Below are 288,358 nucleotides of genomic sequence, written 5' to 3' on the forward strand. Positions count from 1 at the left end.
TAGATCCTATCTTCAGACCTCGTCTATAGAGATTCCCAGCAGCTCGTCTATGGAGACTCCCTCCAGCTCGTCTATAGAGACTCCCTCCAGCTCGTCTATAGAGACTCCCTCCAGCTCGTCTATAGAGACTCCCTCCAGCTCGTCTATAAAGACCCCAGCCACCTTGTCTATAGAGACTCCTGGCCGTCTATAAAGACTCCCCCAAGCTCGTCGTTCTCTCTCTCTGTCTCTCTTCTATCTCTTTTCTCTTATCACATTGTCATCAAAAAATATCATTTGTTCCATTATTTGTCATTCAATCACTCCATTGCTTAAGGGACACAAAATTGACTTCCGTTTTTCTCACTCAGCCCCTACCTCTTTCTCTTCTTACTCCGCCTGTATGGTAATGTTCAATTTATGTAAATTTCATTTATGTCGAAATTTACTTTTATTAAGTTGAAGTTTTTAAAAATGCAATCATAATTCCCTTAATAACACTTTACTCGGGCGTGTTGGAATTAAGTCTGTTATCCAGTCGTTCGTAGCCGTGGTGGCGATGGTTGTCGTTGTGGTGTTGATGTTGCTGTTATTTTGTCCTTGTGTGTGTGTGCGTTTTCGAGTGGATATTTGCCTTGTCGTTGTCATAGTCAATGTTGTTGGCATTTTTGCAAGCTCTACTGAATGTGTTGTTGTAATTGTTGTTGTTGTCTTTGCCTCTGTTAACATTGCGAAAACGACAAACATCTTTAAATACCGACCAACTCTCATAGTTGTGTACCTTTATGGCTTAATGGCAGTTATGGTAGTTGTAGTTGTTTTTGTTGTTGCCATTGATGTTGCAGTTTGGTGGAATTTTTCATGGTGGCTGTAGCCAGCTGTGGTGGCATTGGTGGAATTATTATTCTTATTGTTCTTCATCTTCTTGTAATTGTTCATGTTGTTGTTTGCCCTCAGCATCCGTTAACCGCTTAAGCTAGCTCTCACACTGTGCGTGTGTGTGTCTTCGTGAGAATGTGTTAAGGCCACAGGCAAAAGCTACCTAGGACAGGTGGTGGCTGCTGTGGCAACTCAAAGTTATTTAAAAATGTTGGCAATTTTTAGCCATCTTCATGCTCTGGCTTGGGCTGAGATTACGATTTTCTGAGCCTGTAATATTCACGCCTCTGTTTAATAACACAAATGCTCGCACACACACACAGACGAACACGCAAAGCAATCACATTCAAAGTCACACACAACTCAAGGGGTTAACTATGGAATTTCCTTAAGGTTGGAAAACAACAGCAACAACAAGAACAACAACGATTAAGTTTTATAAAACTTTAAAAACGGCAATGAAGAATCTCAGGGGTTTTTGTGGGCTTTCCTCTACCAAAGTCCAAAATGTGATTTTCCTTATGGTTTATGGCAATGACAGTTGAGATTATTTGCTTGTCATTTTAATACACACAACGACGCACAATGACGACGTTCCATTATATTTTAAATTATTTTTAATTGAGGAAAAGAATGAGGAAAAATATTTTAACTAGCAAATGTTTCCCCTTCTTTATGGGAAGGATTCTGTTTTTGTTTCGTAAGGGCAAAAATAAACATTTTCCTAATCATACATTATGCAAATATTGTGTTATGTGTTATTTGGACAGATGTAAATATTCCAGAATAGTAAAAAAAGGGAGGATTCAGAACACTGAGAGGAACAAAATAAACAAACCATAGTGGCAGAGGCAAGCTGAAGGGTGTATGTATAGGCGAACGGAAGAGGGTCTTTATAGATGAGCTGGAGGAAGTTTTTATAGACGAGACGTCTTTATAGACGAGCTGGGGGTAGTCGTTTTAAAAGAGCTCGAGGGAGTCCTTGCATTGCAGGGAGTATTTACATATAGATGAGCTAAAGGTTGTCGTTATTGGCGAGCTGAAAGTCGTCGTTATAGGTGAGTTGGAGGGAGTCTTTATAGACGAAATGAAGGGAGTCTTTATAGACGAGCTGGAGAAACATTATATAAAGGAGCTGGATGAATTCTTTATAGACGAGCTGGAGGGAGTCTTTATTGGCACGCTAGAGGGAGTCTTTATAGATGAGCTAGAGAGAGTGTTTTTATACAAATTAAAGTGAGCCTTTATAGACTATCTGAAGGGAGTCTTTAGAGACGAACTTGAGGCAGTCTTTATAGACGAACTAAAGGGAGTCTTTATAGATGAGGTGATGACACTCTTTATTGACGAATTGGAGAAGGTCTTCTGTCCTCAGAAAGCATATAAAAGTTCTACTATGGATTGAAGACCTTTCTGTCTTCTATCCTCAGAAGACCTATAAAAGTTCCTCAGTCTATAGAAGACCTTTAGACGGTCTTCACTCCATAGAAGGATTTTTATACTCAGAAGGCCTTTAAAAGATGTTCTCTCCATAGAAGCTGATGCACGTATTTATAGACGAGCTGAAGCACGTCTTCATAGACGAGCTGAAGCACGTCTTCATAGACGAGCTGAAGCACGTCTTCATAGATGAGCTGAAGCACGTCTTCATAGACGAGCTGAAGCACGTCTTCATAGACGAGCTGAAGTACGTCTTCATAGACGAGCTGAAGCACGTCTTCATAGGCGAGCTGAAGCACGTCTTCATAGACGAGCTGAAGCACGTCTTCATAGACGAGCTGAAGTAAGTCTTCATAGACGAGCTGAAGCACGTCTTTATTGCCTAGATGAAGCACATCTTTATAGACGAGCTGAAGCATGTCTTTATAGACAAGCTGAAGCACGTCTTTATAGACGAGCTGAAGCACGTCTTTATAGACGAGCTGAAGCACGTCTTTATAGCTGAAGCTCGTCTATAAAGACGTCTTTATAGACGAGCTGAAGAACGTCTTTATAGACGAGCTGAAGCGCGTCTTTATAGACGAGCTGAAGCACGTCTTTATAGACGAGCTGAAGCGCGTCTTTATAGACGAGCTGAAGCACGTCTTTATAGACGAGCTGAAGTGCGTCTTTATAGACGAGCTATAAAGGTTATCTTTATAGACGAGCTCTAAAGATCGTCTTTATAGACGAGCTATAAAGGTTATCTTTATAGACGAGCTCTGAAGGCCGTCTTTATAGACGAGCTGAAGGTCGTCTTTATAGACGAGCAGAAGATCGTCTTTATAGACGAGCAGAAGATCGTCTTTATAGACGAGCCGAAGGTCGTCTTTATAGACGAGCTGAAGCACGTCTTTATAGACGAGCTGAAGTACGTCTTTATAAACGAGCTGAAGAACATCTTAATAGACGAGCTGAAGCACGTCTTAATAGACGAGCTGAAGCACGTCTTTACAGACGAGCTGAAGCACGTCTTTATAGACGTGGTCTAAAGGTCGTCTTTATCCTCAGAAGGCCTATAAAAGATCTTCTGTTCATAGAAGATCTATAGACGGTCTTCTTTCTACAGATGACCTATAAAATATATTTTGTTCATAGAAGACCTATAGAAGGTCTCCTATCTTCAGAAGGCCTATTAAAGATATTCTTTCCATCGAAAATCTTTTATCTTCAGAGGGCCTATAAAAGATCTTCCGCCTATAGAAGGTTTTCTATCCTCAGAAGGCCTATAAAAGATCTCCGGTCCATAGAAGGCCTATAAAAGACCTATAGAAGGTCTTCTATCCTCAAAAGGCATATACAAGATCTTCAGTCCATAGAAGAACTATAGAAGGTCTTCTATCCTCAAAAGACCTATAAAAGATCTTTTAGATCTTTAGAAGAAGACCTATGAAATGTCGTCTATCTTCGGAAGGCATATGAAAGATCTTCTGCCCATAGAAGTCCTATAGAAGGTATTCTTCCCCAAAAAGCATATGAAAGATCTTCTGTCCACAGAAAACCTCAAAAGGTATATAAAAGATCTTCTGTCCATAGAAGACGTATAGAAGGCTGTCTGTCCTTACAAGACAGAGGGCCTGTAGAAGTTATACTATCCACAGACGACCTATGAAAGATCTTCCACCCAAAGAATAGAAGAAATTCTATACTAAGAAGGCCTTTAAAAGATCTATTGTCCATAGAAGACCTATCCACAGAGGGCCTATAAAAGTTCTGCTAGCCATTGAAGCCTATCCTATCCACAGACGACCTACAAAATATCTTATGTTCAGTGAGGAGCTACAGAAGTTCTTTCATCCATAGAAGGTCGTCTGTTCATAGAAGACATATCGAGAGGCTATAGAAGGCCTTTAACAAATGTTCTGTCCATAGAAGTTCTTCCATTCATAGAAGGACGTATGCGCATAGGAGACCCATCGTAGGCCTATAAAAGGTCTTCACATCAAAGAAGCTCTTCCATCTATGGAAGGTCGAGTATTCATAGAAGACATATTTTAGGCCTATTTAGGGTCATATATCCACAGAAGGCCTTAAAATAGGTTCTGTCTATTGTAGACCTATAGAAGATCTTACGTCTATCCAAAGAAAGTATTTAGAAGTTCTATATAAGATATTCTGACCATAGAAGAGCTCTTAATGACTTCTCTATAGAGCAGAAGAATGTCCGACCAGTTTTTATGGAGGGAATTTTTCATTTGGTATTCCAATGTTTTTAGTTGAAATTCCATTCGTTTAAAGTTGAAGTCTTATTGCTCCAACTTCTCCCAGTGTATTGCCAACTAACCAAAAACCCATACCATCTCTTTGATTCACTCTTTTGTTTTGTCGGAATGAAACCAGGAAGTAGTGGACATTTACATTAACAATAAAGAAAATTTCAACACATTTCACAACACAAATGAAATACAAATGTAAATGTCCACATAAAATATCCAAAAAAAACATACAAAACTAGACATTCACACAATTTACATAGGAAATTACAATAAGCCAAGGGGTATTAGAGGGGAGAGAGAAATCCAAAAAACTTCTAAAAATTATTTGAAAGTTATAACACAAATTTTGGATAAAAAAACTTCATAATGTAATGTAAAGAAATTTTTAAAATACTTTTCTATACCCCACCCTAATGTCCATAATGCAAAACACCACAAATTGTGTACCCGAGGAGTTGGGGGCAATATTTGCAAAAACACTAAAAACCGAAGCAGAACAAAAGAAAAGTTTTGTGATTAACTCAACACATCTACTCAAAATTAAGTTGTTTATGCATATGAGTGTGGGTATTGCTTTAAATACATTCACACACACAGACGCACACACACTTATGCATACTTTTTGGTACACATTAAATGAAGTGTTTATATGTAAGTGCTTCGGTTTTGTTAGTTAGTCCTTTTCCATAGAAGAAGAAGAAACATCACATTGTGCAATCATTATTAATGTATTTGTACATACCTACACACACACGTATACACACATTTAGATTTCCACAAATATGCACACAAAGCCTCACACACACATGCACATATGGCATAACATCTTTGTGAAAAGGGACTACACATTATGTGAATTTGTATAAATTAAGCAATCTTATGTGGTAATATTATGGAGAATTTTGTTAAGTAGAGTAGGTTAAGGGAAGGGAGGCGGGGGACTTTGTATGTCGTGTAGTGTCTAAAAGTCGTCTTTTGTTTTAGGAATAACTATTGGCATTATTTCTTGCCTTAATGAATTGTAATACATAACGACAGTTTTCATAAAAGAAATGACTTGATTGGAAGGACATTTTCCATTTCCCACTACTGTAACCCATGGTGCAAGAAAGAAGGTGATACAATAATACCAACTGATGTCTTCATTTGCTGTCAAAACATATTTTAAATCAAAAATAAATTGCAAATATTTCTCTTCTATAAAGAATATCTGTGTAGAATATCTTTATTAAAGCTTCGCGAAGAATATTTTACCGTTTTCTTCTACCATTTGTGGATATTTCGCGCAAAATTTTGCCTGCAAATGAAGACTACGGTCTGAATTCGCATTTTGGATCACCTTGTTAAATTCGCCTTGCTGTAACCTATCTCGTTTGCACCAAGAGAAACAAATTACCATGTGATATTTCCAATTTTGTGTGTAACTTGTGTGCTGCATACTTTTAGGGGCCTTAATTTTTTCCATTACATCCAATCACAAAATGTTCAACAACCAACTTTAAAGAGTAACACCGCTAACACCGCCCGGACTTCGACTGCAAAAAAGAGTCGACGTCCGAGTAGTCATTGATAATCCCATAATAATGAAGGTGTTGAATAAAATTGATTATTTACAATACAAAGGATTTATGCTGTTGTTGTTTTTTTATTTTTGTTTCGAAATCATATATTTGAATTTTTCACTTTACCTGGAAATTGAGAACCAGTGCCACCAGACGTGCCATTATTGTTATTATTTATCCAATTGAAATGTACACTTTTAATTTTATTTATTTTTTCTATTTTAATATGGATTTTTAAAACACTTTACATAGAGTGATTCAAAGTGAATGCGGAAGGAAGTACGGCAGGAAGAGGAGGTATGATTAGTTTAGATGAGGCATGTGTAACATAATTTGTGTGGATGGAAGACAGAAGACCCTCTATTGATCTTCTATGAATGGTAGGGGGAGAAGAGCAAATGCAAAGACAACTCATTGGGATCGCTGAGCATACTGTCTTTAAAAAGAAGACCATCCCTGCAATAGAACAATCATCTACTTAGGAGGAATATCAAATGATTAACGAAACGGAAACAAAGCATTCTTTGGGGAAACCCTATGCTCCCAAAAGGACTAACAGCAATAAAATGGACAGAAGACTCTCTAAAAGTCTTCTAACGATCCTATAGGTCCTCTACAAATGGATAACATTCTAAAGGCATTCTTTGGGTACAATACCATGAATACCCCTTCAATGTACTAATAACTTTTTACAGATCTTATGTTGATGGCAGACCTTCTACCGATCCTCCATGGACCAATAACTTTTACCATGAAGAGAAGACATTCAATATGACTTCAATGAATAAAAGATCTTCTGTAAGCCTAAGACCTCTGCAGTCATGGCTTCACTCTGCCTTTATACTTGTAATTTAGTTATAAGTATAGACATGAAATAAATAAAAGATCTTCTGTATGTATTCAATGGGTAGAAGACCTTCTATGGGTCTTCCTTGTATAGAAGAACTTGTATAGCTCTTCTATGGTCAGAAGGCCTTGAAAGCTCCACTTCTATTGATCTTTGAAAGATGGCAGGCATTAAAATATGTCTTCTATCAACACTAGATATTTTATAGGCCTTCTGAGGATTGAAGACTTTCTATGGGTTTTCTATAGACAGAAGATCTTTCATAGGCCATCTGAGGATAGAAGACCTTCGATGGATGGAATAACTTCTACAGGTCTTCTATGGTCTTAAATAGAATAAATTCTATAGGTCTTTTATGAACAGCATATCTTTTTCAGACTCCTATGAGGATAGAATACCTTCTATAGGTTAGAATACCTCCAATAGTTCTTCTATGAGCAGATGATCCGATATAGGCCTTCTGAAGTTAGAAAACCTTCTACAGTCTTTTTTGGACAGAAGATCTTTTATGGGCCTTCTAAGGTCAGAAGACCTTCTACAGGACTTTTATGAATAGAAAATCTTAAGCAGGCCTTCTACGGGTAGAAGAACTTATGGACAGAATATCTTTTTATAATCATTGTGGGGATAGAATACCTTCTACAGTTCTCCTGTGGACAGAAGATCTTATAAAGGTCTTTTGAGGATAGAAAATCTGTTATAGCCCTCTACAAATAGAAGAACTTCTATAGGTCTTCCTTTGACAGAACATCTTTTAGAATCGAATACCCTCTATAGGTCTTCTGTGTACAGAAGATCTTTAATAGGCCTTCTGAGGATATAAGACCTTCTATGGTTGAAAGACCCTTTACAGGACAGAAGATCTTTTATAGGCCTTCTGAGGACATAATACCTTTTCTAGGTCTTCTGAGGACATAATAACTTATACAGGTCCTCTGATGATAAAATACTATCTACAGGTCTTCTTTGGACAGAATATTTTTATAGGCCTCCTTAGGATAGAGGATACAAGATTTTATGAGGATAAAAGATTTTCCACAGGTCTTCTAAGGATAAAATACCATCTATATCTTATAAAGGCCTTCTGAGGATAGAAGACTTTATATGGATGGAAGATCTATAGTCGTTTTTGGACAGAAGATCTACTATGGACCTTCTGACAGGGGACCTTCTACAGGCCTTTTAGATATAGAAGAACTTCTATAGGTCTTCTACGGACAGACGATCTATTTGGATGATAAAATACCTTCTATAGGTCTTCTATGGACAGGAGATCTTATATAGGCCTGCTGAGGATGGAAGACCTGATATGAATGGAACACCTTCTATGGATGAAGACCTTCTATAGGTATTCTATGAACAGAGGAATTTTATAGATTATTTGAGGATAGAATACATTCTACAAATCTTCTATGAAGAGATGATCTCTTTTAGGCCTTTTGAGGATAAAAAACCTTCTATTGGTCTTCTATGGAGAGAACATCTTTTACACGCCTTCTGAGGATAGAAGGCCCTATCCAGATAGAGAACCTTCAAGAGGCATTCTATGGACAGAACACCAGGTAGTTCTGTAGATCTTCTAGCTCGCCTATAAAGACAACCTCTAGCTCGTCTATGAAGACGATATTTAGCTCGACCTTTAGCTCGTCTATGAAGACGATATTTAGCTCGACCTCTAACTAGTCTATGAAGACGACCTTTAGCTCGTCTATGAAGACGACCTTTAGGTCGTCTATGAAGACGACCTTTAAGTCGTCTATGAAGACGACCTTTAGCTCGTCTATGAAGACGACCTTTTGGTCGTCTATGAAGACGACCTTTAAGTCGTCTATGAAGACGACCTTTAAGTCGTCTATGAAGACGACCTTTAGCTCGTCTACGAAGACGACCTTTAGCTCGTCTATGAAGACGACCTTTAGCTCGTCTACGAAGACGACCTTTAGCTCGTCTATGAAGACGACCTTTAGGTCGTCTATGAAGACGACCTTTAGGTCGTCTATGAAGACGACCTTTAGGTCGTCTATGAAGACGACCTTTAGGTCGTCTATGAAGACGACCTTTAGGTCGTCTATGAAGACGACCTTTAGGTCGTCTATGAAGACGACCTTTAGGTCGTCTATGAAGACGACCTTTAGGTCGTCTATGAAGACGACCTTTAGGTCGTCTATGAAGACGACCTTTAAGTCGTCTATGAAGACGACCTTTAGCTCGTCTATGAAGACGACCTTTAGCTCGACCTTTAACTAGTCTATGAAGACGATCTTCAGCTCGACCTCTAACTAGTCTATAAAGACGACCTTTAGCTCGTCTATGAAGACGACCTTTAGCTCGTCTATGAAGACGACCTTTAGCTCGACCTTTAGCTCGTCTATGAAGACGATATATATATATGAAGACGTTTATATTGATGATGTTGTTTCTGCATTAAGCAAAATTAAATCTAAATCCATAGGTGTTGATGGAATACCTGTGGATTTTTTAAAACTAATTTTTCCATATATTTCTGATATGATTCTAGATTTGATCAACTCTATTTTGACATCATCGGTTTATCCGAACCTATGGAAAAAATCTCGTGTTGTTCCAATTCCTAAATGTCATAATGTAAACAGTCCTGATGATCTTAGACCCATTTCAATTCTCCCGGTGCTGTCTAAACTTTGTGAGCATATAATGAAGGATCAAATTTTGGCTCATGTAAGTGAACGCATATATAGTGGTCAGTTCGCTTTTCGAAAAAATCATAGTACTACTAGTTTACTGCTGTATTTGACGGATATGATTAGAAACGAAGCAAATAGTAACAATAACAGTGTAGTTATATCATTAGATTTAGCCAAAGCGTTCAATACTATTGAACATCAGCTGTTAATCATGAAGCTTAAGAATGAGTTCAATTTTTCGGCTACTGCCTGTAAACTTGTTGCATCTTATTTGCGTGACAGAACACAATTCGTTTGTATAAATGGTAAATCTTCTGGGACTCTTGCTGTTAGATGCGGTGTACCACAGGGCTCTGTGTTAGGTCCTTTATTCTTCATTTTGTACATGAATAGTTTGAATGATTGTTTCCTCGGTGGGTGTTGTGTCCCGCTCTTATTTGCTGATGATGTTTATCTCGTTTTTAATGATAATAGACTCTCTTCAAGTGAGTTTGAGCGTGATATAAATCATAGTCTTGCTCTATTTCAGCAGTGGTCCTTAGATAACTGTCTCGCTGTAAATCATATGAAGACGAAAGCTATAAGATTTGGAAGTCAGGCATATGATTATGATATCTTTATTAACCAGAATCGAATTGAATTTGTCAATTGTCATAAAATTTTGGGTGTTTTTGCGGATGACAAATTGTCTTTTGATACCCATATTGATTTTATACACCGGAAAGTATGTGGTATTTTGCGTCGGTTATATTCCGCTAATGTATTTCTTCCTGTATGGGTTAAAAGGAGATTGGCATATGCTCTTCTTATGCCTCAGATTAACTATGGTTTAGAGGTCGTATCTGGCACTATAGACCGGGTGTTCTCGAAACTACAGCGGGTAGTTAACTGTATTGCTCGTTTCGTGTTTGGTATTAGAAGACATGAACATATCTCTAGTTATGTCAAGCTTTTTCTAGGGGTTGACTTTGAAATATTTGTATCCGTGAGGATTTTATGCTCGTTTTATAAAGTAATTAAAACTGGAGTACCTCATCTATTATCGAGTATGTTCAGATTTTCTATATTTACAAGATCTACTCAGATATCTATACCCAGAATATATAATACTATGTTTGAGAACTCTTTTTTAATACGTGTTGCACGAATGTGGAACTATTTGCCTCTAGAGCTCAGAATATTCTCTCATACCAATAATGCCTTTCGGGTAAAGGTTTTAAATCATTTTTGTAGTTTGGAAACTAATATTGGTTAAGATTGTACATAATTACCTTGGGCTTGATTCCAATTCCAATCTGTTACGTTTTTTTGGTAATGCCTTTGCGTATTTGTTGGTTTTCTTGAGTTTATTATTTTACGAATGTATAAGGTGGCAATTATTTACATGCGACTTAGTTGTTTATCATGGCTTTGACTTCATATTTCTTGTTTTTCGTAGTTACGGCTGGGGAGCCAATTATATAAATTATATTAGCTAGTAGAGTTTAAGTATTTTTAGTTTTAGTTCTACTTAGACATTTTTTTGTTTTTGTTAATACTATTTATTGGCCTTGGAGGCTTCAGTATTAAGAAATGGAATTATAAATAAAATAAAAAATAAAATATTTAGCTCGACCTCTAACTAGTCTATGAAGACGACCTTTAGCTCGTCTATGAAGACGACCTTTAAGTCGTCTATGAAGACGACCTTTAGCTCGTCTATGAAGACGACCTTTAACTCGTCTATGAAGACGACCTTTAGGTCGTCTATGAAGACGACCTTTAAGTCGTCTATGAAGACGACCTTTAGCTCGTCTATGAAGACGAACTTTAGCTCGACCTTTAACTAGTCTATGAAGACGATCTTCAGCTCGTCTATAAAGACGACCTTCAGCTCGTCTATAAAGACGACCATCAGCTCGTCTATAAAGACGACCTTCAGCTCGTCTATAAAGACGACCTTCAGCTCGTCTATAAAGACGACCTTCAGCTCGTCTATAAAGACGACCTTCAGGTCGTCTATAAAGACGACCTTCAGCTTGTCTATAAAGACGACCTTCAGCTCGTCTATAAAGACGACCTTCAGCTCGTCTATAAAGACGATCTTCAGCTCGTCTATAAAGACGACCTTCGGCTCGTCTATAAAGACGACCTTCAGCTCGTCTATAAAGACGACCTTCGGCTCGTCTATAAAGACGACCTTTGGCTCGTCTATAAAGACGACCTTCGGCTCGTCTATAAAGACGACCTTCGGCTCGTCTATAAAGACGACCTTCGGCTCGTCTATAAAGACGACCTTTGGCTCGTCTATAAAGACGACCTTCGGCTCGTCTATAAAGACGACCTTCGGCTCGTCTATAAAGACGACCTTCGGCTCGTCTATAAAGACGACCTTCGGCTCGTCTATAAAGACGACCTTCGGCTCGTCTATAAAGACGACCTTCGGCTCGTCTATAAAGACGACCTTCGGCTCGTCTATAAAGACGACCTTCGGCTCGTCTATAAAGACGACCTTCGGCTCGTCTATATAGACGACCTTCAGCTCGTCTATAAAGTCGATCTTCGGCTCGTCTATAAAGACGATCTTCGGCTCGTCTATAAAGACGACCTTCGGCTCGTCTATAAAGAGGACCTTCGGCTCGTCTATAAAGAGGACCATCGGCTCGTCTATAAGGACGACCTTCGGCTCGTCTATAAAGACGACCTTCGGCTCGTCTATAAGGACGACCTTCGGCTCGTATATAAAGACAACCTTCGGTTCGTCTATAATGACGACCTTCGGCTTGCCTATAAAGACGACCTTCGGCTCGTCTATAAAGACGATCTTCGGCTCGTCTATAAAGACGATCTTCGGCTCGTCTATAAAGACGATCTTCGGCTCGTCTATAAAGACGACCTTCGGCTAGTCTATAAAGACGACCTTCAGCTCGTCTATAAAGACGACTTTCAGCTCGTCTATAAAGACGACCTTCAGCTCGTCTATAAAGACGACCTTCAGCTCGTCTATAAAGACGACCTTCAGCTCGTCTATAAAGACGACCTTCAGCTCGTCTATAAAGACGACCTTCGGCTCGTCTATAAAGACGACCTTCGGCTCGTCTATAAAGACGACCTTCGGCTCGTCTATAAAGACGACCTTCGGCTCGTCTATAAAGACGACCTTCGGCTCGTCTATAAAGACGACCTTCAGCTCGTCTATAAAGACGACCATCAGCTCGTCTATAAAGACGACCTTCAGCTCGTCTATAAAGACGACCTTCAGCTTGTCTATAAAGACGACCTTCAGCTCGTCTATAAAGACGACCTTCAGCTCGTCTATAAAGACGACCTTCAGCTCGTCTATAAAGACGACCTTCAGCTCGTCTATAAAGACGACCTTCAGCTCGTCTATAAAGACGACCTTCGGCTCGTCTATAAAGACGACCTTTGGCTCGTCTATAAAGACGACCTTCGGCTCGTCTATAAAGACGACCTTTGGCTCGTCTATAAAGACGACCTTCGGCTCGTCTATAAAGACGACCTTCGGCTCGTCTATAAAGACGACCTTCGGCTCGTCTATAAAGACGACCTTTGGCTCGTCTATAAAGACGACCTTCGGCTCGTCTATAAAGACGACCTTCGGCTCGTCTATAAAGACGACCTTCGGCTCGTCTATAAAGACGACCTTCGGCTCGTCTATAAAGACGACCTTCGGCTCGTCTATAAAGACGACCTTCGGCTCGTCTATAAAGACGACCTTCGGCTCGTCTATATAGACGACCTTCAGCTCGTCTATAAAGTCGATCTTCGGCTCGTCTATAAAGACGATCTTCGGCTCGTCTATAAAGACGACCTTCGGCTCGTCTATAAAGAGGACCTTCGGCTCGTCTATAAAGAGGACCATCGGCTCGTCTATAAGGACGACCTTCGGCTCGTCTATGAAGACGACCTTCGGCTCGTCTATAAGGACGACCTTCGGCTCGTATATAAAGACAACCTTCGGTTCGTCTATAATGACGACCTTCGGCTTGCCTATAAAGACGACCTTCGGCTCGTCTATAAAGACGATCTTCGGCTCGTCTATAAAGACGATCTTCGGCTCGTCTATAAAGACGATCTTCGGCTCGTCTATAAAGACGACCTTCGGCTAGTCTATAAAGACGACCTTCAGCTCGTCTATAAAGACGACTTTCAGCTCGTCTATAAAGACGACCTTCAGCTCGTCTATAAAGACGACCTTCAGCTCGTCTATAAAGACGACCTTCGGCTCGTCTATAAAGACGACCTTCGGCTCGTCTATAAAGACGACCTTCGGCTCGTCTATAAAGACGATCTTCGGCTCGTCTATAAAGACGATCTTCGGCTCGTCTATAAAGACGATCTTCGGCTCGTCTATAAAGACGATCTTCGGCTCGTCTATAAAGACGATCTTCGGCTCGTCTATAAAGACGACCTTCGGCTCGTCTATAAAGAGGACCTTTGGCTCGTCTATAAAGAGGACCATCGGCTCGTCTATAAGGACGACCTTCGGCTCGTCTATAAAGACGACCTTCGGCTCGTCTATAAGGACGACCTTCGGCTCGTCTATAAGGACGACCTTCGGCTCGTATATAAAGACAACCTTCGGTTCGTCTATAAAGACGACCTTCGGCTTGCCTATAAAGACGACCTTCGGCTCGTCTATAAAGACGATCTTCGGCTCGTCTATAAAGACGATCTTCGGCTCGTCTATAAAGACGATCTTCGGCTCGTCTATAAAGACGATCTTCGGCTCGTCTATAAAGACGACCTTCGGCTCGTCTATAAAGAGGACCTTCGGCTCGTCTATAAAGAGGACCATCGGCTCGTCTATAAGGACGACCTTCGGCTCGTCTATAAAGACGACCTTCGGCTCGTCTATAAAGACGACCTTCGGCTCGTATATAAAGACAACCTTCGGTTCGTCTATAATGACGACCTTCGGCTTGCCTATAAAGACGACCTTCGGCTCGTCTATAAAGACGACCTTCGGCTCGTCTATAAAGACGATGTTCGGCTCGTCTATAAAGACGATCTTCGGCTCGTCTATAAAGACGACCTTCGGCTCGTCTATAAAGACGACCTTCAGCTAGTCTATAAAGACGACCTTCAGCTCGTCTATAAAGACGACCTTCAGCTCGTCTATAAAGACGACCTTCACCTCGTCTATAAAGACGACCTTCAGCTCGTCTATAAAGACGACCTTCAGCTCGTCTATAAAGACGACCTTCGGCTCGTCTATAAAGACGACCTTCGGCTCGTCTATAAAGACGATCTTCGGCTCGTCTATAAAGACGATCTTCGGCTCGTCTATAAAAACGATCTTCGGATCGTCTATAAAGACGATCTTCGGCTCGTCTATAAGGACGACCTTCAGCTCGTCTATAAAGACGACCTTCAGCTCGTCTATAAAGACGACCTTCGGCTCGTCTATAAAGACGACCTTCGGCTCGTCTATAAAGACGACCTTCGGCTCGTCTATAAAGACGATCTTCGGCTCGTCTATAAAGACGACCTTCGGCTCGTCTATAAAGAGGACCTTCGGCTCGTCTATAAAGAGGACCATCGGCTCGTCTATAAGGACGACCTTCGGCTCGTCTATAAAGACGACCTTCGGCTCGTCTATAAGGACGACCTTCGGCTCGTCTAAAGGGACGACCTTCGGCTCGTATATAAAGACAACCTTCGGTTCGTCTATAAAGACGACCTTCGGCTTGCCTATAAAGACGACCTTCGGCTCGTCTATAAAGACGATCTTCGGCTCGTCTATAAAGACGATCTTCGGCTCGTCTATAAAGACGACCTTCGGCTCGTCTATAAAGAGGACCTTCGGCTCGTCTATAAAGAGGACCATCGGCTCGTCTATAAGGACGACCTTCGGCTCGTCTATAAGGACGACCTTCGGCTCGTATATAAAGACAACCTTCGGTTCGTCTATAAAGACGACCTTCGGCTTGCCTATAAAGACGACCTTCGGCTCATCTATAAAGACGATCTTCGGCTCGTCTATAAAGACGACCTTCGACTAGTCTATAAAGACGACATTCGGCTCGTCTATAAAGACGACCTTCGGCTCGTCTATAAATAGGACTTTCGGCTCGTCTATATAGAGGACTTTCGGCTCGTCTATAAAGAGGAATTTCGGCTCGTCTATAGAGAGGAATTTCGGCTCGTCTATAAAGACGACCTTCGGCTCGTCTATAAAGGCGACCTTCGGCTCGTCTATAAAGATGACCTTCGGCTCGTCCATCAGACAGTCTGCTGTTCGTTTATAAAGACTACCTTCTATTAAGTCTATAGAAGTACCCTTTCCTTCAGAAAGGTTCTATTGAAGCACCCTTTCATTTGGAAAGGGTCCATAGAAGAACCCTTTCTTTAGACAACCTTCGGCTCGTCTATAAAGAGGACCTTCGGCTCGTCTATAAAGAGGACCATCGGCTCATCTATAAGGACGACCTTCGGCTCGTCTATAAAGACGACCTTCGGCTCGTCTATAAGGACGACCTTCGGCTCGTATATAAAGACAACCTTCGGTTCGTCTATAAAGACGACCTTCGGCTTGCCTATAAAGACGACCTTCGGCTCTTCTATAAAGACGATCTTCGGCTCGTCTATAAAGACGATCTTCGGCTCGTCTATAAAGACGATCTTCGGCTCGTCTATAAAGACGATCTTCGGCTCGTCTATAAGGACGACCTTCGGCTCGTCTATAAAGACGACCTTCGGCTCGTCTATAAGGACGACCTTCGGCTCGTATATAAAGACAACCTTCGGTTCGTCTATAAAGACGACCTTCGGCTTGCCTATAAAGACGACCTTCGGCTCGTCTATAAAGACGACCTTCAGCTCGTCTATAAAGACGATCTTCGGCTCGTCTATAAAGACGATCTTCGGCTCGTCTATAAAGACGACCTTCGGCTAGTCTATAAAGACGACTTTCGGCTCGTCTATAAAGACGACCTTCGGCTCGTCTATAAATAGGACTTTCGGCTCGTCTATATAGAGGACTTTCGGCTCGTCTATAAAGAGGAATTTCGGCTCGTCTATAGAGAGGAATTTCGGCTCGTCTATAAAGACGACCTTCGGCTCGTCTATAAAGGCGACCTTCGGCTCGTCTATAAAGATGACCTTCGGCTCGTCCATCAGACAGTCTGCTGTTCGTTTATAAAGACTACCTTCTATTAAGTCTATAGAAGCACCTTTCCTCTCAAAAAGGTTCTATAGAAGCACGCTTTCCTTCAGAAATGCCTATACAAGTTTGTTTCCATAGTCCAGCTGTAGGACTTCTATAGACAGAGAAGACCTTCCAAAAATAAAGCCCTTTATGCTATTTTAGATCCGCTATAGATATTGTTTTGTAGGGTACTACCCAATTCACCTTAACTTCACCTTTTTGGCATAGTTGCAACTGCATCAACTTAATGCACCAACAAAATGCCCCAGAACATCAATAAAAAAGACCAACAACTCCTGGGCCTAACTCAACAATATGAAATTTCCGATTTCCGTTTTATTTACACACGAACACACATACAATTGCATTTTGCAAATAATAACAACAATATTGTTGGACAACCATAATATTATAATAATAAAGCAAAAACAACAATAACAATGATGACGACTATTGGGGTAATATTGTCAAGGCATAGCGTAATATTGCAAAACCAGTGAATGAAGCAATGAGGAAGTAAACAGGGGAGACTTGATGGAAAACAATACCCATTAAGCCGGAATGCGTGCCTTTGACTAAACGAATGGCATTAACAGAAATACCAGAAACAACAACAGCACAAACAACAATAATGGTAAATTTTTATTTGAGTATTTTTGCGCTCACTTAAATGGATGAAGGTAGGCAAGGCATATTTTTGCTTGCGGACAGACGGCCAGCAGTCGTAGCTTTCTATGCGTTTTTCATGACACAAAAATAGCAATTGAATTTGAACACTTTACCGTAGCCTGCGAATGAAAGTGATTATAAATAAATGAATTGGTTGGTCAATGGCGTTGACCTGACTACAGCAACACCACACCTACACCACTATGTGGGGAGGGTATTATAAGTTGGTTTTGCCCAAAAAGTTTGTAACGCATCGAAATAATTATTACTACTTACTTATATATACCAAAATGAATGTCTCGACGAGCTGAGTCGATCTGGCTATGTGTGTCCGTCCGTCAGTCCGTCCGTCCGTCCGTCCGTCCGTCTGTCCATCTAAACCTTGTAATCACGCTACAGGTCGCAATTTTGATCGGATCGTCACGAAATTTTGGGTGTTGATGAGGGTCCCGGAGGGGAAGAAGCCTATTGATTTTGGTGATGGTCGGATGGATAAAAAGACAACGTTTTTTTTCCAAAGCGAATATCTTAGCTTCTGTATGGGGTATACCAAAAGCAAGACCTGGCAATGAAAGTGGAAAATATCATCTTTCTAATGATGCAAAGTAAGTTCTCGTAGGTGATCAAACAACGAAGATATTACAATAGTCGCAAATAAAACCCAATTTTTCATTCTTGCGATTTTAATTATAATGACGAATATCACAGCTTTGGATGGGGACTTTTCAAAAGCAAAACCTGACTATGAAAGTAGAAAATCCCATCTTTACAATAATGCAAACTAGGTCGGCGTAGGTGACCAAATAACGGAGATATTGCAATAGTCGGTAATACATCCCATTTTTCTATTTTTTTGGAAATCACGCTACAGGTCGCAATTTTGATCGGATCGTCACGAAATTTTTAAGGTTAATGGGGGCCTCATAGATGAAGAAGCCTATTGAGTTTGGTGATGGTCGGATAATATTTAGGGGTCGTAATGTTCAAAAATCTTATTTGGATAAAAAGACAACGTTTTTTCCAAAGCGAATATCTCAGCTTCTATATGTGGTATACCAAAAACAAGACCTGACAATAAAAGTAGAAAATATCACCTATCTAGTGATGTAAAAGAGGATCTCGTAGGTTATCGAACAACGAAGATATCACAATAGTAGCAAATAAAACCCAAAATTTCATTTTTGCGATTTTAATAATAATGACGAATATCACAGCTTCGGTTGGGGACTTTCCAAAAGCAAAGCCTGACTATGAAAGTAAAAAATCCCATCTTTACTATGATGCAAACTAGGTATGCGTAGGTGACCTACTAACGGAGATATCGCAATAGTCGGTAATACATGCCATTTTTCCATTTTTTTGGAAATCACGCTACAGGTTGCAATTTTGATCCGATCGTCACGAAATTTCGAGGGTTAGTGGGGGTTTCACAGGAGATGAAGCCTATTGATTTTGGTCATGGTCGGATACTATTTAGGGGTCGGAATGAGCAAAAAAATTATTTGGAGAAAAAGTCAACTTTTTATTCCAAAGCAAATATCTCAGAGTCTAGGGTATTCAAAAAGCAAAACCTGGCGATGAAAGTAGAAAATATCACCTTTACATCGATGTAACGTAGGTTGTCGTATGTGGTCAAACAACGAAGATATCACATTAGTCGCTAATAGAACCCAACTTTACATTTTTGCGAGTTTAATAATAATGACGGATATCACACCTTTGGTTGGGGACCTTCTAAAAGCAAAGCCTGACTAAGAAAGTAGAAAATCGCATATTTAAAATTATGCAAAGTAAGTTGGCGTAGGTGGTCAAATAATAGATATATCGCAATAGTCGGCAATGCATCCCTTTTTCTGCAATCACACTACAGGTCAGAATTTTGATTGAATCATCACGAAATTTTTTCACAGAGATAGAAGCCTATTGATGTTGGTGATGCCGAAGTAGTCAAATATAAAATTCAATATTAATTATTTTGGTTCAGTTCGCCTTAAGTCATTTGGTATAAAAGCCAGGTAGGTGAAAACTTTCGTATCTCCCTAAAAGAAAAATTTTCGAGTGAAAAGATTATGCACAGAGGTAGTGGTGTAGGGTATCACATAGTCGGCCCCGTACCGACTATAACCTTTGCTCACTTGTTTTTATTTTGGCTTTCGCGTTAAGGTGAGTGAACTTTTAAAAACTTTTTATATCCGCAGCCATCTCTGCAACAAGTTCTTCTTGCGGGTCCTGTTATGACGGCACAATTTTCTTCGGAAGAAAGTACATTGCGTCTTTTCTTACAGACTCGGATTATGTACGAATATTGTCTACATCGGACCACACTTTCGGGTATCTCCCACACAAAGTTTGAAGAGAATGACGTTTAAGGACTCGTCTGGGATCGTTTTTAATTTTTTGGCCACATGTTGTGTCTGCGGCCCTAGTTACGAGAAATTGACCCAAACACACAAAAAATCCTTTTCTTTAGGTCCGAGGCTGAGCTGTCGGCACAACTGACTGATACTTTCTTACTTGTTTTGCATAATAGGAGGAAAGTTTTCCGAAGAATCGAAAGCCGAAGATGTGTTTTATTAAAGAGGATCTATAGAAGGTATTCAATGGGTAGAATACCCTCTGTGGCCCTTTATAGGACATTCATAGAATACCTCCTATATAACTTTTGGTATATATATTTGTATTTTAAGAAAAAACCTTCTAGAGGTTTTCTATAGATAGACGACCTTCCTTCTTCTAAGGATGGAAGGTCTCCTATAGGTCTTCTGTGGATAAAAAACAGTATAAAAGTCTTTTATGGATAGAGGACCATACATAGACCTTTCCTGGATAGAAGACCTTCTATAGTTATGTAGGTCTTTTATGAAAAACTTTCTTTAGCTCCTCTATGAATAAAAAACCTGTCTTCTCCTATGGATGAAAGGTCTGCTATAGCTATTCTATGGAAAGAACATTTTTTACATGTCTTTTATCTAAATATAAAAAGTCTTTATGACACTTTTAAGGATAGAAGGCGGTCTTCTAAGTATAGGATACTTTTCAAAGGTCTACAAGGAATGGAAGACCTTCTACAGGTCCTTTAAGGGTAGATGTCCTTCTATAAGTATTCTAAGGAGAGAAAATATTTGATAGAATACCTTCTAAAACCGTTCTATGAATAGGATACCTTCTATATGACTTCTACGGATAGGTTATATTCTGTGGATCTCCGAACTTGCATAGGTCTTTCAAGGAATGAAGACAGTCTATAGATCATTTAAGGAATGAATACCATATTTAGATCTTCTACGGATATTAGACATTCATAGGGTCTTAGGGATTTTCTATGTATTCCGAGGATAGTAGGACTTCTATAGGATTTTTAAGGATAGAATACCTTCTACAGGTCTTCTCTGGAAAACCTTCTATAGGCCATCTATGGAAAGAATACCTCCTAAGGATCTTCCATGGAAAGAAAGCCTTCTGCGTTTATAAGACCCACAGAGGCGTGGACTTTGAGAAACTAATGCTTCATAGGACCCCCAGAGGCGTGGTTTCTTTTAAATGTCTTTTCAAGCGACCCAGAGTGCCGTGGGTTTTTACAAATATTTTTTCAGAAGACCCACAGAGGCGTGGGTTTTATAAAATATTTTTTCAAAGGGCCCACAGAGGCCTGCATTTTTTTAAAAATATTTTTTCAAAGGACCCACAGTGGCGTGGGTTTTTTAAAAATATTTTTTCAAAGGACCCACAAAGGCGTGGGTTTTTTAAAAATATTTTTTCAAAGGACCCACAAAGGCGTGGGTTTTTTAAAAATATTTTTTTAATGAACCACAGAGGCGTGGGTTTTTAAAAATATTTTTTTAATGAACCACAGAGGTGTGGGTTTTTTAAAAATATTTATTCAAAGAAACCACAGAGGCGTGGGTTTTTTAAAAATATTTATTCAAAGAAACCACAGAGGCGTGGGGTTAAAAAAATTCAAAGGACCCACAGAGACGTGCGTTTTTTACAAATATTTTTTCAAAGGACCCACAGAGACGTGCGTTTATTACAAATATTTTTTTTTAGGGACCCACAGAGTTATGGTCTTTTTAAAAATATTTTTCAAAGGAACCAGAGACGTGGGTTTTTTTAAATATTTTTTCAAACGACCCACAGAGGCGTGGGTTTTTTAAAAATATTTTTCAAATGACCCACAGAGGCGTGGGGTTTTTAAAAATATTTTTCAAATGACCTACAGAGGCGTGGGGTTTTTAAAAATATTTTTTCCAAGGACCCACAGAGGCATGGGTTTTTTAAAAATATTTTTTTCCAAGGATCCACAGTGGCGTGGGTTTTTTAAAAATATTATTCAAAGGACCCACAGAGGCGTGGGTTTTTAAAAATATTTTTCAAATAAACCACAGAGGCGTGGTTTTTAAAATATTTTTTCAAACGACCCACAGAAGCATGGGTTTTTTAAATATTTTTTCAAAGGACCCACAGAGGCGTGGATTTTTTAAAATATTTTTTTTCAAAGGACCCACATAGGCGTGGATTCTTTAAAATAATTTTTTCAAAGGACCCACAGGGGCGTGGGTTTTTTAATAATATTTTTTCGAAGGGCCCACAGAGGCGCGGGTTTTTTAAATTTTTTTTCAAAGGACCCACATAGGCGTGGATTCTTTAAAATAATTTTTTCAAAGGACCCACAGGGGCGTGGGTTTTTTAATAATATTTTTTCGAAGGGCCCACAGAGGCGCGGGTTTTTAAAATTTTTTTCAAACGACCCACAGAGGCGTGGTTTTTTAAGTATTTTTCAAAGGGCCCACAAAGGCGAGAGTTTTTTTAAAAATATTTTTCAAAGGACCCACAGATGCGTGGGTTTTCTAAAAATAATTTTTCAAAGGACACAGGGAAGCGTTGGTTTTTTAAAAATATTTTTTCTAAGAACCCACAATGGCGTCGGTTTTCTTAAAAATATTTTTTCTAAGGACCCACAGGGGCGTGGGTTTTTTGAAATATTTTTTCACAGAGGCGTGGGTATTTTGAAATATTTTTTCACAGAGGCGTGGTATTTTTTAAAATATTTTTCAAAAGACAAAGGACCTAAAAATATTTTTTCAAAGGACCCACAGAGGCGTGGTATTTTTTAAAATAATTTTCAAAGGACAAAGCACCTAAAAATATTTTTTCAAAAGACCCACAAAAGCGTCAAAGGAACCACAGAGGCGTGCGTTTTTTTAAAGATATTTTTTTTTTTCAAAGAACCCACAAAGGCGTCGGTTTTCCAAAAACATTTTTTCAAAGGACCCACAGAGGCATGGGTTTTCTAAAAATATTTTTTTCAAAGGATATACGGAAGTGTTGGTTTAAAAAAAAAAAAAATAAAGAACCCACAAAGGCGTCGGTTTTTTAAAAATATTTTTCAAAGGACCCACAGAGGCATAGATTTTTTAAAATATTTTTTTTAAAGGACCCACAGGGGCGTGTGTTTTTTAATAATATTTTTTCAAAGGACTCACAGGGGCGTGGGTTTTTTAATAATATTTTTTCAAAGGGCCCACAGAGGCACGGGTTTTTTAAAAATATTTTTTCACAAAGGCGTGGGTATTTTGAAATATTTTTCACAGAGGCGTGGGCTTTTTTAAAAATATTTTTTTTTAAATATTTTTTTCACAGAGGCGTGGGTTTTTTTTCGAAAATATTTTTTCAAAGACCCACAGAGGCGTGAATTTTTTTAAAGTTTTTTTTTTCAAAGGACCCACAGGGGCTTGGATTTTTTAATAATATGTTTTCAAAGGGCCCACAGATGCGCGGGTTTTTTTCACAGAGGCGTGGGCTTTTTTAAAAATATTTTTTCACCGAGGCGTGGGTATTTTTAAATATTTTTTGACAGAGGCGTGGGTATTTTTAAATATTTTTTCATAGAGGCGTGGGTATTTTTAAATATTTTTTGACAGAGGCGTGGGTATTTTTAAATATTTTTTTTATAGAGGCGTGGGAATTTTTTAATATTTTTTTCACAGAGGCGTGGGATATTTTAAAAATATTTTTTTTTTAAATATTTTTTCACAGAGGCGTCGGTTTTTTTAAAAATATTTTTCACAGAGGCGTGACTCATAGAGACGTGGGTTTTTTAAAAATATTTTTCAAAGAACCCACAGAGCCGTGGTTTTTTTTAATATTTTTCATAGAGACGTGGCTTTTTTTAAAAATATTTTTCAAAGAACCCACACAGGCGTGTTTTTTTAATATTTGTTCACAGAGGCGTGGGTTTTTTTCTTTACAATACAGTTTTCCTGGACCATTGATTTTTTTACAGAGAAGGTTATATTTCATGCCAAAAAGATTTTTTCTATACATAGATTGTTTCCTATAAAAAAATTGTTCCTCAGGACATGAAGATATATTTTCTTTTGAGAAACAGTAGTTCAGAAGGCGTGAGGGGATTTTTCTATTATGTTGAGAACCAGAAGACTTGTTTCCGGAGCGGAAGACTATTCCTCAGGTCTGTGGACTTTTCCTCAATAGAAAATAATTCCTGAAATCCTAAGGATTTTTTTCATGGAGAAAATAGTTTTGCACTGGACAAAATAAGGAAAAAGTCTTTCTTAAGACCAGTGGACTTTCGTTCGTGTATACTTGAGGATTTTTAAAGGAATGTTTTATTCGACCTGAGAATTTCTTGTATACAGAAAAAGTCATTCGATAATCATTAGGAATGCTTTTCTGAAATATTTTCCTCCACAAAACAGGAATTATTTTTCTACTGGAATCCCAGGTTCTTAGGATTTTGTTCAATAGTTACGTTTTCTACCAATCTGAGTATTTTCTTTTTTAAGTAAATCTTCTTCAGATCCTGAAGATTTTTTTCCTTTACGAGACAGTCTTCCTGACGACGAGCTACACAGATTGTAGATTGTATTATATAGAGACTAATCTTTCTCAGACCCTTTGCAATTTTTCTCTACAGAAACAATTTTTTCTCAGGATCCATCAGGACAAGACAAAGGGAACAGTCTAACTCAATACCTGAGGATATTTTACAGTGAAAAGTCATTCTCATGACTTTAGGACCTATTGAAGTTTTTGCATATGGAAACTTCGTAGCCGTAGCAGTTCATTTCTGAAAGATCTTCAGGAAATTCTTTCCCAGTACCTGGGAATTCTTTTCTTATTACCTAGCTTAACTTATTCCCTAATATTAAAGGAGATACTCATACCACCCTTTATTTAAAAATGATTAAAATTTTTTAGACACTAAAACACAATCGACCATATAGAGATGTGTGTGGTAGACTTCGCCTTTTGTTCGAAAATTTTGCAACAAGCCCATTGAGTGTTATTTAATTAGATGCGGGGTGTTGATTTTGATTAAAAACTTTTGTTGAAATTTGAAATTCTTTTACGTTTTTCGTCGAATATTCGAAAGGGAATAATTGTTGTTGTTCTTGTTGTAGTTTTAATAGTAGCTATAAGTTGCGGATGTTGTTAGACATGGTGTTGGTATTAAAGTTTTTGTCTGCTGTTGTCGTCATAGTAGTTATTGTTGTTGTTGCCCTTGTTGTAATTGCTGTTTTCATTGTTGATTTTATTACTGTGGCTTTAAAGGTTGTAAAAAGTCATTGTAAAGTTGCTTCCGTTTTACTACAAAAACAACAACAAAAATAAAAGTTTACACCGAGGCACTCACAGACGGACTCCTTCTCTATTTTGCCTTATTCCTATAGCTGTGTTAGTGTTGTTGCTATTTCTGTTAGTTAAAACCCCCTTCAGTTTTATTGCCTACCGACATCCGTCAGTTTAGTGTTGTTGCTGTTGCGTGGCATTTAACCCAATCTTCTTGCAGTTGTTTCGTTATACTTTAGTTAAGATATGCATTTTGCAGTTTTATGTTTGGTTTTTGTTGTTTTGTTATTGCATATAACTTCATTGTGCTTAATGTTTATTACTGTTTTTTCTGGGCTTGCTTAAAATTAGGCTGCATCCGTTGAGATGGTTTGGGGAGGAATTTTTGTTCTCTGGCAGCAGGGAGCTGCTTATAATTATTCGAAAAATTAACACTAAACTGTAAGAGTATACTTTTAGGGGAACTAAATAACTAAGAGGGGGGAAATATATATTTATATAATACATATATTCCAGCTTAATAACAATTTAAAGAAGAATCATAAGGATACCAACTTATTTTTATATCATATATGCTACTACAACAATGATTTATGTATGCCATAGATCCTCATCTTAATATCCTTTCTATCCCCTATGCATTACGCCATATGAAGTTTCTTTTGTCCCACTTTTCAATTAACTTTCAACACCTTTAAGTATACTTTATTCCATTGGATAATATTATATGGAGATAACCTTAATGTATCTGTAACACCTAAAAGTATGCTTGCAATCGCTGTTTTCTTTTATACCCCGTGTTTCTTTGCATTATTTTTTGAAAGCTTTTAAGCTTCTTATCCACATCTCATTTATTATATACTGATTTGTAAAGCGATTTGATATTCATACAATTTTCTTGAACTTCATTCTTTAGTTGAGAAAAAACCCCAAAAATCCTAGCAATTTATTCTTGGGATTTTCTTTATTAACTCTTCTTTTTTTGTTCTACCATAAACATATTTTAAAAAGGAAGTACATAAGTGCCCAAAACCAGTAGCGAATAATGGACGTGGACAGTGGGAATGGAAAATGTAAATTAACTGAGAAAATATTAAAATCAAAGAGCGTTTTCTATAGAAAATATTTCTACACAAAAAAAGTGTTTTCTTAGACCCGTAGTAGTTATTATAAATAAAATAATTGTTCATGGGACTTGAGGGAATAGAATAGAAAAAATATAAAAGAACTGAACATATTTTTTAAAACAATCTTGATTGATCTTATTTTACTTTACTTTATTTTCTTTTTTTATTTTTACTTTTTTATTTTATTCGATTTTATTTTATTTATTTTATTTTATTTTATTTTATTTTATTTTATTTTATTTTATTTTATTTTATTTTATTTTATTTTATTTTATTTTATTTTATTTTATTTTATTTTATTTTATTTTATTTTATTTTATTTTATTTTATTTTATTTTATTTTATTTTATTTTATTTTATTTTATTTTATTTTATTTTATTTTATTTTATTTTATTTTATTTTATTTTATTTTATTTTATTTTATTTTATTTTATTTTATTTTATTTTATTTTATTTTATTTTATTTTATTTTATTTTATTTTATTTTATTTTATTTTATTTTATTTTATTTTATTTTATTTTATTTTATTTTATTTTATTTTATTTTATTTTATTTTATTTTATTTTATTTTATTTTATTTTATTTTATTTTATTTTATTTTATTTTATTTTATTTTATTTTATTTTATTTTATTTTATTTTATTTTATTTTATTTTATTTTATTTTATTTTATTTTATTTTATTTTATTTTATTTTATTTTATTTTATTTTATTTTATTTTATTTTATTTTATTTTATTTTATTTTATTTTATTTTATTTTATTTTATTTTATTTTATTTTATTTTATTTTATTTTATTTTATTTTATTTTATTTTATTTTATTTTATTTTATTTTATTTTATTTTATTTTATTTTATTTTATTTTATTTTATTTTATTTTATTTTATTTTATTTTATTTTATTTTATTTTATTTTATTTTATTTTATTTTATTTTATTTTATTTTATTTTATTTTATTTTATTTTATTTTATTTTATTTTATTTTATTTTATTTTATTTTATTTTATTTTATTTTATTATTTTATTTTATTTTATTTTATTTTATTTTCTATTGAAAATTTGTGAGCCCTCCCTGGGCTCACATGTTTTAGAAATTGTTGAGCCCTCCCTGGGCTCACATGTTTTCTATAGAAAATTGTTGAGCCCTCCATGGGCCCACATGTTTTCTATAGAAAATTGTTGAGCCCTCCCTGGGCCCATATGTTTTCTATAGAAAATTGTTGAGCCCTCCCTGGGCTCACATGTTTTCTATAGAAAATTGTTGTGCCCTCCCTGGGCTCACATGTTTTCTACAGAAAATTTTTGAGCCCTCCCTGGGCTCACATGTTTTCTATAGAAAATTTTTGAGCCCTCCCTGGGCTCACATGTTTTCTATAGAAAATTTTTGAGCCCTCCCTGGGCTCACATGTTTTCTATAGAAAATTGTTGAGCCCTCCCTGGGCTCACATGTTTTCTATAGAAAATTGTTGAGCCCTCCCTGGGCTCACATGTTTTCTATAGAAAATTGTTGAGCCCTCCCTGGGCTCACATGTTTTCTATAGAAAATTGTTGAGCCCTCCCTGGGCTCACATGTTTTCTATAGAAAATTTTTGAGCCCTCCCTGGGCTCACATGTTTTCTATAGAAAATTTTTGAGCCCTCCCTGGGCTCACATGTTTTCTATAGAAAATTTTTGAGCCCTCCCTGGGCTCACATGTTTTCTATAGAAAATTTTTGAGCCCTCCCTGGGCTCACATGTTTTCTATAGAAAATTTTTGAGCCCTCCCTGGGCTCACATGTTTTCTATAGAAAATTTTTGAGCCCTACCTGGGCTCACATGTTTTCTATAGAAAATTTTTGAGCCCTACCTGGGCTCACATGTTTTCTATAGAAAATTTTTGAGCCCTCCCTGGGTTCACATGTTTTCTATAGAAAATTTTTGAGCCCTCCCTGGGCTCACATGTTTTCTATAGAAAATTTTTGAGCCCTCCCTGGGCTCACATGTTTTCTATAGAAAATTTTTGAGCCCTCCCTGGGCTCACATGTTTTCTATAGAAAATTTTTGAGCCCTCCCTGGGCTCACATGTTTTCTATAGAAAATTTTTGAGCCCTCCCTGGGCTCACATGTTTTCTATAGAAAATTTTTGAGCCCTCCCTGGGCTCACATGTTTTCTATAGAAAATTTTTGAGCCCTCCCTGGGCTCACATGTTTTCTATAGAAAATTTTTGAGCCCTCCCTGGGCTCACATGTTTTCTATAGAAAATTTTTGAGCCCTCCCTGGGCTCACATGTTTTCTATAGAAAATTTTTGAGCCCTCCCTGGGCTCACATGTTTTCTATAGAAAATTTTTGAGCCCTCCCTGGGCTCACATGTTTTCTATAGAAAATTTTTGAGCCCTCCCTGGGCTCACATGTTTTCTATAGAAAATTTTTGAGCCCTCCCTGGGCTCACATGTTTTCTATAGAAAATTTTTGAGCCCTCCCTAGGCTCACATGTTTTCTATAGAAAATTTTTGAGCCCTCCCTGGGCTCACATGTTTTCTATAGAAAATTTTTGAGCCCTCCCTGGGCTCACATGTTTTCTACAGAAAATTTTTGAGCCCTCCCTGGGCTCACATGTTTTCTATAGAAAATTTTTGAGCCCTCCCTGGGCTCACATGTTTTCTATAGAAAATTTTTGAGCCCTCCCTGGGCTCACATGTTTTCTATAGAAAATTTTTGAGCCCTCCCTGGGCTCACATGTTTTCTATAGAAAATTTTTGAGCCCTCCCTGGGCTCACATGTTTTCTATAGAAAATTTTTGAGCCCTCCCTGGGCTCACATGTTTTCTATAGAAAATTTTTGAGCCCTCCCTGGGCTCACATGTTTTCTATAGAAAATGTTTGAGCCCTCCCTGGGCTCACATGTTTTCTATAGAAAATGTTTGAGCCCTCCCTGGGCTCACATGTTTTCTATAGAAAATGTTTGAGCCCTCCCTGGGCTCACATGTTTTCTATAGAAAATGTTTGAGCCCTCCCTGGGCTCACATGTTTTCTATAGAAAATGTTTGAGCCCTCCCTGGGCTCACATGTTTTCTATAGAAAATGTTTGAGCCCTCCCTGGGCTCACATGTTTTCTATAGAAAATGTTTGAGCCCTCCCTGGGCTCACATGTTTTCTATAGAAAATGTTTGAGCCCTCCCTGGGCTCACATGTTTTCTATAGAAAATGTTTGAGCCCTCCCTGGGCTCACATGTTTTCTATAGAAAATGTTTGAGCCCTCCCTGGGCTCACATGTTTTCTATAGAAAATGTTTGAGCCCTCCCTGGGCGCACATGTTTTCTATAGAAAATGTTTGAGCCCTCCCTAGGCTCACATGTTTTCTATAGAAAATGTTTGAGCCCTCCCTGGGCTCACATGTTTTCTATAGAAAATTTTTTAGCCCTCCCTGGGCTCACATGTTTTCTATAGAAAAATTTTTAGCCCTCCCTGGGCTCACATGTTTTCTATAGAAAATGTTTGAGCCCTCCCTGGGCTCACATGTTTTCTATGGAAAATGTTTGAGCCCTCCCTGGGCTCACATGTTTTCTATGGAAAATGTTTGAGCCCTCCCTGGGCTCACATGTTTTCTATAGAAAATGTTTGAGCCCTCCCTGGGCTCACATGTTTTCTATAGAAAATCTTTGAGCCCTCCCTGGGCTCACTTCTTTTCTATAGAAAATGTTTGAGCCCTCCCTGGGCTCACATGTTTTCTATAGAAAATGTTTGAGCCCTCCCTGGGCTCACATGTTTTCTATAGAAAATGTTTGAGCCCTCCCTGGGCTCACATGTTTTCTATAGAAAATGTTTGAGCCCTCCCTGGGCTCACATGTTTTCTATAGAAAATGTTTGAGCCCTCCCTGGGCTCACATGTTTTCTATAGAAAATGTTTGAGCCCTCCCTGGGCTCACATGTTTTCTATAGAAAATTTTTGAGCCCTCCCTGGGCTCAAATGTTTTCTATAGAAAATTTTTGAGCCCTCCCTAGGCTCAAATGTTTTCTATAGAAAATTTTTGAGCCCTCCCTGGGTTCACATGTTTTCTATAGAAAATTTTTGAGCCCTCCCTGGGCTCACATGTTTTCTATAGAAAATTTTTGAGCCCTCCCTGGGCTCACATGTTTTCCATAGAAAATTTTTGAGCCCTCCCTGGGCTCACATGTTTTCTATAGAAAATTTTTGAGCCCTCCCTGGGCTCACATGTTTTCTATAGAAAATTTTTGAGCCCTCCCTGGGCTCACATGTTTTCTATAGAAAATTTTTGAGCCCTCCCTGGGCTCACATGTTTTCTATAGAAAATTTTTGAGCCCTCCCTGGGCTCACATGTTTTCTATAGAGAATTTTTGAGCCCTCCCTGGGCTCACATGTTTTCTATAGAAAATTTTTGAGCCCTCCCTGGGCTCACATGTTTTCTATAGAAAATTTTTGAGCCCTCCCTGGGCTCACATGTTTCCTATAGAAAATTTTTGAGCCCTCCCTGGGCTCACATGTTTTCTATAGAAAATTTTTGAGCCCTCCCTGGGCTCACATGTTTTCTATAGAAAATTTTTGAGCCCTCCCTGGGCTCACATGTTTTCTATAGAAAATTTTTGAGCCCTCCCTGGGCTCACATGTTTTCTATAGAAAATTTTTGAGCCCGCCCTGGGCTCACATGTTTTCTATAGAAAATGTTTGAGCCCTCCCTGGGCTCACATGTTTTCTATAGAAAATGTTTGAGCCCTCCCTGGGCTCACATGTTTTCTATAGAAAATGTTTGAGCCCTCCCTGGGCTCACAAGTTTTCTATAGAAAATGTTTGAGCCCTCCCTGGGCTCACATGTTTTCTATAGAAAATGTTTGAGCCCTCCCTGGGCTCACATGTTTTCTATAGAAAATGTTTGAGCCCTCCCTGGGCTCACATGTTTTCTATAGAAAATGTTTGAGCCCTCCCTGGGCTCACATGTTTTCTATAGAAAACTGTTGTGCCTTCCCTGGGCTCACATGTTTTCTATAGAAAATTTTTTAACCCTCCCTGGGCTCACATGTTTTCTATAGAACATTTTTGAGCCCTCCCTGGGCTCACATGTTTTCTATAGAACATTTTTGAGCCCTCCCTGGGCTCACATGTTTTCTATAGAACATTTTTGAGCCCTTCCTGGGCTCACATGTTTCCTATAGAACATTTTTGAGCCCTCCCTGGGCTCACATGTTTTCCATAGAAACTTTTTGAGCCCTCCCTGGGCTCACATGTTTTCTATAGAAAATTTTTGAGCCCTCCCTGGGCTCACATGTTTTCTATAGAAAATGCTTGAGCCCTCCCTTGGCTCACATGTCTTCTATAGAAAATGTTTGAGCCCTCCCTGGGCTCACATGTTTTCTATAGAAAATGTTTGAGCCCTCCCTGGGCTCACATGTTTTCTATAGAAAATGTTTGAGCCCTCCCTGGGCTCACATGTTTTCTATAGAAAATGTTTGAGCCCTCCCTGGGCTCACATGTTTTCTATAGAAAATGTTTGAGCCCTCCCTGGGCTCACAAGTTTTCTATAGGAAATGTTTGAGCCCTCCCTGGGCTCACATGTTTTCTATAGAAAATGTTTGAGCCATCCCTGGGCTCACATGTTTTCTATAGAAAATGTTTGAGCCCTCCCTGGGCTCACATGTTTTCTATAGAAAATGTTTGAGCCCTCCCTGGGCTCACATGTTTTCTATAGAAAATGTTTGAGCCCTCCCTGGGCTCACATGTTTTCTATAGAAAATGTTTGAGCCCTCCCTGGGCTCACATGTTTTCTATAGAAAATGTTTGAGCCCTCCCTGGGCTCACATGTTTTCTATAGAAAATGTTTGAGCCCTCCCTGGGCTCACATGTTTTCTATAGAAAATGTTTGAGCCCTCCCTGGGCTCACATGTTTTCTATAGAAAATGTTTGAGCCCTCCCTGGGCTCACATGTTTTCTATAGAAAATGTTTGAGCCCTCCCTGGGCTCACATGTTTTCTATAGAAAATGTTTGAGCCCTCCCTGGGCTCACATGTTTTCTATAGAAAATGTTTGAGACCTCCCTGGGCTCACATGTTTTCTATAGAAAATGTTTGAGCCCTCCCTGGGCTCACATGTTTTCTATAGAAAATGTTTGAGCCCTCCCTGGGCTCACATGTTTTCTATAGAAAATGTTTGAGCCCTCCCTGGGCTCACATGTTTTCTATAGAAAATGTTTGAGCCCTCCCTGGGCTCACATGTTTTCTATAGAAAATGTTTGAGCCCTCCCTGGGCTCACATGTTTTCTATAGAAAATGTTTGAGCCCTCCCTGGGCTCACATGTTTTCTATAGAAAATGTTTGAGCCCTCCCTGGGCTCACATGTTTTCTATAGAAAATGTTTGAGCCCTCCCTGGGCTCACATGTTTTCTATAGAAAATGTTTGAGCCCTCCCTGGGCTCACATGTTTTCTATAGAAAATGTTTGAGCCCTCCCTGGGCTCACATGTTTTCTATAGAAAATGTTTGAGCCCTCCCTGGGCTCACATGTTTTCTATAGAAAATGTTTGAGCCCTCCCTGGGCTCACATGTTTTCTATAGAAAATGTTTGAGCCCTCCCTGGGCTCACATGTTTTCTATAGAAAATTTTTGAACCCTCCCTGGGCTCACATGTCTTCTATAGAAAATTTTTGAGCCCACCCTGGGCTCACATGTTTTCTATAGAAAATTTTTGAGCCCTCCCTGGGCTCACATGTTTTCTATAGAAAATTTTTGAGCCCTCCCTGGGCTCACATGTTTTCTATAGAACATTTTTGAGCCTTCCCTGGGCTCACATGTTTTCTATAGAACATTTTTGAGCCCTCCCTGGGCTCACATGTTTTCTATAGAAAAATGTTGAGCCCTCCCTGGGCTCACATGTTTTCTATAGAAAAATTTTGAGCCCTCCCTGGGCTCACATGTTTTCTATAGAAAATGTTTGAGCCCTCCCTGGGCTCACATGTTTTCTATAGAAAATGTTTGAGCCCTCCCTGTGCTCACATGTTTTCTATAGAAAATGTTTGAGCCCTCCCTGGGCTCACATGTTTTCTATAGAAAATGTTTGAGCCCTCCCTGGGCTCACATGTTTTCTATAGAAAATGTTTGAGCCCTCCCTGGGCTCACATGTTTTCTACAGAAAATGTTTGAGCCCTCCCTGGGCTCACATGTTTTCTATAGAAAATGTTTGAGCCCTCCCTGGGCTCACGTGTTTTCTATAGAAAATGTTTGAGCCCTCCCTGGGCTCACATGTTTTCTATAGAAATATGTTGTGCCTTCCCTGGGCTCACATGTTTTCTATAGAACATTGTTGTGCCTTCCCTGGGCTCACATGTTTTCGATAGAACATTTTTGAGCCCTCCCTGGGCTCACATGTTTTCTATAGAACATTTTTGAGCCCTCCCTGGGCTCACATGTTTTCTATAGAACATTTTTGAGCCCTCCCAGGGCTCACATGTTTTCTATAGAACATTTTTGAGCCCTCCCTGGGCTCACATGTTTTCTATAGAACATTTTTGAGCCCTCCCATGGCTCCCAAGTTTTTTTTTTAGTAAATTTCCTTTTTGACCCACTGTCATTCCTATTTCAAAGTGTTGTAAAAATATCATCATCATCATCATGTACATATGACAAACTTATTAAGAACAATCTCTTTTTAGATATTTCATATTTAAATCCTGAAACGTTTTTCTTCTTTACTTCGAAGAGCGTTGCAACAAAATGTGCCAAAGAAACATAAATTCATTTCTTACTTTATAATGCATTCTTTCATAGAGTGGGGGTGGTACAAACTGTCTTAAGAAATGTTGATAAGTGTCACGGAACCAGGCGCATATCCTTTTCTGTGTATGGTAAGTTGGTGTCTTTTAGAAAACACGTTCCTTTGTGTATGTGGGTATGTGTTGTGTGCACACATAAAAATTTTATGCAAAATGCATATCTCTTTCATTTATTCTGTGTTTTGGAATCGTGTATGAATTTTTGGTAGTACTGAGTGGTGACACATTGTTGTGAGGTTATCGTATGACATGCCTCACCATGTTATGCCGCCACAAATAATAAGTCACAGCATCAAACATTTAGATTTTTGTTTATTTTTTGTCATGTTTTTTGATACACAAGGAGTGACAGTCTGTATATTGTGCCCACCGCGTATATGTGTGTGTGAATAATATCCTTCTTTCTTATGGTGTTTTATATGGTATTAAACTAACAATGTTTTATTAAGATTTGAACAGTTTCTTCTGTTTTATTTTTTTCGTGACTGTTTTGCATACCGTCACTTCATGGCGTTGGTTTCCTGTTTTGTTGCTTTTTTTATTTTTTATTTAATAGGAAATAAAGAAAATAACTGATAATGAAGAATGAAGATTTTCAAGAAAATTAGCATATGTGTGGTAATAAAGATTAGATTGTATTGAATTTTATTGCGCTTTGACCCACTATTTCAATTCAGTTCTCAGATTTCAAAAAAAACCTTTTAAGGACTTTTTATACAAATTCTCCACTCAATTGTTACACATTAATTAACCTAAGAGACAATGTATTTCACATCAACGATTCCGATATATTTTTTAAACACAATTTCTCTAAAAAGCCATAAAACTAAACAACAGCAACAGCAACAACTTAAAAACACTTCAAAACAAAAACCAAACAATGACCCACAATCAAATCCCCATAAACAAATATTTATTTATACAAAATGAAGACCCAACTAACACCGAAAAACATTGTAAATTTTGTTGAAGCGTGGAGCTTTATCCAAAGGGATTTGAATTCTATGCATTTTTTCATTTTTTGCTTTTTTAATTGCAGACAAAAAAAATGGTAATTAAAACTTTTTGTGTGTTGACAAATTCTGTTACACTTTTTTGTTGGTGTTGCAATTGTTGTTAAATCTCCATACATACATATATTCATTGTATAATCTAAGTGCAACTTGCATAAGTGTGTGTGGAAGCTCCTATAGTGGAGTATCCCCATATAGCATACATTTTCATTTGTTGTTATTGGTTGCATTGTTACCGAGGAATTCTATTAAACGACAAAGTGTTATTCCCTCTTTGTTTGTTATAAAGTTGTTTCTCTGTTGTTGTTGTAATTTGTTATATCCCAATGCGAGAGAAAGGAAGAACAAAAAACATTTTGTTACAATATTGTTTATTACATTTTATTGTTATAGTACCAACAAAAAATAAATAACCATACAATTTGAATATGATAATAAACAATAGTAAAAACAATAAACTGATTTAAGTGTAAAATAAAATGTATGCAAAAAACTTTTATTTGTGTGTGCGTGTGAATTAAAACTGCATACAGTGGGTAGGAGGTGAATGGAATGGAGTATCCACAAGGACTTATGACCTATTTCAGTATTAATATTATTTTCTTTTTGAAAAAGTGATAAAAATATTAATTGTAAAAAATTGTAGACCATATATTTTTACAGTGTTTTATTTAACTTGCTTTGGTGTCCGTTTAGTTCAAATCTAGTAACTCATTTCCACTCAGTTGCAGTTGACCAATCGAACTAAAACATTCCACACTTTTCAGATATGGATGACAATACATGAATATGAATCCAAAACCAATATGGGTTAATTTTTTCTTAAAACCACCATACAGAGGTACCACCCGATTTAAAGTATTTTAAGGATTCTATCTTCATTTTTAAGCCGAACTGGCTGTAATTTGGCATTTGGGGTTCCCAATGGAACAGAAATGTCCCCACCAAAAATGTTGGACATAGGTCAAGGTTTTGGTATAACCTCCATATAGCGGTACCACCTTATTTCAGGTATTTTAAGGATTTTATCTTCATTTTCAACCCAAATTCGCATTTGGAGTTCCCAATGGTACTGAAACTTCCCTGGTATTGCCCTTATATAACGATTTCAGGCATTTTAAAGTTTTTATCTACATTTTCGGCCTAAATTGGCTATAATTTTGTTATGAGTTTCTCAGTGGTCAAAACATTTAATTACACTATGCGACACGAAAATTATTAACCATATTTTGACACCGCAGCGTGATAGAAGACAAAAAATAAGAAGACACGTGTACCGGCGTTTTTTCCTATCACTTCAACTTTCGCGGTTATGGGCCCACAAAGACCTGAGGCTTTGATGTCAAAAGGGATCATTTTTGTCAGGCAAATATCTTCTAACCCGCTTGGAATTTAGGATTACTCGGGGAGGCAAGGTTGTAGCTCTCGTCCTAAAGAATAATAATTGTGAACACATAAAATCCATTCGAATTCATCTTTAAGGTCAAAATCTTCAAGGTCAAGGTTCCATTATATTTTTTCTCGGATTTTAGTCTGCAGATATCAAACCGATCAAAAGTGAAGCAAACAACCTACTAGTCAAGAACATACGAACTCAGTAGAAACGGTTCTTAATGGCCAAAGTAGCTAAACAAATGCGATTTTTATACTCTTTTCTCGGTTTCCGCTCCATAGATACTAAACCGTTCAAAATTCAAGAAAACAATTAACAACAATAATGTTGCAACGATATCAAATGCGAAAATAGCCGAAATAGAACCGTTTCTACAGGGTTCGTATGTTCTAGAAGTTGCTTATAGAAATCTAACGAACATTTTTCTAGTTGGTAGTTTGCTTCAATTTTGATCGGTTTGATATCTGTAGACTAAAATCCGAGAAAAAAAACATAATGGAAATTGGACCTTGACGATTTTGCCCTTAAAGATGAGGTCGAATGGATTTTATGTGTTCACAATTATTATTCTTTAGGACGAGAGCTACAACTTTGCCTCCACGAGTAATTCCAAATTCCAAGCGGTTAAGAATATATGTGCCTGACAAAATGATCCCTTTTGACATCAAAGCCACAGGTTTTTGTGGGCCCATAATCGCGAAAGTTGAAGTGATGGGGAAAAACGCCGGGACACGTGTCTTCTTATTTTTGGTCTTCTACCACGCTGTGGTGTCAGAATGTGGTTAATAAACCATGAATCAAAACCGAAACTAACAAACCTTTCAAATTTCCTTAAGGTTTGAACAGTTTGTAATTTCCAGACCTGAGCAGGGGGAAGAAGCGTTAAAAATAATTCAATTGCTTCTGAATCTCAGCTTAAACAATCATTCCTAGAAACTTCATGTGTTGTAAAAAGTTGTTCATTGTAGTCTTAGGTACATTTTTGTAGTTGACGGTATCCTTAAATATTGGACGGTTTGGTATCTATGGACCAGAATCTGAGAAAGTACAAAAATCGAAGCACACAAATCGAACATTTTCAAACGTTTTTCGCTATTTTCTCCATTAAGGAGCGTTCATAGACAGTTCGTAAGTTCCAGAAAGTTGTTTACTGATATTTTTGCTAAATTAATGTGGTTAATTCTTTTCTTGAATTTTTAACGGTTTGGTATCTATGGAGCAGAAACTGAAAAAGAGAATAAAATTCGCTATTGTATTGCTATTTTGGACATTAAGAACCGGTTCTACAGAGTTCGTATCTTCTGGAAAGTTGTTTATTGAGACCTAAGGTACATTTTTGCAGATCTTTGTTTGCTTCAATTCTGATCGCTTTGAGCCTAAAATCCGAGAAAAATTATAGGGGAAATTTGACCTTGTCGATTTTGACTTTGAAGATGAGGTTGAATGAATTTTATGTGTTCACAATTATTATTCCTTAAGTCCAGAGCTACAACTTTGCTTCAACGAGTAAACCCAAATTCTCAGCGGTGTAGAAGATATGAGCTTGACAAAATGATCCCATTTTGACATCAAGGCCTCAGGTCTTTGGGGGCCCATAACTGCGAAAGTTGAAGTGATAGGAAAAATCGCCGGAACACGTGCCTTCTTATTTTTGGTCTCCTATCACGCTGCGGTGTCAGAATATGGTTAATAATTTTCGTGTTGCATAGTAGTATTCCTCTCCAACAATTTGTTTAAAAAATTAATAAACTTTGCTTTGTTTGAGGCAATTTTAGTTGGATCCCACGTTGGGCGCCACAAATAAGACCTTCGAACAAGACCTGAAATTTATCCAGAGAATGGAAGATATACAGATGGACTTATTTTAGCATTAATCATGATGTTTTCAATAAAAAATAATTTTTGGTAAACATTTTAAACACTATAATTTTGAGATCCCACGTTTGGAGCCACATCAGGAACAAAATCTTTAACATAATTTTGAGATCCCACGTTGGCCGCCACATTAGGAACAAAATCTTTTAACATCTCATTTAATATTTCGTAAAGAAATACTGATGAAGTTGAAAACTTCTACAATGACATCAGCGAACTGATAAAAATGACGAAAACACATGAAATAACGATTATTCAAGGTGACTTTAATGCCAAAATTGGAAGCGAGAAGGTATATGGTATAACAGGAAAATATGGCTTGGGAGAAAAAAATGATAGAGGAGATAGGCTAATAGAGTTCTGTCAAAATAATCTGACTATTACCAACACACTTTTTCGATTACATCCCCGAAGGCTTTACATATGGAAATCGCCACAAGATAATAGAGGAAACATAGTACGGAACCAAATCGATTTTTTAATCATCGATAGATGGTTTAGATCATCTGTGACGAAATGCTCAACCTATCCAGGAGCGGACATACCCTCAGATCACAACCTTCTGATGATGAATATGCGAATAAAATTGGCAGCAATCCGAACAAAAGAAAACATGCCGTAAATTGAACACAGAGAAACTCAACAATCCAACAACAAAAAATGAAATCAAGCACCTCCTAAACCATAAACATGAAGATATTGATGTGAACGATATGGATAATGTATGGCATAACGTCAAAGAGACAATTTGCAATGTAGCAAACAACTCCCTAGGAAACAGTACAACAAAAAATCAAGAGGAATGGATGACAGATGAAATCATAAAACTTCGAGAAGAACGAAGCAAGTATAAAAACGTAGATTACGAAAAATATTGGGAAATTAATAAGGAAATCCGCGCTGCGACACGGGCTGCAAAAAATGTATTACTTAATCAAAAATGCCGAGAAATTGAACACCTCCAATACATGCATGACGACTTCAACCTACATAAAAAGTTGAAAAAAACGGCAGGAATTTACAGAAAAATGAAAATTCTCGTAGATGAAAATAACCAGCCGATCTTCGAAGCAACTGAAAAAAAGAATTTATGGAAAAGATATATTAAACAAATGTTCACAGATGGAAATCGATCAAAAAAAAATATAACCGACTTGAATGCTGACGTCACTGGAACCCCTATTACGAGATCTTAGGTGGAACAAGCTCTAACGTCTCTAAAAGACAAGAAAGCAACAGGGCCCGACGAAATCCCCTCAGAAATACTGAAATCAATATATGGAAATAATATACTATTGACAGTGGAATTATTTAATCACATATATAATACAGGCCAATATCCATATGATTGGCTAATCTCAACCTTTATTGCAATACCGAAAAAATCAAATGCTTGATGTGCCACATTCTAAAATTTCTTCTTAAAATTATCCATAAACGGATATGTGCCAAATGTGAAGCTGCTATGGGAAACTCTTAATTTGGGTTCAAAGAGTCTATGAACACCCGAGAAGCCCTTCTCTGCATTCAAGTACTTGTTCAGAAATGTAGAGATGTGCAGAAGGACGTTTTTATATGTTTCATTGACTATAAAAAGGCTTTTGACAACGTCCAGCACGATAAATTAATGACTATTCTGAGAGACATTGGTATTGAAGGAAAAGAAAAAAGATGCATACAAAACCTGTACTGGAATCAGAAAGCCCGGATAGAAGTAAATGGCGAACTAACTGATGAAATATCAATATCTAAGGGGGTCAGACAAGGATGCATCTTATCACCTCTGCTGTTCAACATATACTCACAAAAGATGTTTCATGAATCGATTGAAACTGAGCATGGAACATTAATAAATAATATACGTTATGCTGATGACACCACACTAATAGCTGGAAGCCTATCACGATTGCAAAAACTATTAGATAGACTTACATCCGTAAGCGAGCTGTATGGCCTTAAAATAAATATAAAGAAGACAAAATATATGGTAATCAGCCGAAAGGATGAAAATTACAATACAACACTCAAAATAAAAGATGGTACAATCGAACGCGTTAAAAACTTTACATACTTGGGAACACTGTTGAACGAACAATGGAACATGTCAAAAGAAATAAAACGTCGTGTGGAGTTAGCCAGATGTGCTTTCTACAACTATAAGAAAGCTCTTACTAACCATGACTTGAGTATCTCGACAGAGACCAGATTCGTAAAATGTTATATTTGGTCCACATTATTATATGCAGTAGAGGCTAGGACAATAAAAAAGTTGATGAGAAAAAACTTGAAGCCTTCGAAATATGGGTATACCGTCACATTTTGAAAATACCTTGGACTGCGCGAGTTAAATTGGAATTAGAAAAACACGGTTTAAATTTTTAATGTACTTTATTTCCAATGTTGGTCTTAAGACTAATTTTAAAAATCATATTTTTAATAGTTTGTCATTTATTGTAGCAAAGGCTTTTTACTTACGCTGCATTAAATGACTGTCTGTGAATTTGGGAACGAAAACAAAAGTTTCAAATTTCATTTGAGACTTTTGTTTTTCGCTACATTAGGCAGACATAAATGAATTTAATTTAATTTTAGTCAAGGGGGAATGGTTGGGACGTAACTCGCGGGTCACAAATGAAGAAGTCTTAAGAAAAATGAATGTGGATCGACAATTGCTGCAATCTGTCAAAAGCCGTAAAATTTCATACCTAGGACATCTCATGAGGAACGATAAGTACAAATTTCTCCAGACCATTATTAAAGGCAATGTTGAAGGATATCGAGTTCGAGGCAAGAAATCTAATACACGCTGCAAGAAATAGAGAAGTAATACCACTAACATAACATAAAATGAAGTATCCCAGCAAAATGTTCGATGCCAAAGATGACATTCAATCATGGGTGCAAGTGATCTAGCATGTCATCTTTTTAGCATCTTCATCGATGAATTTTATATGAGCGTGGACCCCAAAAGATGACGTTCTTTTCTGGATCCTAAGCATGTCATTTTAACCAATGCGTTGACATGTCATTTCCACCAATGCTTTGACATCTCATTTTAACCAATGCTTTGGCATGTCATTTTCACCAACCCCTTGGCATGAAATTTTCATGTCTTGTTTGGAAAATGGAAATGCTGTATTGAAATATGGTTTTCATGAAAAACAAAACTCTTTATTAATTCAAACGAATTCATGAAATAGCTACAATTAATTTATCAGTTTAGTTTTTCAAAAGTTTACATCCAAAATTGCAATGTAATCACCACCGCTGCAACGCAAAAGATTACTTCCTATAATACGATACGATAACTTTCCCAGCAATAATTACTCAGTCAGTTCCAGCAACCTCTCTCAGTGAATTTTACTCTCTCAAGCAAGAAAAATTGCAGAAAGTTATCGAACAGCATTTTGCAAAAACTTGCAAGAAAGTCAGCTGTTTCCGAAAATGTATGAAATTTTTTTTTGTTTCTTTTGATATTTTAAACCAAACGGAACAAAAACATAAATTTTAATATTGCACTTTACTTATTTAATGCTTTAATCCTATCCACAACGCTTTAGAATCTAAAAAAATGTGCAATCGTGAAATTTTCTTGGTCGAAAATGTTAACATTTCGATTTGTTTACATTGAACATGTGATTAAAAGTCAGCTGATCAGACTTGCAAATTTTTGCGGGACAAATTTTCCCAGCAAAAATTTGCAAGTTCTCAGTCACAAAACTCTCCAAAAATCTCTCCAAACTCGATCTCTTTTGCTGGATAATTTTGTTATCGAACAGCATTCAGCAAAAATTTGTACGAATTTGTACAAATTATTGGGTTATCGTACACACCTATTCTTTCATCTTACAAAAGGGTTTTTTCAATTATCTTCCCATCACCAAATGTCCAAATGCCCTCCTTTAAGTATTTTTATTTCGTAAATTACTTTTATTTTATAATTTTGTTATTTTATAACAACATTTTGGTAATTTATACTCTTTTGTTTAGTGACGGAAATATGTAGGGATCTACAACCCGGCTTGCTTTAGGGATCTCTAAGAACAAAATGTAACGAACGGGGAGGAGAGACTTTTTATGGAAAATACCATTTATGCTTAATTAATTTATTTTTAATTGTTTCTTTCCGAAAGTAGTTTCTTCTTTTTTTCAGATTCTTGTTCCTTTTCGTTTCGGACTTTTTTTTCAAATTCCAAGAAGCGAGATTTGATTGATTTCATTCTATGTCAGATTTAGAACAGACAAGGGGACTTTTAAAATAGCAATGTGTGCAGTCCGATTCTATTTTTAGCTCGATGGTTAGGACTTCATATAATACCAATTGTTTAGAAGTTTTAGTTGTTTGATATGCAGGAAATGTAAGACAACATCACGACGACAGTTCTAACAACTTTGGTCTGTTCCAGAAACTGCAAGAATCTACTTATTTTTACTACGATAACAATTTTTCCTTTATGTTATCGGAAAAAAATAGTAAAAATTAGTAGATTTTTGCAGTACTGGAACATACCAAAATGAAAATAAACAGGTGTGTAAATAAAAACACAAACATCGTCTCTATTGGATCGATGGAATGGGTACAAATGCTGATGAAAAGATCGGATCTTTCACGACTTCCTTTGCATTGGTTCAAATCCTAATGAAAAGATCGGATCTTTCACGACTTCCTTTGAACCAATGCAAAAGATGACATGAAATCACGTCATCGCAAAGAACCCCTTCCGTCAAATTTTGCTGGGATATAAATGAAGTACAAAGAATATATCTATTATATTGTATGATCGCTTTATATCCGAATACCGTATGTGCAAATGAAGAAAAGGAAAGATTTTCAGATCTCAAACCCCACGTTAGGTAACATCCACACGAATAAATATAAAAATGAAAATTTTCGTAAAAATGTTCAAACACTGTATATGTGACACCCCATGTTGGGCGCCATCATATAAATAAATCTTTAAATGAACTGTAATTTTTTCTGGTACATCCCTTTGAACTGTTGTTAAAAAAATACGAAGCTCTACTTTGTAAGAGGTAGTTTTACTTTAATCTCACGTTGGGCGCCACAAATAAGTTTTTTAAATTACACCTCAAAATTACCCAGGGAATGGAAAATACATTGATAGATCTATGTCAGATTCCTTTTTATTTTATTTGTCAACAAATTAAATTTCCCGTAATAAATATAAACCATATATTTAAAAGACCCCACCTTGGGCGCCACCACATTAATTGAATTAATTGAAGCGTACATTTTTTCTGGTATTTTTGTTTTTAAAAATGAAGAAACTAACCGGGTTACATAAAATTTTAGTTTGATACCATGTTGGGCGCCACAAATAAGATCTTCAAATAACAGCTCAAAACTATAAAACTAGGGAATGGAAAGATGGACCTATTTCGGTATTAATTTTGTTTTATTTGTCAAAAAATGCTCCGAATTAAATTTTTCGTGCAATTGTTGAAATTTGTTTGTATAGTTTTGAGACCCCACTTTGAGTGCCCGAATATAAATCTTCAAACGAAGCGTACATTGTTAAAGACAATTTTAGTTTGAACCCTCGTTGGCGGCCCCAAATAAGATCTTCGAATAAGATCTATTGAGCAGACTGATAACCCGAGCAATTTTGTGGTGGTTAGTAGTCGGAAATATTTTGCTTTGTACCTAATGTAATGTGGAATTTAAACTCAAGCCTTGGTCGTAGAATAAGTGCAAAATATATAAATATTCCTTTAAAAAGTGACTCTTCAGTATTATCCCAATATTAACAGAAGAGAATGGTACTTTTGAGACCCCTTATTGTTTCTTGGACAATTTCTTTAAAAAGTGTGTCAAGGAATTTCTTTTTAGAGGCAATTTTTATTTGACCCAACATTGGGAGCCATGAAATAAATTTGCTTGTACTTCTTTTTAAAAGTCTCTCCAGGAATTTCCTCATGTAACTTTCATACGATAAATTATGGAAGTTTTTTTTGATTGGAAGCTGTAGGTTTCATTGGGAAACTCCTCAACGACCTGTTTGAAGAAGAGTACTATGATCACCTGCCTCTGGAAATCTTCCAACTACCCGCGGACAAACATGTAAAAAGGACAAAGAAATCAAGTTACGGTGCATGACCTACATATCTGCCTGCGAGACACACCTCTTCGTCATCCTTCCATGAAAACACTCCGTATACGAAGCAGAGTAACCATCGAAGGTAAAATGAGCTTCTCACCTTTAAGTATAGCGAGTAAACCTCATCAATACCCAAGCAGAGGAGACTGTCCCGGGAATCCTCTAGCAGCGGATGACACACTGAACTTGGACATGTAGAAAGTGAGCTTGACCACTGAAAGATATGTAAATATGGAGATTCCAAAAAGATCTTACGCCAAGGCAGTCAAAAGGCGGTATGGGAATGAATGTGTTATACTTGTCACAGATACTTGTGGCATGCGCAGACAAGGTAAAAATGCTTCCGAATGTTACGCCTAAATTCTCGGAGTTGTAAGTGATCGGGATTCCATTACCATCGACCAGGACAATCAAATATGTGCTCATATCCGCAGTGGTGAACAAAGATTCCATGGCCTCGCGCCGTAAAGGGTGTTAAGATTTATCAAATAGGATAGCCTTTTACCAAACACATCAGGAAAGGTACCCTTGTAGGGACACGATTTTATATTTTGTAGAAACGTGTTTATTTAATAATAAGTTTTTATCGAATGACATACAATTAAAATGAACAAATATGGAAAATTCAATATAATTATTCAAAGCTAACTTGATGAAAATACATTAACAATTTCAAAGTACATATTTATAAAAAGTACAAAAATATGTGTTATGTCCCTACACCCTACGCCAACATCTTAAAATTATCCGCACATATAACGATATCAATGCCGTTAGGAGGGGGTGGAATATAGGAAAGGTAGAAGTTTAACAGCTCCGGAAATGTCACCACACCTTGAGCATGTTTCACTCTAGGGAGCTTCGACTGCTTGTTCCTCAATTCCACGTACGGCTGCCGTCCACACATCTGATTGATTATGCAACATTTCAAAATTGGTCGCTGGTTGGTCTGTCCTCAAATAGCTTGGAGTGATTGACAGTATAAAAGGCTTTTGATAAGTCGAGTGTCACAGTCACTGTTCTATCGCACGGCTTCTCTGGTTGAGTCATCGACTAAAATGTGTGGAGGTGGCGTGCAGCACTGTTGTAGCGCTGTGCTGTATACGAAACCCATGCTGATACAAAACTTCGGATACAATGTGGTTGGTTTTGGGTGTTTTAGCGTTCCTGTGGCGGTTCCTCTTCATAAGGAAGAGATCTTCTCTACTCCCTACCACACAAAGGAAGCTCGACAAATTATCGATTAAAATAACTTGCGCACCTCTTCGGATTAGACTGCATAACGTCGCCAAACGTGAGTTCGTACGATCCTCTTTTCAGCGTTCAAGATTGACCATAATTCAGTTATTCCAGCTCCAATAATGTACCTCTTCAAAGGATTTAGCCACTTGTTTCGCTTGTGCTCTGCGACCAAGCTGTTAACTTCCAGCGTCAGCGCCCTGATACTAGGGTCGGCTCAACGAAGCTCATCACACTCATTTCCTAGTCCCGCTGTCTATGCTGGGAAATTTGGTCTCACTTCGAGCATTCGACAAGTTGGTATACATGGAGTGGCTGCCCTGGAACCTTCTTTCAGAAAATCGAACATCAGAATGGTTGGACAGTTCCTCTAAGCGGTGATTAATGAGCTCTCTGAAACTCGGACAATTAGATTCCCATAATTGATAAATGTGTGGCATTCAGAGGTGATGAATTCCGGCGGTCTGGCGATGGCGGCAATTATAGAGATATGGTCTGACCCAAGAGAAACGACAGCTTGCGTAATTTGTTAGCCCAGGTGTTACGATCGTTATGATGGGCGAACTATGACACTCTCCGCTAATTTTGGTAGGGGCGTCTTCAGTGACAGTGCAAAACGTAGAGCTATCAACCTGCTCAGCCACCACTATACCCATTTGGTCGTTTCCGAGGACCGAATGCCAAAAATCATGATGAGCTTTAAAGCAAGCAAGTCAGGCCCAAGCTATATAGGTCTGCAACAGTAAAACTGGTCCCCCAGCTCCACTTCGACAGCGACCCTTCGTCAGTACGTGTTAACCACAACGGTGTATTCTTGCAGCATACAGCAACATAGTCCCTGCCGTAGTCCCTTACATGGACGAGTCCAGAGAGGCACCTGAGATGCAACTATCTATATTGTATCTATAACCTATCTCTATTGTATCTTAACAAAGTCTGAGTGTTGTGGATGCGGATGCGAGAAACCGAGCACATCCAAATTGGTCGTGGGTTTTCCTGCGTGAGGACACGGACCAAAACAAAAACAATCCGAAGCAGACATTCCGCGATATGGTGCTCCCAACACAGAAAAGCTATATAAATACAAACATATCAACCCCTAGTCGGCAGGTTCTTCGACACCTAACTAACATGAAAACACACTGCATCAGTGTTCCTGCTACCAAATACCCGAAGACGTAACCCACAAATCCAAAACTTTACAGGAGAAACAAAACAACCTTATAAAAAGAAAACTTGTTTTATAGAATATCAATCTTATAAGGGCGAATATTTGGAGTATTATCAATCTTGTACGAATGGAAATAAGCAGTGAAAGCAAAACTACTGAAACGCTTGGTTTTGGGATCCTCCATTACAACAAAATCTGCAATGTATCCCATTTTCCGAAATGCCATTTCTTGAATACGATCGTCATTTTTGAACGTAGAAGCTTGAAATTTTGCCAGAGTATGTATTTTAGCTTTATGTTTCGGATTCCATCAAAAAATGAATTTCGATTTTCATGTGGGTTACGTCTTCGGGCATTTATGATGACGATATGTATGTTTGTTTTTGTATAAGACATCCGTAGGGTGTTTCTATGCCATTGAAGATATCTTTTATAGAATAGGAAGTCTTTCTATAAAATAGAAGGCCTCCGTATCGGCCTTCTATAGAATAAAATTCCTCCGTAGGTGTCTTCTGGAGAATAGGTCTTCTAAAAAACAAAAGGCCTCCGTAGGGGTCTTCTAAAGAATAAAATGCCTCTGTAGAGATTTTGTAAAGAATTAAATTCCTCTGTAGGGATCTCCTATAAAAAAAAGAAGACCTCCGAAGGGGTCTTCTATAGAATGTATTGCCTCCGTAGGAGTATTCTATATAATAAAGACCTCCTAAAGAGGTATTAACATGATAAAATACCTCCTAGAGAATACAAGACCTTCATAGAAGTCTTATAATGAATAAAAGGCCTCCGTAGGGGTCTTCTATAGCATAGAAGGCCTCCTAAAGATATAGTTTAAATAGAAGACCTATTAAAGAGGCGTTATTAGGATAGAATACATCCTAAAGGATTCTTCTACAAATAAAAGACCACCAAACTGGACTTCTTTAGATAGAAGTTCTCCTCAAGGAGTTACTTTTGATAGACGATCTTCTATAGGATTATTCTATTGATAAAGACCTCCTAAAGTGTTCTTCTGATGATAAGGACTTCCTAAAGTGGTATTCGATTGATAGAAGACCTCATAGAAGGGTCTTCTTTAAATAGACGAACTTTGAAGCTGTCTTCTTCAGGTAAAAGAACTCTTAAAGATGCCTTTAGATAAAATACCTCTTTAAGGGTATCCATTAAATTGACAAACTTTTAAGAGGCCTTCTTAAGGTAGAGGACCTCCTAAAGGAGTCTTCCAAAAATAGAAGACCTCTTAAAGAGACCTTCTTTGGATAAATGACCTTCTTAAAGGGCCTTTTATTAATAAAAGATATCCCAAAGTGACGAAAATATATATGGGAGCTATATCCAAATCTGAACCGATTTCTATATAATTTGGCACACTTATTTATAGACCGAGTTCAGTCACACAATCCCAATTTCATCAAAATCGGACGTATATAGCGTGTTTGGTGCAGCAATTACGTCAAATCGGCCGAAAATATATATGGGAGCTATATCCAAATCTGAACCGATTTCGATTTAATTTGGCACATTTATTTTTAGACCGAATTCAGTCAGACATTTCACATTTCATCGAAATCAAACATATATACGGTGTTTAGTGCAGCAAAAAATCGAGGGGAAATATATATGGGAGCTATATCCAAATCTGAACCGATTTCTATATAATTTGGCACACTTATTTCTAGACCGAGTTCAGTCACACAATCCTAATTTCATCAAAATCGGACGTATATAGCGTGTTTGGTGCAGCAATTACGTCAAATCGGCGGAAAATATATATGGGAGCTATATCCAAATCCGGACCGATTTCGATGTAATTTGACACATTTATTTTAAGACCGAATTCAGTCACACATTCCATATTTCATCGAAATCAAACATATATAGTGTGTTTGGTGCAGCAAATACCTGAAATCGGGCGAAAATATATATGGGAGCTATATCCAAATCTGAACCGATTTCGATGTAATTTGGCACATTTATTTGCAGATCGAATTCATTCACATATTCCAAATTTCATAAAAATCGGACGTACATAGGGTGTTTGGTGCAGCAAATAGGTCAAATCGGCCGAAAATATATAGGAGAGCTATATCCAAATCTGAACCGATTTTCACCAAAAGCAATAGCGTTCTTCCTACGGCTAAAAAACTTATATTCCCCAATTTTCAGCTGAATCGGACAAAAAATGCGACCTGTACGTTACTAACAAAAATACATGGACAGAGGGACAGACGGACAGACGGACGGACATGCATAAATCGATTCAGAAAGTGATTATATGTATATCCCCAAAAGGAACTATGGGTCTATTTCGTTTTCGTTTGTATGTTACATACAAATGCACAAAGAAATAATACCCCTAACCACAGTGTGGTCTGGGTATAAAAATGTCAAGAAAATCAATGTGTAAAATCATTGACAAAAGTTGATTTTGAATATTAAATCGCGAAATTTTTACCCAAGCCCACAGTGCAATTTTTTTATATTTAGATGGTTGATAAAAAGATACAATATTTTTTTTCTATTTGGACCAATACAAAGGAAATTATATGTATTTCTTTGCACATAGTTTTTACAGAATTCTTTTTCAAGGCGCGATATCTCTGGAACCATTCCTCAAAAAATCTGAAAATATACTGAAATGTTTTGCTGATGAGCAGCATAACAACAAAAAATAAAGGAAATTTTGAAACCACTTTTTGAAAAAGTGTTCGATTTCACTCAGAAATCCCCATATATATTTCAGGTGACCCCTGAAACCATTAGCTCCTGATGCCAATATTTCAGATAGATTTTTAGAAAATTGCCTTACATTCTCCCATTAAACACTATAAAGTACAATTTTTCTGTCCTCACTGTATAGAATATGACATTTTTATTATGATGCTGTTGGTGTTGTTGTTGGCAACAACATAATATTGAGGTTTAAGTGGTTATCCCATAAAAACGAGTTATTGTAAATATAATCAAAGGGAAAAATTTAAATTTATTTTAATACAAATATTTTTATTACGTTTGGTGTTTTTTCTCAGAACACTCGGTTTTGTTGTTGCTGTTTGATGTTCCAATTCAATGCCTTTTCGTGTGTTTTTTCCGTTTTTCAATTCAAATATAATGAAATATACACTGACAATGTTTTGTAGTGTTGCGTGGTGGCGAATTTTAATTTAACGCCAAGGTAAATTTTATTATAATTCTTTCGTTTGTGTTCATTCGGCCAGGTATATAGCCTGGCTTGTTGAGCAAGGATTTTGTTGTTGTGGTCCCAGGAGTATTTTTACTCGTTTCTTTTTTTTGGGTTTGTTAAATTAGCCACGTCCTGTTGTGGTGGCTGCTGGTACTATTGGTCGTGGTAGTGGACGAAACATACCATCCAGCCATTCATTCATCGTGTCTATTGTAAAAGACAAAATGTTATAAAATAAACTTCAATAGCTATTGTGGTTTGAACATTTGTTCTTTGTGGCTGTTGCTGGTTGGCTGATTGTTGTTGTTGTTAATTTTTGTTTCACTCTTTCATGGGGAATTGCATTTTCATGGAGAGTTGTTGTAGCTGCAGTACGAGTAGCTATAAAACTATCTTTTCCATTTTACCATAACATCATCCTTTCATGGCTGTTGATATTATTCCGTGTTGTTTTTTATGTTTCTCCCACAAATTTTTGCTTCGTTAAACAGCAGAAATAAACGTTTCTTTTTTCCTTTAACAGTTTTTAATTTGCAGCATTGTGTGGGAATGAGAGAATCAGTTTTTTTGAAGTTGTTTTTATCATTGTGTGCAATTTTTGAATGTTGTTCAATGTGATTTGTTTCTTCTTGAGAGGATTGCCAATTTTTTCTGATATTTTGTTAACAAATGAAAAGGAGCCCGATTCACAACAAACCAACAAATCAAAGGTAAGTCCTTTCCGTTACAATTTCCCTTATTTCATAGCTTAAACAGGCCCCACATCCTTGATGCTGTTCCCCCATTTTGTAGCAGAAATTAATGGTGATATAATTAACTTTTAGATGTCTAGGAATTTTACTCAGGCTTCAACCAATCCCTACCCTCCTTACAAAATTCTTTACCACACTCAACCCTGCCAACTGGCCCCCAAACTCCATTTCAAATTGTAACCGTAAAAAAAGACTTTGTGGTTTCATTGAATGGTGTGAATTTTAACGGCTTGCAACCCCTTAATTTTCCAGCCCTGGCCACGCACCCTCTTCTACCGCTGTCGTGGCGGCAGGCATTTCAAAAGGTAAGCTAAATGAAATGAGAATGCAACCGGATAGAAAAGATTACAAAGATAATAATGGCTAAAACAAAGTAAACACAAAATTTAATAAATTGCCGGCCTAGGTTTTTTCTTTTGCCTTCTTTTTGGCATTGGCCACTTTTTGGAGCTCCTCACCTAGCTTCCTTAGCTTGGCAAGAGATAAACGGAAATTTATTAAATGGCATGGAAAAATTAAAACGAGGCAATGCAAATCTTTCGTAAAAACCAAAAAGAGAATAAAAGATTCAAATGTTGTTGGACAGAAACAACAAAAGATTTAGAAATTATTATAGAAAAATAGGCACATTTTTTAGGGATTTATTCAATTGGAAAGACTGGAATTTAGATTCTCTTTCAAATATTTTTTTATAGCTTCAGCCTTTTGGCTAGCGAGGGTATACACACTGTCATCGTCATTGTCCCCGTCCATACTATAGTGGTTTCATTGAAAAAATCATGAAATTAGGCGTTCTTAGATCGAGTTCTTCACTAAAACAATCGAGATTCATCATTAAATTGCTGAACTCGATTTAAGAACGCAAATTTTCATGAAATTTTTTCAATAAAATCGTTGTAATGTTTACCTGGACATTGAAATAATAGTTTGATAAAGCCCGGTCCACACTAGAGTGATTTCAATGAAATAATTTCATGAAATTAGCGTTCTTAGATGGAGTTCCCCACTAAAAAATTACTCTAGTATGAAACTCCTTCTAGTAAAGCATAATTTTATGATTTTTTTTTTCAATGAAATCACTCTTAGTGTGTACCGGGACTAATAGTTTGAGTTTCACACAACATACCTCTCGAAGAGAGTAGCCTATTTGTTCTACATTTTTCACATTATAATTTTTCTTCAAAACATACATTAGGGATATGTAATCGAAGTCAAAAGTCGACTTTTCGATCTCTATATTTTTAGATTTTTTAAAAAGTCGATTTTCGATTATGACCCGTATCTACTAAAATCGATTTTTGTACGTACACAGTGTGCAATTTCAAAAGTTGTCATATCAAAAATCCTGTGTAGGAACATAAGGTATGTACGATAACCCAAAAATTTTTACAAATTCGTACAAATTTTTACTGAATGCTGTTCGATAACAAAATTATCCAGCAAAATAGAGCGAGTTGAGAGCGATTTTTTGACAGTTCTGTGACTGAGAACTTGCAAATTTTTGCTGGGAAAATTTGTCCCGCAAAAATTTGCAAGTCTGGTCAGCTGACTTTTTTCTAGCTTGAGAGAGTTTGAGAGCGTAAAATTCATTGAGAGAGGTTGCTGGAACCTGTTGAGTAATTATTGCTGGAAAAGTTATCGTACACACCTATAATAAGTCGGCCGTGGAAAGTGGAATTTTCAGTTTTCTCTATAATTAAAACTTGACTTCGATTTTTAGACTTTTTAAACCAAAAAGCCCACTAATCGAATAATCGAAAGTCGACTTGGGTATCACTAAAATATATCAGCAGTGGAATTCTGTAATTCATTTTTCGAGTTACCGACAAATAGCGGTAGAATAAAATGCTTATAATTTCGATAATTAACGTAAATTTTCGATAAGTTAACAACCAAAATAAAGCTGTTGCTAAATCCTACCGATAGTAACAGTGCCGTAAACTTTTATTGATACTTTTCATTCATAATTTTGCGTTTTAATTTTACCGATTTTTGTCGGTAACTCAAAAAATGAGTTACAAAGTGGAATTCTGGTTCGAAAACGTGTTATATCCGTACACTCTTTCGCCAACCTTCCACATAAAATCGATCTTATTTAGATAGAAGACCTTTTTAACTAGCCTTCTACATATAGAAGACCTCGTAAGGTGGTATTCTATACATAGAAGATCTTTCAATGTGACCTTTTATGTACAGACGACCTCCTAAAGTTGTCTTCTGCGCTAGAAGACTTGCTAATGGGATATTCTCCTTCTAAATGTGTCTTCTCTGGACAGCAGATATCTTAAAGCAGCCTCCTAAAGAGGTCTTCTCTTGACAGGAGGTTTACTATTAAAAGAAGACCTCCTGAAGGGGTCATATTTTTATAGAAGACTTCAGGAGATTGTCTATTTACAAAAGACCTCTATAGGAAGACTTTTATTTATAGAAAACTTATATTTGAGGCCTTTCGGCAGTAAAAAATCCCATCTATAAATAGGCGACCTCCTAAAGTGGTCTTCCAATGATATAAGACCTCCTAAAGAGAACTTCTATTGCTAAAAGACCTCCGAAAGGGGTCTTCTACAAATAGAAGACTTCATAAAGAGACCAGTTTCATATTGAAGACCTTTTGTAGATGGAAGACTCCTAAAGATATCTTTTACTGATAGAAGATCCTTTGGTTCTTCTATAAATAGAAGACATCATAAAGAGTGTTTGCCATTGGTAGAAGGCCTCGTGAAGGGTTCTTCTATAAATATAAGAGCCCCATAAGTGGTATTTTATTGGTAGAAACCTTCCTAAGGGGTCTTATATTGAAAAAGGACATCTTAAAGTGGTATTTGATTGATAGAAGGCCTTCTAAAGGGGAGTGGGGCTGTCTAAAGGGGATTTTTGTAAATGGAAGGCACCCTAAAGGAATCTTCTATTAATAGAAGACATCTAAAAGGGGTATAATTGATAGAAGAGCTCCTAAAAGAGTCTTCCATTGATAGAAGACCTTCTAAAGAAGTCTTCCATTGATAGAAGCCTCCTAAATGAGTCTTCTATAAAATAACCCTCTAAAGGAGACTTTATAATTAGAAGATCTCTATAAATAGAAAATCTTTTAAAAAATCTCCTCTTTAGATGGAAGACCTCCAAAAGCTGTCTTTTATCGATAAGGGAATCTTCCAATGATAGAAGACCTCCTAAAGTGTTCCATTTATAGAAGAATCCTAAAGGGGGCTTTTATTGATAGAATATGGTCTTCTTTAGATAGCAGACCTCCAAAGAGGTCTTTTCTTGATATAAGACCATCTAAAGTAGTCATTGCTTAATAGTAGACCTCCCGAAGGAAGGTCATATTTTGGTAGAAGACCTCCTAAAGTTGTCTTCTATTGATATGAGTCCTCCTAAGGTGGCCTTCGATTGATATAAGACCTCATAAAAGGGTCACCTATAAATAGAACAGGGGTTCTTAAGATAAAAGACCTCCTAAGGAGTTCTCTTGATAGAGGACCTACATAAAGGGTATAATGCGAATAGAAGATCTTTTAAGAGGAGTTCTATAGATAGGAGGTCTTCTCCTAATGTGAATAGAAGACATTTTAAGAGGAGTTCATTTGATAGAGGACTTCTTAACGAGACCTTCTTCAGATATAAGACATTTTAAAGTTGTTTTCGGTTGACAGAAGACCTCCTAAAGGGATGTTCTTTAAATATGAGACATTTCTAAGATGCGTTCGTTAGATAGAAGACCTTTCAAAGTGGTCTTCGGTTGATAGCAAACCTTCTAAAGTGGTCTTAGGTTGATAGAAGATCTCCGAATAGGGATATTCTTTCTATAGGCAACCTCAGATAAAAGACCTCCTAAAGAGGTATTCTCTTGATAGAGGACCTACCTAAAGGGTCTAATGTGAATAGAAGACCTTTTAAAAGGAGTTAATTTGATAGAGGACCTCTTAACGAGAGCTTCTTCAGATATAAGACATTCTAAAGTGGTCTTCGTTTGACAGAAGACCTCCTAAAGCGATCTTCTTTTCATATATGGGTCTCCATTAAATATAAGATCATTTAAGAGGGGTTCTTTAAATAGAACACCTCATAAAGAAGTCTTCTTTAGATAGAAGACCTTTCAAAGTGGTCTTCGGTTGAGAGCAAACCTTCTAAAGTGGTCTTCGGTTGATAGAAGATCTCCGAATAGTGATATTCGTTCTATAGGAAACCTCAGATAAAATACCTCCTAAAGACGTATTCTCTTGATAGAGGACCTACCTAAAGGGTCTAATGTGAATAGAAGATCTTTTAATATGCGTTCTAATCTGAATAGAAGACCTTTTAAGAGGATTTCATTTGATAGAGGACCTCTTAACGAGATCTTCTTCAGATATTAGACATTCTAAAGTGGTCTTCGGTTGACAGAAGACCTCCTGAAGGGATGTTCTTTAAATATGAGACATTTCTAAAATGCGTTCGTTAGATAGAAGACCTCCTAAAGCGATCTTCTTTTCATAGAAGGGTCTCCTTTAAATATAAGACCATTTAAGAGGGCTTCTTTAGATAGAACACCTCCTAAAGAAGTCTTCTTTAGATAGAAGACCTTTCAAAGTGGTCTTCGCTTGATAGCAGACCTTCTAAAGTGCTCTTCGGTTGATAGAAGATCTCCGAATAGGGATATTCTTTCTGTAGGAAACCTCACATAAAAGACCTCCTAAAGAGATATTCTCTTGATAGAAGACCTACCTAAAGGGTCTAATGTGAATAGAAGAACTTTTAAGATGCGTTCTAATGTGAACAGAAGACCTTTTAAGAGGAGTTCATTTGATAGAAGACCTCATAACGAGATCTTCTTCAGATATAAGACATTCTAAAGTGGTCTTCGGTTGACAGAAGACCTCCTGAAGGGATGTTCTTTAAATATGACACATTTATAAGATGCGTTCGTTAGATAGAAGACCTCCTAAAGCGATCTGCTTTTCATAGAAGGGTCTTCATTAAATATAAGACCATTTATGAAGGGTTCTTTAGATAGAACACCTATTAAAGTAGTCTTCTTTAGATAGAAGATAGAAGTTGATAGAAGATATCCGAATAGGGATATTCTTTCTATAGGAAACCTCTTAAAGATGCCTTTTTTAGATAAAAGACCTCCTAAAGTGGTATTCTATTGATAGAAATCCTCATAAAGGGCCTTCATTTAATATAAGACTTTTGAAGAGGCTTCTTTAGCTAGAAGAGCTCTTAAAGGGGCCTTTAGATAGAAGGTCTTCTAAAGTAGCCTTCTATTGATTGAAGTACGCCTAAAGTGATCTTCGATTGATATAAGACCTGCTAAAAAGGGTCTAATGTGAATAGAAGAGAACCTTCTAAGGTGGTCTTCGGTTGATAGAAGACCTCCTAAAGGTGTGTTCTCTAAAAAGGAAACCTCTTACAGTGGCTTTCTTTAGGTAGAAGCCCTCCTTAAGTGGTCTTCGCTTGATATAAGACTTCCTAAAAGGGTTTCCTTCAAACTTAAGACCTTTAAAGATGCGTACTTTAGATAGAAGACCTCTTAAAGAGGTCTTCTTTAGATGGAAGACCTTCTAAAGTGGCCTTCTGTTGATAGAAGACCTCCTAAAGTGGTATTCTATCGATTTAAGTCCACCTAAGGTGTTCTTCGAGTGATATAAGAGCTCCTAAAGGGGTCTAGTGTGAAAAGAATACCTTTTAAGAGGAATTATTTTGATACAAGGCTTCCTAACGACACCTTCTTCAGATATAAGACCTTCTAACTCCTGAAGGGATGTTCTTTAGATAAAAGTCCCCTAAAGTAATCTTCGAATTAAAGAAGACATTCTAAAAGGGTCTCATGGGAATAGATGGAAGATGTCCTAAAGGAGTCTTCCATTCTTTAGATAGAAGGCCTCCTAAAGGCCTCTTCTCTTGATAAAAGGCTTCTAAAGTGGCCATCGGTTAATAAAAGAACTTCTAAAGGTGTACTCTTGAAATAGGAGACTTCTTAAAAGGGCCTTCAGTAGATGAAAGACCTCCTAAATGAGGTCTCCTATTAATAGAAGACCCCCTTAGCCGCCTTCTATTGATAGGAGACCTCCTAAAGAAGTCTTCTATAAATAGGAGATATAGAAAAGGGGTCTACTTTTGATAGAAGACCTCCTAAAAGAGTCTTCTATAAATAGGAGACCTCATAAAGAGGAATTCCTTAGGTAGAAGACCTCATTATGGTATTTTTATTGATAGAATCCCTTATAAAGTTGCATTTCGTTAATAGAAGAGGGATGTTCTTTAGAAAAAAGTCCCCTAAAGTGATCTTTGAATTAAATAAGACATTCTAAAAGGGTCTCATGTGAATAGATAGAAGACGCCCTAAAGGAGTCTTCCATTCTTTAGATAGATAGGCCTCCTAAAGGCCTCTTCTCTTGATAGAAGGTGTGTTCTTGAAATAGAAGTCATCTTAAAAAAGTCTTCAGTAGATGAAAGACCTCCTAAATAAGGTATTCTATTGATAGAAGACCTCGTAAAGAAGTCTTCTATAAATTGGAGATATAGTAAAGGGGTCTTCTTTTGATAGAATACCTCCAAAAGAATCTTCTATAAATAGGAAACCCCATTCGGTAGAAGACCTCATTATGGGATTTTTCATTGATAGAATCCCTTCTAATGAAGACATTTTACAGGGGTCTTCAATAAATAGAAGATATCTATTTTAAATATAAGTCTTCTTAAATGGGGTTTCTTTTGATAGAATTCCTCCTAAAGCAGCCTTTTATTGAAAAAGAAAATCCTAAATGGTTCTTACATTGATAGTAGCCCTCGTAAGGAGGTCTTACGAGGTTTTCTATTGATAGAAGACCTTTCAAGACGTATTTTATTGGTAGAAGACCTCCTGAAGGGGTATTCCAGTGATCCACCTCCATTAACCTCCTAAAGCGATCTTCTCTGAAAGAAGACCTCCTAAAGGAATCTACAATTTTTGCTAGGACTTCGGGAACAATGAGGGTGGCTAGAGACAAGTTGAGAACTTTAATGAGATACCCGGCACATCCAGCTACTTCAGCATTATCATGGAATTCCAGCAGGGCCCAAGGTTTTGCATGATTTAGCGTTCCTGATGGCATTCGCAACATTATCCATTGTAAACTGCGGTTCATCCTCGGCAGGAAGAGATTTGATGCGACGTAATGCTCCTCTTTTCGCCCTGTCACTCTCAGGGTGCTCGACAAACTGTCGATTGAAATAACTTGCGCACCCCTTCGGGTCAGTCAACGTAACGTCGCCGAACGTGACTGAGGTCCTGTCTTCCCTCTTTTCAGGGTTCGAAAGTGTCTTAACCGTTGCCGACAATTCACTTACACCAACTCACTTATGCATCTCTTCAGATAATTTAACCACTTGTTCCACTTATGCTCGCCGGCCAGCCTATTAACTTCCAGCGTCAGCTTCCTGACTCTGAGATCATTGGGATTGGCTCGACGAAGCCCATCACGCTCATTTGCTAATCCCGTCGCCTTTGCCGGGAAGTTTGGTCTTACTTCGGGTATTCGACCAGCAGGGTGCGGCGAGCGGCTGCAGCACTGACGATGTCTCGGAACGACCTTTCTGCTAACCGAACATCAGAAGGATTGGGCAGGTCTCTGATGCGGTGATTGGCGAACTCTCTGAAACTCGGCCAATCAGCTTTCCCATTCCGAGGTGATGAAATCGGGCGGTCTGCTAATGGAGACAATTATGGGGAGATGGTCTGATTTGTCAGACCAGATGACACGATGGTTATATCTGCCGAACTGTGACACTCTCCTCTAATTCTGGTAGGGGCGTCCTCATTGACCGAGCAATCTACTCAGCCAGCTCTTTACCCCTCTGGTCGTTTCCGAGGGCCGGACGATTATGACCTTCCAAAATCGTCCTCATTGACCGAGCAAAACGTAGATCTATCAATCTGCTCAGCCAGCTCTGTAACCCTCTGGTCGTTTCCGAGGGCCGAATGACACATCTCATGATGCGCATTAAAGTCGCCCAGGACCAAACGTAATAAGGCCGACCAACCAACGATGCTTGTTATCATTCTGTGGACATTCCATGTCATTCATTTCGCACACGTTTCATTCATGGACTGCCAAGCAACTTACCTTGAATTGCCGCATTAGGTATTGATGGCTAAACAGAGAAATGGGGGAGGGTGGGAATTACACACAACACACGTTTTTCGGAAAAAAAGGAATTTAATGATGTAGCCCTGTTCAGGTGAGGGAGCAGCAAATGGACACTATACGACTGGAATCCTCAAGAAAATTATGAGGTGTTATACTCTGAATAATGTCCATTATGATGTCTTCTGCTCAAGAAAAGTCAATTTGAGAGTATTCGATTCTTCGTTTCGAGTCTTCTATTCTAAACAGAGCCATTTGAGATATCTTCTTTTCTAGAGAAGACCATTTGGGAGGTTTTCTATTTTAGAGAAGGAGAGATGTTCTATTCTAAAGAAAACCATGGCAGAGGTCTTATATTCTAGAGAAGACCATTGGAGAGGTCTTCTGTTGCAGAGAAGACCATTGAAGTAGTCTTCTATTCTAGAGAACACCATTGGATAGGTCTTCTGTTACAGAAAAAATAATTTGAGAGGTCTTCCTTTCTATAGAAGACCACTTGAGAGGCCTTCTTTTCTGGAGAAGGTCACTTGAGAGGTCTTCTAATCTAGAGAAGACGATTTGGGGGTCATATATTTTAGAGAAGACCATTTAAGGTGTCTTCTGTTACAGAGAATACCATTTGAGAGGCTATTGAAGAGGTCTTCCGTTACAGAGAACACCATTTGAGAGGTCTTCTGTTACAGGGGTGGAGGGGTGTTCTGTTACACAGAAGACTATTTCAGAGGTCTTCTATTCTAGAGAAGACCATTTGAGAGGTATCCTATTCTCGAGAAAACCTTTTGAGAGGTCTTCTATTCAAGAGAAGATAGCTTGAGAGGCCTTCTAATCTAGATCTTCCAAAAGCGGGCTAATGTCAGGCTCGTAATCTGAGATACAGCTATTTTTCGGCGGGATGTATACTTTCACACTTTCCACACCTGACTGTTACCCCCATACATTCTATGTACAGGTCATTAGAGATGGGCTCAAGGGAGATAGGTCTGTATTGAACAGGCTGGTGCAGTAGGAAATCTAATCCCCAACTCCAATTCTGTTGCGATCCTTCCTTAGCACGTTGTAGCTATCACAACGCTGTAAGCTGCAGTTGTTGGCAGGCATTCTGGGATATGCTGCTCCCAACACAGAAATACGAAACAAATACAAACATATGTACACTGAGGTGGTAGCCGTTGGCCGGAACACTGATGTTGTGTGGTTCCGGGTCAATCCGGTACGAGAGAACCTGCTGCTGTGGGATAGTTTTGTTTTCGTTGGCAAGTCCAGCTCTAAAATACCCAAATGAACCCAATTATAATGACTTGTGAGCCACCGAAAGGAGTGACAGGCATTTGTCCAACCTTTACAAATTGTAATATTTCTTTCCAGCTGAAATCAAATAGGAAATGGACTATACCGAAAAACTCAGGCCGGTATCGCCCTCAAAAAAGCTCAAAATATGGCTCAGGTGCGGTATAGAGCTAGCTATTCAATTATTTTTTTGAAATTTTCAACGAATCTAGCAGGGCGATTTTGATTGCAATGACACTTTTAGGATCGTGTTAAAATTTTAATAGTGATTAGGGGTTGTGATCACAATCACAGTATTATAAATTTTATTGGGCCCTGACATGTCCCAATATATAGGGCCACATATTCATACACCTCTCACAATAAAATTTAAAGCAGTCTTTGTGTTCATTGTTTTATCGCTAAAATGTTGGTTTCTATAAAACCTGCCAAAGTGGAAATATAAGTCGTGTGTACTGCGTTGATCTGTCAGTGGACCCCTCCAATTCCATTTTTATACCCTCCGCCATAATATGGAGGGTATAATTAAATTTTTCATTCCGTTTGTAACACATCGAAAAATTCATTGGAGACCCTATAAAATACATATATTCTTGATCAGGGTAAAATTCTAAGTCGATATGACAATGTCCGTCCGTCTGTTGAAATCAAGATACAACTCGCAATTTTTAAGATAGTCCCAATTTACATTAGGCGAGTTTACTTGCGGCAATTGTCATTTTGTAGTAGAGGGAGGTGAGGCATATGGTAACCCTTTGCCTCTCAGCACCCTATCTCACCCACAAAATGACAATTGCCGCAAGGAAAATTGCCTAATGTAAATATGGACTTAGAGCTTTGCAATTTGGTATAGAAGTTTCTATTACTCTTAGGATGTTTGGTATTGCAAATGGGCTATATCGGTCCACGTTTTGATATAGCCCCCATATAACGGTACCACCCGATTTTCGGTATTTTTAAGAATTTAGCTTCATTATCACACCGAAATGTCTAAAATTTAGTATTTAGTCTTCGCTGGGGGTATAAAACTTTCCCCCAGAATTTTGTCGGTATAGGTCCACGCCTTCATATAGCCCCCATAGAACGGTACCTCCCGATTTTCGGTATTTTGAAGGTTGTGGCCTCAATATTCCTCCGAAATGGCTAAAGTTTGGTATTTAGTCTTCGCTGGGGGTATAAAATGTTCCCCCAAAATTGTATCGGTATAGGCCCACGACTTCATATAGCCCCCATAGAACGGTACCTCCCGATTTTCGGTATTTTGAAGGTTGTGGCCTCAATATTCCTCCGAAATGGCTAAAGTTTGGTATTTAGTCTTCGCTGAGGGTATAAAACTTTCCCCCGGAATTTTTTTCGGTATAGGTCCACGCCTTCATGTAGCCCCCATAGAAGGGTACCTACCGATTTTCGGTATTTTGAAAGTTGTGGCCTCAATATTTATCCGAAATTTCTAAAATTTGGTATTTAGTCTTCGCTGGGGTATAAAACTTTCCCCCAGAATTTTGTCGGAATAGGCCCACGCCTTCATATAGCCCCCATAGAACGATACCTCCCGATTTTCGGTATTTTGAAAGTTGTGGCCTCAATATTCCTCCAAAATTTTTCGGTATAGGTCCACGCCTTCATATAGCCCCATAGAACGGTACCTCCCGATTTTCGGTATTTTGGAAGTTGTGGCCTCAATATTACACCGAAATGGCTGAAATTTGGTATTTAGTCTTCGCTGGGGGTATAAAATTTTTACAATGGGGGTATAAAACTTTCCCCCAGAATTTTGTCGGTATAGGTCCACGCCTTCATATAGCCCCCATAGAACGGTACCTCCCGATTTTCGGTATTTTGAAGGTTGTGGCCTCAATATTCCTCCGAAATGGCTAAAGTTTGGTATTTAGTCTTCGCTGGGGGTATAAAATGTTCCCCCAAAATTGTATCGGTATAGGCCCACGACTTCATATAGCCCCCATAGAACGGTACCTCCCGATTTTCGGTATTTTGAAGGTTGTGGCCTCAATATTCCTCCGAAATGGCTAAAGTTTGGTATTTAGTCTTCGCTGAGGGTATAAAACTTTCACCCGGAATTTTTTCGGTATAGGTCCACGCCTTCATATAGCCCCCATAGAAGGGTACCTACCGATTTTCGGTATTTTGAAAGTTGTGGCCTCAATATTTATCCGAAATTTCTAAAATTTGGTATTTAGTCTTCGCTGGGGTATAAAACTTTCCCCCAGAATTTTGTCGGAATAGGCCCACGCCTTCATATAGCCCCCATAGAACGATACCTCCCGATTTTCGGTATTTTGAATGTTGTGGCCTCAATATTCCTCCGAAATGGCTAAAGTTTGGTATTTAGTCTTCGCTGGGGGTATAAAATTTTTACAATGGGGATATAAAACTTTCCCCCAGAATTTTGTCGGTATAGGTCCACGCCTTCATATAGCCCCCATAGAACGGTACCTCCCGATTTTCGGTATTTTGAAGGTTGTGGCCTCAATATTCCTCCGAAATGGCTAAAGTTTGGTATTTAGTCTTCGCTGGGGGTATAAAATGTTCCCCCAAAATTGTATCGGTATAGGCCCACGACTTCATATAGCCCCCATAGAACGGTACCTCCCGATTTTTGGTATTTTGAAGGTTGTGGCCTCAATATTCCTCCGAAATGGCTAAAGTTTGGTATTTAGTCTTCGCTGGGGGTATAAAATGTTCCCCCAAAATTGTATCGGTATAGGCCCACGACTTCATATAGCCCCCATAGAACGGTACCTCCCGATTTTCGGTATTTTGAAGGTTGTGGCCTCAATATTCCTCCGAAATGGCTAAAGTTTGGTATTTAGTCTTCGCTGAGGGTATAAAACTTTCCCCCGGAATTTTTTCGGTATAGGTCCACGCCTTCATATAGCCCCCATAGAACGATACCTCCCGATTTTCGGTATTATGAAAGTTGTGGCCTCAATGTTCCTCCAAAATGGCTAAAGTTTGGAAAAAATTCCTCCGGAATTTTATCGGTATAGGTCCACGCCTTTATATAGCCCCCATAGAACGGTACCTCCCGATTTTCGGTATTTTGCAGGTTGTGACCTCAATATTCCTCCGAAATGGCAAAATTTTGGTATTTAGTCTTCGCGGGGGGTATAAAACTTTCCCCCGGAATTTTTTCGGTATAAATCGACGAAATTTGCTGAAATTTCGTAATTAGTCTTCTTCATAAAGGAAAGGAATCTAATTGTTCCATTTTACATCAATATAACTCGTGGTGGAGGGTATAACAAATTCGGCCAGGCCGAACTTAACGCCGTTTTTATTTGCTATTATTTTTTTGTAAGTCATAGGCCGGGAGTATTTATCTGTCGACTGATCCTTTTCTCCTTTTTTTTGTGGAACCCCTTTGCAAACTTTAACGAGTCTTTATACCTCCGAATGAAATACATATATTTGGATTTTTCCTCAGCTCACATCAAATCGTTTTGTTGAAATAAAAATTCCAGTCATGGGTGCGTATAATTTATATTAATTTTTAATAACTTTTAAAAATCTGTTATTTTGAAGTACATAGCAATTGATTTAGAAAATCTGATGGATAGATCGCAATTTAGGGTAATCAAGCTTTCACAATAACCACCAGTCACTCTCGCATGCAAAGCTTTTTGGATACATTTTGAACAAGTAGTGATGAACACATGAAACTGAAAGAATCAATTTAAATTTCTGTCATTCTAAACACTCCTTGCTTAGCCGCAGCTAATTATACAAAATGTTTTTTGTGGACATTAACCCTCCACGAATCATTAAGCTAATCTATTTTAAATCCAATATATGTATGCCATCTATTCTTCATATACATAATGAGAGGCAAGAGTCCTTTTATGTTTCTGAAAAAATTCCGTTTTGATTACATTTTAAGTTAAATTTAATCCAACTCATAAAGAAGCAAACAAAGAACCAAACTAATTATCGTTAATTTTCAAACTAAAACTTTGCATGTAAAGGACATACCGGCAGACAGACAATGCCGCCATGGGGTAAACACATTGTGGTCACCGTAACCAAACATTGCCAAATACTCAATTCCCATACAACTCTAATTTTCCAAAACAAAAATCGTAATGTTCAGACATTAACCCAAATTCCTTTGTAATCTCGTCGAAAAACTTTAAATGTAACTTTTGTTGAAATAATAAAAGAAATGCTAATCCCCCGCATGCTCCCACCCCCTCCCACTCACCATGTGGTGGTGGTGGTGATGGTGTCTGTGTTAAAAAGACATTAATCATGACACCCCAAAAACAATTAAATGAAAATGGTTAGAGATAATAAACGATAATTAGGAATAATGAGAAATTGAAAATAAAGAACGAAAAGAAACAAATCTGAGATTTTAAATGGAAGTTATTTAAAAAGGCAATAATCGTGAGGCCACAACTTCATGTCATCTGTAAGGGAATTGAATTAGCAGGGGAAGAGAAATGGAAATATAAAATATGGGATCAAGGCAAGATAAAAGAAAGCTTACAAAAGGTAATTAAGATTTAAGGAAATTTAATTCATTAAAAATTTGAAAATAATTAAAAAATTGGAAAAAGTGGAATATCCGATAAGAAAAAAACTTATCACTTCTGGTCTTTCTAAATATCTTAACAAAATTGTTTAATGACTTCTGATGCTTTTAAATATCTATAAAAGTCTAGGTTTGTTGTGATAAGTCTCCAACATGAAATTTGTACCCAATATTTTTCCAAAACCTTTCGACGCCTAACCAAACACAACTATTTAAACAATAATTATTGAAGAGACTTGAATTCCTCATGAACTCCAATAAATTGACTTCAATATCTTCAAAATATCTTAAGTTTGAAGTACCGCCAGCCACTTGACTTCTCCACTTAATTTGCTTTATTTGGCACATAATTGAAGAATCAGAAGAAAAGCTTCTGCAACAATTACCCTCTTCTCTGGTAGTTTTTCCTTTTTCTAGAACCCATCTTCAGAGAGTTGAGAGTATTTTTTTGCTTCCAAGTTTGTTTCACTTCATTAAACGCTGACAATCATTATCAGCTTTCTTTGGTGGCATTTGAAATGAGCAACAAAATAAGCATTTCCTGTCACTAATTAGTGATGACACCCAACACCATCAAGATGCCGGCATTTTTTTTAACAATTTTAACGGCACCATTGCCGCCACATTTGTCAAGTTAGGAAAAATAATACTTTAACAATATTTCGATGTTGTTCAAAATAACTCCTATTGGTTGTGTGTTGGTAGGTATGTGTTGGGGCGTTAGTTTGGTTACAAACTAAATTTCATAAATTATACTTGACTGTCGTCTCAAAGTTTTTCATTAAATAAAAAAAAAGCGCGAGTAACCAACTCAACACCCACACGTACTAAATAAGGCAAATGGTACTTTATCATCACAAGTTTACGCCAAGGGTATTCCAAAAATAACAATTTTCTTGGCAGGAGGGTAGAGTAATGAGTTGCGGTAGATTTTTTAGCAGCTTAGGATTTTTCCCATGAAATTCACCTTTGAGTCCATAAAAAATATTTAAAATATCCTTCCAAAAATATTAAAAAAATCCATATTTTGGAAAAAAAACATAATAAAAAAATCTCCAAAAGATATTTAAAAAATCGACGTTTTGGTCCATAAAAATATGTAAAAAATCCCTCCATATTATTTAAAAAAAATCCATGTTTTGATACATAAAAAATATTAAATTTTTGGTCAATAAAAAATATTTTTAAAAAAATCATTTTTGGTCTTTCAAAAAAAAAAAAGAAAAAAATTAAAAAACCTCCAAAATATTAAAAAACAATCCGTCTTGGTCCATAAAAATTATTTAAAAATGTCCTTCAAAAATATTTAAAAAAATCCTCGTTTTGAACTTTAAATTATATTAAAAAATTCATAAAAATATTTTAATAAATTCAGAATTCGAAGAATTCTTAGTTGATACGTGCTGACATGTTGCAAAATATTTTGATTTTGGTGTTTCTTTGGAAAAGCCGAAAAGTGAGTGTGATTCTCATTCATATGAGAATACTAGACACTTAAAGAGTTCGGTTTTCGCTAAAAAGGCATCATTTCAAAAACTGAGAAGCCAATTGATAATTCCCTTCGCCGGGATGAAATCATGATATTGGTAGCGATCAGTAAAATTTTGCAATACTGTCAGTTCGTTTTGAAAAACATTACTCTCTGTAATTGAGGGTAATAAATGAAGTTGAGCCAATGGGGGAATACTCCACTCAAGCAATCGAAAATGAGATTGAATTTTCAACAATAAACAAAACAAATAAATTCACGTTTTTTTTAAAAAGCCTTCTAAAACAAGTAAAAAAGTATCAGTCGGCTTTGCCGACAGAGATATACCCTCAGCCTGTGCAATTTGAAACACTTTTTTTCACAAAAAACTTATGTATTTATGGGGTTTCAAAATTTTGGTCTCGTATGAACCGACAAAAATGTTGATTAGGTTTAAAGTTCAAAAATTTTGCTGAAAAAGGTACTTAAAGGAAAGGACCGACATAGACCATGGGGGTGCCACAGGGGGTTTTTACACCCTTCGGGCTGTTTTCTCAAGAAGTATGGACTTGCCCCTGATACAACTTTTACCATCGTAATTGAGGCAGCGAATGTAAGTTGCTTCAACAAAAATCAAAGTGATTCAATAGCAGGTCTTAAAGTGAACTTATCCAAAATTTTGTGTGGGAGGTACGGGATGGAGTGGACAAATATAGTCCATATTCGAACCTTATCTATATCTGGTAGATATTATGAGAATGTGTAAAGTATGGACCAAATCGGTCACTCCCATCAAGAGTTATCGTGCCCACAATTTTTCCGAATATTTTTGAACTTTTGTGGGGTAGGTACCTGAAGGAGTGGACCGATATAGCTTATCTACGAACTTAAACTAAGTTTAGAAACAATATTACGAAGGGCAAATTTTGGCCGGAACCGGCATTTCCGTAAAAGAATTATCTTGCGCTTCCACCCATAAACATGGTGTCATAGGGTTTGTTTTCAACTTGCAGGCTATTTTTTCAGGAAGTATGGACTTGCCCCTGAGGAAACTTGTACCTTCGTATAGGGGACAGTGAATACAAGATGGTACAACAAAAACCAAGGCGATTCGAGAGCAGGTCCTAAACTGAACATTTCCGAAATTTTGTGTGGGAGGTACTCGAAGGAGTTTGCCGATTGAGTCCATATTGGAACTTCATCTAAGTCTGGTAGAAATTTCATAATGTGCAAAGTATGGACCAAATCAAGAGTTATCGTACGCACAAATTTTCTGAACATTTTCGAACTTCTGTGGGGGAGGTACCGGAAGGAGTGGACCGACATAATGCATCTTTGAACTTGAACTAAGTTTGGACAAAATATTACGAAAGCCAAATTTTGGACCGAATCGGCAGATCCGTTTGAGAGTTATCTTGCGCTCCAACCACTACACACGGTGTCATAGGGTTTTTGTAACTTTCAGGCTATTTTCTCAGGAGGTATGGACTTGCCCCTAATGAAACTTACAGCGTCGTATAGAGGACAGCGAATACAACTTGCGTAAACAAAAATCAAAGCGATTCGAGACCAGGTCCTAAACTGAACTTTTCCGAAATTTTGTGTGGGAGGTACCCGAAGGAGTAGACCGATTGAGTCCATATTGGAACCTAATCTAAGTTTGATAGAAATTACACGATGTGCAAAGTATGGACCAAATCGGTTATTCCCTACAAGAGTTATCGTGCGCACAAGTTTTGCGACAATTTTTGAACATTTGTGGGGAGGTACCTGAAGGAGTGGACCTATATGGCCCATCTTCGAACTTAAATCGAATCTGGACAAAATATTTCGATACCCAAAATTTGAACCGAATCGATTGATCCGTTCGAGAGTTATCGTGCGCACCAGCCAGACAGACCGACAGACAGACAGACGGACGGACATTGCTAGATCTACTTAAAATTGTCTGAAACGGATATCGTACAAACATACTTGGGGTCTAAAACCATTATTTCGATGAGGCACATTTTTGGTCGTATCAAAGTGTAAATACCCTCTTTAGCCTAAAGGCTGAGGGTATAAAAACTAGTTTTGGTCCATAAAAAATTAAAAAACAAGTAAAAAAGTATCAGTCGGCTTTGCCGACAGATATATACCCTCAGCCAATGTGAAGTGAAACTTTCACCTACGGACAGATCGAATGTATTTAAGGTCTCTTCAGAATTTTGTGGCTCTTTTTGGACATTTGAACATGCCGACAAAAATTTGGATTGGGAATTAACTGCACTAAGACATAAATGTTGAACCCTTGTGGGGAAGGTACCCTTAGGGAGGAACGATATGGGCCATTTTAGAAGTTAAACTAAATTTTGACAAAATATTTGGAGATCCAAAGTTTGGACCAAATTGGTTGCCCCATTCATGTGATATCGACCTAGCATTTTAGTGACATTTTTTAAATATTGGGGAGAAGTACCGGAAGTTGTGGACCGGTATTGCCCCATGAAATTAAGTTTGGATATAATATGACGAAGACCAAATGTTGGACAAAATCTGTTGAACAGTTCGAGAGTTTTCGTGCTCTCCGACAGCCACATATGGTGACACAGAGATTTTTTTACACCTTTTGGGCTGTTATCCTAAGAAATATGGACTTGCCCCTGAAAAAACGTTTACCGTCGTAATGGAGGTAGCGAATGCAAATCGCTTCAACAAAAATCAAACTGATACGAGAGCAGGTCTTAAAGTGAACTTACCCGAAATTTTGTGTGAGAGGTACCAGAAGGAGTAGACAAATATAGTCCATATTCGAACCTGATCTATATCTGGTAGATATTTTGGGATGTGCAAAGTATGGATTACATCGGTCACTCCCTTCAAGAATTATCCTGTGCACAATTTTTCCGAACATTTTTGAACTTTTGTGGGGGAGGCACCTGAAGGAGTGGACCGATATGGCTTATCTTCGAATTTAAATTATGTTTGGACAAAATATTACGAAGGAAAAATGTTGGACCCAATCGGCAGATCCGTTCGAGAGTTATCTTGCGCTCTATCCACTACACACGGTGTCATAGGGGCATTTTGCATCTTTCAGGCTATTTTCTCAGGAAGTATGGACTTGCCCCTGATGAAACTTGTACCGTCGTATGGGGGGCAATGAATACAAGTTGTTGCAACAAAAATCAAAGCGATTCGAGAGCAGGTGCTAAACTGAACTTATCCGAAATTTTGTGTGGGAGGTACCCGAAGCAGTGGGCCGATTAAGTCCATATTGGAACCTCATCTAAGTCTGGTAGAAATTTCACGATGTGCAAAGTATGGACCAAATCGGTTACTTCCTTCAAGAGTTATCGTGCCCACAAATTTTCCGAACATTTTGGAACTTTTGTGGGGGAGGTACCTGAAGGAGTGGACCTATATGGCCCATCTTCGAACTTAAATCAAATCTGGACAAAATATTTCGATACCCAAAATTTGAACCGAATCGATTGATCCGTTCGAGAGTTATCGTGCGCACCAGCCAGCCAGACAGACAGACAGACAGACGGACAGACAGACAGACGGAAGGACATTGCTAGATTTACTCAAAATTGTCTGAAACGGATATCGTACAAACATACTTGGGGTCTAAAACCATTATTTCGATGAGGCACATTTTTGGTCGTATCAAAGTGTAAATACCCTCTTTATTTAGCCTAAAGGCTGAGGGTATAAAAATCCACCAAAAATTTCTTAAAAATACATGTTTTGGTTCATAAAATATTAAAAAATCATCCAAAAATATTTTAAAAATCCATTTTTTTAAATTTACGAAAAATTTTATAAAAACTCCTCCAAAACTTTTTAAAATAATCCACGTGGTCCATAAAAATTAAAAACTTTTAAAAATTCTTTTAAAAAATCCTTAAAAAATATTTAAAAAATCCAAATTTCTGTAGATTAAAATATAAAAAGGAAATCATAGATAAATAATTAAAAAATCCACGTTTTGGTTCATTAAAAATATTAAAAAAGTCCTCGAAAAAATAATAAAAACATACCATAAAAATATTAAAAAAAAATTAAAAATTCCACTATGGTCAATAAAAATATTTAAAAGATCCTCCGAAAATATTAGAAAAAATCCAATCCATGAGAAAGTTAAAAAAAAGTTCTAAAAAATTTTAAAAAAACTAAAGGTTTTGGCCCTTACACATTTTTAAAAAAATCTACCAAAAAATTTAAAAAAAAAAACATGTTTAAATCCTAAAAATATTTAAAAAAAAATCCTCCAAAAATACTTTAAAATGTTCAAGTTTTGCTCCATTACCACTGCTGAAAATATTCTACCAAAAATATTTTAGAAAATTTTTGTCCATAAAAATATTAAAAAAAAAATCCTCTAAAAATTTCTATAAAATCCACATTGTGGTCCATTAAAAATTTTAACAAATCCTCCACTAAATATTAGAAAAATTAAATGTTGGTCCATAAAACTATTAAAAAATTCCTTAAAAATATTTAACACAATCCACGTTTTTATTCATAAAAAATATTACAAAAATTACTCCAAAAATATTTTACAAAATCCATGTTCTGGTCCATTAAAATATAAAAAGGAAATAAATCATTGTAAAATATTTAGAAAATACACAATTTGGTTCATTAAAAATATTAAAAAATCCTCCACAAAATAATAAAAAAATAAATATAAAATATAATAAATAATAATCCATAAAATATGACAAAAAAATAAGTTTTGATCCATAAGATGTATTTAAAAATATCTCTAAAAAAATTAAAATTCCACAGTTTGGTCCATTAAAAATATTTAAAAAATCTTCAGAAAATATTAGAAATCCAGTCCAATCCAAGAGAAAGTTAAAAAAATGTTCTAAAATGGTCTTTACACATTTTTAAAAAATTTCCCAAAAAATTAAAAAAATCCAAGTTTTGGTCCTAAAAATATTAAAAAAAAATTCCTTCAAAAATATTTTAAAATTTCCACGTTTTGCTCCATAACAAATGCTAAAAATATTCTACCATAAATATTTTAAAAAAATTTTGGTCCAGAAAAATATTTAAAAAATCTTCTAAAAATGTTTATAAAATCCACGTTCTGGTCCATAAAAAATTTAAAAAATCCTCCACTAAATATTAAAATAAAACTATTAAATTATCTATAAAAAATTGTGTTTAAGACAATCCACGTTTTAGACCATGCAAAATTAAAAAAAAAATCTCAAAATAATATTAAATAAATAATATTAAAAAAAATAGTAAACAACTTCCTGCTAAAAGTATTTAAAAAAATCCACGTTATGGTCCATAAAAAATATGTTAAGAAAATCTTCCAAAAAATATTTAAAAAACCCACGTTTGGATCCGTAAAAATGTTTAAAAACTTCATCCAATATTTAAAAAAGTCCTGCAAAAATATTTTAGAAATTACACGTTTTGGTCATAAAAATATTTTAAAAATTCCTCCAAAAATATTCAAAAAAATCCAAGTTTTGGTCCAAAAAAAATTTAAAAAATTTCACCAAAAATATTTAAAAAAACCTTGATTTGGCCTAAAAAATATTTTAAAAAAATCCACGTTTTGATCCATAAAAATATTTGAAAAAATTCCTCCAAAAATATAAAAAATCCAAGTTTTGCTCCAAAAAAAAATGTTTTAAAAAATTCCACCAAAAATATTAAAAAAACCCCAATTTGGTCCAAAAAATATTTAAAAAAAAATCAACCAAAAATATTTTAAAAAATCCCCTTTTTGATCCACAAAATATTTTAAAAAAATTTTCCAAAAATATTTAAAAAATCCAAGTTTTGGTAAAAAAAATATTTTAAAAAATTCCTCCAACATTTTTTTTTTAAATTCACGTTTATAACTATAAACATATTTTAAGAATTCCTCCAAAAATATTAAAAAAAAAAAACCTTCAATAATCCAGGTTTTGGTACGCCAAAATATTCCATAGTTATCGTGCGCCATACAGACGATCACAAATGCGTCATTTTTCCAAAATCGGAGATTTCGTGGACTTTATGAGTCGGAAAAATATGGCTCAACAACAACTGCCACTTACAGCGTTATAATGTTTAACACGCACTGAGGAAGGATCGCACAGAAGTTGAGGTGGAGAACCAGTTTTACTGTTGCTGACCTGTCTCGCTTGAGCCTGGGTCTAATGACCCGTACATGGATTGTACGGGGGTAGCAGTCATATGTGGAACTGCGTAGGCACAGTTGCTGAACATATATGTCCCGTCGATTAAAAGTTGTACTCCTGCTTGTAGGCCCAACACTAACCCGATTTAGGAAGGTCATAACAGACAGGTCTTAGGGGACTTTAATACTTATCAAGAGTTGTGGCATTTGGTCCTAGATAATAAACCATAGGTTCTACGTTTTGCACGATCAACGAGGACGGCCCTACCAAATTAGAGGAGAGTGCCACAGTTCGTCACATATTAAGCGCCAACTGGCAATTCTTATAAGTCAGGCCATCTCCCAATAATTTCGCCGATCAGCAGATCGCCCGACTTTATCTCCTCTGAAAGCCTCACTTCCAGCAGTAATGGGAAAGCTAATTGACCTAATTTCAGAGAGTACACCAATCTCCGCTTCAGAAAACTGCCAAATCCTTCTGATGTTCGGTTAGCAGAAAAGATGTGCCGGGTTAGCTGTAGTCGCTCGCTATATACAGAATACCCAAAGTTAGATCATGGATACGGGATTAGTAAATGAGCGTAATGAGCATTGTCGAGACTACCCCAGTAATCTCAGAGTTAGGGAGCTGACACTAGAAGTTAACAGGTTAGTCGCTTAGCACAAGCGGAACAAAGGGCTAGATCATCTGAAGATCTGCAACATTGATTTGACGTTTGACAACGTTACGGTGACTTATACGAGGAGCTGCGGAAGTTATATTAATTGACAATTTGTCGTGGACCCCGTGAGTGCCATGGCGAAGAGAAGATTACTACGTCGCATTATATATTTTTCGGCCGAGGAAAAACTACCACAATTTACAATGGAGGATGTTGCAAATGGCATTAGGAACGCTAAATCAACCAAATCATTTAGCCATGATGGTAGCTCCATCGTAATACTGAGGCAACTGTATGAGATGGGGGTTGAGTACCTCCCCAAAGTTCTCAACCTGTCGCTGGTCACCCACCTTGTGCCCGAACTCTGGAAAATGGGCAGGATGATCCCTCTAGTGAAGCAAGATATAGATGACAACAAAGGTGAACTGCTTCTTTGACGGACCTCCAACCATAATCAGTCTAAAAACTCCTTATGCTCAGTGTACATGTGTTTCTATTTCTTTCGTTTTTCTGTGTTGGGAGCAGAATATCCCGGAATGCCTGCTCAGTGCCGGGACGGAGGAAACCCCAAGACCAATTTTTTTGTTCGGGTAGCGGAAAGAACGTTCCGAAACATCATCACTGCTGCAGCCGCTCGCCATATCCCTGCTGGTCGAATACCTGAAGTAAGACCAAACTTCCCTGCAGAGGCGACAGGATTAGCAAATGAGCGTAATGAGCTTCGTCGAGCCAACACCAATGACCCCAGAGTCAGGGAGCTGACACTGGAAGTTAACAGGCTGGTCGGCGAACATAAGCGGAACAAGTGGTTAAACCATCTGAAGAGTTGCAGCATTGGAGCCGGTATAAGTGAATTGTGGGCAGCGGTTAAGTCACTCTCGAACCCTGGAAGGATGGAAGATAGGACCTCAGTCACGTTTGGCGACGTTACGTTGACTGACCCGAAGAGGTGCGTAAGTTATTTCAATCGACAGTTTGTCGAGCACATCGAGTGTGTAAGGGCAAAGAGAAGAGTATTACGTCGCATCAGATCCTTTCCTGCCGAGGATGAACCACCACAGTTTACAATGCATGATGTTGCGAATACCATCAGGAACGCTAAATTATCCAAAGCGTTGGACCCTGATGGAATTCCATGGTAATGCTGAAACAGCTGGATGAGCCGGGAGTGGAGTATCTCACTAAAGTTCTCAACTTGTCGCTAGCCACCCTCATTGTTCCCGAAGTCTGGAAAATGTGCAGGGTGGTCCCGCTACGGAAGCCATGCAAGGATGCCACCAAAAGTGAATAGTACAGGCTGATTTCGCTTTTGTCGATGTAGCAAAGACCCTTGAGGCATTAGTCCTCCCCAGTATCAGGAATAGTTATCAAGTTGCTGGTCATCAGCATGGATTCCGTAGACAGCACAGCACGACAACAGCGCTGCAAGCCATCTCCATATATATTTGTCAAGGACTCAACCATAGACTGAATCAGGGATTTCCCCAAGGTGGGGAGATATATCCGGATCTGTTTAAGCGGTGCAAGGTATGCGGATGATTGCAGGATTCTGGCGTCAGGTACCTTCCCTGATGACATCTGTGAGAGACTGAACTCCTATTTAACCGATCTTACCACCTTTTTCCACGCGAGGAATATGAGATTTCCGCCACAAAATCTACAGCCACTCTACTTACCACATGGACAGCGCAGTTTGGAAGAGAATTGACTGTCGTGGTTGACGGTAGCAGAATTCCGACCACAACCTGCCCCAAAATTTTAGGGGTCACATTCGACACTACTTTCAAGTCGTGCGCTCACGCCACAGCTATCTGCGGCAAACTGAAAAGTAGGAACAAGGTTCTCAAGTCCCTAGCCGGCAGCACTTGAGGTGCAGATAAAGAAACCTTGTTGACCACATATAACGCGAGAGGTCGGTCTGTGGTAAGCTATGCGGCCCCAGTTTGGTCCCCGGGATTATGTGATACGAATTGGAAAAAGATTCAAACCTGTCAGAATGCCGCCCTGCGAATAGCAACAGGGTGTCTCCTCAAGTCTTCAGTGGACCATCTACACGAGGAGGCAAAGATTCTTCCAGTAAAGCATTCACACGGACGCAGTTGCCAAGGCCTTAAGCAATTATAGTGTGAATAAAGTCCTCGGAGTACATCCCCCATCTATCACAGCTGAGGAGCGTCAGCTGCCACGACAAACCAGAGTAGTTTTGGCTCAACTACGCTCGGGATATTGCAGTCGCCTAATTCTTATTGGGCGGAAATCGACCCCGCCGCGAAAGACATCTGTCCAGTATGCGGCATAGGCCCGCACGATACTAAGCACCTATTCAACTGCCCCGCCAAACCTACTCATCTAACTCCAGTGGATCTGTGGTTACATCCCATCGAAGCAGCCACTTTTCAGGAACTGGAGATAGACCCAAGCCAGATTGAACAGAAGAACGAACATACAAACATAATAATAAACACTGTTACAACAACAACAGCATAGGACAATGTTGGTGGCACATAACTCATTTCTTATGTCGCAAGCGGCATGTGGACACTTTACTCCTAACATTTAATCAAACATGGAGCTCCTTACCATCAATAATATCATCAAAAGGTTGAAGTGGCTGGGAAGGCCAACCTGGAAACGTAAAATGCTTCTCCGATGGATTTCCAACCATCATCAGTCTAAAAACTCCTTATAAACGTCAATATTCTGCATCTATATATAGCATATTTTCTTTACTTCTTTTTATTTTTACACTCTCTTATCTTATCTCCTTTCTTATATTTTTGGATAACCATAGTCGAGTAGAAAGTCTCACATTTTGGTACTTATTGAATTTTCAAAAAAAAAATAATAATAATATTTTAAAAATCCATGGTTATTGTGAACTCTTGCTCCACAATGGGGTTTCTCCTCGCCTTTTTATACCACTCCCCCTATTCAATTGCTCTCTCCAAAATGTTTACCTCCCAATGCTGTTGTTGCAAATGCAATCATAAGTCATTTGTCTATTATTATTATAATTTGTTAACATTTTGATATAAAGTGTGTTTTTTTGTAATAGCAACAATAACAACTCGAAAAATGCTTAGTTTATTATGTGTTTGTGTGCGTGCACTAAAAGTTTTAAATATTCCAAGTACTTCACTACCAAAAACTAACTACTCTCTCGAACCATTTTTTGTCGCTTTTGATGCAAACTTCAATATTTTTTCGTGGAGCCGAGTTGACGAAGCAACAGCAGGGTTTGAGCACTCTGACTGATTTTTCAACTCAAGTCATTTGCAAAGAACTTGAAACTTTACTTTGACGGTTGACGATTTTTTTCTTGGTCACAATTTCTTCTAAAAGGCATGCAGAGCAACAACTACAAACGAATTATGGCAACAAATTTTATTTATTATCACCAAAAAAACCGAAACGGAGGAGGAAAAGTGTAAAAGAAATTGCAGGGTTGTTGAAAAATGTGAGTAATGAGTTTCAATTGCCATGGCAGTCGTCTCCTTAACATGGCTAGTGTGCAATTTTTTTGGTTATAATTTTTCTATGTTTTCATCATCATTTCATATTGAAGTCAGCTTCATTGACGCCATCATCATTAGAGTTCTTGGTATTTTGGTGGTACTTTACTGCTACTACAACTGCTTCGGCTAATGGTAATGCTGATGATGATATCGGGCATTAGATGCCACATTCTCCCCTTAGTTTGCATTTCATTGTCGGGTTCTTCTAGAGACATCGCAACGAATGTTTAAATTTCATAATGAAAATAAACTCTATGTGGAGTCAAGAGCTCTGAAAATATTGTCCAATAGAAAACAAATGACACTCCGTACACAGAATGTTGTTGGATAATCTAAGCCAAACCAAGGTGGTGGCTGTTGCCATGAATTTCTCTTTAGGGCTTTTTGCTACTATTGGTTGTTAACAATCTTTTTATGGCTTCCTTGTGACGTTACTTTGCCACAGAATTTACCACAGAATCGAATGTGAGGGAGATTTCGAAAATCAATTTATTTATTTGCTTCATTAGCTCTAATAGATTTTCACAGGCTTTATTAAATGTCTAGAATTGTATCTGGTAAGAGATCAGCTTACCTTGATTTATTGTTATTTTGACAATTAGCTGAGAATGTTATTTTTAATGGTTTCCTTCAAGGTATATCAGGTTTGTATACTACAGCCTTTAGGCGAACCCCATCCCCCATCAGAACAGAATAACTCTACTGCGGTCTCCGCAGCAGTCATCTATAGAATAAAAGACATCACCCGCTGGGTTTTCTATAGAATAGGGGGGAGGGGTCCTCTCTAGAATAGAAGACCTCCGCAGGTGTCTTATAAAGAATAGAAGACCTCCGTAGATGTTTTCTGTAGAATATAAGACCTCCGTAGGGGTCTTCTGTAGAATATAAGACCTTCGTAGGAGCCTTCTATAGAATATAAGACCTCCGTAGGAGTCTTCTATAGAATAGAAGATCTCCGCAGGGGTTCTACATCATAGAAGACTTCCGTAGGGCTATTTTATGGAATAGAAAACCTCCATACTGGTCTTCTGTAGAATAGAAGACCTCCGTAGGGTTCTGCTATAGAATAGAAGATCTCCGCAGGGGTCTTCTATAGAATAGAAGACCTCCGTAGGGTGCTTCTATAGAATAGAAGAGCTCCGTAGGAGTCTTCTATACAATAGAAGACTTCCGTAGGGTTATTTTATAGAATAGAAGACCTCCGTAGGGTTATTTTTTTTATTTATTCTATTGAATAGAAGACCTCCGTAGGGGTCTTCTATAGAATAGAAGACCTCCGTAGGGCTCTTCTATAGAATAGAAGACCTCCGTAGGCGCCTTCTATAGAATAGAAGACCTCCGTAGGGTTTTTTTTATAGCATAGAAGACTTCCGTCGGGTTCTTTTATAGAATAGAAGACCTCCGTAGGGGTCTTCTGTAGAATAGAAGAGTTCCGTATGGGTCTTCTGTAGAATATAAGACCTCCGTAGGGGCCTTCTATAGAATATAAGTATCTTCTACAGAATAGAAGACCTCCGTAGGGTTCTTCCATAAAATAGAAGACCTCCGTAGGGGTCTTCGATTGAATAGAAGACCTTCGTAGGGGTTCTCTATGGAATGGAAGATCTTCGTAGGGGTCTTCTAGACCTTCGTAAAGGTCTTCTATGGAACAAAAGGATCTTCTATGGAATAGAAGACCTCAGTAGGGTGCTTCTATAGAATAGAAGACCTCCGTAGGAGTCTTCAATACAATAGAAGACTTCCGTAGGGTTCTTTTATAGAATAGAAGACCTCCGTAAAAGTCTTCTATACAATATAAGACCTCCGTAGGGTGCTTCTATAGAATAGAAGACCTCCGTAGGGGTCTTCTGTAGAATAGAAGAGCTCCGTAGGGGTCTTCTGTAGAATATAAGACCTCCGTAGGGGCCTTCTATAGGATAGAAGACCTCCGTAGGGGTCATTTATAGAATAGAAGACCGCCGCAGGTGTCTTCTATAGAATGGAAGACCTCAGTAGGGTGCTTCTATAGAATAGAAGACCTCCGTTGGAGTCTTCAATACAATAGAAGACTTCCGTAGGATTCTTTTATAGAATAGAAGACCTCCGTAAAAGTCTTCTATACAATATAAGACCTCCGTAGGGTGCTTCTATAGAATAGAAGACCTCCGTAGGGTTTTCTGTATAATAGAAGACCTCCGTAGGGTTTTCTGTATAATAGAAGACCTCCGTAGGAGTCTTCAATACAATAGAAGACTTCCGTAGGGTTCTTTTATAGAATAGAAGAGCTCCGTATGGGTCTTCTGTAGAATATAAGACCTCCGTAGGGGCCTCCTATAGAATATAAGTATCTTTTACAAAATAGAAGACCTCCGTAGGGTTCTTCCATAAAATAGAAGACCTCCGTAGGGGTCCTCTATGGAATGGAAGATCTTCATAGGGGTCTTCTAGACCTTCGTAAAGGTCTTCTATGGAACAAAAGGATCTTCTATGGAATAGAAGACTTTCGTAGGGTACGTCTATGGAATAGAAGACCTCCGTAGGGGTCTTTTATAGAATAGAAGACCTCCGTAAGGGTCTTTTATAGAATAGAAGACCTACGTAGGGGTCATTTATAGTATAGAAGACCGCCGCAGGTGTCTTCAATACAATAGAAGACTTCCGTAGGAGTCTTCAATACAATAGAAGACTTCCGTAGGGTTATTTTATAGAATAGAAGACCTCCGTAGGAGTCTTCTATAGAATATAAGACCTCCGTAGGGTGCTTCTATAGAATGGAAGAACTCCGTAGGGTTTTCTGTATAATAGAAGACCTCCGTAGGAGTCTTCTATACAATAGAAGACTTCCGTAGGGTTCCATTATAGAATAGAAGACCTCCGTAGGGTTCTTCCATAGAATAGAAGACCTCCGTAGGGTTCTTCTATAGGATAGAAGACTTCCGTAGGGTTCCTTTATAGAATAGAAGACCTCCGTGGCAGTCTTCTATAGAATAGGAGACCTCCGTAGGGGTATTCTATAAAATATAAGACTTCCGTGGCATCTTCTATGGAATGTAAGACCTCCGCATGTGTCTTTTATAGGGGTCGTCTATGGAATAGAAGACATCCGTAGGGTTCTTCTATAGAGTAGAAGACCTCCGTAGGGTTCTTCTATAGAGTAGAAGACCTCCGTAGGGTTCCTTTATAGAATAGAAGACCTCCATTGGGGGTCTTCTACAGAATATATGAACTTCGTAGGGCCCTTCTATAGGATAGAAGACTTCAGTAGGGTCCTTCTATAGGATAGAAGACCTCCGTAGGGTTCTTCCATAGAATAGAAGACCACCGTAGGGTTCTTCTATAGGATAGAAGACTTCCGTAGGGTTCCTTTATAGAATAGAAGACCTCCGTGGCGGTCTTCTATAGAATAGAAGACCTCCGTAGGGGTATTCTATAAAATATAAGACCTCCGTAGGCGTCTTCTATGGAATATAATATAAGACCTCCGCATGGGTCTTTTATAGGGGTCGTCTATGGAATAGAAGACATCCGTAGGGTTCTTCTATAGAATATAACACCTACGTAGGGGTCTTCTGTAGAATAGAAGACCTCCGTAGGGTTTTCCGTAGAATAGAAGACCTCCGTAGGGTTCTTCTATAGAATAGAAGACCTCCGTAGGGTTCTTCTATCGAATAGAAGACCTCCGTAGGGTTCTTCTATAGAGTAGAAGACCTCCGTAGGGTTCTTCTATCGAATAGAAGACCTCCGTAGGGGGTCTTCTATAGAATAGATGACCTCCGTAGGGCCCTTCAATAGTATAGAAGACTTCAGTAGGTCCTTCTATAGGATAGAAGACTTCCGTAGGGTTCTTTAACAGAATAGAAGACCTCTATGCAAAAGAAGGTCGACCCTACGAACGTCGTTTGTTCCATAGAAGACTTCACCAAGATCTTCCATTCCATAGAAGATCCCTACGAAGATCTTCTATTCCATAGACGACTCCTACGAAGGTCTTCCCCCCTACGGAGGTTTTATATTCTGCAGAAGACCCCTACGGAGGTCCTTTATTCTACAGAAGACACCTACGGAGGTCTTCTATTCTACAAAAGACCCCTACGGAGGTTTTCTATTCTATAGAAGACCCTTACGAAGGTTTTCTATTCCATAGAAGAACCTTACGAAGGTCGTCTATTGCATGGAAGACCCTTACGAAGGTCTTCTATTGCATAGAAGACCCTTACGAAGGTCTTCCATTTCATAGAAAACCTCTGAGAAGGTCTTCCATTCCATAGAATACCCCTACGAAATTCGTTTATTGCATAGAAGACACCTACGAATTTCTTCTATTCCATAGAAGATGCTTCTATTCCATAGAGGATCCCTACGAAGGTTGTTTATTCCATAGAAGACCCCTACGGGAATCTTCTATTTCATAGAGGACCCCTACGAAGATCATCTATTCCATAGACGACCCCTACGAAGGTCTTCTATTTCATAGAAAATCCTTTTATTCAATAGAAGACCCTTAAGATATTCGTAGAGGCCTTCGTAAGGGCCTTCCAAAGAATAAAAGACCTCTGTAAGGGTATTCTATAGGGTTCAATACCTCCGAAGGGTCTCCACAGTTCATGTGATTTTTGTAGTAACAGCATATGATATGATTGCATGTCCGTTTCCCTGCTTAATCCGGCTCTGTCTCTATCACTAAGTCGAGGAATGTGGCTGTTTCGATGGTTGTAACCACAAAGCTAGTGGAGTGAGTTAAGTTGGTTTGGCAGGGCAGTTTAATAGGTGCATTATGTCGTGCCGGCCCGTACCGAATGCCGGGCAAATGTTTTGCACGGTGTCATCGCTCCTTGATATATAGGAATTCAGACGGCTGCACAATCCCGGGCGTAACTGAGTCAAAACTACTCTGGTTTGTCGTGGCAGCTGATGTTGTCCACCTGCGATAGATGGGGGTTGTCCTCTAAGGACCGCATTCACACGATAGTTGTTTTTGGCATTGACAGCTGCATCTTATTTAGGAGTTTCCTTTTATATGGTTCGACCCCTGTCTTTAGATCACGAAGATCCCTTCTTACATGTCCTATCCACCATACGATGATAGAGATGACACGTTAACACCCGAGCATGGCACAATTACCAAGGTAGTGGTATCAAACCAGCTGTTCGAATATGAAGCGTCATATCCCTTTATAAAAAATTTATTTTTGTTGTAATTTCCCCAACAACATAAAGACAATTTTGAAAGAACATATTACAAAAATGTCGATGCCACTACCTGGTCGATATGCCTTGCACCCGAGCAAGTACTGCAACGAAAGCATGCCATTGTGTTGCCGTTCTGGAAGAATCTTTGACACTCCTCATGAAGATGGTGGTGCACTGAAGACTCTGTATTGGGCTCTATAGAATAGAAGACCTCTGTCGTACTCCTGTAGGGCTTTTTTATAGAATAAAAGACTTTCTTAGGTAATAGAAATCCTTCGTAGCTGTCTTCTATAGAATAGAAGTCCTTCGTAAGGACCTTCTATGGAATGGAAGTCCTCCATAGGTGTACTCTATAGAATAAAAATCCTTCGTAGGGGTCTTCTATAGAATAGAAGACATACTTATTTTGTTTGTCCTTTAAAAAATATGTTTTAAATTTACTGAAGACTTTTGGTCCATCAAAAACCCTCTTTTCGTTCATTCAAAACTTCTCCAAATGTAAACACTTCGTAACGGCAAGCGTTGTTTACATTTTTGTTGTAGATTTTCAAGTCTATCCGTTTTATACTGCATCCTTTCGCTGTATCTTTTGTTTATTCGGCCATAACTTTTACCCTGCATTATAAAGCCATGTAATGCAACAATGTATTACAATGTTAACATGTTCCTATCATCAGCAGAAGCAGTCGAAGCAACTGCAACAGTATGGACCATAGTAGTAGCAACAAACAAACGCAAAAAGCTGCATCATATGATGCCTCTATCGTCATCAAAAAGGGGTTGGCAAAGAATATCAGCAACTTACCAACAATGTTTTCCATATTTTGTTTTTGTTTTCAGGAGGGTCTTCACACCCGAAGTAGGAGATTCTTTGGGCATTTTGGGGCTGCATTTGTAAACGTCGCCGTTGTTTTTGTAGTTGTAGCATAATTTGCGGCTTGTCTTATACAGAGATTTTTAAAACGTGGGAGTAACTAAGTGAGAAAACATCAGCTGCCGCCATACATTCCGAAGTACTTCTTGACAACAACAAGAGCAACAACAACAATAACATTCATTTCATCATGAGAATTCTCATTGTCGGGCCATCAGCAACAGTATAGGAATAGTTGTTCCGATACACTGTCTAAAATAGAGCAAGTTAACTGTGGTTGGTAGACAGAGATACAGACAGACAAACACACATACTTAAAAATATCTTGTCACCCATTATCACATAAGCATTGAAAAAGCCAGAATTGTGTCCTTGTTGTTGTTTAGGAGTAAACATCCTTACATGTGTAGGTTTCTATGTGTGTGTCTTTGTCAACCTTTTAATATGCATGTCAACCGCCATGTTCTTTGGCTGAGATTTAGGTTAATTTGTGAGACATGTGAATGGAACACACACACATAAACAACAAAAAAGAAACCAGGCAGACAAAGGATTCTCGCTGCTCAAAAAAACTTTGACTTAACAAAAAGTCCAACAAATCTTTGTTGCAAAAGTTCTAAAGGAGACAGGAAACAATATTGAAACAGGACATCTAGGAAGCCAATAGAAGAAGAAGGGTCATGAAACGACGGATGCAACTGGAACAAGAAACATAAACAGGAATAAACAAAATTGCATTCAAATGGATGGTGATTGATGTCCTTTCATACATACAGTTTGCCAAGGAAATGTTTTCAAACTGAGAAAACGAACACTTTTCATGCATTAAGTAGTAAAAATTACAAATAGTTGTGATAAAAATGTCGGGTTTTTTGCACAAAATAGTTGGTTGACTTATTTAAGACCAAATTGAATGGATAAATAAAAAATTAACCCACTAAGTTCAACAATAGTAACCAAAAGAATAATTAACATGTAATGCAAGGTGCCAAGAAAATGTTTTCAAAATGTAATTAAGGTTCCAAAAATTCCCCATGTTTTCGGTAAATGTTAAAAAATCATGACATTATATGAATTTTATTCTTAACAAGGATTAGTTGTTAACAAGTATCAGCAATATTAGGCGTGGAATATCCCCACTAGGATGGTTACCATATGGATCAAGGGGGTACCAGATCATATTGCATGTAAACAATGTCCTATATGTCTCAAGCCAAAAATATTTAAAAACCAATACGTTTTATGAGTATTTTGGTTTACCAAGATGGATTGCCATCAATTACAATGAATATTACCTACAGCAGAACTCGATGAGGAGGGTTGCCAGATCGACTAAAATGTACCAGGTCTTATTAACAGTAAACGGGGCCACCTAGGTCCACAACCAGGACCGACAGGTGGTTTATTTAACTCTGAATTAATTAAGAGATAAGAATATTTCATGAAACAGTCGAAAGTAGCACATTTTGAGACTAATATTCCTTAAAAAAATTGTGGGGTACAGATTTTTAAAATTTTCGCAAATGCTTACTATGACCTACTGGAGACATTTCATGTACTCTTAAGTAATACTGTGGCATAATTTTCTAGGTGAAGGGGAAATAATGCTACAGTGTTACCATGGTATACCATCAAAGCCAAAAAACTTACTAGAATTCCCCAATCGGGCTGTTAATAGATAAAATCGGATGTCTATAGCAAGCTCAGTATAATCTAGCAATATCTTCCATATGTATTTCCATACGATTTTTGTACTTCTTGGTTATATTTTGGTTTGTTTTAGTTAATGTTCTTATCCCTCAAATCATTTTCAGTTAAATATACCACTTTTAAGATCTAATTGTGGGCCTAGGAGGTCCAGTTTACTGTTATTAAGACCTGGTACTTTTTTAGTCGATCTGGCAACCCTCCTGATCGAGTTCTGCTGTAGGTAATATTCATGGCAGTCCATTTTGGTAAAACAAAATACTCATAAAACGTCTTAGTTTTTAGATATTCTCGGCTTGAGACATATAGGACGTTGCTTACATGCAATATGATCTGGTACCCCCTTGGTCCATATAGTAACCCTCCTAGTGGGGATATTCCATGCCTAATATTGTTGATACTTACTAGCAACTAATCCTTGTTAAGAATAAAATGTCATAATTTTTTAAAATTTACCGAAAACATGGGGTATTTTGGAACCTTAATTATATTTTGAAAACATTTTCTTGGCACCTTGCATTACGTGTTAATTATTCTTTTGGTTATTATTGTTGAAATAAGTGGGTTAATTTTTTTTATCCATTCAATTCGGTCTTAAATAAGTCGACCAACTAATTTTTGCAAAAAACCCGACATTTTTATCACAACTATTTGTCATTTTTTACTAATTAATGCATGGAAAGTGTTCGTTTTCTCAGTTTGAAAACATTTCCTTGGCAAACTGTACATATGTACATGCATATCCATATATCTTAAAATATGTGTTCGTGACACTTTTAGAAGTAAAACTTTAGTGGGAAACAACGTTGATCCCATTGGATTTAAAAATTATTTTTCTGTGAAGGGCAGACCAATCCACAACAAGCCACAAACCACAAACAAAAAATCTGGGCCCCAAGCATCAGCGATACCCAGTGGAGCAATCTTCAAACCATACAAAAGTATTTGGATGATCTTGGCGTCGGATACGTTCCCTAGTGTCATTTGTTAAAGGCAGAACTTCTATTTGATCAATCTTACCACATTTTTCCGCGGGAGAAATATGCCACTAAGTCTACGGACACCCTCTTCACCATATGGACTGCAGATATAATCACAGAGTATAATGTTCTGGTTGATGGTAACAGAATTCCGACCCCTAACTACTCCAAAATTCTAAGGGTCACATTCGACAGTAAGTTCACGTCGTCCGGCAATACCACAGTTATCAAGGTCAAGTTGGTATGTATGAACACGGTCTTCAAATCCCTAGCATTTAGACTGCAGACAATGAAACCTTGTTGGCCACACATAAGATCATAGACCGCAACGCGGCTCCAGTTTTATCAGCAAACAATATTCAAACCTCTCAGAGTACCTCCCAGTGAACTGCATCAGGACGCCTTATAATGTCATCAGTGGACCATCTGCAGGAGGAGACGACGATTCTTCCTGTACGGCAACAACAGGACGTTACCATTAGAGTGATCCTAATCGTCCTATGGTACCATACCTCTCAGGGGCGATCTTTATGATCTAGAGAGAGAGAGAGGTCCATCGATATAAAAGACCCCTAGATGCGCAAGCTCATCAAGCGGGTTTTAATCGCATTCACACAGATTCAGTAGCAGATACCATAAACAACTACCGTATGAAAGCGGTCTTACAACCATATCATATGTTTTTCTATAGAAGACCCCTACGGAGGTCTTCTATTCTATAGAAGACCCCTACGGAGGTCTTCTATTCTATAGAAGACCCCTACGGAGGTCTTCTATTCTATAGAAGACTCCTACGGGGGTCTTCTATTCTATAGAAGACTCATACGGAGGTCTTCTTTTCTATGGAAGACTCTTCTATTCAATAGAAGACTCTTCTATTCTATAGAAGACCCCTACGGATGTCTTATATTCTATAGAAGGCCTCTACGGATGTCTTCTATTCTATAGAAGACACCTACGGATGTCTTCTATTCTATAGAAGACCCCTACGGAGGTGTACTATTCTATAGAAGACCCCTACGGAGGTGTACTATTCTATAGAAGATCCCATAGGTCTTCTAGAAGTAGACCCCTACGGAGGTCTTCTATTCTATAGAAGACCCGTACGGAGGTCTTCTATTCTATAGAAGACCCCTACGGAGGTCTTGTATTCTATAGAAGACCCCTACGGAGGTCTTTCATTCTATAGAAGACCCATACGGAGGTCTTGTATTCTATAGAGGACCCCAACGGAGGTCTTGTATTCTACAGAAGACCCCTACGGAGGTCTTGTATTCTATAGAAGACCCCTACGGAGGTCTTGTATTCTATAGAGGACCCCAACGGAGGTCTTGTATTCTATAGAGGACCCCAACGGAGGCCTTGTATTCTATAGAAGACCCCTACGGAGGTCTTCTATTCAGTAGAAGACCCCTACGGAGGTCATCTATTCAATAGAAGACCCCTACGGAGGTCTTCTATTCAGTAGAAGACCCCTACGGAGGTCTTCTATTCAATAGAAGACCCCTACGGAGGTCTTTTATTCTATTGAAGACACCTACGGAGGTCTTTTATTCTATAGAAGACCCCTACTGAGGGACCTGAGACCCCTGCGGAGATCTTCTATTCTATAGAAGACGCCTACGGAGGTCTTCTATTCTATAGAAGACCCCTACGGAGGTCTTCTATTCTATAGAAGACCCTACGGAGGTCTTCTATTCTATAGAAGACCCCTACGGAGGTCTTCTATTCTATACAAGACCCATACGGAGGTCTTCTATTCTATAGAAGACCCCTACGGAGGTCTTCTATTCCAAATAAGTCCCTTACGAAGGTTTTCTATTTTACAGAACAACCCTACGGAGGTCTTCTATTCCATATAAGTCCCTTACGAAGGTTTTCTATTTTACAGAACAACCCTACGGAGGTCTTTTCTTCTATAGAAGACACCTACGGAGATCTTCTATTCTATAGAAGACCCATACGGAGGTCTTCTATTCAATAGAAGACCCCTACGGAGGGGAAAAAGACCCTACGGAAGTGTTCTCTTCCATAGAAGACCCCTGCGGAGATCTTCTATTTTATAGAAGACCCCTACGGAGGGGAAAAAGACCCTACGGAAGTGTTCTCTTCCATAGAAGACCCCTGCGGAGATCTTCTATTCTATAGAAGACCCCTACGGGGGTCTTCTATTTTATAGAAGACCCCTACGGAGGTCTTCTATTCTATAGAAGACCCCTACGGAGGTCTTCTATTCTATAGAAGACCCCTACGGAGGTCTTCTATTCTATAGGAGACCCCTACGGAGGTCTTCTATTCTATAGAAGACCCCTACGGAGGTCTTCTATTCTATAGGAGACCCCTACGGAGGTCTTCTATTCTATAGAAGACCCCTACGGAGGTCTTCTATTCTATAGGAGACCCCTACGGAGGTCTTCTATTCTATAGGAGACCCCTACGGAGTTCTTCTATTCTATAGAAGACCCCTACGGAGGTCTTCTATTCTATAGGAGACCCCTACGGAGGTCTTCTATTCTATAGGAGACCCCTACGGAGGTCTTCTATTCTATAGGAGACCCCTACGGAGGTCTTCTATTCTATAGAAGACCCCTACGGAGGTCTTCTTTTCTATAGAAGACCCCTACGGAGGTCTTCTATTCTATAGAAGACCCCTACGGAGGTCTTCTATTCTATAGAAGACCCCTACGGAGGTCTTCTATTCTATAGAAGACCCCTACGGAGGTCTTCTATTCTATAGAAGACCCCTACGGAGGTCTTCTATTCTATAGAAGACCCCTACGGAGGTCTTCTATTCTATAGAAGACCCCTACGGAGGTCTTCTATTCTATAGAAGACCCCTACGGAGGTCTTCTATTCTATAGAAGACCCCTACGGAGGTCTTCTATTCTATAGAAGACCCCTACGGAGGTCTTCTATTCTATAGAAGACCCCTACGGAGGTCTTCTATTCTATAGAAGACCCCTACGGAGGTCTTCTATTCTATAGAAGACCCCTACGGAGGTCTTCTATTCTATAGGAGACCCCTACGGAGGTCTTCTATTCTATAGAAGACCCCTACGGAGGTCTTCTATTCTATAGGAGACCCCTACGGAGGTCTTCTATTCTATAGAAGACCCCTACGGAGGTCTTCTATTCTATAGGAGACCCCTACGGAGGTCTTCTATTCTATAGGAGACCCCTACGGAGATCTTCTATTCTATAGAAGACCCCTACGGAGGTCTTCTATTCTATAGGAGACCCCTACGGAGGTCTTCTATTCTATAGAAGACCCCTACGGAGGTCTTCTATTCTATAGGAGACCCCTACGGAGGTCTTCTATTCTATAGGAGACCCCTACGGAGGTCTTCTATTCTATATAAGACCCCTACGGAGGTCTTCTATTCTATAGAAGACCCCTACGGAGGTCTTCTATTCTATAGAAGACCCCTACGGAGGTCTTCTATTCTATAGAAGACCCCTACGGAGGTCTTCTATTCTATAGAAGACGCCTGCGGAGGTCTTCTATTCTATAGAAGACGCCTGCGGAGGTCTTCTATTCTATAGAAGACGCCTGCGGAGGTCTTCTATTCTATAGAAGACGCCTACGGAGCTCTTCTATTCTATAGAAGACCCCTACGGAGCTCTTCTATTCTATAGAAGACCCCTACGGAGCTCTTCTATTCTATAGAAGACCCCTACGGAGCTCTTCTATTCTATAGAAGACCCCTACGGAGGTCTTTTATTCTATAGATGACATCTACGGAGGTCTTCCATTCTATAGAAGACGCCTACGGAAGTCTTCTATTCTATTCTATAAAAGACCACTACAGAGGTCTTCTATTCTATCGAGGTCTCTATTCTACAGAAGACCCCTACGGAGCTCTTCTATTCTATAGAAGACCCCTACGGAGGTATTCTATTCTATAGAAGACCCCTACGGAGCTCTTCTATTCTATAGAAGACCCCTACGGACGTCTTCTATTCTATAGAAGACCCCTACGGAGCTCTACTATTCTATAGAAGACCCCTACGGAGCTCTTCTATTCTATAGAAGACCCCTGCGGAGCTCTTCTATTCTATAGAAGACCCCTACGGAGCTTCTATTCTATAGAAGACCCCTACGGAGCTCTTCTATTCTATAGAAGACCCCTACGGAGCTCTTCTATTCTATAGAAGACCCCTACGGAGGTCTTCTATTCTATAGATGACATCTGCGGAGGTCTTCCATTCTATAGAAGGCCCCTACGGAAGTATTCTATTCTATAAAAGACCACTACAGAGGTGTTCTATTCTATCGAGGTCTCTATTCTATGGAAGGCCCCTACAGAGGTCTTCTATTCTATAGAAGACACCTACGGAGGACTTATATTCTATAGAAGACCCCTACTGAGCTCTTCTATTCTATAGAAGACCCCTACGGAGCTCTTCTATTCTATAGATGACATCTATGGAGGTCTTCTATTCTACAGAAGACCCCTACGGAGCTCTTCTATTCTATAGAAGACCCCTACGGAGCTCTTCTATTCTATAGAAGACCCCTACGGAGCTCTTCTATTCTATAGAAGACCCCTACGGAGGTCTTCTATTCTATAGAATACCCATACGGAGGTCTTCTATTCTATAGAAGACCCCTACGGAGCTCTTCTATTCTATAGAAGACCCCTACGGAGCTCTTCTATTCTATAGAAGACCCCTACGGAGCTCTTCTATTCTATAGAAGACCCCTACGGAGCTCTTCTATTCTATAGAAGACCCCTACGGAGCTCTTCTATTCTATAGAAGACCCCTACGGAGGTCTTCTATTCTATAGATGACATCTATGGAGGTGTTCTATTCTACAGAAGACCCCAACGGAGGTCTTCTATTCTACAGAAGACCCCTACGGAGCTCTTCTATTCTATAGAAGACCTCCTTTTCATAAGAAAACTACTACGACAAATAAAATATAACTGAATTATGTATACATATAACTGAAATTAACATCTTCTATTCTGTAGAATACCCCTACGGAGGTCTTCTTCTCTATAGAAGACACCTACGGAGGTCTTCTTCTCTATAGAAGACACCTACGGAGGTCTTTTATTCTATAAGGTATTCTAGAGGAGGCATTTTATTCTATAGAAGACCCCCACGGAGGTTTCCTATTCTATAGAGCACCCCTACTGGCGCGCAGTCCAACCTTGACATTGCTTGTTTTTAAAAATTCACTTCCTTTGCGACCTTTGGATGCTTCTAAGGATATTTTTATGTTAGCTTTGCACTGTTATCAACCCTAGCGACAAAAAGGTAAACTAAATTATTTGTGGGGCATGTTACGGCAAATTAAAGACACGAACCTTTGAAACGCAATCACAGATGTCGCTTATGAGAAGTTTCTTTCTAACGGCGAAAATCCACGCACTACTTCCGCTGATTTCTGATAGCTCACATTTTTCCTTCCTAATGTTTATTGGAAATAATTTTGAGAAAGCGATGTGGAGTGGAGGCTAGCAAATAATTTATAAACATGATACTTTAAATCATTTACCTTCTAAAGTTTTTATTTTCTTCCCCTCTTTATTATTAACTTGCTTTACTTAAAATCTAATCATCTTCTTCATCATCATCATTTTTCGTTTTTGTCTTAAGACCACCAAACACCTTGGCTGGTATGGATTTTTGTTCAATGCGTAATTTTTTCATAACATTATCGTTGTCATCTTTGCGGGTTGCTTTTGAGTTGTCCTCAGCACCATTAGTATTTGCTGCATCTTCTTCTTCCTCCTCATCATCATCGTCTTCATCACTGTCTCCAATATCAATTTCATCGGGATTAACAACTTTATCTCTGGCCGCACCACCTTGGGTCTCGCCACGTACAAACATAATATTGCTGGCACCACCTGAGGGTTTGGGAGGTGGTGGTGGTTTCATTGCTTGGCTATTTGCTGCCTCTGTTGCCTTGGCATCCAATTGACGCATTGCATCTGTACCAGCAGCATCGGCTGGGGTATTATTGGTCATAAATTGGGCAGCCATCATATTAACCTGGGTATTATAGGTGGCCTGGACGGAACGTTTGATGCGCAACATTTCGCGCATGGTATCCTCATTACCATGGCGTACCTCAAACTCTTTCCAGGTTTGCCAAAATTCGGCAGTGATTCTGGGATCGCAGACCTGGAAAAAATACAACAAAATATTAAAAAGAAATCACAAAGAAATTAATTTTCTCCCCCTTACCTGAGAACAGTGGGCATATATGGCTCTAGCTCTATCAATTTCACCCAATTTCGTTTCCATTTCAGCAAAACGTACACACATTTGACGCATATTCTCCTCGGGCAGTGTTTCAATGGCCTTTTCATAAATTTCCCTTGTGCGTGGTAGACCATAAATCTCCGCTGCCTTCTTAACAAAGATATTATACATGTCATACATTTCCTCTGGTTTAACGGCGCTTGTGGCTCTATCATATACCGCCATGGCATGCCGAGCCAAACCATGATCTTCTTCCAATTTAGCATACAACAAATAGAAATATTTCGCATGTTCGGGAGGACAATTCTCCAAACATTGTTCGAATAAATCTCGTGCTCGTTCCAGCTTTGAACCACCATAACGTTTTAAGAACTTGGTCAAATATGCATTCCAAATATCATAAACATTTGGCCATTTGAAGAGAGCTATGCCCTTTTCATATGCCCGGAAGGCTTCTTCAAAGTAGTTATGTTCCTCCAGGAACAGGCCATAATTGATAATGATTTGTGGGGTACATATTTTCAGGTCTATAATGCGATCATAGACAGCTTTACAGGTTTTAAAGGTGCCAAAAGATTCCTCCAAATCGGCATACATGGACCAAACCTTAAGGGATTTATAGAGACGCATTTGCACGGTTTCCGTATCGTCGTGATAGGCCACCTTGCGTTTGGGCATTACCGTGGCCCTTTGCATTAGTTTCAGCGCCTCCTCAAAGTTTTCTTGGCGTATTTCCATTTCGGCCCATTCACACCAAACACTGGCCAAATCATCTACCTTGACATATTCCACTTCAGTGGCTCTTTCAAACACAACCCTGGCATCATCTACTTGACCATTGGATTCATAGAACTTGGCAAATTCTACCCATAAGGTGTGTAATTTACCCACTGCTAACTTGGGTTGCACGGTTTGCACTGCCTCCGTATAGGTGTTTATGATTTCATGCGGCTTATCCTCATAGAGCTTGACACGTTTATGCCATTCATGGACATTGTGGGGATTTTGTCGAAGTAAAACTGAATTCAGCAGCAACAAACGTCTATCCATCAGATGTTCGAAACGGGCCAAGCGCAATTCAACATCTATATCATCTTCCTCGGTGGCATCGGGATCATTGGCCACCATTTCCATGCGCTTATTCAGTGAAAGTTCCTCAAATTGCGCATATTCATCAAAGACCTGGGTAAAATCACGCACAGTGCGTACCGTTTGTATGGCTTCTTCGTAAATATCACGGGCTCGATCAAACAAACCCGAGCGTACATAATAATCTGCCAAGCAGTTCCACAAATGACCCAGTTGATCAGTATATCTGAAAGAGAAAACAAACAAATGAATTAATGCCAGGTTCAAAGCATCAAATTTTCAAACTCACCTCCTCAGCCCCCCTCTAATAATGGCATCTACATTCAGCGAATGCACCTTATCCGGATTTTTGGAAATCAGCTCACACAACTCTGTCCACAGTTGATGACTTGATTTACCATGTTTCGAGGCAAAATGTTCATTATCAACAATAGAAGCCAATTGTTGGGCAGCATCATCCAAACGATTAACACTCAACAAATATTCAATATATTCCTCTGCATCGTCGGGTGCCAATTTCAAATAACGACGAAAAACCCTCACTCCCGTCTCCGGTATATCAAATTTCTTAACAAATTTCAAATATAATGGCCATATACGATGATGCTGTGTCACGGGTAATGCTCGCAAAGCTCTATCGAAAACATGACGCGTACGTGTAATCTTACATTGCTGTGTCATAAATGTACCATAATCCATCCAAATACGAGGCATTTTATGCATAAAAACCAATGCTCGCTCAAAAGTGTTATTCACCTCCTCATACATAGGGTCGGTGATGCATTTACCACGCACCTGCTTCCTACGTGTACGCAAGTAATTGTACCATATCTTATAACTTCCCGGCAACTCCTTTAATGCCCGCTCATAGACAATATTAACAGCATTATTTGGCGCTCGAGCCTTGTGGTCGATGTAACGCAGCCAGTGTTTCACGGAATAGGCATTGCGCAGAATTTCCTCCTCATAGGGGACATCTTCTTCAGGCTAATGGTGGAATGAACAAAATGAACCAGATTAGCACATGAGTATACCGTCACCATAAATGCTGAAGACGTAACCCACAAAATCAAAACTTTACAGGAAAAGCAAAAAACGTTATAAAATGAAAAACGGTTTTATAGAATATCAATCATATGATGGCGGATATTTGGAGTATTATAATCATGTACGAAGGGAATACATACTGAAACTAAAAACGCGAAAACGCTTGGTTTTGGGATCCGTCATTACACTGCAATTTTAACCCATTTTCTGAAAAGCCATTTCTTAAATAAGATCCTTATCCAGAGCATGTATTTCAGCTTTATGTATCAGATCAAAAACGAATTTCGATTTTCATGTGGGTTACGTCTTCGGGCATTTATGTGACGATACACAAGTTGAAATGTGGTTTAAAATGCTAAGAATTTTACTCTCAAATACTTACAAAATCAATTTCCATTGAGAGCGCCGATACTCCCGTGATAGTCATATTCGAAATGCTCAATTTTTTACTTATTTTATTGTTAAATTCAATAATAATAATATAAAATGTTTAATAAATTTAACATAAACTAGCCCTACAAGACGCCATGCAAATACAACAATGGAAAAACGTTTGTCAAAATAAACAGCTGATTCAACAGTACAATCGATAACACGATAACACACTGTGCAAAGTGGGTTCATTGGACGAGATTAGGTTTGTCGATTGTCATGACAAACTATGGCTACGTTTACATTAGCACTCATTGTCATGATTATTGTCTTTGCTCGACTTATTTGATAATTTGTTCTTAATATTCTTTTTAACACAAATAATAAACGCATTTTATTTATTCTGGATTATTTTTCAATAGGTTTGTACGATAACTCAAACGTTTGTACAAATTTGTACTAACTTTTACAAAATGCTGTTCGAAAACAAACTTGTTCAGTAAAAGAGAAATGAGAAGTACTTCCAAGAACTTGCATATACTTTTTACTTGCAAAGTTATCTAACAGGCCTAATGGCTTGCATTTGTATTGCATCATGATGAAACATGATGAAATTATAAGGTGGCGTAAAAAGTCCGGCTGATTGGTTTCAATCTATCAATTTTTTTGTTATTCTCAATAATTGTATGAAAACGTAAACAAACTTTTTGACATATTGAAGAATTTTTCGCCAAAAATGAGTTGTTGTTGTGCTACTTACGTGATAGGTCTTGGTTCCAACGTTGTCTATCTTTTGCGATGCTTCGTACTTCTGGCCATGTGCCAAAGTTCTTGCTTTCTGTCTGAATTGTTCTTATCCAAATCAGTTTGGGACGTCATCTGCGCCTTGTACCCTGAGGATTCCATTCGAATGTCATTTTATTTAGGTCTGTGTGGTACAGCAACAAAATGAGATGCTTTCGTTGCAGTACTTGATTGGGTGTTACCGTGAGAGCCATCCTAATCACCATCTGGTGAGTAGGTCCGACACACTCAGACACATCAAGAAGAATCTTCACGTTGTAGAGAGCGAGGTCCAACGATACAGGAGAGAACACCTAGATCAGCAAGCATATCGATGAGGTTTGAATAGCATTCAGACGGACACAGTTGCAAAGGGCATAAACAACTATAGTGTGGTTGAAGTCATCCGTCTCCCGGGCATGCGGCATGGACCAGCTCAAGGTGCAGTGTGTACATTTTCAACAGCAAACTTACTCATCTAACACCAGTGGATCTGTGGTTACATCGCATCGAAGCCGCCACATTCCTGAAACTGGATATAGAGCCAGATTGAGTAGTAGAACGAACAAACAAACATACAATAGGTTTGTTCAATAACCTTAAAGTTTGTACAAATTTGTACAAACGTTTACAACATGCTGTTCGATTACAAACTGTGTTTAGAAGCTGTGTTCCTTTACTTACCTGAGGTTACCATTTTTACCATTTGTTACCATTTTTAACCTGCAAAGCGTTTCTTAACCCTGAAAAGTGGCAAAACTGGAAGCAATTTTTAAGAGGTGAGAAAGGAGAGAGAGCGAAAATGGCTTTCTCTTCTACCAGAGGCTACCAGCAAAATGGCAGAACTGATTTTTTTTGACTTTTGTTTGACGATTATTTCACAATGAAGAAGAAAATGGACGAAAAACGGAAGAAAAAGTCGAACGCTGACAAAACTAAATTAAAAACTGTGAAATAAAAGACGAAAATTTATTTTTTTATGTTTCTTTTTGACATTGCTGCCAGATCTACCATTTTTCCGTTCCTTTACTTTTCTTGTGAAAATGTTCATGAGAGAGCAATTTTGAGTAATTTTGACACTTTTCTCTTTTACCACTCTTACCATTAAAAAGTAAAGGAACAAAGCTGATGAAGCACTAAGGTGGCGTAAAACGACCATCTGATTGGACTCAATCTGTCTATTTTTTTGTTATTCTGAATAAATTGTATGAACATCGTAAACAAACTTTTTGACATATTGAAGAATTTTTCGCCAAAAATGAGTTGTTGTTGTGCTACTTACGTGATAGATCTTGGTTCCAACGTTGTCTATCTTTTGCGATGCTTCGTACTTCTGGCCAAATCAGTTTGAGACGCCTTGTACCCTGAGGATTCCATTCGAAGGTCAATTTATTTAGGTAAGTGTCGTACAGCAACAAAATGAGACGCATTCTTTGCAGTACTTGATTGGGTGTTGCCGTGAGAGCCATCCTAATCACCATATGGTGGGTAGGTCCGACACACTCAGACACATCAAGAAGAATCTTCACGTTCTAGAGTGCGAGGTCCAGCGATACAGGAGAGAGCACCTCGATCATCAAGGATATCAATGAGGTTTGATCAGGATTCACACGGACACAGTTGCAAAGGGCATAAGCAAATATAGTGTGAATGAAGTCCTCCATCTCCCGGGCATGCGGCATGAACCATATCAAGGTGCAGTGTGTACCTTTTCAACTGCCCTGCCAAACTTACTCTTCTAACACCAGTGGAACTGTGGTTACATCGCATCGAATAGCCTGTTTAGACTAGTCATTTTAAATCGACTCGATTTCTAAATCCAACTTTCAAATCCTAGTTGTTTAGACTAGCCTAAACTGATATAAGATGCCAGTCAGCTGATCTTTGTTTACGTAAACATACGCGAATTTGCAAAAAGAATTGCTTGAAAATTAAAAATGGAATATAATATTTATATTAAACTAAAGCTACATGCATTTTATTTTTATTTAATCTTTTTTCTATTTCTCCGCTTCTGTTTGTTTTTGTATGTTTGTGTTTACAGTTATTTGAAAAATGTAAATAATAGGGTTATGACTTTTTTACAACCTCACATCCCTGTGTCATATTTTGATGAGCTTTTGCATAAGATTAGATAAAAACTAAATTACAAGGTGATTCGATAGAAAAAAAGCTTTTAAATTTTTTATAGATGAGCTTTTTGGAAAAAATTTTGGAGTCGCTATAGCCACACGACATATCCAGAATGACATAAGCTTTTGTTTCTCACCAATTTTATCGTCATATTATTACATACATATATGATTTTATATCATACATAGCTTTATTCCATGTATCACATCAATTGAAAGTGCTTTGTGCAGGACCTTTTTCAATATTTAAATGGAATAAAAATTATTTTAGTTATTAATAAGCAAAATGTCATTTATTCGTGCAACAGGAAAAAAATTTTGCAGCAAATTTTCATTCATGTTCATTCATTCTCGCTAAAGGAAATCATTTTTGGAGAAAAAAAGGTCAAAAAGTCATAACCCTAGTAAATAAACGACACATGAACATAAGCTTTGTTCCTTTACTTTTTGCTCAAAATTGCTCTCTCATGAACAGTTTTACCATGGTACAATCATTGAAAGGTAGGACACAGCAAACATCTGATTACAATTTTTTCCTGAGGTCCTCCTATTGTGTCAAAACACTTTTGACAGAGTTGACAAACGACAAAATAAATTTATTCAAAATCAAATTGGATACGAACAAAGATAAATATGGAATTTTGAAAACAGAAATGACTTCAAAATTGTCGACGTGTACTTTCATAAAACAATTGGGCCAGATGAGTGGAATATGATGTGGCTATGTGTTGTGATTGCAGCTTACCGATGTCCAACTTCCGTGCTGCGTCTGTTCGTACTTGATTTGCAAAGTTTAATCAGATTCGTAGTACGTACCGTTGCTGCAACAATATGGTGATCCGAGTCCATGTTAGCGCCTCGGAACGATGAATGTCGAGATGCGTAAATCTGGTACTGCTAACTACCATTTTTTTTGTCGCTGCGAAGTTTATCAACCTGATTCCTTTGTCAGAAGTTTCCCTGGGAAGACTGAATTTTCCGACTGTTGGGCCAAAGTTATTCTCCTTTCCAATTTCGACATTAAAATCGCATAAAATAAATGTAATGTCATGGGCAGGACAATAATCACGCGTTTCTTCTAAGCGCACATAAAATATGTCTTTGGTCTGTTCCTAGTGTTCTGTGGGTGCATGAGCACAATTAAAACTGATGCTGAAAAATGGTGCTTCTATACAAATTGTAGCAAACCTTTCAATCACTGGTGTGAAGCTGGATACCAGACCCTTTTACATCCGACAAACTACAAATCCGCAACCAAACTCATGCGTTGTGTCATGGCAGCTATAATACAGAGCGCCACCTTTATATGTATATTGTTGTGACGCCTTTCCCAATCCAATCGGGCTTGTATTTTTCAAGTACATCTGCCAAAGCGTAAACTTCACATTCCAGGTATAGATTCGCTGTTTATGCTTCATAAAACATTTGCGAGGTCGTTAACCTAAGAGGGGATTGTTTTCTGTTTCTTTGTTTTCCATAGTAAGGTCTTTTGGTGGGATGGGTTATTAGCCCAATGTCCAACTCAAGTTTTTAACGTTCTTATGAGTAAACATGTTAGCTCACTACCCTTTCCAGATGTTAACGGTAGCTCGCAAGGTGGCACCACGGTGAGCTCAGTGTCCATTGGGCCTGGCGAACGTTTTGTATCCTCCACCGCCTAGTTTTCTGAGCTAAAATCTGCAGGTACAGTTATATGGTACGTGGACTTTATAAACAATTTTGGGTAGAATACAAAATCCCAATTACAAGGGCAAATTGGGCTAATAATTTCAAAATTCCTATACTAAAACGTAGACATACATATATAAAATATTTCAATTTAAATATTTGACAATATTTCAAATAAACAAAACCTGTTGCATTTGTTATTATTCATTTGAAGTTATAAGCAAACCGGCATCAGAGTTGTTTTTTTATAATTTCATGAACCTACCCAACCTTCTAATAATTGAACCATGAGTTTTACCAGAAAAGTAAAGGAACGGAAAAATGGTACATCTGGCAGCAATGTCAAAAAGAAACGCAAACAAATCAATTTTCGTCTTTTATTTCACAGCATGGTACATAGAAAGGTAGTTTCATGCTAACAGCTGTTTAAAATTTTTTTCAAATTTTAAATTGAATGCTTATATGTATGTGTGTTTATTTACATTTGTATGTACGTAAAAATGTCAGTTTAAATTTAATTTCCATTTTTAAATTAAAACGAAAAATTTTTGTTTAAAAATTAAATTTTCTCCGGTCGTCAAATACAATCGGCAAATACATACATTACAAATTACTGTTGACCATTGGTGGCGCTATGGATATTTATCAAGATCTGCAAGAAATCTTAAAGAAAAAAGTCCTATTGAGCAATGCCGATTCCCACAACAAATTTGGTGAATGTTTGCTTGTTGAAAATCGGCAAGGAAGGAAAACACCTTAAGGGCTACGGCTGTTAAAATCGATCATTTTTGCGAAGAAATCTAAGCGTTGGATCCAAATATGTGTACATCTATCGCAGCCGAGTAGTTTTGGCTCGACTACGCTCGGTATGGTCCAGCCGTCTGAATTCCTATAGTGCATGGATCGATGACACCGCGCAAAACGTATGCTCAAATGACTAGTAGATTCCATCGAAACAGCCACATTCCTTGAACTGGAGATTGACCCAGAGTCTGATTATGTAGGATAGGAACTTACAAACATATAATAACATTGTATAACAACAACAGACTTTGGATTCTTTCAGGGAACACCACATATAAAACGGTTAAACTGTTCATGATCAAATCCACCAACAACAACCCGACCGGACTACTATTATATATTGATTTATTATAACAGATTTAATCAAGCGAAACTACATGTATGTTATATTTTAAGGCGTTTTTATTAATAAAATGTTGCAAAACTTTATATCAATACAAATGTCGGGAATTATTTGCCACTACCATAGGGAAAGAAACAGCTACATAGAATATTTATCACCTGTCAGAAATTACGTGGCCTGGTTGTAATACTAAAACCTTGGGATATTGTAGATTTGCCCCGCCAATTGTTGGAATGACCGTGAATATTGTCCTTGTATACATATAAGTTTTTTGTTACAGGTACGATTGTAGTACGATTCTTACGAATCTGACTGATTCCATGCAATAGATAATTGTTGCTGTTGTTGTAGTAGAGATGTTGGTTGCGACCCAATTTTCATATATTGAGAATTCTGTTTTCACTGATGATTATTGCTGCTTCTGAAGAAATAAAATCCTCACTCAATCCTGTGTGTTTCAATGGCGCAACATTTGTTGTTCCTGGGGTTGATCCTTTGATCCAGGAACGCATTTGTTGTAATTTCTTTGTTCCTTTAGATTTTGTTGTTATTGTGGTGTATGTTTCAAGAATCGTTGTTCCATAGCATCTATAATGTGGGATTGTTTAAATTCGGTGTTGTCAAAAGTGTTTTTTAGCGGCTTACCAGTCAGAGTACGAATATTTGTTGAAATGACCAATGTTTTTTTTCGAAACACAAAAAGTAATGGTAAACAAATATATGTACATATTTTATTTATATTATGAAATGTCATGTACATTTGTGCATGTGTGTGTGCATTTGTCGAAATTCGACGACACATACAAGTGGAAGAGGTTTGAATTGTTTTCGCAGACACTTTCGTCGGAGTTGTATGAGGTTGCCAAGGAAAAGCTTCTCATTGAACTTTTTCTTTGCTTACCTTTATACTTCGAGCTGACGATTGATGTTTGGGTATAAAAAGTTTCTTGTTGAAGAAGTTATTGAAAAATAACTTCGGTGGAGAATATCCACAAACAAGAAACAAGGGAACTGATGAGATCCAGTGGCGTGGATCGAAACTATAGTATTCCCTGCCTTACCCCTTGGCGAACAATGCCAAATCTTTTCCACTAATAAAATAGTTGTTTTAAAATATTAAAACAACAACAATGGGATTAAGCCAGACTATTTTGAAAAAACAAAATTCATGTACTATTGTTGTTTTGTATTTGACACGCTCCCGTACAGACATACAGGGCTGTATTTTCCTAAATTTGACAGATGCGACTACCTTTTATCATTCTACCATGATTTCACAGTTTTTAATTTAGTTTTGTCAGCGTTCGACTTTTTCTTCTGTTTTGCGTCCATTTTCTTTTTCATTGTGAAATAATCGTCAAACAAAAGTCGAAAAATCAGTTCTGCCATTTTTTACCTGCAGAAATTTTGCTGGTAGCCTGTGGTAGAAGAGAAAGCCATTTTCGCTCTCTCTCTCTCTTAAAAATTGCTTCCAGTTTTGCCACTTTTCGGGGTTTAGGAACGCTTTGCAGGTTAAAAATGGTAACAAATTGTAAAAATGGTAACCTCAGGTAAGTAAAGGAACACAGCTATAGTTGCCAATATTGGTACAGACTGCAATAGTTGCATTTTTAGGAGCAAAAAGCAGTGTGTGTATCAAAATATACGAAAATGAAAACAAATGAAAAACTACTTAAACCGTGTATGATTTTCAAATTTTGTGCCAAGTTTACACTTGCACTCCAAAATCCATTGGATTTCACGAAATCCTGAAATACACCACGGTGTTCACACTTATATTTTGTTGATTTCAAACATATGACAATGATCAAGGTAGATGCATATGCGCAGCTGATTGAACATGAATTTTCAAAACAAGTTGTTGTAAATTGAATTAAACATCAAAAATATTCGACAATACAGAAATTTACAACTTTATTTAAAAAATTATCGTAAAATTATCTATATATCATATCAATTGTGTATAGTACCAAAAAATAAAAAAATAAATAATGATTTTATAGTTGAGACATCATAATAATAAATTTTGATAGATAAAAGTTGTGCTCAGAACCTACAAAATATTAGTACATGCAGTAGTTGTCCCGTTTAGTGCTAAAAATGCGTTCCCGACTCCGAAATCTAGCAAGACTTGCACTTCTCTTTAGACAAAAATAGCGCCGAATAACACCCTCTTCTCCTGTTTTCTGCCATACAATTTTGGCCTATTAGAAACTAGCAGCAATCATGTTCATATGTTCATTGGTATCTAATATTATAACTGATACGTTGATTTTGACATTTTTGCTGGAGTTTTTGCAATTTCCGTCATTTCCCGTTTCCGTATTTTTAGGAAATTTGTATGGTGGAGAAATTTTTTAAAATTAGATCTATTTTCTAAAATTACCATTAAAAAAGTACGGGAACACAATGAAAAATAGCATTGTAAGAAAGTTATTTAATATTTTTCAGGTTGTTTACAAATTTTGATACTAAAATTTTTTGTTTCAGCAATTCGCACATCTACCTTGTTTATTGTGATACGTGAAAAGTGTTGCAACTTTTGGTACTTTTTTAGGCAAAAGCAAGGTTGTATATCATGTGTACCGTGATTTCGATGTTGATTTCGCTGAAATCACGAAATGAGATGATTTCATTTTTGTATGCGAAATCATAATAAATTTTGCATGATTCCGCGCGAAATCACGAAACGCCTTCGAAATCACGAAAAGACGCCGAATGTAAACCAAACATTGTAGTGGATTCGAAGCAAAAACTTTTATTGACGTAAGCATACAATTGATATGAGAACAGCTAACAACATTTACTACTTTTGCCATTTTTTAAAGTAAACCCAGCAAAAAATTTTAAAGTAGTGCAATGCAGAGTTATGATTTCAATACATCTTTTGATGCAGTCCACACGGAGTTATGAAAAATGCACTCCGCTCGATACATTTTAGAAGCACTCGCTTATAGATCCCTAGCCAAGCAAGCCAATTTTTGATCCCTACAGTCGCAGTTTTTTTCTGAACACAAGAAAGAGTGCCTACCCAGCAAAAAGTTTGCATCCACGGAAGCAGTTAAATCACTGGTGCAAGTGTCACGAAGTGCTTCTATTTCTATGAATTCCTCAGTGAATTTTACAAGGCAGCGCGCAGAAAGGAAGCACTCCATTTTGCTTCCGCAGCACGCAGTTAGGAAGCACTCCATTTTGCTTCCGCAGCACGCAGCTAGGAAGCACTCTATTTTTACAATTTTTACCACTTTTACGAGTTTTGCGTTCCCGTACACAAAATTTGTATGAAAATCGTTTACGACTTTTACCACTTTGTAAAGTACGGGAACAGGCCATTAATAAGACATTTTTGTTTTATTCTTATAGGCCGTTTATATATAACAAGGTTAACCCAGTGGGTCTGGGTTTCAAATGTCATTTCCATTGTATATACTTCAAACAAATCCTCATAAAGAAGGTTAACCCTGCAAAAAATTATAATATAAACGCCGTATTACTTTAATTTCATTTGTTGAATGAAAATTGAATTTTTTATCGTTTATACATAAAAGTGCTTGTTGGATGTAATCCAAATGTGAGGAAAAGGATTGCCTTTTTCATTAGTCCACTGGAAGCGCATCCATGCATGTAATGAAATCCTCACTCCAACTTGCACCACTTCCATTTTTTTTTGCTGGGTAAAATTATAAGAATTTGTTAAAAAAAAAAAATAAAGAAATACAAAATAAAGACACGAGCATTGCTGTAATTCACGAGACGCAAATTATTTTTGAAGTGGAGTTAGGGCCTGTTTCGCTATGTCGAAACGAAATTATTGCGAACGAAAAACACCTAAACTTTCCCAGCAAAAAAAAATGGAAGTGGTGCAAGTTGGAGTGAGGATTTCATTACATGCATGGATGCGCTTCCAGTGGACTAATGAAAAAGGCAATCCTTTTCCTCACATTTGGATTACATCCAACAAGCACTTTTATGTATAAACGATAAAAAATTCAATTTTCATTCAACAAATGAAATTAAAGTAATACGGCGTTTATATTATAGTTTTTTGCAGGGTTAACCTTCTTTATGAGGATTTGTTTGAAGTATATACAATGGAAATGACATTTGAAACCCAGACCCACTGGGTTAACCTTGTTATATATAAACGGCCTATAAGAATAAAATTAAAATGTCTTATTAATGGCCTGTTCCCGTACTTTACAAAGTGGTAAAAGTCGTAAACGATTTTCATACAAATTTTGTGTACGGGAACGCAAAACTCGTAAAAGTGGTAAAAATTGTAAAAATGGAGTGCTTCCTAGCTGCGTGCTGCGGAAGCAAAATAGAGTGCTTCCTAACTGCGTGCTGCGGAAGCAAAATGGAGTGCTTCCTTTCTGCGCGCTCCCTTGTAAAATTCACTGAGGAATTCATAGAAAAAGAAGCACTTCGTGACACTTGCACCAGTGATTTAACTGCTTCCGTGGATGCAAACTTTTTGCTGGGTTGGTTTTCATGGCAATATTGACTTTGTGTTTGCTTTAAAACAACTACAAAATTTAAAAATCCTATACGCGGTAATCCCTTTTTCTTTCGTTTTCATTTTCGTCCGACATAGTGAAACATGCCCTTAGAGTTTTTTTGGAAATCTGAACTGGAGTTGGAGAAAAAATGAAAGACAATTTGGATGATGAAGCAATATCAGTTGCGGTGTCACAAAAAGCAGAGCAGAGGAAGTAAACTCAGTTATGGTCAAATTTAATGGAGAGCTTTTATAATTTGTATTAGTGTAATAAAGTTAATATTCTTGTTTTACACGAATAAGCAATGTATTTTATTTATTTTGGGATATTTGGAATGTCTTGCATTTTATAGCATCTTTAGACTGCGTTTAAATTCAATCCAAAACACTACCTCAAAGGCTGTGATTTGGATCGATAATGGAGTGCATCCTAGCTGTGTGCCGTGGAAGCAAAATGGAGTGCATCCTAGCTGCGCGCTCTCTTGTAAAATTCATAGGTGAATTCATAGGAAAAGATGTACTCCAGCGGCAATTGTTCTAGTGATTTAACTGCATCCGCGGGTGCAAACTTTTTGCTGGGAAGGAACATACCATTAATTGCAATAAATATTTCCTATAGTCTCGGGCCACACTAGAGTAATTTCATTGAAATTTTGACATGAAATGATGCGTCTATAGATCGAGTTCCATAGAAGAGTAAAATCATGAAATTGCTGTAGTGGGGAATTCAAACTAAGAACACCTAATTTCATGAAATTTTTTAATGAAATTCACTCTAGTGTGTACCGGGACTAACTTCGCAAGTGAAAAGTACTTGCAAGTACTCAGTAACTTCTCTCCACTAATTTTATTCTCTCGAAGCTAAACATTTGCAGAATGTTATCGAACAATAATTTGCAAAAACTTTCAAGAAGTCAGCTTATTTGATAAACAAAAAGTTTGGCGGATAAGATTTAATTTAGCAATCGAAGGTTGCTTACGAAAATTATTTGATTATCCATTGCTACAAAAATAAATCTCTCCCCATATCATAAATAAACGGCTGGCCGTCCACATAGTATTCCTCCTACTCCATGGATGCGCCGCTCTTTGCTGGGATTTGATACCTTAGAAATAAAACAATCATCACAAACTATAAAATAAGTTATTTAACAAAATAAGTCGTTTTTCATAATTTATTTAGTTATCTTTTCTCTTTTTTATCTTGTAATTATTTTAATAACCAAATGTTTGTTTATGTGTTTGCCAAGAATATCAAAGTCCAACACAAAACATTCGAATTTAAATCAACTAATCAAACTTGCAAATTCTTACAAGGAAAATTTTGCTTGCAAAAACTTGTAAGTTCTCAGTAACAAAAGTCTCCAAAATTCTCTCCAAATTGGCTCTCTTTTTTACAAGTTTGTTATCGAACAGCATTTTGTAAAGGTTTGTACAAATTTGTACAAACTTTTGCGTTATCGTACAGACATATTTTATTCATTTCGTACAAAAATCCTTTTTATCTGTTACAATTTCTCACAATTATCAGATGTGAACACCCTTACATTATGACACATACGTTACGTTGTTACAATCCCCACTAATTTCGCACCATAGTAGTTTCTTTTCTCCAGTGATGGCGATAACACACAAATAGATAAGGTGTTTGCCATCTCTATCAGTCTTCTTCTTACTCATCGATATATATATTTTCCTTCTAAAAAAGTGACAGATGGAGATAATATTTCGTCGACGACTTATTTAACGAGAAAATTTAATTAAACAAAAATTAAAAAAGAAATCACAACAGCAATAAAATCTATTACAAAAAGTGTTAATAAATAAGCGAAAATTTACACAAATGATATCGGAATAAAATAATAAAATTATCTTTACGCAATTTTTTTCCTGTGAAAAATTCCCCCTAACCCCCCAAACATCAACGTGATATTTACATTTGGAACACAAGGAAGCAACAAATCCAAATCTTCATCTTCCTACTAAAGAAAGGAATAATAATAAAAAGCTAAGGCTGCCATCAGACCATCTGCTTTTTCACATGTATGTTGTCACTTTGGGTATACTAATATACAGAACAGCTGATTCATACATGTGAAAAAGCAGATGGTCTGATGGCGACCTTAGCAAACAAAGAAGAACACGTAGTGTTGTTGTCGTCTGATATTGTGGGGAAAAGAGTAACGAGACGTAATCTAGCCTAGTAGCCCCCCAATCTGCAGAAAAAAGTAGTCACGGTTTATTGTCTGTATTATTTTATGTCGCTCGTTTCGTCGTTCTTGTCATTATTTGTGTTGCAGATTGGAGCTTGCCATCCCCAACAACAATAGAAAAGTGTCAGCCGTAAAGTGTCTTTCTGGTTGCAAATTTTCGTTTCGGTATCGCGTTTGTCTGCAGCAAATGATGAGCAGTGTCATTTTCAACTGTGCAAATGAAAGTCAAGCAGTTTTAAGTGTTTAATTACCAAAACAAAAAGTGTTTTTATTCAATTAGGATAAGTGTGTTAAAAAAAGTGTGTTTTTTTATTAAATTGAATTAAAAATTTGCGAAAATGGTTCGTTTGAAACACTTGTAAAATTAATCAACTAAAACCAAAGAAAATTGTTTAAACAATTTTCTACATATTTAAAATAAGGTGAGAATTAAAAATGTTGGCATAAATAGAATACTCTACCAGCTGGCGGAAAAATCTGATATTTTTACCACAGGTAGATCTTTACGTCCTGATTACAAAAATGTAAAGTTTGTTGGGGGAAGTACATACTTCCCGAGATATGGGCCCCTGAAGTTCCGAAAATTCCCTTGTTAAAGTAAGAAAACAAATTTAAATTAAAAAAAATGTTGTTTTCGTGCCCTAAATGATGGCTCCTGTCCATAGGAGAAAGTCTTAAATACCCGGCCAAAGGCCGGCTACTTAGAAAAAACTTACAATTTAAAAAAAATTTCAGATTTTTTCCGTCTGCTGGTAGAGTATTCAATTTGTTCCAAAATGTTATACCTAATAAATTTTAAAATTTCATCATCACTTTTTTTTGTTATTTTTTGCTGTCTCATTTTGTAGTCTCATCTTTCGTGATTTACTTCCTTCCTAATTGGGAAAAATCGATTTCACCATTTCACCAGCATATATCACCAACAATGTATTGTTGTTATTCTTCCTTTTCCCCATTTTAACTACCCCAATGTGATTTTTTTGTATTATTTTGTGTTTTGCTTTGTATCCTTCTTAATGTCACACCCGGCAATTTATATTGTTGTTTTTATTTTTAGTCCGTTTCTGTAATGTCTGTACTTTGGTTTTGGAAAATCCCCCCTTTACCCATTAGACCATATTATGGGTATTGTTATTGCTTTTCTAATTGGGAATTTGCAGACATTTCATAGATATAATTATTCTGAATGAAGTTATAGTTATATAAAAATAAAAGATGGGAAAATGTGTCGTTTAGTGGCACACTTTCGGATGAGGTTAACATTTATTCCATATGTAGACCTTGGTACCCCGATCACAACGATATATAGTTTTCCGAGCCTTCAATTCTAAACAGAGTTCGAAAATAAACAGTACACTAACATAGTGTACCGCTCCGAGAACAGTATCACTAAAATATTTTTAGCGTTAGTGCTCCGGAACACAAACACTAAAAAATATTTTAGTGATACTGTTCCGGAGCACAACGATAAACGTAGTGTACCACATTTTGGTACACTAAAAACGTTGGGTACCGCTGTCGGAACACTAAAAATCGTAGTGCTCCGCAGTCGGAACACTAAAAAACGTAGTGCTCCGCAGTCGGAACACTAAAAATCGTAGTGCTCCGCAGTCGGAACACTAAAAATCGTTGTGCTCCGCAGTCGGAACACTAAAAATCGTAGTGTTCCGCAGTCGGAGCACTAAAAAATCGTTGTGTACCACATGTCGGAACACTAAAAAATAACGTAATGATAATGTACCACACACGAGTTTATTATGATTTGCGAGGAAAATTAAATATTTATAATTTTTGAGATAAGTACAAATTAAGACATAAAAACTCAGATACACCTCTTAAATCAATGTATGTATACATGGAAATTAATAACGTTGGGAACTTAAGTAGAAAATATGAAAAACATTGATTCGGTTGTTGTACAATGGCGCACTACAAATTGTAGTGTTCTGACTGTGGATACATTAGTTTATTATGATTTGTGAGGAAAATTAAATATTTTATAATTTTTTTTAATAAATACGAATTAAAAAATAAAATTTAATAGAACACGTGAAAAACGCCTAATTTGATTTTTGGACAATGATTCAATAAAAATCGTATTGTTCGGCTGCGGAGCACTAAAAATTGTAGTGTTCCGACTGCTGGATCACTAAAAATTTTAGTGTTCCGACTGCCGAATCTCTAAAAATCGAAACAATGGAACAATAAAAATCGTAGTGTTCGGCTGCGGAGCACTAAAAAGCGTAGTGTTCCGACTGCTGGATCACTAAAAATCGTAATGTTCCGACTGCCGGATCTCTAAAAATCGAAACAATGGAACAAAAAAAATAGTAGTGTTCGGCTGCGGAGCACTAAAAATCGTAGTGTTCCGACTACCGGAGCACTAAAAATCGTAGTGTTCCGACTGCCGAATCTCTAAAAATCGAAACAATGGAACAATAAAAATCGTAGTGTTCGGCTGCGGAGCACTAAAAATCGTAGTGTTCCGACTGCCGGATCACTAAAAATCGTAATGTTCCGACTGCCGGATCTCTAAAAATCGAAACAATGGAACAAAAAAAATCGTAGTGTTCGGCTGCGGAGCACTAAAAATCGTAGTGTTCCGACTGCCGGATCTCTAAAAATTTTAGTGTTCGGACAGTCGGAAGGAACACTACGATGTTTAGTGTTCCGCAGACGAACACTACGATTTTTAGTGCTCCATTGTCCAAAACCCAAATCAGATGTTTTTCACATTTTCATTTAATTTGTATTTATTAAAAAAAATATATATAAATATTTAATTTCCTCCGAAATCATAATAAATTCATGTAGGGTTCATTACCTTATAGTTTCAAAACGTGGTACAAAACGATTTTTAGTGCTCCGGCACGACGATCTTTGTGCTTCATTCCACAAAAAACTAAATATTGTTTTTCATAATTTTGACCAAATTTCGCAATGTGTTTAACTAATTTAAACATACATGGATGTAACAGTTTGTCTTAATTTTTATTTGATCAAATTTAAGCAAATATTTAATTTTTTTAATTTAATTTTTCTAAGAAAAAATAATACATTTATAATTTTTTAGTGTTCCAACACGTGGTGCACTATGATTTTTAGTGATCCGGCAGTCGGAACACTAAAATTTTTAGTGCTCCGCAGTCGGAACACTAAAATTTTTAGTACTCCGCAATCGGAGCACTACGATTTTTAGTGCTCCGGGAGCCGGAACACTAAAATTTTTAGTGCTCCGCAGTCGGAACACTACGATTTTAGTCCTCCGCAGTCGGAGCACTACGATTTTTAGTGCTCCGGCATGCGGTACACTACGATTATCGTTGTGTTCCGGCACAGTATCACTAAAATATTTTTTAGTGTTTGTGTTCCGGAGCGGTACACTATCGTAGTGTACCTATCCACCTTGGTACGGTACAGAACGGTACGGTACGATACCATAGTGTTTATTTTCGAACACTGATTCTAAAGAACTCGTCTTTAGAGACCTTCTATAGAAGAGAAGACTTCCGTCAGTGTCTTCAATAGAATAGAAGATCTCCGTACGGGTCTTCTATAGAATAGAAGACCTCCGTACGGGTCTTCTATAGAATAGAAGACCTCCGTAAGGAGATTCTATAGAATAGAAGACCTCCGTACGGGTCTCCTATAGAATAGAAAACCTCCGTAGGGGTCTTCTGTAGAATAGAAGACCTCCGTAGGGGTCTTCTATAGAATAGAAGACCTCCGTAGGGGTCTTCTATAGAATAGAAGACCTCCGTAGGGGTCTTCTATAGAATAGAAGACCTCCGTAGGGGTCTTCTATAGAATAGAAGACCTCCGTAGGGGTCTTCTATAGAATAGAAGACCTCCGTAGGGGTCTTCTATAGAATAGAAGACCTCCGTAGGGATCTTCTATAGAATAGAAGACCTCCGTAGGGGTCTTCTATAGAATAGAAGACCTCCGTACGGGTCTTCTATAGAATAGAAGACCTCCGTACGGGTCTTCTATAGAATAGAAGACCTCCGTAAGGAGATTCTATAGAATACACGACCTCGGTAGGGGTATTCTATAGAATAAAAGACCTCCGTAGGGGTCTTCTATAGAATAGAAGACCTCTGTGGGTGTTGTCTATAGAATAGATGAACTCCGTTGGTGTCGTCTATAGAATAGAAAATCTCTGTAGGGGTCTTCTGTAGGATAGAATACCTCCGTAAGGGTCTTCAATAGAATAGAAGACCTCCATAGGCGTCTTCTATAGAATAGAATACCTCCGTATGGGTCTGCTATAGAATAGAAGACCTCCGTAGTGGTCTTTTATAGAATAGAAGACCTCATTAGGGGTCTTCTATAGAATAGAAGACCTCCTTAGGGGTCTTCTATAGAATAGAAGACCTCCTTAGGGGTCTCCTATAGAATAGAAGACCTCCGTAAGCAGATTATATAGAATAGAAGACCTCCGTAAGCAGATTCTATAGAATAGACGACCTCCGTAGGCGTCTTCTATAGAATAGAAGACCTCCGTAGGGATCTTCTATAGAATAGAAGACCTCCGTAGGGGTCTTCTATAGTATGGAAGACCTCCGTAGGGGCCTTCTATAGAATAGAAGACCTCCGTAGGGGTCTTCTATAGAATAGAAGACCTCCGTAGGGGTCTTCTGTAGAATAGAAGACCTCCGTAGGGGTCTTCTATAGAATAGAAGACCTCCGTAGGCGTCTTCTATAGAATAGAAAACCAGCGTAGGTGTCTTCTATAGAATAGAAGCCTCCGTGGAAGTCTTCTTCGGGTTCTCCTATGGCCCTCCCACTCCGAAATGGGGGTGGGGGGTGGTTGCTATAGAATACCTTCGCAGGGGTATACTATGGAATATGAGACAACCGTAGGGGTCTTCCATAGAATAGAAGACCTCCATAGGGCTCTTCCATAGAATAGAAGACCACCGTAGGGGTCTTCTATAGAGTAGAAGAAATCCGTAGGGGTCTTCTATAGAATAGAACAACTCCGTAGGGGTCTTCTATAGAATAGAAGACCTCCATAGGGGTCTTCTATAGAATAGAAGACCTCCGTTGGGGTCTTCTATAGAATAGAAGACCTCCGTTGGGGTCTTCTATAGAATAGAAGACCTCCGTTGGGGTCTTCTATAGAATAGAAGACCTCCGTTGGGGTCTTCTATAGAATAGAAGACCTCCGTTGGGGTCTTCTATAGAATAGAAGACCTCCGTTGGGGTCTTCTATAGAATAGAAGACCTCCGTTGGGGTCTTCTATAGAATAGAAGACCTCCGTTGGGGTCTTCTATAGAATAGAAGACCTCCGTTGGGGTCTTCTATAGAATAGAAGACCTCCGTTGGGGTCGTCTATAGAATAGAAGACCTCCTTAAGGGTCTTCTATAGAATAGAAGACCTCCGTAGGGGCATCTATAGAATAGAAGACCTCCGTAGGGGTCTTCTTTGGAATAGAAGAACTCCGAAGAGTTATTTTATAAAATAGGGGTATTCTATGGAATAGGAGACCTCCCTGCAAGTCTTTGTCGGGTTCTTCTATAGACCTCCCACAGAACATTTCGAATTTTTTTTCGGAGCATGCCGCAGTTCGTTTTAAATCTTTTGCAACAGTTTTTCCTCATGGCCCCCATTATGTCTGTAAAATTTTTCGGTAAAAATGCCCCAATAAAACACCCTGTATACGTCCATGTTTATAGCCAACTTATAACTGTACCGTCCAATATCAGTATTTGGGAGTTTTTATCTATATTTTGGCCCAAATAGGCTGTAATATGGCATTAAGGATTACCAGTGGCCACTGGAATATGTAGACACAGGCCCACGTTTTGTAGTTGTCTCCATATAATAGGATCGCGCGTATTTATAATTTTAAAAGTTTTAAACTACATTTCCTGAGCGAATTACCAAAAAAACTTAAATTTCTTCACCTAAAATTGTGGAAATTAAAGGAAACTATTATTGCCACCATGGTGCAATGGTATGCACACCCGCCTTGCACACATAAGGTCGTGGGTTCGATTCCCCGGCCAGGCAACATCAAACACTTTTCAACGGTGGCAGAATACCCCTCAGTAATGTTGGCGACATTTCCTGAGTATTTCAGCCATGTAAAAACTTCTCTACAAAAGGGGTGTCTTAGACACGCCGTTCGGACTCGGCGATAAACAGTAGGTCCCATATCATTGAGCTAATATGAATCGGGGTGCACTCATTGATATGAGAGAAGTCTCCGTTGTCCCATCTGGGATGTTTGCGGAACAATTATATATTATTAATTCAAAATATTTCATTGTGGAGGGTATAAGAAGTTCGGCTCGGTCGATCTTAACTCTTTTTTATAGATTCATTTGGAGAATATTTCTTTACCCACTTGAGATGATGAAATAATATTGAGGGAATACCTACTACAAATTTTTGGTTTGATTTTCTTTTTGTTCTTAAGAGTCGTACGGAAGATAATTCTCTTTATTGACTAATTTTTCTACACTTTTCTTTCAAAGTATTATTCAAGATTATCGTAAAAAAGTCAAAATTATTCATTATCAATTTTGTATTTACTAAGAAACTGAATGTATACGACAAATTTTCATCTTTATCCCAGTTACTTAGTAGATAAACATTTCCTTAAATTTTGCACACATGATATTTTGCATCTCATCCCACACACCTACCCACCTAACTACGTAAGAATGTCGCCCCCAGCCAGACATGATATAATAATGATAAACAGTATATAAATAGATTAAAAAATTTAAATATTATACAAATTTGCATAGTGATAAATAATGTTTTTTGTCCAAAAATTCCTTAACATTTTGATAAATGCTAATGGGGAATCCCATGAAGAGAGATATCTTTAACTAAAAGAGAGGGAAACATATCTATTACAAAGTCCACCAGTCCACCTCTTTGTGGATAACATCAAAGGTAGCTTTTCCATGTGTCTCATTAAAAATTCCATTTTTATGTTAAGCAACAAACTAAATGTTTTTATTGATGGCAATTCATTCTTCTGCTATAAATAGAATGACTCATATTTAATTTGTCATGGTGTTTTCGTAGTTTCTTTATTATTTTGCTTTATTTTGTTTTGATCTTACCATTCCATCCAGTCGTCCAGTGTAGTTTCTTTCTTCTGTCGTAGTTAAAGGGGGGTACTTTGTTTTGTTTAATATCTTTGTTTACATAGAATTGCCAGTGTTCGTTCTTATTACCACCTCATTTGGATGGGGACTCTCAGTTACTCTCCTCCGTCAAACTAACTTTGGTGGACTCAACACATTTGCATATTGGCCAAACAAATACGCGAACTCAGTCAAAAACATAATCAAATTCTCCGCAAAAATAGTATCTGTCAGATACTCATTCTCAGAAAAGGTGAGAGAGAAAGGTAGCACTTTATATTGCCGTTAGTATGGTCATATTTTCTTAACTTATTGGTATTGTTGTTGTCATTTACGACTTTTATTACATTTGCCGGCAAAATGTGGTACGATCAAAACAATATCTACTCTCTCGGCTCATATAAACCTCGTTTCTTGTTGTTGCACACTTAGATACTAACGAGAGAAATATAAAAAAGGGGGGCTTGCTTCTTCTTGCATAGTTGGTTGGTCGGATATTGTGTGTTCTTTTCAATGTGAATTGTTGTTGGATTTGTTCTACATAACAAAATACGACATTTGTAATGTTCGTTTAGTGAGAGAAGAGCACCACATCTGTGTCTCAATTTGCCATTTGAGACATTTACCTCTTCTTTTTTTCTATAAATATGCTGGAGTTGTAAACTGAACTCCTTAGTTGTTATACAAAAGTCCAACTAACCAATTACCAGTTTTATTCCTGACCAAACACGACACACATTGTGAAAAGTTGCATTCTTCCGGCTAAGAAAGTCAAGAAAGTTCTATTGTTTTTTGCTTAAATGTGCCAACAACAAATTGTCATATTTAATGGCTTCCTTAATCATTTGGAAAATTATCGTATAAAATTTTCCCAATTATATTTTGCAATATCCTAGTGATGTATGAACAAAAGACTCCTTTCTATGAATGGTGATGCAAAAATTGAAAAAAGTTGCAGTTTTTTTGCTGAAGTGATTTTTCTGGAAATTGATTTCTTCTCATGGGAATGAGGTAATGTGAAAAAATAAATTTTTCCTAAAAAAGTGGTAAAATGTGCATAAAATCTGAACTTGATTTTGGAAATGTTAACCAATTTCATGGTTTGTGCGGGAAAGTAAACTAAAATTATTATCGGTTACAAGAAAAGAAATAATAAAAAAAATAAAAATAATAAGTGAAATCTCTCCTAATGATAGGACCTCGTAGGACATTACCCCGACGATTGCAACAAAATTTTTGCCAGAGATAAGTGTTGTTGTTGTGTCGATGAACATAATAACCATCTTAGTGAGGGATGTCCTTGGTTTCCAAGATATGAGCCTACGGATTTTCAATTATTAAAAAATTCCAAAGAAAGATTTTTAAGCCCATCGAAACAAAGCAAAGCCAGTGAAAAATATCCTAAATTTATTTATCGTAGAAATTAAGACCGATGTTTTTTTCTTTAGAAAAAAACTGACAATACTTCAACTTTTTTTCTATAGAAAGAATTACAGAACAGTTTTCTAATTTCTAACTACAAAAAAAAAAAAAATATCACAAAACGTCAGTTTAGATTTTTTATAGAAAATTAACAAAAGCAACCTTTGATTTTTTTTGTCTATAGAAAAAAGTTCACAAAACCACAGTTTTGATTTTTTTCTATAGAAAAAAGTTCACAAAACCACAGTTTTGATTTTTTTCTATAGAAAAAAGTTCACAAAACCACAGTTTTGATTTTTTTCTATAGAAAAAAGTTCACAAAACCACAGTTTTGATTTTTTTCTATAGAAAAAAGTTCACAAAACCACAGTTTTGATTTTTTTCTATAGAAAAAAGTTCACAAAACCACAGTTTTGATTTTTTTCTATAGAAAAAAGTTCACAAAACCACAGTTTTGATTTTTTTTCTATAGAAAAAAATTCACAAAACCACAGTTTTGATTTTTTTCTATAGAAAAAAATTCACAAAACCACAGTTTTGATTTTTTTCTATAGAAAAAAATTCACAAAACCACAGTTTTGATTTTTTTCTATAGAAAAAAATTCACAAAACCACAGTTTTGATTTTTTTCTATAGAAAAAAATTCACAAAACCACAGTTTTGATTTTTTTCTATAGAAAAAAATTCACAAAACCACAGTTTTGATTTTTTTCTATAGAAAAAAATTCACAAAACCACAGTTTTGATTTTTTTCTATAGAAAAAAATTCACAAAACCACAGTTTTGATTTTTTTCTATAGAAAAAAATTCACAAAACCACAGTTTTGATTTTTTTCTATAGAAAAAAATTCACAAAACCACAGTTTTGATTTTTTTCTATAGAAAAAAATTCACAAAACCACAGTTTTGATTTTTTTCTATAGAAAAAAATTCACAAAACCACAGTTTTGATTTTTTTCTATAGAAAAAAATTCACAAAACCACAGTTTTGATTTTTTTCTATAGAAAAAAATTCACAAAACCACAGTTTTGAAAATTCACAAAACCTCGGTTTTGATTTTTTTCTATAGAAAAAAATTCACAAAACCTCGGTTTTGATTTTTTTCTATAGAAAAAAATTCACAAAACCTCGGTTTTGATTTTTTTCTATAGAAAAAAATTCACAAAACCTCGGTTTTGATTTTTTTCTATAGAAAAAAATTCACAAAACCTCGGTTTTGATTTTTTTCTATAGAAAAAAATTCACAAAACCTCGGTTTTGATTTTTTTCTACAGAAAAAAATTCACAAAACCTCGGTTTTGATTTTTTTCTACAGAAAAAAATTCACAAAACCTCGGTTTTGATTTTTTTCTATAGAAAAAAATTCACAAAACCTCGGTTTTGATTTTTTTCTATAGAAAAAAATTCACAAAACCTCGGTTTTGATTTTTTTTCTATAGAAAAAAATTCACAAAAACTCGGTTTTGATTTTTTTCTATAGAAAAAAATTCACAAAAACTCGGTTTTGATTTTTTTCTATAGAAAAAAATACACAAAACCTCGGTTTTGATTTTTTTCTATAGAAAAAAATTCACAAAACCGCGGTTTTGATTTTTTTCTATAGAAAAAAATTCACAAAGCCTCGGTTTTGATTTTTTTCTATAGAAAAAAATTCACAAAGCCTCGGTTTTGATTTTTTTCTATAGAAAAAAATTCATAAGACCTCAGTTTTGATTTTTTTCTATAGAAAAAAATTCATAAGACCTCAGTTTTGATTTTTTTTCTATAGAAAAAAATTCATAAGACCTCAGTTTTGATTTTTTTTCTATAGAAAAAAATTCATAAGACCTCAGTTTTGATTTTTTTTCTATAGAAAAAAATTCACAAAACATCATTTTTGATTTTTTTTCTATAGAAAAAAATTCACAAAACCTCAGTTTTGATTTTTTTTCTATAGAAAAAAATTCACAAAACCTCAGTTTGATTTTTTTTTTATAGAAAAACTCAGTTTTAATTTTTTCTATAGAAAAAAATCGCAAAACTCACTTTTGATTTTTTTATAGAAACAAATTTCACAAAACCTCGGTATCGATTTTTTTTTCTATAGAAAAAATTCACACACCGTCAGGTCCGTCACATAACGACAGATTTGATGTTTTTCTATAGAAAAAAAAATCACAAAACTTCCGTTTTGATTTTTTTCTTTAGACAAAATTCAGAACTCCAGATTTGATTTTTTTCTATAGAAAAAAAAATTCACAAAATGTCCGTTTTGATTTTTTTTCTTTAGACAAAATTCAGAGAATGGAAAAAATATATTTCTTGTTCCACATTTTCTCCCCAACCTACCCTACCAGAAAACTTCTTTAGCAAACCTAAACTGAAAAACTCCAACTTCCCATTTAGTTCACATTCGGAATTTTCTAGAATAAACATTAACTGGCAAACATGAAAACAGATGAATGCTTTTGTTTTTGGGGAGGAAGAAAAGTGGGAAATGGAAATGCATTCTATGGAAACCGGCAAACAAACATCAAACTCACCACAAAAGCACACAAAAGAAAAAAGAAGATAGACAAGTAAAATGGGGGTACAAACATTCACCGGTGTGTTTGCAATGTAAACACCATTATAATCTACGAAAAGAAAGATACAGGGAAACAAAGAAAACTGCAATAAAACTTGATACAAAATGAAAACTCCGGTTGGTGTATAAACAAATATTCATCACCATGGTGGCATCCAACAACCACAACGGCACGAAAATTTGCAATCGGCAGTGTGAAAAAAGTAACACCAAATGGTGTGTTGTGAAAACGGAACAAGGGGGGGCGATGGAAGGCAATTGAAATAAACAAAACCGGCAATTGTGTGGATAAAATGCATGAATGGAAAAATACCAGCCGTGTCTGCACATCACATACGAGTATGCCACCAAGTCTAGCAACGTCGCCAATTTGGGGAACAACAGAAGTGGTCGTAGTGGCTTCTCTTCTAGCTATTAATGCTAGTATACAAAGTAGACGAAAATGTTTTTTTTTTTTTTGTTTGTTTTGTTTATTGTTGAAGTTCAATCTCATTTTCGATTGTTTGAGTGGAGTATTCCCCCATTGGCTCAACTTCATTTATTACCCTCTATTACAGAGAGTAATGTTTTTCAAAACGAACTGACAGTGTTGCAAAATTTTACTGATCGCTACCAATATCATGATTTCATCCCGGCGAAGGGAATTATCAATTGGCTTTTTTTTTTTTTTTTTTTTTTTGGATGGCTCTGAATCTAACATTACCTAACAAGTTAGAATCATCGTCATTCTCTAAGTGTGGTTGTTTTAAGTTTTCAGATAAAAGTTTGAAAAAAAAGTTAACTTAGAAGTGGTTGTCACCGATAGTGGTAGACATTCGATAAGATAATATGACCAATATTGAGAAACACTTGCCAGAATTGGGGTTGGGCTGACGTTTCATAACAATTTTGATAGCATATCATAAATTTTGCTACTACTCGGACTTCTAAATGTTTAGGTTTTAAAAACACTTGCAGTTAAGATAAAAAAATTGATATGTGAATTTGTGAATTTTATGCAGGAATGGTGGGGTGAAAGATGTGGAATTTTGTTTTCAAATTTAAGATTGATTGAATAACTAGGTGGAGGCAAAATGACCAGGGCCACAAGACCGTCAAAAGGAATATTCTTGTCTTACAGGAACTCCCAAAAAAGTATTATATTTTTAGAGACCTAATAAATGGGTCTTCCATGGAATAGAAGACTAACAAAAAGGGATTTCCTGTCCAGAGAAGATCAACAAAATGAGTTTTTTATCCATAGAAGACTTCACAAAAGGGTCTTTTTATACATAAAAGGTATCCCAATGGGGTCTTCTATTCTTAGAAGACCTCTCAAATGGATCTTCTGGGTATAGACGACCTTCCAAAAAGGGTATTCTATACATAGGAGACCTCACAAAGGGGTCTTAGGTCCAAAGAACCCTCTTGTAGTCGTCTTTTATTCTTAGAAGAACTCCCAGAACTGTCCTGTTCGTAGAAAACCCTTACAAAGAGGTCTCTTCTACGTATATAATACGTCTCAATGAGATATTCTTTACATAGAAGACCCCTTAGAGACATCATATATTCTTAGAAAACCTCTCAAAAAAGGTGTGTTAACCTTCAAAAGGTTTTCTACGCATAGAAGAAAACGCAGAAGGGTATTGTTGTCTTGGAAGACCTTCCATAATGATGTTTTATTCTAGATACCTTTAAAAGGAGTCTTTAATTAATTGAAGACCCTCCCTCACAAAGGGTTATTATATGCATTCAAAACCACCCAACCAAAAGATATTCTAAACGTATAAGACCTCCCAGAGCAGTCTTCTAGACCTCCCAAAGGGACCTTATATCCACAGAAAATCTCCCAAATGGGCCTTCTATCCATAGAAGACCTTCCAATGTGGTCTTCCATATATAGAAGAGCTCCCAAAGACCTTTTCTCCAATTAGGCCTAAAGTTGCGACTTTTCTCTATATTCTTTAGAAAAAAAACACAGACCGTCAGGTCCGATTTTTTCCCATCTCCCAAATGGGCCTTCTATCCATAGAATACCTTCCAATGTGTTCTTCCATATATAGAAGACCTCCCAAAGACATTTTCTCCAATTAGGCCTATAGTTCCGACTTTATTCTTAGAATACAGGAAAAAATTCACAGACCGTCAGGTCCGATTTTTTTTCTATAGAAAAAATTCACACAATGTCAGGTCCGATCTATTTTCTATAGAAAAAAATTCACAGACCGTCAGGTCCGATTTTTTTCTAATCACAGACCGTCAGGTCCAATTTTTTTCTATAGGAAAAAATTCACAGACCGTCAGGTCCGATGTTTTTTCTATAGGAAAAAAATCACAGACCGTCAGGTCCGATTTTTTTCTATAGGAAAAAATTCACAGACCTTCAGGTCCGATTTTTTTCTATAGGAAAAAATTCACAGACCTTCAGGTCCGATTTTTTTCTATAGGAAAAAATTCACAGACCTTCAGGTCAGATTTTTTTCTATAGGAAAAAATTCACAAACCGCCAGGTCGGATTTTTTGCTATAGGAAAAAATTCACAGACCGTCAGGTCCGATTTTTTTCTATAGGAAAAAATTCACAGACCGTCAGGTCCGATTTTTTTCTATAGGAAAAAATTCACAGACCGTCAGGTCCGATTTTTTTCTATAGGAAAAAATTCACAGACCGTCAGGTCCGATTTTTTTCTATAGCAAAAAATTCACAGACCGTCAGGTCCGATTTTTTTCTATAGCAAAAAATTCACAGACCGTCAGGTCCGATTTTTTTCTATAGCAAAAAATTCACAGACCGTCAGGTCCGATTTTTTTCTATAGGAAAAAATTCACAGACCGTCAGGTCCGATTTTTTTCTATAGGAAAAAATTCACAGACCGTCAGGTCCGATTTTTTTCTATAGGAAAAAATTCACAGACCGTCAGGTCCGATTTTTTTCTATAGGAAAAAATTCACAGACCGTCAGGTCCGATTTTTTTCTATAGGAAAAAATTCACAGACCGTCAGGTCCGATTTTTTTCTGTAGGAAAAAAATCACAGACCATCAGGTCCGATTTTTTTTCTGTAGGAAAAAATTCACAGACCGTCAGGTCAAATTTTTTTCTATATACAAAAAATTCACAGACCGTCAGGTCCAATTTTTTTCTATAGACAAAAAATTCACAGACCGTCAGGTCCAATTTTTTTCTATAGACAAAAAATTCACAAATACCGTCAGGTCCAATTTATTTTCTATAGGAAAAAATTCACAGACCGTCAAGTCCGTTTTTTTTTATAGAAAAAAATTCGCAGACCGTCAGGTCCGATTTTTTTTCTATAGAAAAAAATTCACAGACCGTCTGGTCCGATTTTTTTTCTATAGGAAAAAATTCACAGACCGCCAGGTCCGATTTTTTTCTATAGGAAAAATTCACAGACCATCAGGTCCGATTTTTTTCTATAGGAAAAAATTCACAGACCGTCAGGTCCGATTTTTTTCTATAGGAAAAAATTCACAGACCGTCAGGTCCGACTTTTTTCTATAGGAAAAAATTCACAGACCGTCTAGTCCGACTCTTTTCTATAGGAAAAAATTCACAGACCGTCATGTTAGATTTTTTTCTATAGGAAAAAATTCACAGTCCGTCAGGTCCGATTTTTTTCTATAGGAAAAAATGCACAGACCGTCAGGTCCGATTTTTTTCTATAGGAAAAAATACACTGATCGTCAGGTCCGATTTTTTTTATAGGAAAAAATTCACAGACCGTCAGATCCGATTTTTTTCTATAGGAAAAAATTCACAGACCGTCAGGTCCGATTTTTTTCTATAGGAAAAAATTCACAGACCGTCGGGTCCGATTTTTTCTATAGGAAAAAATTCGCAAACTGACAGGTCCGATTTTTTCTGTTGCAAAAACTCACAGACCGTCAGTTCCGATTTTTTTTCTGTAGAAAAAAATAACAGACCCTAAAGTCCGATTTGTTTCTGTGGAGAAAATCCACGGATCAACAGGCCCGAAAAGGATATTATTTTCCTGGAAGACCTTCCAAAGTCGTGTTTTTTTCATAGATACCTCCAAACGGGGTCTTCTATCGATTGAAGAAGACCCCCCAAGGAGTCTTCCGTCCATTAAATACCTCCCAGAGGGTTATTCTATCCATAGAAGGACTCCCGTATTCTATTCATAGAAGACGCCCCAAAGGGCTATGCTATCCATAGAACATCTTCCATTACATTTTTAGAAGACCTCTCAGACCAACCAGAGGGGTCTTCTATCCATGGAAGTCCTTCCAAATAGGTCTTTTATTCTTGGAAGACCTCGTAAGGTGGTCCCACATAATTGAGAACACCTGCCAAGGTATTCTGTTCGTTGAAAATCACGCGAAGTAAGACCCCTTATTTTAGAAGAACTCTTAAAGGGGTCTTCTATCCTTAAAACAGCCTCCTAACAAGGTCTTCTATAAATAGAAGACCTCTGAAGAAGGTCTTCTATGTGTAGGATACTTCTCATGAGGGTCTTTTATAAGTAAAATACTTCCAAAGAGTGTCTTCTGTAATTAGAAGACCTCCTAAGAGGATCTTCTATAAGTATTAGACTTCCCGAGGGGGTCTGCTATAAATAAAATACCTCCCACGATTGTCTTTTATAATTAGAAGAATTCTTAAGAGTGTCTTTTTTATGTAGGATACCTCCCAAGATTGTCTTCCATGCGTAGAAGACCTCCGATTAGGTCTTTCTCCATGTAAAATAATCTCCATCTTTTTTCTATAGAAAAAAATCTTCTATAAGTGGAAGACCTCTCAAGGGTAAAAGTCTTCTTGTATAAGTAAATAATTTATACGCAGAGGACATCCTAAGGTAACCTTCTCTAAGTAGAAGACCTTCTGATAAGGTATTCTAATTAGAAGACATCCCATGAAGGTCTTCTATAAGTGGAATATTCCCAAAGAAGGCTTTCTGTAAATAGAAGTTCTCCCAAGGGGGTTTCTGTAAGTAGAAGGACTCCTTCTATAAGCGACATATCTCCAGAGCGTCTTCTATAAGTGGAAGAGGGTCTTCTATAGGTAGAAGTTCTCCAAAAAGGGTATTTTGTTAAGTAGAAAAATCTCCTAGAGGCACTTCTATAAGAAGTCTTACCAAGAAAGTCTTGTAAAAGTCTAAGACCACTCGACGTGGTCTTCTATAAGTAGTAGATTTCCCAAGAGAGGTTTTCTGTAAGTAGAAGACCTCCAAAGAGGGTCTTCTAAAAGTCTAAGACCCGACAGGGTGCCAAGTAAGTAGAAGAACACCCAAGAGTGTCTTCTGTAAGTAGAAGACCTCACAAGAGGATATCCTATAAGTGGAAGACCTCCAAGAGTTTCTATTATATACGTTGGAGACTAAATAGAAGATCTCTCTAGAGGGCATTTTATAAGTAGCAGTCCTCCCAAGAAAGTCTTCAATAAGTGAAAGACCTGCCAAGAGGTTCTTCTATAAGTAGAAGAACTCCCTAGAGGAGCTTCTATAAATAGAATACATCTCAAAAATTTCTTCTATAAGTAGAAGACCTCTCAAAAGAGTCTTCCATAAGTAGAAGACCTCTGAAGAATATCGTCTATAAATGGAAGAGCTGTTAAAAGGGTATTCTATAAGTGGAAGACCTCCGAAGTGGGACTTCTATAACTAGAAGACTTCACAAAGGGGTCATCTATTAGTAGAAGATCTCTCAAGAGAATATTCGATAAGTAGAAGGCCTTCCAGGAGGATCTTCCGTAAGTAGAACACCTCTCAGGGAGATCTCCGATACCTAGAAACCTCCCTCTGCAGTCTTCTTTTCCTATAAAATCTCCCAAAAGGGGGTTTCTATTTTTAGATGAACTTTGTTTCAAAGGGTCAACCATCCATAGACGACTTCTTTAGGGGATCTGCTAGAGACTTCTGTTGAAGATTTTGAAAGCAAACTTCCCTTGAGGCTCATTTTATTTTTGTTTTCTAATAACATCCTTTTTAAATTCTGATGTACAAACTGTACACCTTACCGGAGCTTTTCCACAAAGTAAAATAGTTTATTTCCAGGTGTTATTGATTAACTGTTGCGGGCCAGACGTGTTTTTTTGGTTTAAAAATATCTATACTTTATAAGAAGCTTTAAAGCTTTTTGCCCTCCCACATTAAAAGCTCCCTAGGGGGGTCAAAATAGAGAGGATGAGAATGCCAGTAACTTGAACATCCTGTTTTTTATGTGTTACTATGGGTCTTAGGCCGGCTTCAAAGCTTTCAATAGTTGTAATAGATTGCATTCCTCTCTCTCTCCCTCTCTCTCTTCGTAATACTCTCTTGCATATTTTACAGTTATTTAAAAATGGACCTACCGCAACACCGGCTCCAAAGCTTTTTTTCATTTGTTTCCTTCACAACTATTTATAGTTTCTCTCAGAGAACTCATGTGGTGTGGTTGGGTATGTGTGCAACTTTTGTTGTTTATTTTGATTTGGTTTTTTTGCATCCATTCTGCACTTCTTGGCGACCACCTTTTTGGGGAGGTGGGAGCCACTAGTAACAAATACAGCTGTTATGCTCAACCCATTGCCATCCGCATCCCCATCGTCATCTTCTCTATTTATTTATCCATTGCATTTTGCTCGCTCACAATTCAATGTATACTCATATTTCTTTTCTTTATATTGTCTATACTTCCAGAATTTTCCGGCAAATCAAATTGAAACCTGCAAGCAAACGGTTGCACTTGGCCAACAAAAACTACTGCAAAAGGCATTGAACAAATTCAATTCAATTTAACAATCAAAGAAAATTTTTATTAATTTGTCTTCGTCGTGGTGTAACAACGTTTCTTTTTTCGAGTGTCGTCTCTCTGTTTGGAAATTTTGTTGAATAAGAAACATCCAAAATGTCGCGTTTAAGTATTTCGTTTAGTAGTAATTTATATTTTAATTTAAAGACTAAAAAGTTTATGTGATATTAGTTGAAAGTACGGACAGACAGAAGATACACTAAACTAACCACCGCCATCACCACAACAAGTCGTTTGGATATACTTTTCCTGTTGCTGCTATAGAAAAAAGTTTCTTTAAAGGAACTTTTTTTTTTTGAAAATTTGGGATTTAAAAATCAAAATCGGAGTCGAAATACATCAAAATCCCTTTGCTAAGGATCACCACCAACAATAAAGGCAGAGCATTTATCACAATAGCTTCAGGAAAGTTTATCTTGGACAAGAAAAAGAAGGTGAGCATTGCTAAAAAGGCTACGGTAAATAGACAGTCATTGCAAGATAAATACTATACTGCTGAGATCATTCACAAGCTATATTAAATTTTTAAAAAGAGAACTATAAAGAGAGTGAGAAATATATCATCTACTGAAAGAGCATATCAAGAGAGTCATAAACCATAAAACCCATAGGAGAATATCGCCGATAAATATCACAAGAAGTTACTCAAAAGGGCCCTAGAAAAGATCGAAGAGAGCAATTTATTTGAAATTCTCATAAAACAGCCACTTGAGAGTAAAGAAAGCCCTAAGAGAGCATTTAGAAAATCCAAAAATATCTTTAGAATACTGAGAACAGCTTTATATAGAGCCCATAATCATCAGTTATAAGTCTCTGAGTGACAAAACTGTAAGACAGAGAACAATACATTAAAAAATCGCTAGCCCAGAGAACACCAAAAGGCCAAGTGATAAAAGGATTTGAGCTTAAGTAAACAGAGAGAAAAGTCAACGAAATAGAAACACGAAATAACGTCCATTTTCTAAGAAAGAAAAGACGAAAATTGTCAAGAGAGATTCGTCATTATTAGCAGTAAATTACAGAATTGAGTAAAGAAGAGCACAGAGTCGTTATAAAAACAGAAACCAGAGAGAATATTTGACAAGAGAGCTGCTAATTTAAAAAGGGTTTACAAATCAGAAAAGGTAGATTGCTAAAAAAGATACCAACGCTTTACAAAGAGCGCCAGAAGAGACAAATTAAATTATAGAAAAAACAAACATCTGGTTAACAAGTCAAAAATATCACAAGAGAGCGTTTATTCCAAGAGAAAAAAGATCACAGAGAATTTTTTAAAGAGAGACTTTTAAACAAGAGCAAGAGTAAATCCCACTAAATATCGAAAAACCCTTCATTCACAAATTTCTCTTACTGATAACAGAAAAGAGATAAACGATCGCAAAGAATTTTATTAAAGAGAGACTTTTGAACAAGAACAAGAGTAAAACCCTCCCACTAAATAACAAAACCCCCTAATTCACAAATTTCTCTCACTGATAAAACAAAACACAAATCTTACCCTTCACTCTCTTTCTCTCTCCTAATTATCTCACAGATAAAAGAGCAGCTTGAAAAGAAACAAAGAAACGATAAGCTTGCACATTCTTGCACATTTTGTTTAATTTTGGTTCTGCATCGAATCGAATCCAAAGAGCCCAATTTCATTTAGACCAATTGTTACTGCCTAATGGCAAGTAGTTCGTTCAATAAGACGAGACACAGGCGCAGACTGGCTGCGATCTCGTTTCTATCGAATATTTCATTAGATGGCACACATCGGGATACTAAATTTGCAACAATTGGCATCTGTGGCACAGGTGCAAGCCATAACGCAACGTCGGCAAGATTACGCAGCAGTGCAGGAGCATCAGCAGGAGTTGGTGGTGGTGGAGGATCAGCAGCAACAGCAAAAACGAACGAACGCAATTATCTCACTGAAAGAGACGAAAATATTATCTATATTGGTAGCGGAGAGCGAGAAAAGGAGTCAGGTGTTGTTGAACTCAACAGCGGAGTGGTGGCAGGTGAAGCAGCAGCTGTGGCTGGAAGCGGCATTTGTGGAGGCATTCATGATGGCAGCGGCGACTGCAGCAACTACAATTCTGTGGGAGTGGAACTCTTTGGTCCCCAATACACCACCAACAATTCCAATTGCAATGGCATTAACAACAACACCCCCTCAGCGGGGCAACAAAACTTCTATGGCAAATCCTCCTCCTTCTATCATCATCAACAACATTCTCAGCAACATCAACAACGCAATGGCAGCATTAGCAGCGGTGCCGGCAAAATCTTACTTGCCGCCACTCTTGCAGAGAATCACATGGACATTGGCTCTGCTGGTGGTGGCAGCGGCAGCCTGGTTGGCAGCGATGATGCCGGTAGTGCAGATGGTGATGGGCATTTTAGTGAAACTGAAAATATGGGTTACAACTTGATAAATGCTGTCCAAGTACCAAACGCTAAAAGCAGCGATGGAGGTCACAAAGCTATGGATAAAATGTCTGCAGCAGCAGCAACTCCTGTCAAGTCACAGGAGAAACGTAATGCTAAGCGACCAAATTCTGGTCGTCAACAGGGCAATGGCAATATTAAATGTAATGGTAAAATTAATCAAAGACAACAAGCTCAACACCAACATCATCATCAATATCATCACGCTGGAGGCAGTGGTGGTTCCGGTGCCGAAAGTGGCAGTGATTCGGATAGCGTTAAGATACCAATGAAGGTGTCTAGTATGGGGGCTGGTATTTTAATGCCATTGCGTGAAAGGTGAGTGAGAAAAATTCTTTTTTATGTTTTTTTAGATGTTAAAGAAATTAAAACAAAATATCGGTTGTTATCGGACAACTTTTCTTTTAAAAAGGGTGTTAAGGGTGTCAAATTTTCCCAAAGGAAAGTTGATAACGGACAACTTTTCGTATAGAAAAATTTTTGCTACAGGTGTTTTCCTATAGAAAAATTGTTATCGGACAACTTTTGCTGTTATCGAACACATCTTATAGGAAAGTTGTTATCGGACAACTTTTCGTATAGAAAAGTTTTTATCGGACAACTTTTAGTATAAAAAAGTTGTTATAGGACAATTTTTCGTATAGACATGTTATCGGATAACTTTTTGTATAAAAAAGTTGTTATCGGACAACGTTTCGTATAGAAAAGTTGTAATCGGACACCTTTTTGTATAGGAAAGTTGTTATCGGACAACTTTTCGTATAGAAAAGTTGTTATCGGACAACTTTTCGTATACAAACGTTGTTATCGGACAACTTTTCATATAGAAAAGTTTTTATCGAACTTTTCATATAGAAAAGTTGTTATCGAACAACATTTCGTATAGAAAAGTTGTTATCGAACAACATTTCGTATAGAAAAGTTGTTATCGAACAACATTTCGTATAGAAAAGTTGTTATCGAACAACATTTCGTATAGAAAAGTTGTTATCGAACAACATTTCGTATAGAAAAGTTGTTATCGAACAACATTTCGTATAGAAAAGTTGTTATCGAACAACATTTCGTATAGAAAAGTTGTTATCGAACAACTTTTAATATAGAAAAGTTGTTATCGAACAACTTTTAATATAGAAAAGTTGTTATCGAACAACTTTCCATATAAAAAAGTTATTATCGAACAACTTTTCTTATAGAAAAGTTGTTATCGAACAACTTTTAATATAGAAAAGTTGTTATCGGACAACCAAACCTATAGAAACTTTTTTATCGCACAACTTTTCGTATAAAAAGTTGTTATCGGACAACTATTCGCATATAAAAGTTGTTATCGGACAACTTTTTGTATAGAAAAGTTGTTATCGAACAACTTCTTGTAAAGAAAAGATGTTATCGTACAACTTTTTGTAAAGGAAAGTTGTTATCGGTCAACTCTTCGCATAGAAAAGTTGTTATCGAGCAACTTTTAGTATAAAGAGTTGTTATCGAACTACTTATTGTATGGAAAAGTTGTTATCGGACAACATTTTGTATAGAAAAAATGTTATCGAACAATTTTATGTATAGAAAAGTTGTTATCGAACAACATTCCATAAAGAAAATTTGTAATCGATAAACTTTTTGTATAAGAAAGTTGTTATCGACCAAGTTTTCGTTTAGAAAATCTGTTGTCGAACAAATTTTCGTATGTACATGTGGTTATCGAACAACTTTTCGTCTGGACATTTTGTTATCGAACAGCTTTTCGTATAAAGAAGTTGTTATCGAACAACTTTTCGTATAGAAAAGTTGTTATCGAACAACTTTTGATATACAAATGTTGTTATCGAACAATTTTTGGTATAGAAGAGTTGTTATCGGACAATTTTTCGTATAAATTGTTATCGGACTATAGAAATATTGTTATTCAATAACAATAGTAGTTTTTGATCAACAATGTTATCCTATTACAATTAATTTTTTCGCTTTCGAATCTGATGACTTAATCCTCCAGACATTAAACTACAAATTGCGCACTAAATACATCCAGACTAGGTCAATACATATAATAGTGTGGCTGGTTGCCTGACATTCGTCTCGAATACAATACGATTTGCTTCATTCGCTAAAAATTTTCAAAACAAAATGCATTTTATGGTTTGTGCAAACTTTTATTAGCAATATATATTTTCATGCTTGTCTAAAACAATCATCATAAACAATTTCGTATACAATTGTAATATTTTTCTACATTTGTTTAACATAAATAATGCATTTGAACGGGCAGACAGGCGTTTCGAACGTGCTTCTAAACCAAAACAATTTTTTTTCGTTTCGTATAATCAGCAATAATCAGATTTGCATATTTTAGACGTATATTTAAAACGTCTTTCACTTCGATACCGCCACCGCCAGATACAAGTACGGTAGAACTTTTCTATAATATGGGTGCTGGGAACGAGGAATTACTGCTTTGTAGAGAAAATTCGTAATAAAATTTTTATTTTTTTAAACAATTCTTTATGGAGATTTGTTCGTTATAGAGAATACTTCCTTTATAGAATTGTTTGTTATATAGACGTTCGACTGTATTGTATTTTTTTTTGTTAACATGAATGAATGAATCCAAGTATTCAATGTTCTCTTTGGCAAAATATCAATCTTTTCAAATGCATTTACGGAATAGGACACCAACGCCAGTGAATGATATGCAACAATTTTTGGCTACAATTCTTAATCAAAATTCTTTTTGGGGTATTGATTTTGTAAATAGAGAATATTTAGAAGAGGTTGATTCAACTTGCAATATCCTAAATCTCAAGAAGCATTAATTGGATTAAAAACCGACAACGCCGCATGGGCTAAGCTAGCGCCATCTAGCAAAACCTAGCTCAGTTAGTAGTCTGACTATGGTAAAGGTCTTCGCTAATGGTGAGGATCTTCGGTGTTGGTATTTTCTCCAGCAGATGGCGTCTGCTAAATACACAAATCATGCAGTGTTTTGGGATTTAACTGTGTTTATGCAAAAATAAGGCTTAAAAAAGACTTTTTCAAAAGCAAAATAACATTTTTGTGTAAATAATTATGTATTGATGAAATTATTAACTGGTCTAAGGGGACGCCATTTAGCAAAACCTAGCTTCGTTAGTAGTTTGGTTATGGTGGAGGTCTTTGCTAGTAGTGGGGATCAATGATGGTATTTTTCTCCAGGTCTTTGCTAATGGTGAGGATCTACGATGTTGTTTTTTTTTCTCCAGCAGATGTTGTCTGCTGAATACCAAACTCATTCATGTCTTTGGGATTTAATTGTTTTCATGCAAAAAATGGCTTAATAAAGACATCTTCAGAAAAAAGAGTAACATTTTTATGTAAAGAATTATGTATAGATTCCTATGAATATAGCAGTCTTATGAAGAGTTTACGTATTGGCTTCCTCTGAACAAAAAAAATCTGCCTTTTGTTTATACCAAAAATTATAATAAATCCAATGATTCATAGGCAGCCATCATGCTGACTGACGATCATCATCATTATCCGCCTTTGGCTTTGATGGACACCAACAGTTTTATCTGACACCCCATAAAGGGTGAGGTGGGGCATTCAGGTGTCGTTTCGTTTGAGGATCTTTCTATGTATTGTTCGAAAATGCCATGATAATTGTCATTTCCTTCTCATCTTTTCACAATATCTAGCAATTGTTAAGATTTTTTTTTTTTTAGGTTTTATGGTGACAAATTCTTTTGCAGATTTTTGCGTCATTTAAATTTAAAATTTAACAATGTTTGAAGCGGGACCGCCCAGTTTTTGACAGATTTATAGCAGCATGTGATTAATTGGGAATGTGTTTCGAATGGTTTAGATGCACGTGTGGAATGTTCAAGGGTAGAAAAGGGCTATAATATAGAGAGGAAAGGAACGAAACAAGGAGGAAGGAATGTAGGAAAGAAAGAAAATTTGAGATTGTCCTTCAAGATTTCTACCCAGTTTATTTTTAGAAATATTGGATTTTTTAGAAGCGGACTGAAAATGTCCTTTGAATGTTTATATTGCCCGAACTTTCAAATAGGTGATGTTAGATGGGCTAAGGGAGCGCCATCTGACAGTACCTAGCTATGTTGTAGGATAATGGTGAAAGTCTTTGCTAGTGGTGAGGATCTTTAATGTTGGTATTTTCTCCAGTAGATGGGGTCTGCTAAATAGCCATTTTATACAACTTTTTGGAGTGAAATAAGACCTTTTTTATATAAGAAACATGTTTGAAAAAGAACTTCTTCATAATTATTTTTTTTTTTTTTGAGTCAGCCGATTCCAATTTGTATAGCCAAAACCAAGACTCCAGAATAACTTCCTTACAAACATAAATATAACAAAGACTTTGGAAATGTCATCCAAGAGCGTAATTAAAAAAATCTTGTAATATTTTTCTAAGAAAGTGTTCCACGCATAGTTCTGAATTTCATTTCTTCAAACTCTACCCTGTCACATTACATTTTTACATTCTCTCTTTTTACAAAATCCAACATTTTCCACTCATTTTGGCCGAACAACATTCATGTTGCCACAAATTTTCTGAAATAAAGAAAAAAAAATGTTGTACAAGTCAATGAACTTTGTTGAAGCTTAAAGTTCAGAAACCCCCAGCATTCTTGGCTGATCTTGTTGTTATTGGAATTGAGTGCAAAATGTAAACAATAGCAGTAGTGCCGTAGCTGCCGAGGCAACAATAGCAACAACATTTCAAATAAAATTCAAACTTGATTAGACTGATTTTCCAACAACTGCAACCATTGGGGCGGAGGAGGAGGGGCCAAACCGATCACCAAATAGAAGGAGGTGATAAAGCGTTATAAACATTATAGCTCTAACACTCACACACAGTGTGACTGTCGCCACAAACCGCAACAAACAACGAAAAGCGTTCAATTCGTCAAAACGTTTCGTATCGTTTTTCGTTGTTGCTATTTTTATTGTGATAATTGTGCCATGCAATAAAATGTAAAACAACAACAACGAGATGTTTTTTTTTGCAATTTTGAGGTCTGTGGGTTTGCAGTTATATTACATTTGAACTATTTACAGGCTTATGTTTTTCTTTTTTTCAAAACGTTTTTGAAAGGAGAAAAAGTTGTTTTGTTGTTTGCCAGCCAGCCGAAGTGATCGCGCACAATCGTTTTTCACTCATTTTTCACATTCAATTTTTTTTTTATTTTAATTCCACAATTTATGTTCAACCAACCCAAAAAAGACCTTGCCAGAGTTCAAATACAAAAACAAAAAACTAAAGGCCGTTTGGAAATTTTATACTGAGGGTAATTGTTAAATAAATTGTGAAAAAATTATTGGCAGTTTACAGATTAGTTGATGTTTTGGAAAGTACAAACAGAATATGAAGAGAGGTGAGGAAAGGAAGCTAACAAGGTTAGAAGACCTTTGGGACGTATTTTATTTATGGATCTTTAATAGATCGTTTATAGAGGGGAGAACTCTGTAGGGGTCTTCTATAGAATAGAAGACCTCCGTAGGGGTCTTCTATAGAATAGAAGACCTCCGTAGGGTTCTTCTATAGAATAGAAGACCTCCGTAGCGGTCTTCTATAGAAAAGAAGACCTCCGTAGGGGTCTTCTATTGAATAGAAGACCTCCGTAGGGGTCTTCTATAGAATAGAAGACCTCCGTAGGGGCCTTCTATAGAATAGAAGATCTCCGTAGGGGCCTTCTATAGAATAGAAGACCTCCGTAGGGGTCTTCTATAGAATAGAAGACCTCCATAGGGGTCTTCTATGGCATAAATGACCTCCATAGGGGTCTTCTATGGTATAGAAGACCTCCATAGGGGTCATCTATAGAATGGAAGACCTCCATAGGGGTCGTCTATAGAATGGAAGACCTCCATAGGGGTCTTCTATAGAATAGAAGATCTCCATAGGGGTATTCTATAGAATAGAAGACCTCCGTACGGGTCTTCTATAGAATAGAAGAACTCCATAGGGGTCTTCTAAAGATTAGAAGAATTCCGCACGGGTCTTCTATAAATAGAATATAATACCTCCATAGGGGTCTTCATTAGAATAGAAGACATCCATAGGGATCTTCTGTAGAATAGATGACCTCCATAGCGGTCTTCTATAGAATAGAAAACATCCGTAGGTGTCTTCTATAGAATAGAAGACCTCCATAGGGGTCTTCTATACAATAGAAGACCTCCATAGGGGCCTTCTATACAATAGAAGACATCCATAGGGGTCTTCTATAGCATAGTAGATATCCGTAGGGGTCTTCTATAGAATAGAAGACATCCGTAGGGGTCTTCTATAGAATAGAAGGCCTCCGTAGGGGTCTTCTATAAAATAGAAGACCTCCGTAGGGGTCTTCTATAGAATAGGAAACCTCTGTAGGGGTCTTCTATAGAATAGAACACCTCCGTAGGGGCCTTCTATAGAATAGAAGACCTCCGTAGGGAGGTTTTCCATTAAGAGATCTTCTGTTGCCAAAACAGGGAGAAAAGATGAATAGGGGTCTTCTATACAATAGAAGACCTCCAGAGGGGTCTTCTACAGAATAGAAGACCTCCATAGGGGTCTTCTATAGAATAGAAGACCTCCATAGGGGTCTTCTATAGAATAGAAGATCTCCGTAGGGGTCTTGTATAGAATAGAGGACCTCCATAGGGGTTTTCTATAGAATGGAAGACTTCCATAGGGGCCTTCTATACGATAGAAGACCTCCAGAGGGGTCTTCTATAGAATAGAAGACCTCCGTAGGGGTCTTCTATAGAATAGAAGACCTCCATAGGGGTCATCTATAGAATAGAAGACCTCCGTAGGGGTCTTCTATACAATAGAAGACCTCCGTAGGGGTCTTCTATAGAATAGAAGACCTCCGTAGGGGTCTTCTATAGAATAGAAGACCTCCGTAGGGGTCTTCTGTAGAATAGTAGACCTCCGTAGGGGTCTTCTATAGAATAGAAGACCTCCGTAGGGGTCTTCTATAGAATAGAAGACCTCCGTAGGGGTCTTCTATAGAATAGAAGACCTCCGTAGGGGTCTTCTATAGAATAGAAGACCTCCGTAGGGGTCTTCTATAGAATAGAAGACCTCCGTAGGGGTCTTCTATAGAATAGAAGACCTCCGTAGGGGTCTTCTATAGAATAGAAGAACTCCGTAGGGATCTTCTATAGAATAGAAGACTTCCGTAGGGTTCTTCTATAGAAAAGGAGACCTACGTAAGGGGTCTTTTATAGAATAGAACGCCTCCGTAGGGATCTTCTATAGAATAGAAGACCTCAGTAGGTGTCTTCGATAGACTAAAAGACCTCCGTAGGGGTCTTCTATAGAATAGAAGACCTCCGTAGGGTTTTTCTATAGAATAGAAGACCTCATTAGATGTCATCCGGAGATATCTACGACATTGTAGATGTCTTCCTGGTAAATCTAGATAGTGAATATGTCCTTCGGGAACATCTACGATAGTGTATGGGTCATTCGGGAACATCTACGATGGTAAGATGTCCTCCTGGGACATCTACAATATAGTAGATGTCCTTCGGGAACATCTACGATTACGTAAATGTCTTCAGTGGACATCTAGGACAGTGTAGATGTCTTCCAGGGCATCTACTACAGTGTGGATGTTCTTCGACGACATCTACGATAGTGTAGATGTATTTTTATGTCATCTACGATAGTGTAGATGTCCTCCGCCAACATCTACGATAACGTTAATGTCTTCAGCGGACATCTAGGACTCCGGGGACATCTACTACAGTGTAGATGTTCTTCCACAACACCTACGATAGTGTAGATGTCCTCTGTGGACATTTACGATAGTGTAGACGTTGTTCGATGCCATCTACGTACGATAGTGTATATGTAGGTTGATGCCATCTACGATAGTGTTAGATGTTCTCCGCGAACATCTACGATAGCGTAAATGTCTTCTGGGAACATGTAGGACAGTGTAGATGGCTTCAAGGGCATCTACTATAGTTTAAATGTTCTTCGATGGCATCTACGATAGTATAGATGTCCTCCGTCAACACTTACGATAGCGTAGATGTCGCCAGAGGACTTCTAGGACAGTGTACATGGCCTACGCGAACATCTAAGATAGTGGATATGTTTGCGTGGCTATCAACGATAGTGTAGACGTCCTTCGGGAACATCTACGATAGTGTAGATGTCGTCCGAGGACATCTACTATAGTGTAGATGTCCTTCGCGAGCATTTATGATACCGTAGATGTTTTCCTGGGACATCTATGATAGTGTAGGTGCCCTCCGCGAACATCTAGGATAGTGCAAAAGTCTTCAGGGGACATCTAGGACAGCGTAGATGTCGTTCGGGGACATCTACGGTGAAGTAGATGTCGTTCGGAGACATCTACCATAAAGTAGATGTCCCCTTAAGACTTTTGCGTTATCGTAGATGTTCGCGTAGGGCACCTACAATATCATAGATGTCCCTTCCTTTATTTGTCTTTGTTAAGAACAATTCTTGAAAAATTTTCACTCTTTACTTTTCTGCGTTATACTTTGTAAAGATGTTAGAAATTTTTGCAACATGCTGTTGCATAATCTTAATTCTCAGAGCTACCTTAGAAAATCTTAAACCCCAACCCCCAATTACGGAGGAGAGGTGTGATTGAGGCTAAGCATTGATGTAATTGCGTCTTGGCTATGAAGAAGAAAAACAATTTTATTAACCACAAGCCCCCCCTCTTACAACCCTTCCAACCCGCCAACACACATGAATCAATACAAAAGGCGAACAATATGGTAAAAATAAAGTTGTTCAGCAGTTGGTTCAGTCCTCAATGTTCGTTCATCGTCATCATGTGATTGTTGTTATTTTTTTTTAATTTTTTTTCTATTCTGAACACAACGAACTGCTAGAAAACGTAACGTTCATAGAAAATTTTTCATGGCAACTATAGGTTATTGACACTCTCATTTCAGCCAAGTAAAGTTAACTCGAAAGACAAGACGACAAGAACAACAGTTGGAAAAAAGTGCATTTGGTTGATGGAGAGCTTTGTGCGGCCTCCTCTCCAAACCTCCCTTCGCTTCCAACCATTTTGTTGTGAAGAACAATAGAAGAAGAGGTATCTTTCATTCAACATTGTATTGTTTTTTTTCATGCACTTCTTTTTCCTCTACCATGTTCTTGCAATTGCCATGTCAGCAGCACCAACGAACGAATCTAAGGTGAAAGCAAACTGGGGAAAACAAGGTCAACGCAGTGGCTGCCAGTCAGGCAAGCCAAACAGCACCCAGAAAATCCTAAAAATAAATAAGCGGTAGCGTCGCATAACTAACTATGCTGCTGCTCGTTCGTTGGCTGGCTATGTGGCTGGCTGCACCTATATGCTTATTATGAGAATTTATGATGCATTTTGCCTCAAAGCAATGAGAAAGAAAGAAAGCTTAGCGTATGCTGTGCCAAGAAAGCTCATGGCGAGCAGCAAGAGTTCAATGTATTCTCGACCTTTAATTCAAAACCAACAACATGGCAATGCACCACCCTTGCTTTCGCCCTCTTCCCCACACTTCCAAGCATTCTCTCTCGTGCTGCTATTGCCTGCCTTAGACATAACGTTTTTGATAGTTTTGCCAAATAAAAAAGCTTTTTCTATAGAAAACTTTTTGCATTTAAACCCCCCACAACCCATCTCAAAACCCTGCCTATCTGCATGGCTTCTATACTCAAATGGTTTTGTATTGTTGTTGTTGCTTTTTGTTGCATTTGAATTATTGCCATCGAACCTGTGAACCTACCTCAATGTGTTAACGGTTATGGAAGGCCTTAATAAGGCAGAGTGAGAGAGACTAATGAGAGGTTTGTTGTTTGTTTTTGCGAAAAATTCACACAAAGCTTTTGGCTTGCAGTTTTCCATATGGCCCAAAAGCTGTAGCTGGCAAGAAAAACTAATAAAATTTGCTCTCCAAAGAACCCAACTCAGCTGGAGAGCAACTATACCACTATTTTAAAGCTATTTTGCGGCATTTTAAAACTTAAAAATACCAGTTTTTCATAGCTTGCCTGCTCTACCCCCTTCTCCAATCTTCTTCAGAAAGACCACCAGTATATGGCTATGTGTCACCCAATCTCTCACCTTTTTTTTTGGCATTTGGGGGCCTGTTCATATTTTTGTTGTCGTCTTTTGTGATTTTTTTTTTTTCATTTTTGCTCTGTTTGCATGAGTTCAAGGAAGTTTAAACGGTCATTTGCCTTCACTAACCTCCCACCACACATATATTTTTCTGGCTTGTTTTTCTTTGAACACTCACCCGAACACACTCATACACACAGTGAATTGCACTCTAAAGCCTTTTTGTCCTTTGTGCTTTACATTTCGTCCTTTTTTCCCATACATTTTCTATCAAAGCCATAGCCTCGTTGTTTTCGCCAATGTAATCGAGAACATTCTTTAAAGCGAGAAATTTTAAAGAGCTGTGGCAGAAAATTAAGGTAATTTATACAGTGAAAATCAATGAAGAATTCACTTTTGTAGTAGCGGATGAATTACTTTGTATTTGTAGAAGCAAAACATCCTCAAATCTCTTTATTTTTCTACAAAAAAAAAAGGTTTTTTTTAAACATTCTGTGTTAGATTGTTCTGCAGGGCCTTTGGCCTACTGTAGATGAGCATAAGATTATCCTACGCGCTCTATATCTCCATTGATGCCATCTATTTAACTATAAATGATCATAGAGGCAATTTACTCCGCCTTAGATACCCATTGAGACCATTTTCTCAACACAAGATATTAAAGGCTACGATTACGGCGTACGAGATTCCAAGGCTTCTAATGTCCTTCATATGACCTAAGATAACGGCAGAAATTATTTCTATGAGCATCTTGGAAACCATTAGAGGCATCTTATCTGCACCTGCTGTCTCGATTGGGACCATCAGCAATACAATAGATGCTAATAGAGACCATTTACACTGCAAAAGACTTCCAGTTAGGCATATACCACCACCTACAACCTCCAGATACATCTACAATAGATTAGATGACGTTTAAGGTCATCTACAATAGAGTGGATGACCTTTGATGTCATCTACAATAAAGTATATGACCTTTAAAGACGTCTACCAACGAGTAGGTGACCTTTAAGACCATCTACAATAGAGTGGATGACCCTTAGGACCATCAACAATAGATGTGATGACATTCTAGGGCATCTATAAGACAGGAGATGACCTTTAAGATCTTTTGCCATAGAGTAGATGACCTTTGAGATCATTTACAATAGTGTAGATGACCTTTAAGGCCATCAGCAAAGGTGTATGTGGCCATTAATGACATCTGCAAGAGAGTAGGTGACCCTTAAGAACGTCTACAAGAGAGTAGATGATCTAAAGGATATCTACAGCAAAATAAATAACCTTAAAGGCTATCTACAACAGAGCAGATGACCTTTAAGACCATCTACAATACAGCAGATGGGCTTTAGGGGCAACTACAATAGCGTAGATGACCTTTAAGGGCATCTACAATACATTAAAATACCTTTAAGGACATCTACAATAGAGTAGACACCCTTTAAGGACATCTACAATAGAGTAGACACCCTTTAAGGCCATCTACAACAGAGTAGATGACCCTTAAGGCCGTCTACAATAGAGTTTATGATCTTTTAAGCCATATACAACGTAGTAGATAACCTTTAGGGGCATCTACAACGGAGTAGATGACCTTTAAGGTCACCTACGACGGAGTAGATGACATTTATGGCCATCTACAATGGAGTCGATGACCTTCAAAGTCATATACAACGGAGTAGATGACCATTATGGTCAACTACAACGGAGTAGATGACTTTTAAGGCCATGTACAATAGAGTAGATGACCTTTAAGGTCATCTAAAGTGGAGTATGTGACATTTATGGAGATAGCAGATGACCTTTAAGCCAATCTGCGACAGAGTAGATGATCTTCAAGAGAGTGGGTGACCTACAATAGAGTAGATGACCTTTAAGACCATCTACAATACAGTAGATATCCTTTATGGGCATCTGCAATTCAGTAAATGACTTTTAAGGGCATCTACAACAGCGTAGACGACCTTAAAGGCAATCTACGACAGAGTATAGACGACCTTTAAGGCCATCTACAACAGAGTAGATGAGCCTTAAGGCCATCTACAACAGAATATATGATCTTTTAGCCATCTACAATGTAGTAGATAACCTTGAGGGACATCTACAACGGACTAGACGACCTTTAAGGTCACCTGCAACGGGGTAGATGACATTTATGACCATCAACAATAGGGTCGATGACCTTCAAGGTCATATACAACGGGGTAGATGACCTTTAAGGTCAACAACAAGTAAATGACTTTTAAGGTCATATACAATAGAATAGATGACCTTTAAGGTCATCTAAAACTGAGTATGTGACATTTATGGAGATAACATATGACCTTTAAGCCCATCTGCGACAGAGTAGATGATCTTCAAGAGAGTGGGTGACCTACAATAGAGTAGATGACCTTTAAAGGCATCTACAACAGAGAAGATGACCTTATGACCATCTACAATACAGTAGATAGCCTTTATGTGCATCTGCAATGCAGTAAATGATCTTTAAGGGCATCTACAACAGTGTAGACGACCTTAAAGGCAATCTACGACAGAGTATAGACGACCTTTAAGGCCATCTACAACGGAGTAGATGAGCCTTAAGGCCATCTACAACAGAGTAGATGAGCCTTAAGGCCATCTACAATAGAGTATATGATCTTTTAATCCATCTACAACGTAGTAGATTACCTTTAGGGACATCTACAACGGAGTAGATGACTTTCAAGGTCACCTAAAACGGAGTAGATCACTTTTAAGGCCATCTACAATGGAGTCGATGACCTTCAAGGCCATCAAGGAGTAGATGATCTTTAAGAACATCTGCAATAGAGTAGATGACCTTTAAGGACATCTACAATAGAGCAGATGACCTTTAAGGACATCTACAATAGAGTAGATGACCTATAACTCCATCTACATCAGAATAGATAACTTTTAAAGTAATATGAAATAGAGTAGATGTTCTTTATGACAATATACAATGGAGTAGATGACCTTTAAGGCCATCTTCAATGGAGTAGATGACCTTTAATGACATCTACAAAGGAGTAGATGATCTCTAAGGTCATCTACAATGGCGAAGATGACCTTTAAGGCCAACTACAATATAGTATAGTAAAGTCATCTACAATACAGCAAATAATGACCTTAGCGGCTATCTGTAGTAAAGCCGATGATATTTAACGTCAATAGAGATTTGATAACTTTAAGGAGTAGAGAACATTTCATGCCATCTACAGCACAGTAGTTGTCATCTAAATCTGAGTAGATGACAATTAATGTTATCTACAATGCAGTATATGACCTTTAAAGCCATCTACAACGGAATATATGACCTTTAAGGCCGTCTAGAATAGCGCAGATTATCTTTAAGAATATCTAGAACGGAATAAATGACCTTTAAGGCCAACTATAATATAGTAGATTACCCTTTAAGTCATATACAATAAAGTAAATAATGACCTAAGCGGATATCTGCAGTATAGTCGATGATATCCTACGTCAAATACAATAGAGAAGTGACTTAAGGCTCTCTACAATAGAGTTGAGCTTTAAGACCATTCACAACTGAGCTGAGGACCTTAATGGCCATCTAGAACAGAAAAGATGACCTTTGAGGTCATCTAGAATAGTGTAGATGACCTTTAAGGCCTTCTAAAGTAGAGTAGATGATCTTTAAACCCATCTACAACAGAGTAGATGACCTTTCATGCCATCTTCAATGGAGTAGATGACCTTTAAGAGCATTTAAAATAGAGTAGAGTAGTAAAGACCATCTACAATAGATCAGATGACCTTTAAGGCATTCAAAAAGGAAATAGATTACTGTTATGGCCGTCTACAATAGAGTACATGCCCTTTAATGCCATCTACAATAGAATAGATGAACTTTAAGGTCATCTACAATGGCGTAGATGACTTTAAGGCTAATTTAAAATGACGTTATTGAATGCTTTTACGGCCACATATTTTATAGCGAATTAATCTTTTTTAAGTTTTGCGAATTAATTCTTTTTTTTTTTAGTTTTTATGGCCGCAACGTCTTTTCCCTACATTGCTTATTTTCATTCCAAAATTTAGGCCTACCCTTTTGCTCATTTCTTCTCTCTGTAACTCACCATTTTTTTTGTTTTGATTCCAACAAAGCGGAAAAAACAAAATTCTTTAAGGTAATTTAAAACCCTTATGACGAATAATAATACAAATGTTGTTTTGAATTTTGTTATGTTGAATTTTTAAACAAACAAGCCAACAATTCAATGTTGCTTGTCATCATAATTCCAACCATCAACAAAAAAGCGCGAAAACAAGATTTTTTATGAATGAAATTTGACATCATCATAAGATTTCTGGTTTTTTTTCACTCCTCTCTTCTACATGAGATTCACAATTAAATCTGACGCTGTTGTTTGTATCCACCTCGACGTAAACAAAATCAAAATTATTTATTTATGGCGTAGCAAAACTGGAAATATTCCCACAGGAAGTGTGTGGAGTAAGTTACTAGAATAACATCTGAAATTAATTTGCAAAAAAAAACCAGCTTTTGGCCATCGCCACATCTTGAAACAGAAGCAGAAATTCCACGTTCATGCAGATAAATAAAAATAAAAATGTCTGTCCCTTGTCTGACGTATAAATGATGGGTAAATAAATGAATGGATTGTTGATAAATTACTAAGTCAATTTTTTTTCTATCCTTCTTCCGCCTAATGAGGGACATTTGAGTGGAAATTTGAATTTGTTGTTGAAAGCTAAGACCCGTTTAAATTTGTGGATTATTTTTGTTTACTTCTTTTGCCTAGAACTTGATATTCCAAGAAAGTATTCTTTTTAGAATGGGTAAAGGGGTTTCTTCTGTTTACTTTACTATTTTTAATTTTGTTTGGAGGAAATAAAGAACTATGGGAATAATTTTGAGAAATAGAGCTAACATACCATAAATTCTTCTGAGAAATTTGAATAAAGGGAACAAATTTAAATAATATCTTGTTTATGGTTGGTGAATGAAGAATTCTTGCAATGCAGTAGAAAATTGGTGACAATAAAGGGCATCTACACCATAATAGATGGTCATAAAATACATCTACGCCATAGTAGATGACCACAAAGGACATCTACGCTATAGTAGATGACAATAAAGGACATCTACGCCACAATAGATGACCATAAAGACCATCTACGCCATGGTAGATCACCATAAAGACCATCTACGCCATGGTAGATTACCACAAAGGACATCTACGCTGTAGTAGACGACAATAAAGGCCATCTACGCCATAGTAGATGACCATAAAGGCCATCTACGACATAGTAGATAACCATGAAGGACATATACGCCAAAGTAGATAACCATAAAGACCATCTACGCCATTGTAGATGACCATAAAGGACATGTACGCCATAGTAGATGACAAAAAAGAATATGTACGCCATAGTATATGCCAATAAAGGACATCTACGCCATAGTATATGCCCATAAAGGACATCTACGCCATAGTATATGTCCATAAATGACATCTACGCCATAGTATATGTCCATAAAGGACATCTACGCCATTGTAGATGACCATAAAGGACATATACGCCATAGCATATGCCCATTAAGGACATCTACGCCATAGTAGATGTCCATTAAGGACATCTACGCCACAATAGATGCACATAAAGGACATCTACGCCATAGTAGATGCCCATTAAGGACATCTACGCCATATTAGATGCCCATTAAGGACATCTACGCCATATTCGATGCCCATTAAGGACATCTACGCCATAGTAGATGCCCATTAAGGACATCTACGCCATAGTAGATGACCATAAATGACATCTACGCCATAGTAGATGACCATAAAGGACATCTACGCCATAGTAGATGACCATAAAGGACATCTACGCCATAGTAGATGACCATAAAGGACATCTACGCCATAGGATATACCCATAAAGGACATCAACGCCATAGTAGATGCCCATTAAAGACATCTACGCCATAGTAGATGCTCATTAAGGACATCTACGCCATGGTATATTCCCATAAAGGACATCTACGCCATAGTAGATGACCATAAAGGACATCTACGCCATAGGATATACCCATAAAGGACATCTACTCCATAGTAGATGACAACAAAGGATATCCACACAATAGTAGATGACATAAAGGCGCCACAGTACATGCCCATTAAGGACATCTACGCCATAGTAGATGACCATAAAGGACATCTACGCCATAGTAGATGACCATAAAGGATATCTACGCCATAGTAGATGACCATAAAGGACATCTACGCCATAGGATATACCCATAAAGGACATCAACGCCATAGTAGATGCCCATTAAAGACATCTACGCCATAATAGATGCCCATTAAGGACATCTACGCCATAGTATATCCCCATAAAGGACATCTACGCTATAGTAGATGACCATAAAGGACATCTACTCCATAGTAGATGACAACAAAGGATATCTACACAATAGTAGACGACATAAAGGCGCCACAGTACATGTCCTTAAAGGACATCTACGCCATAGTAGATGGCCATAAGGACATCTACGCCACAGTGTATGACCATAAAGAACATCTACGCCATAGTAGATGACCATATAGGCCATACACGGCATAGAAGATGACCATAACGACTAGTAAAGTTTAGAATTCATCTGATTTTCCACTTTTCTTGACAAAGAAATCCTTAAATCTTTCAGCGTAACTAAACCAAAAAGATGGATTTGTATCACATTTCAGACATTTGGTAAACATTTGTCATGCAGCAATAACAGAAGTTAATTAAATTAAATATTTAAACTAAAAGCAAAGAAGTCGAAAAGGAAAATGTTGATATTGGGTAAATATTTGAGGTAATTCATGGAGAAATGCTAACATACCACCGGCTGGCTGGATGCCTTGGTTGGTTGGCTGGCAGCACACCACACTTCTCACATCCAATGTTGACGTTAATCAAATTAAAAATGCTTGACAAATCTATGTCGACGACGTGTGTTTGTCTGCTGTGCTGTCATGTCTAGCAGCTGGGACAGTTTGCTGTTGTAAAGTCAATAAACTTTGAATGAAAATAAGGCAATGTGTTATTGTTGTTGGGAAAAACATACAACTTGGCAGCTAACAAACAAATCACAAAAAAACAACTAAGACATGAGGTATACAGGTAAATAATGGATGAATTGCATTCCAAATGCAATGCCATAACTTTACAGAAACGACATACAAAAGTAATTTTTTCAGAATTTTTTCATAATTTCAAATTTAATTGTTGATTAGAAGTTTTTTTTGAGTGTAGTTTGCCGTGGGATCCAAATAAAATGATATTGCGTCATTAGAACCTTTACCTTAAATTTCACTTTTATTTGTACTTTTCTCTTTTTTTCGTGTCATTTCATTTCCCGTCATTATTTATAACCCAAAAGCAAAAAAGCCTCGAATGCAATTTACCGGCAGCAGCAACAACAAATGCATTGTGGCCAAAATCAGCACAATCCTCAACGAGAAGGGAAGTCGTATCATCATTAGGACAGAAATAAACACCTGGTATCGCCATTTATAACAGCTACCCTTTAGCTAAAAATACTCAGAACTTGTTTACCAAGAACCTCTTAGATTTTATAACATTTTATGCCGGCCGGCCGCCTACCTTTCCTTTTCATTTGCCAACAAATAAACATTGTATTTTTTATCAAAGGCTTAAGAAGATTACAACACACACCGAGAGAGCGAGGGAATAGCGAACAACAGGAAATGCTAAAACGCAATAAAAAGCGATTCTAAATTCAAGGACACTCATTGAAAGATGCATAATTTCCTGATTGGATAAACAATGCAAATAAAATAAAGTAGAATTTATTAAAAAAGAAGATGGCCAAGAGCAAATGCATGACTTCACCTTGACCATGACCTTGAAAACATGTTAAACAAGGTACGATGTAGCATTCAATTGCAGTTGTGGTTATTTATGGGTTTTGGGGGATGCGTTTTGCTTATGCAGTTTCCTGTTGGAAAGTTTTGGAGAAGAGAAGACAAGATAATCATATGTATGACAGTTATGATCATCCACTATGCTGTGGGAGGGGTCATCATTGTAGTTTGTCATAAAAGGCTTAAATGTGGATATATACGATTTTGTAGATGACCTTAAAGGCGATCTAAGCTATAGTAAATGACGATAAACGCCATCTAGGCCATGGTAGACGACAATATAAACCACCTACACCATAGTAGATGGTCATCTAGGACATCTACGTCATAACAGATAACTATAAAGGTCATCTACGCCTTGTATATGACCATGAAGGACATATACGCACTAGTATAGGACAATAAAGGCCATCTACGCCATAGAAGGCAAAAATATAGCCCATCTACGCCATAGTATATGACCATAATGGACATCTACATCATAGTAGACGACAATATAGGTCACCAAGCCATTGTAGATAAATATGAAGGGCATCTACGCCATAGTAGACGACAATGTAGGCCACATACGCCATAGTAGATGACCATAAGAACATCTACGCCATAGTCGATGACCATAAAGCCCATTTACGCCTATAAGATGACCATAAAGGCCATCTACGCCATAGTAGATGACAATAAAGGACATTTACGATATAGTAGATGGCTGGAAAAATCATCTACAACATAGTAGACGACAATATAGGCCACCTACGCTGTAGTAGATTACCTTGAAGGACATCTACGCCACAGTAGATGAACATAAATGACATCTACGCCATAGTAGACGACAATATAGAGCACCTACGCCATTGTAGATGACAATAAAAACTATCTACGCCATAGTAGACAACAATATAGACCACCTACAGCAGAGTAGATGACAATAAAGGCCATCTACGCCATAGTAGATGACCATAAAGGACATTTGCGCCACAGTAGATAACCATAAATGACATCTACGCCATAGTAGACGACAATATAGGTCACCTACGCCATGGTAGATGACAATAAAAACCATCTACGCCCTAGTAGATGACAATAAAGACCATCTACGCCATAGAAGATGACCATAAAGGACATCTGCGCCATAGTAGATGACCATAAAGGACATCTACGCCATTGTAGATAACTATGAAGGGCATCTACGCCATAGTAGATGACAATGTACGCCACAGTAGATGACCATAAAGGATATTTACGTCATAGTAGATTACCATAATGTCATAGTAGACGACAATATAGGCCATATACGTCATAGTAGATGCCCATAAAGGCCGTATACACCACAGTAGATGACCATAAAGGACATCTTCGCCATAGTAGACGACAATAAAGACCATCTATGCCATAGAAGATGACCATAAAGAACATCTGCGCCATAGTAGATGACCATAAAGGACATCTACGCCATTGTAGATAACTATGAAGGGCATCTACGCCATAGTAGATGGCCATAAAGGTCATCTACGCCACAGTAGATGACCATAAAGGACATCTACGCCATAGTAGAGGACAATATAGATCACCTACGCCATTGTAGATGATAATAGAAACCATAAACGCCATAGTAGACAACAATTTAGACCACCTACACCATAGTAGATGACCATAAAGGACATCTACGTCATAATAAATGACCATAATGCCATAGTAGACGACAACATAGGCCATATACGCCATAGTAGATGACCATAAAGATCATATACGCCATAGTAGGTGACCATAAAGATCATCTACGCCATATTAGATGACCATAATCCCATCTACGCCATATTAGATGTCCTTAAACGATATATACGTCATAGTAGACTACAATAGAGGTCATCTACGCCATATTAGATAACTATGAAGGAATTCTACGCCTTACTATATGATCATAAAGAACATTTACGCCATAGTAGATTAACATAAATTCCATCTACGCCATAGTAGATGACCATAAACGACATCTACACCATAGTAGGCGACAATATTTGCCATTTACGCTATAGTAGATGTAGATGTCAGTGCTATTGACTCTACAGTAGATGACCATAAATGACATCTACTGCATAGTAGATGAGAATATAGACCATCTACGCCATAGTAGATGACCATAAAGGACATCTACGCCATAATAGATGACAATATTGTCCATCTACGCCATAGTAGATGACAATATAGGCCATCTACGGAGTAGTAGACAACAAAATCGGCCATCTACGCCATAGTAGATAATCATAAAAGTCATCTACGCCATAGTAGATGACCAGAAAGGTCACCTACACTATAGCAGATGACCATAAAAGTCATCTACACCGCAGTAGAAGTGGATTAAGGTCATCTACACTATAGTAGATGGTCAGAAGGAACATCTCTGCTATGGTAGAATACCATAAAGATTATCTACACTGTAGTAGATAGCCATAAGCGTCATATACACTTTAGTAAATGGCCATAAAGGTCATCTACACGATAGTAGGTGACCATAATGATCATCTACACTATAGTAGATTGTCCCAAAAATCTTCTATGCCATAATAGAATACCATTAAGGTCATTTTAAGGCCCACATACTCTACAGTATCTGACCCATGTCTCATTTACTCTCTTTTAGAGAACAAACATCACCTTGTTATGATATTCCATAGCGAATAATCTTTTTAAGTTCACCCCTAATAATAAACTTAACCCATTTGTTTTCTTACTTCTTTATTGCAAAAATGCAATTTTGCAATTTTACCTGCTTAGTCCAATGGTCCACTTCAAACCCTGGCTATTATGTCATTTTTTAAACCGAGAAATGCATAAAAAGAGACAGAAAAAAACTTACGAAGACCCATAAACATTAAGCAACCACCACTACCATCTCCATCATCATCACCATTGTCCTCAACAGGATTGTTATTAATTCGTTTCAGATTTCAAAACAATGCCACTACATACAAATTCCATGATGGCTTTAGCACCTGCCATTTTTTCCTTTGGCCACAGACTTTTGAAAAGAAAAAGAAACTGCGTCATAACTTATAAAACTTTGCTTCCCCTATAGAAAATACCTTTTTTTAAATACCTTATTTACGAGTTTTTTGCTTGGCATTGTTCTTAAGTTTCTTTCTGCCTTTGACACATAAATAAGGACTTACGGAGAAGAAGAAGAAAAGATTCTTGGTTCCTTTATTGAATAATTTCTGAGGTTGATGATGATGATGGTTGGCGATGGTATTACTGCATAACCATCCATGGCTATGCATACAAAAAGCATTGATTTCAAGGTTACCCAGTTTTTTCTTTTGCTACTTTACCCTAAAGAAAACAACCAACCACATGTTGCTGATGATGATGACAATCGTGTGGCGGTTTCAGTTTTGTTTCGAGTTATTTTCTTTGTCCTTATTCCCTGGTTTTACCCTGACATTGAATTCTAAAGCATTGAACAAAATTTTTTGATTATCAAATAATAGCCACAAGAGAAGAAAACATATTTGTTAAAGATATTAAGGCAAAGGTATCAAGTTTTATGAGGGGTTTAAGGTATAATGTTGCCATATTTGTGGTGAAAAAAAAATGGCAAAAAGAGAAGACTGGGTTTTGGTATATAGAAAGATAATTATGCCCCAAAATGAAATCAAATATAAATTTGAGGAAATGATATGAATCCTGAGAAGGGTTTTTAAAACTTCAATTATTAAATATGCTTCCGATTTTTAATAATTCTGGTCACAGTGTGGAGAAAACAATGAGAAATAAAAAATCCTCCCTTTAACGTATACGTGTTAATAACAGTCATACGCCCTAATGTCTTGCAATTAATAATAGTTATTCGTCACCATGGTCTCCGAGTATAAATCACTCATTATTCCCATGAATTATACTCTCTAAAGCGCCTTTTGTTTTGAAACTAAGATCCATATACGGAAAGAATTGCGGGTTTTGATTTTTATTTTCTATTTTTAATTGCATACTCATTATCCACAGTCCAACTAAGGCGTCTCGTGTCTAACTTTTTCGAAAATTTGCATAAATTATTGTTCAATTGTTAATTGTTTTTATTTTTTATTATTTATTATTGTTTATCACAATTTATGACAGACCGACCATAAGGTATACAATTATAGTTTTATAGCCAATGGATTGGTCATAACTTCTTTGTCTTTGTGTTTTGTTTTTCGTTTCGTTTTTACAAAATTTGCCAACCAATTATAACCGATTTAAACCAATTTGTCAGGTATTGCTTATCGCAAAGTGGTCACTTAGCTATCTCTTCGTGCTCTTACTGCGCCCTCTTATAATTGTTGTAGTTTATTGTTTGTTTTTATTTTATAATTCGTCAATATACACAGACGGCAGGCGAAATAATTGACGCACAATGTCTCAGATTACACATGTGACATAAGAATAAAACTCAGAATAGAAGAAGTATTGGAATTATATAAAGCTATTTTTAGATGGCGATAATTGATACTAATTCTACTACTGCTGCCCTTCTTTGGGGGTATGATTGTGAATGTTATAAAAAAATATTGCAGTGTTGGGACACAGTAAAGGAAGCAGGAAAATGTGTGGCCAAGAAAAGCTAAGCTAATAAATTGGCATATGCACGCAACCAAATTTTCTCTATTATAATGGTATTGAAATTAGGAAAAAAGGAAATTTTATTTGAAATTGAATACAAAATTTTATTATTAGGTCCCTTACAAAGGCAAATTTATTTGCACATTTTAAAAATGTGATTAGATTTGAAGTTTAGGCAAATCTAAATTGTCTGTATACCTATAAATTCGAGTTCGAAGGACCATACTATTATATATGAACAAGCTCGAAGGACCAACATTGTGTACATGAAGTTGATATCGAGCCCGAAGGACCGTTAAAAATTATTATATTATTGAGAATAACCTCAAAAAAGATTTTCTAGCGATTTTCTCCACAAAAGTGGATTGAGATTGAAATTAGAAAAAGGTGCCGAAGGAATTTATTTGAAATTTTAAATATAAATTTGGAATATTAAATCCTTTTCAATGGCATGTACAAATTTATTTGCACATTCCCAAAATGTGATTAGATTTGAAGTATAGGTAAATTTAAGTTGTCTGTACATAAATTCGAGTTCGAAGGGCCATACTATTATTTATGAACAAGCTCGAAGGGCCAACTTTGTATACATGAACATGACATTTTAAATTATTGAAGATAACCTCAAAAAAAAAAAACTTTAAGGGATTTTCACAACAAAAGTGGAGTGGAATACTTTCTCATGGAAACTGCCATGTTTTAGACACAAAACCTTTTCGCTAAGATCTAAATTTACAATCACTGAATATGATTAGATTTGAAATTTAGATAAATCAAGTTCTCTCGAACGCAGAAAAAATTGTAGCCATTTGATAAAAAAATTCAAATATTCATCAAAAATTTATCGATTTTCCGGCGATAAAAAAAATTGTCATATTGACAAAATTCGATAAAATTATTTGATCACAAAGTAAAAATACAGGTCGATAAAATAAAATTTTAAAATATTTATCAATTTTTTATTTTTAAACTGATAAAATATTTCACATATTGACAAAAATATTTATCAAAATATTCCACATTTTGCTTGATAAAAACAAAATATTTTCTTGATTAAAAAAATTGTTGAATGCATTTTTCCAATCGATAAAAAATATTCATATTTACAATTATTTTGTTGTTTCTTTTTGTTAAATACAAACCCAAAAGCCACAGAAAAAAATACATACACACACATTAATAAATGGTGGTGGTTATTTATTTAATTGAAATGCCAAGTACAAAAGCAACAACAGACGCATAGGTACATAAAAAATAACAGATGAAAGAAAGTAAAACGGAATGGAGTAATTAATAACAGAAGTAAATAATTATTTAGTGCCACACTTTAATTTTAATAAAAGAAAAGAAATAAATCACTTTTAAATATAAAATACAGGGAACATCGTTGAACGCTTCTCGTTGTGAAATAAAACACATTATTCTGCCACATTGAAAATCATCAGCGGAAAATGGGTATCTGTAATGTGAGAAATAGTACATCCATACATATTTGAAATATATAAAATGTTTTGATGTTATTACCAATATCACATGCGGTTGTTTCTTTGTCCAATAAAATATTCTTATTATTCTTTTTCATATTCTTGAATTCAATTATAATATGTATTGGACATTTAACTTACTTGAAAAGCACCTTAACTTTAAGAAAACACACAAACACAGATATATTTCTGCACTACCGATCCACATACAACGACTGCTTTAAAGAAACTGCCAAAATAAACCAAACTGATGGTTAAAAAATGTTATCTGCCTTCCTTAACCACCAAACAGAAAAACACATGAGAACTCGTACCGTTTTTTTTATTCCCTCTTCGTTTGTTAGGATCATAAAAATCAGCAACAAAAAACAGTAACAAACTTATTGTATACATACAAGCCTTTACCCGAGCACAAATAAATAAACAAGCCAAATGTCACACAAACGCACCATCCCTCCATGCCGCAAAAATTCCATCACCATGCTTTGAAATATACATAGCAACGACACTCACATCTCAAGAAAAAAAAAAACACAGCACATTGTTGTAGCGCTCACTTTATGCCCTAAAAAAGTTGAAAGCGAGAACATGCGACAAACGTTGAAAACCATTTTAAATTTGTTTATGGTTATTAATAAATTTCTGTTATTAATAACCATAAACAAATTTCAATAAATTATTTGTTTGAAATCGTTTATTGATCTCTTTCTAATAACATTTTCATGTTTAATAAACATTTTCCCATTCGTAATATTTTATCGCCATTCGACAAAAATATGGTGATAAAGCTATTAATCAAAATTTCCTTGGTGACTTTTTTTCTGTGAAGGACCAACTTTGCTTACATGAGCATTACATTGAGGCCGTATTATTGAGCATAATCTCAGGAAAGATCTTCAAGCGATTTTCTCAACAAAAGTGGAGTGGAATATTTTCTCATGGAAACTATTTTATTCTAGACACAATATCTTTTCGCTAAGATCTAAATATACCAGCCCTGGACAGATTTGCTCAGACCACATTGCTTTTCTCCTTATCGATTATTTAAGGCCTAAGAAACCAACTTCAATCAATTTGCTTTCCAAAGACAATATGTTCTCATTGAAACAGCCTTTAGTCCAACATCTTTTCCCTAAGATTTACATGTTTGCTTTACCTGTGACCTCCCTGCAAAATTATAATCTCTACCACTAAAATTATCGCAAAATTTTTTACTTCGAAGGCCTTCCTCTTCTTTATAGCTTACTACGCATTTACCAACCAATATCCCATATATTTTATAGAATTCTCCTTAAGATTTATATTTCTTATCACACCGCCATTGATTACCTATCTGTTTCTGTACTGTTTCTTTTGCAATAACTGTGATTATAGAAGTATAAAATATACCAGTAATGGCGATAATCAAGGGGTCTTTAAATAAATTTTTTTTACGGCCAGCTACTTTGGTTGACTGACTGAAGCGATAATTTCCAGTTTTTTTATTTTTATTAATCAATCAATAGCTGTTAAATTTTCAACGATTATGTGGTAAATTAATTGATTAATAACAAAGATCACGAACAAAATTTAATAACTACGAGCTGGAGAGACTTTTAGAAATGACTACGTGCTCGAAGGACCGTCCATGTATTTAAAAAATATGACAATGAGCTCGAAAGGCCAGCCAGATTTTAATGAAGTGGATGCAAAAAAAAAAACAAAAACAACCAGAAGCTGGAAAGATTATTCTAATGCCTATGGAATAATTATGTGCTCGAAGGACCATTCCCATATTTATGAGCACGACAGAAAGCTCGAAGGAACATCCAGATTTTTAAGAACTTAACTACAACCTTTAAAAGTAATTTTCAATTTATAAAAATTATTGAGAGATTTGAAATATCCATTTAGAGGACAAAGTGAATTTGAATGGCCAGCTCGAAGGACCATAAATATTGTTATTAACATAACTACAAAATAGAAAGATCATTCCTTCTAGATCGAAGTTCATACCATTACAAATAGCAATGAGAACCGTTAAATTATTCTGAAAATAACTACGAGTGTGAAGAAAAGTCTTATGGGCATTCCTTCGAGCTGGAAGGGCCATTCTATATTTATCTACAAGCTCAGAGGACCATTTTCCTACTTATAATTATGTCAACGAGCGCGAAGAAACGAATCCTCAAATTATCAAGATAATTATAAATTCTAAAATATCCATCAAAAATAATTGCAAAAAAAAAAATAACATGTATAAATTGCTATAAAATGTGTTAATTATTTAAAAATGTTATAGTTTTATACAAACAACAACTGAGTAACCGGGTTTAAAAAGACGAGTAACCGGTTTCTAAAGACCGAGTACTAGGTTAGAAAAATTTTAATTTCTCTTACAAATTCTATAAAAAGCTTAGCGATACCATAAATAGGCCTATTCAGTTGAAATTTGAGCCCACAATTATATTCTCCTTTGTTTACTTTAATCTCTTTGGTTTCAATTTCTTATCTCCAATCATACATTCATGGTGTTACATTGTAATCTGTGAATACATGTATGTGTAACACCCAAACAAACAGAATTTATTATATAGGAATTATTATTTTAACATTTTATATAAAACAGTTGAAAGCTTTCATTTATGACTTTGTTGTTTATTTAATGAGAAATTTACTGATAAGAGATACAAAGATAAGAGCAGCGACTAGAATGAGTTATTAACCCAAGGTAATGTAAAGGATTTCGAAATGTGCAAAGACTTTAAGACAGCGCAAATAATAACATTATGTGTGTGTTTTTATTTGTTTAACAAGTAAAGTATTCAAATGAATTTATTTTTTGTGTTAGAAGCACTTGTGGGTCATTGAAATTTTCATTTTAAAAAGAGTAATCGATTCATTTTAAGAGAAGCAAAGGTAATTCTTGTTATGGATTCGATATTTTTTCAAAATAATTCTTTTTTTGAGCGTCACTTTATATAAGAACAGTTTCAAAATTTTGGAATTAGGAAAAATAAAACCGGGTAACCGGTTTTTGTATAACCGAATAACCGGTTACTTTTGGTCACAAAAACACCAGAAATTGATCTATTAACATCAATTTATTTTTTTATGTTAGAAATACTTTGAGGGTCATTGAAAATCAAATTTTTAACACGAGTAATCGATTCATATTAAGAGAAGCAAATGTAATTCTTCTTTTGGATTCGAAAAAATTTTCAAAATATTATTTTGAGAGCTACTGTATATGAAAACAATTCAAAAAATTTGGAATTCGGAAAAATAAGACCGAGTAACCAGTTTTTATAAACGAGTAGCCGATTACTTATACCGAGTAACCGATTATCATAAAACCATCAGAAATGTATCTAATTATGTTGAAAAGTCAACATTTAAATTTAACAAAACCGGAGTAACCATCATTACTGATAATATTAAACATGAGTAACCGGTTTATATTAGGAGTGACAAAAATAATTCTTAATATTCTATTCTAAATATGTATAAAAAACTCTTTTGAGCATCTTTGTATAAAAAACTGTGTGAAAAATAAACCGAGTAACCGTTTTTTAAATGAGTAATTGACTATTTTCCGGTATTGAAACACTAATAATGCATCTAGTTGCCTAGAAAGGTTAAAATTGAAAGCATTTTATAGATTAAAATTCGAGTAACCGTCTATAATTATAGTATGTTACATGAGTAATCGGTTAATGTTAAGAGCAACAAAAATAAATCTTAATTTTTAATTCGAAATATATGTCAAATATTTAATTGGGCGTCACTGTATATGAAAACTGTGTAAGAATGTGAAATTTTTTAAAATAAAATCGAGTAACCGTTCATTCATAACTGAGTAACCGGTTACTTTTGGTTATAAAAATACTAGTAATCTCTATAACTATATAGAAATATGAAAATATGGCGCACTTAATAAAATAAAACCGAGTGGTTTAAAAAATGGCAAAAGATTGTATAAACATATCAATAATTTCTCTTATTATCTAGAAATCTAAAAATTGAGCCCATGCTATAAAATAGAACCAAGTAACCGTCTATAATTTGCGAGTAACCGGTATTAAAAAAGAGCAAAAAATTATATAAACACCTCAGTAATTTCTCTAATTATCCAGTCATTTCTGTAATTACGTAGAAATGTAAAAATTGAGCACATTCTATAAAATAGAACCGAGTAACTGTCTATAATTTGGCGAGTTGCCGGTTTTGAGAATGGCAAAAAATTGTATAAACACATCTATAATTTCCCTAATTATCTAGAAATGTAAAAATTTAACCCATTCTATAAAATAGAACCGAATAACCGTCTATAATTTGGCGAGTAACCAATTTTAAAAAGAGCAAAAAATTATATAGACACCTCAGTAATTTCTCTTATTATCCAGAAATGTAAAAATTTACCACATTCTATAAAATAGAACCGAGTAACCGTCTACAATTTGGCGAGTAACCGGTTTTGAAAAAGGTAAAATGTATATAAGCACTTCAGTAATGTCTCTAATTATCTAGAAATGTAAACAATTGAGCCCATTCTATAAATTAGAATCGAATAACCGTCTATAATTTGGCGAGTAACTGGTTTTGAAAAGGCCAAAAAATTATATAAACACATCGTTAATTTCTCTAATTATCTAGAAATGTAAAAAATGAGCCCATTCTATAAAATAGAACCGAGTAACCGTCTACAATTTGGCGAGTAACCGGTTTTGAGAATGGCAAAAAATTATATGAACACATCAGTAATTTCTCTAATTACGTAGAAATGTAAAAATTGAGCCCATTCTATAAAATAGAACCGAGTAACCGTCTATAAATTTTAAAAGATAAATTTTAAAAAGAGCAAAAAATTATATAAGCACCTCAGTAATTTCTATTATTATCCAGAAATTTAAAAATTTACCACATTCTATAAAATAGAACCGAGAAACCGTCTACAATTTGGCGAGTAACCGGTTTTGAAAAAGGCAAAATGTATATAAGCACTTCAGTAATTTCTCTAATTACGTAGAAATGTATAAATTGAGCTCATTTTATAAAATGGAACCGAGTAACCGTCTATAATTTGGCGAGTAACCGGTTTTGAGAATGGCAAAAAATTATATAAACACATCAGTAATTTCTCTAATTACGTAGAAATGTAAAAATTGAGCCCATTCTATAAAATAGAACCGAGTAACCGTCTATAATTTGGCGAGTAACCGGTTTTGAAAAAGGCAAAATTTATGTAAACACTTCAGTAATTTCTCCAATTATCTAGAAAAGTAAAAAATGAGGCCATTATATAAAAAAGAACAGAGTAACCTATTATAATTTGGCGAGTAACCGGTTTTGAAAAAGTCAAAATTTATTTAAACACTTCAGTAATTTCTCTAATTATCTAGAAATGTAAAAATTGAGTCCATTCTATAAAATAGAACCGAATAACCGTCTATAATTTGGCGAGTAACCGGTTTTGAAAAAGTCAAAATTTATTTAAACACTTCAGTAATTTCTCTAATTATCTAGAAATGTAAAAATTTAGTCCATTCTATAAAATAGAACCGAGTAACCATCTATAATTTGCCGAGTAACCAATTTTAAAAAGAGCAACAAATTATATAAACAGCTCAGTAATTTCTCTAATTGTCCGGAAATGTAAAAATTTACCACATTCTATAAAATAGAACCGAGTAACTGTCTATAATTTGGCGAGTTACCGGTTTTGAGAATGGCAAAAAATATAAAAAATCTTCAGTAATTTCTCTAATTATCTGGAAATGTGAAAATTGAGCCGATTCTATAAAATAGAACCGAGTAACCGTCTATAATTAGGCGGGTAATCGGTTTTGAAAAAGGCAACATTTATATAAGCACTTCAGTGATTTCTCTAATTATCTAGCAATGTGAAAATTGAGCCCATTCTATGAAATATAACCGAATAACCGTCTATAAATTGGGGAGTAACCGGTTTTAAAAAGAGCAAAAATTTATATAAACACCTCAGTAATTTCTCTAATTATCCAGAAATGTAATAATTGACCACATTCTATAAAATAGAACCCAGTAACCGCCTACAATTTGGCGAGTAACCGGTTTAAAAAATGGCAAACAATTATGTTTTTATGTTTTTTATTATTTCAAAGAGAGAAGTCTCCCTTGTCCCGTATGGGATGTTTGTGGAACAATTATTATATTATTATTATTTCAAATATTTTAATATTTCTAAAAGTTTATGCATAAAATAATAACATATTTCTCTTTTATATTTTCAGGTTGGTATTTAACAAATTTTTGAAAAAAACTCAGAAATGGTAATCTTAATTTAAATTTTTTTCTTTAATTTTACAAATTATTACAAATATGAAATATCATTTGTTATAACCCTTTCCTTATTACTATCCACCAAAAAACATTTCGAACCGGTAGTGTATCTTTTATCGACAAGAGAGAATAATCCCAATAAACACCTTAAGTGTCTTGTTTTTATTTTTCGACACCACATGGAATTAAATGGTCGCTCGTTCGATTTTTGTTTTTCAAGTTTCTTGCTGTTTTGCATATTTTAGTGGCTCTTTTTTGCTGCCATTGTTGTTTATAATTTCATTTTCTACCAACTATTTATTTTCTGGATTCCCTTTTGTGGCTCTTGTACTTGTTTACGAAAAATGCGACCAAAAACATGGCATAGAAATATTTTAAAATTCCATTGTTATTGTTTTCATATCTAGAGAACCTACCGACCCTCATTATTTTGAGTGGTGTGAGGTTTTGTTTTGATCGCCATATTAATGCGTAGCGGCAAAAAAAAAAACTATCCATAAGCTGTTTATTTTCACCATAATTAAGCACAGAAAAAAACTGTGTTTTGTTATTGTTTTAATTGACCGACCCGTCGATGTTTGTTGCCCCACCGAAAAATTCCAATCAACCAATATTTTTCTTCTACGACGCAAATAAATTTTGAAAGTGTAGAAAAAAATGTGAGCATTTTTGCGCCTCCATAAGACCTTGGAAGTCTTGGAGTTTATACATTTCTTTGCCTCGTGTTTCTCTCTCCCTCTTGGAAATTTTGCTTAGTTCACTAATAAATTCAGAGGCATAATTATGTTTTATTTTTCGACTTGGACTGGCTGCCATTGGAGACAGTTTGTTTTCTTATTGCATTGTATTCTCTATAGAGGGTTTCTTATGCCCCCTCTCCCAATTGCAATTGCAATGGCAAGAAATGTCGTCGCTTTTTTACAAATAAATAAAGATAACTTATCGCCCGCCTGATTACCTGAAACTGTAAATGCAGTTTTTACGACACTTTATTAAATGTGATCAGGTTTCAATGCAACTCCATCACGTGGCGTCATAAAACAATTAAATTTTTATGTTTTAACAAACAACATAACGAAAAAGTGCGGTGTTATACAAAAATAGCCATATTTCTAAAAAAAGTAATCGAATAACCATTTTCAAAAGTTCTACGAAATTGATTTTTAAAAGCAGTAAATGCTTAATTTTAACCCTAAAGTGACCCTTAACTAATAAAAACAATAGAAAAATATGTCATTATTGAACTAAAGAAAAAGTAATCGGTTTTGTTGGCGCTTTATGGCGAGTAATCAGACATCATATAAACAATCCAAGGTTACTATGAGCCAGAACATGACCTGTTGTTATGTTCTAATACAAATTCTAACAGAAACCTCAGAAATAAGCATAGAAAATAAGTTAGTTCTATAACTAAGAAAAAATAATCGGTTTTTGGGTGCTTTATCACGAGTAATCAGGTTTCATATATACCACTCATGGCAATGGTGGCCACAACACTGTTTCGTTTTCATGCTTTAGCAAAAACTCGCACTGAAAGTTTAGAAATAAGCATATTTCTCGAAAAGTAACCGAGTAACCGTCTTCAAAAATACTATGAAATTTAGTTTTAAAAAGTTTTAACTAATAATAATCGACAAAAAGTCTGGGCTCCACAACTAAAACAAAGTAATCGGTTTCTCGGGGTCTTCATCAGAAGTAATCACTTGTCATAATTTAAACACAAACTGCAATAAGAAGCCCATTTCTTAAGGAGTAACCGAGTAACCTTTTTTGGAAACAAACATCAACACCAATTATAATTGTGAAAAAGTGTACGAAGTTAACCGCCTTTCCCAGCTGAGTAACCGGGGTTTTTAAACCGAGTAACTATTTTTTTCGCAACCAAGTAACCGGTTACTTTTTTCGAAAAATCCTCTAAAAATGTCTTATAGGGGATTAGTAATAACATATCTGATTTTATCTGATTTTACTTGTAAATCGACGGGTAACCGGTTTGTATTTTTTCAAAACAAGTTTCAAAAAATACTTATTAATATTTTTAATCCATTGATTATTTATTAAGTGCCATTTAAGAACCCCCGCTTTTTTCATTTCTCAAGTTTTATGGCCATAAATTTTGTTTCAACAGAACTTTTTTTAACAATTCAAAGTCGTGTACCCGGTTTTATGACAGAAGAAGTAACAATGGTAGTCCCATGCCCTTATTGATTTTTTTAATTAGTATTGAATATTCATACTAATTAAAAAAATCAATAAGGGCATGGGACTACCATTGTTATATAATTTAAAGTAAATTTAGTTACTTTTCAGAACCGTGTAACCGTTTTTTGTAACCGAGTAACCGGTTACTTTTTACAAAAAATCTCAAAAAATGTTCTAATTTTTTTATTAAAGCCATCTATGATGTTCCTTATATTTAACTGGAAAAAACTACGGGTAACTGGTTTGTATTCATTTAAGTTTATTAATTTTTGAATACTTTAAAGCCGGGTACCCACTATTTATACCGTGAACACTAATTATTATAAAAAAAATCAATTAAAAATTCAATAAGGGTAACCGGCAACTATTGTTATAAAATTTAAAGGAAATTCAGTGACTTTTCAGAACCAAGTAACCGGTTTTTGGAACCGAGTAATCAGTTACTTTTTACAACAAATCTCAAAAAAATGTTCCAATTTTTTATTAAAGCCATCTATGATGTTCCTTATATTTCACTGGAAAAAACTTCGGGTAACTGGTTTGTATTCTTTTAAGTTTATTAATTTTTGAATACTTTAAAGCCGGGTACCCACTATTTATACCGTAAACACTAATTATTATAAAAAAAATTCAATTAAAAATTCAATGAGGGTAACCGGCAACTATTGTTATAAAATTTAAAGGAAATTTAGGGACTTTTCAGAACCAAGTAACCTGTTTTTGGAACCGAGTAATCGGTTACTTTTTAGAAAAAATCTCAAAAAATGTCCCAAATTTTTTTTATTAAAGCCATATATGATATTCGTTATCATTAACTGGAAAAAACTACGGGTAACTGGTTTGTATTCTTTTATGTTTTTTTAATTTTTGAATACCTTAAAGCCGGGTACCCACTATTTATACCGTAAACACTAATTATTATAAAAAAATTTCAATTCAATATACTATTGTGGTATAAATTAAAATAAATTAGTTACATTTCAGAACCGAGTAATTGTTGCAAACGAGTAATCGGTTACTTTTAACAAAAAATCTGAAATATGTCCATAAAGGATTTGCTAATGTTATCTTTGAATTTCAGATCACAAACTGCAAAGGAAAAAACGGAAAACACATTTTTAAATGTTTAAAAAAAAAATTACAAAGTGATTTATTTTTTTAACACTTCAAAGCCGAGTACCCGCTTTTTATAATGTAAAAAATAAAATTCTGACATCTGAAATAGTATTGTGATATAATGAAAATAAATTTAGTGACTTTTCAGGACCGAGTAACCGATTTCTTGCAAACGAGTAACCGGTTACTTTTTTTTAAAATTCGCAAAAAATTTTCGTCATCACAAACTTGAAAAAGCTACGTATAATTGGTTTCTATGTTTTTAAAAAATGTAAAAAATTACTTATTATTTTTTTAATTTAAGTCGGGTATCCGCTTTTTACAATGTTAAAGCTAATAATAATTATAAAAATTTAAATTAGGACATCTGAAATATTATTAGGATATAAGTTTGAAGAAAATTAGTTGCGTTTCAAAACCGAGTACCCGGATTTTGCAACCGAGTAACCAGTTACTTTAAAAAAATCCTATAAGGATTTAGTAAAGCTATTTTGGTGAACACAAACTGAAAAAAACTAAGGGAAACCGGTATGAATGTTTTTAGAAAAAAATCAAAAAACTGCTTATTACTTTTTTAATACTTTAAAGCCGGGTACGCACTGTTTACGATGTAAAAACGAATTATTATGATAAAAATTTCAATTAGAACATCAGAAATATTATTGTTATATAATGAACAAATGTTTTGCGACCTTTCAGAATCGAGTAAACGGTTTTTGGCAAACGAGTAACCGGTATATTTTTAAAAAAATTCTCAAAAATTACCAACATAAAGATTTTACTAAAGCTATCTTTGATTTTAGGGTCAAAAACTGGAAACAATTACGGAAAACTGGTTTGAATGTTTGTTAGAAAAATTTTCAAAAATTACTTATTATTTTTTAATACTTCAAAGTCGGGTACCCGTTTTAAATAATGTAAAATAAACTAATTATTATGATACAAATCTCCATTGGGACATCATACATAGCATTGTGATATAATGACAAAGAATTTAGTGACTTTTCAGGACCATGTAACCGAGCTTGCATCAGAGTAACCGGTTACTTTTAAAAATAAATCGAAAAAAAATTCCTAAAAGTAATGAATAAAGTTGTCTATGACTTTCGTGATCCACAAACTTGAAAAAAAAGTACAGAAAACTGATTTGAAGGTTTTTAGAAAATTTTTGAAAAATTACTTATTATTTTTTAATACTTCAAAGCCGGGTACCCGTTTAAAATAATGTAAATGAAACTAATTATTAAGATACAAATCTCCATTGGGACATCATAAATAGCATTGTGATATAATGAAAATGAATTTAGTGATTTTTCAGAACCATATAACCGGTTTTTGCAACAGAGTAACCGGTTACTTTTAAAAAAGAAATCGCCAAAAATTTCCTAGAAGGATATAGTAAAGTTATCTATGATTTTCGTGATCACAAACTCGAAAAAAACTACGGAAAACTGATTTAAAGGTTTTTTGAAAATTTTTTAAAAATTACTTATTATTTTTTAATTCTTCAAATACGGGTACCCGTTTTAAATAATGTAAAAAACTAATTATTATGATACAAATCTCAATTGGGACATCATATATAGCATTGTGATATAATGAAAAAGAATTTAGTGACTTTTCAGGACCATGTAACCGAGTTTGCATCAGAGTAACCGGTTACTTTTAAAAAGAAATCGCAAAAAAATTCCTTAAAGGATTTTAATTAGGACATCTGAAAAAAAATTGTGTGACTTTCCAGAACCGAGCAACCAGTATTTTGCAACAGAATAACCGGTTAGCCGATTAGGTAAAGCTTTCCTGTGGTTTTCATGTTCACAAACTTGAAAAAATCTACGTGAAACAGATTTGAAGGTTTTTTAAAAAAAAGTCAAAAAATACTTATTTTGGTTTAATACTTCAAAGTCGGAAACCCGTTATAAATAACATAAAGAAACTAATTATTATAATAATAATTATTATATAATTAGGACATCTGAAATAGTATTGTCTTATAATGAAAATAAAATTTGTGACTTTTCAGAACCGAGTAACCGGTTTTTTGCAAACGAGTATGCGGTTATTTGTATTGTCTTATAATATAAATAAATTTTGTGACTTTTCAGAACCGAGTAACCGGTTTTTTGCAAACGAGTATCCGGTTATTTGTTGAAAAAAAAGAAATTGTCAAAAAAATGTCCTTAAAGGACTTACTAAAGCTATCTGGGATTTTCGTGTTACAAACTTGAAAAAACTACTGCAAACTGGTTTGTATGTTTATTTATTAATTTTTTTTTTCAAGCCGGATACCCGCTTTTTATAATGTAAAAAAACTAATTGTTATGATAAAAACTTAAATTAGGACATCTGAAACAGTATTGTGATATAATTTAAAGAAAGTTAGTGGCATTTCAGAACCGAGTAACCGGTTTTTTGCAACCGAGTAACCGGTTACTTTTTACAAAAAAATCACAAAAAATGTTGCAAAAGAAATGTTCATACGCGATTTTACTCATCACACTCTTGAAATAACTGCGGTTTGATAGTTTCCAAAAAAATGCAAAAAATACTGATTTTTTAGTAAATAAAAATATTCATTCATTTTTTCCAAACCGGGTACCCGCTTTTTATAATGTAAAAAAGTAATTGTTATAATAAAAATTAGGACATTTGATACAGTATTGTGATATAATTTAAAGAAAGATACTGATCTTTCAGAACCGAGTAACCGGTTTTTTGCAATCGAGTAACCGGTTACTTTTTACAAAAAAATCGTAAAAAATGTTGCAAAAGAGAGTGGTAAAGTTCATACGCGATTTTACTTATCACACTCTTAAAATAACTGCGGTTTGCTAGTTTCCAAAAGAAATTTAATAATATTGATTTTTTTAGTAAATAAAAATATTCCGTGTGTATACTGCAATAAGTGATTTTGAATAAATTTTCTTTCACTTGTCAGGAGTTTTGTGGTCATAAATCTTGTTCTAAGCGGAACTTTTCTCCATAAAAATATTTTTTTTTTAATTTTGTAATTTTTAATTTCTATTATTATCATTTTTTCCTCCACCCACCCCTTTATTAAAAATCAATCCCGGAAAAACACTTGTTACTACTTTGTTTTAAAGATTATTATTAATATTCGTTGTTGTTGTAATATTTTTCTGTTGTTTGCTGCTTTGCTTGGGTCATTCTAATCCCTCTCCATGGTAAAATATGACGGAAGTAGGAAAAATGTGATTTATTTGCCTAACTTCCTGTACTGGTTCTAAAATATTTTATTTCCAAATGTTAAATTACATATATATTTAAAAGTAATTGAAGACACGTTTCAATTTATGTCCGCAAGACATCCTGTCCTGTCACAAAAAGGTTTCTTTGCCGTGTTTGTTGGCTAAAAATAGTCTTCTTTCTCAATTGAAGATGTTTGTCAGCTACAGATTTTTCATTTTGATAACTATTTGTTGATGTCAGTTTCTTTATTGACAATCAATTTATTTTAATTCTTCTGTTATTGACACAAACGGTGGTTGTAACAACACTTTTTGTCATCACTTTGATTAGTGTCACGTGTTTCCAGCTGTGTGGTGGTGGTGAACCTTTGTCGTTATACAGAGCAGCGACTCAGTAATTGGGCCACAATTCTATTCTATGCTAGAAATGTTTTGACTAATCAAATAGTTTTGTTGTGACAACATAAATTGAGTAATTTATGGTTTAGTGGTTAAATAAAAATTTATTTTGCGGAGGTTAGGGAGGAAGTCTATGGGGAGGTATTTTGACACAATTTGGAAATAAACAACTTATCTTGAAGCACCTGACATTTCCAAGTTGTTTTCTTGGGGAAATTCCCCCAAACATTTTTGGTGTCATTTCCCACTCAAGTGCCCTTATCTTAGATAGCCTATCTGCATGTGTTTTGAATGCTTATTTTCTTTAAATATTTATATTTTATTTTTTTAATTTTCAAAAATGCATGCCAAATTTTTAATGCCAACACATATAAGGTGATGTTGTTAACACAATTTTTAACACCTCGCCACCATATAACACAAACAAATCTATGGAGCAAAAAATAACAAATATTATTTGCGTCATTATTATCAGGCTTTATAGTTTACAAAGCTTAACAAAACGTATCGAAAAAAAAACGAAAATAATAGACAAACAAAACACTCTATGCCAAACGTCACAATCATCTAGACAAGAGAGAATTAATGATTGTTGATCACTATAAATACATTAATATGCGCCACTCTATACATACAATACATATATTAATAAATTATATATTTACCCTAGCTATATGTAGTGTTCGGGTGATGACCAAATCTCCTCTGGCACATTATGGTTTGGGTCACATGAATATTATTGCGATTTAAAAGGGGACATCTGGTGGATTTTTTAATCAAAGAAATACAAAACTACCGAATAATTCGGTTATGGAACCGAATAAATCCCATACCTAACTTTCCCTGCATAGTCTAAACTTCGGTAACATGTGATTATTCATGTTCCCAAAACACCAGGTTGCCAGCATCATCTAGCCAGCTGCTAACCATGCCTAAAAATTGTAGCAAGCCCATCATTACTCCTGCTTACAATTAATTATTAAAATGTATAGCTAATTAAATATTTACGCACATAAGTAGTTAAATATATTTACCATGATACAACCAACCCCCCCTTTTCCTATCCATTAAATAAAAATGTCTTCTTCCTCTCACAAGCACTCTGTTCTTCTTATTTGAATTTTATGCTCTTTTAAGACAAATTTTTATGCATAATTTTGTAGTTAACACAACACGTGCCTCCTCACTCTCTCAGGGTCTACTATAACAGCTCATTAAGTTGTAGCCATTAATTATGCTCATTATGTAGGAAGAGGGTGGTAATAAAATTTTGGGAAATATAAAAGAAATTTTCAAATAAAAGAAAAACATCAGAACCCAAGTTCTGGACATTTTTTCTATAGAAAAAAAATTCAGATCCCAAGTTCTGAACATTTTTTCTTTAGAAAAAAATGCAGAACCCAAGTTCTGAACATTTTTTCTATAGAAAAAAATTCAGAACCCAAGTTTTGAACATTTTTGCTATAGAAAAAAATGCAGAACCCAAGTTCTGAAATTTTTTCTGTAGAAAAAAAAATGCAGAACCGAAGTTCTGAACATTTTTTCTATAGAAAAAAATTCAGAACTCAAGTTCTGAACTTTTTTCCTATAGACAAAAATTCAGAACTGAAGTTCTGAACTTTTTTCCTATAGAAAAAAATTCAGAACCCAAGTTCTGAACATTTTTTGCTATAGAAAAAATTCAGAATCCAAGTTCTGCAAATTTTTTCTATAGAAAAAAATTCAGAACCCAAGTTCTGCAAATTTTTTCTATAGAAAAAAATTCAGAACCCAAGTTCTGCCATTTTTTTCTATAGAAAAAAATTCAGAACCCAAGTTCTGCCATTTTTTTCTATAGAAAAAAATTCAGAACCCAAGTTCTGCCATTTTTTTCTATAGAAAAAAATTCAGAACCCAAGTTCTGCCATTTTTTTCTATAGAAAAAAATTCAGAACCCAAGTTCTGCCATTTTTTTCTATAGAAAAAAATTCAGAACCCAAGTTCTGCCATTTTTTTCTATAGAAAAAAATTCAGAACCCAAGTTCTGCCATTTTTTTCTATAGAAAAAAATTCAGAACCCAAGTTCTGCCATTTTTTTCTATAGAAAAAAATTCAGAACCCAAGTTCTGCCATTTTTTTCTATAGAAAAAAATTCAGAACCCAAGTTCTGCCATTTTTTTCTATAGAAAAAAATTCAGAACCCAAGTTCTGCCATTTTTTTCTATAGAAAAAAATTCAGAACCCAAGTTCTGCCATTTTTTTCTATAGAAAAAAATTCAGAACCCAAGTTCTGCCATTTTTTTCTATAGAAAAAAATTCAGAACCCAAGTTCTGAACATTTTTTCTATAGAAAAAATTCAGAACCCAAGTTCTGCAAATTTTTTCTATAGAAAAAAATTCAGAACCCAAGTTCTGCAAATTTTTTCTATAGAAAAAAATTCAGAACCCAAGTTCTGCAAATTTTTTCTATAGAAAAAAAATTCAGAACCCAAGTTCTGAACATTTTTTCTATAGAAAAAAATTCAGAACCCAAGTTCTGAACATTTTTTCTATAGAAAAAAATTCAGAACCCAAGTTCTGAACATTTTTTCTATAGAAAAAAATTCAGAACCCAAGTTCTGAACATTTTTTCTATAGAAAAAAATTCAGAACCCAAGTTCTGAACATTTTTTCTATAGAAAAAAATTCAGAACCCAAGTTCTGAACATTTTTTCTATAGAAAAAAATTCAGAACCCAAGTTCTGAACATTTTTTCTATAGAAAAAAATTCAGAACCCAAGTTCTGAACATTTTTTCTATAGAAAAAAATTCAGAACCCAAGTTCTGAACATTTTTTCTATAGAAAAAAATTCAGAACCCAAGTTCTGCAAATTTTTTCTATAGAAAAAAATTCAGAACCCAAGTTCTGCAAGTTTTTTCTATAGAAAAAAAATTCAGAACGAGAGTTCTGCAGGTTTTTTCTATAGAAAAAAAAATTCAGAACGAAAGTTCTGCAAATTTTTCTATAGAAAAAAAATTAGAACCCAAGTTCTGAACATTTTTTCTATAAAAAAAAATTCAGAACCCAAGTTCTGCAAATTTTTTCTATAGAAAAAAATTCAGAACCCAAGTTCTGCAAGTTTTTTCTATAGAAAAAAATTCAGAACCCAAGTTCTGCAAGTTTTTTCTATAGAAAAAAATTCAGAACCCAAGTTCTGCAAGTTTTTTCTATAGAAAAAAATTCAAAACACAAGTTCAGCATGGGTTTTCTATAGAAAAAATTCAAAACACCGGTTTCTGTACTTTTTGAACTCTCCTTCTCATTATCAGACCTAAAACTTAATTTCTGTGCTACCTAATTTTGGGTTCTTACTCTCCAATGTCTCCATTGGAGACATATCATTTTGTATAGTTTTTCCCTAATTAAATTTTCCAACACGTCTGGAATTTTTTAATCAAAGTTAAAGTTTGTCTGGCTGTTTGGCTTGCTGGCCGGCGGGCTGACAGGTTCGTTGGCTGAATGACTGCGTAGACAAAATCTCCTCCCCCGAAAAAAATCACATTAAACAAATGCAATGAATGACGTTGAAAACCACCGACAGAGGAATTTCATTGCCGAGAATTTGAAAAGATTTCTTTTCACGTAGCACTCCTCCAGTTTTGTGTGTGTCTGTGGTTTTTTAGTTAGTTTTTATGTAGCTAATTACCGCTTACTACAAATAGCTGAGCGCCTGGTAGAAAACTCCAACTAATTAACGGTTTATTATATTAAGGCCCTAACCCTTCTATCTTCCCCTTGGTGTTGTGGTGAAGATTTTATTTTTAATTGGTTTTCTTAATTGCCTTGTCAAGATAAAATGAGTTAAACCTCCTCCATTCAAACTCATCCTCATCACTTCTACAACGAGCTGGATGGAGGAACATTATTGTCACATATTTTTGTTGTATTGAATAGGTGGTCGTTGTTTATTGCCTTTGTTGTTGTTGAATTTAAAATTTTAATTAGTCTCATGAAATTGTATTGAATGAATTAAATAAAATAAACCAAAATAGGTCGAGGTACAGTGGTGTGGAAATGCCTAAGATAGCACATTTTTGTATAGAAAAAATCCGTAGAACTTGGGTTCAGAATTTTTTTCTATAGAAAAAATACGTGGAGCTTGGATTCTGATTTTTATTCTATAGAAAAAAAATTTACCGAACTTGGTTTTAAATTTTTTCAATAGGAAAAATGCTAAAATTTTACTTTGATTTTTTCCATAAAAAAATACTCCAGGACTTGGGTTCTCCCAATGGATAATGAATCCTCATCTGCTCCTCTACATAATTTTCCAAAGACTTCCGCACGTTACGAACACGAAAACACATATCATGCCCCACAAAAACAAAACGTGATGCAGCATTAGCTGTCTTTGCCGGTCTGTTCTGGCTTAATACTCGATGAAAGTGAATGTGAATGATTTCCAAAAATAAACAGCTGCCGAACCAGAAATGAACAAAAAGCATTCATCCAGCATTAAAACAAACGTAATGAAATGAAACAATGAAAACCAGCTAAAGCTGGCGCCAACTGATTTTTGTTTTGTTCCGATTTGAAGTGAAGCGAAGTTGCGGGAGTATATGTTCTACAAATGCTGGGCTCCCAATATATTACCTTCAGTTAATTAGTACTAGGTCGAGGTTAAATTAATTATGCTGAATAAAACAGCATTAACCAAGCAGCTCATTAAGAAGACAGAAAAACAAAAGAAACGTGGCATGAAACAGAGGAGGGTGGGGGCTGAAAGACGGGTAATGTGGTGTATAACGCTTGAGGCCTATCAGCAGAGGGTTTCATTTTAACAAGATTGCCAAATAAGGGACACAGTGGAGTGAGTGACCTAAGCTAATTAATGAAAAGTGAAACAGATAACACAAAAAGGAATACGAAGTGAGACAGAAAGCTGAGGAATGGAAGAGAGAAAACATAACTTGGGGATAGCCAATATTCAGGGTGGGTTTTATTGTCACCAAGAAATCTGTGGGGACAATCAAATCCCTTAATTTGTGCAGCGAACTTCACTTAATCTAATTAAAATAATGACTTATTTTACCGACATGTGAAACTGCGAGTTTCAGACAGTGCTTTGATGTGCCAGACAAAACAAAAAGCTCACACAAAAGTTTACGTACCAAAGCTATTGCTTATACAATGGGGATTTGAGTGGATAACAGAAATAGCAGCAAGATTAGGCAACAAAATTTGAGTGCTTGGATTTTGATGCCGAACATTGGCCACGAACCAAAGTTCTGGAAGTCAAGCCAGAACTTGGGTTCTGAATTTTTTTCTATAGAAAAAATTTACAGAACTTGGGTTCTGAATTTTTTTCTATAGAAAAAATTTACAGAACTTGGGTTCTGAATTTTTTTCTATAGAAAAAATTTACAGAACTTGGGTTCTGAATTTTTTTCTATAGAAAAAATTTACAGAACTTGGGTTCTGAATTTTTTTCTATAGAAAAAATTTACAGAACCTGGGTTCTGAATTTGTTTCTATAGAAAAAATTTACAAAACCTGGGTTCTGAATTTTTTTCTATAGAAAAAATTTACAGAACCTGGGTTCTGAATTTTTTTCTATAGAAAAAATTTACAGAACCTGGGTTCTGAATTTTTTTCTATAGAAAAAATTTACAGAACCTGGGTTCTGAATTTTTTTCTATAGAAAAAATTTACAGAACTTGGGTTCTGAATTTTTTTCTATAGAAAAAATTTACAGAACTTGGGTTCTGAATTTTTTTCTATAGAAAAAATTTACAGAACTTGGGTTCTGAATTTTTTTCTATAGAAAAAATTTACAGAACTTGGGTTCTGAATTTTTTTCTATAGAAAAAATTTACAGAACTTGGGTTCTGAATTTTTTTCTATAGAAAAAACTTACAGAACTTGGGTTCTGAATTTTTTTCTATAGAAAAAACTTACAGAACTTGGGTTCTGAATTTTTTTCTATAGAAAAAACTTACAGAACTTGGGTTCTGAATTTTTTTCTATAGAAAAAACTTACAGAACTTGGGTTCTGAATTTTTTTCTATAGAAAAAACTTACAGAACTTGGGTTCTGAATTTTTTTCTATAGAAAAAACTTACAGAACTTGGGTTCTGAATTTTTTTCTATAGAAAAAACTTACAGAACTTGGGTTCTGAATTTTTTTCTATAGAAAAAATTTACAGAACTTGGGTTCTGAATTTTTTTCTATAGAAAAAATTTAAAGAACTTGGGTTCTGAATTTTTTTCTATAGAAAAAATTTACAGAACTTGGGTTCTGAATTTTTTTCTATAGAACTTGGGTTCTGAATTTTTTCTATAGAAAAAATTTACAGAACTGGGTTCTGAATTTTTTTCTATAGAAAAAATTTACAGAACTTGGGTTCTGAATTTTTTTCTATAGAAAAAATGTTCAGAACTTGGGTTCAGAAACTAATTTCTGCCAATGTTTGAAAAAATATCTATACAAAAATGTTGTAAATTAATACGTACCGAAGTTCTGCAAATTTTTTTCTACAGAAAAAATCCATAATTTAGGATGTGGATATTTTGTGATATGATTTTCCAAAATTTTTCAATATTTCCTTGCAACCATTTCAAGATCCTGCTATCCCAGTATTTTCTCATTAACTAAAATGTTATTTGAACACAATATCATAATGTTTTGCTTTAATTATCTAATTTATGTTTTTATTGTTTTTGTAATATTGGTTTCTGTAATAAAATGCTGAATTATATGAAAACTTCTAATGTGTTAAGACTTTTTATTGTGTTATGTGTTCGAAGCCATTAAAAAAAACTTTATTATGTTATTGGAATATTCTGTCAGCCCGGTATATCTGCAATTAATATTAACATTTTATTAGTTTCTGAACTCCTCTGGGTTATTTTTCGAGTCTGCAACTGGCAAGAGAACAACAATAAGAAAGTATTTTTTATGGAGGAGTTGAAAAAAACATTTCAAATGTCGAAGTTTCTCTGATGAAGGTTTTTTACTAAATTGTTGTTTCTCATCACCTGGTATTTTTGGTATTAATTTGCATAATTTTTTAAGAACGAGGATGTGAAGATTTTGTCAAAAAAATTAGGAATTTTTTCTCTTGAACATTTTGTTGTTAGAAGTTCATTCCATTTCCTGAGACCCTAGCATTTTCTTCATTAACTTTTGACATTAATTGCCCTTCAAAATATTAATGGGGGTATATAACTTCTTGGAATTATTTATTGATTAATTATTTTCAACCGTTGGGTGCCAAACCTAACAGATAATAAATTTTAGCTTGAGTTTTTATTGTTTCCTTTAGAAATTTTCCCAAAAATATGGACTCTAGATAGAGTTCCCAACTTTTTCGAAATATTCCAAATATATCAAACGTTTTGAGAACCTCCTTCGACATCTCTGCAATCCTGGTATTTTTCCCATTAACGTTTGACATTAATTGCCATGCAGAAGAATACTAATGACGATACATATAAGTAGATAACATTAACTCTAATTAATAATTACCCCTTTGGGCGCCAACATGTAAACATACAATTTTTGTTGGTAATTGAAAATAGAAGAGAAACAACTTCTTCTTGTGTTCTGAAGGCCTGGTATTTTCTCAATTAAGTTTCCATCCATCCACAGGGATGGATTGTCAAAAAACACTAAAGGGTATGATTCTGACACATTCTCCTGCAAAGACGACGAATGAAATCTGGTAACTGATAGTGTACTGAGGATCTGCAATGAGCATTTCATGAAGCTCTTTGCATTTAATTAATCGGCTGAAAAACAATAAAGCTGCAGGAGCTGATGGGCTTCCCGCCGAGCTATTGAAGATCGGTGTAGAAAAGAATTTCCAGTTCAACGTTCAGAGTTACGACACATGTATGAGTTTGATAGATTCAGAATAGAAACATATACAGCAGTTTTTTCAGCACAGCGTAATGCAACGAAAGAGTTTATAAAAGGTACGTTTGAATTTTTTCCACGTTTTGAATTTTTCCCTATAGAAAAAATTTTCAAAACCCACGTTTTGAATTTATTCCTATAGAAAAAATGTTCAAAACCGTGGGTTTGATTTTTTCCTATAGAAAAAAATTTCGAAAACGGTTATTTTAAATTATTTTCGTATAGAAAAATGTCGAAAAGCGTGGTTTTGAATTTTTTCCTATAGAAAAAAATATTTTTCCTATAGAAAAATGTTAAAAACCGGGACATTGAATTTTTTTCGTATAGAAAAAATGTTCAAAACCGGGGCTTTGAATTTTATTCCTATAGAAAAATGTTTCAAAAACGCAGTTGTAATTTTTTTCCTATAGAAAAAAAGTTCAAAACCGGGGTTTTGAATGTTTTCCTACAGAAAAAATATTCAAAACCGAGGTTTTTGAATTTTTTGCCTATAGAAAAAACATTTTCAAATGTTGAATTTTTTCTTATAGACAGAATTTTCAAAACCGGGGGTTTGAATTATTTTCCTATAGAAAAAATGTTCAAAACCGTGGTTTTGATTTTTTTCCTATAGAAAAAAATTTTCAAAACGGGGTTTTGAATTTTTTCCTATAGAAAAAATTTTTCAAAAACCGGGGTTTTGAATTTTTTCCTATAGAAAAATGTTCAAAACCGGGGTTTTGAATTTTTTTCTATAAAAAAAATGTTCAAAACCGGGTTTTTGAATTTTTTTCTATAGAAAAAATGTTCAAAACCGGGTTTTTGAATTTTTTTCTATAGAAAAAATGTTCAAAACCGGGGTTTTGAATTTTTTTCCTATAGAAAAAATGTTCAAAACCGGGGTTTTGAATTTTTTTCCTATAGAAAAAATGTTCAAAACCGGGGTTTTGAATTTTTTTCCTATAGAAAAAATGTTCAAAACCGGGGTTTTGAATTTTTTTCCTATAGAAAAAATGTTCAAAACCGGGGTTTACAAATTTTTCCTACAGAAAAAATTTTCAAAATCAGGGTTTTGAATTTGTTTCCTATAGAAAAAAATTTCGAAGCCGGTGTTTTGAATTCTATTCCTATAAAAAATGTTTAAAACCGGGGTTATGAATTTTTTTCCTGTAGAAAGAAATAGAAAAAATTTTTAAAACCGGGGTTTTGAATTTTTTTCCTATAGAAAAATTTTTCAAAACTGGGGTTTTGATTTTTTTTCCTTAGAAACAAATGTTCAAAACGGGGGTTTTGAATTTTTTCCTATAGAAAAAAATTTTCAAAGCCGGCGTTCTGAATTTTTTGCTATGGAAAAATGTTCAAACCCGGGTTTCGAATTTTTTTCCTATAGAAAAAATTTTCAATACCGGGGTTTTGAATTATTTCCTATAGAAAAAATGTCGGAAACCGTGGTTTTGAATTTTTTCCTATAGAAAAAATGTTCAAAACCGGGGTTTTTGAATTTTTTTTTCTTATAGAAAAAATGTGGAAAACCGTGGTTTTTGAGTTTTTTCCTCTAGAAAAAATTTCGAAACCCTGGATTTCAAATTTTTTTCGTATAGAAATAATGTTCAAAACGGGAATTTTGATTTTTTTTCCTATAGTAGAAATGTTCAAAGCTTGGGTTTTAAATTTGTTCCTATAGAAAAAATGTTCAAAACCGGAGTTTTGATTTTTTTCTATAGAAAAAATGTTCAAAACCGGTGTTTTAATTTTTTCCCATAGGAAAAATGTTCAAAACCGGGGTTTTGAATTTTTTCCTATAGAAAAAATTTACAGAACTTGGGTTCTGAATTTTTTTCTATAGAAAAAATTTACAGAACTTGGGTTCTGAATTTTTTTCTATAGAAAAAATTTACAGAACTTGGGTTCTGAATTTTTTTCTATAGAAAAAATTTACAGAACTTGGGTTCTGAATTTTTTTCTATAGAAAAAATTTACAGAACTTGGGTTCTGAATTTTTTTCTATAGAAAAAATTTACAGAACTTGGGTTCTGAATTTTTTTCTATAGAAAAAATTTAAAGAACTTGGGTTCTGAATTTTTTTCTATAGAAAAAATTTACAGAACTTGGGTTCTGAATTTTTTTCTATAGAACTTGGGTTCTGAATTTTTTCTATAGAAAAAATTTACAGAACTGGGTTCTGAATTTTTTTCTATAGAAAAAATTTACAGAACTTGGGTTCTGAATTTTTTTCTATAGAAAAAATGTTCAGAACTTGGGTTCAGAAACTAATTTCTGCTAATGTTTGAAAAAATATCTATACAAAAATGTTGTAAATTAATACGTACCGAAGTTCTGCAAATTTTTTTCTACAGAAAAAATCCATAATTTAGGATGTGGATATTTTGTGATATGATTTTCCAAAATTTTTCAATATTTCCTTGCAACCATTTCAAGATCCTGCTATCCCAGTATTTTCTCATTAACTAAAATGTTATTTGAACACAATATCATAATGTTTTGCTTTAATTATCTAATTTATGTTTTTATTGTTTTTGTAATATTGGTTTCTGTAATAAAATGCTGAATTATATGAAAACTTCTAATGTGTTAAGACTTTTTATTGTGTTATGTGTTCGAAGCCATTAAAAAAAACTTTATTATGTTATTGGAATATTCTGTCAGCCCGGTATATCTGCAATTAATATTAACATTTTATTAGTTTCTGAACTCCTCTGGGTTATTTTTCGAGTCTGCAACTGGCAAGAGAACAACAATAAGAAAGTATTTTTTATGGAGGAGTTGAAAAAAACATTTCAAATGTCGAAGTTTCTCTGATGAAGGTTTTTTACTAAATTGTTGTTTCTCATCACCTGGTATTTTTGGTATTAATTTGCATAATTTTTTAAGAACGAGGATGTGAAGATTTTGTCAAAAAAATTAGGAATTTTTTCTCTTGAACATTTTGTTGTTAGAAGTTCATTCCATTTCCTGAGACCCTAGCATTTTCTTCATTAACTTTTGACATTAATTGCCCTTCAAAATATTAATGGGGGTATATAACTTCTTGGAATTATTTATTGATTAATTATTTTCAACCGTTGGGTGCCAAACCTAACAGATAATAAATTTTAGCTTGAGTTTTTATTGTTTCCTTTAGAAATTTTCCCAAAAATATGGACTCTAGATAGAGTTCCCAACTTTTTCGAAATATTCCAAATATATCAAACGTTTTGAGAACCTCCTTCGACATCTCTGCAATCCTGGTATTTTTCCCATTAACGTTTGACATTAATTGCCATGCAGAAGAATACTAATGACGATACATATAAGTAGATAACATTAACTCTAATTAATAATTACCCCTTTGGGCGCCAACATGTAAACATACAATTTTTGTTGGTAATTGAAAATAGAAGAGAAACAACTTCTTCTTGTGTTCTGAAGGCCTGGTATTTTCTCAATTAAGTTTCCATCCATCCACAGGGATGGATTGTCAAAAAACACTAAAGGGTATGATTCTGACACATTCTCCTGCAAAGACGACGAATGAAATCTGGTAACTGATAGTGTACTGAGGATCTGCAATGAGCATTTCATGAAGCTCTTTGCATTTAATTAATCGGCTGAAAAACAATAAAGCTGCAGGAGCTGATGGGCTTCCCGCCGAGCTATTGAAGATCGGTGTAGAAAAGAATTTCCAGTTCAACGTTCAGAGTTACGACACATGTATGAGTTTGATAGATTCAGAATAGAAACATATACAGCAGTTTTTTCAGCACAGCGTAATGCAACGAAAGAGTTTATAAAAGGTACGTTTGAATTTTTTCCACGTTTTGAATTTTTCCCTATAGAAAAAATTTTCAAAACCCACGTTTTGAATTTATTCCTATAGAAAAAATGTTCAAAACCGTGGGTTTGATTTTTTCCTATAGAAAAAAATTTCGAAAACGGTTATTTTAAATTATTTTCGTATAGAAAAATGTCGAAAAGCGTGGTTTTGAATTTTTTCCTATAGAAAAAAATATTTTTCCTATAGAAAAATGTTAAAAACCGGGACATTGAATTTTTTTCGTATAGAAAAAATGTTCAAAACCGGGGCTTTGAATTTTATTCCTATAGAAAAATGTTTCAAAAACGCAGTTGTAATTTTTTTCCTATAGAAAAAAAGTTCAAAACCGGGGTTTTGAATGTTTTCCTACAGAAAAAATATTCAAAACCGAGGTTTTTGAATTTTTTGCCTATAGAAAAAACATTTTCAAATGTTGAATTTTTTCTTATAGACAGAATTTTCAAAACCGGGGGTTTGAATTATTTTCCTATAGAAAAAATGTTCAAAACCGTGGTTTTGATTTTTTTCCTATAGAAAAAAATTTTCAAAACGGGGTTTTGAATTTTTTCCTATAGAAAAAATTTTTCAAAAACCGGGGTTTTGAATTTTTTCCTATAGAAAAATGTTCAAAACCGGGGTTTTGAATTTTTTTCTATAAAAAAAATGTTCAAAACCGGTTTTTTGAATTTTTTTCTATAGAAAAAATGTTCAAAACCGGGTTTTTGAATTTTTTTCTATAGAAAAAATGTTCAAAACCGGGGTTTTGAATTTTTTTCCTATAGAAAAAATGTTCAAAACCGGGGTTTTGAATTTTTTTCCTATAGAAAAAATGTTCAAAACCGGGGTTTTGAATTTTTTTCCTATAGAAAAAATGTTCAAAACCGGGGTTTTGAATTTTTTTCCTATAGAAAAAATGTTCAAAACCGGGGTTTACAAATTTTTCCTACAGAAAAAATTTTCAAAATCAGGGTTTTGAATTTGTTTCCTATAGAAAAAAATTTCGAAGCCGGTGTTTTGAATTCTATTCCTATAAAAAATGTTTAAAACCGGGGTTATGAATTTTTTTCCTGTAGAAAGAAATAGAAAAAATTTTTAAAACCGGGGTTTTGAATTTTTTTCCTATAGAAAAATTTTTCAAAACTGGGGTTTTGATTTTTTTTCCTTAGAAACAAATGTTCAAAACGGGGGTTTTGAATTTTTTCCTATAGAAAAAAATTTTCAAAGCCGGCGTTCTGAATTTTTTGCTATGGAAAAATGTTCAAACCCGGGTTTCGAATTTTTTTCCTATAGAAAAAATTTTCAATACCGGGGTTTTGAATTATTTCCTATAGAAAAAATGTCGGAAACCGTGGTTTTGAATTTTTTCCTATAGAAAAAATGTTCAAAACCGGGGTTTTTGAATTTTTTTTTCTTATAGAAAAAATGTGGAAAACCGTGGTTTTTGAGTTTTTTCCTCTAGAAAAAATTTCGAAACCCTGGATTTCAAATTTTTTTCGTATAGAAATAATGTTCAAAACGGGAATTTTGATTTTTTTTCCTATAGTAGAAATGTTCAAAGCTTGGGTTTTAAATTTGTTCCTATAGAAAAAATGTTCAAAACCGGAGTTTTGATTTTTTTCTATAGAAAAAATGTTCAAAACCGGTGTTTTAATTTTTTCCCATAGGAAAAATGTTCAAAACCGGGGTTTTGAATTTTTTCCTATAGAAAAAATTTTCAAAACCGGGGTTTTGAATTGACATATGAATCTTGACATAAACTGTTTTCCAGAATATTACTGAGGCTGCATGTAAACACACAAGTAATTAGTGTTACCCCGTTGGGCGCCAATTGTAAACATTTCGTACATTTTGAAAATCAATAATGTGCAGCTTCTTTCCATATTCTGAAGGCCTAGTATTTTGCCCATTAAATTTTGACAATAATTACCATTCTCACAATATTAATGAGGCTATAAATATAAAAAAACAATTAATTGATGTGATACGTTGGGCGCCAATGACACATTTTGTAACTTTATAGAAACTTTAAAAATTGTGGAATTGTGACAACATAAAGATGTAAAAATTACAACTACCATTTTAACATTAGTGTCCAATTATTCGACTTTGATTAGGGTCCAAAACACTCTATTTATGGCAGATTCAGAACCACTACTGAATATTTTGAAAATAGCTGAAGCCATGCAAACTCTTTTTAAGATATTCTGCCAGCCTATTATTTTCCTAATTAATTTATTGACATTGTCTTCCAGAATATTAATGAAGGTGTATGTAAACACACAAGTAATTAATGTTACCCCGTTGGGCGCCAATTCTTAACATTTCGTACATTTTGTAAACCAAAAAAGTGCATCTTTTTACCATATTCTGAAGGCCTAGTATTTTTCCCATTAAATTTTGACATTAATTACTACCATTCACGGAAGAATATTAATGAGGTGACAAGACGAAACAATTGATTAATGTGTAATGTGATTAATGTGACACGTTGGGCGCCAATTACACATTTTTCTGAATTTATTAATGAGGCTGCATGTAAACACACGAGTAATTAATGTTACCCCATTGGGCGCCAATTGTAAACATTTCGTAAATTTTGTAAACCAAAACAAAACGTGTCCCTGCTTCTTCTTGTCATATTCTGAAGACCTAGTATTTTCCCAATTAAATTTTGACATATTAATGAGGCCATAAATTTCAGAACAACTAATTAGTGTGGCACATCGGGCGCCAAATCAAACAAATAATTAGTTTTGTAATTAAACAAAAGAACAAGTGCTGCTACCCTTTGATGTAGGAAGTTCTAGACTTATTACAAATATTGCTTTGAAGAATCTTCCTCTTCCCATTTACTGTTCCCCTAGTATTTTGGCCATTAATTTTTGACATTAATTGCCTCTACATTACATTGACGAGGATCGATTTTAACACACAATTAATTTATGTTACACCGTGGGCGACAAAATGTAAAATAGTCAAAAACAATACTTCTTTTATAAAGCCTCTTCGTTTCAATAGTTGCATTTTGTAGACTATAAAATCAAAAAGTTTGGAAATAATTTACTTCTCACTCATATTCTAAATCCGTTTCAAGAGGTCCCATTACCACTTTCTGCTGCCCTAGTAATTTGGCCATTAATTTTTGACATTAATTGCCATAGCTTGTTACATTAAAGAGGGTTCATTCGTCCGACACATAATTAATTATTGTTACATGTTGGGCGCCATTACATTAATGAGGGTCAATCCGACACCTAATTAATAATTGTTACACATTGGGCGCCATTATGTAAACTGATAATAATCAAGGGGAGATACAACAAGGGATCTGGCATTCAGTCTAACTATTCCGAAAAATAGCTTCCCCAAAAATAAATATTTTTTTTACAGACTTCAAGCCTAAAATTCTGAGAATCAACACAGAAAAATTCTGGAGTTTCAAACACATTGCATTTTTTTCTCTAGATGAGCCCTATTCCATGCTTCTGTCCGCCCAGTAGTTTTGACATTAATTGCCATCTCATATTGTTTGTTACTTTAATGAGAGTACGTCCGACACATAATTCATTGGGCGCCATTATGTAAACTGTTAATAAAATTCTTCAAGTGAAGATAACGCAAGCAATACTTTTCAGAAAGCGTTTTGGATTAGGGCTTGGTTTCCAACTACTTACTAATTCAAGAGATGGTTCCAAACACAATACAAATAGTCTATAGGTGACCCCTATTCCCTTCTTCTGTCCGCCCAGTAGTTTTGCCATTAATTTTTGACATTTTAATTGCCTTACAATGTTTGTTGGGTTGTTGTTACATTAATGAGGGTCGAACTAAACACACAATTAATTATTCTAACACATTGGGTTTCAATATGTAAACAAATAATAAATTATTCAACTGGAATGCACAATCGTTTTCTTTGCTTCAAAAAAGGTCACCCACTACAACTACAAAATCATGTAAAAGTACGTTTTGAGTCAGTAAGACTCTTGAAATTTCTGTTCCCCTAGTATTTTCCCATTAATTTTTTGACATTTTATTGCCTCAAGAAATTAATGACGCTCCATTAAGGAACGAAAATTTATGGCCAAACATAAAAACTGCTGTTATTGACAATTGCCGCAAGCCATTAAATGGCGGAACAACGCCCAACCCTGCATTGTAAACAACAGCAGACATTTTTGATAAGCAAGAGAGAGATTTAACCCCTTGTTGTTGGCCAACCACACAAAATATACTGTCTGTTGTGTAAACAAAGACAGTTTACAACTCTTTATATCTATCAACATTGTTTACAAAACATAACAATTGTCAAGAGCCTGTTCTTTGTTGGTGGAGAACTCCACCATGAGCATGTTGGAGTACCCAAGCTCATGCTGTTTGAATAAAATAAACAATTTGTGAAATGACCTAACTTAATGTTTGAGGGAACAGTTTGTAACTTTCTGTTTTCTTCCTTTATTCTGAGAACCTATTAGATTCTCTGTTATGCGAATCAAATATGTTGGAAAAAAATATGGAAAAAGTTGTCTTAATTAAGAGAATATGGAAGAAAACATTGCATAGCGATAATCTGTAGAAAGCCTGGTTGTCCAGAAGCAGAGCTAGAGTTTTCATATAAGAATGATCTTCTATGAGAAGAAATAGGGTAAGAAAATCTTTATTTTTTATCTAAGAAGCTATGTAAGAAGAACTTCGGGTATAAAGATAAAAAGAGCGTATCATCTTCTATAGGAAGACCTTCTACCCCTTAACAAGACCTAGTGATCTTCTAAAAAAGGACTTACATGCCTTTCTATAACGAACCTACTCCACTTCTATGAAAAAATCTGCCGCTCTTATATAGAGGGAGATTTCCCTTCTTCTTGAAAACAAATGTCCCGTCATTTAAACCCTTCTTGTCTTCTATAGGAGTGACTTCTGGCCACCTGCAAGAGGCCCTTCTGGTAATTTATGATCATCCCTTCTGGTTTGACATAACAAAACCTCCTTCTGGTATTCTATAAGCAGAACTTCTACGCCGCTACCAGATGAACTTCTAACATTCTAAGAGATTGTATACTTGTCGTCTATGAAAAATCTTCTATAAAATAACCTTTTGCCATCATTAAGAAGACCTGCAGACTTAGACCTAATGGTTTTCCAAAAGAGGACTTACTGGATTTCTATAAGAAACCTTTAAAACATCACCGATCTTATGTAAATCTACCTACTGGTTTTCTTTAAGAAATCATTCTTGTCTCATCATCCCGTCTTTAAACACGCCTCGACTACGAAAACTTCCTGTAGTGGAATTCTGTAACTATTTTTTTGAGTTATCGATCAAAATCGTAAAATTAAAACCCAAAATGATGAATTAAAAGTTCGAATAAAATTCAAATAAAAGTTGAAAGGACACTTAGTAGCGGTAAAACATAACGACTACTACATTTCCGTCGCTATCTTACCGAAAATTGTCGTTAGTTACCGATATTATACGTTTTAATGTTAGCGAGTTTTGTCCTTACCTTCTAAAATGAGTTAGAGAATCCTACTGCAGGTCTGAGAAGAAGGCCTTCTTGTCCGCTAGCAGAAGACTTTCTGGTCTGACATAAGAATACCTTCTAGATTCCTACGATTAGATTTCCTATTTTCCTAGATAATCTTCGGCCAGAACTGGTGACATAGTGGTCTACTTAACGAAGAACTATGTGCCTTCTGAATGAAAGACCTCTGATCTTTAATGTTCCCATATAAAAATACCTTCTTATCAATATCTTTAATGGGTGGGAAGGTGTAAGACACGATTGCGGTTTCCTAGTAGTGAAGAAACGTTGCAAAACTATTTGTGGCCATAAAACTAAAGCATATATTGCCTTACAGTTCACTAACATACATAAACGACATCTACACTTCAAATTGATCACTATTGTTTCGCATAGTTTTGTGAAATATATGAATAGCATACTTTTAGGCTGACATAAAAAAAAAATTAAGATTTTAGTAATCAGACAAGTCCAAATGGTGGCCAGATTGGCTCCCAAAACAATTCATGCTGGTCTTCTATTAAAAATCGAAGAACTATGGACCTTCTGAATGAAAGACCTCTGATCTTTAATATTCCCATATAAAAATACCATCATTATCTTTAATGGGTGGAAAAAATGTAAGACACTACTGCGGTTTCCTAGTAGTGAATAAACGTTGCAAAACTATTTGTGGGCATTAAACTGAAGCCAATATTGCCTTACAGTTCACTATCATACATAAACGACATCTGCACTTCAAATTTATCACATAGTTTTGTGAAAAATATGAATAGCATACTTTTAGGCTGATATAAAATTTTAAATTTAGTAATCAGACAAGTCAAACTGGTGGCCAGATTGGCTCCCAAAACAATTCATACCGGTCTTCTATTAAAAAATTTAAATACTTGTATGATATAAGAAACCCTACTGAATTTCAACAAGAATTTCATAAAGAGGCATAAAACTGAAGCCTCTGTTGCCTTACAGTTCACTAACATACATACACGACATCTACACTTCAAATTTATCACTATTGTTTCGCATAATGAAAATATGAATAACATACTTTTAGGCTGACATAAAAATTTAGATTTTAGTAATCGGACCATCTGGTGGCCATATTGGCACCCAAAACAATTCATAATGGACTTCTATTAACACTGAAAATACTTGCGTGATATAAGAAACCCTACTGAATTTCGACAAGAATTTCATAAAGAGGACCTACGGATCGTCAATTATAAGTTCTACGAGTGCAACATCCGGCCATATATACACGCCCTTTAAAACCCAACAAACTTTATCTGCAGCAAGAGAAAGTTTGTCATGATGGCCATCTATCGGCATCACATTATAACGTCCCCATTTGCTTGGCGAAGGTGGTAGATGGCTCTACTAATTTTAAATCTTCCACATTTGTCTCCTATTCTTCTTTTAACAGACCTAAACTCCTTCTGAAAAAATATACAGGGTGATTACGAATTAAAACTCCCCGTGAGTTTTGTCTTTCTGCCGTTGCAACTTAAAGGAGAAAGTGAGAAAACTCACGGGAAGTTGATATTCATAATTGGGCTGATAATGCTTTAGATTTTTTTTTTTTTTGGGATAAAATAATAATTTTTGATGGAAATTGTATTATTAAAAAGAGAAACAAACTTTTGGTGACTATCTATCGGCCAAAGTTAACAATGTTTTCAATTAATTGATGGTGGTGGATGGCTTTTCTAATTTTACAGCTTCAAGTTGTTAGTCTTCTCTAAAAAGATTTAATTAAACCTCTTCTAAAAAGCTGTATGTTGCTGTATAAATATTTTTTCTTGTTAAATTTATTTGCTCCCACATAAAAAAACTAGTTCTGTTCTCTCTAAGTACTGCTCAAAAGACAAAGAAATACAGGAGGCCATCTATCGGCCCCAGTACAGATTGTCTCAACATTTTCGGCGATGGTGGATGGCTCTACTAATTTAAACGATTCCACCCTTTGCTCCTATTATTCTCTAAAAAGACCTTAAAGTTTCTAAGAAAAATTTTCAGGATCTAAGAGCAATTGTGACCATCTAGCGGCACCAGTAAACAACACGAGAAAGAAATACAGGAGGCCATCTATCGGCCCCAGTAAAGATTGTCTCAACATTTTCGGCGATGGTGGATGGCTCCACTAATTTAAAGGATTCCACTGTTTGCTCCTATTATTCTCTAAAAAGACCTTAAAACTTCTAAGAAGAATTTTCAGGATCTAAGAGCAATTGGTGACCATCTACCGGCACCAGTAAACAACAAGATAAAGAAATACAGAAGGCCATCTATCGGATCCACCGTGGGTGCCACCGTGGTGCAATGGTATGCACGCCCGCCTTGCACGTAGAAGGTCGGGGGTTCGATTCCCCGGCCAGGCAACATCAAACATTTTTCAACGGTGGCAAAATACCCCTCAGTAATGTTGGCGACATTTCCTGAGTATTTCAGCCTTGAAAAACTTCTCTACAAGTGGTGTCATGAGACACGCCGTTCGGACTCGGCGATAAACAGTAGGTCCCATATCATAGAGCTAAATATGAATCGGGGTGCACTCATTGATATGAGAGAAGTCTCCCTTGTCCCGTATGGGATGTTGTGGAACAATGTTTTTTTTTTTCATCTATCGGATCCAGCAAAGATTGTCATAACATCTTCGGCGATGGAAGATGGCTCTACTAATTTAAACGATTCCACCGTTTGCTTCTATTATTCTCTAAAAAGACCTTAAAGCTTCTAAGAAAAATGTTCAGGATCTAAGAGCAATTGGGGACCATCTACCGGCACCAGTAAACAACAAGAGAAAGAAATACAGGAGACCATCTATCGGACCCAGTAAAGATTGTCTCAGCATCTTCGGCGATGGTGGATGGCTCTACTAATTTAAAGGATTCCACCGTTTGCTCCTATTATTCTCTAAAAAGACCTTAAAGCTTCTAAGAAAAAATTTCAGGATCTAAGAGCAATTGGTTGGCCATCTACCGGCACCAGGAAACAATTAGCCAGTCTGCAATTATTTGATTGATTTGATTACTGAAGTACTGTTTTATTTTTTCCCAGCAGAAGCTGTTTCAAGTCGTGCACATTTTAAGAATTTCAACTATTCTTTCTTTTCATTAGAGGGGGTAATTGAATTACATACCACAAAGTGACTTTCGTTCACTTTCCAGAATATGGCTTTAGGAAGGAACCTTCTCGGTCGAAGATCATTAATACAGATCTTCATCAAAAATTCCCGTATTAAATTAAGTTCTTTCGCTTGAAGGTTAATAATCAGTCAGTGTTTTAGTCAATAAATCACTCATCGTCTAACTCCTTTCTACAAAGAATAACCGAAGAGGTCAGCATTTCTTTTCATCCTTTAAGTCTCTTTTGGCTCTTTATTACTACTTTATTTCCAAAACTCTTCACCAAAAAAATACCCGCCTAAAAGTATGTCCATAAAGATATCTTTAGCAAATACTAATTACATTCATTTGAAATATAGATGTCGCTAGGTGTACTTTCTCGGACAAATTAGCTTTGCTTTGGCTGTCGCTTCCATTTTTTACTACATATTTAAATTATTGTTTTTTTTTCCACTGAGTTTCCATAGTTCTAATAAGACAATATATTTGTTCGGGATACCTATAAACTACTTATTTACGCCTAAAAGTATACTAATTATATTTTTCATAGCAAGAATGGTAAAGTTCAAATATAGGTGGAATTGTAGTATATTAGTGGACTGTAACGCAATATATCCTTTTTGGCGGAGTTCTTAAATTTCTTACATTAGGAATAATTTCGTAAACTGGCTAGGCATTTGACATCAGTCACTCCCTTCCTCCCTCATTGCTACTTATAAAGGCTAATTGTGTTTGGTAATTATCTGCATTTTTATACCTTCAGATAATAAGCATTTTTTGTTTTATGGTAATTAAAACCTTAAGAATATTTTTTGTGTTTCATTTTCTTCCTCAACATTCTGAATACCTGGTATTTTGCTCATTAACTTTGACATTTTTATGTACTTCCCGAAGAAAGCGTTATTATGATTAATGAATGATGGATGAATGGCTGCATGAATGGAATGGTCGGATGTTATTCGAATATTAATTAGCCCGGTTTAATGTGTTTAATTGAATTTTTGGCCTAATGCCCTCCTACATATGAATATGGAAGTAATTTTTTATTTTCTTCTAGTACTTCTTGGTTTTTTGTGAAACCTTATAGGGAAAAAATTCCAAAAAGCCTAGCGAACCCATCACACTGTAGCCACCTACATACTTTTCCTTCTAGCCTGGTAATTTTCTCATTAACTTTGACGTTTATTAATTAGTCAAGTGTCATTTGAATAATAATGAGCGCTCCTCATTAACCGCACAACTTCATTACCATCAACATAAAAATAATTTTAATTAGTTACGTTTTGTTTTCTTTGAGATAATGTGAACATATTTTTCTTTTTTAGAATATTTTGTCTATTTTTCCTGTTAGCCCAGTCCTTTTTTCATTAAGTCTGACATTTATTTATTCCCATTACAACCGCAAAAACTAATTAATTAGCCATCTTTAAGTTTTAATTGCCAAACTAAAAGTGGCTGTGGTTGGCTGCTGCAAACTTTCTCCACAAGGACTTCATATTATTTTGTTGTTGTTGCTTTTTATGTGAAACTATTTTCATAGGACTGCCACCTGGTTGTTGGTTAGTTTTCTGCATACCTATTCCTTACTCATTAAGAGTGTCAAACTTATGTGGCCTTTGGGGAATAACGGGAGAGAGAGATTTTGTTGCATTTTTAATTACCTACCTCACTTGTAAATGTTTGTAAATGGCGCCCAACGTTTTTCGTGATAATGGCTGCTAATTATTTAGTTGTGGTTAAACGTTGTGCTTCCTTCCTCATTCTAAGGGATGTAGTGCTATGAGTATTTATGTTTTTATCCTTAAACAACTAGGATTTGTACAGAATAGTCTTCCATCCCGACCATCGCCTCCTAGAATTCATTGAAAGGCTGGCAAATAACAATTTTTTGTTTGAAGGCCTTCTTTGTTTTTGTTAAGGGTTAATAAGCTGGTCCGGCCATAAGCACATCACATTATTTTACTGTTCTCCCATTACTTTTTCATTTTGTAAAAATATTTGCAATACAGGATACTTGTCTCGATGAGATTTCTACAGACAGAAGACTTCCTGATAAGGTTTTCTAAAGAAAAAAATTCTGGACAAGGGTTTTACAGACAAAAAAACTCTGGATGTGGGTTTCTACGGACGCAAAACATCCTGAGAAAGCTCTGTATAGACAGAAGACATCTTGATGAAGTCTTCTAGAGACAGAAGTTATAAGGACGTCTTATGCAGACAGAACACCTCTGAATGAGGGTTTATACACAGAGAAGACCTCCTGAAAAAGTTTTCTCTAGACAGAAGATCTATTGATGAGGTCTTCTATAAAAAAATACATCTTTCTGAAGATAAAAGACGTCATGATACCTTTGGATGAGATCTTCCAAAGACAAAAAAGTTCTGGATGAGGTTTTCTACAGACATAAGACTTCTTGATGAAGTTTTTTACTGAAAGAAGAGCCCTTGATGAGATCTTCTGCTTACAGAATACCTCTTAATAAGGTCTGCTACAAACGGAAGACCTCTGGAGGAGGTAATCTATAAACAGAAGTCATCTTGAGCAAGTCGTCTACATACAGACTACATCTTTAGGAAGACATGCCACATTCAGAAGTGCTCTTAATGAGATATTCTTCATACGGAATACCTCCTGATTAGGTCTGCTACAAACAACGGACCTTTGGAGGAGGTCTGCTGATAAGTCCTCTGGAGGAAGTCTTCTACAAATAGAATACCTCTTGATCCGATCTTCTAAAATCATAGGTCCTCTTGATGAGGTCTTCTACAGGCAGAAGACTTGTTGAGGTCTTCCATATGTTGAAGACCCTTTGGTAGACAGACTACCTATTTAACAGACATAAGACCCCTTCTAATCAGAGAAGAGCCTATGACTCTTATCTGTTGATGAATTATTCAATAGACAGAAGACCTATTGATAAGGACTTCTATAGACTTCTTAATGAGGACTTCTATAGGCAGACAACCTCTTGATGAGTTCTTCTAGAAACCCGTCCTCTTGATTGTGTCTTCAATAGATAGAAGACCTCTTGATGGGGTTTTCTATAGACAGAATACCTCTTGATGATGTCTTCTAAAGACGGACGACTTCTACAGACAGAAGACTTCTTAATCTACATACAAAAGTCCTCGAGATGAGGTATTCTATAGACAGAAGACCGCTTCATGAGTCATCTATAAACAGAATACCTCTTGATGAGGTCTTCTCTATACAGGCGGCCTCTTAATGATGTCTGCAATATACAGAAGACCTCTTGTTGAGGTCTACTATAAGCAGAAGACGTCTTAATGAGGTCAACTACAGACAGAAGATTTCTCGATTAGTTATTTTAAAGACATATGACCTCTCGATGAGGTCTTCTATACACAGAAAACTTTTGATGAGGTCTTCTGTAGACAGACAACCTCTTGATGAGGTCTTCTAAAGACAGAAGACCTCTTTATGAGGTATTCTATAGACAGAAGACCAGGTATTTTAAAAGAGAAGACCTCTTGATGACTCTTCTACCGACAGGAGACCTCTTGATGAGGCCTGCTATAGATAGAAGACCTCTTAATAGGGCCTTCAAAAGACGGAATACTTCTTGATGAGGTCTTTTATAGACGAAATATGTACCTCTTGAGGTCTCATGTAGAAAAAAACCTCTCGAGATCTTCTATAGGCAAAAGACTGCTTGATATCCTTTATAAGAAAAAGACCTATTGATGTCATCTGTAGACAAAAGACCTTTTAAGATATTCTATGGACAGAAGACCTCTTGGGATCTTCTATAGACATTAGGTATTCGATAGACAGCAGAATACTACATATAAAGAAGATTTCTTTTTAGATTATCTAAAAAGGTCTCATCTACATATAAGCCCATATAAAGGGAATTTTTTTTTAAATAGAAGTTCCTCTAAATGGGTGTTCCATAGAAAGAAGCTCTTCTTAAAATAGTCTTTCTGAAGTGGCCTTTCTTACGTTGAAATTCCTCTAAAGAGGTCTTCTTTGGCCATCTTCTCTACATAGATAATCTAATTTCTAGATAGACATTCTTCTAAAGGGGAACGTTCTAAATAGAAGCCTCTCTAAAGAGGTCTTTCATGGACTGAACCCCCCGCTACAAGGAATTTCTAAAGACAGATACATCTTTAAAGGGTCCTTTTGAAGGCTGAACGGAACTTCAAAAGACATAGGCCCCTCTAAAGTGGTCTTCTAAAGACAGAAGTCACTCTAAAGTGGGTTTCCATAGACAGAAGCACCTCTAAAGGGGCATTCGACCACAAAATAAATAGCGTTCATAGAGCGGCATCAGTTTTAATTACCTGCGCCATGAAAATCACTTCACAGGCTGCCCTCAATGTACGATTGGATCTTCATCCGTTGAATCTCGTGGTGCAAGAGCTGGCAGCAAAGAGTGCTCTCCGACTCAAGGAGATAAATTCATGGTGCAACTCTGAATATGGCCACTCTGTTATTCTACGACGATCTTGACTATCTATCGGATACCTAATAGAGAGGCCTGGACCCACAACTCCCCACCTCTACCCGCTATAGAGGTATATACCGATGGCTCCAAGATGGAAAGGGGAACAGGAGCAGGCGTCTACAGCGATACCCTTAATCTACGGCTCTCGTACATGTTAAAAGAAAATTGTAGTGTCTTCCAAACCGAAATCTTTGTGGTCATAAAAGCAGCAGAGTTGATAAGAAACATGGAACGGGACATAGCTGGACCGGTGGCTATCTATGTGGATAGTCAAGCGGCCCTTAAATCACTTAGATCCCACTCAATCAAGTCTGCTGAGGTCTTGCACTGCAGGCAAGCTTTGGAAGCCCTAAAATCAATCGTTATCTTGTGCTGAGTCCCGGGGCATTGCGACATCAAGGGAAATGAAAAAGCGTATGAACTGTCGCGTTGCGTATCTGAGTTAACCAACATTGAAATAAACAACTCGAGCAAGCCACCCTTGTGCCACTTCATGCGGCAGTTAGAACAAAGATACCAGGACAGGGTTGGTCAGATTTGGCAGGGCTGGTCATATTTGGCACAACGAACCCGACTGTAGGGTGTTCAAGGCAATCTGGTCCATCCTCTCCAAGCGAAAAACCACATCTCTACTTTCCATGGGGAAATCCGACCTGAAACTAACTGTATGAGTTATCACGGGTCACTGCAAAATAAGGGCAATGTCCTGCAAATGGGAAGGAGATGATGATGCTGACTACTGCAGGTTGTGAGAGGATGAGGAGGAGACGGAGACGATCAAATACCTATTACGCCGATGCCCAATGCTCGTGAGCCGTAGAATAAGAATTATGGGGCAACACACGATCCAATTTCTGACAACCTTCGGCCAAAACACATGCCTCTGAGATGGCTACAGCGAGAAGGAAGTACTGCACCAGAATATAACAAACTCTCTCACTATCTTTTCTAAACCTAAATCATATATAATCTTTCTATATCTCTCAATTTCTACTAGTCTATATATGCTTTACACACCTTCCTTCTTCCACCTATGATAAAAATGTTCCTTCCTCTCTACAACTTAATCTTTCAACACTTTAACAGCATGAACACAATGGACCACAAGGTCTCCGAGTAGAGTGGCTGCCTATATGACAGATGCGCGTCCTTTAACATAAATGGGGCATTCTAAAGACAGAAGCCGCTCTAAAGGGGTCTTTTATAGATAGAAGCTCCTTTAAAGGGGACTTCTATTGATAGAGGGCCCTCAAAAGTGTTGATATGGCTTTCAGAAGGGCTTCTCTGTATAGGTCTTCTACACATTGAGGTCTCTCCAAGGGGGCTATGCCTGCATAGAAGCCCCTCTAAAGGGTCATATCTACATAGAAATTCCTCCAAAGGGAACTTTTTACGATAGAAGGTATTCTAAATGGGTATTTTTCTAAAAGTCCTGTAAGGGAGTATTTTTGAAGGGGTCCAATATAGATTTTGATGATGTAAACGGGTCTCCAGAGATGAAAGCCCCTATAAACCGGTGTTCAACAGACAGAAGCCTTTCTTAAGATGTTTTTTATATACAGTCTCTCCAAAGGGGTTCTTTTGTAGAAAGAATTCCCTTTAAATGCGTTTTCTGTTAATACGGATTATTTTTCTAGAAGTCCTGTAAGGGAGTACTTTTGAAGGGGTCCAATATAGATTTTGATGGTGTAAGCGGGTCTCTAGAGCTGGAAGCCCCTATAAACGCGTGTTCAACAGACAGATGACTTTCTTAAGTTGTTTTTATATACAAAAGTTTCTCCAAAAGGGTTCTTATATAGAAAGAATTCCTTTTAAATGCGTCTTCTGTTAATACGGGCTATTTTTCTAGAAGTCCTGTAAAGGAGTACTTTTAAAGGGGTCCAATATAGATTTTGATGGTGTAAGCGGTTCTCTACAGGTGGAAGCCCCTATAAACGGGTGTTCAACAGACAGACGCCTTTATTGAGTTGTTTTATATACAGAAGTTTCTCCAAAAGGGTTCTTTTATAGAAAGAGTTCCTTTTAAATGCATCTTCTGTTAATAGTGGGCCCTCTAAAGCGGTCTAAGCAGAAGCCCCTCGAAAGGGACCTTATACACATAAGAGTCCCTGTTATATACAATGAGATTCCTCTAGAGAGGCTATTTCTTCATAGAAGTCTCTCTAAAGGGTCATCTCTACATATAGATTTTTCCAAATGGGTCCTCTTGCTATAGAAGGCCCTTTAGTCGCCGGTTTTTTGAAAGAACCAACTGTAATGTTCCTTTTAAAGGCAGTCTTATCTACATATATAGTAGTAGTGTAAAGGTCGCCTTACAGGTAGTAGACACTGTAAAAGGATTTTATGTAGGTTGAGGCCTTTGCAAAGGCGTAAAGGATCTTGTAGAGATAAAAGGAGAAATTTCCTAAAAATTTAAAACTGCAATAGTGGCGCCCAATTCGGCGCTAATTTACACGAATAAGAAAAAAGTCGAGTATTATATTGTGCCTGGAGCACTGAAATCGCATTTTTAGTTTGTATTCACTCTCCACAACTATTTTGTAACATAATTTTACAAAATTGGTCAGTTTTACAGCTTCACGTATTGTCCAGTCAAGGCAAAAGTATTATTAGTTTGGCCATGGCGTCCAACGTGGGACTCAAACTCAGCTACTGTTTAGAATAATATTCATAGGCATCTTAAGGATTTATGTATGAATCATAAGAAGAGCTCTACTACAAGGAAATTTGAACGGATTTTTCTTAGTGGCGCCCAACGTGGAATTACGCTCAGCGAATTTTACATCAAATATTCAGATGGTCTTCATGATGGGCTTCTTTTTAAAGAGAAGAGTTTTGCAAATTGTTATTGTTGTTTTCGTCGACCTTTTGATTTTTAATTAAATGAAAGAGTTGTTCCGATCTTGAGGTCTTCGCATAAACTAAAGACCTAAAGCTCGGAAAAACTCTTTCATTTAATGAGAAGAGTTTTGTGTAAACAATGAATATACAGAACCTGGGACTCAAAAAAGTATTTTTCTAAAGAAAAATTACCCAAAACAGCGATCTCAAGGATTTGCGGACATAATTTATAAACAGTAAAATTATCTTAGCATCAGAATAATTGTTTTCATTTTCATAATTTATAATAAACAATATTTCTGCCACCATTTATAGTCAGTCCTTAACTAATTTACCTTGTTGAATCATGATGACAAGGCACGTGTTCAAGATTTCCGATTGAATCATATGTCACTACTCACTTTGCAAAAAAATAAACAAAAAAATGAAATGGAATTATTAATCAAACTAAGAATCAAAATTCAAGTACATTTATATAAATAAAAACAAAAAATGAGAACAAAAAATCAGTTATTAAAAACAAACAAAACCTCAACACTTTCAGTAGTGTGACAACAAAAAGCACACCCTAGGGTTATAATCAGCAAAGTGTTGAAATCTATTATTTTGATAAAAAAGTTGCTTTTGGGGAATTTGAAGTTGACATTCTTGTAATTTTCCAATAAATAACTTTAAATGTTTCACAGGAAGATGTCGAACGATTTCAAACAAGATATGTATGAAGAAAAGTAACAAACCAAATGAGAATTATTTACATTAGTTTCTTATTATAAAAAACACTGAAGTTAAATCTTTCAGGTTCCAAACTTGGCAATTCTCTTATTTAAATGCCATTTTCTCATTTCATACATTATTCATTTGCAAAATTGTTTGGCCACCGATTCAAAAGGCTCCCATGAATATCAGTAAGCGAAAAAAGTTACTTTTTGGCAATTCCCTGTAAAGTAATTAACCCTTGAGGAGTAAAGAACAAAATTACAGACAAATTCATTTGATGAACCAGCCAAAAAAATATTAATGAGATGACGAAGAGATGCAGAGCATGTTTCCAACATCCCAAATGGCATCATTGTTTTTTAGAAAGCATAACAAAAGGATTTCATCCACAACTTCTCGCCACATGGCAAACATTGCTGGGTAGGCAGGCGGTCTAGTAAAATGTGGAGTTTGCTTGGCTTGAAACAATAATTACAAATGAAAGGCGGTAATGAGCTTTTCAAAGAGTGAATGAAAGCAATTACATTTCTACAAACATAGACTTACGGTAATGAGCAATGATTAGGAGCTCATATTGAAGCAACAAGGATACTAAACTGAAGGATATACAGAAAAACTTCATTAGAAATGATTTGTAATTAAACAAAAACACAGTAATGTAATTAAATGTTATCACCAGGAATTTCACACACATACACACAGCTACAAGGATACGACACAGGCAACAACAAAAACATTTGCCGTAAAAATAAATCTTATCAGAAGCAGGACCAACCCTACCACAAGTTGGCAGCAGCAATTAAAATATTCTCTCTTAAGTAATTAATTAGATAGTTGTGGCATTTTCACAAAAATGCCAGCTAACTAGTTAATGAGTAAGGACTAGGAGAGCAGGAAAAAACAGAAACAACATAACCTTTGCTGATTTTATGAAATTTCTCTGGCAACATTTTTAATTAGTTGATGGAAAAGGTTTTCCTTTTATTTTGGTAGGTCGAACAAAAACAAAACAGAAAATTCCTGAAATTGTGGTTGAAGAGACATAGCCAAGGTAGCCAAGAAAATATGTTAGTTAAAGGATATTAGATATAACATTGACAAAATATGCAAAAATGCGGCACAATAAAACTAATAAATGCTAGATTTGTAAACCTTAAATGTACCCATAAAACTTTAAGAGTTTTGTCAAAACGGCGCCCAACATGGGGTTAAACGTTTCCTATATAACTTTCTTTAGATTACCTTATAGAAAACTTTAAGATGTGATGTATCTATAATAAGAAGAAACTCCAGTCTGCATAGTTCTCCTTCAATGAAATTAGGAGGAATATTTTGCTAGTGGCGCCCAATGTGAGGATTAACACAGCAATACAGTTGATCTGATCGTATTCAAGAAATGTTTTTTTCACAAATTTAGAAATTAATTTAGTCTTGGATAAATCGTGTAGGAATTTACTCAGTAACCAAAATCTTAGTTCTGTCATGGCGCTCAACGTGAAAATCGATCGGTTAGTAGTCATAAGGACGGCGCCCAACTTGGGGTTCAACCGTTTCCTACATAACTTTTTTTTAGATTACCTTATAGAAGACTTTAAGATGTATCTATACTGAGAAGAAACCCCAGTCTTCATAGTTCTCCTTCAATGAAGTTAGGAGGAATATTTTGCTAGTGGCGCCCAACGTGAGGATTAACTCAGCAATACAGTTGATCAGATCGTATTCAAGGAATGTTTTTTTTTTCACAGAGAAATTAATTTAGTCTTGGATAAATCGTGTAGGAATTTACTCAGTAACCAAAATCTTAGTCCTGTCATGGCGGCCAACGTGAAAATCGATCGGTTAGTAGTCGTAAAAACTGAGAAGAATCATCGGTATTCTAGTAATTCAACTCAACGATTTTTATTCAAGATGTTAATGTGTTATTCAAGATCTGTTTTCAAAGACAAACACGAATTTTCATTGTTCTCCCTTCTGTCTGTTGAAGAACTCATAAAGAGGTCAGCAGTCTGTACAACATATAATTAAGAGGTGTAGAAGTTTTTACCTGTAGAAGACCCTATCTGTTGAAGACCCCGTCACGAGATTTTCTGCCTGCAATAGACCTCATTAAAAGGCCTTCTGGCTTACTATACGATATTAAGAGGTATTCTGCCTGTAGTAGAACTTACACGCAGAGAAAACATATTTGTCGCTTTTGTTGGAACAACAATATCTATTTTTGTTCCAACAATTAATTTGTTTTGTTCAAGCATTGCAATTGCAAATCCAAAAATATCATCGTTTGCTCCAAACATACAAAACAAAAACAACTTGCGAAATTAATCAATATCGTAAAAATCATTTACAATACCTATGGTAGGAACTATCATAATCTAGAATTTTTACAAAAACTATTGTCAGCCCACGTCATGTAATACCGAGAAAGAAAATAATATTGTCCAGCAGGCAAAAACTATTGTTGGATATGCCAACAACTATTGTGGGATATGACAAAAACAATTGTTGTAATTAACAAAAACGATTGTTGGACTCACAATACTACATGCGGAATTTAACAATATCTTTACAATACATATTTCGCTCTTCGAATATTGTTGGGCTTTTGTCTATAGAAGATCTCATCAACAGGTCTTCTGTCTGAAGAAGAGGTCTTCTGTTTGTACAAGACCTCATAAGGACGTCTTATTTCTGTAGAAGATGTCATCAAGTGATCTTATGTCTATAGAATATATCATCCAGAGGTCTTCTATCTACACAGTTCTTTTGTGTTAAGAAGACCTCATCAAGAGGTCTCTAGAAATCCTTATGAGGCATTCTGTCTGTTAAAGACCATATCAAGAGTATTTCTGTCTATTGAAAACCTTATCGATATGTCTTCTGTCTATAGAAGACCTCATAAAGATTTCTTCTGTCTGTAGAAGACCTCCTCAAGAGAACTTCTGAATGTAGAAGACCTCATCAAGAGGTTTTCTGTCTATAGAAGACTTCATCAAGAGGCCTTTTGTCTATAGAAGACCACATCAAGAGATTTTCTGCCTGGAGTAGACCTCATTAAAAGGCATTTGCCTGTAGTATACTTTATTATGAGGTCTTTTGCCCGTTGCAGACCTTATTAAGAGATATTTTGTCTATAGCAGGTCTCATCATGAGGTCTTCTGTATGTAGAAGACATCATCAATTGGTCTTCTGTCTGAAAAATACCTCATCAAGAGGTCTTCTGTCTGTAGAAAACCTTAAGAGGAATTCTGTCTGTTGAAGACCATATCAAGAGGACTTCTGTCTACAGAAAACCTTATCGAGAGTTCTTCTGTATGTAGAGGACCTCATTGAGAGGTCTTCTGTATGAAAAGGACCTCAAGAGGTCTTGTGTCCATAGAAGACCGCAAGTGGTCTTCATTTCGTGGAAGACCTTAAGACGTCTTCCATCTATAGCAGACCTCAATCTCAGTCTTTTGTCTATAAAAGATCTCAGGAAGTATTTCGTAAACAACCTCAAGGGGTCTTCTGGCCAAAGAAGATCTTAATAGGTATTTTGTCTATAGAAGACCTCAAGAGGTTTTCTGTCAACATGTATTTTTTCTATAGAAGACCTCAAGAGTTCCTTGGTCCATAGAAGACCACAAAAATTATTTTGCAATAGAATACCTCAAAAAGTTTTTTGGTCTATAAAAGATCTCAAGAGGTATTTTGTTTATAAAAGGTCTTAAAGGGCCTTCTATCTATAGAAGAGGTCTCCTATCTAGTGAGGTCCTCAAGAGGTATTTTTTCTATAGAAGACCTTAAGAGGTCTTCTGTGTATAGAAGACCTTAAAAAGTATTCTGTTTATAGAAGACCACAAGAGGCCTATAGAAGACCTCAAGGGGCTTGTAGAAGACGTCAAGAAGTCCTCCGACTATAGAAGACCTCAAGAGGTCCTCCGACTATAGAATACCTCAAGAGGTTCTCCGACGAGAAGACCTCAAAAGATAATCTACCTATAGAATACCTCAATAGTTATTTTGTCTATAGAGGACCTCAAGAGGTCTTCTGTCTATGGAAAACCTCAAGAGGTCTTCTGTCTATAGAACCTCAAGTGGTCTTCTGTCCATAGAGGACCTCAAGTGGTCTTCTGCCCTTTTGAGGTCTTCTGTCTATAGAAGACCTCAAGAGTTATTCTGTCTATAGAAGACCTTAATATGTCTTAATAGGTCAAGGGGTCTTCTGTATATAGAAGACCCCAAGAGGTCTTCTGTCTATAGAATACCTTAAGAGGTGTTTTGACTATAGAACCTCCTGAGGTCTTCTGTCTGCAGAAGACCTCAAGTGGTCTTTTGTCTATAGAAGACCTCCAGAGGGCTTCTGTATGTTGAAGATCTCAAGAGGTTTTCTATCTATAGAAGTCCTCACTAGATCTTCTGTCTATAGAAGACCTCAAAAGGTCTTCTGCCTATAGAATACCTCAAGTGGTCTTCTGCCCACAGAAGACCTTTTGAGGTCTTCTGTCTATAGAATAGGTATTCTGTCTATAGAAGACCTCAAGAGGTCTTCTGTCTATAGAAGACCTCAAGAGGTCTTCTGTCTATAGAAGACCTCAAGAGGTCTTCTGTCTATAGCAGAACTCAAGAGGTCTTCTGTCTATAGAAGAGGTATTTTGTTTATAAAAGGTCTTAAAGGGCCTTCTATCTATAGAAGAGGTCTCCTATCTAGTGAGGTCCTCAAGAGGTATTTTTTCTATTGAAGACCTTATGAGGTCTTCTGTGTATAGAAGACCTTAAAAAGTATTCTGTTTTTAGAGGTCTTCTGTCTATAGAATAGGTATTCTGTCTATAGAAGACCTCAAGAGGTCTTCTGTCTATAGCAGAACTCAAGAGGTCTTCTGTCTATAGAAGACCTCATGTGTTCTTCTGCCCATAGAAGACCTCAAGAGGTCTTCTCTCTATAGAAGACCCGTCTATAGAAGACCTCAAGTGTCCTTCTGTCCTTAGAAGACCTCAAGTGGTCTTCAGTCTATAGAAGACTTCAAGAGGTCTTCTCTCTATAGAAGACCTCAAGAGATCCTCACGAGGTCTTCTGTCTATAGAAGACCTCACCAGGTCTTCTGTCTATAGAAGACCTCAAGAGGTCTTCTCTCTATAGAAGACCTCAAGAGGTCTTCTCTCTATAGAAGACCTCAAGTGGTCTTCTGTCTGTAGAAGACGCCAAGTGGTATCCTGTCTATAGAAGACCTCAAATGGCTCAAACATACACACACACACACACACACACACACATTGTTCCACAACATCCCATACGGGACAAGGGAGACTTCTCTCATATCAATGAGTGCACCCCGATTCATATTTAGCTCAATGATATGGGACCTACTGTTTATCGCCGAGTCCGAACGGCGTGTCTTAAGACACCACTTATGGAGAAGTTTTTCAAGGCTGAAATACTCAGGAAATGTCGCCAACATTACTGAGGGGTATTTTGCCACCGTTGAAAAATGTTTGATGTTGCCTGGCCGGGGAATCGAACCCCCGACCTTCTGCGTGCAAGGCGGGCGTGCATACCATTGCACCACGGTGGCTCAAACATACCTCATGAATATCTCAAAGGTCTTAAAAAATCACGTTTATTGATCTAAGGGACCTTCAAAAATATTCTTTAAAAAATGCACGTTTACTGATTTAGGAGTCCTTCAAAAATATTCTTTCAAAAATCCACGTTTATTGATCTAAGGGACCTTCAAAAATATTCATTAAAAAATCTAAAGGACCTTCAAAAATATTCTTTAAAAAATTCACGTTTACTGATCTAAGGGTCCTTCAAAAATATTCTTTAAAAAATCCACTTTTATTGATCTTAGAGACCTTCAAAAATATTCTTTAAAGAAATACATTTATTGATCTATTGGCAGGAGGTTTTCTGTCTATAGAAGGTGTTCTGTCAATAGAAGATCGTAAGAGATCTTCTGCCTTTATAAGTCTCCGAGATGCCTTCTGTGTATCGAAAGCCATGAGAAGTCTTCTGACTATAGAAGGCTTAAGAATGTCTCCCCCCTCTATAGAAGATCGTATGTGGTCCTTTGTCTACAGAAGACCTCAAGAGGTCTTCTCTCTATAGAAGACCTTAAGAGGTCTTCCGTTTAATGAATTGCAGCGCAACACTGTGCGAGTGTTGGGTGATCTCACAAAGTTTCCGAAATCTCATTGACACACACGTGCTAACTCCTCTGCTATACACATGTTAATTTATGATATTAAATGCAACAACAACAAACCAATACGCATGTTAATGATAACACGAACCTGAGCGCTTGCAAATTGTATATAAACGTGCATACATATTCATACATATGTACAAACATATGTAGATTATTATAAAAATTTATATCTGTGTCACAAGAGCATGGAAAACGAAACACATGTAAATGCCGCGGATGACCTTTAATGTTATGAAATGAAAATTGTCAACACATTTTCTAGGTTGGTGGAAGATCCATTATCACTATAATGATCTGAACGCCTGTTACACATGCTCAACACATAGATACATACGAAAAACGAATAGCAGCAGGTTGGAATGATGGAAATGGGATGGAGCGGCATATTAAAATGATGGAAATAGATGGTGGAGGTCGATTTGTATCTGTAGTCGACGGGAACTGCAATCTGTATTTTTTTCCGTCACTACAAAGTGGAAAATAAAGGCAACAAATACAAGATTTTAAACAGAAATGAATGATGCCAGCCCCCACCTACATTGTCGTATCAACGAACCCAACTTATTCTTTCTTTTTGTTTATTATTTCGGCTACAACGTCGGTTTTGGTTCCATTCGTTGTAATCTTGTTCCACTGTATCTCTTTGTGTTATCTTCATTGGCTTTGCTTTAGTTTCCACTACCTCCAATATTCAAAGTTAACTGACCCACTCACAGTGTTTTTGTATAGCAAACGCAAAATAAACGCAGCGATAATTTTCAAGGCCCTTTTTGTTGGGTGTTTAATTATTTTTCGTTTTGTTGTTGCGTTTGGTTAATTTGTATTAAACCCTCCGATAACCCAACCAAAATGCCGTTGTTTTGGCAATTTTCAATAGCAGCAGCTTAAAAAACTAAACCCCTTTACCAAATTATGGTGGCCTGATCACGAATAGATCATTTTCGAATGGAAACTAGAAAAAAACTAGAATCCTAAGAATTTTACAGCACCCAAAAAGATTTTTTTTCTAAAAAATTCTTTCTGCTTTTCTCCTTTAAAAACAAATATTTGAAAATGTTTACAGTTCCAAATATGCTTCATTTTTTCTATAAGATAACTAATTTTCTATTTTTCCTTCTTCTACTTCCAGAACCTTTAGCAATGGCGCTGCAGATCTACAGCCTGAACGTCGTCAACGTCTCAATACGGCCCCTGGTATGCGTGCTAGCAATTCTGGCAATTCAGCCGCATCCATGACCTTTGGCAAGAGACCGTACAATAACATTTTGGGTTCTACAATTTCACACATTACCGATGATAGCAGCACGGAAAGTTTAACACCCGGCTCATTTAGTAATCGTGGCAGTATAACCAAATCGGTGCAAATCAATGATGCTAGAGATTTGCGTTTAATGGGTTCGCAGGCCCACAAACAGCATCAGTACAAAGATGAGAGAGTAGTTTTAGTTTCGCGTAAAGTACCATTTTTCATATTTTCGGCATTGCCATACTATAAGGGTAAAAATGGAAGGTAGGTTCCAATACAAATTCACCCCCAAAAAAGTTAAGCAAATTAAAATTCTTTCTTTTTATTCTTTACAGGGCTGAATTACGCAAGGAGGGTAGACGCCGCAATACCTCGGCTTCTAGGCCATTATCGGCCATTAATGATGCACCCTTTGATCCGTTCGATTTGTTGGGCATTGAGAGAGGTGAAAGTGGTCAGGTAAGTTTTGTAATGAATTATAAAATCTGAAATTGTGTTTAATTCAAAATCGGTTATCGTCTTTTTTAGGACATTTCTTATGGCCACCTCCTGATACCCTCACGCCAATTCTCCAAAGAGGGCAAGAAGCATGGTGCCGGCAATACATCGTTGATTGAAAGTCAAATGGAAATCACTGGCACTGCAGCATTGAAAAATCATGGCATTGCTAGGTAAATATGGGATTTTCTTTAAGACAAGACCGTTTATTTTGTTATAAGGATGTAACTTCTTGAACATTTTTGTTAATGAACTTCAACTGTATGATAACCATCTCCATCTATTATGATCATCCGTAGGGATGTTTGGCATCAACTAATACTGAACATTTTTTATAGTATAGGAGTAACTAAAAGTCATCGACATTCCCTTAATTACAGCCCATTTTAGAAGTTTTGAAATACATCTTCACTGTAAATTCCATTGGTAATTTTCTGAAGAATGTCCTAAAATGTCACACCGTGTCAAATTTCATCAATACATCCTCTGTCAGTAGAAGATCTTAAAAGGTTTCTTGTCAATAGAAGACATGATGACATCTTATGTTTATAGAATACATAAAGATACCTGATAGAAGACTTTAAAAGGTCTTCTTTCTAAAAAAAAACCCTCAAAAGACCTTCATTTGAAAGAAACCCCCAAGAAATCTTCCTTCTAAGAAATTTGCAGAGGTCTTCTATTTATAGTCTTCTATAAATTTTAAGAGTTCTTCTGTCGATAGAGGAGCGCATGAGGTATTCTGTCTTCACAAAATAGCCAGAGGTCTTCTGTTAAGACCTCGAGAAGTCTTTTGTCTAAAGAAGACCTCAAGAAGTCTTCTGTCTACTAAAGACATAAAACGGTCTTCTATCCATTGAATCCCTCAATAGGTCTTTTGTCCAAAGAAGACCTTTTTAGGTCTTTTGCTTATTGAAAAACTCAAGCAGTCTCCTGCTTAAAGAATATCTCAAGAGACTTTTTTTGTATTGAAACCCTAAAGAAGACCTGTCTATAGAAGACCTCAAGAGGGCTTCTGTCTAGGAAATACCTAACGTGGTATTCTGTCTTTAGAAGTCCTAAATACGTGTTATTTCTAAGGATGGTCTTCTTTCTAAAGAGTGCCTCTAGAGTCCTTCGTGCTACAGAACAGGTCTTCTTTCCATGGGAAAAGTATTCTTTCTATGGAAAAAGTATTCTCTCTATAGAAGAAGTAGTTTTTCTGTCGAAGACCTAAAAGGGTCTTCTGCCTATAGAAGACCTCAAATTGTCTTCTGTCTGTAGCAGACCTCAAGAGGTTTTCCCAAGACTCAAAAATAGTTTCTATAAAAGACCTCAAGATAAATATGTTCTCTCTATAGAAGACCTCTGCCTTCTATGGAAGTCCTCAAGAGATTCTCGTATCCTTTCTACGAAAGATGTCTGAAGGTCATCTTTTCATAAATGACCACACCGGTCCTTCCTCAAGAGATTTTCTTTTTATGGAAAACCTCAAAAGTTCTACTTTCATTGGAAGAAAATCAAGAGCACTTCTGGCTATTGAAGACATAAAGAGTTCTCCTTTCTATAGAAGACTCTTAAGAGCTCTTCTTTCTACTGAAGACTGAAAAGACCTCAACAAATATTTTTATGTACAGAAGGGTCTTCCTGCTGTGGAAAACCCCATGGAAAGGTTTTATATAGAACTCATAACTGCTAGGTCTTCGTTCTAAGGAGGACATCTGGAGATCATAGAAGATAACACGGTGCATCCTTCTATGGGAGACCTCAAGAAATTAAGGAGGTGTTCTTTCTATAGGAGACCTCAGAGGGTCTTTCTTCTTTAACAGACCTCAAAAGATCTTTTTTCAGGATTCTTCTTTCTATAGAAGACCTCAAGAAGTCTTTTTTCTACACCACAGCTCAAGAGGTCTTCTTTCTATAGAAGACCCCAACAGGTCATCTTTTTATAGAAGACCTCAAGAAGACTTCTTTCCATTAAAGATATCTAGAGGTATTCTTTCTACAGAAGAGCTTACGTCGTCTTTCTTCTATAGAAGAGCTCAAGAGGCATTCTTTCTAAAGCAGACCTCAATCCGTCTTCTTTCTAATGAAGATCTACGGTCGTCTTCTTTCTATTGAAGATCTCCGGAAGTCTTCTTTCTATAAAAGATCTCAGGAAGTTTTCTATCTATAGAACACCTCACGAATCCTTCTGTTTATAGAAGACTTCAAAAGGTCTGCTCTCTATAGAGGACTTCAAGAAGCCTTCCGTCTATAGAAGACCTTAAGAGGTATTCTGTCTATAGAAGACATCAAGAGTTGTACTTCCTACATAAGATCTCAAGGGGTATTCTTTCTATATTCTTTCTGTCTGTGGAACACCTCAAGAAGACTTCTGTCATTAAAATTTCAAAGTTTTTCTCTATAAAAGGCCTCAAAAGTTTTTCTTTCTATAGAAGACCTCAAGAGGAGGTCCTCTGCCTATAGATCCTGTCTTCTGTCTACAGAAGATCCTAACAAGCTTTTTTATCTGTGGAAAACCTCAAGAGGTCTTCCTTCTATAGAAGACATGTAGAGGTCTTATTTCTATAGAATGCCTTAAATAGTCTTTTTTGATGTAAGACCCCCAGGGGTCGTCCTTCTATGGAAGACCTCAAGATCTCCCATCTATGGAATAGCTCAAGACATCTTTTTTCTATAGAAGAACTCAAAGGAGAAAGTCCGGAGAAATGGTCTTTCTATAGAAGACCTTACGATATTTTTTTCTATAGATGACATCAAGAGGTCTTCATTCTGTTGAAGACCTCAAGAGGTCTTCTTTCTATCGAAGATCTCAAGAAGTTTTTTTGTTTGTTTTGGAAGACCTTAAAGCTCTTTATTGTACGGAAACCCAAGAGGTCTTCTATCTATGAAATGCCTCAAGACATCTTCATTATACAGAAAACCTCAAGAGGTCTTCTTTCTATGGAAAATCTCTGCAGGTCTTCTTTTCATAGAAGCGGCCTTCCTTCTATGGAAGACCTCAAGAGATCTTTTTTCCATAGGGACCTCAAGTGATTTTTCTTCCTATGGAAGACCTCAACACATATTTTTTCTATGGAAGACCACAAGTGAGACCGTCCGGAGAGATCGTCTTTCTATAGAAGACCTTACGATGTTTTTTTTTCTATAGAGGAAGAAGTCTTCTTTCTATCGAAGATCTCAAGAAGATTTTTTTTCTATCTATGAAATACCTCAAGACATCTTCATTCTATAGAAATCCTCAGGAGGTCTTATATCTATGGAAACTCTCTGGAGGTCTCCTTTTCATAGAAGGGGCCTTCCTTCTATGGAACACCTCAAGAGATCTTCCTTCCATAGAGGACCTCAAGTGGTCTTCCTTTTATAGAAGACCTCAAGAGATAATTTTTTCTTCCTCCTATGGAAAACTTAAAGATGACTTCTGAAGGCATCAAGAGTTTTTCTTTCTATAAAAGATTTTAAAAAGTTTTATGTCTGTAGGAGACTTTAAGATGTTTTTTTTTTTCCTAGGGAAGACCTCAAGAGGTCTTCTTTCCAATGAAGATCTCAGAAAGTCTTCTTTCTATAGAAGAGCTCAAGAGATTTTCATTCTATACAAGAGGTCATTTTTAATATTTTTTATTTTTCTTTTATAGAAGACGTCAAGAAGTCTTCTTTTCATTGAACGTCTCAAGTAGTCTTCTTACTATGGAAGAGGTCAAAAGTTCTTCTTTCTATGGAACACCTCAAGATATATTTTTTATAGCAGAGCTCACGACGCCTTCTTCCTATATACTCGTAAAGCCTCAAAAAGGCTTCCTTATATTGAAGATCTCAAGATGACATCTTTCCATTGAAGACCTCAAGAAGTCTTCTTCTTTTTATAAAAGAGCCCAAGAAGTCTTCTTCCGAAGACTAAAAAACACACATATTTTCCTCAACAATGTGTCGACCAATATTTCCTGAGAAATGTCTGTAGTAATCTAAGAGAGTGGTTACCCTCCATAGGGCCCCCAATTCGAAGATCCACAGCATGGGCTTCACTTCTCTCATGGAGAGAGATTTAGGTCCACCTTCCACGATAAAAATTGATTTCCGTGTGTCAATAATTGGTATGGATGTAGCATACAATCTGGATTATGGACTTCGTAGTGGACACTAATACCAGTTTTAATTCTATAAATATAGGGATTGGTCAGCTCAGGCTTTAAAAACTAGACACAATCAAGAAATACGGCGAGTGTAACACAAGTGCTACCATGGTGTAACAGTATAATAACCAACGTTTAGGTGTACGTCAATGTGAGAAGCTGGGTAAACTCATCTTTTCTGCTTTGAGACTAACGAATGTGTGAAATAACCCTCATAAAGATCTGAGATGGTGCGGAAAGTGTATGTCGCCCAATTCCTTTACCACCTGCGCTACCAGAAAGTTCCTTACAGTTTCTGCCCATGTGACAGGGAGACTGGTTACTCCTGCTAGACTGACGTTCGCGGGGTCGTTAAGCCCGTTATTCTCTCTGAAGAATACCCTTGAGAAATAATCATAGTGAAATAACCCTCGTAAAGATCTGAGATGGTGCGGAAAGTTGATATTGCCCAATTCATGTACCACCTGCGCTACCAGAAAGATCCTTAGAGTTTCTGCCAATGTGACAGGGGGACTGGTCACTCCTGCTAGACTGACGTTCGCGGGGTCGTTAAGTCCGTCATTCTCTCTGAAGAATACACTTGCGAAATAATCATAGTGGGCCTCATTAACCACAAATATTTCAAGTTATTCTCCTATTTATCTATTTTATAAAATATTATATTTGAAAACTTTGGGTTGTATTTCACTGCCACAAATAATTCCATATATAACCTGACACACCACACCCATAAATGTACTTATATTATTTCCCCCTCTTCAAGGAGATATCAAATCAATAGCAACAACAACAATTATAGGCAACAATAAAACCATGTTATTTTTTGTTGGATCTTGACAAGCCCTCTTTTTGTCTGTATTTACGATTGAGTGTCAAATTCTTTGTTGGAATTTCTGCAAATTGCTGATTTTTTATTTATTATTTTTTTACAGCCATTTTTGTTGCTTTCCCTTTTATTGCAAAGAAAAATGCGTTGTTGATTTATTTATTCGATTCTTCTGTTTTGATGGTGTTTTTTTTTTATTTGTTTAAATTCCGCACACTAAACAAAATATTTACACCATCTACTATTTCATTGTTAATGGTGGAATTCTTTTAATTGTTTTTCTTGTTTTTTTTTTTTTGTATAGCAAAGTGGATGAGGAGAGAGGGGAGGGCATAGGATATGCACAAGTATTTCTTGGCAAAAATTCAAAATAAGTGGTTGACTTCTTTTTGCATAATTTGCAAAGTGCAAAGGAAATGATGCAAAAATCAATTAAAATTCCACAATTCTGATGCAATATAGGGAGGCATATTATTCGAAAACAACAAATAGGTTATTTCGACAGAACATTAATGAAATTTGAGAAAAAAATAAAAGATGTGAATAAAAAAATAAATAATTTTCTTTATTTTTTTAGACGCGATATCTATCAAATTTTACAACAATTTATTTATATAGGGTCAAAGCCAATACGAGTTAGAGAAGAGTTAAATAAGTGGAAATGTAACTATGGAAAAAATATCTTCTTGTAGACCAGAGCATAGAAGGATATTTTTAAATAGTCCAAAAGCAATTATTATTCTCAGACTGCTAATACATTTTTCTCTTGGTCAGGGATAGTTGATTTCTTTTAAATTTCATTTTGTTAGAGGCAACATGTCTTTCCTTTACTATCGGTGAAATCTTTACAAGGTGTTTCTGCACCTTGATATTTTATCCTTCGAATTGTTATATGTACCTTCGCAATTAGTACTTTAATAAAATTGTGTTATCCATCAATTTTTCATATTGTTGTAAAAAAATTGTTTCATCACAATTTCATCCAAAATTGTTTTCATATACAACCTTTTTTCCCAACATTTTCTTATCTTCCAGGACTAAATTAATGACACGACATGAAGGAAAATGGTAATCCATTTCTCTCGCATTTTCATTGTTATTGTTTTTATATTGCGTTTATTTAATTGTCACTGTGTCTGTTATTACGTTACTCTTTGTAAACGTGTGTGTAGTTAATTTGTTGAAACCAAAAACAAACAAAAAAATCCCGCAACAATAACAACAAAATATTGGAACAGCTTACAAATAGTTAATATTACAAAAAGATTGGTTGTAATTCACAATGATGAACGAAAGCCTAAACGAAGAGAACCGAGTCACAAATATAGCTTTCATTCTCCATAGTGAATAAGGCCTTTATAATTTTGCCAAAATCGAAATCTAAAGCGTGTGTATTTGTTTTATTGTGTGTATACTTACTTACAGTAGTTAGTTTAGTTCCCACATTCCTGATTTTTCCACTCCATATCGAAAAATTTGGCGTCATGTAGTTATGTTTTTAGAGCAGCTTCTTTCAATTTCAGAACATTTTAGTTATTTTTTAATTAATTTCAATTTTGTTTCTTTTTCTAGGTGTTTCACTTATGACAACAATAATCGCAATAATACCGCCAGCCCATCGCCGGATGTGAAAATCGATTTTGATGAATCATTGGATGGTAGCCGGTGCTCACAAGTAAGTACCAGAAATGTTACACAAACTTTAAAAAAAATAGTCCAGAAGGTCTTTACAATGAGCCATGAACGATTTTCATTTCACGGACCAGAAGTCTTCCCCTGGAAATCCAAGTCCGGAAGACATACTAATATAAAAACGGGAGGTCTTCGCCAAGAAAATCGGAGAGACTTGTAGGTCTTCCATTGTCTTCGTTAATATAAGAGCAGGTTATCGCCGCAGAAAAGAAACGGAGATCTTCCAAAGAAATACAGATCTTCCCAAAAAGCCAAGAAAGTATTTTAATGGAAAACCACCAAGTTTTCTCGGAATACCAAAGGGTCTTCTCACACAAGACCAGAAGACCCTTTCACGTAAAACCAATCCCAGTTTGAAAAAGGCCTTTAAATCCTTTCGTAGAAAACCAGAGATTTCACTCTTCTACAAGATTTGTTCATAGAAATTACGGAGGTCAGCTAATGGGAGACCATTAAAAACCATCGGAAGGTCTTCTTCTGGACCTATTCTATTCAAAACTGAAGATAATCTTTAGGACCCTGAAAGAAGGTATTCTAACAAAAGTCCAGAGGTTCATTTCAAGACCAAGAGGTCTTGTCATAGAATACCAATTGGTTATCTATCCCCGCTAGGGATTACAATCATTACGCCATGCGGGGACTTAAGGCCGCAATTTTCTTTTTCCAACATTCCAAAACCCTTATAGAGGATCGGTGTTCTGGAGGATTCCGGAATCTTGAGTGAAGGAAATAGTGACCAAACAAAAAGTTATCCAGCTAGTGGTCTCGCACCATGCCGGGGTGTCATTTGACCACGTGTCTATCGCTGTTCTAAGGTTTGCAGGAGAATACCAACTGTATTATAACGGAGTCTGGTTGATACCTGGATGCCTTAAGGAGTAAAGACTCAGTTTATCGAGTTATAGTCATGATAAAGACTATGCCGTGGTTGTCATAGAGCTGGTAAAAAAATCGATGGCACTATCTATTGAAATTAACATATATTACGCAGGTTTTCAGTTTTGTGGATGCGAGAAAGTAAGTTCGTAGTCAAACGTACCAATTTTTCGAGAAAGTAAATTTTATTTTTGTGTCTTTATCAATTAAAAGCAAATGTTTTTTCTCCTTTATATTTCTGTGAACCACCTGTGCAACAAAAGCATAGACATTTCCGCCATTTTGATTCCCAAATTAAAGGTGATGACAAGTTAACGATAATATCGATAGCAATAGATTTTTTTAATATGAAATATCGAAAATATCTAATGTTGGGAATATCGATGGTTTGCCAGCTCTAGCTCAACAAAACACAACAACACATCCTCATCTGAGACATGACTTCTGACCTCAAACCTGACTTCTGACCTCATTAATCTAGGATTGGAGACTATATAGAAGGGCCCTTCGTCTGCCAAGGCCGATAGGCCCAAACTCCAGCGGCAAATACACTTCCTTCCTGCCTTCCAATGCCTCCAACCGCTGCCTTACCATAGTAGCAAAAAGAAAAAGTGTTATAGAACGTCGTTAAATTTTCTAAGGAAGTTTGTTGTCAGGGAACCCTCTTCATTATCGGAAGGAGAGGAAAACAAATACGGCTGAACCTAAAGGTAGCTAAGAAGTTCAAAAGAAACCACCCTCAACTACCCAAGAAGTCCAGCAGTATTGATGGAATCTCTCTTTTTCATGTCTTCTTTGGGTGGGAGACCGAAGACAGAGGCATCACACATACTCACACCGTTCCTAACGGCCACAAGGTGTTCGACGAACCAACTCATAGCGGACATTCTAAGGTGAGCACGGTTTCAAGCTCAGCTGATCGAACATTCCACTTGGCTGGGTACAAAACTGAAGAAGATCACCATGTCTTCATAGAAGTTCATTAGATCTTCTCCAAGAAGATGTGCAGATATTCTCATAGAAGATCTCCAGATCTTCTCAAAGAATATCAGTTGATCTTTTCAAAGAAGATCACTTGATCTTCTCATAGAAAATGGATTGATCTTCTCAAAGAAGATCGCTTGGTCTTCTCAAAGAAGATCGCTTGGTCCTTTCAAAGAAGATAGATTGATCTCAACAGAGATCTCTTGATCTTCTCAATGAAGATTAAATGATCTTCTCAAAGAAAATTGCTTCGTCTTCTCAAAGAAAATCGCTTCGTCTTCTCAAAGAAAATCGCTTCGTCTTCTCAAAGAAAATCACTTGGTCTTCTCAAGGAAGATCGCTTTGTCTTCTCAAAGAAGACATGCGATATTCTCATTGAAGATTATTAGATCTTATCATATAAGATCACAAGGTCTTCTCCTAGAAGATACTGGATCTTCTTCTAAAATATCACTTTATTTTTTCCAGAAGATCATTAGATCTTTTCACAGAAGATTGGCTGGGTACAAAACTGAAGAAGATCACAATGTCTTCATAGAAGATCATTTGATTTTCTCCAAGAAGATGTGCAGATATTTTCGTAGAAGATCTCCAGACCTTCTCACAGAAGATTTCCAGATCTTCTCTAAGAAGATCACTTGATCTTCTCCAAGAATATGGATTGATCTTCTCATAGGAGGTCACTTGATCTTCTCACAGAAAATGGATTGATCTTCTCAAAGAAGATCACTTGGGCTTCTCAAAGAAAATTATTTAATCTTCTTAACAAAGTGCACTTGATCTTCTCAAAGAACATGGATTGACCTTCTCAAAGGAGATCATCTGATATTCTCAATGAAGATCCCTTGATCTTCCCAACGAAGAGATCATCAAAGGAGATCATCTGATATTCTCAATGAAGATCCCTTGATCTTCCCAACGAAGATCACTTGATCTTCTCAACGAAGATCACTTTATCTTCTCAAAGAAGATGGATTGATCTTCTCAACGAAGATCACTTGATCTTCTCAACGAAGATCACTTGATCTTCTCAAAGAAGATAGATTGATCTTCTCAACGGAAATCACTTGATCTTCTCAAAGAAGATGGATTGATCTTCTCAATGAAGATTAATTGATCTTCTCAAAAAAAATCGCTTCGTCTTCTCAAAGAAAATCGCTTGGTCTTCTCAAAGATCACCCGATATTCTCATTGAAGATTATCAGATCTTATCATATAAGATCACAAGGATCACTTGATCTTCTCAACGAAGATCACTTGACCTTTTCCCCAAGATCACTTGATCTTCTCCAAGAAGATGGATTGATCTTCTCAAAGAAGATGAATTGATCTTCTCAACGGAGATCACTTGCTTTTCTCAAAGAAAATGGATTGATCTTCTCAAAGAAGATTAATTGATCATCCCAAAGAAAATCGCTTGGTCTTCTCAAAGAAGATCGCTTTGCCTTCTCAAAGAAGATCGCCCGATATTTTCATTGAAGATTATCATATAAGATCACAAGGTCTTCTTCTAGAAGATCACTAAATCTTCTCCTAGAGGATTACCGGATCTTCTTCTAAAACATCACTTTATTTTTTCCCAGAAGATCCTTGGATCTTCTCTCAGAAGATCGCCAGATATTCTCATGGAAGGTCACCAGATCTTCTCACAGAAGATCATCAGATCTGCTCACAGAAGATCATCTGATCTGCTCACAGAAGGTCACCACATCTTCTAGAAGAAGATCGTTAAATTTTCTCACAGAAGATTACCAGCTCTTTCCAAAGAAGATCACCAGACCTTTGCAAGGAGGATCACCAGATCTGATCGAAGGTTATCAAGAATGTTAGAAGATCCGTAGATCTTCTCAAAATGGATCGTTAGATTTTCTTATTGCAGATCACTTGATATTGTAATTGAAAATCATCGGATATTCTTATAGAAGATCACGAGATCTTTTCATTGAAAATGACGATCTTCTCATAGAAGATTACCTATCTTCTCATAGAAGATCTCCTGATCGTCTCATAAAAGACAATGAAATCACAGAAGATGGCCAGATGTTCTCATAGAAGATCACCATATCTTCTCAGTGAAGATCACTTGATCACTTGATAAATATCCCGATTGTCTCATAGAAGATCGCTGGATCTTCTCACAGAATCTCGCCCGAACATCTCATACAAGATCACGCCATCTTTTATAAGATCACCAGGTCTTATCAGATCACGAGGTCTCCTCATAGAAAATCAATAGATCTTCTTTTCAAGGATCACCAGATCTTTTCCAATAAGATTGCCGATCTTCTAATAGAATATAATCAGATCTTCTAGAATCTCGTCCGATCATCTCATACAAGATCACGACATCTTTTATTAGATCACCAGATCTTATCAGATCACGAGGTCTCCTCATAGAAAATCAATAGATCTTCTTTTCAAGGATCACCAGATCTTCTCCAAAAAGATTGCTATTCTCTAATAGAATATAACCAGATCTTCTAGAAGATCACCGATCACCTTCTAATAGAAAATCTCCAATTCTTCTCGTAGAAAATCATAAGAACTTCAGATAGCTGGGGTCTAATTACGGTATTCGATTCGATCGAGTATTTGCTTTGTGAATGAAAAAGTTGAATTAGGCCCCAGATCATGAGAACTTGTATAAGATCGCTAGATTAAAATATTATCTCTTTCTTTCTTTCTTCATTTTAGCTCCAACAATATTCGGCCAATATTTTAGATGATCCCGAATTGATTGCCGGCAAGCATCGTACATTGTTGACCTTTACCTCGTACATGACATCGGTTATTGATTATGTACGACCTTCGGATTTGAAAAAGGAACTCAATGATAAATTCCGTGAGAAATTCCCACACATCCAACTAACTTTAAGTAAATTAAGGAGGTAAGATCAATGAAAAAAAAAATCCTTTTCAAATAATAATTTGTCTCCCTTTCTCCTGCAGCATTAAACGTGAAATGCGTCGCATTAATAAATTGGATAGTCGTATTGACTTGGTAACCATATCCCAGGCCTATGTCTATTTTGAGAAATTAATTTTGGCCAATTTGATTAATAAATCCAATCGGAAGTTATGCGCTGGCGCTTGTCTATTGTTAAGTGCCAAAATGAATGATGTCAAGGGTGATTTATTGAAAAGTTTAATAGAGGTAAGTGCCAGCATACATTTATTGTTGTTATATTTATTAAAGGGTGTTCTTTTTCTTTGCAGAAAACTGAAAACGTTTTTCGTTTAAATCGCAAAGAATTAATCGCTTCTGAATTTGCCGTCCTTGTGGCTTTGGAATTTAGCCTACATGTACCCATGCATGAGATCTTACCTCATTATCAGCGTTTACTCTACGAATCCTAGAATTGGCCTAAACGCTTTGCCGATAAGCGTTTCCTAACGGCAGCTGCAAATACATCGCGTCACTATTTTCGTCGTTGTGCCAGTAGCAAAAAATAGAAGCGGGGAAGGTAAATTTTTTGAGTCAACGAGGTGGTTCTTTTAGACTCGTAGTTGTTTTATTTTTTTTATAAGAAATGATAATAAGCGAAGCGATGTAATATTTTTTATAACAACAAAAATATATAGAGAAATCTGTTTTTAACAAGAAAGTTAACGCATTCGTATGGGTATTTTGATATAAAAAGAAGCATAATAATGATGAACATTTTTCTAAGAAGAGTTTTTTTTATAAAGACAACAATATTTATTTTCAATACTGATGCCTCTAAGGGGTTTGAGAAAAGAACTTGAACATTTTGATATAAAAAAATAAATAATTTTAATTAAAATGAAATAAATAATATTCAACGGAAACTAGAAAATTCGAAAATCTTATAAAAAATAATAAAATAAATAAAAATTTCTAAAAATATATTATTATAAAAAATAAAAATTTCAAAATATGAAAATAAAATTTTCAAAAAATTACTCTAAAATAAAAATAAAAAAAACAAATTTTGAAAAAACAAAATCGAAAATATAAATGACGAAAAATTAGTAATTATCAAAGCGAAAAACAATTTTTGATTAAAACTAAAAAGAACATACCACTTCTTAAGCACCAAATATAAAATTAATACAACTTTTTCAAATATCAGCAAAAGCACAAAGGAAAATAAATTATTTTGGGTCGCAAAAATGAAACTATTGACAAAATATATTTGATAAAAAAAATTAATAAAAAATAAAACACGAATAAAAAGAAAAAATACAAAAAAATAAATTTTAACATTAAGACTAAGCTAAGAAAATTACTAAAAACAAACTATATTTAATTATAAAGCATTATACTGTAAATCTTCACTAACAATTGTATGTAGAAATATGCCACAATGTTTTTTTTATAAATAATATTATGATATTATGTATACCATAGAGAAGGTTTGCTGTAGGGAAAAAGATTCCTCGGTATAGCATAATCTCTGTAATTATCTAATATGTATGTTATATATTACCATTAGACAGAAACATTGTAATTCATGATAGTCTACCACTAACTAGTGGCATAATGTATACTTTCAAAATTCCACACACATTGAAGGTATTTGTCGTACCACAAGTATGTCAAAAAGTCTCACAGATCATGTGTATAGTAAATATTATGGATATGGAAAAGATTTCTGATTTTAAAAAGCAATGAGAAATGATCTACTTTTATGATTATTCGAAAACACATTAAGAACTTAAGGTTTACTTTGGTTTTAATGGTAAGTTATTCTATGTACTTCCAGCCAGCCTTCTCAATATAAATAAGTCTCTGTGACCTTTAGTGTTACAAAATCAATACAGCGTGGGACTAAAGTTTACATAAACCTATTTATGTATATCGAATTCCATAAAAAATGTTTTCTTACCGTAAACTCGAGACTTATAGGGTGTATGTAAACTTTAGTATCTCACTGTATATCCCAATCTTAAATCCCCCCCAGCAAAAAGACAACTACATTGAAATCTTAATACTAGTTTTAAACACCAATCATTGCATTCAAACTCTCTTAACTTAATACTGAAGTAAGGGAATAACTTCAAAGGAATCTAAAAAATATAACAGTTTTTAGTCCTTGCTCCTCCTAAGAAATGTGAATTTCATGAAAATCAAATCTATGGAACACATTTTTCTGCAAAAAAACATTTTCGACCACAATGTTCCTCCCAGCAAAGGAAAAAAGGGAATCTTTTATAGATGGAAGATATCATTAAGAAGTCTTCTATAGATAGACAACCTCACAAAGCAGTCTTCTATAAATAAAAGAACACCAAAAAAGTCTTCTATAAAAAGAATAACTCCTAAAGAAGTAGTCTGTTGATAGAAGACCTTCTTAAAAGTCCTCTATAAATAGAAGACTCCCCAAAACGACTTTTCTATAGATAGAAGACTTCTCAGAAGGATATTCTATAGATAGAAGACCTCCTAAAGGGGTCTTATTTAGATTGAAAACTACCTAAGGAGTCGTCCGTCTATCGTTATAAGGCCTCCTATAAATAGAAGTCCTTTTAATGGAGTCTTTTATTAATAGAAGACCTTCTAAAGGAGTCTCCTATAAGTAGACTCCTTTATAAATAGAAAACCTTCTATAAAAGTCTTTTGTGAATAGAAAACATATAGTGAACTTCTATAAATAGAAGACCTCCTAAAGGAGCCTTCTATACATAGAATATCCCCTAAACGAGTCTTCTGTACATAAAAGACCTCCTAAAGGAGTCTTCTATATATATATATATATAAAAGACCTTGTTAATGAGTTTTCTATATTTATATATTTCAATCAAATCTATGGAACAAATTTGCCTGCAAAAAAACCATTTTTGACCACAATTTTCCTCCCAGCAAAGGAAAGAAGTATTCTATAGATAGAAAACCTCACAAAGGAGTCTTCTATAAATAAAAGAACACCCAAAAAAAGTCTTCTATAAAAAGAATAACCCCTAGAGAAGTATTCTGTAGATGGAATACCTTCTAAAAAGTCCTCTATTAATATATGACTCCCCAAAACGACTCTTCTATAGATATAAGACCTCTCAGAGGGATATTCTATAGATAGAAGACCTCCTAAAGGAGTCTTCCATAGATAGAAAACCACCTAAGGAGTCGTCTATCGTTATAAGACCTCCAAAAGGGGTCTCCTATAAATAGAAGACCTTCTAGTGGAGGTTTTTTTTTATAGAAGACCTTCTACAGGAGTCTTCTATTGTCAGATGACCTCCAAAAAGAGCCTTCTATAAATAGATGACCTCCTACAGCAGTCTTTTATAAAAAGAAGACCTTCTAATGGAGAATTATAATTAATAGAAGGCCTTCTAAAGGAGTCTTCTATTGTCGGTACACCTTCAAAAGGAGTCTTCTATAAATATAGGATTCTAAAGGAGTCTCCTATAAATAGAAGACCATCTAATGGAGACTTTAATTAATAGAAGACCTTCTAAAGGAGTCTTCTACTGTCAGAAGACCTCCAAAAGGAGTCTTCTATAAATAGGCGACCTCCTAAAGGAGTCTTCTATAAATAGACTACATACTGCAGGACTCTTTTATAAAAAGAAAACATTCTATAAGGGTCTTTTGTAAAAAGAAAACTTTATATAGTTAACTTCTATAAATAGAAGACCTCCTCAAGTCTTCTATACATAGAATATCCCCTAAACGAGTCTTCTATACATAAAAGACCTCCTAAAGGAGTCATCTATACACAGAATACCTCTTCCATACATAGAAGACTTCGTAAACGAGTCTTCTATATATAAAAGACCTCCTACAAAATCTTCCACATATGAAAGACCTTGGGTGACTTCTGAATTGTCGGTTGCTTTGTATTCGTACATGAAACTAGGTGTTATTAGATCGAGTTCACCACTACTGCAATTTCATAAAAATACTCTAGTATGGAATTAGATTTAGAACCCCTAGTTTCATGCACGAATACAAAGCAACTGACGATTCGGAACCAGCCCCATCTAAAGGAGTTTTCTATAACAGATGACCCCCTAAAGAAGACTCCGGAAGAGACTTCTATACATAGAAGTCATCCCAAAGGAATCTTCTATACAAAGAAGACCTCTTCAAACTGTGTCCTATACATAGAACACCATCTAAAAGAGTCTTCTATACATAGAAGACCTCTCCAAATAGTCTCGTATGCATAGAAGACCACCTAAAGGAGTCTACTATGAATATAAGGCATCTTGGAGGAGTCTTCTGCAGAAGGAGTACCTCCTAAAGGAGTCTTCTATACATAGAAGACCATCTAAAGGGTAATTCTTTGCATAGAATGCCACCGAAAGGAGTCTTCTATACTCCTAAAGAAGTAATCTATACTTAGAAAACTACTTTAGGAGGTATTCTATAGATAGAAGTCTATCCAAACGTGTATTTTATACATAGAAGACCGCTAAAGGAGTTTTGTATACATATAAGACCTTTTCGAGCAGTCTCCTATGCATATAACACCACCTAACGTAGTTTTTATGCATAAAAGACCTTCTAAAGGAATATTCAAAAGAAAAAAGGACTCATTAAGGAGTCTTCTATAGATATAAGACCTCCGAAGTGGGTCTTCTATTGATAGAAGATCTGCGAAAGGATTCTTCTATTGATAGAAGACCTCTAAAGGAGGCTTCAGTTGTTAGATAACCTCCTAAAGATACCTTTAAAGGTGTATCGCCGTTTAATAGGATCTTTATTGAAGAGGGTATATTTTATACTTGGATTAGACTACACACATACATACATATGTATTACATAGGAGACCCTCAAAAATCGACGTTTCATTCAGTAACATAATTTCAATAGTCAGGATGATCACAATGGACCTCAAGGTCTCCGAGCGGAGTGGCTGCCAGCACGGCAGTTGCGCATCCTAAACCTAACCTAAAGTAGTCTTCTCTATATAGACAAATTTCCAAAAGGGAAACAACAACCTAATCTCTATATTTTATTTAAATAGCACAATGAATAGATATTTTTATTTTTATACGTTATTGTTGTAAACAACTCTATACAGTATTAAAAAAAGTATTCTATTCTAGATCTATAGCTATTTTTTTAGAGAACTGTCAATGTATTCTATACTTTTGCAAGACAATAAAGTGTATGATTTTATTTATTAATAAATAAATAAAAAACTAACTTTGAATTGTTTTTTCATGAAATTTCTTTCATTTGAAGAACATCGTGGCTTATTTTATATTTAGGAGTCCCTTCCCTAACATTTCTTGGTGTCTACACATAAATTTCCATGTCGACGGCTAAGGCATTTTATACTAAAGAAATATTACAAACACTTTTAATAAATATTATTTAATTAATAATAAAATATAAAATTAAAAAAAAAAACTGATAAAATCTTTAAAATTAAAAATAACATTAAAAATAAAAATTCTAAAAAAAATAAATTATAAAAATTAAGTAATATATAATTTTAGTTTATAAAATAATAAAAACAACAATGTCTACTAATTTATCGTAAGACCTGTTTCTCTGATTAAAAAAAAAACATATTATGTGTAGTTTATTTTTGAATCAAATATTTTTTTATGAAAACAGTGGAATTTTATTAAATTGCTAAATTATTTATTGGATTATAATAGCAGAGAAATAGGTCGTAATATTAATGGGCCGATTTCGTACAGCGAGGCGAGTCATGTCGCGTCGTCTATCGTCTCTGTGACAAAATTTAAAAAATGCACTACGTACAGCGATAGAAAATAATCGTCGATAAAAAGTTATTTTTATTTTATTTTTATTCGGCAGTAAAAATGTACGGCGACAGCTAATTTGTTGTCGCCGGAAAATGAACATTTCGGCGACAAAATTTGACGACGTCAGGCGATATTGCCATACGGAATCGAAAAATTGCATTTGACAACGCGACACGACTCGCCTCGCTGTACGGAATCGGCCCATAAATAATTAATATCTAACAACATTTATAGCAATAACCATTACATACAATTTTAAATTTTATCTAGAAATTATTTTCTTTAATATAATTTAATAAACTTTATCTTATTAATAGACACATCTTAATAGATTAATTAATCAATTATTATGTAATTGATTAATAGACACATCTATCTACTAACTATAAAAATCTTAACCTTAGAATTGGTCACACTTGTTATGCCTCTTCATAAAGGCTCTCAAATATATTGTGGCCTGTGGAACCCTACACACAGAATGGAAAATTTGTTAGTTTTTGTAAGATTACATTTTTAAAAATATATTCCTATAAATTATGTTAATAAATATTAGATTTAAATACTAATCTAAATGCAATATATGAATTAATACACACAAAATATGAAGACATAAATAAATATATTATTAAAAAAATGAAAATATAGAAGTTTTTTTATTTATTATTTATAAAGTAAGGCAGCTTGATCACAGATTTGTTGTTTTCAAATTTTAAAAACAAAAAGTTTTTAAAGTGGTTGTAGTTAAAATTGATTTAAATATCGCCGATATATGTAGGTATATCTCTTAGTAGATCTCACGAAGTTTGCCGATGTAGTAGAACATTGGTGGCCGGTCAGATTTATCAACTGGTATATCGTTAGACTTAAAGCTGCTGTTAAATCGCTGTTAATCGCTCTTGAAAGATTAGTTAATCTATCAGCTGTCCATCCTCGACAGTTAGGGTTTATTTGAGACGTGCTGTAGACAGGACCTTTGGTGTCCGCACATGGATATGGATTTGGGTATATTCTATATGACAGACAACCTCTTATAGTCTTCTATAAGACCTCTTGAAGTATTCTATAAGACAGAAGACTTCATGAGGTCTTCTATAGACAGACTACCTTGGAGGTATTGTATACACACAGTTGAGACCTTTTGAGGTCTTCTATAGACGGAAGACCTCTTGAGGTCTTCTATAGACGGAAGACCTCTTGAGGTCTTCTATAGACGGAAGACCTCTTGAAGTCTTCTGTAGACATCAGAACTCTTTAGATCTTCAGACAGAAGACCTCTTGAAGTCTTTTATATACAGCAGAGCTCTTGAGGTATTCAATAGACAGAAGACCTCTTGAGTTCTTCTCTAGACAGAAGACCTTCCATAGAAAAAAGTCTTCTTGGGGACTTCCGTGGTCCCAGGCCCAAGTCTCTTATCGTTCTCATGGGTGAGCATAAGTGATATTGTATATTTTAGGGTCTCCAAATACTACATTAATACATCAGAACTGAAGAGCTGCTATTATTTCGAAATGTTGTTCGACATTTTCAAATGTTTCACACAAAATAAAACGGCCTTCAATCGATAGCTGCTAGCCTGGTAAAACTGACAGCTTATAAAAGCATAGATCAACAAAGATTTATGACCCAAGATTCATGACATGACACACAAAATTCCTCGAAAAACAAATTGGCTCCATCTGTTATTATTTATTTAATCCATTCCCATCAGAAAACAATACGAGTGTGGGTGGATTAGTTAACCACCAAAGAAAAAGTTTGGTTAAACTTTACCACGCACCAAAATGCCAAAGAAGAAACTTTCTGTTAACTCCATTTAACAAGTTATTCTTGTCCCCAATATATTTTCTATTGAACTTATCCGAAATTGGCTGAGCTAATTGCAGTTATCCATAACAATTAAACTGTGCGATAAAAAATGGCAAGGAAAACGGATCAGATTATGAAAGTAGAGCTAAAAATATGAGACCCGTGTATCGGCGTTTTAAAGTTTACGTCGGGAATTAACCTAAGTAGGCGGGGCATGTTCTGCCCATTTGTAGTTTTTTTTTCGAAATATTCGAGGTAAGATATATTGGAATACTTGCATGTTAGATATATAGTGTCTTTGGCAACTTTACTGAGGAAGATGAGGGAAATATTTTTGTTAAAAAATTTAAACCTCAAAGTCGGACTTCATCTGAGTTTATTCAAAATTGTCCCACAAAACATAATTTTAGGGAGATGACGTCAAAGACAAAAATATTCTTCGTAATATTTTACTATGGGTCACCAAAGAAATGAAATGTCTATTCGCATTATATATCATAAAAATATCAGTATCAATTTTGCTGAAAAAACATGAAAATATTTCCCAATTTTTTTGATGACATTGTTTTTCTTCTTTTTTGAGTTGATACATGAAAGTTAGACCAAAACTTAAAACTCGACGCCTGACGTGTGCGTACAAAAATACAAAAACAAAATACATGTATTTGTTTTTGTTTTCAATTTGAAATACATGTATTTTGTTTTTGTATTTTTGTACGCACACGTCAGGCGTCGAGTTTTAAGTTTTGGTCTAATATGAAACTTGGTTCTAGGTGAAAAATGTCAAAAGAAGAAAAAATTTACACAGAATTTCACTATCAGTTTCAGAATAAACCATATATCTAGGTATACTATTTTCTTAAGAAAATTAGATTACAAATTTATATATTTTAGGATGAAATTTTTCATTTATATTTTTTAATGGGTGTAACTCCTGCTTTGGTGACATTAACGGAATTAGCCCTAGAAATTGACATAAATGGCTATATCCTAACTATATTTGTTATGGTTATTCATGATACATTTCTAGGGTTAATTCCGTAAATGTCACCAAAGCAGGAGTTACTCCCATCATAATATTATTTTGGACCACGTCAAATCGTGCATGTGAGAGCCCATATGGCACTTATATTTTCACTGGACCATAGCCGTAGACCTCTCACGTATTTCCACATACAATGTAAGCAACCAAGGGCTTATCCTAACAACGTCATTTAAGTTAATAGTACTAAAAGTACGCAATTTCAGCAGGTCCGATCTGGGTTTTCTATATTTTTCAAATATATATTCATCACAAATGTTTCAGAAAGTCCCGGGCCACACTAAGAGTAATTTCACTGAAATTTTGACATGAAAGTAAAAGAAAATGTAAAAAAAGGTCTGTTTGTTTCATACGAACATTGCAACAAAGCAAAGCAGAACACATGAAACCGTGTACACTATACATTTTTCCAAAAAAATGCCAAGTTTCCTATCAAAATTTCATTAAAATTTCTCTAGTGTGGCCCGGGACAAACTGTTTAAATGGAGCACACAATATCTTCCGTGTGAATAAGAGACTCATAGTGAAATTTCATTTGGAACATTTCTTTCTTTAACAATATTCCCAAAAAGTGAAGAATTTTGTTAGATTTTGATCCATTATGGAATTACGTAAAATTAACATTTCAAAATTAAAACAAAAAATTTAACCCTAATATATATAAATTTGCAATCTAATTTTCTTAAGAAAATAGTATACCTAGATATATGGTTTATACCGAAACTCATAGTGAAATTTTGTGTAAAATTTTTCTTCTTTTGACACTTTTCATCTAGAACCAAGTTTCATACTACTTTCATGTATCAACTCGAAAAAATACGGAAAATTTTTCATAAAAAATTGAGAAATATTTTCGTGTTTGTTTTTCGTCAGAATTGATACTGTTATTTTCATGATATATAATGAAAATAGAGATTTCATATCTTTGGTGACCTATGGTGAAATTTGACGGAAAATATTTTTGTCTTTGACGACATCTCTCTAAAATTATTTTTTGTTGGACAGTTTTGAATAAACTCAGATGAAGTCCAACTTTAACCCTAAAAAGTGTTTTTCATTTTTCGAGATTCCTGGCAATTGGATAAGTTTTACAGATTTTGTGTATTTTGAGATCTATAGTAAAATTTTATGACGAATAATTTTGTAGAATATTTTGATCTGATATGATCACATTTTAATGGAGTTTTTGAACGATTTTCGGCAAAACGAACATACAGACCCCTTTGATGAACCGGATGAGGGTTAATATTTTAAACAAGAATAGTACCCACATCCTCCTCAATAAAGTTGCCAAAGACACTATATATCTAAAATTAAAGGATTCCAAGATATGTTAACTCGAATATTTCGAAAAAAAACTAGAAATGGGCGGAAATTGCCCCACCTACTTAGCTTACTTTCCGACGTAAACTTTAAAAACGCCGATACACGGGTCTCATAATTATACCCTACCCCACACTGTGGTAAGGGGTATTATGTCTTATGTAACATACAAATGGGAACGAAATAGACCCCTAGTTCCTTTTAGGGATATACACGTACATATAATCACTTTCTGAGTCGATTTATGCATGTCCGTCCGTCCGTCTGCCCATGTATTTTTGTTTGCAACGTACAGATCGCATTTTTTGTCCGATTCAGCTGAAAATTGGGGACTATAATTTTTTAAGCAATAGGAAGAACGATATAGCTTTTGGTGAAATTTGGATATAGCTCCCATATATATTTTCGGCCGACTTGACGTATTTGCTGAACCAAACACGCTACATACGTTCGATGTTGATGAAATTTGTAATGTGTGACTGAAACCTGTCTAGAAAAGCGTGTGCCAAATTATATCGAAATCGGTTCAGATTTCCCAGATATATTTTCGGCCGATTTGACGTATTTGCTGCACCAAACACGCTATAAATTTCGATGAAATTTGGAATGTGTGACTGAGTTCGGTCTAGAAATAAATGTACCAAATAATATTGATATTAGTTCAGATTTGGATATAGCTCCCATACATATTTTGGGCCGATTTGACGTATTTGCTGCACCAAACACGCTATATACGTCCGCTTTTTATGAAATTTGGAATATGTGACTCAATTCGGTCTGGAAATAAATGTGCCAAATTATATCGATATCGGTTAAGATTTGGATATAGCTCCCATATGTATTTTACATATTCACAGTGGTGTAGGTTATATAGTCGGCCCCGCCCGACTTTGATCCTTTCCTTACTGGTTTTAGCTCTAATTTCATAAACCAACAGGGTTTTCCCATCATTTTGAAAAAAAATGAATTTTGTTGCGCAGTGTTATCGAAAGACCCGTATTTCCACTGTCTAACCTGTGACTTAAATGATCTAACCCGGCGTTTACAAATGCCAGAATTTGCAAGACAATAGCAAAAAATACAAACCTTTTTATACCCTCAGCATTTATGCTAACGAGGGTATATGGTAATATTCAAAAATGTTTTACAATCGTTGAAGTTGAGGTTCACCATTTAATAGGTCGCGAACTGTCAATATATTTTATACAATATGAATATATTTATATTAATTTATGTGGAAGCTGTGTTGGTGGTAATATTAAAAAATGGGTAAAAATGTGTTGAAGTTTACAAGTTTTTTGTGTTCTTTCCTGATTTCTGGTCAAACCACGGAAAATTCAAACCTGAGCTCAAAAAAAGAATTGAAGAATACCCCTTGGGCAACATGGTTCTAATGTATGACTTTTCGATATATACACTGCATCCCCCTAAAATCGATGCTGACATTTTGAAGTTTTGAAATCTGGGTTTTTTGAATTTTTCTTAAAATTGGAGGGCGCAACCAGATAATTACCCAAACTGTTTATTGGATTGTAGAACTCGTGATTCCACGTCGTTTGATGTATATCTCATGAGTGTGCTTCATGCGTAAATTTTCTTTAAAAACCTATTTTTTGGCTTCAAAAGTTACAACCGTGACTCAGGTACCCTTGAACCCCGCATAATTTTAGTTTTTTTTTATGCGCCGGATCTAATGAACCCTTCCGCTTTCAAATCCATCCACTAAAACGGCAGTTATAGATACCTTGAAAGTAGGAAATTCTGCAAAATTATATTTTGATGATTCCGCGCATTGAACCGCGAATTTCTTTGGTTATTTTTACATAAATGGAATCCTTTATACGCGATTATATTATTTTCCAAAACCGTGTGGCATAAATTACCGAGATTCTGGAGTAATATTCGTATTTCGTATAAAATAGAATTTGGTAGCACATCCGCGGTTCTTGACGAATTTGTTATAATGACGTTTTTTTATAGGCGGTCACTGAAATCGGATGCGCCTTATAATCTTATGTACATCGCGCAATTTTTACCCACATAAAGGTTTTTTGAACAGTGAGATGCAGCTGACGGCACACTTTGGCCGCTGAATGAAAAGTGGAAAAATCGCTACATATTGATAGAGATGCACTCGCTGTATCTGAAAAGCGCATTTTTTAACTTTTATGTTTTTTCTTTGGTTGTAATTTCAATATTACTTTCTATTTCATAATACTATTGTTTATCAAAGTAAGCAAATTCACATTCGGGTTTGTCATCGCATTTTCTCTGAAGAAGTTTCAGCGAAGTCCGTTAGTCCTTGCATCGAAATTTAGCGAAATAGTAGAATAACTCCCAAAAATGTTTTTTCTATTTTTCGTATTAAACAAAAAACATATATTTTTTAAATAATTTCCGACAATAAGTTTTCGTCTTTTGTTGTTGCTGTAATATGGCAGTTATAAATCCTATCCTATTCTAAATTAGAATAAATTAAATTTATTCCAAGATTTTTCATTATTTCTTGATTTTCCGCGAAAATAGAAATACATTTAGTAAATATTTAGGCATCTACGGATAGATATTAAATGCTGTTAACGCTTTATATATACAGCCCAATCATAAACATCATCTCACCGTGAGTTTTCTCACTCTCGCCTCCTCCCTTATTATAAACATCATAAGGGAGAACAAAACTCACGTTCGTGAGAAAAGTAGCTATCATAAATGTCAAAAAAGTGAGAATGTGAGGCAATTTTCTCTCACTACAGAATTCAAGGTGAGTTGAACAAAAAAAATGTAAATATGGAAATTTTTTATAGAAAAAAATCGACGAAAACGAATATTTTGTATTTGTAATGATAATTAATTGCATTTATTTGTGTTTTAAGTTGAAAGTAACAAATAAAAAACAATTAGAAATTCTTTTGGCAACTGTACATATTCATCCGTGTTTTAATGAAGCAAGGAAGACCTCAATCGGGTTTGGCGTAATTTGGAGGCGGAGTTGAAGTTGGCCAATATTTTTCAGATATGGGAAGCGGTTCAGAATCATAGGATGGCAACAAGAATGGGAGAGGACCCAATCAGGAGCAACCCCTTTCTGCAATTGTTGTTCTTCGATAGAACAATGTGCATATTAATGTACATATGCATGTAGGTACTTACAAACTTTGCGGCAACTCGAGTGACATATCGTAAGTGCCTTTGAATTGTTCTTTGTTCGCTAAGGTTCCCAGCAAAATATTCGATGCCAAAGATGCTATTTAAGCATGAGTGCAAGTGAAATGTCACCTTTTTACCACCTTCGCCCATTCTTTTTACAAGACCGTTACCCACCAAAAGATCCAAATCATTTTGGATGGCATCAAGAAGGGTCAAAATATGAAGGATTAAATTCATAAAGTTAAATATAAAAATATTATAAATAAAAACATAACAAAAAGAAAAATAACATTATGAAATTGGTTTAAATGTTGAAGAAAGGGATTTAATTGAATTGTACTTAGCATACATAAAATTGGTCCTAATGCTGGTAAAAAGATCGGATGTTTCCGTATTGTATTTATTTACAATTCTTGAAATTCCTTCAAATGCTGAAGATGGGATCATTCACAACTTCATTTGAACTAATACAAAAGATCCAGTGAGATATTGGCATCGCATGGAACAACTTCCACAAAATTTTGCTTGATTTTCTTTGTATTCCTCAGCGTTTGTCGTTTCGGCCATCATCCAAAATGCAATATTAAACATTTTCATTTCTTTTTGTCATTTAATGACCTTTAAACGATGTTTGATCACTTTTTGCAAATTGCAGAAATTCTTCGGGCGTAAATAAACAATTTTTACATATTTGTCAAAACAAAAAAACAGCTGTTACAGATGCTGCCACATGTCAAACAGTTAGTAATTTTTTATCAATTACCATGTATTTTTAAAGTGGATTGTTGATAAAAAGTTTATTTATTTATTTATTTATTTATTTATTTAAAATATTTATTATAATAACAAATTATAATAAAATTATAGTAATAAAGCACTAACAACACAGGCTATCGGCTTCTGATAAAAAGTATTTTTTGTTTTAGAAATATTAATTTAATTTAAAATATAGTAGTGTTTTATAAAAATTACGATTATTTAGATATTGCAAAATCATTTGTAAATAAAATAACGATATGGCAACACAAATTATATTTTCAAGGGTTCACAAAATGCGGCACTATTTTCAATTTTCCTACTTGTGAACCCTTCTTCACTTTTTTCGCTCCTCTCTTGTCATTTGTGATAGGTCGAGACGTGAGAAGTGAGCTGCAACTCACTCGTGAGAAGCTCCCTACGTGAGTATTCATGATTGTTATGATACATTTTCTTATAACAGCAAAAATTGAATTTTTAAATATTTGTTCTTTATAAGGGAATGAAACCCCCCATAACTTTTGAGCGCAGCATCCAATTTTGTGAACGCGAACAGATTTGAAACCACGATTTTTTTCGTAACCCATGTACCAAAAATCGCAAATGTGCTCGCCAAAAATTTTTTTAATTTTTTTTCTATGGAATTGTAAAGGAAAATTGAAATTTACCATATACACTTTCATACGGACAAAATGTGCCTCATCGAAATAATGGTTTTAGACCCCAAGTATGTTTGGACGAAATGTGTTTCAGACAATTTGGAGTCGATTGAGCAATGTCCGTCCGTCTGTCTGTCTGGCTGGAGCGCACGATAACTCTCGAACGGATCAACCGATTCGGTTCAAATTTTGGCTTTCGTAATATTTTACCCAAACTTAGTTTAAGTTCGAAGATGGGCTATATCGGTCCACTCCTTCCGGTACCTCCCCCACAAAAGTTCGAAAATATGAAAAGTTCAGTTTAGGACCTGCTCTCGAATCGCTTTGATTTTTGTTTTAGCAACTTCTATTCACCGCCCCCTACACGACGGTAAAAGTTTCATCAGGGGCAAGTCCATACTTCCTGAGAAAATAGCCTGAAAGTTGCAAAAAACCCCTATGACACCGTGTGAGGTGGTTGGAGCGCAAGATAACTCTCAAACGGATCTGTCGATTTAGTCCAAAATTTGGCCTGAGTAATATTTTGTCCAAACATAGTTTAAGTTCGAAGATAAGCCATATCGGTCCACTCCTTCAGGTACCTCTCCCAACCTTTCAAAAATGTTCGGAAAAATTGTTCGTACGGTAACTTTTGAAGGGAGTGGCCGAAATGGTCCATACTTTACACATCTTAATATATCTACCAGATATAGATCAGGTTCAAATATGGACTATATTTGTCCACTTCATCCAGTACCTCACAAACAAAATTTCGGATAAGTTCACTTTAAGACCTGCTATCGAATCACTTGCATTTTTGTTGAAGCAACATGCATTCGCTGCCTAAATTATGATGGCAAAAGTTTTTTCAGGGGCAAATCCACCCTTCTTAAGCAACCAGCCCGAAGGGAGTAAAACCCCCCCTAGTGGCACCATACATATGTAGTGGCTGGAGATCCATTTAATGGTCAATGTAAATCCATTCCTTTTAGTATCTACTCCGCAAAACTTTTGATCTCTAATCCTAATGAACATTTTTGTCGGTTCAAATTCCCAAAATTTTAAAAAACCCCTAAATACATACGTTTTTTGGAAAAAGTTGTTTCAATATTCACAGGCTGAGGGTATATCTCTGTCGGCAAAGCCGATTGATACTTTTTTACTAGTTTTAAAATGCTTATAATTTTAATAAAATTGTTTCCATGGTTTCCAATTCAAATGTGTCGAATCTATTATACATATGTACATTAGGAAGGTATAACAGTTTATGTGAGGATTGTGTCTTTACTGTAAGGTCAGCACGGACATAATCCGTTAAAATAACTTTTTTAATAATTTCACAGATGTCGTTCTGGTGGTAAAACTCGCAAGAAATGTTCCTCTTGGCTACGAAGATGAATAGGCCACTCACTACTGGCCAAATTATTTATAGACCCAGATAACCTTTGGAATTTCAGAACCTGTTCTCAGGAATTGTTTTGTTAAACTTTTAAAATATTCAAATCCGTGGCAATTAAGAAAATTCGCCTTATTTGTAAAAGCATAGCTTCAACGAATCGCCTAAGTAAAGCAGAGCTGCTGCAAAAAACTTAACTTTTGTTGTGCTTCTTAACTTCGTATAGGCGAAACCGTAGTCCTTAAAATTTTCCAAAGTTCATAGAATTTTATTACATGCGTGTCAAATAATTTCCCTCAATTGCAAAGTTCCGCTCACCATCACCACCACTGCGCCCTAAATTGTTTCTTTGCTTTCAAATAATTTGTACCTTATCAACTTGCTACCGAACTCCCAATACTCTCTACAAACAATACAAAACAAATATTTGACATGGTGGAAACACGACAAAACATTCTAATGCTTGGAGGGCTTCTTCAGAAGCAAACATGCGTCGCTTCCAAGCACACAGTGGCAAATGGAGTGGTAAACATTTTTACAATCTACCCTCCGACCTCCCCACATCTAACAAATTAAAACTCACGCACAACTACGGCAAGCTCACGTACGCATTACCGGCAAGCTGATAGCAAGCAACAACAAAGACGAGCAAACAACAACAATATATAGCTATAGCTGCAGCAACATAAGATATTATTAGCATAGCACAACAACAGGTCGGTCGGTCTCCCACGGTGTGAAAACAATAAAAACTGACAACAGCACAGGTATGAATGGTTGGAGCCTCTAACATAATGCAATGCATTTGAATGTTTAAACAACAAATAAAACCGGCAAACGACCGTCATCAGACGTCGGATAGACGTTTCATTCATAGCAGCCGTCATTTGATTATTTAATATTCTTTGTTCCATATAAGAGCAGCACAATAACAACAACAATGACGACGACCCCAACCCCCCACATAAAATAGAAAAAAAACGGAAACCATTTCAGATTCAGTTTTATTGAAATTTTAGAAGAGCATAACCCACCATCAGCCAGCCGAGCAGCAGGTTGATTGCTACAAAAACTGAGAGCCTAGGCATGAAAGCTAACTAATCCGCCCCTACACAGCTGCAGCAAACAAACAAAAAGAAAAAAAACATGCAGGAAATCTTCTAAACCAAACAAACTAAACATTCAATAGAAAAGAAAAACTTGCTTAACTTTTTCAATAGAAGAGGAGGAGATTAACTGAAAGTTTTTTTCCTTTGGCTTTTTGTGCGTTAAACCAAACTTCTTTGCTTGATAACTAAACCACAACCATATTGTTGGTTGATGGAGTAGGGGATTAACCGATAATAAATGGGGCAATTTGTTTGTTTTTTGGGGATTTTGTGTGTCATTGCCAGGGATGGAACACAGAAAGTAATTTATCTTTGACAACTTTTATTATTTTGGGTCATAAATCGTCGGGCTTTGTTTGTTGATCGATGCGTTTATAAGCTGTCAGTTTTACCAGGCTGGCAGCCTTCGATAGAAGGGGGGTTTGTTTTCTGTGAAACATTTGAAAATGTTGAACAACATTTTGAAATTATTGTTTGTTTATTTAATAGTTAAAAAACATTTAGAAAGTTGTTCGAATGAATGAATGTTGAAATGATTTTCATACGGTTTTTTACGGTTTACTGTAAAAAAAAAAATATTTGTATGTACTTGGTATTCATGAGAAAAGGGTATTAAATTACCAAAATTGTTCGACAGTCGAGGAGTTTTAGAAGTTTATTGCACATAAAATGCGCTAGAAGACATGAAGAGGTCTTTTGTGTATGGAAGACTTTAACAGGAATTATGTCCATAGAATACTTAAATAGGTCGTCCGTCTATAGATGACCTGAAGAAATTGTCTGTCAATAGAAGACCTCAAGAGATCTTCTGTTTATAGAATACCTCAAGAGGTCATCTGTCTATAAAAGACCTTAAGTCTTCTTTTTCTGTCTATAGACGACCTCAAGAGGTCTTCTATCTATAGAAGACCTCAAGAGATCTTCTGTTTATAGAATGTCTATAAAAGACCTCAAGAGGTCTTCTGTCTATAGTAGACCTCAAAGGGTCTTCTGTCTGTAGAAGACCTCAAGAGGTCTTCTGTCTATTGAAGACATCAAGAGGTCTTCTGTCTATTGAAGACATCAAGAGGTCTTCTGTCTATTGAAGACCTCAAGAGGTCTTCTGTTTATAGGAGACCTCAAAAGGTCTTCTGTCTATTGAAGACCTCAGAATCATCTGTCTATTGAGGACCTCAAGAGGTCTTCTGTCTATAAAAGACATGAAGAGGTCTTCTGTTTATAGAATACCTCAAGACCTCTTCTCTCTATGGAAGACCTGAAGAGGTCTTCTGTCTATAGAAGACCTTAAGAGGTCTTCTGTCTATAGAAGACCTCAAGAGGACTTCTGTCTATTGAAGACCTCAAGAGGTCTTCTGTCTATTGAAAACCTATTGAAAACCTCAAGAGGTCTTCTGTTTATAGAAGACCTCAAGAGGCTTCTGTATATTGAAGACCTCAAGAGCCCTTCTGTCTACTGAAAACCTCATTAGGTCTTCTGTCCATAGAAGACCTGAAGAGGTTTTCTGTCTATAGAAGACCTGAAGAGGTCTTCTGTCTATAGAAGACCTGAAGAGGTCTTCTGTCTAAAGAAGACTTTAAGAGGTCTTCTGTCTATAGAAGATCTCAAAAGGTCTTCTGTCTATAGAAGATCTCAAAAGGTCTTTTGTATATAGAAGACCTCGAGAGGCCTTCTGTCTAAAGAAGATCTCAAGAGTTCTTCTGTTTATAGAAGACCTGAAGAGGTCTTCTGTCTATTGAAGTCCTGAAGTAGTCTTCTGTCTATAGAAGACCTCGAGAGGCCTTCTGTCTATAGAAGGTCTCAAGAGTTCTTCTGTTTATAGAAGACCTGAAGAGGTCTTCTGTCTATTGAAGTCCTGAAGTCGTTTTCTGTCTATAGAAGACCTCAAGAGGGCTTCTGTCTATTGAAGACCTCAAGAGGTCTTCTGTCTATAGAAGACCTCAAGAAGTGCTCTGTCTATAGAAGACCTCAAGAGGTCTTCTGAATACTCAAGAGGTCTTCTGTCTATAGAAGACCTCAAGAGGCATTCTGTCTATAGAAGATCTCAAGAGTTCTTCTGTTTATAGAAGACCTGAAGAGGTCTTCTGTCAATTGAAGTCCTGAAGTAGTCTTCTGTCTATAGAAGGTCTCAAGAGTTCTTCTGTTTATAGAATACCTGTCTGTTGAAGACCTCAAGAGGTCTTCTGTCTATTGAAGTCCTGAAGTCGTTTTCTGTCTATAGAAGACCTCAAGAGGGCTTCTGTCTATTGAAGACCTCAAGAGGTCTTCTGTCTATTGAAGTCCTGAAGTCGTTTTCTGTCTATAGAAGACCTCAAGAGGGCTTCTGTCTATTGAAGACCTCAAGAGGTCTTCTGTCTATAGAAGACCTCAAGAAGTGCTCTGTCTATAGAAGACCTCAAGAGGTCTTCTGAATACTCAAGAGGTCTTCTGTCTATAGAAGACCTCAAGAGGCATTCTGTCTATAGAAGATCTCAAGAGTTCTTCTGTTTATAGAAGACCTGAAGAGGTCTTCTGTCAATTGAAGTCCTGAAGTAGTCTTCTGTCTATAGAAGATCTCAAGAGTTCTTCTGTTTATAGAAGACCTGAAGAGGTCTTCTGTCAATTGAAGTCCTGAAGTAGTCTTCTGTCTATAGAAGACCTCAAGAGGTCTTCTGTCTATAGAAGACCTGTCTGTTGAAGACCTCAAGAGGTCTTCTGTCTATTTAAGACCTTAAGAGGTCTTCTGTCTATAGAGGACCTCAAGAGGTACTTTGTCTATAGGAGACCTCAAGAAATTCTCTGTTCATAGAGGACCTCAAGAAGTTCTCTGTCTATAGAGGACCTCAAGAGGTCTCCTGTCTAGAAAATACCTCAAGTGGTCTCCTTTTTACGGAAGACTTCAAGAGGTCGTTTGTCTATAGAAGACCTCAATAGGTTTATTGTCTATAGAAGATGTTGAAAGGTATGTAGAGTGCCTCAAGCGGTCGTTTGTCTAAGAAAGATCTCAAGAGGTTTTTTGCTTACGTAATACTTCTGGAGGTCGTTTGTCTATAGAAGACCCCAAGATGCCTTCTGTCTATAAAAGACCTCAAGAGTCATAGAAGACATCAAGAAGTCTTCTTTCCATAGAAAACCACAAGGCCCTCTGTTTATAGAAGACCCTATTGATTATTGAAGACTTTTGAGGAGCCTTTTGAGCTCTTCTACAGACAAACGACTGCCTGATGTCTTCCATGTTAGGATATGTCTTCTGTCTATAGAAAACTGCGGAAGTCTTTTGTCGTCCTAAGGAAGTATACTTCCTATTGAAGACCTCAAGAGGTTTTCTATCTATAGAGGACCACAATAGGTATTCCTTCGTTCTTAAGAAGTCTTCTTTCTATAGAAGTCCGCAAGATATCTTCTGAACTCAAGAGGTCTTCTGGCTATATAAGCCCTGAAAAGGTATTCTCATTATAGAAGACCTCATGTGGTCTTCTGTGTAGATTCTTACCAACAGGTCTTCTGCTTACAGAAGACCTCAAGAAATCTTCGGTCTCTAGAAGACCTCAACAAGTTTTCCGTTTCTTGAAGAACTCAAGAAGTCTTCCCTCTATAAAGGACCTCCAGAGTTCTTTTGTTTATAGAAACCCCCGAGAATTGTCCTGTCTATAGAAGACCTCCAGAGTTCTTTTGGAAACAAAAGACCTCAAGTGGTCTTCCGTCTATAGATTACCTCAAGAGTTATTTAGCTATAGAATACCTCAATAGATCATTTGTCTATAGAAGACCTCTAAAGGTGTTCTATCTTTAGAAGACTTTAGGAGATCTTTTGTATGTAGAATACCTCAAGATGTCTACTATCCGAAGAAAATCTCAAGAAGTCTTGTCTCTATAAAATATCTCATGAGGTATTCTGTCCATAGAAGACCCCAGGAAGTCTACTGTATATATAAGACCTTAAGAGGTCTTTCTGTCTACAGAAAACCTCTGTCAAGAACTCAAGAGGTTTTCTGCCTATAGAAAACCTCAAGAAGTCTTTTGTTTATAGAAGACCCCAAGATGTCTTCCATAGATGGCCTAAAGATATCTTATGATCCTAGGAGATCTCTTGAAGTTTCTATAGGCAGAATATCTCGAAGGCATTCTATAAGCATGAGGTCTTCCGTCTATTTTAGACCTCAATATGTTTTCTACCTATAGAAGACCTCAAGAGGTCTTCTACCTGTAGAAGGTATGGGAAGACCTTAAAAGGTGTTCTGTCTATAGAAAACCTCAGGAGATATTTTGTCTATCGAATATCTCAATATGTCTGCTATCCAGAGAACATCTCAAGAAGTCTTGTGCCTATAAAAGATCTTATGAGGTATTCTGTCCATAGATGACCCTAAGAGGTATGTTGCCTATTGAAGAAAAAAAGAGGTATTCTGTCTATCGAAGACCTCAAATATTCTTCTGTCTTTGGAAAACCGCAAGAGTTCTTCTGTCTTCCTGAAGATGTCCGCTTTTTATAGACGATCGCAAAATGTCTTCTGAACTCAAGAGGTCATTTGTCTATTGAAGACCTCAAAAAGTCGTCTTTCTATTGAGACCTCAAGAGGTGTTTTGTGTTGTTTTTTTTATCCTCATGATTGTGAATGTGATCTGTGCATTGATATCGACAGTCAAAGTTATGAGGTTGTAAAAATGTTTCCGCCGACAAAGCATCAGTTTGGAGGAAGAGACGAAAACAAGTGTACATATTTGAAAGAAAATAACACAAAATGTCAAGCTGTTGAACAAAAATCTGCAACACAAACATCAAAAGGCAAATCCACCGAGATAAAAGCAACAACTAAAAGTAGGAATGCAGTTCCAATGTCGCTCCTTCCTATGAAGATGTCCCGTTAATAGATCAGGATAAGGATGATGAAGGCACTCCTTCTCGAGGCAAACAATTACTGGCTTCTAAGAAAGACGCGGAAGTGTTGGTAACTGAAAATTTAAGTGTCTGCCATAACAGCACGTTTACATTGTACGAAATTTAACAAAGAGCCCTAATGTAAACATGTTAAAAGAGGGATAACAATATTCAACTAATTTAAAAATGGTTGGATTTAAGCTGTCATTGATGTTGTAAAATTTTGATTAATTGACTTTTCCATAACATTACCAGGCTTCTAGTACAGAGGGGGAGTACGATTGCTTGTTATGGTGTTCAACGTGCGGTTTGGACATTTTTTTAAAAAATGAAGAGGAACTTATTTGAACAATAAAGCTCATGAAGTTAAGTTAAGTTATTTGGAAATAGTCAAAGTTTTAGCGGAAGCCTTACAATGTGGAAATGGCGCCCATCGTGGGATTTTATTTAAATTACATGATTTATTTACATCCAATTGGATTAGGTTGTTGATTTATATCTAATTGGATTAAGTTGTCAAAAGTTTTACAACAAAATTATGATTGATTGAATTGTTTACAAATTTACCAGGCTTTCAGAACAATGAACTGGACTCATAAAAATTGTGCTGCTTTTTTGTTGGTGTTCGTACGGAAATGCTATTCGAGAAAAAAAATAGAAAATTTGGAAGATTTCGTGACTATTTTGTTTTGCTCAAAAACACACAAAGAAAATGTAGATCAGGATTGGAGATTCTTGTAGCTTTTTATAATAGGCTTCCAGAAAAAAAATGGAGGAGTGTTAGCCCTACACGTGGGCGCATACAAAACGAACGTTTTTTATCATTCGTTTACATTGTGGCACATTGTATACCTAAACATTTTATCACTTGATTGCATTTGCTTGGGTCGGGTCATAAATAATCATAAAAACTTCAAATACCATTTGATTTGAGGTGTGAATGGACGTTTGTATTGTGACCACAATTTTTATTTTGAACATTTGTGGGGTTTTTTCAATCGTTAACATTCAACAAATATTGTTAAATTTTAAAATTTATAAAAGTTCAAATAACATTGAAGAATTAAATTAATATTTATTTTATAATAGGAAATATGCACTCGTATATAAAATCCGTGACAGAAAATTCTCTCTTCAATAATTGTCGAAATAGGACCATGTTTGAAAAAAAAAAACAAAAAATTAAAAATTGATTGTAGAGGAGTTGGTTAAGAGACTACACTAAAAACTAGAAACTAACCTGAAATATGCTTGCGTAGATCTTTATCACTTGTTTGTTAAACTTACTTACCTAGCCTTCCCACTGCGTAAATGGCGCCCAATATTTTATTTAAATTACATTATTTAGATAACTAAGTTGTCAAAGTTTCCGAATTCAAATCCTCTAAATAAAAAATTGTTTTTATTTTAACCGACCCAAGAAAAAATGCTTTGCACTGATAATGCCATCATAAACTGTGAGTTTTATATGAATTTTAATACTCGTGCGCTAATGAATAGACTTTTTCTGCATGCCTATTACAAAAAGCTAATAGAATTTCATATCTTGATCTAGACAACCATATTTAACCGCCCAAAAATTAAGGATACCGTTAACCACAAAAATTTACCTAAGATTTCAACAAATTGGATCATTATTTCCTGTTCAGGTCCTTAAATAACAAACAAGAAACAAGAAATTTCCTTGAGTCAGTATATGGTTAATAAAACATGACTCAAAAAATTACACACAGTGTTATCGAACATTATATGTACATATGTTAGACCGGGCGATTTGTATGGAATGAAATAAACCTTAGTGGGCCCTTCACGTTTCTGATTTTTGGGATTGAACTGAGCAAAAAAGCCCACTGGAGCATAGGTCTACGGAGAAAATCGAGCCTCCTGTTGTGAAATAAAGAAGATATGTCCGTTTAAATTTGAAAATGTAATAAACCCAGATTTTAACTACTTTTATACCGTTATAAAAAAATAAAACGAAGTGCCCAAAATAACCAGACATTTCGCGCGACATGCCCTTGTTAAAATAATGGGTGGGAAAGGAGGTTTGCAATGAGGATTTTTGCTGAGATTTTTCTGGTCAACTTTTGTAGCACAGTGCCATTTATTGACATTTTTCAAAAAGTTTGCACCTTCTCAAGGCCAAAACTGCCTGATTCCAATGCTTTTGCGATGTATAAGAGAGTTCTTAATTACTGTCTTGGCTACAATTTTTGTCCTTGTGTTCGATCGAAAATGTCAATGGTTTGGCTGTTATATGCCAAAATGTCCAAAAAAACGTGGATAAAAAACTTAAAGTCAAAATCGGGAGGCTCGATTTTCACCGTAGACCTATGGTCTAATGGACTCTTTTGCTCAGTTCAATCCCATGAATAAGAAACGCGAAGGGTTCATTAAGGTTTTCAAATCGCGCCGGCCTAATGTATGCATACTTATTTTCCAAGATCTATAATTAATCTAGACTAGTTTAATCGTTAAAGCGGGATTTTTCTTATTTTATAATAAACTGCTAGGCCTACACATTGGGCGCCATATAAAGCAATATAGATTATTGAAGCTCCACGGAGGAAAAAAGGCCTCTCTAACATATGTCCCAAACATATTTTGCAGCTAACATATATTTGTTTGCAATCAGCAGTCCCAAACATAACATATGTTTGGGTCCTGCAAACAAATATATGTTTGTGTGCAAACAAATAATATGTTTGGATGAAAACAAATTATATGTTTGGGTACAAACAAATACAAACCCAAAAGCCACAAAAAAAAACACATTCCCCAGTGGGCGCTTACTGAGAGCAAAGGTGCGTAAATTTCAATTGAAAACGTGCTCTCAGTAAGCGCTCACTGGCTATCTCTATCATATGCACACATTTATAAATGGCGGTGGTTTACTTTTAAAAAGAAAAAAAAAAATATATAGAAACATCGTTGAACGCTTCTCCTTAGTTGTGAAAAAAAAACACATTTTCCTCAAAGTTGAAATCATCAGCGGGAAATCGGCATCTGAAATCAAATGATTGTATAAGTAATGAATAAATATGGAAGTACCATATTTCAACTATACATGTGTATGTAAATAGCAATATTAAATGCGATTTCTTCCTTGTCCAATAAAATATTTCCATTCACCTGTTTGATTCACTTATAAAATTTCCAATTATAAAATGTATTGGGCATTTAATTTACTAAAAATCGCCATTTCTTTAAGAAATTGCAAAACACAGATTTATTCACTCACTTCACCGTCTTTACGCAACAATTGTCACGGTGTTCTTGAAGCAACTTTAAATGGAAGGCGCTTACACCTGGGAAGTTTTTGCGGATTCTGAAACTACAATGTTCATGGATGAGAAAAATCAAAAAAAAAAAAAAAATCGCCGGAGCGCTTTTTACATAACTCGCGATTCAAGTTGACATTTTTAGGGATTTTTAGGTTTTCACGATTTTGCTAAGAAACCGCAAGTTCTATCGAAATGGGACTAAAGAAAATGTTGTAGCTATGAAAATTCTCTGCAAGATTGATCTTTATGATAATTTCATAGGTATTACCGTTACTGAGATATAGAAGTTAAAATTGGGATAATGCATTGACTGTATCGCTACCTTATAAAACAATTTAATACAAAACCGCTTACACCTTGGAAGTTTTTGTGGATTTTGAAACAGCAATGTTCATAGGTGAGAAAAGTCCAAAACAAGAAAAAATCGCTGAAGGAATTTTTAAATAAATCGCGTTCAAAATTCACATTTTTAGGTTTATTTTAGGTTTTTGCGATTTTGCTTGGAAACCGCAAGTCCTATCGAAATGGGACTAAAGGAAATGTTGTAGCTGTGATAATTCTCTAGATGATTTGTTCCTAGGTTTTACCATTTTTGAGATATATAGATGTTCAGGTCACATTTTTACCTTTTTTGTTCGTTTTTCACGATTTGCTTGAAAACGGTAGGACTTATGGAAACAGGACTAGAGAGAATCTTTTAGCTGTGAAAATTCTCTACAAGATTTGCTAATTTTTCTCTAGGTTGTACCATTTTTGAGATATATCAGTTTAAGTTGGGAAATTGCAGTCATGACATTGTTTTATAAGGAGGCGATACAGTCAATGCATTGTCACAATTTGAACTTCTATTTCCCAATAACGACAAAACCTACGAAAATATCACAAAGGCCAATCTTGTAGAGAATTTTCATAGCTACAATATTTTCTTTATTCCCATTTCGAACAGATCGTAATAATCGTAAAAACCTAAAAAACCCATAAAAATTTCAACTTGAATCGCGATAAGCAAAATATTTCAACAGCAATGCAATCTGAGCCGCATTTAGAAGAATGTATTCCTTTACCAAGTATATTTTCAACAAGTAAAAAAGTATCAGTCGGCTTTGCCGACAGAGATATACCCTCAGCCTGTGCAAATTGAAACACTTTTTTTCACAAAAAAAACGTATGTATTTAGAGGCTTTCAAAATTTTGGTCGTATGAACCGACAAAAATTTTGTTTAGGAAAAAAGTTCAAAAATTTTGCGGAAAAGGTTCTTAAAGGAATAGACCGTCATAGACCAATGAGCGTGCCATAGGGGGTTTTTACTAGAATTGGGTAATCTAGTTCCTAGTTCCTTGTACTAGTTCCAAAACGATTGAGTAACATCATGAAATATAATGTGGGCCATTGGAACTGCGAAGTGAACTAGATAGTTCCATACAGTTCCTTTGGCACAACTCTAGTTTTTACACCATTCGGGCTATTTTCTCAAGAGGTATGGACTTGCCCCTGAAACAACTTTTACCATCGTAATTGAGGCAGCGAAAGTAAGTTGCTTCAACAAAAATCAAAGTGATTCAATAGCAGGTCTTAAAGTGAACTTATCCAAAATTTTGTGTGGGAGGTACCGGATGGAGTAGACAAATATAGTCCATATTCGAACCTGATCTATATCTGGTAGATATTATGAGAACGCGCAAAGTATGGAAGTGACCGATTTCACTCCCATTAAGAGTTATAAACTGAACTTTTACGAAATTTTGTGTGGGAGGTATCCGAAGGAGTGGACCGATTGAGTCCATATTGGAACTTCATCTATGTTTGGTAGAAATTACACGATGTGTAAAGTATGGACCAAATCGGTTATTCCCTTCAAGAGTTATCGTGCGCACAAGTTTTGCGACAATTTTTGAACATTTGTGGGGGAGGTACCTGAAGGAGTGGACCTATATGGTCCATCTTCGAACTTAAAGCAAATCTGGACAAAATATTTCAATACCCAAAATTTGAACCGAATCGATTGATCCGTTCGAGAGTTATCGTGCGCACCAGCCAGCCAGACTGACAGACGGACAGACGGACGGACATTGCTAGATCGACTCAAAATTGTCTGAAACGGATATCGTACAAACATACTTGGGGTCTAAAACCATTATTTCGATGAGGCACATTTTTGGTCGTATCAAAGTGTAAATACCCTCTTTAGCCTAAAGGCTGAGGGTATAAAAAGACATACAAATTTGTAAAATACTTCCGTCAACTATAACATCTTGGGGAGTAAATTATGGTGATTTATTTTACGAAAAGTTATTATCAAGATCATGATATACCTTTCAAAACGCAAAAAAATACATAAATATTTGAATAAAAAATTCTTTAAATGGTCGCACAGAAAACGCAGCAAATAACAACAGAAATAAAAAATTAGAGTAAATAAAAAACCCAGTTCACACATTTTGTATCACGTTGTGGAACAAATGCAAATCAATTGATAAATGTGGCTGGTTGGCGTCCATAATGTTTCGAAACACATGCAGTACACGTGTGCCCTAACGTAAAGAGCTAATACTCTAACACTTCTTTCTGATAACCTAATACAAAAAAGCCAAAAGAATCTCCTAGCTTGATCTAGAAAAATGTTGGGGTTTTGGCCAAAAGCAAAGTCACTAAATTTTTTGGGCAATTGCTTTGCTATTTTTTGCTTATTTAGTGAGCGCAATGTAGACATATTCTTCTGCGAGCCTGCTGAATAAATAAACAATTTCATCAATCATAATTTTCTTATATGACAACATAATCCTATTACAGCTAGTAAGATCAACTAATAATAGTTGATTTAAATAAAACCCCACATTGGGCGCCATTAAAACAATGTAATACTTTAATGTAAAGGTATAATTCGTATACTTCTCAAAAAATAAATAAATATGAAATAAGATGGTCTGTTCCTTTACTTTTAAAAATCTTAAAAGTGGCAAAAATTTTTGAAAGTGGTGAACAGCTCTCATATAAATTGTATGCTTTCTAAAGGAACGGACCACTTTGCGGGTAAAAACTGGAAGACTCAAGCTCGTAAATGAACAGAGCTATATATGAGAATAAGTATTTTTGGTACTGTTCGGTAATCCGGACAATATGATAATTCGAACACCGTCGAGATTATACTGTACTATATTGAAATAAAAAAGTAATAAATTATTTATGTAAGTTTTCGCTGATGCAAGCTTCATCGTTTAACTTGGTCCAACTGTCAGCGGAATTCGTTCAATGAGTAAATAGCGACCTACGTGGACATTCATTTAAATTACATTATTTACTATATCTAATTGGATTAAGTTGTTGTAAAACTTATACAACAAAATTATGATTAATTGGAAGTGTTTGTTTATTTATCAGGCTTGCAGAACCAGAAGATTATATTCCCTAAAATAATAAAAAACTTAAAAGGTGTTTGTCCACAAGTTTTGAATGAGTTTGCTTTTGGTCAAGACACAACAAATGTTGTCTAGATCAAGATAGGAGATTCTATTAGCTTTTTGTAACAGGCTTGCAGAAACAAATGGCAGAGTCTTAGCCCTAAACTAAAAAAAAACTTAGAAAATTCGTTGTATTATACGTTTACATTGGGGGGACCAGCCACAGCCCTTTATCACTTGATTGCATTTGTTTGTTTGGGTCAGGTCATAAATAATGATAAAAAAACTACAAATATTTGACTCCAAGTGAGGAATTCAATATTTTGTGTGTTTTCTTTTAGTGTGGTGTTGATTCGTAAGTGTATGGAAAAAAAAAATTAGAGACATTTTATTAAAGACGGTAAAATAAATTTAATATTTTCTGACCGTCATAAATAATACAATGGTGTAACACATTCGTAAATATAAAAAAGAATACATATGGCTTCGATTACACTATGCAACACTGAAAATGCAAACAACTTCTAGTATGCATTTTTTGAAAGTACATATTTAGACTACAAAAACCCTAGTAGGGTTTTGTCTTGTCAGATCCAGTTCGGATTTTATGACCTCTTCTAAACCGGGCTAAATTTACACTTTTTTGCATTTATCAGGCCGTTATCTCAGGAAACAGGAACAGGAATTTGGACTTGCCGTCTTTAGCAATATTGTAGCCCAAAACTAGTAGAACTTATCTTTTGAAAAAACCACATAAGAAAAACTCCATCTAGGGCATCAAAATCTATAAAATATAGAAAATTTTACATAGTTGCTGAACTTCTGGTCAGTATCGGCTAAACTATTGGGAGTTGAACCAAGTAACCTTTTGCAACAATCTTCCAAATAAAGTTCTCAACAATTCTTTAGAACATTCTGAAACTCTAAAATGCTTACTTCATGTTGTTTCAGCGGTATTTTGCGTCATATCTTTTACAACACGTATTTCAAACACAGTTCACACCAACAGTTTATTCTCGCATTTCGGATTCCACTACATTATTGACATTTTTATTAAATCTTCGTTGAAAAGTGTACTGAAAACAACGGCATAGAGGCATTTTACAACAATGACATGTTCTGAAGAGTTGTGTATTACATTCCAGGGAATATTCTTCCGAAAGAAAATATTCAGAAAAAAATAACGGTTTTGGAGATACGGTGCGAAATGTATAAAAATTGTGGAATTTTTGCATATATTTTGAAATTTGAGGCAATAAATGCAGTTTTTCGACTTCATTATTTCTACAAATATTTTATTCTTGTCCTTATCTACGAATTCGCGTCAGAGGTCAGAGGAGGATTCGCATTGGTTTCAGAGATATAGCCCTGAATTTCTTTAAAAACTCAATATTTAGCCATGTTTAAATGGGGCCTTAAAATCCGAGCTGGATCTGACACAACAAAACCCAACTAGGGTTTCTTGTCGTTTGGGTCTGTACTTTCAAAAAATCCACAGTTCGAATTGTTTGCACAAGATCACCTTAAAAATGTTGCACAGTGTTACAAAGGTTTCCATAAGGGATTATAAAAGTATAGTAAAAATACAGTCGAACTTCTCTATAAAGTAGCCTCCGGGGACGAAGAATTACTGCGTTATAGAGATTTTTTTCATTTAGCTTTACAATTCTTTATGGATAATGTTCACGGTGTGCCTTAACAAATTTAAATGGAAGGTGCTTACACCTCCGAGGTTTTTGCTGATTCTGAAACTACAATGCTCATAGATGAGAAATATCAAGAAACAAAAAAATCGCCGGAGGGATTTTAAAATAAATCGTGATTTAAGTTCACATTTAGGGGTTCTTTAGGTTTTCACGATTTTGCTTGGAAACCGCGAGTCCTATGTAAATGGGCCTAAAGAAAATTTTGTAGCTTTGAAAATTCTCCACAAGATTGACATTTATGATAATTTCATAGGTTTTACCGTTTTTGAGATATAGAAGTTCAAATTGAGACAATGCACTGACTGTATCGCTTCCTTATAAAACAATGTCATTACTGCAATTTCCCAAATTAAACTTATATATCTTGAAAATGGTACAACCTAGAAAAAAATAAATCATCCAATCTTGTAGAGAATTTTCACAGCTGCAACATTTTTTTAGTCCCATTTTGATATGACTTGCGGTTTCCAAGCAAAATCGTGAAGAATTAAGATAAAAACCTAAAAATTTGAACTGAACCTCTATATCTCAAAAATGGTAAAACCTACGAAAAAACCCAAAGGTCAGCCTTGTAGAGAATTTTCACAGCTACAACATTTGCTTTAGACTCATTTTGATACGATTTGCGGCTTCCAAGAAAAGTCGTGAAAACCTGAAAAAACCCTAAAATTGTGAATTTTGATCGCGATTTACTTAAAAATGCCTCCAGCGATTATTTCTGTTTTTTTTTTTATTTTTCTTATCTATGAACATTGCTGTTTCAGAATCCGCAAAAACATCCCATGAGTAAGCGGTTTCCATTAAAAGTTAGTTAAGGGGCACTGTGCATAATATTTTTTTATAAGGGGACGATACAGTCAGTGCATTGTCCCAATTTGAACTTCCATATCTCAAAAACGGTAAAACCTACGAAAATATCATAAAGGCCAATCTTGTGGAGAATTTTCTCTGCTACAACATTTTCTTTAGATCCATTTACATAGAACTCGCGGTTTCCAAGCTAAATCGTGAAAACCTAAAGAACCCCTAAAAATGTGAACTTAAATCGCGATTTATTTGAAAATCCCCCCGGCGATTTTTTTTTGTTTCTTGATATTTCTCATCTATGAGCATTGTAGTTTCAGAATCAGCAACAACTTCCGAGGTGTAAGCACCTTCCATTTAAATTTGTTAAGGCACACCGTGTGTTTCTTTAGAGAAAAGTTCGTTATAGAGTAGTTCGACCGTATATCAACAAATTATAGCTGTGATCCTGTTTGGGCAGTACATTACATTTGTCGGTCTTTGTCAAATATCCTCAGTAAACTATTACCCACATTTTCGGAGAATTCTGTCTATCATAAACCACTCTCACGGTGCTCTTAAAGATACTTTAAATGGAAGGTGCTTACACCTGGGAAGTTTTTGTGGATTCTAAAACTACAATGTTCATAGATGAGAAAAATCAAAACAAATCGCCGGAGCGCTTTTAAAATAATTCGCGATTCAAGTCGGCATTTTTAAGGGTTTTTTAGGTTTTCACGATTTTGCATGGAAACCGAAATCGTATCGAAATGGGAAAAAAAGAAAATGTTGTAGCTACGAAAATTCGCCACAAGATTGACCTTCATGGCATTTTCGTAGGTCTTACCATTTTTGAGATATAGAAGTTCAAATTGGGACAATGCACTGACTGTATTGTCTCCTTATAAAACTGTGCACAGTGCTCTTGATTCTAATTTAAATGGAGGGTGCTTACACCTGAGAAGTTTTTGTGGATTCTGAAACTACAATGTTCATGGATGAGAAGAATAAAAAAAACCAAAAAATCGCCGGAGTGCTTTTCAAATAAATCGCGACTCATATCGACATTTTTAAGCGTTTTTTAGATTTTCATGATTTTGCTTGGAAACCGCAAGTCCTATCGGAATTGTACAAAAGAAAATTTTATATCTATGAAAATTGTCTACAAGATTGTCCTGCACGGTATTATCGTAGATTCTACCATTTTTGAGATATAGGAGTTCAAATTAGGACAATGGATTGACTGTATAGCCTCCTTATAAAACAATGTCATGACTGCAAATTCCCAACTTAAACTTATATATCTCAAATATGGTACAACCTAGGAAAAAGATACGTAAGCCAGTCTTATAGAGAATTTTCCCAGCTACAACATTTTCTTTAGTCATAATTCGATAGGACTTGAGGTTTGCAAGCAAAATCCTGAAGACCTGAGAAAAAAATCTGAATGATTGATCTGAACTTCTATATCTCAAAAACGGTAAAACCTACGAAAATATTATGCAGGTAAATCTTATACAGAATTTTCACTGCTACAACATTTTCTTTAGTCCAGTTTCGATAGGACATGCGGTTTCCAAGCAAAATCGTGAAAACCTAAGAAAAAAGAAACTACAAATGAACTGAACTTTGAACTTTGACGGTGATTTATTTAAAAATCCCTCCAGCGATTTTTTCTTGTTTTTGGATTTTTCTCACCTATGAACATTACTCTTTCAAAATCCGCAAAAGCTTCACAGGTGTAGGCGGGTTTCACTTAAAGTTAGTTAAGGCGCACCATGTATAACATCCCAGCAAAATTTGAAGGAAGGGGTTCCATGCGATGACGTGATTTCATGGCATCTTTTGCGTTGGTTCAAACGAAGTCGTGAAAGATCCGATCTTTTCATTAGCATTTGAACCAATGCGAAGGAAGTCGTGAAAGATCAGATCTTTTCATCAGCATTTGAACCCATGCAAAGGAAGTTGTGAAAGATCCGATCTTTTCATCAGCACTAGAACCCATTCCATCGATCCAATAGAGATGAATTTTGTGTTTTTATTTATACAATTTTTTCTAAATATATAAGATTAATTATTTTAACGTTGTTAAAACTCTCGTTGTAATGACAATGTCATTCAAAGGGTTGGTGAAAATGACATGCCAAAGCATTGGTGGAAATGACATGCCAAAGCATTGGTGAAAATGACATGTCAAAGCATTGGTGTAAATGACATGCTTTGGATCCAAAAATGAATAGCATCTTTTGGAGTCCACGCTCATATAAAATTCATCGATGAAGATGCTAAAAAGATGACATGCCGGATCACTTTCACCCATGATTGAATGGCATCTTTGGCATCGAACATTTTGCTGGGATTGTAATATAAGGTGGCGATACAGCCAATTCATTGTCCCCATTTGAACTTCTATATCTCAATAACGGTAAAACCTACGAAATTATCATAAAGGTCAATCTAGTAGAGAATTTTCATAGCAACAACATCTTCTTCAGTCCCATTTCGATAAGACTTGTGGTTTACAAGCGAAATCGTGAAACCCTAAAATTTATTTATTTAAAAAGCGCTCCGTCGTTTTTTTTTAACTTTTCTCATCTATGAACATTGTAGTTTTAGAATCTGCAAAAACTTCCCAGGTGTAGGCAGCTTCCATTTAAAGTTGCTTCAAGAGCACCGTGATCTATAAGTGGTGTCGTACTATGTTCGAAACATAGAATATTGAACTTTGGTTATTAAAATCCTCAGCAACCACTGGACCAATATTTATGGAATTTAAGGAAAAGCTTAAGATGTTACCTTTCGAAAATGAATATTAAAATATTTTCATACCTTCAACATTTATTTATTGAAACATTTTGTAAAGGAAGCTTAAGAAGAGTTCCTACTCCATTGACCTCCATTAGAAATCATTCTTAATTGGCGTTGTCCGGAATTTTCATTAGAATATTTAGAATTCTTTTTTAACGATTACGCTGTCAATCCTGTGAAATATGTATTAGAAATAAATACCAGTGTCCATGGAATCATTACACTGCTTCAATGGCGCCCAACGTGAGATTATGTTTAATTAAATGTTATAGCCGATAGCTCTTATTACAAGTGCTTTTGTAATTTTTCTTTATTATAATTTATAATTATAATAAATATCTTTATAATAATAAAATAAATATTATTTGTCAATTTTATTTACTGTATGTAATATTACAAAATTTGTCATATTACAAAATTATGATTGATGGAATTGTTTACCAGTACACCAGGTTCGCAGAAGACAAAGTCTACATTGCGCCCTGACCAAAAAAAAACCAACCAAACATTGGCAAGAAAATTTTAAATTGTCTAAACTTTGTATGACTTTGTTTTTGGCCAAAACCCAAAAGTTTGTCTAGATCAAGCTAGGAGATTCTTTTGGCTTTTTGTACCAGGTTTTCAGAAAGAAGTGTAAGAGTATAGGCCATTCACATTAAAGCACACGTGTGCTACATGTATTTCGAAAAATTATGGCCACCAAACAACCAACCACATTTTATCACCTGATTGCATTTGGTTGGGTCAGGTCATAAATATAAACATAAAGACTTCCAATGTGTGATACGAAATGTGTGAGTGGAATTTTTTATTTATTTTGAATTTTTATCTCTTCTATTTTTACCACACTTTATGCCTTACATTGAGGTTTGAGAAGGGATAAAAATGTTTGTGATGTTATTTGCTCCCCAAGATGTCTTCATTGGCCGATTAAATTTAAAATTGTTTGTGTCTTTTCGAAAATTTATTTTTTTAGGAATATATTCATAATGTTGTAAAATTATAATTAATTGAGTTTCAAATTACTTTACCAGGTTTAAAAATCGACAAAAAATTGCAAAATACATCGTCACCATAATGCCCTTAGTCGTATCTCCAAAAGTCAAATTTAGTTTTTTTGATTGAATCTAATACATAAGAAAAAAATATATCGATCCTATTCAAGAAAAGGCATTTCGGAAAATGGTATAACATTACAGAACATGACGGATCGCAAAACCAAGCGTTTCCGCTGTTTTGGTTTCATTACTTATTTCCATTCGTATATAAGTGATAATATTCCATATACTCGCCTTCATAAGATTAATATTCCATAAAACAGTTTTTCATTTTATAACGTTTTTGCCTCTCCTGTAAAATTATTATTTTGCTAGTTACGATTTTGGCATTTATGGTGACGATATATTGTTTTTTTCCAAACGCACCGATCTTTTAATTTACTTTTCCAATTTTTGATGTCATGGTTTGTCATATTATCTTTAACTTGGTCTTCCCATAGGAATTTTAACCTTCCCTTGATGGGTATACCGACAAATTGTTCCAATGTATTTTTTTTGGCGGGTTTCATAATGCCACCGGCCGGTCATTTCATTATAAAGTGTGTATTACTTATTTGTTAAATTGCGCCCAACGTGATGTATTAATTAACTCAGTGCAAATGAAAAAGGTAGTGGCATAGACTAGAATTAATTTGTCTTAAGCATATACCTATTTTCTACGTCTTACCAAAAAAAAAAACCAAAATACCAAAAAAATATACAAACAAAAATTTAATTCACAATTGGAATCAAATATGTATTTAAATCAAGTGGTAAAGGGTTAGTAGGTCCCCTACGATATAAACGAAAACTACTGCTTTATCATGATAAAATTTTTGAAATGTCTATTCAAAAATAATAAACACCCCGAAAATACTCACATAACAATTTCAATTCACACTTGGGGACAAATATTTGAAGTTTTTTTTTATCATTATTTATGACCGACCCAAACAAACAAATGCAATCAAGTGATAAAGGGCTGTGGTTGGTTCCCCACAATGTAAACGAAAACAATTTTTCAGTTTTTTTGTACTCTAACACATAGGGCTAAGACTCTCCCACTTTTTTCTGATAGCCTATTACAAAAAGCTAATAGAATCTCATATCTTGATCTAGGCAACATTTTTGGGTCTGGCCAAATACAAACATAGTCACTCAAAACTTGCGGACAACCTCATCATCTTCTTATTCTGCAAGCCTGGTAAATAAGCTAACAATTCCAATCAATCATAATTTTGTTGTAAAGCTTATGACAACTTAATCCCAGTAGATGATATAAATAATGTAATTTGAATGAAATCTCTCGTTGGGCGCCAATTATACAATGTAAGGCTTTTGCTTGAATTCGGACCTACATAAACGATATGTCATAGTCAATATACGAGTAATAGCTAAATTGTTTGAGCGTGATACTTTCCATGTTGTAATAAATATTTCGTAACATACCTAGGGCGCTACCCTTTGATTCAGAATTTTATTTTACTGCACAAAATTCCAATTTTGTTCTATGACCCATTGTGGAATGAAATTTAATAGAAGAACTATAAAAGTCACGGTGCTCTTCAACCAACTTTAAATGGAAGGTGCTTACACCTGGGAAGTTTTTGCGGATTCTGAAACTACAATGTTCATAGATGAAAAAAATCAAAAAAACAAAAAATCGCCGGAGCGCTTTTTAAATAAATCGCGTTCAAAGTTAACATTTTTAGGTTTTCACGATTTTACTGGTAAACCGCAAGTCCTATCAAAATGAATCTAAAGGAAATGTTATAGCAATGAAATTTCTATACAAGATTGTCCTTTATGATGTTTTCGTAGTTTTTACCATTTTTTAAGATATAAAAGTGTAAATATTTAACAATTTACTGACTGTGTCATTTCCTTATAAAACAAGGTCATGACTGCAATTTCCCAACTTAAACTTATATATCTCTAAAAGGTACAAACTGGGAAAAAAATTACGAAAACCAATCTTATAGTGGATTTTCACAGCTATAAGGTTTTCTCTAGTCCTGAAAATGTGACCTAAACTTCTATATCTCAAACATGATAAAACCTACGAAAACATCATAAGGAAAACCTTCTAGAGAATTTTCAAAGGTACAACCAACATTTTCTTTAGCCCCATTTCGATAGGAATTGCGGATTCCAAGCAAAATCGTGAAAACCTAAAATAAACCTAAAAATTTGAAAATTGATCACGATTTATTTAAAAATTCCTCCGGCGATTTTTTCTTGCTTTTGGATTTTTCTCATCTATGAACATTGATGTTTCAGAATCCGCAAAAACTTCCCAGGTGTAAGCGGTTTTCATATAAAGTTAAGGTGCACCGTACATGACATTGTTTTATAAGGAGGCGATACAGCCAATGCATTGTCCTAATTTGAACTTCTATGTCTCAAAAATGGCAAAACCTACTAAAATATCATAAAGGTCAATCTTGAAGAGAATTTTCACAGCTACAATATTTTCTCTAATCTTATTTCGATAGGACTTGCGGTTCCCAAGTAAAAGCGTGAAAACCTAAAAAACGTCTAAAAATTACATCTTCAATCGCGATTTATTTAAAAAATGCTCCGGCGATTTTTTGGTTTATTTATTTTTCTCATCTATTATTGCTTTTATTTTCACTCAAGCAGACATTTTTCTACAACAAAAGAAGTTTGTAGTAACTCCAACGAATTTGATTCGAATCGTCATTGACAAACAGAGCATAAAACTAATCATTCAAAATGCCTAAAATCTACTTGATTTATTTTTTACATACAAATGTTTCAGTTGCAATTTTTTGTAAATAATATAATTTCACCATGACCATGTCTTAATAAAAAAATACAAACATAAAAATTAAAAAAATCGTGTGTATATAATTCAATATAAAACAAGTAAGAACGGCGTTAAGTTCGGCCGGGCCGAACTTGTTATACCCTCCACCACAAGTTGTATTAAGGTAAAATGGAATAATTAGTTTCCTTTCGTGTATGAAGAAGACTTAATACTAAATTTCAGAAATTTCGGTAAAACAATGTGAGGCACCATTCTATGGGGGCTATTTCAAAACGTCGATCTATACCGACAAATTTCTGACGAAAAGTTTTTAGGCTCAAAGAAGACTAAATACCAAATTTCCTATATTTCGGTAAGAGAATGTGGCTGAAACTAAAAAAATACCGAAAATCAAGAAGTAAGCTTCTATGGGGATATAGGAAGACGTGTACCTATACTGATAATACTCTTCTGGAATATTTTATAACTCTTGGAAGACGAAATAACGAATTTCAGCCATTTCGGTTGGATATTGACGTCACAATCTTCAGTATTACGAAAATCCGGAGGTACCGTTCTATGGGGGCTATATCGAAACGTGGACCTATACTGACGAATTTTAGTCAGAAATTGGGCAATATGAAAGCGTGGACCTGTACAGACATATTTCTGGCGAACAGTTTTATATCACATTGAAGACTAAATACCAAATTTCAGCCATTTTGGTGGAATATTGAAGACACAACCTTCAAAATACGAAAAATCGGGAGGTGCCTTTCCATGGGGGCTATATGAAGGCGTGGACCTATACCGATAAATTTAAAGGGGTAAATACAAATTTTCAGCTATTTCGGTGGAATATTGAGGCCACAACGTTCAAAATACCGAAAATCGGGAAGTACCGTTCTATGGGGGCTATATGAAGGCATGGACCGATACCGACAAATTTAAAGGGGAAGTCTAAATACCAAATTTCAGCCATTTCGGTGGAATATTGAGGGCAAAACGTTCAAAATACTGAAAATCGGGAGGTACCGTTCTATGGGGGGGCTATATGAAGGCATGGACCGATACCGACAAAGTTCTGGGGGAAAGTTTTATACCACCAATGTAGACTAAGTACCAAATTTCAGCAATTTCGGTGTGATAATGAAGCTAAAACCTTCAAAATACCGAAAATCGGGAGGTACCGTTCTATGGGGGGCTATATGAAGGCATGGACCGATAAAGACAAAGTTTTGGGGGAATGCTTTATACCACCAACGTAGATTAAGTACCAAATTTCAGCCATTTCGGTGTGATAATGAAGCTAAAACCTTCAAAATACCGAAAATTTGGAGGTACCGTTATATGGGGGCTATATGAAGGTGTGAACCGATACCGACAAAATTCTGGGGGAAAGTTTTGTGCCCCTAAATAAGACTACGCACCAAATTTCAGCCATTTTGGTAGGATAATGAAGCTAAAACCTTCAAAATACCGAAAATCGGGAGGTACCGTTCTATGGGGGCTATATGAAGGTGTGGACCGATACCGACAAAATTTTGGGGGAAAGTTTTATACTCCTAAAGAAGACTACCTACCAAATTTCAGCCATTTTGGTAGGATAATAAAGCTAAAACCTTAAAAATACCGAAAATCGGGAGGTACCGTTCTATGGGGGCCATATTAGGGTGTGGACCGATACCGACAAAATTCTGGGGGAAAATGTTGTACCCTTAAAGAAGACTACCTACCAAATTTCAGCCATTTTGGTAGGATAATGAAGCTAAAACCTAAAAAATACCGAAAATCGGGAGGTACCGTTCTATGGGGGCTATATGAAGGTGTGGACCGATACCGACAAATTTTTGGGGGAAAGTTTTATACCCCTAAAGAAGACTACCTACAAAATTTCAGCCATTTTGGTAGGATAATGAAGCTAAAACCTTAAAAATACCGAAAATCGGGAGGTACCGTTCTATGGGGGCTATATGATGGTGTGGACCGATACCGACAAAATTCTGGGGGAAAGTTTTATACCCCTAAAGAAGACTACGTACCAAATTTCAGCCAGTTTGGTAGGATAATGAAGCTAAAACCTTAAAAATACCGAAAATCGGGAGGTACCGTTCTATGGGGGCTATATCAAAACGTGGACCGATATATCCCATTTTCAATACCAACCATCCTGCAAGTAATAAAAACTTCTGTACCAAATTTGGTAGGATAATGAAGCTAAAACCTTAAAAATACCGAAAATCGGGAGGTACCGTTCTATGGGGGCTATATCAAAACGTGGACCGATATATACCATTTTCAATACCAACCATCCTGCAAGTAATAGCAACTTCTGCACCAAATTTTGACTCTCTATCTTTAAAATTGCGAGCTGTATCTTGATTTCAACAGACAGACAGACAGACGGACAGACGGACATGGTCAAATCGACATAGAATTTTATGCTGATCAATAATGTATATACTTTATAGGGTCTCCGACGAATATTTCGATGTGTTACAAACGGAATGACAAATTTAATTATACCCTCCATATGGTGGAGGGTATAAAAACCAATTCCGGACACAAAAACTTGAACAAAAAATTAAAATTCAATAAGGAAAAAATTAAAAACTTGTAGATTCTTGCAGGTTGTGAAACATAACAACAAAGTCAATAGTCAAACTTTGACCTTAAATTTCGCAGCTAGTCCGATTTTGATGGAATTGTACTTAGAAAAACTTAAAACGTTACAAAACAAACAAAGGAAAAATTATTCAAATATCTCTATAAAAAGAGTTCAAAACCACTGTTCGGCATAATTCCAATGGCGCCCAAAGGCCACCATAAACAATAGGATTAAACTGTAAATTATGATGAAATTCCTATAGCAAAAAAATTGAAAAAAAATTAATTCAAAAATTACAACCTGAAGATATAAACATTAAAAATATCACCCGGCGCCTTTAATCTTTTTTTTTTTTTGTAAATTAATTTATACAATATTGATTGGTAAATAAATAAATGAATAAGTAAATAAAATAAACATTGAAATAAAATTCATAAATTCAATAGTCACACTTTGACCCTAAATTCATCATCAACCTCTCGTCCGATGTTGATGGATTTTTTATTTAAAAAACTTACGATGTTAACTGTTGAACAAAAGAAAAATTATTAAAATATTTCTGCAAGTAATAAAAGACTGCTAAAAGAATGGCGCCCAACGTAGAAGCCCTACCGTAAACAATAAATAGTAAGTAAGTATTAAGCTGTCAGAAAATAATGATGAATGTTTTTTGTTTACTAAAATTCCAGGCTTGCAGAAAAGTAAGACACCATTTTACTCTGCAAAATGTTGAGATAGGAACAATTTGTACAGGAAAAAAGTTGTCTACATCAAGATATGAGATTCTATTAGCTTTTTGTAATAGGCATGCAGAATAATACAACTGAACACTGTTAGGTCTATTCATACAAAAAACTCACAGCTTGTGACGACATTGTGGCAGTATGTCGGCGAAGTGCATTTGTTTGGGTCAGGTCATAAAAACAATAATAAAAACTTTAATAAAATGAATGGAATTTCTTATTTAGAGTTTTAAATTCGATTTTAGCGTGTCCAAAAAATTATTTTTGTTATGGAATCCTATTAAAACAATTTTAAAAAAGCTTACATACTTTTGGATCAGTTGAGGCATTGGAAAAATCCAAACAATAAAAATTCTTCTAAGAGGAGGAGTTAATGTCACCTTTGGAAAGAATTCACGACTTCTCTGAGAAAGACTTGAAGCCTTCTAGGAGAAATATTTAAGGTATTTTCAGTATGGACAACATGAAGTCTTCTATGCCGAAGACTTTAATCTTCTTTGGTGAAGCAATTAAGCCCAGATTAAGGTAATTTATCTCGAATTTAAGGTCTTTGGTCTCGAAATAAGGGTCATTGACCCCGTAGTGGAGACTTTGCAAAACCTCGAAAGGCCATCTGCTGAGTGAAGACCTCATGAGGTTTTACGCCAAAAGAAAAGGTCTTCCTCAAAAGTAAAGATCTTCAAAAGAAGGGCTATTCAGCTGAAAAAAGATATCAAAAGATCGCCTGCTGAGAGCATATGGCAAAAGGTCTTCTGTCATTAGAAGACCTCAAATAGTCGTCTCTCTATACAACATTTCAGAAGGTCTTCCGTCTATAAAATACATCAATAGGGTTTTTTCTTTCGGAAATTTCAAAAAGTTGTCTGTCTATAGTAGAAGACCTTAAACCTAACGAAGTTTTCTGTTTATAGAAGTCATCAAGAGGTCTTCTGTCTAGAAAATACCTAAATAGGTCCTCTGTTTATAGAAGGCATCAAGAGGTCTTCTGTCTAAAAAAAACAAGAGGTTTTCTATCTAAAGAAGGCAACAAGAGGTCTTCCGTCTATAGAGACCTCAAAGAGTATTCTGTTTGGAAAGACTCCAAGAGGTCTTCTATCTATAGAAGTCTGCATGAGGACTTCTGTCTATAGAAGACTTCAGGAGATTTTCTGTTTCAGAAGGTCTCCTGCTTATGGAATCACAAAGAAGTATTCTGCCTATGGTAGACCTCTTCTGTCTTCAGAATGCTTAAAGAAGTCTTCTGTCTACAGAAGATATTAAGAGTTATTTTGCCAGTAGAAAACCTCGAGAAGTCTTCTGTGTATAGAAAAGCTCTACAGAAGACCTGAGGTATTCTGTCGGAAAATACCTCGAGCTTTCTACCTTCAAATGACCTAACGTGCTATTTCTCCTATAAAAGATCTCAAGAGGTCTTCTGTCTAGAGAAGACGTCAAGTGGTTTTCTGTCCAGAAAGGTCCTCAGGAGGACTTCTGTCTTAAAAAGGTGTTAAGAGGTCTCATCTATAGAAGACCTCAAGAGGTCTTCTGTCTATGGAAAACCTACGGAGGTCTTCTGTCTATAGAATACCACAAGAGGTCTTCTGTCTATGGAATTATTATTTTTCCCATAGGAAACCCCAAGGGGTCGTCTGTGTATACAACACCTTAAGATGTTTTTTGTCTATAGAAGCGCTCAGGAGGTCTTCTGTCTATAGAAGACCTAAAGAGGTCTTCTGTCTATAGAAGACCTCAAGAGGTCTTCTGTCTATAGATCTCAAGAGGTCTTTTATCTATAGAAAACCTCAAGAGGTATTTTGTCTATAGAAAACCACAGGAGGTCTTCTGTCTATAAAAGACATCAAGAGGTCTTCTGTCTATAGAAGACCTCAAGAGGTCTTCTGTCTATAGAAGACCTCAAGAGGTCTTCTGTCTATAGAAGACCTCAAGAGGTCTTCTGTCTATGGAAAACCTACGGAGGTCTTCTGTCTATAGAAGACCTCAAGATGTCTTCTGTCTATAGAAGACCATATGAGGTCTTCTACCAATAGAAAACCTCAGGAAGTCTTCTGTCTATAGAAGACCTCAAGAGGTCTTCTGTCTATAGAAGACCTCAATAGGTCTTCTGTCTATAGAAGACCTCAATAGGTCTTATGTCTATAGAAGACCTTAGGAGGTCTTCTGTCTACAGAAGACCTCAAGAGATCTTCTGTCTATAGAAGACCTCAAGATGTCTTCTGTCTATAGAAGACCATATGAGGTCTTCTACCAATAGAATACCTCAGGAAGTCTTCTGTCTATAGAAGACCTCAAGAGGTCTCCTGTCTATAGAAGACCTCAAGAGGTCTTCTGTCTATAGAAGACCTCAAGAGGTCTTCTGTCTATAGAAGACCCCAATAGGTCTTATGTCTATAGAAGACCTAAAGAGGTCTTCTGTCTATACAAGACCTCAAGAGGTCTTCTGTCTATAGAAGACCTCAAGAGGTCTTCCGTCTTCTGCCTATAGAAAACCTCAAGATGTCTTCTGCCTATAGAAGACCTCAAGGGGTCTTCTGTCTATAGAACACCTCAAGAGGTCTTCTGTCTATAGAACACCTCAAGAGGTTTTCTGTCTATAGAAGACCTCAAGAGGTCTTCTGTCAATAGAAGACCTTAAGAGGTCTTCTGTCTATAGAAGACATCAAGAGGTCTTCTGTCTATAGAAGACCTAAAGAGGTCTTCTGTCTATAGAAGACCACAAGAGGTCTTCTGTCTATAGAAGACCACAAGAGGTCTTCTGTCTATAGAAGACTTCAAGAGGTCTTCCGCCTATACAAGACCTCAAGAGGTCTTCCGCCTATACAAGACCTCAAGAGGTCTTCTGTCTATAGAAGACTTCAAGAGGTCTTCCGCCTATACAGGACCTCAAGAAGTCTTCCGTCTATAGAAAACCTCAAGAGGTCTTCTGCTTATAGAAGACCTCAAGAGGTCTTCTGTCTATAGAAGACTTCAAGAGGTCTTCCGCCTATACAAGACCTCAAGAGGTCTTCTGTCTATAGAAGACCTCAAGAGGTCTTCTGTCTATAGAAGACCTCAAGAGGTCTTCCGTCTTCTGTCGATAGAAGACCACAAGAGGTCTTCTGTCTATAGAAAACCTCAAGAGGTTTTCTGTCTATAGAAAACCTCAAGAGGTCTTCTGCCTATTGAAGACCTCAAGAGGTCTTCTGTCTATAGAAGACCTCAAGAGGCCTTCTGTCTATAGAAGACTTCAAGAGGTCTTCCGCCTATACAAGACCTCAAGAAGTCTTTTGTCTATAGAAGACCTCAAGAGGTCTTCTGTCGATAGAAGATCTCAAGAGGTCTTCTGTCTATAGAAGATCTCGATAGAAGATCTCAAGAGGTCTTCTGTCTATAGAAGATCTCAAGAGGTCTTCTGTCTATAGAAGACCTCAAGAGGTCTTCTGTTTATAGAAGAGGATTTCTATCTATAGAAGACCTCGAGAGGTCTTCTGTCTATAAAAGACCTCAAGAGGTCTTCTGTCTATAGAAGACCTCAGGAGGTTTTCTGTATATAGAACACCTCAAGAGGTCTATAGAACACCTCAAGAGGTCTATAGAAGACCTCAAGAGGTCTATAGAAGACCTCAAGAGGTCTATAGAAGACCTCAAGAGGTCTTCTGTTTATAGAAGACCTCAAGAGGTCTTCTGTCGATAGAAGACCTCAAGAGGTCTATCGAGGACCTCAGGAGGTCTATAGAGGACCTCAAGAGGTCTTCTGTCTATAGAAGACCTCAGGAGGTCTTCTGTCTATAGAAGACCTCAGGAGGTCTTCTGTCTATAGAAGACCTCAGGAGGTCTTCTTTCTATAGAACACCTCAAGAGGTCTTCTGTCTATAGAAGACCTCAAGAGGTTTTCTGTCTATAGAAGACCTCAGGAGGTCTTCTGGCTATAGAAGACCTCAAGAGGTCATTTTGTCTATAGAAACCGCAAGAGGTCTTCTGTTTATGAAATACATCAAGATGTATTTTGTCTATAAAAGACCTCTGTAGGTGTTCTGTCTATAGAAGACTTCAGGAGGGTTTCTGTTTATGAAAGACCTCAAGAGGCTTCTGTCTATAGAAAACCTTAAGAGGTCTTCTGTCTATAGAAGACCTCAAGAGTTCTTCTGTCTATAGAAGACCTCAGAAAAATTCTCGAGAGGTCTTATGTCCATAAGAGACCCCAAAATGACTTCTGTCTATAAAAGTCCTCAGGAGTTTTTTGTCGATAAATCTCGTCAAGAAATGTTTTGTCCATAGAAGACCTCAAGAGGAGTTCTGTTCTACACCAGTAGATGTAAGACTCCATAAATACTAGAAAATTCTATTGGGTCCCACATTGGGCGCCATCTAATGTTTTATATTATACTCACTGTTCCAAGTTGATTATGGGCATTTCTCTATCTACAAAAGCATCCGCAATGAACACACCAACTGAAATATATAAACATTAAATTAAGTTTCATTCCCAAAACTTTTTCCAACCTCAGTCGAAGCAAGGTCATCTCATGTCTGTTAGAATATTTAATTACAGCAAGCGGCATCTTTTCCTGCATGCATATGTGTATGTGTGTGTGTTAATTTCAGTATTTAATTTAATCAGCAACATTTTAATTAATGTGCAACATGTGTAGCCTCATCATCACCACGCCACGCTTTGCAAATACGCGACAGAATGTTGTTGGTGCGGCGTTATTGTTCTCTAAGCTAATGCAAGGCAGGCAAACACGCTAAAGGTAAACTTTGTTAATTGGTTTTGGCTGGTTGGCTGGCTGGATGGCTGCCTAGCTGGTTAGCTTGCGTGTTGTAGGAAGTTCTGTTGATGGTGGTTTCGTTGTTTGCAAGGTAGAGGTTAGAGTACCTTAACAATGGCTATCTTGGCGTTCATGATCCACATGCCGCTAAGAGCTTTCTGTCTGGCTGGCTGGTAGACTGGCTGCTTAGTTGGCTGTTATTTGACTCCTCTTCTAGCTGTATGCGTTGGACCCTTCTTCCAATGCCAGTGTGCAAGCCAGCCTGCCTGCTTGCCAGTTTGTCTGTAGGTCCCATTTGTTTATTAGTCATCGTGTTTGGTTTGTTTTAATTACATTTCGCTGAATGTCTGTCCGTCCAAACGCCCGTCCCTCTGTCCTTCGACCACGCAGCTGCTGCTGTTGAGGGTATAGTGTGCCATGACTCTACTTTTTGGTCTGGCTGGCTGGTTGGCTCGCTGACTGTCTGTCTCTAGTGTGTGCTGTTTGGTTGGCGTGACTGCGACGTTTACGCCAGCACACCATCAGCAGCATTTCTCAGAACATCCGCCAACCAGCCATCCGACCGACCGACTAACCGCAAACATTAACGTAGGAGAATGAGACGGCGGCGGCGACGACGATGATGGCGACGATTCTGCAGTGAATACCTACGACTACCAAACTGTCGTGGCCACCAACTATTTTGCGGTTGAATACTGCGAGCCTGGTAGCAAGCGATGAGTTAATTGGTTTGCAAACAAATTGACTGACGTGGGCGTGTGTAATAATAATAATTGAAATACAACAACCACAGCGGCAGTGTGCTAACACAACAACAATATTTCCTAATTAGCAGCTTTTGTAATTAAATATGCCTTCAAGCCATTCATTATAAACCGACACGAAGAAGAGTATGGGTGAAAGAAAAAGGAGAGAGAGAGGGAACGAACGAATTAACAGCAGCACACACGCCACGCCATACCACCATCCAGTCAGCCAGCCAGCCATTCAGCCGCACGTTAATTAAAAGTTTTTCAAAATAAACCGCACACACACACAGAACTCACACAAGATAGCGACTAACAAGCCCCAATGGCACTTGAACTCCCCCGTTCTTAGCTCTGCTTCTTCTCCACTCCACCACCCACCCCCTACACACTTCCATCACATACTGTCCTCCTAAAGCTCATTCATTATCAACGCATATTGGGTCATTACAAAGCAAGCACCCACATAAGTGAGTAAGGAAAACTCTGTGATCCCCGGGGAATGAAGCGGTGAGAGGGGAGAGGTGAACGGAGAAGAAGTTCCAGCGACAGTTCATTATAACATTTGTTATTGTAAGCAATTAACTAAAAACCACAGCTTTAGTTAAGAGTTAATTATAACTTTTCTATTAAAAATATAAGCTTCTTTGCCATGGTGCCCTCCCTCCGCGTATCACGATACGTCTGCTCCCCTTCGTCAATTATCCGTAATTACAAATGTTTTAGTAACTCTCCTCACTCTTTGCTTTGCGGCGCTGCAAAATGTATTCTCACATTTTATTTATCAAATATTCATATAATTTGTTTTTTCTTTTTTTCACTACACCTCTCCGAATTCGTGGTGGGGGCCATTGAAGACTTACTCACTACTCTGCCATCAAATACATTATTTTATTTCAAAAAGTGCATTTTAATTAGTTTTCTTTATGCCAACGTTTCGAGAGTGCTTTTGCTAACTAAACTGTTGGTGAAATGGAAAAGAAGAGTTGCCAGATTTTTTAGAGCTTATTTGCCCTATTATGTACCAAAAAATGGAAAAAAATAATTACGACGACATTGGGGGCCATTTCATATGAAGAAGACTCCAGGTCTTCTATGGGGAAGACTTCAGGTCTTCCATATGAACAAGACCACAGGTGTTCTATATGAAGAAGACCTCAGGTGTTCTCTATGAAGAAGACCTCAGGTGTTCTCTATGAAGAAGACCTCAAGTCTTCTATGGAGAAGACCCCAGGTCTTCTATGGAGAAGACCCCAGGTCTTCCATATGAAGAAGACCTCAGGTGTTCTATATGAAGAAGACCTCAGGTGTTCTCTATGAAGAAGACCTCAGGTGTTCTGTATGAAAAAGACCTCAGGTGTTCTATATGAAGAAGACCTCAGGTCTTCTAGGTGATGAAGACCTCAGGTCTTCTATATGAAGAAGACTTCAGGTCTTCTATATGAAGAAGACTTCAGAAGAAGACTTCTTCTATATGAAGAAGACCTCAGGTGTTCAATATGAAGAAGACCTCAGGTCTTCTATATGAACAAAATATCAGGTATTCTATATAAAGAAGACCTCAAGTCTTCTATGGAGAAGACCCCAGGTCTTCTATGGAGAAGACCCCAGGTCTTCTATGGAGAAGACCCCAGGTATTCTATGGGGAAGACTTTAGGTCTTTCATATGAAGAAGACCTCATGTGTTCTATTTGAAGAAGATCTCAGGTTTTCTATATGAAGAAGACGTCAGGTCTTCTATATGAAAAACACCTCATATCCCCTATGGATAAAACCTCAGGTATTCTATATGGCCTTTTATGGAGAAGACTTCAAGTCTTCTATGAAGAAAACCACAGGTCATCTTTGTAGAAGAACTCATGTCTTCTATGGAGAAGACTTCAGGTCCCCTATGGAGAAGACCGCAGTCTTCTATAAAGAAGACCCAGTCTTCTATAAAGAAGACCTCAGGCTTTCAATGCAGATGACCTCAAGATTTCTATGCAGAAGACTTAGTTCTTCTATGGAGAAGACCTCAGACTTTCTATGGAAAAAACTTCAGGTCTTTTCTGGAGAAGATCTCAGGTCTGTTATGGAGACGACCACAGGTTTTTATGAAGATGAACTCAAGTCTTCTATATGAAGAAGACCGCAGGACATCCATATGAAGGAGGCCTCACTTCTTCTATTTGAAGAAGACCACAGGTCTTCTTTGAAGAAGTCCTCAGGTCTTCTATATGAAAAAGACCTCAGGCCTTCTATATGAAGAAGACCTCAGGCCTTCTATATGAAGAAGACCTCAGGTCTTCTATATGAAGAAGCCTTCAGGTCGTCTACATGAAGAAGACCTCAGGTCTTCTATATGAAGAAGACCTCAGGTGTTCTCTACGAAGAAGACCTCAGGTGTTCTCTACGAAGAAGACCTCAGGTCTTCTATATGAAGAAGCCTTCAGGTCGTCTACATGAAGAAGACCTCAGGTCTTCTATATGAAGAAGACCTCAGGTCTTCTATATGAAGAAGACCTCAGGTCTTCTATATGAAAAAGACCTCAGGTGTTCTATATGAAGAAGACCTCAGGTATTCTATGTGATGAAGACCTCAGGTCTTCTATATGAAGAAGAACTCAGGTATTCTATATGAAGAGGACCTCAGGTGTTCTATATGACCTCAGGTCTTCTATAGGAAGAAGACCTCAAGTCTTCTATGGAGAAGATCCCAGATCTTCTATGGGGAAGACTTCAGGTCTTCCATATGAAGAAGAGATCAGGTGTTCTATATGAAGAAGACCTCAGGTGTTCTATATGAAGAAGACCTCAGGTTTTCTATATGAAGAAGACGTCAGGTCTTCTATATGAAAAAAACCTCATATCCCCTATGGAGAAAACCTCAGGTCTTCTATAAAGAAGACCTCAGGCTTTCTATGCAGATGACCTCAAGATTTCTATGGAGAAGACTCAGTTCTTCTATGGAGAAGACTCAGTTCTTCTATGGAGAAGACCTCAGACTTTCTATGGAGAAAAGTTCAGGTCTTTTCTGGAGAAGATCTCAGGTCTGTTATGGAGAAGACCCCAGGTTTTTATGGAGATGAACTCAAGCCTTCTATATGAAGAAGACCGCAGGACTTCCATATGACGGAGGCCTCACCTCTTCTATATGAAGAAGACCACAGGTTTTCCTTGAAGAAGTCCTCAGGTCTTCTATATGAAAAAGACCTCAGGTCTTCTATATGAAGAAGCCTTCAAGTCGTCTACATAAAGAAGACCTCAGGTCTTCTATATGAAGAAGACCTCAGGTCTTCTATATGAAAAAGACCTCAAGTCGTCTAAACGTCTTCTAGGGAGGAGGCCTCAGGTCTTCTATGAAGTAGACTTTATTTCTGTTACAGAGGGACGACTTCAAGTCTTCTATGGAGACGACTACAAGTCTTCTTTAGAGACGACTTCAAGTCTTCTATAGAGACGACTTCAAGTCTTCTATAGAGAATACCTCAAGTCTTCTATAGAGACGACCTCAAGTCTTCTATAGAGAAGACCTCAAGTCTTCTATAGAGTACACCTAAATTCTTCTATGGAGAAGACCTCAGGTCTATAATGGAGAAGACCTCAGGTCTATAATGGAGCACACCTCAGGACTTCTATTGGGAAGACCTCAGTTCTTCTATGGAGAAGACTACAGGTCTTCTATGGAGAAGACCTCAGGTCTTCTATTGAGAAGACCTCAGGTCTATAATGGAGAAGACCTCAGGTCTTTTATGGAGAAAACCTCAGGTCTTCTATGGACAAGACCTCAGGTCTTCTATGGAGAAGACCTCGGGTCGTCAATGAAGGAGGCTTCAGCTCTTCCATGAAGAAGACTTCAGGTCTTCAGAAGAAGGCCTCAAGTTTTCTATATGAACAAGACCTCAGGTCTTCTATATGCATAAGACCTCAAGTCTTCTATGGAGAAGACCTCAGGTCTTTTATGAAGAAGGCCTTTACGTCTACTATTGAGAAGACTTCAAGTATTCTATGGGAAAAATTGATGTTTTCTATGGGGAGACTAGAAGTAATTTTTGGGAAGACTTGAAGTCTTCATTTATGAGAACTTAAAATCTTCTGTAGGAAGACTTAGAATCGTCGCAGAGAGGACATAGAGTCCTACTTTAAAAACTTAAACTCTTCTTTGGGAAAGCTTCTTCTAGGGGAAGGCTTCTTCAAGAAGAAAAAGGAGATTTGAAGTCGTCTATGGAATTAATTGAAATCTTATATGGGAAGACTTGGAGTCTTGTTTGTGGGAAGACTTAAAGTTTTTAACGGAGAGGCTTTAAATCTTCTATGGCAAGTCTTGAAGTACTTAAGGAGTAGATTGTAATTCTTCAATACGAAAACTTGAGAAAATGTTAAGTCTTCTATGGGAAATCTTGATGTCTTTACTATGGAAAGACTAGAAGTCTTTTTATTCTCAATGGGAGGATTTTCCGTCCTCTGTGAGAAGACTTTAAATCTTATGTTAGAAGACTTGTGTCTAATCGGGGAAAACTTAATGTTTTCTATGGGGAAATTACGAGTCTTTTTTGGGAAGACTTCATGTACTCAATGGGGAAGGCTTCAAGTCTTCTATTGGGTAGACCTCAAGTCTTCTGTAGAGAAAACTTCAAGTTTTCGATGAATAGACTTTAAGTCTTCTATGTGAAGACTTGAAGTGTTCCTTTTTGAAGACTTGAAGTCTTCTATGGAAAGACCTAAAGTCTTCTATGGAAAATACTTTAAGTCTTCTCAGGATTCGACTTCATGACTTTTATGGGTAAGACTTTAAGTCAAGAGATCGAGTCTGCTATTGGGAAGAGTTCGAGTCTTCTATGGGTAAAACATCAATACTTCTATGTTGAAGACCCCAAGACAACAAGGGAAGATTTGAAGTCTACGGGAAGACATCAAGTCTTTTATGGAGAATTAGGATTGAAGACTTTTATGGAAAGACTTAATGTCTTCCCTAGAAAAAGATATGAGGCGTTATCTATTGAAAAATATGAAGTTTTCCCTCGCCTAAGACCAGAATTGTTCTATGAGAAGACTAGATGTCTTTCTGGGGAAGACCTTCGGGCCTCTACATAGCTATGACCTTCGGGCCTCTACATAGCTTCTTTAGCCATTACATGTGAAAGCCTCTCGCCTATTGTAAAGTTATTTAATGGAGGACGAAAAGTCTTCTTTGACTCTTCCATGAGCGTTTCTTCATTCTCGCCATCTATAAAGAACTCATTTCATCTAGACTTCTTGGAAAAATAACTTTTTTTTTCCTTCGGGTACGAATTATCAGGATTCTACTATATCCATATAATAAATAAATAAATCAACAACCTCAATAATTCGTATTAATTGTCCGTCACTTTCCTTCGCATTTTAAGACCGATAAATCAAAAATGCCGTTAATTTGTAAAAAAAAATGGCCGGTCCCTTCAGTGCCTTGTATTGAGAACAACTCATGACCTCCTACAAAAATTCAGAGGCCCTTTGTGAAATCGGCCTTGCGCCTTATTATGAGGAAAAATCTCCTGAACTTCTATGAAAAAGATCTGTGGTCAATTAAATAAGATCTTCTTGTATCCATAAATATGCTGTTTATCCTTCGATATAAATACCTTCCTGTATTTCGTAAACACGACTTGCCGTTCTCTATTAAGATCGTCTAGGCTATTATATAAAGGCCGTGAGGTCTTCTATAATTTTCGCTAGGTTAAAATTGATTATAATTTGGCAACTCTGTTTCCCGTAATAATACCACTGAACATTAATTAGTACTGTTGATAAATGACTGCCCTTCCCTTCCACCCCCTCCACATTCATTACTTACTGTTGGCAGTACTCATGACTGCTAAATAATTTCCGTAATGAACTTTTAATGAACAGTTTGGACTGTTCGTAACAGAAAAAATTGTTAGTCGAGCATGGGGTCATTATTGTAAAGAGATAAACGTCCAATTAAGGTATTTTAACAGCATTCAGGTAACGAGGGTGGTATGGAAATTCATGGGAATAATAAAGGAAACAGTTGAAATTTCAGTTATTATTTTTGATTGTTGATTTATATGCGCCAAATGTTTACAAAAATGAATGTTTTTAAAAACTAAAAAAAAACGCCTTGCTACAATCCATCGCCGTTACCGTTCAATGGTCCCTACAATACTTTTTAAAGCTCACTTTGAAAAAAATCCAAAACCAATTAAACAAAAGACCACAGCAATTAAAGTACCAAAAAATTGCAAATTCTCCATAACGAACAGGAAACAAAGGAAATGAAGATGAGAGAAGACCAACAAGAGTTGGCCTTTTTTTCGTTAGGACATCCCCCCATCCAGGCATCACCAATAACAGCCGTAGTACTGCAGAGTAAGTACATATGCGCCACAAGGATGCGTGTGAATGTGCAGTTTTGGACAAACAACCTCCACCACAAGGCAGCAATTTTAATTGGCAACAACATAAACTGAATACCAGCACAACAACAACAACAAAAGGGGCAGCAGTTTATTTTTCACTAATGAATGCTAAAAGGCTTCAAGTTGGATAGATAATTGCTTTGACCGGCACCAAATCTACTGGGTGCTTAATTGGCAGGGAAGCACACACAAAAAGGGTTTGTGGGTTGTGGAGGTATTTAAAGTCAGGGGCGTAGAGGTATCTTTTAGAGATTTGGGAGGGATCAAAAGGCACAAGTCTTCTATGGGAAGACTTGAAATCTTCTATGGGAAGACTGAACGTCTTCTATGGAAAGGCTTGAAGTTTTCTATGTGAAGACTTGAAGTCTTCTATGGAAAGGCTTGAATTCTTCTATGGGAAGACTTGAAGTCTTCTATGGGAAGACTTGAAGTCTTCTATGGGAAGACTTGAAGTCTTCTATGGGAAGACTTGAAGTCTTCTATGGGAAGACTTGAAGTCTTCTATGGGAAGACTTGAAGTCTTCTATGGGAAGACTTGAAGTCTTCTATGGGAAGACTTGAAGTCTTCTATGGGAAGACTTGAAGTCTTCTATGGCAAGACTTGAAGTCTTCTATGGGAAGACTTGAAGTCTTCTATGGGAAGACTTGAAGTCTTCTAAGGGAAGACTTGAAGTCTTCTATGGGAAGACTTACGGAGAAGACCTCAGGACTTCTATGGAGAAGACCTCAGGTCCCCTATGGAGATAACCTCAGACATTCTATGAAAAATACCTCAGTTCTTTTATGACAATAACTTCAGATTTTCTATGATGAAGACCTCAAGTGTTCTATGGAGAAGACCTGAAGCCTTTTATGGAGATGTCCTCAAGTCTTTTAATGAAGAAGACCTCAAAACGTCTATGGAGAAGACCACAGGTCTTCTATGGAGAAAACCACAGGACTTCTATGGAGAATATCTCCTTTATGTAAGAGAACTCAGGTCTACAATGGAGTAGACCTCAGGTTTTATATGGTGAAGACCTCTGATCTTTTATGGAGAAAACCTCAGGTATTTTTTGAAGAAGACCTCATGTCTTTTTTGGATAAGACCTCAGCCCTCCTATCGAGAAGACCTCAGGTCTTCTATGAAGAAGGCCTCAGGTCTTCTATGAAGAAGGCCTCAGGTCTTCTATGAAGAAGACCTCAGATCTTCTATGTAGAAGACCTCAGGTCTTCAATGAAGAAGACCTCAGGTCTTCTATGGAGAGCACTTCAGGTCTGCTATTGAGAACACTTCAGGTCTTCTATTGAGAACACCTCAGGTCTTCTATGGAGAAGACCACAGGACCTCTATGGAGAAGACCACAGGTCTTCCATGAAGAAGACCAAAGGTCTTCTATGGAAAACACCTCAGGTCTTCTATGGAGAACACCAACAGTCTTCTAAGGGAAGACTTGAAGTCTTCTATGGGAAGACTTGAAGTCTTCAATGGGAAGACTTGAAGTCTTCTAAGGGAAGACTTGAAGTCTTCTATGGGAAGACTTGAAGTCTTCTATGGGAAGACTTGAAGTCTTCTAAGGGAAGACTTGAAGTCTTCTATGGGAAGACTTACGGAGAAGACCTCAGGACTTCTATGGAGAAGACCTCAGGTCCCCTATGGAGATAACCTCAGACCTTCTATGGAAAAGACCTCAGTTCTTTTATGACAAAAACTTCAGATCTTCTATGAAGAAGACCTCAAGTGTTCTATGGAGAAGACCTAAAGCCTTCTATGGAGAAGACCTCAAGTCTTCAATGAACTGAGTTCTTCTTCATTGAAGACTTGAGGTCTTGGACAAGACCGCGGGCCTACTATGGAGAAGACCACAGGTCTTCTATGGAGAAAACCACAGGACTTATATGGAGAAGACCTCAGAACGTTCTATGGAGAATATCTCCTTTATGTAAGAGAACTCAGGTCTACAATGGAGTAGACCTCAGGTTTTATATGGTGAAGACCTCAGATCTTTTATGGAGAAGACCTCAGGTATTTTTTGAAGAAGACCTCATGTCTTCTTTGGATAAGACCTCAGCCCTCCTATCGAGAAGACCTCAGGTCTTCTATGAAGAAGGCCTCAGGTCTTCTATGAAGAAGGCCTCAGGTCTTCTATGAAGAAGACCTCAGATCTTCTATGTAGAAGACCTCAGGTCTTCAATGAAGAAGACCTCAGGTCTTCTATGGAGAACACTTCGGGTCTTCTATTGAGATCACATCAGGTCTTCTATGGAGAACACTTCAGGTCTTCTATGGAGAAGACCACAGGACGTCTATGGAGAAGACCACAGGTCTTCCATGAAGAAGACCAAAGGTCTTCTATGGAAAACACCTCAGGTCTTCTATGGAGAACACCACCAGTCTTCTATGGAGAAGACCACCGGTCTTCTATGGAGAAGACCACCGGTCTGCTATGGAGAAGACCACCGGTCTTCTATGGAGAAGACCACCGGTCTTCTATAGAGAGGACCTCAGGTCTTCTATGGAGAAGACCTCAGGTCTTCTATGAAGAAGACCTCAGGTCTTCTATGAAGAAGACCTCAGATCTTCTATGGAGAAGACCTCAGGTCTTCTGTGGAGAACACGTCAGGTCTTCTATGAAGAACACCTTAGATCTTCTATGGAGAACACCTCAGGTGTTCTATGGAGAACACTTCAGGTCTTCTATGAAGAACGCTTCAGGTCTTCTATGGAGAAGACCACAGGTCCTCTGTGGAGAACACCACAGGTCTTCTATGAAGAAGACCCCAGGTCTGCTATGGAGAAGACCACCGGTCTTCCATGGAGAAGACCTCAGGTCTTCTATAGAGAAGACCTCAGGTTCTTCTACGGAGAAGACCTCAGGTCTTCTATGGAGAAGACTTCTAGTCTTCTATGGAGAAGACTTCAGGTCTTCTATGGAGAAGACTTCAGGTCTTCTATGGAGAAGACCTCAGGTCTTTTATGGAGAAGACCTCAGGTCTTTTATGGAGAAGACCTCAGGTCTTTTATGGAGAAGACCTCAGGTCTTTTATGGAGAAGACCTCAGTTCTTCTACGGAGAAGACCCCAAATCTTCTATGGAGAAGGCCACAGGTTTTCTATGGAGAAGACCTAAGGTCTTCTACGGAGTAGACTTCAGGTCTTCTATGGAGAGACCTCAGGTCTTCTATGGAGAAGACCTCTGAGCTTCTATGGAAAAGTCCTCAAGGCTTCTATGGAAATGTCCTCAGGTTCCCTATGGAGAAGACCTCAGTGCTTCTATAGAAAAGTCCTCAGGTCACCTATTGAGAAGACCTCAGGTCTGCTATAGAGAAGACCTCAGGTACCCTAAGGAGAAGACCTTAGGTCCGCTTTGGAGAAGACCACAAATCTTCAATGAAGAAAACCTCAGATCTTCTATGGAGAACACGTCAGGGGTTCTATGAAGAACACCTTAGATCTTCTATGGAGAACACCTCAGGTGTTCTATGGAGAACACTTCAGGTCTTCTATGGAGAACACTTCAGGTCCTCTGTGGAGAACACCACAGGTCTTCTATGAAGAAGACCCCAGGTCTGCTATGGAGAAGACCACCGGTCTTCCATGGAGAAGACCTCAGGTCTTCTATAGAGAAGACCTCAGGTCTTCTATAGAGAAGACCTCAGGTTCTTCTACGGAGAAGACCTCAGGTCTTCTATGGAGAAGACCTCAGGTCTTTTATGGAGAAGACCCCAGGTCTTCTTTGAAGAAGACCTCAGGTCTTCTTTGGAGAAGTCCTCAGGTCTTCTTTGGAGAAGACCTCAGGTGGCTATCGAGAAGAAATTAGGAAGTCTTCTATGGAGAAGACCTTAGGTTTTCTATGGAGAAGACCTCTGGTCTTCTATGTAAAAGACCTCAGGTATTCTATGGAGAAGACCTCAGGTATTCTATGGATATTCTGGGGTCTGCTTCATAGAAGACCCGAGGCTTCTATGAAGCAGACCCCAGGTCTTCTATGAGGAAGACCCCAGGTCTTTTGTGAAGAAGAGCCCAGGTGTTCTTTGAAGAAGATCCCAGGTCTTCTATGAAGAAGACCCCTGGTCTGCTATGAAGAAGTCCCCAGATCTTCTATGGAGAAGACCTCAAGTCTTCTATGGGGTAGACCTCAGGACTTCTATTTAGAAAACCACTGGTCTGCAATGGAGAAGACTTCAAGTTTTCAAGAACTTTGGAGAAGACCTCAGCTCGTCTATCAGGTCTTCAGGTCTTCCATGAAGAAGACCTCAGGTCTTCTATGAAGAAGACCTCAGGTCATTTATGGAGAAGACCTCAGGTTTTCTTCTAGGAAGAAGACCTCAAAACATCAATTGAGAAGAGCCCAGGTCTTAAAATTCTTTATTGGAAGATTTAAATTGTTCCATGGGAAGATTTCAGGTCGTCACCCTGAAGACTTCTTGCCCCATTACTAACAAAATTACAACGCTTCTGAACTGTCCTATCCATTATTCCCATAGTACGTTTAATTCCTTTCACTCTTGCTCTCTCCAATAAGAACAACAACAACAACAACATCATCTGTGTTTTTGTTAGCCCACAACATTGTCCTTCGTTTGACTCTGTTTGTTATTGCCTGGTTGTTGCCTGTCGGTGCTTTAGTAGTTGTTCTTTCTTTCTGTGGTAGTTATTGACGCTGCTGTTGTTGTTGTTGTTCCATTTTAAATTAATTAACAAACCCGAAAACAATGTACAACAATAATAACAACAACAAGAGATTCGACAACAAACAAACAAACCAGCCATCCAATTTTGAAGGGGTTAAAATAAGCAATTAGTTGGCATTTCGAATAGGCGCCCAGATCTGCCAGACACAGAAGTTGAACAGCAGAGCAGAGCCGACAAAAATTGTAGTATGTTGTGGTGGACGAGGGCGGATGTGGGACAGTCCGGGAGACGGAGATAGCCAGAAAGTCAGACCGTCCGACAGTCGGACGGATGTTTAGTGCACTAGTTTGCCGTTGAGAATGCCAGGAGTAGGGGGAGTAGGATTTTTGTTTGTTTGGTTTATAATTTTTTATCGGTTTTGTGTGTTATTTTTTTCGGGGAGGCCTGATAAAGTTGCTGGTGTTCATTCCAAAACACATTTATTTAATTAGAAATACACAACAAACAATAATAACAACAAGAACAACAACATACGTTGTCGTCATCATTTGCCATCATCAGAATACTGTAGCCTGCATTGCAGTCAGCCAGTCAGTCGTATTCACTCGCTTAACATACCATGAATGAATTCAACGCCACCAAAAAGTGTAGTGACGTTGACTGTTTTAGTTTGGTAGGGTGAGAAAGGGGGAGCAAACATATAGCCTCCTTCATTCATTTACCTTAACTTTGCGCAGGTATGCATCTGCGCCGCTTCGTTTAACTCCAATGGCCAGTCAGTTAGTCAGTCACCATCATCAAGTCTAATATTTATGTGCCAACTTCAGTCGTCCTACAAAGTTCGCCAGCTATGGATAAACATCAGCATCAAGTTGGAAAATAAAAACCAATTCCAATTAATTTTAGTCTGCTTTGAGATGTTCAACTGTTTGGAATAAAATTTGAATGCAATCATAAATTACGTCATGGATGTGTTGCTTAATTGGTTGGATATACATATTTGGAAATACTCTACGAATATTTGCTGCGGTTGTCCTCGAATGTTTATCTGTAAAGATTGTGAATGATTTTCATTCAAAAAATACAAAAAAAAAAAGCACAAAAATATTTCAAATTCAGAGAACAAAGTGGGAAGATGCATCAGTCATTCCGGGTGTGAAGAAAAACAACCTCAGTAACAATTTTGAAAAGTGCGACGTTATAGCGGGTTTGAAATATAAATCATAACTATGTATCTAGAGAAACATAAAATTTTTCCATAATAAATGATTGAAGAAAAAATAAGATTTTCTCCTTAAGCCAAGTAAAAACGGTTCTAAGTTCGGCCGGGTCAAACTTTTTATACCCTTCACCTTAAGTTATATAGAAACCAGATTTAATTAATTTCGTTTGAATAAGTCGTTAAGTTCGGCAGGACCGAACTTTGTATACCCTCCACCATAAATTATTCTTAAGTAAAATGGAATAATAAGTTTCCTTACCTGTCCACAATTTTAAGTGTAACATTTTTTCAACCACGGTTTCCCCAAATGACTAAATGATCTAATTTAATATATTGGGGCTATATCAAAGTATGTACCTATCTTCACAATTTTTGGTTGGTGGAAAATTACGGGTAGTTCCATCAAATAATGTAGCTAAGACCATCAAAATAGCAAAAATCGGGAGGTACCGTTATGCGAGGGCTATAGCAAAACGTGGACCCATGTTGACGATGTTTAGTGAAGAAGTTTCGCGAGCACTGAGAACAATAAATGTCAAATTATAGCTAATTCGGTTAAAAAATTTAACTAGAATTCTCAAAATATCGAAAATTGGCCACAATGGTATTTTCGTAGGTTTAACCATTTTTGAGATAAAGAAGTTTAAATTGGGACAATGTATAAAACAATGTCATGCTGGGTGCACCTTAACTAACTTTGAATGAAAACCGCTTACACCTGGGAAGTTTTCACTGATTCTGAAACAGCAATGTTCATAGATGTGAAAAATCCAAAAACAAAACAAAAATCGCTGGAGTGATTTTTAAATAAATCGCGGTAAAAGTTCACATTTTTAGGTTTATTTTAGGTTTTCGTGATTTTGGAAACCGCAAGTACTATCGAAATGGGTTTTACCATTTTTGAGATATATAAGTTTAAGATGGGAAATTGCAGTCATGACCTTGTTTTTTAAGGAGACGATACAGTCAGTAAATTGTCAAAATTTGAACTTATATATCTCAAAAATTTTAATACCTACGAAAACGTCATAAAGGACAATCTTCTATAGAATTTTCTCTGCTACAAACACTTTCCCATTTCGATAGGTCTTGCGGTTTCTTAGCAAAATCGTAAAAAACTAAAAAAAACCCTAAACATCACTTCGGCAATTTTTTTGCTTTTTTAATTTTTCTCATTGTAGAGCCAGAAACCGCAAAAACTTCCCAGGTGTAAGCACCTTTCATTTAAATTTAGTTAAGGCGCACCGTGTTATATGGGGGCTATACCAATACATTAACCTATGTTGAAAATTTTTGGTGGAGAAGTATTGTGACCACTGAGAACCTGAAATATCAAATTACAGCTAGTTCGGTTAAAAATTATAGCTAAAACCCTCAAAATATCGAAAATCGGGAGGTATCGTTATATGGGGGCTATACCAAAACGTGGGCCAATGTATCCCATCTTCGAACTTGACCTGCGATTGGCAAAAATAATGTCTGGTGCAAAAAAAGCGTCCTAGCTCCATTATTGTGGACGCTAGAATGATTACTACAGACGGACATGGCTATATCAACTCCACTTTTATCCTGATCAAGAATATATATGAGGAAAAAAATTTTTAGTTTTCCATCGAAAAAAATTGAAAAAATTGATCTAAGTTCAGACCAAAAACACATGTATACGACACATTTCAGCCCTGTAGCCCTGTAGACGGACAGACGGACGGGACTAAATCGACTTAGAATTTTACGCTGATCAAGAATATATATTAGGCCGGGGCGATTTGAAAACCTTAATGAGCCCTTCGCGTTTCTAATTCCTGGGATTGAACTGTGCAAAAAAGTCCACTGGACCATATATCTACCGTGAAAATCGAGCCTCCCGATTTTGACTTTAAGTTTTTTATTGACGTTTCTTGGATATTTTGGCATATAACAGCCAAACCATTGAGATTTTCGATCCAACACAAATACAAAAATTGTAGCCAAGACAGTAATTAAGAACTCTCTAATCGCGAAAGCATTGGAACGCTACTTCAGGCAGTTTTGGCCTTGAGAAGATGCAAAGTTTTCGAAAAATGTCGATAAATGACACTGTGCTACAAAAGTTGACCAGAAAAATATTCAAGTGTTCTGATGCAAAACTATATCGTGTTCGTTGGGGTCACTTCGCTTTATTTTTTTATAACGGTAAAAGTAGTGAAAATCTGGGTTTCTTACATTTTCAAATTTAAACGGACATATCTTTTTTTTTTTTCTACAACGAATTTCTAGTGATCCTTCTTCCTTTTAAAGGGATGAATAATATCTTTAGAACATGTTATTATTTGTTTAAATCGGTTAACAAATGGCTAAGTTATAGTGGTTAAGTCTGAAAACCATCTCAAAAAAACTACCCAGCAAAATGTTCGATGCCAAAGATGACATTCAATCATGGGTGTAAGTGATCTAGCATGTCATCTTTTTAGCATCTTCATCGATGAATTTTATATGAGCGTGGACCCCAAAAGATGACGTTCTTTTCTGGATCCTAAGCATGTCATTTTAACCAATGCGTTGACATGTCATTTCCACCAATGCTTTGGCATGTCATTTCCACCAATGATTTGACATGTCATTTTCACCAATGCTTTGACACGTCATTTTCACCCATGCTTTGACATGTCATTTTAACCAACCCCTTGGCATGAAATTTTCATGTATTGTTTGGAAAATGGAAATGCTGTATTGAAATATGGTTTTCATGAAAAACAAAACTCTTTATTAATTCAAACGAATTCATGAAATAACTATAAATAATTTATCAGTTTAGTTTTTCAAAAGTTTACATCCAAAATTGCAATGTAATCACCACCGCTGCAACGCAAAAGATTACTTCCTCCGTTCTCCGCAACTGATTTTCTTTCATCTTACAAAAGGTTTTTTCAATTATCTTCCCATCACCAGTTCAGATTTCAACATGGACTCCAAATGCACTCCTTTAAGTATTTTTATTTCGTAAATTACTTTTATTTTATAATTTTGTTATTTTATAACAACATTTTGGTAATTTATACTCTTTTGTTTAGTGACGGAAATATGTAGGGATCTACAACCCGGCTTGCTTTAGGGATCTCTAAGAACAAAATGTAACGAACGGGGAGGAGAGACTTTTTATGGAAAATACCATTTATGCTTAATTAATTTATTTTTAATTGTTTCTTTCCAAAAGTAGTTTCTTCTTTATTTTCAGATTCTTCTTCCTTTTCGTTTCGGACTTTTTTTTCAAATTCCAAGAAGCGAGATTTGATTGATTTCATTCTATGTCAGATTTAGAACAGACAAGGGAACTTTTAAAATAGCAATGTGTGCAGTCCGATTCTATTTTTAGCTCGATGGTTGGGACTTCATATAATACCAATTGTTTAGAAGTTTTAGTTGTTTGATATGCAGGAAATGTAAGACAACATCACGACATTTCTAACAACTTTGGTCTGTTCCAGAAACTGCAAGAATCTACTTATTTTTACTACGGTAATAATTTTTCCTTTATGTTATCGGAAAAAATAGTAAAAATTAGTAGATTTTTGCAGTACTGGAACATACCAAAATGAAAATAAACAGGTGTGTAAATAAAAACACAAACATCATCTCTATTGGATCGATGGAATGGGTACAAATGCTGATGAAAAGATCGGATCTTTCACGACTTCCTTTGCATTGGTTCAAATCCTAATGAAAAGATCGGATCTTCCACGACTTCCTTTGAACCAATGCAAAAGATGACATGAAATCACGTCATCGCAAAGAACCCCTTCCGTCAAATTTTGCTGGGTATAACTGATTTTCTCATAATGTTGAAAATAATTATTGAACAAAACAAAATAACATTATATTTTTGAAAATTATGAGAAATTCAGTTATAGTTTTTTGAGGGGGTTTTCAGACCTTAACCACTATAACTTAGCCACTTGTTCTAAAGATATTATTCACCCCTTTAAAAGGAAGAAGAATCACTAGAAATCCGTTGTGAAAAAAGAAGATATGTCCGTTTAAATTTGAAAATGTAAGAAACCCAGATTTTCACTACTTTTACCGTTATAAAAAAATAAAACGAAGTGACCCCAACGAACTAAAGGCATTGTCTTTTATCAGTTTTGATTTTTTGATGGACTTTTCTTGGTCAGATGAATTTTATGACAATAAAACGAGTTTTATTTCATTTTTTGCTCGACGTTTCGCCGGCTTTTTTCCAGCTTCTTCAAGAGATTTTTTATTATTGAAATTTTTATTTACTTTTCATAACTATTCATTCTTATTAATATTAAAAACTGGACTCCACAACACATAATTAATATAATAAAATAAATAATCAAAAAAAATATAAATAAATCACAGTAAATTAAAGCTAAATCACAGATGGTATTGTCGTTGTCCATGGATCCCAACACGATATAATTTTGCATCAGAACACTTTAATATTTTTCTGGACAACTTTCGCGATGTATTAGAGAGTTCTTAATTACTGTCTTGGCTACAATTTTTGTATTTGTATTGGATCGAAAATCTCAATGGTTTGGCTGTTATATGCAAAAATATCCAAAAAACGTCAATAAAAAACTTAAAGTCAAAATCGGGAGGCTCGATTTTCACGGTAGATATATGGTCCAGTGAACTTTTTTGCTCAGTTCAATCCCAGGAATCAGAAACGCGAAGGGCTCATTAAGGTTTTTTTCCTTCCACACAAATCGCCCCACCCTAATATATATACTTTATACGGTCGCAAATGATTATTTCGATGAGTTACAAACGGAATGACAAACTTAAAATACCCTCCATATTATGGTTCTGTTCTCTGTTTAGCGGTTCACATATTATAGCAAAAACAAAAAATATATTGAGCAAATTTAAAAAAACGTTTGTAAGAAAAGAATATTTTTTCAAATTTATTTTGTGAGTTAGTTGAAGAAAATATAGGAAAACTAGGCCGTAGTTATTCATGTATTTTAAGTAAAATTCACGCGAAATCGCATATTTATCATTGTAATCACTTCTCGAATGCACGCTAACATCTTGAGAAAGATAGGGAAGATGTTCATACGAGTATAAATTGTGAGTACCTTTCAATGGGGAATGATTTTGAAGGAAAACTGTATCGGGTAATATATGTACATTTTGATATGCGTGTAAATCCCGAAATCCTCAAAATCACTTGATGCGCATGCGATTTCCCGATACAACGAATTGTTTTCTTTTATTTGTAAACATTTACCAAGATTTACTTTGACGGCGGCGATGTAGCATCGTCTGCAGTTTAGTGTTCAAAAAATTAGGTCTGTTCGTTTACTCAACAATTTTGTACGATTGGTACAAGTCCAGTAACTTCTTGTAAACGACTAAGGTATTTTGCATTGTACTGTAAAGTAGACGAATAACTTCCAGTAACAATTTGTACACATTTTGAGTAAACGAACACACATATTAGCTGTGTTCCTTTACTTACCTGAGGTTACCATTTTTCCCATTTGTTACCATTTTTAACCAGCAAAGCGTTCCTTAACCCCGAAAAGTGGCAAAACTGGAAGCAATTTTTAAGAGAGTGAGAGTGGAGAGAGAACGAAAATGGCTTTCTCTTCTACCACAGGCTACCAGCAAAATTTCTGCAGGTAAAAAATGGCAGAACTGATTTTTCGACTTTTGTTTGACGATTATTTCACAAATAGACGATAAACAGAAGAAAAAGACGAACGCTGACAAAGCTTAATTAAAAACTGTGAAATCAAAGACGAAAATTGATTTTTTTTATGTTTCTTTTTGACATTGCTGCCAGATATACCATTTTTCCGTTCCTTTACTTTTCTGGTAAAAATGTTCATGAGAGAACAATTTTGAGTAACTTTGACACTTTTACCACCCTTACCATTAAAAAAGTAAAGGAACAAAGCTATTGTATAACGCTAAAGTGCACACATTTCTTATGCGCATCCGATTTCACTATCAACAGTGAAAGAATACATGGATCTAAAGCTATTTTAATAAAATCCATCAAGAACCGTAGATGTAGCATCACGCAGTATTTTTGGGATAAATCGGATACAGCTTCCATACCGCTTAACGTTTTAAACCTATGTTTCCGCAAAAACGGTTTCTTAACTGAAAAGGAAACTGAAAGAAAACGCGAATTAATCCGCGATATTTTCAGAAATATTTTTCGTAAATTTTCAATTTTTGCAGTAGCCGTTTGGCTATGTTTATTCATTTACGCGGTCACAACTTCCACGCAAATTAAATTTTTTTGCTACATTTTTGAGCTTTGTTCAAAAACACTTAATTTGATCCAGTAATAGTCATAGTTACTGGTAAACTACAACAGTTCGCGTATTTTAATAGTACAAACCTTGGCTTCATGGAAACTAAATTTTTTGTCCTTTACCCATATACTTTATAGGGTCACAAGATATTACTTCAATGTGTTACAAACAAAACAAACTTAATATACCCTCCATACTATGGTGGTGTTTATAAAAATCGGACACTGAATACCAAATGTTAACTGTTTCGGTACAAGATTCTCGTTTCCATAGAACGGTATGGGTGCTTTATCAAAAATTCCCAAAATCATCAGGCACCCTTCTTTGGGGACACACATATTTAATACACGCAACGTAAGCTGGATGATATACATATTTCCGTTGGATACATCAAAATATGAACCGATATAGCGCATGTTCAATACCAAACATCATAGGAATAATAGATTTAGTCCACATTTTAACCCCGTAATATTTTGCCCAAGCTTATATCAAGTTCGAAGATGAGTAATATTGGTCCACTTATTCAGGTACATCCCACATCAAATTTCAAGATTCTTAACAATAGTGGAGTTTTAGCACCTGTATCCGAATCGGCCGAAACTTTGCACATAATAAAATGTTATCCAAAATTACAGTCAAAATTGTCCATTGTTGGATAACATTCCTTACAAACCTTCAAAATGTTCGCTTAAAAACAGCTTAAGGACTGTTAGAGGATCGTCTGGCAACTTTTACACGATGAACTTCTTATGGTCGCTTAAAAAACTCAACAGTGGCCAACTAAAATGGCTAGTGGGCACGATAACTATCAAAAAGCATAGCTGAAATCCGTCTAACCTTTGCTCATCGTAAAATTTCTTTCAAACATAAGGAGGTCAATATCGAACAACACCTTTGGGCACTTTCCACAAAAAAGATCTACATTTTCATTTAGGTGCAGTTTAAGGTCTGTTTGTGGAAATTGGTCTAACCTTTAAACATCGGCCCCGAAATGTCCCAATATCCATATAACTCCTTCAAGCACTTCTCGCACTAAAATTCAGGTGCTTTGCAGAAAATCATATGCTTCCTAATATTATAGCATTAGGTCTTTTTCGTAGAAGAGCTTTAGATTTTCTTTGCAGAAGACCTTTAGGTTATGTTCATAGAAGAACTTTACGTCTTCTTCATAGAATAGCTTTAGATCTTCTCAATAGAACTGCTTTAAGTCTTCTTCACAGAAGATCTTTAGGCCTTCTTATAGAAGTAGATAAGGCCTTCTTCATAGAAGAGCACTAGATCTTCTTTAGGTATTCTTCTTAGAAAAATTTTCTTCATTCAAGGATTTGGAAGCCACAAGGCAAAACTACTTACTTTACCCAGTACTAAGTAATGAGTACGTTAACACAGAGCGCTCTGTGTGTTTGTCGGCAAACAAGTAGCAAATTTATGAAGAGTTGATGTTGCACATATAAGTGTGATGCACAGTGTGTAGTGTGCTTGGCTACAAATCAAAAGTTCGTATGTACAAATCCAGCAAAGAGCAACAAATGTGGAGTGTGTTTTATTTGAACACATATTCACCTCAGTTGTTCTAAAAATAGAACGTATGTTTTAAGCTTATTTTTCAACCTCTAGTGGCAGAGACTAACTACATAGTTATTCAGCGCGACATGCGCTTCTTAAAATAATGGGTTAGTTGGGTGATTTGTAAGTAGTTACGACTACCAAAAATTACTATGAGAAGCCATTATTGGGTAATAACATTTTTTGTTGAGTATTCATCAAAAATTTAAGCCTTTAGTATGCAAGAGCTTAATATAAAAATTCTCTATACGTTTTACCATTCTATAGAAAGGGGCTGTTTTCATTGGGGAGACTGCTCCCCTAAGTAGTAGTAAAGTTGCACTAAATATCTTAATTAACCATTGTACGACAAAATGTTAATTTCTCATAGTAGAAAGTATTGTTTTCTTTTCCAACAAAAACAAAATAGAACCTCCCTTTCCATAGAAGAAAAAATGTTCACTTTTACATAGAATATAGCAATGTAATTGACCAGCAGCGCAACGAAGTGCAATACCAGTCTATGTTTTTCCCCATTGAAGACTAGCAGGTATTGCTTCCCTTAGGAGACATGCATGTCACCCTTCCATTGACGACAAACAGCCATTTTTCTCATGGGAAACAACAATGTTTTCATGTAGGGTCAGCTTTCGAAAAGCATGATCAGAAAACTTTTATTTCCATAGAAGATAACAAGTTATTTTAAGGGTTTCTTTTCCCTAATAGACAGCCAAACATTTTCCAAAACTCCATCGTAACTCGTATAGTCAAATTAATGGTTCTGTTTCGTAAAAATCCGTTGTAGGTTATTTATTATCATTATTACATATTTATTACATACATGTTCCGCCTAATAGTATACTAACGAATTAATATTTGTCATTAAAGATGCATGAACAAAAGTATAGATGGTGTTATGCACTTATAATTACCAACCAAAAAGTTTGCATCCGTGTTTTAATCACTATTAATTTTTTTATTTTACAACAACATTTTAGAAATTTATGCACTAATTTTTGTCTTTGGAAAAAAATTTAGCGCTGCTTACAGGGACCTTAAAACTGTAGGGATCTCTAAGTAAATGCTTATAAAATATGACTGCATCGAAATATTCAGTGAAATTCTGACTCCACGCTGCACAACTTCCAACAGTTTTTGTGCTCGAATTAAAGAAATATTCCGCCTAAAAGTATTCTAATGAATTTATATTTGTCAGTAAAGTGGCTCGAATGTGAAATATAGATATCCTTATTGCATTCCTTTATACTTATTTTTAATAATTTCTATATAAGATAGGCTTTGGCTCGATCTATTTGTAAAATTGAACGACTTCCATTTAGCCGTGGTGTTTCATATAAATATTAAGTTTATGACTTTTTGACCTTTTTTCTCAAAATTGATTTTCTGTAGAAGGAATGAATGAACTTTGGCCTATTAATGACTAAAATAACATTTATTTTATTTAAGAATTAAAAAAGGTCACGCACAAAGCACTTAGTTACTATGAAATGAAAAAAAAAAAAAATTGAACCAAATTATTTCCTGTTACACGAATTAATGACCTTTTGCCTATTATTGACAATATTAACTTTTATTTCAGGTCCCGCACAAACCACTTTTAATTGACATGACATATGAAGGAAAATTATATATGATATAAAATGATATACATGTAAGGTTATGCCACTTTTGTTATGTCGTAAGCCTTAAAGCTCATTTTCGGTTATATATCTGCTTATAGTAAATTCAAAAGTTGGAAAAAAAGCTCATATACAAAAAAATGTCAAATGACTTTGTGCTTGATATTTTTAATCGAATCATCTTATAATTAAGATTTTATCTAATCTTTGGTATATAAATATGACACAGGGATATGAGGTTGTAAAAAAGTTATAACCTTATGATCCGATGGTCAGACGACCTTCGTAGTACGCTATGTATTATATAAATATTCCGCCTAAAAGTATACTAATAAATTTATAATTCTCTGTAACACTTGCCTGATCGATGGCGTTATTTAATTTATAATCATTTTATAATTTTTTCTTTGAAGATTTTCCAAAAAATTTTTTTCATTATGTCGTGGTATGAATCTGACATGAATGTACTACAATATGTATGATGAAATTTTATCAAAATGGCTAGATCGTCACAGATCGTAAGTGATCGTTTGATGGATTTCAGAACATTACAGCAGCAGATCATATGTTAAGGTTTAACAGGATTTCATAAAATTTATTTTTAAGAAATCTTTTTTTTTCTAAAAATATATTTCTACAGTAATTTAAACAAATATGTACGTACATACAAACAAATGCCGGTAGTTAATTGTGGAGTAAAATTCATTGACTGCACACAGCAAAAGTAATAACAGCATTCATAGATTGGGGTGTGTACTTGAAATTAACACCCGCATCTTTTTGGATCCGTAAATTGAATGAACAATTTAATTCGGTGATATAGAAAAATTTGTTGTAATATGCTGAAATCCTGATAAAATGATATTTAGTTGCGAAACTACGTTTAAAATGAATATGATAAGTTTGTTCCCTAAAAATAAATAAATAAAATGAAGATCATGCTATTTATCTTGCCATCTCATAAAAAATATTCATACCCCTTCCCAATGATATTTTTTTCTATTCAATAAAAAGAAGTGGATCAATTCGAGCTGCTTAAAAATACAATGTATCAATATCAGTCGAAAACATTTTCACTTTTTCTCGTTAATAGTTGTTATAGTTGTTATTCTCGTTATAGTTGATCTTTATTTGAAGATCATAAAAAGATCGTCCATGAAATTTTAACAGAAATTCATAATATTGACAAAAAAAAACCTTCCCAATTTATCATTTCTAACGTTTACAAACTAAGCAAACAGAAAAACAAATGCTGGTATTAATTTAAAGGGTTATTTGCTTTGGCAGCAAATACAATAATTCGAAACTGAATTGCATGTGATATGTGGGCCTTTTTGTTTCAATGAAGCGTTTCGTTAAACGCTAATTGGGCACATTTTATTTACTATTGTTCTGAAATCCTATTAAAATGATGTTTGCTATGGAAATAAATTGTTTTTGGTATAATAGAATAAGAAGACATAGCTTCTCTCTCCTTCTTCCAATGACCAATTATGTTAGAATATTTTTTAGGTGATGTGTAATGGCGGCATTTTAGTAAATTTCTGATAAAAGTTTCTTTTCCTTTCAAAATAACCAGATAAATAACGCGCAGGGGAATATTTGATCAAAATTTTCTAAGGAGTCGACATTGTTCGGTCATATGTTGCGATCGTTTTTAAAGATCATTACCTACATATTTTTAGAAGATCGCGTATTCAATTTTATTTATCAGGGATCCATGATTTTGTTGAATAACCCAAAAAATACTCCCACTTAAAAAAATATATTACGAACTAAGAAAACAGAATAAAATGCGGGTAGCTAATTGGCAGCAGATAGGAGTACATACACATAAATAGGTATTTATATTTGTTTTCAGAAATGCACAAAATGCTGGCACTTTTTTGTTGCCGCAGCAGTAATATTTTAAAATAAATAATTTAATTTCTGAAATCCTAGTAAAATGATATTTGTTGTAGAAATAAAGAATATTTATTATATTTCTTATCCATTATATCCAACTACTCTTTTAAGAAGATCATGAACAAGGACACCAAGGGGAAATGCATAATAACTTTGTGGTTTATGAGAGCGAAATTCCCATAGCCAATGTTGAAATGAAATTAAAACCACTTCGTCAACAAAAAGCCTCTTGCTGATCACACCATTGTGATATTCTACATACACTTCGAGTTACAAAATAAGTAGCCATGAACACGGATCTTATTTGGAACAGGCTAACATGAAAAAAAAATTGAAAATGTTTTTAAATTTTTTGTATTTTATGTGGATATTTATAATAGACCCGCATTTGTTTGCATTATTTTATGTAATTAAAAATGCTTTGAATTTGTGTGTCCCACACGCATTCATTATTGCATTAGTTACTGGAAATGAGTAATATTTCTAATTAATTATGGTCCCCCAATGAAACGATATTCCAATGTTTTGTTACATTGGACTCCATTTTGTTTGGCTGGATGATTCAGGGGCAACAATCATTAGTAACTAGAGAAAGAGGGAGAGAGTGAACCTTTAAATTTGTTTGTAATTTCGTAAGTAGTAGGTATTTGTGGTCTCCTGCAATTTTTAGCCTCGATCTCGTATTGTCTGTTATGAGCAACATTTTCGTATTCCATGTTAAATAATAAATATCATTTTAATAGGAAATCAGCATTTAAAATTTAAGCGTAATTGATTCTTTTTCATAACCCGAATATTTTGAAAACATTTGAGTAAGATAGCACAGCTTTTCTCATTCTCCCAGGACAAATTGTAGACCCGCATTTTGTTTAAATTGCATTTTGTCAACTGTTAAATAAATATTTATTGTGATATTTATTTGAGTCCCTGATAACATTTTTGGTATGCGATCACTCCGAAACAATCATCCCAAGGGAACAGGATTTCGGTAGATTCTCTCTCCCATCATCGAGAATATCATTGTCGACCAAGATTGGGAAGTTCGCAGGTACTTAATCTAAACAATTTTATACAATCGGATTGTACGTTGTAATAGCAATTTTTATAACTAACATAATCCTCGGGAGGTTCTTCCACCTATCCACTCTATGTTCCGCATATCATCCACGTTTCGATTTTATTGGAAAATCCTTGAAGGAGGTACACACATAGTATTTACGTATTATGTAAATACAGGCAAGGCATGAGGAACTTGTCCCTGACAAGCTATAAGAAATGTTTCAGCTAATATTATGCATTAAATCTGTCCACTAAGCTGAAGTAAATGCTCAAACGAAACGTGATAAAGAACTCGTTGCCAAGTTTTATAGACACTCAGGTTTTTTGGCCAAAAGGTCTTGTTAAAGAAGAAAATAAGGTCTTATATGAGATCTTCTTATGGAGGACAAAAATTTTACTTTTAGAAGATCACTTTATTTCTTTAGACTTAAGAAAGTCTATGGGCAAATTCCCTTACAGACTGCGATATTTGTCATCTCATAAAAGATTAAGGCAAGAAAGTGGATAACTTTCTATGAAAGAGATCCTTTTTCATTGAAGGCCGGGTTCTCCCACAAATATGTAAATATTCGCCACCAACGAAGATAAGAACATTTCTTTAAGAAGGCCAGAAGATCTTCATATATGAGACAGGAAAATTTGTTTTTAGAAGAACATGTTTTTCTCTAAAAACCTTATTTGGCTATACACAAACATATATTTTATAAAAAAGAAAAAAACCGGAAGATTGTTCTATACAATAACACAATGTCATATTTTAAATGACTATAATGTTTTCAGGAGATCAGATGTACTTTCTATATAGAGACCTGACTCAATCTCCCTATAGAAGATTATATCCCATCGTAGAACACTAGAGTTTCCTATAGTAACTTTAAAGGAAGAGGCCTTTATAAAGTAGGCCTTCTTATAGAACACCAGGAAAACAAGACCACAAAGTCTTCTGTAGAATGCCACAATGTTTTCCTATAGAAGACTACATAGTTTTTCTATAATAAACGACAAATTTATACTTTTCAAGGGCTTCTTTTAGAAGCCCATAATGAAGGCCACAAGTCTATCCTATTAACGACCACAAGACCTTCCTGCAGAAGGCCAGAAGGTTTTACTTACAATAGAAGGCCTTAAAGCCTTGCTATAGAAGACCCAAGCTCTTCCTAAAGAAGACCACAATGTCTTCCTAAAGAAGACCACAATGTCTTCCTACAGAAGATCACAGGGTCTTCAAGAAAAGGAGCATAAACAATCCATAAGACCGTATAGAAGACCACAAGGTCTTCGTATAGAAGACCACAAGGTCTTCGTATAGAAGACCACAAGGTCTTCGTATAGAATACCACAAGGTCTTCGTATAGAAGACCACAGAACCTTCTCATAGAAGACAACAAGGTTTTCGTATAGAAGACCACAAGTTCTTCGTATAGAAGACTACAAGGACTTCGTATAGAAGACAACAAGGTCTTCGTATAGAAGGCCACAAGGTCTTCGTATAGAAGGCCACAAGGTCTTCGTATAGAAGGCCACAAGGTCTTCGTATAGAAGACCACAAGGTCTTCGTATAGAAGACCACAAGGTCTTCGTATAGAAGACCACAAGGTCTTCGAATAGAAGACCACAAGATCTTCGAATAGAAGACCACAAGGTCTTCGTATGGAAGACCACAAGGTCTTTGTATGGAAGACCACAAAGTCTTCGTATGGAAGACCACAAGGTCTTCGAATAGAAGACCACAAGGTCTTCGAATAGAAGACCACAAGGTCTTCGTATAGAAGACCACAAGGTCTTCGTATAGAAGACCACAGATCCTTCTCATAGAAGACAACAAGGTTTTCGTATAGAAGACCACAAGGTCTTCGTATAGAAGACTACAAGGACTTCGTATAGAAGACCACAAGGTCTTCGTATAGAAGGCCACAAGGTCTTCGTATAGAAGACCACAAGGTCTTCGTATAGAAGACTACAAGAACTTCGTATAGAAGACCACAAGGTCTTCGTATAGAAGACCACAAGGTCTTCGTATAAAAGACTACAAGGACTTCGTATAGAAGACCACAAGGTCTTCGTATAGAAGACCACAAGGTCTTCGAATAGAAGACCACAAGGTCTTCGAATAGAAGACCACAAGGTCTTCGTATGGAAGACCACAAGGTCTTTGTATGGAAGACCACAAAGTCTTCGTATGGAAGACCGCAAAGTCTTCGTATGGAAGACCACAAAGTCTTCGTATATAAGACCACAAGGTCTTCGTATATAAGACCACAAGGTCTTAGTGTAGAAGACCACAAGGTCTTCGTATATAAGACCAAAAGATCTTCGTATATAAGACCACAAGGTCTTCGTATATAAGACCACAAAGTCTTCGTATATAAGACCACAAGGTCTTCGTATAGAAGACCACAAAGTCTTCGTATAGAAGACCACAAGGTCTTCGTATAGAAGACCACAAGGTCTTCGTATAGAAGACCACAAGGTCTTCGTATAGAAGACCAAGGATCGTCGTATAGAAGACCAAAGTCTTCGTATAGAAGACCAAGGGTCTTCGTATAGAAGACCAAGGGTCTTCGTATAGAAGACCACAAGGTCTTCGTATAGACCAAAAGGTCTTCGTAAGAAGACGAAGAGGTTTTCGTATAGAAGACGAAATGGTCTTTGTATAGAAGACCACAAGGTCTTCATATAGAAGACCACAAGGTCTTCATGTAGAAGACGAAAAGGTCTTCGTATAGAAGACCACAAGGTCTTCGTGTAGAAGACGAAAATGTCTTCGTATAGAAGACGAAAAAGTCTTCGTATAGAAGACGAAAATGTCTTCGTATAGAAGACGAAAAGGTTTTCGTATAGAAGACGAAAAGGTCTTTGTATAGAAGACCACAAGGTCTTCGTATAGAAGACCACAAAATCTTCGTATAGAAGACCACAAAGTCTTCGTATAGAAGACCACAAGGTCTTCGTATAGAAGACCACAAAACCTTCATATAGAAGACCACAAGGTCTTCGTATAGAATACCGCCATGTCTTCGTATAGAAGACCACAAAACCTTCATATAGAAGACCAAGGGTCTTCGTATAGAAGACCACAAAACCTTCATATAGAAGACCAAGGGTCGTTGTATAGAAGACCAAGGGTCTTCGTATAGAAGTCCAAGGGTCTTCGTATAGAAGACCAAGGGTCTTCGTATAGAAGACCACACGGTCTTCGTATAGAAGACCAAAAGGTCTTCGTATAGAAGACCACACGGTCTTCGTATAGAAGACCACACGGTCTTCGTATAGAAGACCACACGGTCTTCGTATAGAAGACCACACGGTCTTCGTATAGAAGACCACACGGTCTTCGTATAGAAGACCAAAAGTCTTTGTATAGAAGACCACAAGGACTTTTCATACACACAGAAAAAAAGGCCTCTCTAACATATGTCACAAACATAATTTGCAGCAAACATATATTTGTTTGCAAGCAGTCCCAAACATAACATATGTTTGTGTCCTGCAAACAAATATATGTTTGGGTGCAAACAAATTATATGTTTGGGTGCAAGCAAATTATATGTTTGGGTGCAAACAAATTGAAATGTATGCTCACTTGCTTTCAGCAAGCGCTCACTGGCTATCTCTAACATATACACACATTTATAAATGGTGGTGTTTTATTGAAAGGCATAGAAAAAAAGTAAAAGCCAACAGACACATAGGTACATAAAAAATTCCAAATAAAAACAAAACACACTTTAATAAAAGAAAAAACTGAATGAAATAACTTATAAAAAGTCGCACTTTTAAAAAGAAAAAGTTATATAGAAACATCGTTGAACGCTTCTCCTTAGTTGTGAAATAAAACACATTTTCCTCAAAGTTCAAATCATCAACGGGAAATCGGCATCTGTAATTAAATGATGATATAATGTAATAAATAGGTACATCCATATTTCAAATATACATATGTATGTATATAAAAAATGCATTGATGTACATAATTACCAATATTAAATGCGATTTCTTCCTTGTCTAATAAAATATTTCCATTCACCTTTTTGATTCAATTATTAAATTTACAATTATAAAATATATTGGACATTTAATTTACTAAAAATTGTCATTTCTTTAAGGAAAGACAAACACTGATTTATTCACTCACTTTACCGTCGTTACTCAACGATTGTCTCTAGAACACCATACCATTTTTTCTTTTCCTCTTCGCTTGCTACGTTGGTTAACAACAACAAAGCACAAAACACACGTGTTTTACGCATACACACCACACTGCGTCTCCTATTACACCATGCACACAGCTCTTTATTATAAACCAGCATTTCGCAACTGCGAGAGCCCTGTTGTTACTCTCTTCGACAAAAGTCCTCCCCACCCATACAAATGTGTTGGTACCCAAACAAATAAAATTGAGATATGTTACAAAATGCTGCAAACATATATTTGTTTGGACACAAACAAATTATGTTTGGATCCAAACATATATGTATATGTTTGCAATCAGTCCCAAGGTGATCGGTCAAATGACCATAGTTTACAAATTGAGATGTATTTCATAATTTGTTTCCCTTTCATTATCTAAAATATAACAAAATGCACTTTTGAATGGCGCTTAACGTCCGGACAATGGAATAAGTTTTTCTTTAGAAGATTAGATTTTGTTCTACAGAACACAACAAAACATCAGATGTTCTTCCATAGAAGATTGGAAGGTGTTCCTTTGCAATATCAAAGCAAAATGATAACGAAGAGCAATAAAAGGTTAACTTTTAGAAGTTCAGAACGTCTTTCTATAGAGAATCAGTAGAAATCCGAAAGGTCATCATATTAGGACCCAGAAGGAACCTTGACGATATTTTCGAGGTTTCCCAAGAGGCATTCCAGGAATATACCAGTATATATTTTTGCATACTTATCCAAAAGATCTTTTTATAGAAGGCAATCAACTCTTTTTGTTCTGACACCGAGCGACATTCTGTGTAAAAAAAGGAATATATTACCATAGAAAACCAGTAAATCTTCTTATAGAATTAACAGAATCTTCTCTCGAAAAACAAATTTAATAATTATCATTACTTATAAGACAGTAGGTCTTTTCAAGAGACTCCCAACGGACATTCTTATGGAAGAGCAGAAGATATTTCCATTGAAAATTGAATTCATCTCCCAATTTCAATTATTTGCACTGACTTTAAAAGATGTCTCTCATGATCGCCAGTACTCCGGTGTGTCAGATTTTATGAAAACAAATGAAATCAACCACAGTGTCCGCTTCTACGTAGGTTTTATGCTGCTACAACAACAACCACATAGACGACTAACCACAAAGTGCAACAACAACAACACACACTTGGTGATTGATCGATCATCGATCTTATACTGACCGACCGCTCAACAAACAAATAACTTAATCCGATTACTTTGAAATGGCATCCATGCCACAGAGAGTAATGATCGATCGCACAAGTGCTGTTGGAGCACCCTGACCTACTTAAAAAATAAATCCCTTCTGGCCCAAACAAAATAACAAAAAAGGAGTGTGTGTGGTGACAAAGTGTTAAAAAACATGCGTAATTGTAGCATTCGAACAGGTGCTCAGGACCAGGAAGAGTACATCTTTCTATCCTACAAAAAAAAAAAAAAAATAACAGACAATAACTGAACACACACA

The 288,358-nt window shown here is 35.9% G+C and overlaps 2 protein-coding genes and 1 long non-coding RNA gene across 4 annotated transcripts; 1 reads left to right on the forward strand and 2 right to left on the reverse strand.

Annotated features, from left to right (window-relative positions):
- Positions 1-90,623: 90,623 nt before the first annotated feature.
- On the reverse strand, positions 90,624-94,065 carry fand (Pre-mRNA-splicing factor SYF1 fand). The gene is made up of 4 exons (XM_073989856.1): positions 93,860-94,065; positions 92,720-93,417; positions 91,324-92,656; positions 90,624-91,260 (listed from the first exon to the last, which is right to left on the reverse strand). Exons 1-4 carry the CDS (start codon positions 93,902-93,904, stop codon positions 90,685-90,687), a joined length of 2,652 nt encoding a protein of 883 aa, XP_073845957.1. The 5' UTR covers positions 93,905-94,065; the 3' UTR covers positions 90,624-90,684.
- Positions 94,066-105,677: 11,612 nt separating this feature from the next.
- LOC141386565 (uncharacterized) lies at positions 105,678-212,432 on the forward strand. Of its 2 annotated transcripts, XM_073955293.1 has the most exons (11): positions 105,678-106,090; positions 106,205-106,712; positions 124,024-126,886; positions 199,546-199,926; positions 199,998-200,121; positions 200,191-200,333; positions 206,131-206,163; positions 206,668-206,770; positions 211,342-211,535; positions 211,597-211,801; positions 211,864-212,432. In XM_073955293.1, the coding sequence occupies exons 3-11, from the start codon at positions 125,802-125,804 to the stop codon at positions 212,002-212,004; spliced, it is 2,409 nt and encodes an 802-aa protein (XP_073811394.1). In that variant the 5' UTR covers positions 105,678-106,090; positions 106,205-106,712; positions 124,024-125,801; the 3' UTR covers positions 212,005-212,432. The 2 variants fall into 2 exon arrangements, with proteins under 2 accessions (XP_073811394.1, XP_073811395.1); XM_073955294.1 differs by lacking the exon at positions 206,131-206,163.
- Positions 212,433-252,156: 39,724 nt separating this feature from the next.
- On the reverse strand, positions 252,157-257,825 carry LOC141386465 (uncharacterized). The gene is made up of 3 exons (XR_012408386.1): positions 257,027-257,825; positions 256,915-256,975; positions 252,157-252,330 (listed from the first exon to the last, which is right to left on the reverse strand). It is a non-coding gene; the product is annotated as an uncharacterized lncRNA (long non-coding RNA).
- Positions 257,826-288,358: the final 30,533 nt, after the last annotated feature.

This window comes from Musca autumnalis, unplaced genomic scaffold (assembly GCF_047663935.1).
Source record: "Musca autumnalis isolate F117 unplaced genomic scaffold, ASM4766393v1 scaffold_5, whole genome shotgun sequence".
NCBI lineage: Eukaryota > Metazoa > Arthropoda > Insecta > Diptera > Muscidae > Musca > Musca autumnalis.

Bases quoted from the DNA above. Each gene is read 5' to 3' on its own strand.
- fand (XM_073989856.1), bottom strand. From the start codon at position 93,904: ATGACTATCACGGGAGTATCGGCGCTCTCAATGGAAATTGATTTT. The intron at 93,418-93,859 runs GTAAGTATTTGA...TTCCACCATTAG, and splicing joins TCTCAATGGAAATTGATTTT to CCTGAAGAAGATGTCCCCTA. The intron at 92,657-92,719 runs GTGAGTTTGAAA...TTTCTCTTTCAG, and splicing joins ATTAGAGGGGGGCTGAGGAG to ATATACTGATCAACTGGGTC.
- LOC141386565 (XM_073955293.1), top strand. From the start codon at position 125,802: ATGGCAAGTAGTTCGTTCAATAAGACGAGACACAGGCGCAGACTGGCT. The intron at 200,122-200,190 runs GTAAGTTTTGTA...CGTCTTTTTTAG, and splicing joins AGAGAGGTGAAAGTGGTCAG to GACATTTCTTATGGCCACCT. The intron at 211,536-211,596 runs GTAAGATCAATG...TTTCTCCTGCAG, and splicing joins ACTTTAAGTAAATTAAGGAG to CATTAAACGTGAAATGCGTC.